The following is a 203712-nucleotide window of genomic DNA, read 5'->3' on the forward strand; positions in this document are numbered from 1 at the left end:
CAGTGTTAAGAATGCTTGCTTAGACCCCGGGTTAGATCCCCAATACTGAGAAACAAAATCACTTACGTACTCAAATAGTAATCCAGAGGTAAAATATGAAAAACAAACGGTAAAGGACTGATAAAGAATTCCTACAAATCTGTTAGAAAAAGTCAAATCGTATATTCAAAATAGTAAAGAACTTGAACGGGCAAGCGACAAATAGAGATGGACACCAAACAAGGGAGAAAGTTAACTAATAACTTTTAAAGGATAAATTTTTAAATGAATGTGTGAAGATGTTCTGTGGTGGCATTTTACCAATCAGCTTGGATAAGGTGTTCTAAAAGTAATTAATGGGAAAACAAGTGGGCAATAATTATGAAAAGCCTTCACTGATGGTGGAGGAATGCAAAATTTTAAAATAAGATTTTAGTTTTGTTTTGCCTGTCATTTCCAGAAATTAAAAGCATAGCCACGGTGTCTCAAATCAGTTCCCTAACTTTCCACCTTAAGAAACTATAAAAAGAAAGCAAACTAAATGAAAGTGAGCACAGTAATAAATATTAAACTAGAAATTAGTGGAAAACAGAGAAAAATTAACAATGCAGTTCACTGAGCAAAAACGACAAAATGGAAAAACTTTTAGCTAACCTAAGGGGGAAAAAAAGATTTGAATTTCTAAAAATAGCGATGGACGAGGGGGCATTACTGCCAATCTTAAACAATCAAAAGGAAATACCACAAAAACCTTATGCCAACAAATTACTTTGATGAAGTGAACAATTACTAAAACTGATTCAAGAACAAATAGAAAACCTGCATAGACCAAGAATAAGTAGAGAGAGAATTAGAAACCAAAAAACTTCCCTCAAAAGAATAAACCCAAGCCCAGATGGTTTAAGCATTGGTAAATTCTATCATTTGTTCAAAGAGTGAACATCAATCCTTCACAAATTCTTTCAAAAAATAGAGGAGGGGATACTTCCCAACTAATTCCACAGATGAAATACCTCTGCCTTAGGGCAATCATTGCCTATCTCTAAGCTGCAGAAATGGATGTTAATAGTTCAGACTGTCCATGAAAAATAGATTCAGACTGGTCAGGCACCCTAGGGCATTGGGTGCTACTTTAACTCCCCCCCCCCCCTCAACTTTGGCTACTTTAAGGCCTACCTACCTGAGGAGCTTTTAAAAATCCAAGTATCCATACTGTATCTGGATTTATTATATCAGCAGGCATAGCAGTACATGCCTATAATCCCAACAACACAGGAGGCTGAGGCAGGAGCAAGGTAGAGGCCAACCTAGGCAACTCAATGAAACCCTGTCTTGAACAAAAAAACTAATGAGGACTGGAGAGGAAAACTAAAAAATATGGGAGATAGAAGTAGAAGTGCCACACTTTCACATATCATTCCAGTTTACTGCCCCACTTCTACTAAACTCAGGGCCGACAAATTAAAACTCGAGACTATTTGCACTCAATTCTGCTCTCTAATGATTAACAGGTAACAGCCAGGTGCAGTGGTGCCTACTTGCAATTCCAGCATCTGAGGAGGCTGAAGCAGGAGGATTGCAAGTAGGAGGACAGCCTCAGCAGCTTAGCAAGACCTGCTCTTAAAATAATTTTTTTAAAAAAGGGCTGGGAGTGGGGCTCAGTTGAAGAGACCCTCTGGGTTCAATCCCTAGTACCAAAGGGTGGCAGGTACCAAAAGCCAATAAAATGAAGATTTTTAGGTAGAATGATTGCTCCCTTTAAGACTAATGTAGTATAGCTGGAGAATCAAATATCAACCAATATATGGGTACTATGATTTGAATGTCTTCCCTTGAAATTCAGGTAGAAATCTAGTTTTGTCATTTTAACAGTACTAAGCGTGGGACCTTTAAAGGTTTATTAAGCCACCAGAGCTTTGCCTTCATGAATGAATTAAGTCTGTTATGATGGGAGTGGTTTGGTAGTTTGCCCTTCTGTTTACTCTCTCTCTCATGCTCTTGCCATGTAATGCTTTCCTCCATGTTATGATGCAGCAAGAAGGCCCTCACCAGATCCACTCCCTGGATCTTGGAATTCCTAGCCTCTGGAACTGTGAGTCAAACAAACTTCTATTGTTTATAATTTTATCCAGTCTGTGGTATCTTGTTATAGCAGAAAACAGATTAAGACAATGGGACTTGGCTAACATAACAAGGAATAAAGGAGGAATGTTTTCTAAGAGTGAACCCTAAGACAATGAGCTTAATTTGGCTGTTAGATTTTAGGCAGTGTGGGGGATTTAAATGAACAAGCCCAGAATTGAAAATAAGAAATCAAGGTTAGTTAGTGACAGTTATAGTTGAAATCTAGTTGAGAATTCTCAAAGAGTATTTAAGATTGATATTCTTTTCTGTCAAAATTAAACCTAAAGTCTGAGTTTCCTAATATGTAACAAAAATGTGTTGGCAGTAATCTAAAACGTGATTGAAATGTAGCCATTTTGAGCCCTGCCATCAAATTTCCCTTTGTCCTTTGTCTTCAGATTACAATGCCTATAGTATAGTAGGTGATCCAATCATAACTATAGCCTTTCCCCTTCCCCTCACCAATTAAAAATTAGTCAATCATGTAGATTATAACCCCAACCTCCTATCAGATCAAGAGGCAGTGCTGCATTAGGGATAATAACCTAGGCAGACTTCTTGCCTAGTGTGCTTGCTTGTCAGAAATTTTGGTAGCACACCTTCTGCAGAAGTAAAATTTACCTTGCTAACTAATTTTTGGGTACATGTCTGATTTCTTTGGCAACCCGACATTCTTAACAAGTATAGATTAGAATTATAATGGAAGAAATATTTAAGGGGCTGAGAAAGAGAAGTCCATTGAAGAGAAAAGTGTCCAGAGGAGAACTCAGAGAAACCAAGAAAGATCTCAAGAAAGTAATAATGAATATTGTAATGTTTGCTCCCAGTGGAGACTTCTTAAGAGTGTGATATCAGTGGGAGTAGGAGAGTTACATAAATATTTTGTCCCTACCTATAACTAACAGTGAACTTTTGAAGAGAGGTACTGACTGGTTTTAGTATTACTTGAGCTGGCATAGAGATTTCTATAGAACTAGTGTTCAATAAATGTTTATTAGTTTGATCTACAGACATGTAAAAAATTGGTACACATAGCACTGTGTACCCAGTCATACTAGAGGGGAAATGCTGTTGGTGAGAGGTTGAGTGAGGAAGGATTGTTAAAGACTCTAAAATCAGGCAGGATTTGGACTTGCCATAGCACTCCAGGCACCCTGTAAGAAAAGAATGAAGCCCCCACTTTTTTTTAATTATTAATAATCCCTCATATGAGAATATAGCACACTGCAGTTAACAGAGTAGTTATGACCATTATCTCAATTAAGCACAATTTTACTAATAAGGAAATAGAAATTTACAAAAGTCAAGTAGACTTAGTAGGTAGCAGATAGTATACCCACGGCCATTGCTCTTATCTTTGTACCACAATGCTATTGATTAAATTTGGTTTCTGTAGTGGAGCCCTTAGGCTGAAGTGATATTGAAATTATATCCTTTTGAAAAATATTTATTGAGTATAAATAAATGTCCTATACATTAAATATCAAGAAATATTCATTATTGATTACAAGTCAGGCTGTAATACTGAGGGAACGACAAAGTCAAAATATCCACTTATGATACTGTATCGACAATTCCATTCCAACACTGGACACATGATTTGCTCACAAGACACAACAAAACCTATAAAAAGAGCCATTACTTTGAGCCACCTATATGCCACAATAGAAATGGTTTTGAATCATAATATGAACAGTCTCAATAATCTCAAATTCACTTCATCAATTTATCAGGTCATGTTGAGACTGTAGAGTTACACTGTCACAAAATTTAAGATTTCATATCCTTGGTTTTATTTCAAATTGTTATTAATGAGTGAAAATGAGTCATACAAAAGCCAAAGATACTTTTAAGTTAATCTTTCATAAGAGAAAAAGAATCAAATTTTAGTATAAGAAAGCTTCCCCAAGCAATGAATTTCTTAACGGAAAAAAAATAAAAGAGCAGTGTAATTAACCTTTCCTTCAAAGAAGGGAAAGGAACTTAAATCTGTTATGGAAAATCTGGATATATTTCCTAGTCCCACAATATGTGTTTATTTTTCATGTGTACTTGAATGATGAAAGTCTATGAAGCAGGTATCTGTGGCAATCCAAATTCATCCACCAGGACTCCATCCTGTGAAAAAGAATCAAGGTTTAGTGCCACTATTTTTCACTTGATAAAAATGATTATAAACACTAAGTAGCCAAAACTCATTTCTAAGCATTTAATCAATCAAAACCAAAATCCCACTTAGAAGCCAATAATGAAGCTTTTTATGAGGTTTTAAGGCAGGGATCAGGAGGGCATGATGAACTAGGTAAAGTTTTTTGTTTTTGTTTTTGTTTTTCCGGGGATTGAACCCAGGGACACTTAACCATTGAGCCACATCCCAGCCCTTTTTTATATTTTTATTTAGAGACAGGGTCTCACTGAGTTGCTGAGGCTAGTTTTGAACTCACAATCCTCCTGCCTCAGCCTCCTAAGCTGCTGAGATTGCAGGCGTGTGCCACTGTGATGGGCTCCAGGAAAAGAATTAGAAAGGATCTAAAGGGATAATCCTTTATAAGGTATAGGAATCATGAAAGAGGAAGAAAGGTAAATATAAGAATAAATCTAAAAATAGAAAAAGGGGCTAGGTCCAGTGGTGTGCACTTGTAGTTGCAGCTACTCCAAAGGCTTAGGCAAGACAACTTGAGCCCACAAGTTCTAGACTAGCTTGGGCAACAAAGCAAGACCCCATCTCAAAAAACAAAACAAAACAAAAAATATCAAAACAGGAGAAAGGGGGGTTGGAAATGTCAGGAGGAAAGGCTGAGGAGTCAGTCCTTGTCTCTAGATTTGAATTTTCACTCTGATCTCTAAAGTGGATCAATACTTTTGGCCTCCCATATTCTTGAATGGGCAATGCCCTTACACAGACAAGCAGTCACTTCTATACCATACTTTACTACAAAATCACAGGCAGAGATACCTTATCATCTAAGAAACCCTACCCCACAGCACATTTAACTTCGGAATCTGACCTTCTAAAAGTGGAAATAACATAGATGACTTGTAACTACTGAATTAAAAAGGTGGGCTATGGTAGCATTCACAAAGATTATTTCAGGCAGGGGTACAGCTCAGTGGTAGGAGTGCCTGCCTAGCACTGTGAGGTCCTGGGTTTGATGCCTATACTACAAACAACAACAAACTATTTTAGGAATGCTGAAAAAAAAGCAACCTATGCTCCTGAGTGGCCAAAGAGGTGGGTGTAGGTTAGGGTTGAATGGGGTGGGCAGTAGAGATAGGTATGACTCCCTCATGGAGAAAGGAGGAGTACAACTGGGAAAGATGGACAGTCACAGAAACCAGCTATAAGGGACATAGGAAATTACCTGCTCCCCACCCTTTGCTCCCCACTATTACAAGTGGAAAACATGATGAGGTTCCTAGAGAAGACATGAATTTCTAATTTGCTTAAAATCGCACGGTGAATAAAGGCAGACAAGTAATTTTGTCAATTACTTGTGTATTCAATGTGTGTATTGGGGGATCAAATACGAGAGCTATAAATGTCCAGTGGCAACAAAAATTATAACACATAACATTAGAAACTAAGAAGGAGTATATAAGATTTCATAAGCAGTAAAATAATATACTTATAATAATGTCAACCATGTAGATTTAGACAGGGCTTTAAGTTTGCAAAATCCTTTATATACAATATTTAAATTTTCTGCACAATAATTTTGTGAAATGTTTGCAATTATCTTCATCTTACACATGCAAGAAACGGATAAGCTCAAGACAGCTAAAAGATCTGTCATTCTTCCAGATAGCCTGATTTTTTCCACTTTGTTGAATTAGAATCTTTCAGCATTATTCTTTTGAATTATTCCTGCTATGCTGCTCAGGCTGGCCCTTGAACTCACAATCTTGCCTCAGCTTCCTGAGTAGTTAGCTGGGTTATAGGTATGCACTGCCACATTCAGCTTACACTGTTTTATACTTAAAATTATTAACCTCTTGTTTAAAAATTCCATTCAATAACTAACTAGTGTTTTTGGAGAGATGGACTTTCTTTTACACTGCTGCCTAGCAAGGCTCATGCAAGTGCTGCTGCTAAGTTATCAGGAAAAGTCTAGAATCTGGGTTGGAGATGGGAGTGTAGCTCAGTGACAGGGCACTTGCTTAGCATCAACAAGGCCCTGGGTTTGATCTCCAGAATCACAAAACTAAAAAACAAACTGAGTTGGGCATGTAGCTCAGTAGTAGAGAGAGCATTTACCTAGCATGGGCAAGGCTCTGGGTTCAGTCCCCAGCACCACACACAAACAAAAAAGTCTAGAATCTATAAATGGTACCCAGTGCTAGCTCACAACAAGAGTGATTATGTGCATTATAGAAATTGTCTCTGGGGCTGGGGTTGTGGTTCAGTGGTAGCGTACTTGCCTAGCACATGTGAGGCACTGGGTTCGATCCTCAGCACCACATAAAAAAACATCTACAACTAAAAAATAAATATTAAAAAAAAAAAAAAAGAAATTGTCTCTGTATAGAGACACTTCTGGTCTCACTGGCACTATTTTGCAGCCTGTATGTTGTGTTAAGTAGGAAAACTGAGCTTTCAAGGGTTTCCAAAATAATGACCAGGACTTTCTTTTCTTGTTCTAACTTAAGACTACCTTTCGTATTCCCAGACTGATGGGCATAAAACCTTTTCTATGTTGTATAGAAATATAAGCAGAAAAGGATTTCACCTTGTTTTTTGTGTCAGTGGGAACACCCTCTGGAATTGCAGGTGCAGATGCTGCTTCATCCAAGTAAGAACTATCTTCATCAGCCAGAAGCTCATCACCCAGTGCATCCAGCTCTGAAATTTAAATAGTCAACATTAAAAAAAAAAAAAGTAAGAAAATTGACAGCTGTTTAAAATTTAGTGAAATGATTTGCAATAACATGAAAATTTAAATACAAAGGGAAAAGGATTACTCCTCGCCCCCGCAAATCCTAAAATTCAAGAATACAAAATAAAAGATGAAGATTACAAGAAACTTTCAGGAAAACTAATATGGTAAAATCTATGAAAAGCAAAAAGGAAAAAATAAAACAACCATTTCTCCACAAACTTGTAGGGTTTCCCTTTTTTAGGGGAGGGGGTACTGGTGATTGAACCCAGACGCACTTTACCATTGAGTTACATACCCAGTACCCACCTCACCCCGCTTTTTGCGGGTGTACCAGGGATTGAACTCAGGGGCATTCAACTACTGAGCCAGATCCCCAGCCCTATATTGTATTTTATTTAGAGACAGGGTCTCACCGAGTTGTTCAGTGCCTTACTTTTGCTGAAACTGACTTTGAACTTGTGATCCTCTTGCCTCATCCTCCCGAGCCACTAGGATTACAGGTGTGCACCACTGTGCCTGGCCCCCAGCCTTTTTATTTACTTTTTAAAAATTTCTCTCTCATTAATTGTTGGACTTGAAAAGAAAGTAGTGAAAGGAGGCATAAGATTGTTGTATATTGTGTGACCATTATACGAAATCAGGGTCTAGAACTGTCTATGGTGAAAGAATTGGAAATAGGAGATTTTTTTTGGAAACTAGGGACTGAACCTGGGGGTGCTTAACCACTGAGCCCATCCCCAGACCTTTATATTTTTTAAAATTTGAGACAGGGTCTCACTAATTGCTTTATTGCCTCACTAAACTGCTTAGAACGGCTTTAAACTTGAGATCTGCTGAGAGCCATTGCCAAGTAGGAATGACGCATCGAAATTTCCTTGCCAGCGTACCCAATGTTGCTTAGAGGAAGGACTCATGGAAATGGACTTGCCTTGGACATTTGCTGTGACTCTGCATGTATGTTTGAGAAAGGTGACCCTGCTCAAGGACCAGGGTGGATCCGGGTTTAGGGCGGTTCCAGGTTTAAGGTGTACCCTGCAGGGAATAGGGTGTATCCTGCTGCCTCAGGCAGCCCCATCCTTGAGTTCCCGTTGAGTTCTCGTGGGATTCAGAAAGTATTTGGGATTCAAAGCCTGGTGGAGTACGTGAATTTTGGGGCAGAACTTGGATTTCCCCAGAACGTGTTTGTAGAGGGCCGGTGTGAGTTCGGGAATAAAGAATTGCTGTTTGAATCTACAAAGCTGTGAGTGGCTCGTGATTCTGTGCCCAGCCAGACTGCGGCAGAGATCCTCATGAGTTGCAGGGATTAGAGGTATGCGCCTCCATGCCTGGCTAGCCAGAAAGAATGACAATAGTAGGTAGAGACTCATCAGCGGAAAATCAAGAGGGGGGTGGCAGGGATGAATGCAAGAAAGAAAAAGGATCTAGGCAAAAATAGAACATGGAGAGAGAGAGAAAAAAAAAAAAACCAGTAACATGACAGGGAAATCATGCCATAGAAAATCTAGTATATAGTGGTTCTTTAATATACCTAGTTTCATCTTTCATACAATTATAATGATAGCTTCTAGACTTTTCCCCCTAAAGGCACTTAACATTCTTCTCATTTTTTAAGTCCCATGCCTGTCCCTAACTAGTAAGCATGCTACATGCTCTCACAGTATCTCCTTCCTCCTAATAGTGTGTGCCCTTATAACTAATTGATTACTTGAAGCAGGCAGTTTATATTTCTCCCAGTGTTAGTGGAGAAGCTTCATGAATGGAGAGATCATATTTGTTTTCTTCAATACTGAATCCCTAGCACCTAGCCCAGTGCCTGACTCATGGTAGATGCTCACTAAGTATTTGCCAACTATTAGTTCTTAATTTACTTTGCTATTCCGAGGGAGTCGATTCCAAGTAGGAAAATGGGGAGTCGATTCCAAGTAGGAAAATGGGGAGAACAAAATTAAAATGAAAATAGCAAGGAAAGGTTAAGCTGAGGACACTGATAGTTGTACCATGTCGGCTTTTGCTGGACTTTCCTTCAGTCTCACCGGTGTTGCTGGTGGAGTATGCAAGTCTAATGCAGGTGCCTCATAAGTTCTTTGCCCAGAGACTAACTCTTAGAGAATCCAGATAGAAATTTTTACTAGTATTTGGAGAGAGATTCCAGGAAGTTGTTCCTTTCAGATTCTAAAGCTATATATACATTGCTTGTCTTATAACTTACCTGCTTCCAGGTCATCTTCATCTAATTCTGGGGTGCCGTAGCTACGACTTAGTGCTTCTTGAATTTCATTTGCATCTTCCATCATATCCTCTAGCTGGTCTTGTAAATCCTACAGAAATATATATGATGGGGTTTTTATTCACTTTTCATTATGTTCCTCTAAGTATTCTCTTTTCTTGCATTCTTCTTTGAATCTTAGAATTAAGTAATTTTTGAAAAGACAATGTACATAAAAATGCCAAGTAACATAAATAGTTCTTAACAATTGTTAGTTCACCTCCCTAAACCCACCCTTGACTAGTAACTGCTTTTTTTAGATGATAAGCAAGTAGAGCCTCTAAAGGACAGGTTTGACTAAAGTCTGAATGCCTCCTCTTACTTTTTTTTAGTGCTGATGTATTGAACCTAGTGCCTAGTACATACTAAACATACCCTCTACCACAGATCTATAGCCAAGGCCCCTGAATGTCCCTTCTAATTAAAAGTATGAGAAAGAATGCATAAAGAGAATTATTTAAAAATCAGAAGCCCAGCCAGTTGTGGTGGTGCACGCCTGTAATCCCAGCAGCTTGGGAGGCGGTGATAGGAGGATCATGAGTTCAAAGCCAGCCTCAGCAACAGTGAGGCGCTAAACAACTCAGTAAGACCCTGTCACTAAAACACAAAATAGGGCTCAGGATGTGGCTCAGTGGCTGAGTGCTCCTGAGTTCAGTCCCTGGTACCACCTCCCTTGCAAAAAAATCAGAAGCCCAAAGATTTCCCCTAATAATTACTGCAACCGTCACGAACCTTATAATCCTCTTTCTATTTTTGGTGGTAAAATATGATCTTAGAAATAAAGAATTAAGTTTGTGGGGGGCTGGAGTTGTACCTCAGTAGTAGAGCGCTTGCTTAGCTTGTTGGAGGCACTAGGTTTGGTTCGCAGCAGTGAATATAAATAAATAAAATAAAGGCCCGTTAACAACTAAAAAAATATTTAAAAAAAAAGAATCAAATTTGTGATCTTGCATTAATTTTTTTCAGGGGGCTCATAGAAAATTTGTGATCTTGCATTAACTTTTACAGGGGGCTCAAAAAAAGCAGTTACTAGTCAAGGGCAGGTTTAGGGAGGTGAACTAACAATTGTTAAGAACTATTTATGTTACTTGGCATTTTTATGTACATTGTCTTTTCAAAAATTACTTAATTCTAAGATTCAAAGAAGAATGCAAGAAAAGAGAATACTTAGAGGAAAATAAAACATGAAAACTTGTTCATTAGCTCCTTTCTATTATATAAAGTTTTACTTGAATCATTAAATCAAGAAACATCTAGTGTATCAACACTTTTTTTTGAGTCAGCCAAAACCAGACTGCACTGGTAGGGAAAGGAGGCAATAACAAAAACGAATGGTGCAAAAAGTTGTACTGGGCCACCTTGGATAGGAAAACAGAGGTGGAATCAGGATAGGCTTGACATCTGACATTAGGCTGGTGAAGAAAATTGACTGAGGGCATAAACCATCTGTAAATGATCTACTAATACTTAACTAGGAGACTACTATACCGCCAGAAATAGTGTGAAATCAATCTGAGAAGTAGCATGGCATATGAAAGTCAGTTTAGATAAAATGGTTAGAAGCATAGACCCTAGAGTCAGAAATACCCAAATTCAAATTCATTATTACTTAATGAAAAGCAATGTCTCTAAGATTTTATTTTGGGGCTGGGGATGTGGCTCAAGCGGTAGCGCGCTCGCCTGGTGTGCGTGCGGCCCGGGTTCGATCCTCAGCACCACATACCAACAAAGATGTTGTGTCCGCCGAGAACTAAAAAATAAATATTAAAAATTTTCTCTCTCTCTCTCTTAAAAAAAAAAAAAGATTTTATTTCCTCTTTCATAATGGGATTATTTAAAAAATATTTATTTTTTTAGGTGTAGATGGACACAACACAATACCTTTATTTTTATGTGGTGCTGAGGATCGAACCCAGGCCCTGCCTGTGCTAGGCGAGCACTCTATTGCTGAGCCACAATCCCAGCCCCCAAATTGGGATTATTAAGAGTCATATCTCACAGGGCTACTGTAGGGATTCATTGCAATAATACTTGGGAAACACCTAATATATTTTTTCTTTTATGTTCAGGATGTGCAGAATAACAATATGTTCTTCTTTTCTTTTTGGGACGGGTGGAGGGCAGGGTGTACCTGGGGTTGAACTCAGGGGCACTCAACCACCAAACCACATCCCCAGCCCTATTTTGTATTTTATGTAGGTCTCACTGAGTTGTTTAGAGCCTCACTTTTGCTGAGGCTGGCTTTGAACTCATGATTCTCCTGTCTCAGCCTCCCAAGGTGCTGGGATTATAGGTGTGTGCCACTGCAATATGCTCTTCTTAAACTGCATTCCACAGAGAGGGGAACAGACTAGTGTTGATAATGCCAAAGGTCCAAATCAACACCATTTATTCTTCAGAATTTATAGAGCAATGCAACACACTTGAAAATTTCTTCTTGGCTTTCTGGTTTGTTTTTCCATATAAAAATGAAAGTAAAATAGAGGAAAAATTTTTTAAAGAAAAAGCTTTGCTTTTCTCCATTTCCAAGCTCCAAATAAAACACTGTGCTATACTTAGTAAAACATTCTTCTACATAGAGAAGCAGTGACTGAAACAATAATTAAAAGAAAGCAAAGCCAGGTGTGATAGTGCATGCCTGTCATCTCAGCAATTTAGTGAAACCCTGTCTCAAATAAAAAGTAAATAAATAAAAAGGACTGAGGATGTAGTTCAATGGCAAAGTACCCCTGTGTTAAATTCCCAGTACCAAAAAATAAATAAATAGGAATGAAAATACTATCAGAATAAGCTAATCAAATCATGTTTTAACATTATACATGTCAAGACAAGTCCCCCCAAATAATTTATGAGATGATTTTTAGCAATAGACTCTAGGATAGACATGGGGAAAAAACCCATCACACAGCCAGGTATGGTGGTGCACTCCCAGTGGCTTGGGAGGCTGAGGCAGGAAGATCACAGAAGTTCAAAGTCAGCCTCAGCAACTTAGCATGGCCCTCAGTACCTTAAAAAGAACTTGTCTCAAAATAAAAAAAAAAAATTAAAAAGGGGTGGAGATGTGGCTCAGTGGTTAAATGCTTCTGGGTTCAATCCCTGGTACAAATTTTTTTTTTTTAAATTGATAGCACTAAACTATAAAGAACTTTGATGCACTGATGTACAGAAACTAAAATGTGAAAGGGATTTAAAAAAAACAACTCCTTCCTCCGCAAGGCAAAATAAAAAATGAGAGCAACTGAACAATGAAAATGTTTTACAAGTAAAATATTTGGAAAAATAAATCAAAGAAATTCAAAATATATAGCCTTGTCAAAAGACACATTTACATATACTCCCAAGCTAAGCTCTTTACTAGTCATGCTGGCAATCTATAAGGGGACAGAAAAAGGATAATTAGGTGAGGGAGACAGATAGACAACCACAGATGAAAGATGGAGAGACACAGAAAAAAACTTAGAATGACCAAAGTTTCTCTTTTGTTCCTATTAAATAGTTATTTATTTATTTATTTTAACCCAGGGGTGCTTTACCACTGAATTACATCTTTTATTTTTTATTTCTTTAATTTTGAGACAGAGTCTTGCTAAGTTGCTTAGGCTCTCACTAAGTTACTGGGGCTGGCCTTGAATTGCAATCCTCCTGCCTTAGCCTCCCAAGTTGCTGGAATTACAGGTGTGCACCACCATGCACCTTCATGCCTGGCCATATTAAATAGTTCTAATTAAAACAAGAAGCCCTAAAAGTAGAAAATAAAATAGCATTTTATATTCTGTTACCAAATGGTATTATACAAATAAGACAAGCATTTACAGAACATTTTCTCAGTGAATTTCCAGAAAAATATCATGAACCTGAACTTCATGTAAGTAGAAACTTGTGGACCGTTTGAAACGGTTAAGGGCAGTCTAAAGGGTACTGGAAAGAAGTAGGACAGAGGAGGAATGCTTTCCCTCTGAAAGACTGGAACTGCCAGAGAATATCTACGTGGAGGCAGTAAAATGCCTAGGACATAGTAACTGCTCACTCAAACACTGTTAGAATGGGGCAGTAATGCTGCTTCTCCTTTAACAGACTCCTATTCATCCACTCATCTACCATCAAATACTTTCTGGGCTCCAACTATGGCCAAACATTGTTCTAGACACTGCAGATACAATAGTGAACAAAATCAAGTCCCTGCCAAAAGGGGAAAAGACATTCTGGTCAAAAGGTAAAGGTAAAGAACACTATTACACATGCAGAAAAAAAGCCTCTTTCTTCCCTTAAGTCACCACTCCCTCCCTCTGCTATCTATCTTGCCATCTGGGCTGTTCACTTGACAGTTGAGTGCAGCCAGGCTTGAGGGCACAAAACCTAATCCCAAAAAGACATGTTCACATTAAGGAACTAATGACTTATTAAAATGTGAAGAGACTTACTGCAAAGGAAACCAAATCTATTCCAGAAATTGTATTCAGCACTTTATACACATATATTCATTTAACCTTTATGACAATACTGGGACATAGGCAGTAATGTTGCAACTTCACAACTGAAGAAACAAACTAAAACTATTTGAGTTGTAAGTAACTACTGGATGCTTATTATGTACCAGGCATTGTGTGAGTAGATAGACTTTCTCAATTATTTCACCTGCATAGTAACTGTATGTAGTATTAGAATATTTATAATAATAAGGAAACTAAAAACTTGGTATCATTTCCTTAAGTTATTCTATTAGGAAATGGCAGACCTAAGATTACAATCCATTTCAATCCCTTTTCTGTCCTATGCCCATCACATAAGCATTCATTTGGATCCTTTCAAAAACTAATATACATTCTTGTAGAAGCTAGTATATATCTCACCTCAATCTGGTCAATTTTCACTTCCTTGTATGCCTTCTTCATTTCCTTTACTCCCAGTTTCATAGCGTCAACCTAAAAAAAAAAAAAAGTAGAACAAAACCCAGTGTCTTAACTATCTTTTAAAAACTATGAGAAACGAAACAAAACGAAACATAAACAGGGAAAAGAGCTTAAGAGTAAAACAATAAAATCACACAAAACAAGGTGATTTGGGATTACCGTAGTTTTGGTATCCTTCAGTGACTGGATGGTGTAATTGGCTTGTTCCATGTTAAAGGACTGTTGGGCGAGGTTGTCCCGCTGTTGCTCATACCTTTTTTTAGAGTCAATTGAGAAATGTAAAAAATGAATCAGATAGAAATTCTCAGGAAGAAAGTATTCCTAACACTATGATCTTAAAAGAAAAGATTTGGTGGGATCAAAATGCTTAAAAATTGATCTCTAAGATATACAGGGGCACAAATAGTTATTCATAATGCCCTATTTCTAAGCTGTTTGATGTGTGTGCACGTTTATTTAATTTTCTACGTAATAGATATTTTGTATATGACAGAGATATGCCCTTAACATTTTAGGAGAGAGAATTTATATTATTATTGTAAATTAGTGGTTTGATGTGCTGGTACTGTTTTTACCTAATTTATAATTCATATTGAAAAAAATAGGACTATTAAAAAAAATGGATCCCTCCAGTCATTTCTTTTTGCATGCATTTTAGTTATAACACTATTTTCTATTTAATATGATAGCATTTGCTTTATCCAGTGTTACTATATATCTTAAAATGTGTGTTCATAATTATTTCCTATGAGTTGGGTGTGGTCATTCCAATGACTTGGGAAGGGTGAGGCAGGAAGATTGCAAGTTCAAAGCCAGCTTCACAATCAATTAAAAAAAAAAAAAAAAAGCCAGCTTCAGCAACTTAGTGAGGTTCTAGGCAACTGAACAAGACCTTGTCTTAAAATAAAACAATAAAAGGATTGGGGATGTGACTCAGTGGTCTAGCACCCCTGGATTCAACCCCTGGCACCAAAAAAAAATTTTCCTATGATAAATTCTCAGAAGTAGATCTCTTAGAGCAAAGGCAAGCCTGTTTTTGAGGTTCTTCATACATGTAGCTAAATGTTTTTCCAATAGACTAAATTCCTTGAGGATATTTTATTAATCTTGTACCCATAATTAGGTTGTCCAACTAACTTAATATCTGATGTTTAAGATATTTCATTAAAATAAAGTTTTATATCAAACTGATACCACCTCAAAGACTTATGTCACTATGGTCTTTATACAGTATTTGTAACTATCCAATCAGAAGGAAATTTGTTAATTCATGGGGCAGGCAAAAGGAAGAAGAGTATGACTCTATTATTAAGTTTCATCCCCTGAGCATGGTGGTGCACACCCATAATTCAAGCAACTGAGGAGCTAAGGCAGGAGGATTAAGTTTGAGGCCAGCCTCAGCAACTTAGTAAGACCCTCTCTCAAAATTTAAAAAAAGGACAAGGGAAGAAATGGTCAAAATGCCCCTGAATTCAATTTCCAGGATGGGGGAAAAAAAATACATAGACACACACACACACACACACACACACACACACACACGTATATAAAGTTTAAAAGGACAGGGAAATGCCTGAAATATAACATTAAGTAGAAAAGGATGACTTATATAATCCTACGTAGTTTCAGTTTTCCTCTAAAAAATTATATGCACACATGCCATGTATACACAAAGAGAGACTAGAAGACATTATTAGCATTCTATTATTTTCATTAATAGAAATCTAAGTAAATATTCTTTCTTCTGCTCATGTTATGTATTTTCCAAGTTTCTAAATGAACACATATTCCTTTTATAACAAAAAACAAAACTTCCATTATAGTTTTCCTTTCAAATGTAATCTAAAAAGAAGAAGATGGCATCTAACGTGTGATATGTCACTTTAAAATTGCAGGCATGGTGGCTCATGCCTGGAATCCCAGTGATTTCGTAGGCTGAAGCGAGAGGATCCCAAGTTGGAGGCCAACCTTAGCAATTTAGTGAGACCCTGTCTTAAAATGCCCCTGAGTTCAAATCCCAGTACCAAATAAACAAAAATTGGAATAAAAGATATCAAAAAAAATTTCTGGTTCCCTGTTAGCTGATTATGTCTGATATCTACAACTCTGCAAACAATTTCATCAGCTGAACAGTCCACAGTAAAAAACCAAAGATACTACTTGGGTTCTGCTCAAATTCTGTGATACAGTCACTTAAAACAAAAAAATAAAAAGACTTTTCAATCTATTTTGGTGAGAGGAAACAAATAGTCAGCATTCCTATCTTTATAAACAAACAAAACCAAAAAAAGGCATCCTAACTAAATAATGGTAGAACTTTACAGGTCTGGTCAGGCCAAATTAATAGTCATTAGCCACATACAGCTACTTAAAGTATTAAAATTAAATAAAATTAAAACTTCAGTTCCTGAGTCATACTAGCCTAGTCATATTTCAAGTGCCCACAGCCACATGAGACTAATAATTACTGAACTGGACACACAGATATGGAACTTCTCTATCATAACAAAAAGTTTTATTTAGACCACGTTACAACAGATGTTGCTGAATAAGTAAAGGCGAAACCCAAGCTAACCATATTTAATTATATGTCAATAAAGCTTGTAATTAAATAAAGAATGCCTTGAAAAATGGTATGAAACCTGAAGGAATAGAAAACCATTTTGATTAAACCTGCTAAAGAGTAGGAGATTATGTACATAACTTACATCCGCTTTTGCTTTAAAACCCGCAAGGCTTTCTGCTTGACCATATTCTAAGGAGAAAAACAGATTTAATAAAAACAAAGTGGAAAACATATACATGGCAAAAAAAAAATCTCCAAGAATTGGAGGTGTATCTCAGTGATGGACTGCTTGCCTAGCTTGCTTGAGGCCCTGGGTTGATCTCTAGCACCAAAATATACCGGCTCCTAAATTTTGTACTTCTCCCAAGCACTGATATTGTTCACTCTCCAAGTCTTTGCATTCCACATCTCTATATCCTGAACTACTTTCTCTTTCCCTAATATATATTAACTCAACCTCCAATTTGAACAGCATCCTTTTTTATTGGGTGGGGAGGGCAGTACTAGGGATTGAACCCAGGGCCTGGTCCATGCTAGGCAAAAGCTCTACCACTGAGCTACATTACCAGCCCCATTCTGTATATGCAGTTGCCTTAGGGAGATTCCCCACTTGAATATCCTGCTATCAAATTAAATGGAACATGCCCAAACTCTTCAATCTTATGTTGGAAATAACTAACAGTAGTACATGCCTGTGATCCTAGGCACAGTGGTACATGCCTGTGATCCCAGCAACTTGGGAGGCTAAGGCAGGAGGATGGCAAGTTTGAGGCCAACCTCAGCAATTTAGCAAGGCATAAGCAACTCTGCCAGAGCCTATCTCAAAATAAAAAATAAAAAGGGTTAGGGATGTAGCTCAGAGGTAAAGCTCCTGGGTTCATCTCCAGTACCAAAAAAAAAAAAAAAAAAAAGGAAAGAAAGAAAGAAAAAGAGAGCCACCAACCTCTCTCTTCTCGAGATTGAGAAACTTTAATCAACCTTATCTTTCCTCTCTCTGTTGTCTCCTCAGAGAGTCATCAGTGTTACTGATTTTCAGACTCACTCTCAAACTGACTCATTTTACATTATTCTCATGACTACCTACCTGGTTTGGGCTTTCACCTCCTGAAGTGTAGACGAGCTTTCCTACTTCTATTTTTCAGTCTACACCATTATCTAAGGTGACTGGGAAAAGCCTTCCCTTTCTATACTGTTCCATTTATCAATTTATTTGTCTCCTCCAATGAGGAAGGAAGAACAGATATTACCTCATGGAAGATAATAACTAACATTTATTAAGTGCTACTAAGTTCTAGATATAGTGCTGTACAGGTCTTATGAATCATCTCATTTAATTCTCATACAATAAAGTATCATTATCCCCATTTACAATAGCAAAACTGAGGTTCAGTGATGCCCTGGTTTACCTAATTAATAAGTTATAGAACTAGAAAACCCAGATAGTTCTATATCCATAGTGTATTCTTTTAAACACAATATTCTATGTTACTACTAACACAAGAAAACAAGTGACTTTATCAAGGTCACAGCAGGTAGTAATAGTGACAGTATTAGAACATTGGTCCCACATGCCAAGTTCTGTCCTTTTTCCAGCATGCCACTCCTTAACCAGATTATTATTCCTACTTACCCTGACCAACCTGGCAACTCACTGATCCTCAGCATAGATCAGTGGAATATGTGAATTCCTACTTACATGCTTCTGGACATATGATCAACAACTCTCCTCTAGATCAAATGCCAGCCTCCCTCTCATATCTATCCACAAAATCTCCCTGAAGAACATACTTTCACATGTGTTTTCTATTTACCAGACTCTGAGCATCTCTTTGTATCCTTCACCAGCCCCTACAACCAGATGCTATTTCTACAGGTGCTCAAATTAGGCTGTCACAGTATCTTATGTGGCAGTTGCCAACTACCTTACCTTTGCAGGACCCTCTCTCATCTTTTTTATTTGATCCTTATACTTCACTAGCTCAGCATCCAATCGGGAAATCTTCTTGTCAATGGATTCTGCTCGGCTGTCCACCTTGGAGGAATATATAAAATGAAGTGGTAGTTATTGCAGTATACTTACACAGGAAGGGGCAGGAGGAGGAAAGTGGAGAAAGAAAAACAAAGGGAAGCATATGGTGAGGGGTGGAAAACAGTAGTACACTGGGCAGGGTATGATTCCCAGTTGGAAACCTTGCGGGGACGCTTTTATAAGATACTCCAATCCCCTCTATTCTGATATACCAGGTCCCCCCCCTGAAGTGTGTTGGGGTAGAAAAACAATTTGAGAATCACTGGGATGAATTGAGATTTCCCTGGAATCATAGACTAGTCAGGCTGGGGGTTCAACAAGGAGGTGCATGAAATAAGCCAATGCCCATTAGACACCAGCTAAGACTAATCTAATGCCACCCACTAGGTCAGAAATGATGGCCTAATCTGAGGAGTCAGGGTTCTGAATTTTTGTATTACTGAGGTCCAGCTATGTAATTTATCAACAGAGAAAAGACCCGTGTCATGAGAAGGGATGGAAAAGGGGTAAAATATCGGTCTGGACGAGGTGAAAAGGGTGTATGGGCCTAAGGCAGGTTGGGGTGAAGGAACCAAGGGGAGATCAAGTGGACCGGGCAATGGCATCAGGATGGGTTGAGAGCAGGAAGAGCGAGACAGTGATGGGATTACAGAATTCCTGGTTTGTGGAGTGAGAGGAAAGACTTGGGAAAAAAGGATGAAAGGACGATGTAGGTATGGAGAGGTCCAGCTTCGGAATGGGGTGGAGTAGGAGCCAGGAGCAGGGATGGGAGGGGTAGGGAATGTCAAAGGTCCTAAGACTACTTTTACATGATCAGATGCCCACCGTGCCAATGCAGTCGGTCAGGCTGGGCGGCGGAGCCTTGGGTTTCGCTTTCCCGAAGAATCGATTCATCTTGGGCGGCCGCGAAGAACCCAAACACTAGAAGAAAATCAAAAACGGAAGCGAAGTCAGCCTCGCTTCGACTTCCGGTTCTTCCATGCGCAAGCGCAGTGTTCCTGACCCTTTTTCCGAGTTTTCAGCTCCGCCTTCCCCGAGAGGAATTCAGAGCTTTGGAAGGGGTGGGGAGGAAACTGCAGGAGGAGGGGCCTCAGTGGAGGAAGTGGGCGGGACTTCAGATGAGCGAGGCGGGGCCTTGGCTGAGTGGGTGGGGCCTAGAGGAGGCTTTAATACATAGGGTGGGGCAGGAGCGGGGCGTGGCCAGGAAGTAACCGGGTAAGGTTGCAAGACGCGGCGTTTAGCTCCCGCCGCTGGGCGGTCAACTAGCGCGGGCCTGGCGGAACGGGGCGGCGCACGGAGACCGCGAGGCGACCGGGAGCGGCTGGGCCCCCGGCGGCGCGCCCCTCGGCCGGGCGGGGAGCCGCGCCAGTCGGAGTCCCAGGCCGCGCGCGGCCTGCCTCGCTCTCAGCGTCCATCTGTCCGGAGTGCAGCCAGCGGACATGACCGATCCACCAGGGGCGCCGCCGCCGCCGGCGCTCGCAGGCCGCGGGTGAAGAAGGTTCGTCCCCGCTCGACGCGGAGCGAGAAGGTGACCCAGGCCGAGGAAGCGCCCCGGGCCAAGGAGGAGACCCGGGCGGAAGAGGTGGCACCGACTGGAGAGGTGACCCAAGCCCAGGAAATGGCGGCAGCCGAGCTCTGCGTGACCATCACCCACAGTAAGTGACTGGCGGCTGGATGGGCTCAGTGCAGGACTCGGAAGGCCCCACGGGGTCTGTGGATTTGGCCATGTGTCTCCGGAAGTGTATGTCCTTAGGTTTGTCCGGCGTCCGGAAGTGTGGGTTCTTAGCTGTGTCCATGGGCTGGCTTTTGTCTGGGTCTTGTGTCATCACACCTTCCTTGTGACAGGTGTATTTTTTCTCTAACTATTTGTTGAATCGTGGATGTTGGAACGTGTTCGCACATCTTGGGCTTAGTTGTTTGCTTGCACAGTTATTGTGGGATTTTTTGTAAGACTTGTGTTGAGCCACATTATGTCTGACTGTTGTGCGTCTGGACACCTACTTGTGTGATGACTATGAACTTCGTGCGTGGTGAGCTGTTCATTATTTATTGAGTGCCTTCTCTGTGTTGGATGCTGCGTGCCCGCTGTTTAAGTGGGCCATGGGTCCAAGCATTAACTTTGGGCACTCGTTGAAGTTGACTAAACAATGTCTGTACACTGGAGAGCTGAGTAGATGAGGTTTCTTTCAGGACCAGCTAGGGGAGATCCTAGTCTTCAAACCTGGAAGCCAGGATTCTAGATCCTGCAATTTTGAGTGACACTGAAATAGATGTCTCCTTTTAAGGCATCTCTTTTTTTCTCTGTAGCATTGGTAACCCCTGCCTCTGGTCACTAATCCCATTTTATGGAGCTGTTGGGAGAGTTCAAGTCTTGGCATAAGATGAATGTGAGGAATCAGATGGATCCGAGGCCAGTTCAAGGCACTGGACACAGGCTACCTGCTGTCTCTCCACTTACCTAGAGAAGAATTGGCATCCATATTTTGTTTTGTTTTAGGTACCAGGGATTGATCTCGGGGCACTTAATCACTGAGCCACATCCCCAGCCCTATTTTGTATTTTATTTAGAGACAGGGTCTCACTGAGTTGCTTAGTGCTTCGCTTTTGCTGAGGCTGGCTTTGAACTCAAGATCCTGCTTGCCCCACCAGGCCCGGCTTGTTTTTGTTTTATTTTTTTTAATCTCTTCTGTTTGACTATATTCATTCATTTGTCTTTACTGAGCACCAATTATGGTGTACCTAAGTGTGCCCATTGAGAGAGACTTGGAGAAAAACAGTCCCTAGCCCATTATAGCAAGAGAGACAAGACAGTACAATTCAGAGTTCAGGGCAGTCAGACGATGGGAGGCAGATAGCTTCTGATGAGAAGTGTGAACTTCAGAATCAGATAGATCTGAGGCCAAATTCTGACACCCCTTCCCCTATTTGGTCTCCATAAGAAAGTTTCCGGGGTGTGTGTGTTGAGGCTATTGATTGAACCCAGGGCCTCAGGGCCTTGCACATGCTAGACAAGAGCTCTCCTACTAGCTAAATTCCTTCATAGAGAAGTCTTTTTTTTTGGTGCTGGGGATTGAACTGAGGGGTGCTTTACTGCTTAATGACATCCCCAGTCTCTTTTAATTTTTTATTTTCAGACAAAGTCTCACTAAGTTGCTTAGGGTCTCACTAAATTGCTGAGACTGGCCTTGAATTTATGATCCTCCTGCCTCAGTCTCCCAAGTCTCTAGGATCACAGGTGTTTTCCACCATGCCAACTCATAGGATTCTTAATTAATTAGGACTGAGGTCAATTTGTTTATCTATGAAATAGGGAATGATAGTACCTACTTCATGGGATCGTTCTGAGGGTTAAATAAGATAATAAATGAAATAAGTCTAGTACAGTTCTACTCTTTGTGTGTGTGTGTGTGTGTGTGTGTGTGTGTGTATTTAGTTGTAGATGGACACATACTTTTATTTTTATGTGGTGCCTGAGGCTCAAACCCAGTGCCTCACACGTGCATGCGAGGCATGTGCTCTACCGCTGAGCCACAACCCCAGCCTCTACTCTTTTTTTTTTTTTTTTAGTATTTATCTTTTTAGTTATAGTTGGACACAATACCTGTATTCCATTCATTTATTTTTATGTGGTGCTGAGGATCGAACCCAGGGCCCCATGCATACTAGGCAAGTGCTCTATCTCTGAGCCACAATCCCAGCCCATCTTCTACTATTAAGTGCTTAAAATGTTAGGTCTCAGGCTAGGGTCATGCCTCCATTGGTAGAGTGCTTGCCTAGCATGTGTGAGGCACTGGTTTGATTCTCAGCACCCATATATAAGTAAATAAATAAAGGTCAGTCAACAACTAAAAAAATTTATAAAAAAAATGTTAGGTCTCATTACAATTATTCATTCTTATGGTGGAGGAAACAAAAATCCTTGAGCAGGTCACTGGAGGAAAGCTGGGCAGATGTCAGCAGGTACTTTGAAGTGGATAGAATTTGAGAATAGCCCTTGAATGCCGGGTAAAAATAAATGTAATAAAGTCTCATCCTTTATTGTTTTCTGTGAAACAGTTATTTTCATCAAATGCTTTTTTTTTTTTTTTTTCCTCTCTAGACAATGAGAAGTATGACCTTCATGTTACCCCACAGCAAGGCAGCAATGAACCAATTGTCCAAGACCTGGCCCAGGTTGTGGAAGAAGCCACAGGGGTTCCACTGGCTTTTCAGAAACTCATATTTAAGGGTAGGTGTTTCTCTTCTTGCTTTGAGCCTTTATGGCTAAAGGACAGACTTAAAACAGGTTAACCTTACCTAACAGTAACTTTCAGTTTTCAAACTGGGGCAATTTTTGTTTATTTGTTCGTTTACTCATTCCTTCAAAAATATTGAGGACCTGCTATATATACTGGAACTTTTCAAACATCTGAATAGGTATCAGGTTTGAAGTAACATTACAGAAATCTTACCCTTTTTTTTGGCATTAGAGTTCGAACCCAAGGGCACTTAACCACTGAGCCATATCCCCAGACTTTTTTATATTTTATTTAGAGACAAGGTCTCACTGAATTGCTTAGGGCTTCGCTAAGTTACCGAGGCTGGCTTTGAACTCACAATCTTCCTGTTTTAGCCTCCGGAGCCACTGGGATTACAGGCATGCACCACTACACCTGGCAAAAATCTTACCAATTTTGATAAAGCATGAGCAGTCTTTTTTGGCTAGGCTAGATCCTTTTTCTAAGTGTGTTCACCTGTTATCCCCTACCACTTCAATAATTTGTATTGAAATTACTATTAAATGTTTTTTTTTCTTAATTTTTTAAAATCTGATTTCTTTTGTTAAGATTACAAACTCCATGAGGTCAGATATACTGCTACATTTTAGTGCTTGGCATTGTTCAGACTATGTAGGTTTTGAACTTGGATGTGACAGGTCATTGGATGGTGCTGATTTCCACTAGGACTCACCCCATCCCCACTCCTGTCTCTGCCTTCCTGCTCCCATAAGAACCCATTATTCTGGTATTTAATAGGGATAGATAGACTCATTGGGTGTCCATATGAATTTAATAATAGGAATAATTTATTTATTTGCTTATTTATTTTGCAGTACCCAGGATTTAATGCAGGAGTATTCTACCAGTTTGCCACAAACCCAGCCCTTTTTATTTTTTTTTAAATTTGAGATAGGGTCTCCCTAAGTAGACGAGGCTGGCCCCAAACTTTCAATCCTGTCTTAGCCTCCCAAGTAGCTGGAATTAAGGCATGTGCCACCAATGTCCAATTTCTATGTATATTTCATAGTGCAACTCCTTGTCTTTTTAAAAGCATTTTATCTCTGAATTATAAAGACAACAGAAATTTGTATTTTAAAACAGAAGAAAGCACAAAAAAGAAAATGTTCCTCTGGACAAGGGCTTTTTTCTTCTTCTTTTTCATGCTGGGGATCAGATTCAGCACTCTACCACTGACTTACATCTCTAGCCCCCTACATTTTATATTTTTTTTTCTTATAACATTAGGTCATCAACATTCATTGTGGCAGTAAGTTTCCTGGAAAATGGACTTTAATGACTACTACTTTTCTTCTTCACTTCTTTCTTTTTCTCTTTCTTTCTTTTCTTTTTTTTTTTTTTTTTTTTTTGGTGTGGTAAGTACTGAAGAACCCAGCCAGGGGCACTGAGTATAATCCCCAGTTGTTGTTATTTTATTTTGATATAGGGTCTTGCTGAGTTGCTGAAGCTGGCCTCACACTTGGTGATCCTCTTTTTTTCAGCCTCCAGAGTTGCTAGGATTACAGGCATGTGCCACCACACACAGCTCAAAGTCTTCTATTGTACAGATATATAGTTAATTATTTTCCTATTCCTGAATATTTGGCTCTTTGTAGTTTCTGACTATTGTAAGATTGTTCTGAATATTATTGTTTAAGAGTTATTGTGTAGTATTATGTGTGTTCAGTTATATCTAGAAGTGAAATTACTGGATTGACACTTTCAAAAAAGGTTATACCAATTTCTCTCTTCTTATTAGTGAACACACTTGTATATTTTCTATACCTTTGCTGAAATCTATTTCAGTGTTGTACATTTGTTACAACCTGGCATACCTTTCTTCTCTTTTCAGGAAAATCTTTGAAGGAAATGGAGACACCATTGTCAGCACTTGGAATACAAAATGGCTGCCGGGTCATGTTAATTGGAGAAAAGGTAAATTGTTTTTTCCACCAGAATTCCTCAGAATCAAAAGTCTTTATACGTGTCTGTCTGGATGGCCAAATTTGGGATCCAGATTCTGCATTGGTGAAACGCCTCTTTAAACAAATTCTTTGATGGGATTACCAGTTTCCCCCAGTTTGTATCTTCCTGCTTGTTGATGAGGGTTTTTGCTTTAGGAATTAGGAACTGTTATGTTGCCTCAAATAACAAGGCCTTTGTTTTGGTGGTGGAATCTCACTTTGATTAAAATGGTGCCTAGACAGGCCTTATTAGAATTGGAATTTGCAAGAGAGCTTTATGTTGAGTCTGCAGATATTAAAGTACTGCACACCAGTTTTAAGAGCCTATTTCTCTTTAACCATCCATTTTACTAAAAAGTCTCCCACAAGAGGAAAACCTTCTTTGACCAAAAGAAAGTTTCAGATTAAAGAACTAAAGGGGAAAAGAGTCAGTTTGTGACAGGTGAAGGCAGTGGTCCCTGAGGTGATGAGAGAACACTGTGGCCATCCCTGCATTGTGACACAGTGGAATTGTTGGGCATATGAAGTTTCCTTACTTTGAGTGGTGTGGCTAAGTAGAGGAGGGCCAGAGATTAACAAAGTGGAGTCAAAAATCTAATCCAGACTTGGAACTATCAATAGACACAGACTCAGGATTTGGCCACAAAGAGAAATGGATAATTTAAGATAGTATAACAAAGCAGGAAGCTGCTTGTCCTGGGTACCAAGTGTTTAGGTGAAAGAATGGAAAAGACTCTAAATTTTTTGCTGAAGCGTCAAGGAGAATGGCGATGAGCACCAGGCAAAATCCATGGGTTCAGTTTGAAGAAGTGATGGGACCTCTAGGTACTGTCATAGAGTGTGTAAAGCCAAAGCTGAATTCCATTCTGCTCCATCTTATCTGAGCTGTGTGACCTTAGGTTACTTTACTAAGTTAGCCTCGGTTTCATCATCTATAAAACAGTACCTCCCTTCTAAGGTTGTGGTAAGGCTTAAAAAACAATACAAGTAACATGCTTAGGATAGTGCCTACTGTGTAGGGAGTGTTCAATATAAGTATTCAGCATTGTCATCATCTTATTGAATAGGAAAACTCAACTCAAGGGTGACATTTAGGAATTCCATTTAAAAGGAGTTGTCAAATTCCACCTGTCTTGCCATTTGTACTCCTTAGAGGTATTTGCATTAATTTGTTTGCCCTCCAGTCTGTTGATCAGCCCAAGGCTGAGGCTGAATCTGGCGTTTGGATTGGCTCTATTCTCTTAGCTCTAGGTGCCAGGACACTCACCAAAATGTTGACTTAACATCTTCCTTTTCTTTGAACGGGAGTCTTTGTAGATAGAAAACCTTGACATATAACACTTTTATTTGCTTTTAAAGAAGCAGCAGAGTTACGGCCTTTCAAGGTGAGCATTTTAGCCCAGTTGTGGCCAGATTTTCTTATGATAGAGGCTACTAATCCTGGTGATTATTATTGTTTTTGTTTTGTTTTGTTTTTGTATTTTGCAGTGCCAGGGATCAAACCCAGTGCTGCCTGTGCTATGCAAGTAGCACTAAGCTATACTCCAGCCCTGATCTTGGTGATTAGTGACTTCGTTTTATTCATCATTTTAGAACAGTCCAGAGGAAGAAGCTGAATTAAAGAAGTTGAAAGATTTGGAGAAGTCAGTGGAGAAGATAGCTGACCACCTGGAAGATCTGAATAAAGAACTTACTGGAATCCAGCAGGTAACTTCCCTCGTAAACTTTTCCACCTTTTGTAAGAACTTTGTGGATATCATGTGTGGTAACAAGGGTAGGCTCTGTATTCAGACACCCTGTGATCAGATTCTTGCCCTGCCCCGCCCTGCCATTCCCTGCCTCTCCCCCTCTCTCTCCTCTTCCCCTCTTCTCCCTGTCCAACAAACATTCTACTTCACAACATCCCTAGCCCCGTATCTTTTCTCTTACTTCAGACAAGTTTTTCTCAACTTCCTCATCTCTAAAAAGGAATAATGGTGGTATTTTCCTCTTAGGGTTATTGTATTAAATACTATAGGCTGAGACTGACACATACTGAATGCTTTCTTAAGTATTATTTTCATTGTTATGTCAAACCCCAGTTAACATCCATTTGTGCCTACAAGAGAGGACATGTGTGCTTACAATCACAGTGACTTGGGAGGCTGAGGCAGGAGGATTGCAAGTTCAAGACTGGCTTCAGCAACTTAACCAAACCTTCAGCAACTTAATAAGACCATGTCTCAAAATTAAAAAAAAAAAAATGTTTTTTAAAAAGGGACTGGGGATATAGCTAAGTGGTAAAGTGCCTCTGGGTTCAATCCCCAGTAACAAGAGAAAGAGGGCTGGGGATGTGGCTCAAGCGGTAGCGCGCTCGCCTGGCATGCGTGCGGCCCAGGTTCGATCCTCAGCACCACGTACAAACAAAGATGTTGTGTCCGCCAAATACTAAAAAATAAATATTAAAATTCTCTCTCTCTCTCCCTCCCTCCCTCCCTCTCTCCCTCTCTCTCTCTCTCTCTCTCTTAAAAAAACAAACAAACAAAAAAAAACGAGAGAAAGGGAGAGCACTTGCCACAGGAGGATCATATTATTGTCTGAAATTGCTCCTCACTGTCCAGGGTGTTTCTATGTATTTAGCAAGGCAAGGAATATTTGGTTAAGTCACAGAAGCTCCAAATTCAGCTTGATCTTAGTGGAGTAGTGATGGGGTGGGGCATCCTATTCAAAACCTCATGTTAGAAATGGGATACTGACACCCAGTAAAGATTAGGAGTAACCCAAGTCCACCTACTTCTTTTTCCCCTCACTTTATAACATAATTGGTGTGTGTTTATGTATTAATTATATAAGTGATATGATAGCTGTATAATAAAAGTTTTACATATACACATAGGTAGTAATATAGGAAATAAAAATTAGCTGTAAGGCACAAACTAGTAAATGGCAGTCAGGATTTGAGCCCAGGCCTGTCAGATCCTAAACCTGTGCTCTTAGAATCTGCCTCTTGTGTGCAAGTATGTACCTGTGATTTAGAGATAACCAATCGAAGCCTGAAATGTGTTTTCTTTAAAATTTTGATATAATATCATATATACTTTGTAAAAAAATTCTCTTATTAAAGAAACTGAACATTTTCTTACATCATTAAAAATGGTCATACTGGGGCTGGGGTTTTTGTTCAGTGACAGAGCACTTACTTGCCAGCATGCGTGAGAACCTGTGTTTGATCCCCAGCAGTAGGAAAAAAGGGTCTAAAAATGGTAATGTTTTTTCAAAGATTACATATCTCATCATGTTTGAATGTATCATAGTTTACCTAACCTAGTCTCTTTGTTCACCACCTAACATTATTTTTACCACTATATATAATGCTTCTTTGAATGTCCTTGGACATGAATCTTTTTTTTTTTTTTTTTTTTTTGTTATTTCTAGGTTTTGTTTGTAGAATGCATTGTTTGAGTTGGAATTGCTGGTTAATATTTTAAGTTCTTGCTCATGTTGTCAAATAGGCATCTAGCTCTTGGCTTTGGTAAACATTCTCAGAGACTTCTGCTTTTTAGCTCATATGACTGACTAATTTGGTCATGAGGCCAGGCAATATGAATAAACAGCAAGACAATCTAATGAAAATAATGGCTACTGCCATTTGTTGTGTAAGTCTTTCCCATGAGTTATGTTAAGCAACTACATATACGTTCCCCCTTTTCCTCATAGTAACCCTCTGGAATATGGGTACCATAATCTGTTTTTAAAATGAGGACACTAAGGAGTTAAGTAACTTGCCAAGATCATGAGAATCCTGGGCAGTCAGGATCTGAGCCCAGGTCTATCAGACCCTAAAGCTGATACATTCTCTTTCTCTCTCTCTTTGCTGGGGATTGAACCCAGGACCTGGTATTTACTAAGCAAGCTCTACACCACTGAGTACATCCCATCACCCAAACATATGCCCTTAAAGTCTGCCTCTTTATATGAAGGTATATGCTTGCGACTGGGGACTTCACTAGAGCCAGGCCTAATGGCATTTGAAGCCCCAGTGACCCATGTGAGATAGAGCAGCCTGTAGCCTGATAAAATTCTTGGATAGGCCAAGGCCAGCCTTTCTGTTTTCTTCCAGGAGATGAAGTTGTGGGCCTGGCTGGTGACAGTGAACATAGGGCATGGTCACTTCATTGGTATTGTGGCACAGTTTTTCATCAGCCTTATGGAACCCTTGCAATAATACATTATTCCTCCACAGGGTTTTCTGGCTAAGGATTTGCAAGCTGAAGCTCTCGGCAAACTTGATAGGCGAGTAAAAGCCACAATTGAGCAGTTTATGAAGATCTTAGAGGAGATTGACACAATGGTATGTAAATATTAAGCTCAAAATAACTAGTTTTCTTTGACAATATATCAGTTAGTTTCACTTTTTTAATAATGAACTCCTAATGTCTGAGCAAACGTATCACTTGAAGGATTATTGAGCATCTGCTGCTGTGTGCCAGACATCACGCTAGTTCCTGGGTGAATACACAGACCCATATGACAGTTGCTGATTTCTAAATACTCAGCTCACCAACATAGGTCTTTGTTTTTTTGTATTTGTTTTTGTTTTAGATGTTGATGGACCTTTATTTTATTCATTTATTTATATGTGATGCTGAGAATCGAATCCAGTGCCTCACACATGCTAGGCAAGTGCTCTTCCACTGAGCCACAACCCCAGCCCCTATATAAAGTATCTCAACTTTTTTTTTGGTGGTGCTGGCGATTGAACCCAGGGCTTTGTGCATGTGAGGCAAGCACTCTACCAACTGAGCTATATCCCCAGCCCAGGGCTTTTGTCATATACATATATGTAAATAAAATTAGCATCCATAACTCATGAAACTGGGACCCAAGTAGTCTGTGATCTCATGGTCAAAGAAACAGGGCTTTGTATCTCTAGCTTGATGCTTCATTCTTTTTTTTTTTTTTTTTTTTTTTTTAAGTTGTAGATGGACACAAAACCTTTATTTATTTTTATGTGGTGCTGGGATCGAACCCAGTGCCTCATGTACGCTAGGCAAGCACTCTATCACTGAGCCACAATCCCAGCCCCATGATGCTTCATTCTTGAGTGAGAACTGCTCTGGGCTTGGGACACTTATGTTGTAAAAGAAAATATTATCAGAAGGTACTTTTCCTGGCATACTGAGATCATGGTCCGACAAGGACATAGTATCTATACATAGGAAACAGTGAAAGAACAAAGTCTATGTTACAGATCAGTTTTTTTTTTTTTTTTTTTTAAGAGAGAGTGAGAGAGGAGAGAGAGAGAGAATTTTTAATATTTATTTTTTAGTTCTCGGCGGACACAACATCTTTGTTGGTATGTGGTGCTGAGGATCGAACCCGGGCCGCACGCATGCCAGGCGAGCGTGCTACCGCTTGAGCCACATCCCCAGCCCACAGATCAGTTTTTATGGTTCAGACATTGAGACCAAAGATGCTTTTAGGAATGAGAGCCGTGGAAAGGACTTTGTAAAGTACAGACCTGGAGAAATGATCCCTTAAAATTCATATCTCATTTGTATTAGTGACCTATGATCTGTTTGGTGTGTTGTTTTCTTTTTTATGTATCTCATGTAATTGTTACTGAAGATTATGTGTCAACTTTTCTTCCATAGATCCTACCAGAAAATTTCAAAGACAGTAGGCTAAAAAGGAAGGGTTTGGTGAAAAAAGTTCAGGTGAGTTGTGTGATAGTACATGACAAACTGTTATGTGTTGGGGTTTGTTTATCCGCTTGAAATTTTCCAGTAGTGCAGAAATGTAGTGTTTGGCATGAGTTTTTATTTTTTGTTGTTGTTGTTGTCGTTGTTTTGTTTTTTCAGCATGAAGCCAGAGCATCAGAGAAGAACCCCCTTTGTGTCTCTTTAGTTTTATTTGAATTTAAACTATTTAGGGAGAAAGTTCACAGAAGAGCAGATAGGCTGACCCCTTACACAATCCCAGGAGGCACCATTTGTGTGTACAGTACCTCCTTCAGTTGTGTTGATGCAATGTCCGTGGCCCCGAGGAAAGACTCTCTGTCCATTACTGCCTCTGTGGGAGTTGGTGAGCTAGAGCGTGGTCAGAAACCCTGACCGTATATTTTCCTCTCCCTCCCTCCTTTACCTTGGAGCCCAGGATGGTACCCATCTCCATCCTTGCACAGTCTGTTTAGAGTGTCACTCACAGGTTCCCCAGAGTGGCTGAGTAAAGAGCTTTGTGTGGGCGGTAGTTGGCTAGCTCTGGAAGAGCCCTCACTGCCATGTATCTATCTTTTAGGCATTCCTAGCTGAGTGTGACACAGTGGAGCAGAACATCTGCCAGGAGACTGAGCGGCTGCAGTCTACAAACTTGGCCCTTGTTGAGTGAGGTGCAATGGAGAACTGTGCTGACTGAAGAACAGCTCTGTCCTCTCTGGAACAGAAATTGCCTGTTTCTCCATAGCTGTTAAAGGCAACTGGCCAATTATCAATTTTCCTACTCCTACACCACTTCTCAATGAAAAAGTACTATCTTTGCAACCTTAAGTAGAGCTCCTGTCTGTTTTCTTATTCTATTTCTATGTGGCTATACAATCCAGCAGGTGCCTTTTCCCAGCTCTTTTGACCAACTTTCCTCAAGCTGAAGAGTATTTTGGTTTGGGTTGGTTTGGTTTGATGAGCCTTAAGAAGGTAAAGCCTTTTGTAGCTATAGTCAGAATTTATTTTTAAAAAGTTGAGAGTGGCTCTGCGTGTTCACTGTTTTTTGAGATTACAAAAGGAACAAGGTAAGGACTTTGGTCTTTATCCTAAGAGATGTGGGCCTTGCCTTTTAAAACTGGTCAACAGGGGCTGGGGCTGGGGCTGGGACTCCGTGATGGAATACTTGCCTAGCACATGCGAGGCGCTGGATTCAATCCTCAGCACCACATAAAAATAAATACATAAAATAAAGAAACAAAACAAAATGGTGATTCCTCATAAAATTAAAAAAAAATAAAAATAAAACTGGTCAACAGCCAGGCTTGCTGGTGCACACCTGTAATCCCAGTGGCTCAGGAGGCTGAGGCAGGAGGATCATGTGTTCAAAGCCACCCTTAGCAATTTAGTGAGGCTTTAAGCAACTTGGTGAGACCCTGTCTAAAAATAAAATATAAAAAAGGCCGAGGATGTAGGTCGGTGTTAAGTGCCCCTGAGTTCAAACCCCTGTACTCACAGGGGGAAAAAACATTATGAGCTGTTGTCGTCTCATTCTTTATCATAGTGCTCAGGAGATAGGCTCCCTATAAGCCGCCCAAGGCCCACTTCATTTGACAGAGAGGGATTCACTGAAATCCCAGCAGTTTAGGACTGGGTGGGTAAGACCTCAGACCAGGTGGTGGTAGAGATAGTCAAGTGAACAAGGCTCAGGGGCAGCCCAGCCTACCATAGTCCCAACTTTAACCTAGTAGTTCACTATCTGTTTTCATAGGGTGCTGTGTGGCCTTGGGCTACAATATTTAGTAAGAAATTACTATGTGGGGAAAAACAGATATCTGAAAAAAAAGAAAGAAAAAAGAAATTGTCGTGTGACAGACACTATTATAAGTTCTTATAAATCATTTAATCTTTACATAATGAAAGAGGTAGAAGAGTCAAGAGCTATGTAATGTTTTGAACAACTAATAATAAAAAAAGTAAAAAAAAAAAAAGAAAGGTAAAGAAAATCTTCAGAGGAATATCTGTAATAAAAAGGATATTAAAAGATTTTAAAAAAAAGGTAGAAGAAAATGAGAAAACTTGGGTAGTTTGTTCAAGGTAATAAATAAAGTGGTAAAGCCACAACACAGAGCTAAGCAGTTTGATGTCAGAGCCTGTGCTTTCCTTTTGTTTGTTTGTTTGTTTGTTTATCAATGCTGGGGATGGAACCCAGGGCCTTGCCTTGCATGTGCCAGGCAGGTCCTCTACCACTGAGCTACACCCCCAGCCCTGAGCCTGTGCTTTTAATATCTTTGTTCTGCCTCCCCAGTGACTTGGGGTTATATACATTCATTCACTTCTTATGTCTTTTCCTCTATTTAGCTACCATTTCGGTCTCTCTTGCTCTCTCCAGTTCATTTTCCACAGAGCAGCCTCAGTTCATAAGTCATGTACATAAATACATAAGTTCCTTGTTTGGAAACCTCCAGTGGCTCCCCACATCTCTTAGGATAAAGACCAAAGTCCTTACCTTGTTCATTCTGTAATCTCAAAACAGTGAACGTGGTTGCAATTTTCACATCACACATCTTACTGCCTTAGTTTCCTTGTTTTCAATTTGAAAATTCCCAGGCAAGAATCTTTTAGCCAATCAACAATGGGCAGGGTAACAGAGTCACATATCATAGATAAGCCTTTTAAGGCTCACTCTTGACTGTTGGAGTGGTCCACATCTATAAATGGGGGTTAGGAATTTCTTCTAGTAGGGTGTCTGCCACAATGTTCAGGTTTAATCTTTGATTTCTTAGCATATGAATGGAATCCTAGAAAGAAAGCATCACTGAGATGTTTGATCTGTGCCACTTAAGTTTAATGAGCCTTCCCGCTTTGGAGGGAGACTTTCAGATGTCACTAATATCCACTTTCTCCTCCTACAATAAGTGAACTCCCCTCATTTTTTATATTAACACAGGTAAAGATGATATTTCTCAGTCTTCCTGCTTCCAAATGGCCAAGGGGCATTTTAGCCAATTGAACTGAATTTATACATCTTATGGGAAGTGTCTTCAATAGTAGGTGGTGTGCCCTTTCCTCCTTTCTGTAATTTGGAATGCAGTCATGCTTGATGGGATTGGAAGAGCCCTCTTGAACTTTAAGATGGAAACTGTTAAGGATGACAGAGAAACAATATAGGAGCAAGGAATTGTCAAATTAATTTCTATCTGCTTAAGCTTCTATTATTTTTGGTTTTCTGTCTCTGCCAAACTGAATCTTACATCATTTGTTTGCAGATGGGAAACAAGTTTATCAATAGTAGTAGAAGGGCCTATAGAAGATTCTTCTCCCAGATCCTGCCACTTGGAATATATCAGCAACAATTTCTGCCTTTCCTGCTCTGCTTTCTTCTCAATGACATATGGTTTCTTGGAGCATTTCCTGCTCTTTCTAGCCACCTAGAACAGAAATCTGAATCCATGTGAAACAACTACTCCTGCCTGGTCAGGCCTTTCTCCACACTCCTTTCCCCTGACACCATTATCAAGAGGCAAAAAGGCCAAAAGGGAGGGGGAAGTATTTGGCGTGTACCATAAGTTGGGGTCTCTGGTGGGATTTCTAGTGCTCTGTGTCTCTGTGGTCCATGATGTGGATATACATGTGCTGTGTGTGCCTGGAGTTGTGTCTAATGTCATCTAGTCAGCAGATGTTGACCTAAAGAGCAGAAAAGGATCTGGAAGTCATCCTGTTTTGCCAGGTGTTAACTGGACCCCGGGATATCCAAGAGGTTTTCAGGTGACAGTCTAGGTGGCCAGGGTTTAGGGAAGCATTCAGAGGGTTTGGAACAGAAGACCTAGTTCACTGTTCTGTGTAAACTTCCTGAATATAAGCTGTGTTTGTATCAAATTTGTGTATGTGTCTGCATGCCTCAGAGTGCTGAACAACCCAAGAGAAAGTCACGGAGGGTGTGGTTCCATGAAGGGGGTGAATAAAACTAAACCACACATCTCAATAGTGGCAAAGGATATTGATCTCAGCCAGGTTCCAGGCACTGTCCTGGGGTCAGAGGCTACCTCTCAAGTGGGCAGAAGACAACTGAAACCTCAAAGGAGACATGAGATAGGGTTGAACACCAGAGGGATGGAAAGGAGTTGGACATCGGATTTATAACAGAAAGAATAGTGCAAGATTCACCCTCCCAGCCCTCACCATAATCACCTCCCCCAGAGTCCCCAAAGACACTGGTTCACTTCCCTGGGTTGGGCTGGAGCTTTTATTTTATGTCACATCTCCTCCCTGCCCATCACTGTTCTCCAGCTTGAAGCTTCCTGGCTTGAGGCGCTCCTTCAGGGTCAGCATTTGCCATCCTTTATGATCTGGATATCCTTTTTGGTTTCTCTGGGATTACAGGAGACAAGAATGAGGATACCTCTGGGAACTATAACGTACCCTTCAAGGACCAGGCCCTATCTGTGCAGATACCCTGCTGAACCCACTCCCATATCCTACAGTGTAGGAATATAGGGCAGATCCCAGGGATCTGTATTTCTATAACCTTTCCTTCTTACATCTTGCCCCTGGGAGATTTCAGCTTCCTGGGATTTCCACCACCTGTGCATGCTGATGACTGACAAGTCTGTCTCCTACCCAGACCTCTGTCCTTCCTGACTATGCAGTTGTCCATTGCACATCTCTGGTATATACCAGAGGTTCAATTGTTCACAAACATTGTATCCTACAAATACTACCTGTACCCTCATAGTTCACATCTTGGCAATTAACACCACCAGCCACCCAAGCCCACGGGTTAGAAGAGCGGTGTGGTGTTCTTGCCTTCTGTGTCCCCTCACCTTTCATGTCCATTTACACACCAAGCCTGCAATTCTACCATCAATATATCTCTCTTTTTGGGGGGTGTATGGGGATTGAACTCAGGGGCACTCAACCACTGAGCCACATCCCCATCCCTATTTTGTATTTTATTTAGAGACAAGGTCTCACTGAGTTGCTTAGCATCTTGCCATTGCTGAGGCTGGCTTTGAACTCACAATCCTCCTGCCTCAGCCTCCTGAGCCCCTGGGATTACAGGCGTGTGCTACTGCACCCAGCTCAATGTATCTCTTAACTATGAGTCTAATTTTGATCTTTTTCTAAACTGGACAGTGTTCTGCTGCTTCTTACAGTTCCTCCAATACAAATTTTCACTTCTGTCTAGAGCTTTGTGGTTTCCAGCCACAAAGAAACTTTCTTTTCTTTTTTTTTTTTAATATTTATTTCTTAGTTCTCGGCGGACACAACGTCTTTGTTGGTATGTGGTGCTGAGGATCGAACCCGGGCCGCACGCATGCCAGGTGAGCGCGCTACCGCTTGAGCCACATCCCCAGCCCCTTTCTTTTCTTTCATGAACTCATTTAGCTCTCAAGCTGACTCAGGATTTTATTGGTGAAGAAATTAGACCAAGTAGGTGATCGGTTTTACCAAAGTCATGTTCTAGCCTCTTCCTCACCTCTCTGAATTAATTTTTTGCCCCTCTCCCATTCTCCCTTCACACTCCAATTTGTCCGCTTTCTTCAAATACACTCTTTCCCTTCCAGGCCTTCCCCAACTCCCTCTCTCCTATCTGGAATTATCTTCCCTACCTCTTCCTTTCTAGCTTATTTCCACTTATCCCTCAGGGCTGAGCTCAGGTATTACCTCCTCCAGGCAGTCTTCCCTGCCTCTGCCCATTCCTTGTTACCATGGTGCCCTGTCCATATGAGCCTTGGGCATTCTGTGGTGCAGTTAGCTGACCATCAACCTGGCTTTCCCCTTAGATTGACTGGATGCTCTAGGAGGCCAGCAGTGCTGTCTAACTTACTGTGCTCTGTTCTGTCCTGTGCCTACCACATAGTAAGTATTCAATATAATTATTGACTATAGAATGAAAGAACATTCTATAGAATGAGGTGACCTAGCAGTTAAGGGCAGAATAAGAAAAAGAACCCAGGGTTTCTGGCCCCTCTCCTCCACCCGCACCAGCTTCTGGATTTCTGCTTGGAATCATGCCCCCTCTTTCAATTATATTTTGGCTCATTCTGTTAAGAGTAAATGTCACTACTCCTCAGGCCAAGCATGCGTGAAGGAAGAAGGAGGTCAATTCTTTTCTCTTTTCAGATTTGTGTGCAGCCAAGATGGGGCCTACCCAAACAAGCTGAGTTGGGAGGTCTTACATTCGGGTCAAGCAGAGATGACATTCACTGTTGTATGTGACCCCATCAGTGCCACAGACGAGGTTAGGTGTCTGGGAACAATTTGGAGGCTCTGTCATGTGCTCACAGATGGGCTGTGGAGGAGACAGAGGAGACTCAGAATAAGAGACAATAGGGAGGGATATAGGAGCTCTGCTTGGAGCCTGAGAGGCCCCAGGATGGAACCAAATTCAAGACATACTGTGTGTAGGTCTAGTGAACATAAAACCAGCCCCTTAGGATCCTGTGGTATATTTGTGTGTGTATACATGACCAGGTGCCTGTGGTTGGATGCATACTGAGTATGTTGCTGTGTCTACTGAGGTGTGGGTATCCCAAGTATACTGTGTATTTGTGTGGAGTGAATTTGTGCCCTCAAGTTCTTGGGGACTGGTTCCATTACTCTTCAGAGGATCCAACTAGAACCTCTCTGTTGTCTGATTGAGGACCCCAGGAGACAGAACTCATCATCCTAGGGGGCCCTCTTCCCAGGAGCCCCTGAGCTCACCATAGCCTATCAAGTCCTTGGAAGGAAGGTACACAGTGTGGGAAGATTGGAGAAATGAGGCAGGGCTTGGAGCTTAATTGAGGCTCAATTTGAAAGAGATTCAGACTATATCTGACAGAACCGGGTCAAGACTGGGCCCTGGCACAGGGAGAAGGGAGAATGAGGCAGTGTGGTGCAGCAGTGAAAGCTCGGGCTAAAGCCCTGTATTCTGCTGGACTAGCTGTGTAAACTTGAATGAGCTATTTCCATTGTTGGAGTATTAGTTTCCTCATGTGTAAAAATCAGGAATGTTCCTTGCATAGGACTAATTGAAATTATGTTAAATATTTGGCTTTTTATCTGGCACCAAGTATGTGGAGCTGGGTTCTTTCTGATGGACTGACAGGAAGATGCTAAGACTGTTGGATGGGAAGGTGGCTTTGAACTTACTCATTCATCTATTTGAAAGGATTGATTGATGTTCCCAAGGATGCCGTCATCACTGCCTTAGGATCACTGGGGATGTCAGACCCAGAAGCAAGGTGGAATAGGCTTCAGGGGCAACTTGATGTTTGTCTACTCAGAGTGAAGGGATGAATGATGACACCCAGTGGGTAATGACTAGCACTCCATGGGGCCATTCAGTGTGCTAGGGTCACCTCTTTGGCCTGAATCATATGGTCTGTCTGTATTACACAAAGCAGAGAAGATGCTCTGTGCTGCTAAACCTTGGTGGGAGAATCTCACTGAGGGAAGGGGCCTTGGAGACCAGGTTGAGACAGATCCCAAGGGCTTTGATGAAGGGGATAGATTTGCTTAGCCTAGAGGGAATAATCTGGGGATCATGCAGGCTCAGGAGTCCACCCTGACCTCCTTGGGAGTCATTGAAGGTATCTAAGCAAGAGTGGAGAATAATTCTGGTGTTTCAGCATGGATGAAAGGACTTCTCTCTGCAGAGGGAAGACCACAATATCAAGCATCTGCCTTACCATTCTTGAGAAAATGCGCTTTCCTGCTGACACTGGCACCTCTGAAAAACAAATCAGTAAGAATAAGGTAACGTTGGTCCTAGGTCCCAGATCCTGGGATCTGAGGACTGTTTCTCCTTCTCTGGGAGTCCTGACCCCAACACTACCAATCTGGAATTTCTCAAACAAACCCAGAGGATAGGGTTTCCAGAAAGCTGATGTGATCTTGTGTTATATACATAGTGACAGAAAGTCTTGAATCAGGTAGGTAGTCACCAGCATGTTCCTCATTTAGAGTCCACTGAAATGATGGTGTCCCATGTAATAATATCAACAACTCAGTAGTTACTCTGTGCCAGGCATTGAGAATACATGATTTTAACCACTGTTCAGACCTCTCTTGCTGCTCTGAAGAAAGGAGGGAAGAAAGGAGGCAGTGGTGGATACTGTGGTCTGCTTCCCTGAGCCCACCCATAGGACTGAGGCACCTGACCTTGGGCTCACTATCTAATATGACCTTGCATGTCCCTAAGTCCAGCTTTTCTTCTGCTCACTGTTCCTGTAACAGGCTCTGTTTTGGTTCACGCAAAGCCCCTCTCCCTGAAATGTTGCCTACCTCCTTTCTCCTATTGAATCATACCATCCTTTCAAGGCTCAGAAGACTTCCCTGTTGTCCCCCATTGTTTCCTGAGCAGACCTGGACTTGGGCTTTGCCACAAAATCACATGCTACCCCACTCACTGGGTCACCCTGCCTCCCTGTGAACCTTGGGTTCTTTGACTCTGTGGCACCCTGGTCAATTCCCACACCTTCAGTATTCAGAAATTGACCACTAAAGTGTGCCGGGGGAAGGGAGAGTCCAGAGTTTCTTCCTGGGAAATGTGGGGAAATTTTGCATTCACACTCCAGCTTCATTTGACCTTGATCCAAAGTGCCCCCTTCTCATTCAGTCCATGCAGGATCTGAAATGTGTACAAGGATCCTCTTCAAACACTTTACTGAAACCCTCAGAAAACTGGTGCCAGGCTAGGAGTAAGCAGTCTGGACCCATTTCTCATTGCCAGAGTGTGTCCCCATTTGGAGAAGTGGATGAGGAAGTGGCCATGAGTCAATGGCCCTGAGGACCTGCCAGGGCCTGCTTTAAAACATGACTTCTGTCCAGTTGGATCCCAACTGGTCTCTCCACCCACCCCCATTTACTTTATTCTCAGTATAACAACTAGAGCAATTCTTTAAAAATACAACTCTGCCTCAAAACCCTTCAGTGCCTCCCAGTTCACTTAGAGGAAAAGCCAAGTTTTCACATTGGCCCAGGAGGCCTTACCCAGTTTAGTTCCTAGTTTGCCTCTTGTCTCTCCTATTGCTGTGTACCCTGCACTTCACTGCCCTCCAGCCACACTGGCATCCTCACAGTACCTCAAACTCTCCAGGCATGCTTCTACCTCAGGGCCTTTGCATTGACTATTCCCTCTGCCTGGAACCCCCCAAATAGCCACATGGCTCACTCATCTCCTTTATTTCTCAGAGAGATCTCCCCTGACTTAAAATTGCAGTCACCTCCTAATCCCTATTACCCAGCTTGATATTTTTTCCTTTGGCTTTACCACATTTTAGCCTACTCTTTAACATACATTTTACCTATGTTGTTTATTGTCTGTTTCCCTTCTCTACCCATTGGACTTAAGGTCCATCAGGAGTGCTTTGTTTTTAGTAACTGATGTGTTAAAGGGGTCACAGTGCCTTAGCTGTGAAAGTGCTGATGTATTCCAGCCCCAAGGAAACCCCACTCCAGATATATGTGTCTAGCCCCACACAAGGATTCTCAGGGAAGGGCTCCCAAATGCTCACATGGCTGTTCATAGACTCAAAGCACAGCATGTCATGGCAGAACAGGAGTCAGAATGTCTCTCAGCATCCACCAGCCCTCAGTGAGCATAGTTGCCTATTGGCCCTGAGGACTGACACCCACTTACTCCTACTGCCCCCTCAACCTCTAGTCCAGTAATTGCCCAGTGCAACGATGAACTGGACAACCTCCTACTGTATAGCTGGAGAAATTGAGGCCCCAAATGGAAGGGGACTTTGGCAATTCTAGGCCAAATTTAGAATCTGAACTCAAGTTTCTTTTCTCCTACTCAGGGGTTTGCCCACCACAGTAGAGGGTGTATATGTAGAAGGAAGGCATATGCAGAGAGCTGAGTCCTCACGGTGTGTTCCTGGCCTTTCCTCTACCCACACTCCCAAGCTCTCTACCAGTACCACCTTGCCCAAAGTCCAGGTTCTACCCACTCACCTGTGTCCAGAGCGAGGAGGGCAACCAAGGCCAGGGTGACCACCCATAGACGGACGGCCATGCTGATCCTGAGCTGGTGTGGCCCAAGCTAACTGGGGCCTGGGTGGCAAGGAAGGATGGAAACCTGTTTATAGTGCTGATCCCCACCCTTATCTTATCTGGGGCCAGTTGGAGACCTCAAGTTAATCCCTGCATCCTGGAACCAGGAAAAGGCTTGTTCAAGACAAATATTCTGAGTTTCTGGTGACATGGAGCTGTGGCTATGAGACTGGCAGATTTCTGGAGGGAGCAAATGTTTGGATAACTTGCAAAGTAGACTGGAGCAAGGAAAGGGTAGTTGAAGTAAAAAGAAAAGGGAAGAGAAAGAACAGAAAAAACAGCAAGTAGGAGGAGGCAGAGAAAGGGGGCTGAAGTCATGGATACCTTTGTCAGTACCTCCCCCACCAACTTTGTGATTCAGGAAAGCCATTTTCCTTAACTGGGCCTCAGTTTATCTGTGCACAAAACAGAGATGATAATTCTGACTCGGCCTCTCTTCCAGAACAGCTGTGAAACTGGATTGGTGAGAGCAGATGGGAAACATTTGTTAAGTATGCAGTGAGAGAAATATAAACAAAACTGATTCTTTTTACTTATTTTTTGGTGCCAGTGGGCATAACCAGCAGATAAAATAAAGGCAAAATAAGACTTTTTAAATAGCATGTTTCTCATGCTGCATGTCCTAGTCCCCTGCTCCTGACCCAGAATAAAACATTAGAAGAAAGATACTTTCATGTTTTTCAGGTACTATATGCTCATTTCCATTTTAGGTTAAACACAGGATTCTTTTCAAGAAAAAGCAGTATCTAAAACTTCCCCATATCTCTGTAATACATATGAATGAGTAATTTGATTGTCTGCCTTCAAAGAATTTCTGACTTATAAAATGAATACAATGAAGCTGGACATGGTGGTGCTGCGTGCCTATAATCCCAGTGGCTTGGGAGACTGAGGCAGGAGGATCATGAGTTCAAAGCCAGCTCAGCAAAAGCAAGGCACTTAGCAACTCAGTGAAACCCTGTCTCTAAATAAATACAAAATAGGGCTGGGGATGTGGCTCAGTGGTCAAGTGATTGAACTCAGGGTCACTTGACCACTGAGCCACATCCCCACTACCCTCCCCCCATACCCCAAAAAAGAATAAAATATCTGATTTTCTCTAATTCATTTAGGTCAAGGATTTTGAACTCTATCTGAAGATTTTATTTACCTTTGGAGAATTTAAAAATACAGTTTTACTATGAAATATTTAAATCAATATTTCAGTATTGGACTGGGGATAGCTTGGTGATAGAACACTTGCCTAGAATAAGTGTTTTTTGTTTGTTTATTTGTGAGGTTTTTGGGGTTTTGTTTTTTTGGTGCTACATTGAACCCAGGTCTTTGCACATGCTAGGCAAGTGCTCTGTAATTGAACTACATCCCTAGTCCAAACATCAGTGATTTTTTTCCCCCCAGAAAGATTTATTTTGAAAGGTTCCAAGCCTACAGAGAAGTTCTGAGACTAGAACAATGAGTTAATGGGGGGGATTCTTATTTAAGAACAACCCCTTTGGGGGCTCCAGGCAGCCAGTCACCTCTACAGATTTATAGAGGCTCCAGATCTATGCCCAGCCTACGATGAAGTCCCCAGTAGTCCTTGATTCAGCTTCAGAATCCTCCTACCCTTTCTTAAGAACCTATACAGGTACATGGATGTCTCTGAGGCAGGTGGCAGCTACACTTCATTGCTTAACCAGGCAGAGCAAATATTTAATGATGACTTCCTGTCCTAAAACAATATCATCTCATAAAGGGAGAAGAAGTTTAAAGGTTATGTAAATTCTGCTGCTATGAGACTCCTTGAGGGTGGGGGGTCCCAGGAGCTTTATGTCTGGCCTCCTGCACCTGCATGAATGCCAGATGAGGACCTTTAGGGCAAACAAATCCAGCCCTTTGTCTTGACTCTATCATCTCCTAATTCATTTTAGTTCTTCCCTCACCCCTGCCTTTGGTACTGGGGATTCAACCCAAAAGGTTTTCCAATTAGCTACGTCCCCAGCCATTTTTATATTTTGAGACAGGGTCTCAGTAAGTTGCTAGGGCTTTGCTAACTTGCTGAGGCTGATCTCCTCCTGCCTCAGTCTTCCAGGTTGCTAGGATTATAGGCCTGCACCACTGCACCTGACCCCTAGTTCATTTTCTTGATTCTCTACCAACCACTCCCAACTACTCTGCACACAGCAACCATGGAAAACTTCTTAAAGAGCAAACTTGACCAAATCCTCCTGCCCCAAATGCTGTATTGGTGTCCACAGCCAACGGGACTCAGCCCACTCTCCTAAGCCTGGTGATCAAGGCCCTTACAGTCTCTCTTTAGTTTTACTTTTGCCCCATCCCACTCTAGACCTGCACTTCTTCCGTTCAACTGAACCCTCTGATTCTCTTTCTCATCTGGTAATGCCCTTCTCTATGTCTGTACCCTGGTCCTCTAAGAACCAGCTCAAACATCCCCTCTTTTGGAACCTTCCCTAACTACCCTTTACCAACCTAGGCACAGCCATTATTGACTACCACAAGTGCTGCACTCCCACACTGCTCCTCTGCTCCTCTGTTAGAATCTCTCCCCTGTGCTCTGGTGTGTTTGCTTATCTGCCTTGCTGACTAAGCTGTGAGCTCTCTGGCAGTGAGGACAATGATTCATTTATCTCTATCTCCCTTGTGCCCAGTGCTGAGCCTGACACACAGTAGGCGTATAAATGTTGAGTGACAGATCCAAAAAGAGGCAGATGACAATGGTCCCAAGGATAGAGGTGGTGCCAGTTCTGGGAAAAAGGCTCTGAAGGGGAAGCATTTGCTGCCCCAATGATCCCCTCTTGCTCTGGGGAAGCCATGAGAACTCAAGAGAGCCCTCTGACACACCCAGACCTCACGGTGCATGGCCTGGGTCAGTGTTTGGTATGTTTCTAGCTAAGGAACAAGAGTGTTTTCCTCCAGTCTGAGCCAACCCCCCAACCCTTTCTATGCTCTCCCCATCCTCTGACTTCTCTGGGATGCAGAGAAGTACAGGGTAAAAGTTCTGGACCAGGAGTGAGGCATTCTGGGTTTAATCATTTGTTCAACAAATATTTATTATCTATATCATGTTCTACACACTGTTTTAGTTATTGGAGATTCAGCTATAAATAAGACATGTTCTAGAAGGCTGGCAGACAACAATGAACTACCAAAACACATGACATGTTATGTAGAAGTCAAGTGCCATTAAGGCGGAAAGTGACAAAGGAAGGAGTCTGTTCTTTTCCATAGTAATGTGTAAGCAGAGACAAAAAGAGTCCTGCAGAGATCTGGAAGAAGAATCTGCCAAGCAGAGGAACTGCAAGTGCAAAGGCCCTGAGATGGAACATGTTTGGCTTGCTCAGGAAGGAAATACTAAGGAGACCATTATGGCTAGAGTGAAATAAACAAGGAAGTGAGTGGCAAGAGGTGAGAAGAAGCCAGGCGTGATGGTGCACACCTGTAATCCCAGTGGTTGGGGAGGCTGAGGCAGAAGAATCACAAGTTCAAACCCCACCTTAACAACTTAGCGAGGGCCTAAGCAACATAGCAAGCCCCTGTCTCAAAATAAAAAGGGCTGCAGATGTGGCTCAGTGGTTAAGTGGACTCAATACCTGGTACAAAAAAAAAAAAAAAAAAAAAGTGAGTGGTAGGTCATGCTTAGTTTCCAGCCCCACCACCAACTTCTTGGATGAACTTGCGTGCTTTCCATCCCTGATTTTGGTCTATGCATGTTCTCCCATCTGAGAAATAGGCTTGCCAATACATCCCACCACCAGCCTAACTTCCAGGGAAGATGTGAAGGCCTTGGAGAGATGAATGTGAGATGAATTATGTGCAGCCACTATGATACCAAGGAGGGGGCTTGTGTGGCAATTCCTAGAAGCAGAACAGAGGCCAAGGCCTATGGAGATGCTAGAATCAACACACAATTAAGACAGATGCCCTGAAAGAGGGCTCCAGCAAAGAGTCTGAGTGATTCTCTATCTCTACCTCTGATCAGAGTAAAGACCAGGCACAGGTGCTTTGGCTAGGCCAACATTCCCAGCTTCACCCAGAAGCTTTCATGCCATCTGCTCAGATTTGGACTGGGCCCAGCTCCTCCAGGAGTACTGCCACTCCTTGATGACGGCAAAACTGGATCCATTAGTTGAGTCACAAATCCTGGGGATAGGTGGAAGGTATAACAACTGTGTTTGGCGTAAGGTAGATGAGCTAAGCTCAAGCACAAGTCAGGCCTGCCAGATGTCATGATCAACATGGCCAGCTTGCCCCTGAACCACCTTCCCTGGTCCCCAGCCCACTTCCTACTCCACCCTTCCTCCAGCCTGAAGTGTCCTCACCTGCCCATCTCCCTGCTTTGAGCAGTCGAGGTGTGGGAATTCACTTTAAGAAGGCCTGATCTAGGGGCTGGGGATATGGCTCAAGCGGTAGCGTGCTCGCCTGGCATGCGTGCGACCCGGGTTCGATCCTCAGCACCACATACAAACAAAGATGTTGTGTCTGCCGAAAACTAAAAAAATAAATATTAAAAAATTCTCTCTCTCTCTCAAAAAAAAAAAAAAAAAAAAAAAAGGCCTGATCTAGACCCAGCCAGCTCCACAGCCTGTCCTGTCCTGGACTCCTCAGGTACCCAACTTCAAGTCCCAGGTCTGGAACCCACACTACCCATTCTGCTTTATACAGAGTTTCAGGCCCTCTCTCCTTAGGGGCAGCAGGAGGAAAGGGTACTCCTCCAGCCCTTGTAAACAGAGATTTCATCTAATTGTTTGAGCTCTGACTTTAAGGAGGACTTGATAGTGACTGAAGTCATTCCTCTGTGGACACACCTATCCTGCCATACAACAGACATTTATTGAGCATCTATTGTGGAGTAGTACCAGTCACTATGCCGGCTCCAAAGACATATTTTTTCACCCTGGTATTCTATGGATACCTTGCTCAATATGTCCAATAGTCAATTTACTATCTCCTTTCTACCGAGAGCTGCTCTACCTCCCAGTTCTCCCATCTCATCCTAGTTCTCCCAACTCAATAGACAGTGCCATCATCTTCCTGATGCCCAAGGCAAAGCTGGGAACATTTTGAATTTATTTCCTCTTCTCTACATTTAAGGAATCAGGTCTTACTGATTTTACCTCCTCATTTTCTCTCATATTCATCACCTTCTCTATATTTTTTCTAGTTTGGCCTTGGTGACCTGTCACCTCCATTACTCATATTGTCTCCTTACCTCCAGGCTTACATCTTCCAGTTCATCCTTTAGTCTGCTTCCAGAGTGATCTTTATGAAATGTAAAAAGACTGTGTCATCCCTCTTCTTAATATTGTTTCATTATGATTAATTCAATTAAAATAGTCAATCACTATCAACTCAAAGATGGAAACCAAACTCCTTGGAATGACATACATGTTCCTCCATGAATGAGCCTTTGTTAGCCTAACTTCAACTCTGGACCCTTAATCCTTCACTCCATCAAACATAGCACCCGTAGGTAGTCTTTTCTCGTGCTTATTTCTCTGCCTGCTGTTCCCTGGATTTCAACTCTCTTGGGTTCTCTTCCCAGGCTTTTAGTCCACTCCAGTCTGGGCCCCATATCTGCACAAACATCTAACCCTGCAGCACTTGTCATGTTCTATGATCCTGTCTAGCTTATGTGCATATCTCCCACACTTCTTAGGAGGGGCAGGGGGACACCTGATACACTCATATCCTCAATGCTCCACACAGACCTGGAATGTCCATGTTGACTATATGAATACATCTGGCATTGAATGAAACCTCAGATAATGCAAAGAACTAAGCCCCAGATTTTTGATATACTGATCCAGGGCTTCAGATTACTCTGGGGTTGGCTAGGCTCCAGTAATCATCCTATGTTGTATACCTATAAGTGGGAGGACAGGTGGTACTTTATTCCAAGGACTATATTTTCTGTTATTTCTTGGTCAACCTGGTTGAGAACCCAAGGAACCAGACTTCAAAGACATAAGTATGGTGCTTTCTCTCCAAAAACTTCTTCTAGATTATCTGCCAGGTGCATGGTGGGAGCTTTAGTATCTATATTCTTTCCTAGTACATGAAGTCCTGCCTTGATAACCACCAAGTGGGAGGAACTACCATACCAGTCTTCACCCCAGGAGTGGAACTGCATAAGAGACCTGGTAGTGTGGGCCATATACCATCTGAACAGTTCCATTCAAAGGTATAGGTAGTGGCCCAAATCCTCTGAGCATATATACAGAAGAGCTTGGAACAAAGACTCATCAGATCCTCTTTCTTCCCTTCCAGAATTATGATGATCTTTTGAAAGATAAGAGGTTTAACACAGCAGCCAGCTGCAATGTAACCCAATTCCAGACTAATATTAATTTTGGTAGACTTTTTGAGTTATAAGCAACAGAAGCAGATTTTTTCAAACTTAAGCAGAATACGAATTCTCCAGAAGGGTTTGGGGTTGTCACCCCAGGAGTAGAACCTAAAAATAAATATATTAGATTTCAAGTCATTTTGGGCAGAAGGTAATTCCAGAAAGCACTGGTAGGAGAGTGAAGATAAACAAAGCAGGAAAAAGAAGGAAATCAATAAAGTGTGCATTAAGATCCCCACTGGAGTAAAGTAGACCTTGATCCCAGTAGGTACATTGGGAGACTAAATAGAACACATCTCATGTTATCCCACTGAGGGGTGAGAGACTTGGGGTATACATCCACCAACTTCTCTCCAAATGTATATATATATATATATATATATAAAACCTGATACATTTCACTAATTTTCTTATGGTATAGGTGAGCAGAGAAACTCAGATTCTCACTGAGTTACTGATCAAAGACTCCTAGAAAAGAGACCCCTTAACTTCCTGGCACTATTGGCCTGTCCCTTTCATGTCTCTGGGCATCCAGAGTCAACTTCTAGGCAAAGGACTGTAGGGGCTGCGGATGGAAGCTATAGTTATGCTCAGAAATAGTGGTAAGTGTTTATGGATAGGACACTACAGTCCCTGCTACACACACACACACACCCCTACACAAATTAGATGAAAATGTGATGAACCAGCCCCCCAAAAGAATAAGATACAAAAACCTTAGAATCATGTGTCTGCTTTCTGACTAGGGAATGTGAGACTTTTTTTTTTTTTTTTAAAGAGAGAGAAAGAGAGGAGAGAGAGAGAGAGAGAGAGAGAGAGAGAATTTTTAATATTTATTTTTTAGTTCTCGGCAGACACAACATCTTTGTTGGTATGTGGTGCTGAGGATCGAACCCGGGCCGCACGCATGCCAGGCGAGCGCGCTACCGCTTGAGCCACATCCCCAGCCCGAATGAGACTTTTTGATGGACAGTCTCATAAAGATTGTATCCATTGAGGGGGAGAGTAGGTCTCCAAAGCTAACTTGGGATTCTATTGCCAGAAGGAGAATGTTGCTTGTCTGACAAAAGCCACAGATGTCACTAAACCTTCCTTTTTCATTACTGGTCCCTCATTTATAGGATGAATTCACTCACAGGAATCCAGAGTTTCATGACTAGACCAACAAGGGCCCCCAATGTGTCCAGGACACAGAGGTGCTACCCAGAGTATAATGGCTCCCAGACTCATGGAGGTCAGATGAAGTGATGAGTGCCACCTCCTTTCTGGCCTATGCAATGCCTTAGGAGTGAGCCACAAGATGGTGGTGTATCAGAACCTGGGCTCGGAAGTCTTTAGACCTTGTCTATATAACTTTGGACAAGTCATTTTACCTCTGAGTCTTATAGTTTCTCATCTGTTTTTTTTTTATTGGTTGTTCAAAACATTACAAAGCTCATGACATATCATCTTCCATACATTTGAATAGTTTCTCATCTGTAATCAGGGCTCCCACGTGTGGTCATGTGGAATGTGTTCTGTTCATCTCCAGGGGATGCCATTCACGTCATATTCCAAGGGCACCACAGTTTGCATTAAACTGGGTTGATGGCAGGTTGGGTATCCACTGGGAACCTCTGCAGACCATGCAACATGCCAAAGGATCCTGAGATGTGCTGGAGAGCACCAGAACTTTGTTTCCAATCTTCTACTCACATTCTTCTCTTTAGGGGCTGTAATTATGATCGCTTGCTTTATAGACAGGCTTACTCCTTACTGTTAAGGAAGAAGAAATATGACTTCAGTATTTAAGTCCCAAATTTGTGAACTAAAAAATCATATGGGCTGGAGGTCTAGCTCATTGGTAGAACACTTCCCTAGCATGTGCAAAGTTTCAGGTTCAATCCCCAGCACCACAAAAACAAAACAATACACCCCCACACAAATTTTGTGACTAGGTATGGTGTACACATCTGTAATCCCAGCTACCTGTGAGATTGAGACTAAAGGACTGTAAATTCAAGGCCATTCGGGTAATTTAACAAGATCCTGTTTTAAAAGTAAATAAATAAAATAGGGTTAGGGAGATAGCTCAGTGATAGAGCACTCCTGAGTTCAATCCCCAGTAGTGCAAACCAACCAACCAACCCAGACAGGACTTCTCAGTCTCCTTTAGTGTGTAAACACCTAAGGGAAGACTGATTAGACTGGGTAAGTCATGTGCTCTTCTCTTAGACTAATCCACATGACCAAGGAATTGAGCTTTTCTGATTGACCAGGCTGAGGTCACACACACCCTATTGTTGCTAAAGAAGCAGGATAAATGATTAGCAATTTTGTGTCCTAGCAAAAAACACAATTCAAAACCCCCAAAGTTGAAGTCCTCAGTCAGTCCTGGGTGTCCTGGAATTTTTTCCTACTTGTGACCCTTCCTTTTTATTTTCAGTGTGCTCCCTGGCTGGTACACAACCTCTCAAGGCAGCTTATTTACTTCTATTTACAACTGCACGTGATCTCAGCAGTTGGTGGGCGTAGATCCAGAGACAGGTGAGGGAGGGGCCAGTTCTCATGTTCCAAGGCGCTCAATAAATATTTACAGTGTGTTGACAGGTGAGGTATTAGGGCTTATTGGCCTCTCCCTAGTAATTGTCCAGCCCAGCCTGAAAGTCACCCAGAGACCCCTGCTGCCCTCTATCTGTGGCAGATTGTGACCCAGGTATTATTTCCTGCCCATCCCTTCCTTCTTTGCCTGCAGGAAAGATCCTGTATCCTCAGCAGATGCTCCTCTTAATTTGTGTGTGGGTGTATTGTTTTGTTTTTGTGGTGCTGGGGATTGAACCTGAAACTTTGCACATGCTAGGGAAGTGTTCTACCAATGAGCTAGACCTCCTGTCCAGCAGCTGCTATTTTCTTCCTCTGGAGTTCCAAGACCCAGGGACTGAGGAGGAAAATGGCAAGATGAAAAGAGCCAGGACCAACCCTTATCTCAGATGGCTTTGATACTTACCTGCTGTGTGACCTTGAGTAAATTCCTCAGTCTCTTGAGTGCCGGTTTTCTGGTTTTCTTGTTTATAATAGGGGATATCAACAGCAACTGACCAGGATTAAGAGAATAATTTTTAAGGCTGTAACCAAGCTTCTGGTCCACTGAGAATACTTCTACATGGTGGCCATGGCATTAACCATGCTTGTGGACTTGGTTGAGGGAAAGGAGAATATCTTTTTTTTTTTTTTTTTTGGTACCAGAGAGTGAACCCAGGGGTACTTAACCACTGAGCCACATTTCCAGCCCTGAAAAACATTTTTCTTAAATTTTTTTGAGACAGGGTCTTGCTAAAATGCTTAGGTCCTAGCTAAGTTGCTGAGACTGCCTTGAATTTGGCAATTCTCCTGCCTCAGCCTCCCAAACTGCTGGCATTATAGACATATGCCACTGAGTCTGTCAAAGGAGAGTATCTTTTCTTTTTGGGGGGAGGGGGGTTATTGGAACTCAGGGGCACTTGACCACTGAGCAACATCCCCAGCCCTATTTTGTCTTTTATTTAGAGATAGGGTCTCACTGAGTTGCTTAGCACCTCGTATTGGCTGAGGCTGGCTCTATTCCTCTTGTCTCAGCCTTCTGAGCCGCTGGGATTATAAGCGTGTGCCACCGCACCCAGCAGGAGAGTATGTTCTTTTTTGTATCAGAGATTGAACTCGGGGCCACGCAATCATGATCACATCCCCAGGCCTTCTGTATTTTATTTAGAGACAGGGTCTCATCGAGTTTCTTAGTGCCTCACTTTTGCTGAGGCTGACTTTGAACTCGCGATCTTCCAACTTCAGTCTCCCCAGCCACTGGGTTTACAGACCTGCAAAACCACACCCAGCCTGGAAAAGAGTATCTTTAAGGCAACAGATTTCTCCTTTGAGCCCCTCAAATCAGCCACAAATCTACTGTAATTCCTTGTAGCACCACTTCTAGCCAAACCAGAGAAATATCCTCAAGTCAAAGGAAGCCTCAAGATTTCTACCATCCTAAGAGGCCAAACCCAAGGACAACCAGATACATTTGAAGGTCCTTGGGATCTCTGGGTTCATTCAACTGTGTTCCCTGCTTGTCCTTCCTTGCTGACTTGCTAACAAGTCTGTTAAATCTAGGAGCTAACACATCTATCCATTGCCTCTGGCCTCCTTGACCAGGCCTGTCATTATGCAGCAGATACTTCTCACCTCCCAAAGGGCCTTACTATGTCTGGAGAGCTGGGACAGATGAGTCTGAAGCCTTGCCATTCTGTGTCTTTGGAATTATACAGGAAGGCCATGCAATTTGATTACTTAGGTAGATTAGAAGAAATGGTCATTATATATTTGGGAGTTAATTAAAATATGCTCCAAGTCCTGTGCCAAAAGCTTTACATGTATTGCACAATGCTTGCAAAAATCCTCTGAGTTAGGCCCTGTAATTATATTCATTTTATAGATGAGAAAATGAAGGTTTAGAAGTATTAAATGGCAGGTCCAAAGTCTCCAGGACTGTAAGCAGCAGAGTTGGCATTCAAACCAATTCCTGTCTGACTTTAAATATCAGACCCTTACCAGATTCCTCCACCTACGAGAGATTCTGGTCTCATATGTACACATCCAGCAGCCCATCTTTGGCCTAGTAATTAAAATGGTAGAGGCAGAAGGTGCTACACAATTTGAAGCAAATGTTCTGGAAAATTTCTATGGTAGAAATATGCTTGGTAGGAAGTTGCCAAAATAGTCAAGTGTGGAAAGAAACCTCCTAGCAGTTTGGCCTAGCTGAGGTCTAATAGTCCCTGAAAATAGGGCCTCTGTAGAAGGCAGTCAATCCAGGGGCCCAGGTGAAAGGTGGGAAGAATTTTCAAACATGCTCTGCAACAATGGTAGGTCAAGCATGCATGGTTCATGCAGCCCCAACTTGACATTCTCCCAGACACAACCACCTGCAGCACCTCGAGACAGGCTAAGTTTAGACACTGAGGTCCCAAAAGACTGCCCCCATTCAGCCACCTGCACCCTCCCCACCAATATCTACATAGCACTTATGTTGTCCCAGATACTGTTCTAAGCCTTTCCCACAAGTGAACGTTTAATTCTTATGAAATAGGTACAATTATCCCCACTTTACAGATGAGGCAATTAAGGCACTGGGTGAGGAATCTTTTTTTCTGAAGAGATTCATTATAATTGAAGAGGAAAAACATTTAATACATCAGAACAAAATCAAACATATAGAAAGGATCAATAACTACAAGTAACTCATGAGAAAGCATGTTTTTGCTCAGTTGCTACATAAACTTCTCACATGATAAAAGCCTTTGATTGGAAACATTCCAGGAAAGCATATCTTTCACTCAGAGTGTTTGGAATATTTTTCTTTTCATAACTCTGTATTTCATGACAGAGAGCTTGGCCATAATATTCAAAATGAGCACTCTGCATTATTTCTTCCTGATTTCTCAGATAATTAAGACAAATTAAAAAGTCATAACACATTAAGAATGCATTTTGCATTAGTCTAAGAAATCTAGTATCATCCAGGGAGGAATCTTGATTGTAGCCCCACAGCTGAGGTTGGAGGCAGGTATCCTGTCTCCACAGGGCAAGGAGCTTTAGCAGCTCTTTGATGTTTGCCCAAGCAGAGGTAGAGAGAGGAGTGAACTGTGTCTTGGTGTGTGAGATCTCAAAATTGTCTTGTCCCTTCCCTCCCACTCCCCAGTGATTTCTCCTCTGGATCCTGAAGTGACCTCTCTCATTGCTGCCTTCCCTCTCTGGAGAATGTGATGTGACGGTGGAGTCTCCTGCCCTCCTCTTCCTTCCCAGGCTGGGAGAGGAATCCTTGCACATGCATCAGCTGCTCCCAGTGTGTTCAGCTTTAGGGTCTTTCACATCCGTTTCTCTCTGGGAATCTGAGGACCCAGAGCTGCTCCAAGGAGAGGTAGAATTGAAGGAAGGGGCAGGGTAATTTAGAGAGGGATCACAGATTTAGGAATATGTCAGCACTGGATTTGAACCCTTGCTTGGCCACTCACTGTCATAGATGGAATAGTGCTAACTTCTCCCAAAGATTTTGTGTGTGTGTGTGTGTGTGTGTGTGTGTGTGTGTGTGGTGCTGGAGATTGAACCCAGGCCCTATCCATGTGAGGCAACCACTCTGCCAACTGAGCTATATCCCCAGCCATCCCCCAAAAATATTTACATCCTTATCCTTAAAACCTGTGATTGTTACCTCACATGGTCAAAGGGCCTTTGCAGCTGTTATTAAGTTTAGGATCCTGAAATTATCTCAGATTATCCAAGTGGGCTTGGGCCACAGAGGTCCTCACATAAAGAAGGCAGGAGAGGCAGAATGACATGGACCCAGGAGCCAAGGGATATAAACAGACCCTAGATGTTGAAAAAAGTAAGAAACAGGTCTCTGCTACAGCCTCTAGAAGGAACACAGTCCTGCTGACCCATTTTAGACTTCTGGGCTCCAGAATGTAATATAATACATTTGTATCAATTGAAACCCTCAGGGTGTAGTACTTTGTTTTAGCAGCAGTAAGAAACTAGTTTACTAGCCATATGACTTTGAACAAATTCCTCAACATTAAATTCCCTCATGTGTGAAATAAGAATAATAACACCTTGAAGTGTTGTATTAGAGAAAATATTATATCAAAAGTCTGGTTTATGACAAAACTTTATAAATAAGTGTTTATGGGCTAGGACTGTAGCTCAGTGGTAAAGTGCTTGCCTCAAATGTGTGAGGCACTGGGTTCAATCCTCAGCACCACAAAAAAATAAAGATACTGTATGTTCATCTACAACTAAATAAATTTAAAAAAAAATAATGTGTTTATGAGAAAAGCCAGGCATGGTGGTACACCCCTGTAGTCTCAGCCACTCAGGAGGCTGAGGCAGAAGGATCACAAGTTCAAGGCCAGTATTGGCAACTTAGTGAGACCCTGTCTCATAATAAAAAGGGCTAGGGTGTCACACTAACCCAGCATGCATGAGGCCCTGGGTTCAATCCCTAACACACACACACACACACACACACACACACAGAGAGAGAGAGAGAGAGAGAGAGAGAGAGAGAGAGAGAGAGAGAGAAAATGTATAGAAAAGAATGGAGGAGAAGCAGAAAAAGAAAAAGAGAAGTCATGTGGTAAAACTACAGTTGACTCCACATTATGGCCAGTCCCTGGTTGACATGGGTTTTATGAAAACCAAGTCTACCCTAGACCCATCATCTGGCATTAATTCATTTTTGACTTCAGGACACTTTTTTAAAAAAATACTGGGGATTGAACCCAGGGCTGCTTTACTGCTGAGCTACAACCCCAGTGCTTTTTATTTTTTTAAGTTTTGAGGTCTTAAAAGCTACGTTGCTTAGGATCTTGCTAAATTGCCAAAGCTGACCTTGAATCTGTAATCTTCCTGCCTCAGAATCCCAAATTGCTGGGATTACAGGCCTGCACCACCATCCCTGAAAGACTTGAGGACTGTCTTATCTCCCTTAGGCGGGTCAGGGGCAACCTCTGAAAGCGTTGCCTCATGAATGAAAAACGGGTAAAGAACAAGTATAAGGACCTCCCCAACATATGACTCTGGCACCCACAACTGATGGAATAGATCAGATTTGACTTCTGACCTTCCAATATTCCTGATTTGACTAACATCCCCTCTGAGGGGATGTTCAAATTGCAAATCCCACATGAATCCTTCTTTGTATAGAAATTGAGCAATTGGTTTGAGTCAACTCTTGTCATTCAGATAGCCATCTGCCTCTGGTTTCTCCACATCTTCAGCATTTTTCATTCCTTCATCTCCTCCTCTTTGTTTTTATTTTTCTTTCTTTTATCTTGTGTGTGTATGTGGTGTTGAGGATTGAATTAACGGCTTTGCACATGCTAGGCATGTGGTCTACCACTGAATGACATCCTCAGCCCCCTTTTAACAGTCTAGGTAGTATAAAATGATACACAAAATGCAAGTTAAATCCACTTTAACTTGAATAATTATTTTGGGGGATTTTTTTTCATGTTGTGCTTTTTGCCTATTTGCACATTTTCCTTTGCTCACTTATATAAATAAAGTTAGTCATCTTATTATTGAGTAAATTTATTGCTGGTGGATACATAAAAGGATAAAACTAATCTGGAAAACTCTTCTGGCAGTTTCTTTTTTTTTAAGAGAGAGGTAGAGAGAGAGAGAGAGAGAGAGAGAGAGAGAGAATTTTAATAATTTATTTTTTAGTTATCGGCGGGCATAACATCTTTGTTGGTATGTGGTGCTGAGGATCGAACCCGGGCCGCACGCATGCCAGGCGAGCGCGCTACCGCTTGAGCTACATCCCCAGCCCATTCTGGCAGTTTCTTTAAAAAATGACACATATATCTGTCCTATGACCCAGCATGGAATCATTCATGATAAATTAAAAAATATTGTCCACACAAAGGCTCATATTTAAACATTGATAGTAGTTTTATCTATAATAGTCAAAAAGTGGAAACAGCTCATGTTTGGTGCATAGATAAATTGTGGTACATCCCTTCAGTGGAATACTATTCAGCAATATCATAAATTAATTATTGATATGTATTACAACATGATTGAGTGTCAAAAACGTGATTTCCAGGGACTGGGGTTGTAGCTCAGTGGTAGATCACTTGCCTTGCATGCATGAGGCACTGGGTTCAAACCTCAGCACAACATAAAAATAAAGATATTGTGTCCATCTACAACTAAAATTTTTTTAAATGTAATTCCCAGAAGAAAAAAAAACACAAGAGTATACACTGTATAATTCCATGCTTATGAAGTTCTACAAAATACAGTGTCAGAAACAGGGTAGAGCATGGGAGGATTTAGTAGAAATGACAGGATGGAACTTTCTGGGGGGAAGGAAATGCTTTATGTATTCTTAGAGTGGTGATTACATAAGTGTTTATACTTGTAAATACATGAAATTAAGCCAGGCATGGTGGCACACGCCTGTAATCCCAACAGCTCACAGCTCAGGAGGCTGAGGCAGAAGGAGAAGAGAGTTCAAAGCCAGCCTTAGTAATTTAGTGAGGTCCTAAACAGCTTAGCAAGATCCTATCTCAAAATAAAAAGAAAATGGGCTAGGGTTGTGGCTCAGTGGCTAAGCACCCCTGGGTTAATCCCTGGTACCAAAAAAAAAAAAAAAAATAGAATCAATCAAATTAAATACAGTTGTTTTCTGTATAATATTTCATTCAACAACAGGCAGCACATTCAATGATGGTTCCATAGATTATAATGGAGCTGAAAAATTTCTTTCACCTAGTGATGTTCTAGCGTTGTATCATCATGGTGCATTACTCAAGTGTTTATAGGAATACTGGTGTTAACAAACCTACTGCGCTGTCAGTTACGTACAAGTATAGCAATTATGTGTTGTACAAGATATTTTAAAATGACAATAAACAACAATGTTACTAGCTTGTGTATTTACCATACTATGATTTTTGTTATTTTAGTGTGTACTCCTACTTGAGAAAAAAAAAAGCTTACTGTAAAACAATATGCTGTGTGATACCTCCACCAACCACATACATCTCGTGTTTATTGCACCACTTGATTTCATCAAAAGGCAACATGCCATGATTGACCTATACCATCTAGATCAGCGTAAGTATACCCTATGATGTTCACACAACAAAATTGCCTAATGACACATTTCTTAGAACACATCCTGGTCATTAAGTGACGCATGACTGAATTTTAAATGTTTATTTCATTGTATGTAAATTATATCTTGTTTTTTTAAAAACTGCTATGTTGTGCACATACGAATATGTAACAATGAATCCACTATTATGTATAATTATGCACCAATAAAAACTATATGGGAAAACAAAACAAAACAAATAAGAAAAAATCTTGAATGATACCTCAATTTGAACTGCTACCACCAGGTGGCAATGATGCCTAAATCCCAAAATTTCAACTGTTCAATTTGTGCAATGGCTAAGATCATTCTACTTGTGAGTGTTCTTGAAAGCATTTGGTATCATCTTGTGGGCATGCATTTTACATTTCAATCAATAGTATTGTGTTGGAGTTCTCTTTCAGTTCCTTACTTCTTTTCCTCCCAATTCAGCATCATGTTTTGAAGATGTCTTTATGTTGCTGTATGTATATCTAGTTCATTGCTCCTTATTGTGGTAGATTATAAAGTGTACATCACATTTTTACTTATATTAATGATAATTTCAATTAACAATCATTTAACCATTGCTCTTCAATCACCACAAATATTTTACCATCAAAAATACCTTCTTACATGTCTCATAATAGACCTGTGTGAGAATTTCTCTAATTAGGTTACCAGGATTGGGATTCCCCTTCTCTATTCATGTTTATCTGTTGGTTCCCTTATCACCTTCTTTGTGGCAAGTTAGCCCCACAAATGCCTTCAGTTTTGTGGTTGTTGTTTTGGTGCTAAACCCAGTTAAATTTAAACAATGTCCTAAACTTTTGAATTAAAGGAAATATTTGCTGATTCTGTCTATTTCTATATCTCCTTGTAAAACATGTAGTATTGTTTGTGTCATGGCTTAAATTGACAAAATAATATCATTGACTAGGATTTGGATCTTTGTATTGATAATCATGAATTTCTTCTACTGAATAAATTTCTCCTATTTTTTTGGTGGAAAAATAGCTGAATTTAAGCAACATTCTAAATTTAAATTAATGATAATTTCAATTAACAGTCATTTATTAATGATGATGGTTTAGAACAACTTGGAGGCAAGGTTTCTCTTTCATGCTAGGTAAGTGCTCTACCATCGAGTTCCATCTCCAACCTAAGGCAAGATTTCTCAACAGTGGCACTATTGGCATTTGGAGCCTAATAATTCTTTGTTGTGTGTGGGAGGGTATCCTGTGCATCATAGGATGTTCCACATCCCTGTTACCCCCCAGATGCCAGTAGCGCACCCTTCCTCAGAGAGATGACCAAAAATGTCTTCAAATATTGTTAAATATCCAATGGGGGGGGGTGGGGTGTTGGCCAAATCATCTCCAGTTGAGAACAACTGTTTAAGGTAAATGATATCTTGGATTCATTTGGGGGCATTTTCTAGACTTTTTCTTTCCTTTAGTTTATTTCAAGCTTAATCTCAGCTATAGAGTTGTGTAATATGGTCTCCTGCTTTCTAGCTGGAATAAAGCTCTTCCTGGAGGTACTGGCAGGAGTCTTTAGTCTTGTAATACCCTAAGCATCAAGTGGTCCTCCAGGTTTTCTTCTCCAGGTTTTCCAGCCTCCTCTTCCTGGCTACTTCAGGGAGTTAGAGGGAAAAGAAGGAATCAGAAGTTCTCCTTACTGCTCTCCCAGAGGAATTCAGAAGAGTAGGGAGAGTCCCACTGTGTCCTGTCCATAAGGGAAACACCTCACTCTCTTTATTTCTCATAGTTAGCTATTTTCTCTCTAGACCTCCTTTGGAACCCTTAATTTGAATCTACAATATTTCAGTTAACACTAGAGTGATGATTGTCCCCTTCTTCCTCAGCACACTAGCCCCATGAAAGCCTCTCAAGGGATATTCTCTGTGGTGAAGGAAGCGAGGGCAGTGCTGCATAGTGGAACTCTCTTGGACACTGGCAACAACCATTTTATTCAAGTCTTTAAGAAACCCTTCAGGTGCCTGTTTTTCATCCAGCATTTCCTAGGTTATGTGATTACAGAACTTTTCCATTCCTCTGTCCTGCATTTAACGAGGATCTATTAATAACGCTCAGAATTGTTGTCCTAAGGAGCAGTTTAGGAAATGTTGCCTAACAATCTATGCCTTTTATAAATGGTCTTCACTTGGATATCCACAATGCACGGAATTAGGTTCTTTTCTGTGTGTGTGTGGTACTGGGGATTGAACCCAGGGACACTTAAGCAGTCTGCCACAACCCAGCCCTTTTTTTATATTTTATTAGAGACAGGGTCTCACCAAGTTGCTTAGGGCTTCACTAAGTTGCTGAGGCTGGCTTTGAATTTATGACCTTCCTGCCTCAGCCTCCTGAGCTGCTTGGATTACAGGTGTGCGCTGCTGTACCCAGCTATGCTAGAGATTAGGGTTAAAGAGATTACTTATCTGGAAGGCAGAAGCAGGAGGGTCACACGTTTGAGGTTAACCTGGGCAACTTAGTGAGACTCTGTCTCAAAATAAAATAAAATAAAATAAAATAAAATAAAATAAAATAAAATATAAAGGGCTGGGGATATAACTCAGTGGTAGATGCCCCTGGGTTTAATCCCTAATACTGCACGTGCATGTGTATGCGTGTATGCGTGCGTGCTCGCGCGCGCGTGAATACACACACACATACACAGAGGCAAGATTACTTGTTCCAGCAGCCCCAGGACTTGCAAGGGTGGGTACAGATGAGGGCAGTCTTAGATGACAAGGGCTGATATGAAAAGAGCTGAGCAGGGTATTCAAAAAATGATGGGTCAGAGAGATTACTTCTGACACTGGGTCTCTGATCATCTTCACAGAACAGGCCATACCTCCTCAGAGTTTCAAATACAAATCACTGAAGTATCAGGAACTTATTAGAAATGCAGACTCTCAGGCTCCACCCTAGAACCACCAAATTAGAACCAGGAACTTTAACAAGATCCCCATATCACCCTGCACATTCATTTTTGAGAGGTACTGCCCTGCGTGGTGTGGTGATGCTTGCCTATAATCCCAGATACTTGGGAGGCCGAGGCAGGAGGATCCTAAATTCAAGACCAGTCTGGCACCCTAGAAGACCCTCAAAAAAGATAAAAATGGTAAAAAGGAATGAGGATGTAGCTCAGTGATAGAGCACCCCTGGGTTTAATCTCTAGTACCACCAGAGAGAGGGGGGAAAGAGGGAGAGAGAGAGAGAGAGAGAGAGAGAGAGAGAGAGAGAGAGAGAGGGAGGGAGAGGTACTACCTTAAATTATTCCACTTTCTGACAGGAATGTAAACAGAACCATAATGTATCCTGTGTGGCTTCTTAGTCAAAGATTAACCTAGTGGCCTCCATGCCAGGCTAGGCAGGCAGAACAGGAAGGAAAAGACAAGAGAAGTCTGGTAGTCACAGCAAATGTCTTCTCTCCTTTCTAGCCCTCATCTAGAAATTACTGTTATTCAACAGGTTAAGCTACAGGTGTGCAGGGATGCAGGCAGCAAGGTCAGGTCATGCAGCTATTGCTCCTTTCTGCTTTGATACCTGCCATGATTGGGAGGAAGAGAATGAGCAGAGTTCATAAGGGAAAGGGATACTTTCCATTACCCTCCTCTAGAGACACTATTTCTGGTTTGGACCAGGTGAGTGACCAGACACAGAACTTGGGCTCCATATAAAAAATCTTTTAGTTCTTGATCTATAACACTGGACATTGGAGGAGGTGCAGAGAGGTTTTAGGGCAGCCTAACCCATCAGAAATCAGAGATGTTCAGGGTGGGTTCACCTAGAGGCTAAGCCACAGTGGGGGTTGTGAATTCTCTTCCCTTCCCAACAGGCCACACCCCTGTCCCTCCTGGACCTTAACACTGCTGGGTTGAGCTCTGTGGCTATACTGAGACCACAGGCTGGATGGGTCTCAGATTGGGGCCTGGAAAAACCCAGGAGAATGTTCTTTTCATGTATTTGGGCTTGTATGGGTAGAGGGTGACCAGCCCAGTCAGGGTAGCTAAAGAGAAAGGAAATGAAAGCCACAATATCAATAACCTCAACAAAATGAAACAAGATATATAGAAACACCAGCACCCTCCTTCCAGCATTTTCCCTGTCCCTGCCTTGTGTGTGAGGTTTCTTCCAGCAGGGGCACCTCCAGAGAGCCAGAGCAGATAAGGTGACAGACTCCCAGTGCTCATAACCCACCAGAATGTAGACTTCTTGTTATTCTACTAACTACTCAGAAGGAAAGTTAAGCAGGAATCTAACAGAGATAAGATGGGGAGATGACATTTCAGGTAGTAAAAGCCCAAAGGTAGGACTATATTCACCCAGAGAGGAAGAGGAACATCAGCTTCCATGTCTCCATCCAGTCTTTCAGGAAGCTGGCCTTACTGTGTTTTCTACTCTGAGGACACCAGTCATACCCTGTGCATATCACTGGTGACAGAATGCCCTATTTGCTCCTCGAGGACTGGGTAGTTTGGGCTCATCTTGTCTCCCAGCACAACCCCTCCCTTCCAGGGTGGTTGCACCTGACATGGACTGCCTTCTATAGTAGATTCTTGGGACAGTTAAATTGGATCTACAATCTTGCAGGAAGATCCCAATTGATGGTCCTACAAACAGCTTTCATCAGAAGGGTCCCTGCCTACTCCTTTCCAGAGAAAGAGTTAACCCTGAAGAGTTTGCTAAATATCCTGCCACTAATCAGGCCAAGAATCTGGAGGCAGATTCTTTGTCTTGGACTTACCAAGGCCAGTCCAATTTGTTCCTTATAATGTAAGCAAAGCATAATGTGTGTTCTCTTAAAAACAAAAACCTCTGGCTACAAAAATAATTCATGCTTATTATAGAAAACTTGTAAAATAAAAATATAAAGGAAAAAAAACTTGCCTCCACACTCACCACTTAAAAGCAACATCTATACATTTTGGTGAATTTCTTGCAAGTTTTTTCCTGTGCACATTTGTTCATATTTAACATAGTTGAGATCATAATGACCATACATTTCATTTCCTACTTCTTCACTTAGCAGTATATTATAAACTCTCACTTGTTAAAATTTACGGTAATCATAATTAACATTCCATCTCTTGATTCTCTCATAATTAGCCACATCCCTATAGAGGTTACAATTTATATCATACTTTGGGAATATGCAGAGAAACTATGACTGCTAAATTCTTTCATTGATGCAGGGTCCTTCACAATGTCCTACCTACTGGTTAGTAGAAAAAATTAACAAAGACCCTAAATACAGGGTAATCTGAAGCAATAATTCAAAGAGCCTGCTTTTAAAGGCTTTTGTCTTTCTACATGATCCTGTTTTGCCTTAAAAACTTCAGCCTTGGGGCTGGGGATGTGGCTCAAGCGGTAGCACGCTCGTCTGGCATGCGTGCGGCCCGGATTCGATTCTCAGCACCACATACAAAGATGTTGTGTCCGACGAAAAACTGAAAAATAAATATTAAAAAAAATTCTAAAAAAAAAAAACTTCATCCTTGGGGCTGGGGTTGTGGCTCAGAGGTAGAGCGCTTGCCTAGCATGTGTGAGGCACTGGGTTCGATCCCAGCACCGCATAAAAATATAATATAGATATTGTGTCCACCTATAACTAAAAAATAAATATTTTTTTTTAAAAAAGAAACCTCAGCCTTTCTCTGTGTTTCTTCTGTAATGGATTCTAATCCCTGCCTCCTCTCCTCCTTTTAGATGTTTTATCAACTGGGGTATCAGCAGAAAACAGAAGGCCTTCTCAATATGATCACCAAAGAGTTTAATGAAGGACTGCTATTTCTGTAGGTATGGCAAAGTTAAGGTAACAAATGAGAAATGGCAAAGGACTCAAGGACCAGCATCCTGGGAGTGTATCACTACCCTGAGGCTGAAGGAGCAACAGTAAAACTGAGGTTGTGGGAAAGAGGCTTCCTGGTAGGAATTTCGGTGAAGGAACACACACCCAGTGGTCTGGCAGGGAGGGAGCTGGGGCAATAAACACCCTGACACCTCTCTCCTCCTGATCTCAACATGTCTCTCTCCAGTTCTTTCATTAGCATAACTGATCTGGAGGAAGAGAGCTAACTATTCTTCTCTGGTCAACTCTCCAGTGTACAAAGCAGGGTATAAAATAGTAGATGGTGGATCTGAAGCACAAATGAAAAATAACCATTCCAAATGATCTGCACAGCCAAGAGACAAATCTACAATACTTTTAGTTATAGATTAAATTGCCTTTTTATTTGTGATTCATGAATCGGAATAGCCTCAATTCCACAAAACACAATGAGAGCTCTCACTGGGCAATAGCAGAATACTGGGTTTTACAGAGTGGAGACAAGGAAACAGAACAAACTGGTTGGTTAACATCAGGTTACATCTTTGGAAGGGTTAAAGCAAAAGAGACTTTACTATGCTGACTCACATAGAGTGGGATCTCCGGTTTTTAAGAAAAACTTATCTGTTTGGGGATCTGTCTGCTTCTTTAAAGTTTCAGTTTGATTATATGGCATTTAGCATGAGTGACTTCATTTTGGTTTGGTCTGGTCTGCTGAGGCCTAGTGCAGGATGTCAGTCCAAAACAATGAACTTCTATAATTTTTTTTTTTTATTGGATGTTCACAACTTTACAAAGCTCATGACAAATCATATTTCATAAATTAGAATCAGTTGGGTTATGAACTACCATTTTTTCCCAAATAGATTGCAGAATCACATCGGTTACACATCACATTTTTACATACTGCCATAATAGTGACTGTTGTATTCTGCTACTTTTCCTATCCTCTACTATCCCCCCTCCCCTCCCCTCCCATCTTCTCTCTCTACCCCATCTACTGTAATTCATTTCCCTCCATGTTTGTTATCCCATTCCCCTCGTAAACTCTTAAATGTAATTTTGTATAACAATGAGGGTCTCCCTCCATTTCCATGTGATTTCCCTTTTTTATCTCCCTTTCCCTCCCGCCTCATGTCTCTGTTTAATGCTAATCTTTTCTTCCTGCTCATCCTCCCTGTTCTGTTCTTAGTTGCTCTCATTATATCAAGGAAGACATTTGGTATTTGTTTTTTAGGGATTGGCTAGCTTCACTAAGCATAATCTGCTCTAGTGCCATCCATTTCCCTGCAAATTCCGTGATTTTGTCATTTTTTAGTGCTGCGTAATACTCCATGGTGTATAAATGCCACATTTTTTTTATCCATTCATCTATTGAAGGGCATCTGGGTTGATTCCACAGTCTAGCAATTGTGTATTGTGCTGCTATGAACATCGATGTGGCAGTATCCCTGTAGTGTGCTCTTTTAAGGTCTTCAGGAAATAGTCCGAGTAGGGCAATAGCTGGGTCAAATGGTGGTTCCATTCCCAGCTTTCCCAGGAATCTCCATACTGCTTTCCAAATTGGCCGCACCCGTTTGCAGTCCCACCAGCAGTGTACAAGAGTACCCTTTTCCCCACATCCTCGCCAACACTTGTTGTTGTTTGACTTCATCATGGCTGCCAATCTTACTGGGGTGAGGTGGTATCTTAGGGTGGTTTTGATTTGCATTTCCTTGACTGCTAGAGATGGTGAGCATTTTTTCATGTACTTGTTGATTGATTGTATGTCCTCCTCTGAGAAGTGTCTGTTCAGGTCCTTGGCCCATTTGTTAATTGGGTTATTTATTTTCTTATTGTCTAATTTTTTGAGTTCTTTGTATACTCTGGATATTAGGGCTCTATCTGAAGTGTGAGGAGTAAAAATTTGTTCCCAGGATGTAGGCTCCCTATTTACCTCTCTTATTGTTTCTCTTGCTGAGAAAAAACTTTTCAGTTTAAGAAAGTCCCATTTGTTGATTCTTGTTACTAACTCTTGTGCTATGGGTGTCCTATTAAGGAATTTTGAGCCCGTCCCCACAATCTGTAGATCGGAGCCAACTTTTTCTTCTATCAGACGGAGAGTCTCTGATTTGATATCTAGCTCCTTTATCCACTTTGAGTTGACTTTTGTGCATGGCGAGAGGAGGGGATTCTGAACTTCTATAATTTTTAAGAGTGCTAAAGATGACAGGGAAAAGATGAATGAAACACATTAATAACTTAATGTGTTAAGTAAGCACATTAAAAACTTCCAAAATGATATACTATTCTCATTATTTATGTATTATTGGACTTTTAAATTTAAATTGTTTCTCATTTTCACTTTAATAAATAATATTGTCTTGAAATGCTCAAACTCTAAATGCTCTAATTAAGTGAATAAATGAGAAGGAGGTACAGTGTTTCCCAGGGACAGATTATATTAGTTCAGGTTTTTTTGTTTTTTTTTTGGTTGTAAATTACAGGAACACACTAGAGTTAACTTAACCTGGGGTAAAAGGGTAGGAAGACATTTGTTATTTTGATTATTAGCATATTGTGAGTTTCACATGGCCCAGTGGCTTTCAAGAACACACTGGTGTCGTGGGCTCAAATGCCATCAGGTTTCTGTCTTCATCACTTGTTTCTGCACCCTGTGCACTTAGTCTCTTTTGCTTCATAGAGCAGTATTTTCTACAGTTTCAGTCCATATAGCAGAAAAGGTGGCCAAGTGGTATTCCCAAATTTACCATTGTATAATTTAGTCACCCAGAGAAAGAGACTAAATCTTAATCCTAGTTCCTCATCAATCAGGGTCCAATCAGGAGAGAGAAACACTACAGTAATTTGAATAGGGAAAGTTTAACATAAAGAATTATTAACTGTAATAAGGTGATATCAGTGTAAGAAGGAATTGGTAGATAAGAGGTGAAGATAACTCTAATGCACGTGGGAATAGCAGCTTAATGGAGCAGCTACTACTCCTAGCTGAAAATAGGGATAGTAGTAGAACTGAAATAGAGCATCCAAGGCAGAACCCCCATGGCTGAGATCCAGATCTTATTGGAGAAGGTATGGCTCCATCCACCACATAGTAGAGAAGTTACCATGGGGATACATTGTCAGAACTTGCTGGAAATCCATCTTCTAGGATGCTTGAGAGGTGTCTGCCTGAGTCCCTCTTCTATAAAACCAGGTAGGGAGGCTACCAAGGGAAACTGCTCACTTTTGGATGATGCTGGCCACCATGTAGTCTGGGAATTAATGCTGGAGAAGCCATCTGTCCTGCAGGAACCTGATATTGAAGAAGTTGCTTTATTGCAGGAGCTGGATGCTGCAGAAATTGTCTATGGTATAGGAGTTGAGTGCTGTAGGCTGCAGGGGAATGCGGAGCAGAGCACATGAGAAGAAAGAAGGAAGAAAGGAAAGAAAGAAGAAAAGAAGGAGGAACCCTCCCTTCCAAAATGTCTTTCCAGAACAGGCAGTGAAGGTTGACTTTGGAGCTGAAAGGCAATAGTTTGATAACTAACATAACCCTGAATCTATATGCCCAAGAAAGGGACTATGATTTATCTAGCTGATGCCACCCACCCCTGGATGGCTCAGTCACCTGTGCTGAGAATGGAACTGCATTAACAAAAAGAAAATCAGTGAGCATGGAAAAGCAGGTACAGAAAAGCAAACTGGTCACCAAGTTTTTTCTCAAGGAGGGAAAAGCACAGGGTCAAGAGAAAGAAGATTATAAACCAGACACAATGGTGCACACCTATAATCCCAGCTACTCAGGAGGGTAAGGCAGTAGGATCACAGTTTGAAGCATTTGTAGAGCACCCTAAGTTCAATCTCCAGTACCCAGAAAAGATGGGGAGGGGAAGCTTGTCAGTCATCAGAGAACTTGTTATCACATAATAGATCAAGGGCATATCATGGTTTGAAAAAATATCCCTCAAAACTATTAATTTCCTTTTATTCAGACATGCTGCTCAGCAAGCAACCTTCTGACTTTTATTCCTATCAACCCCAATACCAGCTGCAGGACAGGCCTTGGACAGTAGATATATGTATTCTGTTGTTTGGAAAGGAATGTCATTCATCATGAATTCACAAATTTGCCTTCACTGCCTATTTCAGTGAAATAAGTCAGTCCCCCAGCTAGAAACTGGCTTTTTCTTGTGCTCTAGAAAAAAAAAAAAAAACAGTTTGTAGCCAGGTGCCATGACACAGGCCTATAATCCCAGCTACTCTGGAGGCCAAAGCAGGAGGGTCATAAATTCAAGGCCAATGGGCAATTTAGTGAGAATCTGCCTCAAAATTAAAAAAATAATAATAAAATAAAAAGAGCTGCAGATGTAGCTCAGTGGTAGAGCACCCTTGGGTTCAGTCCTCAATACCAAAAAATAAATAAACCCAAACAAAAAGCCAGTTTCTGATCCCGAGAAGCTGAGAACCAGGATTTGGACTCAAGGGACTCAATCAAGGTGTTCTCCTGAAGGATCTGGAAGCTGCACCCTGGACAACATCAATGCTAGCAAATTCCCCAAGGAAGAGCCCCACAGAACACCTAATTTGGCTTATATAAAAAGTATTCTATAAATATCTAACCAGCAGCCATCATCTACAATCAGGTGATGGTTGCTGGCCTTTTGGGTTGTTTCTAGTTGTTCACTATTATCTACTACACAGGGATCACTATTTTTGTGGTTATTCTCTACTGTTGTTTTGTTTTTGTATTTCCAGGGATTTCCTTAGGGTAGGTTATTAGAATTAGGAACAAATTGGTGTCAAATCCCAGTCTCTTCTTTTCTTGGGGGAAAAGTATGAACATTTCATAGATCCATGAGGCCCACTGCCCAATAATTTCAGAAGAGTTGTACCAATTCAGACTTACTAGAGACCATCTCAGGACATCTTATCTCACACAGAGAATTAGAGTTTCAAGTGTGTGTGTATATATATATGTGTGTATATATATATAAAGGCATAGGCAATTTTTATGCATTTCATTATTTTCTATTGGGGTTAGATAATTATGCCCACATTTGTTAATTTCTTGCCCTATTTTGAAATTGTCTGTTCACAATTAAGAAGCATTTTATTTCAATCTCTGGGGAATTTCATATCCCAGATTCTTTATTTTGCTTCATTTGGATAGAGAAGGGCTCTGTGCTTACTTCCATATTCTTTGGAAATTTCCTTCTGAATTCGAGTTCCTTTGGAGGACTGGGCTTATGTGGCTAAGAGCTTGAGTAAGGCTGGAAATAAGTGCATGGGAGGGCTGGGGATGTGGCTCAAGCGGTAGCGCGCTCGCCTGGCATGTATGCGGCCCAGGTTCGATCCTCAGTACCACATACAAACAAAGATGTTGTGTCCGCTGAAAACTAAAAAATAAATATTAAAAAATTCTTTCTCTCTCACTCTCTCTTTAAAAAAGAAAAGTGCATGGGAATCTGAAGCATGTGAAGCCAACTGAGCTTTCATCCTCAGGTAGATTCTTTCAAGGGAGGAGGGAGGGTGAGGCAGAAGCATATGGTTAAACTTTAAGTTGGTGGCACATAAGGAAAAGAACTGCATGCTCTCTATCCTAAAGATAAATAACAGGAAATCCTCCCCAACTATGTTTATTGTTTAAGACAAACAACATCTGACCACAACTGCTTGCTAAATTTTATGTTAAAAAATACCTTGGCAGGCGGGTTGGATAAGTTGGTGGCACATAAGGAAAAGAACTGCATGCTCTCTATCCTTAAGATAAATAACAGGAAATCCTCCCCAACTACGCTTATTGTTTAAGACAAACAACATCTGACCACAACTGCTTGCTAAATTTTATGTTAAAAAATACCTTGGCAGGTGGGTTGGATAACAATTCTAGGCACATTTTGAAGGTGTGTAAATTGGCCCAGGTGCAATGCAGTTTATGGATATGTTAATATTTGATTCTAAATGTGTATATGTACTATTCAACTCTTGATTTCCTTGCTGCTCTGCCTACAGGATAGCCACTTTGACACGTGAATCAATACAATAAATAATTATTTCGAACTCTTTCTTTGTTAGCTGTGTTTGATTTCTGTCCTGTGTGAGCTAGTGGCACACAGTTGGTTAGTAGACGGCAAGCATTTGAAACAGTTAATGTGTTGAAATAATTGTCTTGTGGCATCTGTAGTAGTATAGAGGTGACAGCAATTCATGTGTTCAGTGGGTAATCAAGTTTAGCAATGGCAATCAAGGGGGCTTTGGGGAGGTGAGGCTATTGTAGTCACCTTACATAATGGACAGAATTTGGAAATATAGTACAGGAGCCATCTAAGTTTCTATTAGTTTCCACTTTTGTTTCACTGTTACCACTAGGAACCTTGTGTTGCTTCTGGAGAAAGTAAAGTCATCCTTCTATCTGTCTATCCATCCATCCATCCATCCATCCATCCATCTACTCACCCATGCATTCATCTGATAATTCATTTATCCATATGTTCATTTATTCCTCCCATGATCGCTCCTCTTTTCCATCCATTCTTTTGCTATATACCAAGGCCCTACCCTGTAGCATGCTGAAGGCACAAGTATTAATAAGTCAAGATTTTAGCGTTCAAGGAGCACACAGCCTAATGGTTATTAGACAACTTAAAAATAAACATAAAATGCTGCAGTGCTTATTTAGCACACATGAGACCCTAAATTCAACCCCCAACACCATGAAAATGAAATTAAGCTAATCAGCTTAGTTGGTAGAGTGCTTGCTTTGGATGCACAAGGCCCTGGGTTCAATCCCCAGCACTACAAAATAAATAGATAGATAGACAGATAAAATTTAAAAGTATTAATACAGTGCAATAAGTGCCCACTATAACAGTTTTTTTCAAGAATGCCTCTGGAAGCTGGGCGTGGTATATTTGCCCATAGTCCCAGCTACTTAGGAGGCTGAGGCAGGAGGATCACTTGTGCTCATGAGCTCAAGGCCAGCCTGGACAACATAATGAGATACTTTCTGAAGGGAAAAAAATTACATATATATGTATATACATATATGTAATGTCTAGGTATATATATGTGTATGTATATTATATATATAATATATAACTGTTCCTTTCCCCAGGACCCAGAAAGCCTTACTTGACCAACAAATCTGAAATATATTTTGTTATTCTTTCTTACAATAATCTTTTTTTAAATAAATTTTTTTAGCTGTAGTGGACACAATACTTTTAATTAATTTATTTATTTATAATTTATAAAGGATTGAACCCAGGGCCTCACAAGTGCTAGGCGAGTGCTCTACCACTGAGCCACAACCCCAGACCCTTTTATAATAATCTTTTCATTTCATTTCAGCGCATTTATCACAATTTGCTAATGGTGTGTTTTACTTGCTTAATATGTCTTCTCCAGTTGATTGGCAGCTCCATGGGGGCAAATTCGAAGTCTGCTTTGCTCATTATTGAATACTCAACACCTGGTCCATGTTTAGCACATGATAAGCCCTCAGTAGACGTTCATTGAATTAATTGAACACAAACACTGACCATACACAGACAGGAATGATAATTTATTGCACTTAATCAGTGGTTCTCAAAGTGTGATACTTGGACCAGCATGATTAACAACACCTGGGAACTTTTTAGAAATGAAAATTTTTGGTCCCACCCCAGACTAGAATCAGAATCAGAACTCTGGAGATGGATGCCGGCAATCTGTGTTTTAACCCAGAAGGTGATACTGATGCACACTAAAGTTTGAGAACACTGTAGTAAATTAATGGCCATTTAATTCTACATTAGACACCTATAGATTTTAACACAAAGCTAAGAATAATTTTGTTTGGGTGTTGTGGTGCATGCCTGAAATCCCAGTGACTCAAAAGGCTGAAGCAGGGGTATTGCAAGTTTGAGGCCAACATGTCTCAGTATAAATAATAATAATATCATCATCTAAAAGGTACAGCACCCCAGTACCACACATACACACACACACACACACACACACACACACACACACATTTTAATAGAGAAAATTAAAAGTACTGGGGGTGTAGCTTACTGGTAGGGTGTCCCTGGGTTCAATCCTCAAAACTAGGGAAAAAAGAAAAGCAAAAAAAAAAAAACAAACAAACAAAAAAAAAAAACACCATAATTCAGACAGAATTGGGAACTACTTCACAAAGAAGGTAATGTTTTCCGGGAAACCTCCAGTTTGGATAAACCATGGAAAAGCAAACCAGGCAGAGACCTATATAGCCAAAGGCACACAGACATGAATTCGCTTGGCCTTAGAAGGCATCTCTAGCTGGGTGCGGTGGCTCAGGAGGCTAAGACAGGAGGATCACAGGTTCAAAGCCAGCCACAGCAAAGACAAAGTACTGAGCAACTCAGTGAGACCCTGACTCTAAATAAAATACAAAATTGGATTGGGGATATGGCTCAGTGCTTGAGTGCTCCTGAATTCAATCCCTAAATTCAATCCCCCCCAAAAGAAGGCATCTCTATATAAGTAGTTCTGTGGAATCTCAAGCATAGCAGAGAATGGCCTAAGACGAGATGGAAATGGAGATGTAGACAGGGCCCTTGAATGCCAGGTGTGAAGCAGGAAGGGTACAAGCATCCCACTCCTCCTCCCTGAGTCAGGCTTCCTTGGGCTTGCTCCATGACCTTCACTTTTCCTGTCTCCCTCCTTACCCTCTTTCTGCTCTCTCCTCTCTTTCTCTGAGGATGAGGCAGTCTGCTTCTTGGGTCATCCCTACTCCTCCCCTACTGATGTCAACTCTGCCCGGGCATGTCTGGATTGTAGTTTTAGAGCCTAGCTTGGCCACCCAGACTTTAGGGAAAAGACCTGGAAGCTGGGTCTCAGAGGAGCCTTGCAGGTACACCTATAGAGAGCTCATCTGTGGCTTCCAGAAAGACAGTTCTTTTCCATGGAGAGTTTCAGCCCTGAGAGAGGGGGCCAGAGGTGTCAGATCCCAGGTTTCTAGGGACCCATTCTTGTGTCACACAGTGATCCCTACCCCCAATCAGGGGAACTGGTTCTAGGCTGTGCCTTCTCCACTTGGGTGGCTCATAGCTGAACTGGCCTTCAGGGTCTTCAACCTATTTTTTTTTTTAATACTGGGATGGAACCCAAGTCATGTTACCACTGAACTACATACTCAGCCCTTTTAAAATTTATTTTGAGAAAGTGTCTTGCTAAGTTGTGGACTCTGGCCTCAAACTTGAACTTAATTTTTTTTTTTTTTTTTTTTTTTTGGTACCAAGGATTGAACCCAGGAATGCTTAACCACTGAACACTTCCCCAGGTCTATTTATTTATTTATTTATTTATTTATTTAGAGACAGGGTCTCACTAAGTTGCTTAGGGTCCTGCTGAGTTTCTGAGGCTGGCTTTGAACTTGTGATCTCCTGCCTCAGCCTGCTGAGTTGCTAGGATTATAGGTGTGCACCACCATGCCCAGCAAACTTGAACTTGAGATGTCTCAGGTTCACACATGCTCCACTGCACAATGTTCTTAACTAACTGAAGGGTGCCTGGAAATGAGGAAGGGTGATAATAGCCTAAATAACAATAGGTACTATTTATTGAGCACTTAGAGTGCTAGTACTATGAATCACCTACACCTGCAGTTCTTAACTTTATGCAACCCAGTGTCCCTTTCTTATAATAAATATTTCATAATGCCACCTTAAAATTAATAGATAACATAACCAACCTACATCTTGGCTTCATAAAATTAAATCATAAAGGGTCACAATTACATAAATGGGAAATAAAATTAATTTATAACACAAGGATATATATTTCAATGTGTAAATATTAGAAGATATAATGAATAGTCTTGGACTTGCACCTTAGAATCCCTGTGAGTATGCAACATTTATAAATGCAGACAGATACAGGTGTGGCGTATAATTGGCTTAAATGCTGTCACGGGAGGTGGCCTGAGATGGTTCTGGACCCCGGTATCATAACTCAGGATGATGGGGTCCTTAACCACTGTAGAGAAGAATTTCTAGATATGTCAGACATTAAGGCACAGAGATTTATTAGGAAAACAAGGAGAGAGACTTTCAGGGTTCTCTGCCTGTTCTTTTAGAAGAAACTTGATGAGGGATGGGCATGGAAAGGTATGTAGGGAGGACATCAGTCAGGAGATCACAAGATAGCTTTTGATGATCTGGAATTTCTCAGGATCCTTAAGTTGACATCTTCTCAATTATCTGAGAACAAAATGTTGGAAAATAGATAATAGATAATGTTGGTAAAGAACCATACGCTATATGTTTCATAACTATCTTTGCTCAATATATTCTAAAAATGTGTTAGTGAGTTAACAGTGCACAGGGCAATTTTCATAAGTAGGTGAATTTTCAGTGACTTTAAGATTGTGAGTGAAGATTTGTGGATTTTCCAGAAATTTAGGAGTGACAGGCTTGGGAGACAGAACTTGCTTGGGATGGAAAGGTATGAAGAACTGCAGCACAAGACTTTTAGGTTAAAGTTATAGACTCTTTGTCCTTCCTTTTGTCTTTTTTCTACCTATCTTATTTCTTTCTACCCTACTTCAGTACCACCAATACTGTTGCCACATGATTATCATTTCTACTGTCCTGCTAAAATTCCAAATAAAATAGTACAATCTTTCCTTGATTTGCATGGTGTGCTGCTATCTTTTGTTTGTCCCTCCAAGATGCATGCTCCTGCACTTCTCCATTCTGCTGTTAGCCTTGGGGGCCTGATCCGTCAATCATGCACATGCCCTCAGGTTGCCTGTTGGGTTTGACCAATGGGAGCCCTGACAGTATGGAAGGAAAGACAGGTTGGGGCACTTATTTCTCTGGCTATCTACTTGGCTATATTCTTCAACCTAAGGTTAATGCTGCCTTCAAGGTGGCTGTGGTACATTGAATGGGGGTCCCCAAAATATAATCTAATTCTGGAACTTGTGAACATGATCTTACTGTGAATGTTACCTTTGAAGATATAATTAAGGATCTCAAAAATGAGATGTAATGACAAGAGTTTTTATCAGAGACAGAAAACACAGAAAAGAGATGGAGGCAGAGATTATGTGTACGTAGCCACAAACCAAGGAACCCTAATCAGAAGCTAGAAGAGATGAGGAAGCATTCTTCCCTGGTGCCTTTGGAAGGACTGTGAAAATTTACAATATTTTGGATTGTGGCCAGATGTAGCAAGCATCTCTTCCACTCTTCTTCCATTGACTGAACTCAGTCATATGCCATACCTAGATGCAAAGGAGGCTGGGAAACAGACTGCTTGGTGAACATAGCATATTCTCTGCAGAAGAAGTTTTAAGTTCATCTACTCCCAATATTACAGGAAAGTGGGGAGCTGAAACTCCAAATCTTGGTTCTTGTGTTTCAACGAAAGAAAATTTAAAGTCAGACCTCAAAAGCCATGCTTATAATAAAGTTCTCTTTATTATAAGTGAAAGTAAAGTAAAAGCAAAATGAGGCTTAGCTTAAGCAGAGAGCACTCTCGGGAGAGAGTGGGCCATCTCCAAGCAGAGAACAACAAAGGAGACAGTGCTGTCTCCAAATTTAATACTGTTTGATGTTTACCAGGAGAACTGGGGTAATCAGTCAGGAATCTTCACCAATCAGCCCACTCCTCCTTCACATGAGTGGTGGAGTTTTTGATCTTAGTTGGTCCTCTCTGGAACTGTCATGGTGGCCATCTCATTTAGGGAGGCTTTATTTACAAGTCAATCCCATGTTAGTGTGGGCACTGGGGTCAGTAGCTGGTCAGAAGTTACCTAAGCTACTAAAGGAATCCTCCTTCCTAGACAAATGAGGACGCTTATAATTTCTAGCTTTATATCAATCTCAATAGATCCTGTCAAGAGTTATTCCCATTCATCCTTTTCTTTTGATGTATTTTCCAATTAACTCCTTTGTTCCTGTTTGTTTTATACAAATTAACTGCCAGCCTTTCTTTTCTCATCCACTTTGAAAGTAGTTTAAAGACCCTAAAGCAATTTAAGGGATGCTTGTGACTATGCCATGCATTTCACTGTTCATTTCTAGTTACTACCTAACACCTATAGCTGGAGCATAAAGAAAGAAGACTTAAGTACAAGTGTTTTCTTTGCTATTGATCTATTGGGTGACCATTTTCATGTCTGTCTACTTTTAGACTCCTCATTTTTCAGATGGTTATGGAAATCCTCATAGCTGTATGATGGCCAGATGTAAAAGGAACAGAGTACTGGTAGGGGAAAATAATGGAGAGAGCTGCCTTTACCTGAGGCCTATCCTTGTCCAGCAGCTCCTCTGACTCTTCTGTCACCTTCTTTTTTTTTTTTTTTTTAAGAGAGAGTGAGAGAGAGAATTTTTAATATTTATTTTTTAGTTATCGGCAGGCACAACATCTTTGTTTGTATGTGGTGCTAAGGATCGAACCCGGGACACACGCATACCAGGCGAGCGCGCTACCGCTTGAGCCACATCCCCAGCCCTCTTCTGTCACCTTCTGCAGCCAGAAAAACCTAACAGGATCTCCTGATTGTTGAGGAGGCCAGGTTGTAAAGTCTAAGCACACATGCTATCTCTTAACATTGACATTGTTGGTGAAAAGTGTCAGGGAAATTAATAATGAATTGGGAGCCAGCTACTGGGGGACTCTGGCAAGGGCTCTGCAGAAACCCAGTGGAGACTCCAGGGATCCAGGAGTCAATCCAAAGAGATGGCAGAGCTATGTTCAAAGAACCAGAGCTGGAACTGGGGAGTGGGGATTGATGCTCATGCCAAAAAGACACCCATTGTTTAATCTTTCCAAAACCTTTTTTTTCAAGGAATCAACTCTCCCACACTGAAACCACAAGGTTATAGTGGGATCGTATTTCTACAATATGATCCTGACTCCCTGATCACTTGATTAGGCCAGGATCAGGTTCCTAACTCATGTTAAATGGAGCAATAGTTTTTCTCCTTGGTAATTGTTATGGTTTAAATATGAGATATCCCCCAAAAGCTCATGAGTGAGACAATGCAAGAAAATTTAGAAGTGAGCCGGGCACGATGGCACATGCTTGTAATCCCAGCGGCTCGGAGGCGGAGGCAGGAGGATTGCGAGTTCAAAGCCAGCCTCAGCAAAATTGAGGCACTAAGCAACACAGTGAGACCCTGTCTCTAAATAAAATACAAAATGGGGCTGAGGATGTGGCTCAGTGGTCGAGTGCCCCTGAGTTCAATCCGTGCTACCCAGCCCCCCCCCAAAAAAAAGGAAAGAAAATTTAGAGGTGAAATGATTAGGTCATGAGAATCTTAACCTAATCAGTACATTGATCTACTCGATTGGATTAACTGATAAGTATAGGCAGAGAGGGTGTGGCTGGAGGAGGTAGATCATTGGGGGCATGCCTTTGGAGTATATATTTTGTCCCTGGTGATCAGAGCGTATTTTCTGCATCCTGGTAATTATAGCCTGAATTTCTTTCTTTCTTTCTTTCTTTCTTTCTTTTTTTAATTTATTTTCAGCTGTAGTTGGACACAATACCTCCACCCCATTTATTTTTTCTATGTGGTGCTGAGGATCAAATCCAGGGCCTCAACATGCTAGGCAAGCGCCCCACTCTGAGCCACAATCCCAGCCCTGAATTACTTTCCTCTTCCTTCTTGATGTTCAGCCTCACCTTGGGCCCAGAACAATGGAATTGGGCAGTTCTGAGGCCTCAGAATTCATGCGCCCCAATAAACTTTTTCTCCTCTATGGTGTCCTTGTCAGGTCTTTTGGTCATAGCTGTGAAAAAGCTGACTTAAACAGGAATATTGAAGAGAGAAAGAACAGAGCTAGATTGAGGTCGATTGACCCAATGACACATAACACTTACGTGCTCTTTGGCAGCCATATTTTTCTCACTATGTAGAAGTAACAAGAAAAAGAAGCTGGTCTGATGAGAGAGAATAAAAAATGAAGAGACTTACAGTAATATTTGAGTTTCTAGTTTTACTCCATTCCTGAAGCCAGGCTATAGCCAGTCTTTTGTCTTTATGAAATGTCCCAGAATCATTATAATTCTATTTCTTGCTTAAGCTAGTTTAGGTAAATTCTTATGTGAATTTCCTTATCAGATGTATTTATTCATTCAATAAATATTTGTGGAGCAGCTGCTATGTCCTGGGTACAGTAAAGAGCTGAAAAAGATAGATACAGTATCCACCCTTATGGGCCTTGGAGGTGGGATAAAAGACCAGGGCAGGAACAGACCTAAAACAACTGCTCTCAGGTAAACAGATAAAGTCCAGGCTTATAAGAACATATACAAAGTGATGAGAACATATAGGTTGTAAGTTGAAGGTCCAAACAGGAGTTGAGAGAATTAAGATGTAGAAGTGAGAAAGCATCCCGGGGAGGAAGAAGAGCATGAACAAGAACTCATTATGATGCCAGCACCCTTCAAGAGACAGCAACATGTCAGCTAAAATGGGCCAGCTAAGGGTCCTCGTTTCTTACCTCATTCCACTTCAGGCCCTCAACAAATAACATTGGTAAAAAAAGATTCTTCCCTTTTCCACTGAAACAGCTCAGCAGGAGCCACTCTGTCCTGTTCAGAACTCTTCTATTCCTTGTGGAGAATAGAGAAATATAAAACAATTCCAAGAAGGCCTTGGCACACTGAATATTATTTGTACATCATTCCTTCCCTTTCATTAATACCTTTTCTGGCAGAGTACTGGCTTTCTTCCTAATAACCACTTCTTCACACATTTACCTTTCTTACTCCTATAGTGGGTGCAGCATTGTGCCTAGCTAATAAGCTTGCATTTTCTGGCCTTCCTTGTGGACGGGGATGGCTAATAATGTCAAGGGAAGTAACTGGGTAAAGTTTTGAGAAAGCTATTTAAAAGGGGCTAACCTTCCCAACAGCTCGGGAGGCTAGGCAGGAGGATTGCAAGTTCAAAGCCAGTCTCAGAAACTTAGAGAGGCCCTAAGCAACTTAGCAAGACTCTGTCTCTAAATAAAATACAAAAGGCCCTGGGAGGCTGGGGATGTGGCTCAAGCGGTAGCGCGCTCGCCTGGCATGTTGTGCGGCCTGGGTTCGATCCTCAGCACCACATACCAACAAAGATGTTGTGTCTGCTGAGAACTAAAAAAATAAATATTAAAAATTCTCTCTCTCTCTCTCTCTCTCTCTCCTCTCTCACTCTTTCTTTAAAAAAAAAAAAAAAAGGCCCTGGGATATGGTCAGTGGTTAAATGCTCCTGGGTTCAATCCCCAGTACAATAAAAAAAGGGTGTAACCTAACTAGCAAGCACCCCCTTCCCTTTCCCTCTATTCTTTCTTCAACCATGGACTTGATAGGTGGAGCCCCAGCAGTCATCTTTCATCCATGAAGTGACATTTAAAGGGTAAAAGTCATGTGTGAAGACAGGAGGATTCCAATCTGGAGACTTGTGGATAGTCTCCATACCAGCCTGGACTCTCCTGAGAGGAAACTACATCCCTATCTTATTTTTATTTAGGCCACAGATGCTTTGAATCTTTCTTACTAGCAGCTGAATAAAATTCTTTATTGATGTAACCCCAAAACTCTCTCATAACTCAGTTTATTCCAACCAAAGAGCCCCCCCCAAAAAAAATAATTCATTCATTTATTCACTCAAAAACTCTGATTGAAGATTTTATATTCTAGAATCAGGTGAGATTATGTGGCTATAAAAGGGTGTTATTAATACCAAAGCAATAAAAACATATTAGTGACATAATTTTTATGAATTTTGCTATTTTTAGTTACTTCAGAAAGGTATCACAATCATGGAGATTTTAATGTGTAGCATGTAATTTTTGCTAGGAGAAAACTCCTGTTAGTGATGTGAATTATCAAAACCTAGTGCTGCTGGGCGAGTGGCACATGCAGCTCAGGAGGCTGAGGCCGGAGGATCACAGGTTTGAAGCCAGCCTCAGCAACTTAGTGGGGAATCTAAGAAACTTAGGGAGACCCTATCTCAAAAAGGGCTGGGGATGTGGCTCAATGGTTAAGCGCCCTTAGGTTCAATCCCTGGTACAAAACCAAAAAAACAAAACAAAACAAAACAAAACAAAACACCAAAAACAGTATTATTTGATGTTGTAAATAAAGGAAGCAAAGACTGATCTAGTGTATGCATTTCTCAAACTTTAATAGACTTAGAGAAATACTTGGGGATCTTATTAAAATGTGGATTCAGATTTGAAGGATCTGGGTAGGGAAGGAGGGCAGAGGGGAGCCTCTCACCAGAGGATGCCGAGGGGCTGCCTGGCATAGAGTATTTGGAGAGGAAGAACCCAAGAGCTTCCCTGTGGCTGAACTTGGGTCATCCTCCAGCTGCCTTTCCTTCAGAGATGATTCCTATTCCAGGGCTCCCCCTCTCCTTGTTTTTGAGACAGCATCGGGCATTTCCAGGGCATGAAGGCCAACATCACCAAATGGACAGCAACAACGAATGGTGTTGGATATCCCAAACCATGCTCAATCTGGCTGCTCTGGTCCTAGAAGCCAAGAAAATCCTCCCTGGAGTCCACATCCTTCACTGTCTCCTGGCCACCACTATCTTCTTTGGTGTTGCTATTATTTAAATCTATGCCCCCATAGTATGTGCTAGAAACTTAATTCCCCAGTGCAACTGTGTAGAGGGATGGAGTCGAACAGGTGTTTAGGTCATGGGGGCTCCACCCTTATGAATGGGTTAATGCCAATTATAAAAGGGTTTGAGGCTGCAAGTTGAATCACTTGGTTTCTTTTGCTCTTCTTTTTTATGCCTCCAGATAGTGCAACAAGAAATCCTTTATCAGGCTGGGTGTGGTGGCACACTCCTGTAATCCTAGCAAGTTAGGAGGTTGAGGCAAAAGGATTAAGAGTTTGAGGTCAGCCTGGGCAATGTAGTGAGACCCTATCTCAAAATAAAAAAAATAATGAAAAAGGGCTGTGAATATAGCTTAGTGGTATAGCACCTCTGGGTTCTGTACCTCAAAAAAAAAAAAAAAAAAAGCCTTTACTAGATGTGGTCTCTTGACCTGGGACTTCCCATACTCTAGAACCACAAGAAATCTGTTTTTCCTGAGCTGGGTGCAGTGGCACAAGCCTGTAATTCCAGTGACTTGGGAGCCTGAGGCAGGAGGACTGTGAGTTCAAAGCCAGCCTCAGCAATTTAGCAAGGCCCCAAGCAACTTAGCAAGACCACGTCTAAATAAAATATAAAAAGGGCTGGGGATGTGGCTCAGTGGTTTTATAAAGCAAACAACAACAACAAAAATCCTGTGTTGTTTATATAGAACCCAGTCTCAGGTACAGATGGCAAAGTGTTTCTAGAATTGTCCGTGGGCTAATATGCATTACAAGCTTCCAAGAGCGGGTATGCAATACCCAGCATTTCCTAAACTTATTTGACATCTGCAATGAACACATTCTATATGTTCTCTCAGATTCTCTCAATTCTGCTTGAGTCCTGATGCCCTGGCCTTTTGCTTTTTCCTTGGCTATTGCAGTTTGATCTCACTGTGGAGTTCTGAGGCCAACCACTTGCTGCCAACAGCCTGTGGTTGCTCCAGGCATTTTTCATTATTTCCCATGTTCTGGGTTTGCACCTCTTTTAAAAACATCAGCATATAATCCTTGCTCCTCCAGGCTTTGTCTTTTCAGGAACCTGGGCTAGAACAACCTTCAATAGATTCTGCTCCCCTCTTTTTCCTAGAATATTCATTTCTCTGGGAACTAAGATTCCTGGAATGTACTTTGGAAACATTGTGTTTATCGTCTTTCCCTGTATGTCCACAGGCAACTCAGATTCAGTATGTCCAATACTGAATCAACTCTGTTTTCCTTCACATTTTTCCTCTTTTGGGCTTCCCTGTCTTAGTGATTGGCACCACATTTACCCAACACCCAAGCTATTTGATGTCACTCTTTACTCCTCACCCTTTTTCATCCAACCTGTCACCCTTCCTCCTTCCTCCTTCTCATCTAATTAACAATAATTCATTGTTGAAAAGGCAGTGTTGATACCATCTTCTTACTCTGTCTCCTTGGCAGCCTGGGAGTCACTACTCTGTTCGTTCTCTTAGGTCCTTGGATTTGTTTTCATATAGCCCTTATCACATTTTATAGCAATTGAGTTTCTAAAAGTGAATTTGGGCTTGGCAGTATGTACCTATAATCCCAACTACTCAGGAAACTGAGGCAGGAGGATTATAAATTTGAGGCCAGCCTGGGCAACTTATCTAGACTTTATCTCAAAATAAAAATTAAAAAGGGGTAAGGATATAGCTCAGTGATAAAGTGCTTTCCTAGCATGCAACAGGCTCTGTGTTTAAGCCCCAGTATCACAAAAATAAATAATAAAAATAAATACAAATTTAAAGAATAATAATAATGATTAAGTCTTCCCCACCACTTTTGGTATCTTATTCAACTCTAAATCCCTAGCACCTAGAGTGGGAATTAACTCATTAATTGATAGAGCGGAACAAGGCAGTGTAGGGGTGGTGGAGAGAACTCAAGTTTATAAACCTCTACCTTAAGGAAAGAGGATGAATTTTGAGATGGTGAGAAATACCTGTGTGTTGTGAGAAATACCTTATTTGCCTTGGGTTCAGGTGGTTGGCAACTACATTTTTTTTTAAAGAGAGAGAGAGAGAGAGAGATAATTTTTTTAGTATTTATTTTTTAGTTTTCAGCGGACACAACATCTTTGCTTGTATGTGGTGCTGAGGATCGAACCCGGGCCGCACGCATGCCAGGCGAGCGCGCTACCGCTTGAGCCACATCCCCAGCCCGCAACTACATTTTATAATCAGCTCCAAAATATATCTAAAGATGATTTTAAAGGAAGTACTCAAGTAGGACTTCTTTTTTTTTTTTTTCAGTACTGGGAATTCAACCCAGGGTGCTTTACCACTGAGCTACATCCACATCCCTTTTGAGGGGTACCGGGGATTGAACTCAGGGGCACTTGGCCACTGAGCCACATCCACAGCCCTATTTTGTATCTTATTTAGAGACAAGGTCTCACTGAGTTGCTTAGCACCTCACTTTTTGCTGAGGCTGGCTTTGAACATGCAATCCTCCTGTCTCAGCCTCCCGAGCTGCTGGGATTACAGGTGGGCACCATTGAGCCAGCTTATTTTTAAATTTTGAGATAAGGTCTCCCTAAGTTTCGGGGATGGCTGCCAACTTGCCATCCTCCTTCAAGCAGGACTTCTGTAAACACTCCAACACAACTGCAGAGGCCCTATTCTTATGGGGACACTCACACTTGGCACTTGCAGGAAACAAGAGTGACCACTTCCTTAAATCTGGCACTGTACTGGTCCTGCCAGGACTTAAGTTGGGAGTGTCCCACTGACTCACGGTGAGACAAAAAGATAGACCACTCATAGGTATCCAGGAAAAGGGTCTCAGAGAAGGAGGAAGTAAGAAGTGGGAAATCATTCTGACCCCAGCTATTCCTAGCCACAAGGACAGTTCCGTAATAGCCTCTAGACACCACTGACCCCAAACAGACCCTCACCCCCATTCTTGTGCTGATTAAAGCTTAGGAATTACTGTTCTTCAGATTTGCTGAAGAAGGCAATATAGAGTTGATTGGCCCCCTTTCTAAATTCTATATCCCACCAATCCTCTACAGGGACAGATCAAGCCCATAAAAACCCATAGACAACAGACACTCATTGGCATCCCTCTCTTGGTATCCCTTCCTCTTTGGAAGCTCTGCTTTCTTTCTATTACTCTAATAAATCCTGTTACTTTGCTCTCATCCTTGGGTCTGTGGATTTCGTCCTTCAAATTTTCGAGACAATGCACCTACCTGGCATCCATATTCCATGATATAATGCCGAATATTAGAAATTGAAACCTGTGTAAACTAAAGTTCCCAGCAGGGGAGTGTGTGAGTTTCTAAGGCTGCCTTAACAAATGAGAAATGTGTCATTAGGCAATGTCCTCGTTGTGCAAACATTAGAGTGTACTTACATACGCCTAGATGGTATAGGCCAACCACTCAACATGTCTTCTGTGTTAGTCAGCTTTCCATTACTGTAAAAAGTACCTGAGACAATCAGTTTAAAAATGGGGAAAGGAGTAGGACACGGTAGTGCACAGGTTGCTGTAATCCTAACTCCTCTGGAGGCTAAATTCTAGGCTAGCCTGGGCAACTTAGTGAGATACTGCCTCAAAATAATATAAAAAGTGGTGGGGGTGTAGCTCTGGGAAGAGTGTTTGCCTAGCACATGCAAGGTACTAGGTTCAATCTCCAGTACTATAATATATATACATATATAAGTATATATACATATATGAATATGTGTGTGTATGTATATATATATTTTTGTTTTGTTTTGTTTTTTTAAAGAAGGAGAGGTTTACTTTGGCTCAGAGATTTACAGGTTTCAGTCCACAGCCGGTTGGACTGTTGCTTTTAAGCCTCTGGTAAGGCAGTACATCATGATGGAAATGTGTAGAGGAGAAAGTTGCTTATTTCATGGCTGCTGGAAATCATGAGAGGAAGAGGAAGAGATCAGAGTCCCCACAATCTCCTTGGAGGACATACACCCAATGACTAACTTCCATCCATTAGGTCTCCCTTCTCCTAAAAGTTTTACCACCTCCCCCAATAGGGCCACAGGGCGGTGACCAAGTTTTTAATACATGGGCCTTTGGAAGACACTTATTCAAACCATAGCAGTCACTTTTTAAATTAATTTTTAGTGGTTTTGAGGATAGAACACAGGGCCTTGCACATGCTTGGCAAATGCTCTGACAATGAGCTCCAGCCCCTATGGCAGCCTCTTCATGCAATCAAGAGCTGTGGTAGCCATACAGGCATACACCTGTAATCTCAGTGACTTGGGGTGAGTCTGATATAGGAGAATTGCAAGTTTGAGGCCAGCTCTAGCAACTTATCAGGACCCTTAGCAACTTAGTGAAATCCTGTCTCAAAGTTAAAAAGGCTAAAGGTGTAGTTCAGTCAATCTCCAGTACCATATATACACAAAGAAAAAAGACGGATCTGGTAAACACAGGATATGTTAGGTTGCTGCTAGTGTAACATAGCATGTTTATTTTTACAATAAATTCTTTCTTGTAAGAAGATGTAACTTCTAAAATAAGAGTATAGTCTTTACAAAACAATACCAGTCACTTTTATCATTATCAAATATCATGTATGATACCCAATTGTATGTGCTACACTTTTATAGTAAGTTTGCTTATCCCAGCATCACTACAAAGGTGGGAGTAATGCCTTCCACTATGGTTTTATACAGCTATCGCATCACAAGGTGATAGGAAATTTTTAGCTCCCTATAATCCTAACAGAACCATTGTTTTTTATTTTTATTTATTTATTGGTACTGGGGATTAAACCTAGGGATGCTTAGCCACTGATCCACATCCCCGGCTCTTTTTTAATATTTTATTTAGAGACAGGGTCTCACTAAGTTGCTTATGGTCTCACTAAACTACTGAGGCTGGCCTTGAACTTGTGATCCTCCTGCTTCAGCCTCCTGAGTCACTGGAATTACAGGTGTGTGCACTACGCTGGGCTGGAGCCATTATTTTATGTGTAACCCATTATTATTATTATTTTTAAAAATATTTTTATTTTTTTTAGTTTTTGGCAGACACAACATCTTTGTATGTGGTGCTGAGGATTGAACCCGGGCTGCACGCATGCCAGGCGAGTGCGCTACTGCTTGAGCCACATCCCCAGCCCCTGTAGCCCATTATTGACTGAGTTGTTTTATGGTATGTGACTGTATCACAAACTGTGGCTTACAACATCAAAACCTTATTTTATCACTGTTTTGGAGGCTAGATGTCTGAAATCAAGGTTTCAGCAGGATTTCTTTCTTTCAATGACCCTGAGGGAAAATCTATTTTGTACCTCTCTCCTAGTTCCCAGGCCAGCAATCCTTATCATTTTTTTTTTGCTTACAGATTATAGATGTGCCCCATCTTCGTGGGACGTTTTCCCTGTATCTCTGTGTCTTCATATGGCCCGAGTAGATTGGGCCAACCCTAGTCAGTAATAATTTCAGCATAATAAAGTATATCTGTAATGACTCTATTTCCAAATAAAGTCCCATTCTGAGGTTCTGTGGATTAGCACTTCAATATATCATTTGTGTGTGTATGTGGACACAATTCAACCCAAAACAGGGAGAAAAGCATAATTTTATTTTATATCAATTTTGAGAGCTGCTATACTCTGATTATCCTTAGTTTTGTTAAGAGAAGGGGTCATAAGTTGGTGACCCAGGGCCAAATTTATCTCCTACGCATTTTTGTTAAGCAGAGTCCCTAACATTCCCTATGTCTTACACAGGGCACTTTACAAGATGACATTGTCTATCTGTGCCTTGAAGGAATTTCCATGGTTTAGAACTTGTGACCTTATTGTTTACCATCTTAGCTTCAGAACTATCCTGAGAAGCAGAACAAGTGTATTCTCATTTCACAGACCAGGAAACAGTCTTAGACAGTAAAAGTGATTTGCTTGAATCACACAGTTAGAAGAAGTAGGGCCAGGACTTTCAGTCTCCCGGTTTTGACTCCTTGTCCCCAACACTAAAAAACTGCATGGGCCTTCAAGATCCCATCCTCTGTTTTCCTGACTAGATCTTAAGAGCAGCAAAATGAATCTTAGAGATTCATTCTTGAGTCTTAGAGACTTTCAAAAACAGGCACATTCCTGAGGGAAAACCTTGGCAGATGTTCCTCACGAAAAAAGAAAGTATAATAGTGTATTGTCTAAGCTAAGAATAGACAAGTTTGGTTTTGAGCTTGGCCAAGTGTGCAAACAAACAAACAAACAAACAAAAACCATGAATGGGACCTTGTGGAGCAGCAATGGTTTTTGTTTGTTTGTTTGTTTGCACACTTGGCCAAGCTCAAAACCAGAACCCCTTCTTGCAAATATTGCCTTTATCAAAAAACGGTGGTTCTAAGACTTCCTTTTTTGGTTGCTCTTTTGAGAATTGGATAATTGTTCTGTGTCTTCTTCCTAGAAAAATTCTCTTACAGGTGAAAGTGGACAGAACAAAGTTACTTAGTATTTCCTTTAATGCTTGGTGTTCTAAAATTTGATCATAATTAATCTGAGTGTAGATTTTGTTTGTTTGTTCTTCTTGGTGTTCAATGAGCTGTTTCAATGTGAAGCTTATATACTTTTTCAAGTCTAGGAAATAATATTATTTTCTTTATTTCCTTCCACTTCCTTTATTTCCTTATGCTAAAACTCCTATGAAATGGGATGGTAAAATTTCTGGACCCATCCTCCATGCTTCCTAACTTTTCTTTTGTACTAACTGATTTTGTTCTTTTGAACTTCATCTCAGAAGAATTTTTCAGTTTGATCTTTCAATTCTGTTATTCACTCTTCAAAGGTATTTATTTTGTATTTAGTCTATTGAATATTCATTTGGCAACACAAGTTCTAAATTTCTTTTTTTTTAACTTTTTAATATTTATTTTTTAGTTTTCAGCGGACACAACATCTTTGTTGGTATGTGGTGCTGAGGATCGAACCCGGGCCGCACGCATGCCAGGCGAGTGCACTACCGCTTGAGCCACATCCCCAGCCCTCTAAATTTCTAAAATCTCTACCTGATTCTTTGTAAAAAAAGATTTTTTTTTGTAGTTGTAGATGGACAAGATGCCTTTATTTTATTTATTTATTTTTATGAGTGTGGAGGATCAAACCCAGTGCCTCACCTGTGCTAGGCAAGTGCTCTACCACTGAGCTACATCTCCAGCCCCTGATTCTTTTTTTATTTTTAATATTTTAGTTGTAGATGGACACAATACCTTTCAATACCTTTATTTTATTTATTTATTTTTATGTGGTCCTGAGGGTCAAACCCAGTGCCTCACACATGCTAGGCAAGCACTCTACCACTGAGCCACTACCCCAACCCCTGATTCTTTTTAATATATGAAATATATTACCTTTCACCTATCTTGTGAAGACCTTAATTACACTTAATCTATACCTTGTTTTTAGTATTATTAATTCTGGGATTTCTTTTGGCATTCATTTTCCTGTTAATGGATAGAGTAGGGAAGAAAGATAATTGTTTTCTTTGCACTCCCTCCCCCAAATTTTTAGATAGAAATAACTCCTGAAACAAAAGACAGATCAACAAGAAAACAACAAATAATTTATTAACATGAATATTTCATGTATACATAGTAGATACTTAGGAAATAATTCTCAAAGAGATGACTTTGAATTCCAGTTTATGTAGTATCTTCAACAAAGAACAGTAAAGGTATAGAGAAGTGACAAGACAAAGGGAAAAGACTTTGAGCTCTAGAGATAGAAAATTGTGGCAGAAAAATGCCAGTTAGTAAACTTGTTATAAAGATTCCCCTCATGCCATCTCCAGGCTGGTAAGCTCTAAAGTTGCCTTCAGTGGTTAACCTTTGTTCTTCTGGGTAGACAAGAGGGAGGCCATCTTTGTCTTTGTAAATCTATGTCTTGCTTTTTGGTAAATGGATCAGGGGCAGAGAGATTCTTTATATGTATGTTTCCTTCTTCTCAATTGCCTTCAGCTCAAAGTAATCTTTATGCCAAAGTGCCATATTTTGTTGTGGCATATTCTGGTCTCCCTGAATGGTTTTTCAGGGTCTTATTTCACAGTGTTGATTTTACTGAAATGTTTTAATAGTTCTAGATATTTAATCTTTTTCTTTTATTTTTCTTGGTACCAGAGATCAAACCCAGGGTCTAGTGTATTCTAGGCACGTGCCCTACCACTGAATTACACCCCTATTCCTTTTTATTTTTTATTTGGAGACAGGGGGTCTTATTAAGTTGCTGAGGCTAGCCTTGATCTTAAGATCCTCCTGCCTCAGCCTCCTAAGTAGCTGGAATTACAGGTTTGCAGGGCTCCTGTTTTTCTTTTAATTATATGCTCTTGATCTTATATGTACTGTTTACTGACTGTGCATACAGTACATATGCAGGAAGAGTAGAATGTGCTGATTGGGCTTACACACACACACACAAATACATACATACTAATATACATGTATATGTTGCCTGGTGCACTCACTGGTTTGGTCTGGAGTAAATTCACACCGCAGCTGGCTGATGACTATTGTCAAAGGAAGGAAGTGGATGATTGTCACAGCTACTCCAAATGTAGTTGCCCAATCTACTACTCCAAAAAATGGCCCAGGGCCCTCTTTTTCTCTTAATCCATTAACTGACTTCACAATTCTTTTCTTCTGTCCTTCCTTCTTTTCTTTCTCTCTCTCTCTCTCTTTTACTTTGAAGGTAACATAGGTTTCATTATAGAAAATAAACAACAATCCATCTTAATGTTATAATGTTTTCAGGGTAATTTTAAAACGATCAGTAATTTGCCAATTCATAAGTATGAATATATTAAATAAATATATGTTTAAAATTGTTATGATCATCTTTAGAAAACAAAATATCTTAAAATAGTTATGTCATGAGGCATTAAATATCAGATACAAGAATTGCAATATGAAGTGTGAAATTAACGAGGACAAGCAATTTTTCAAATTATCTCTTCAATTAGAAGTCTTCAGGGGCTGGGGATGTGGCTCAAGTGGTAGTGCGCTCGCCTGGCATGCGTGCGCCCTGGGTTCGATCCTCAGCACCACATACAAACAAAGATGTTGTGTCTGCCGAAAACTAAAAAATAAATATTAAAAAATAATTCTCTTTAAAAAAAAAAAAGTCTTCAGAACGATTAATTTTCATCTATCACCATTCTTTTATTAGGGGAGGGGTACCAGAGATTGAACTCAGGGGAACTCAACCACTGATCCACATTCCCAACCCTATTTCGTATTTTAGTTAGAGACAGGGTCTCACTGAGTTGCTTAGTTACTCGCCAAGGCTGAGGCTGGCTTTGAATTTGTGATCCTCCTGTGTGTCTCTGCCTCCTGTGCTGCTGGGATTACAGGAGTGAGCCACCGTGCCCGGCTTCACCATCATTCTTATACAGTCCTTGTAATTAATTGAATTTTATTCTGGATTAATTTCAGTAGACAGTATTTCTTCCATTTCCTCTTGGGAAAAAGACTCAACTTTTCCATTTTCATACCTGAACAGTTCTTCCTTAGTAAGAAATCCACATTTAGCTGGATCTAAAACCTCAAAAACTCAAATAAGGACATTTTCTGAAATGGTCTATATCCTTTTTCCAGAAGTTCTTTGGTCATCACTAAAAGAAAATTTTCAAATCAAACGTATTCCATGAGTTTTTTTCCTTTTACTTCTGCAAGTAGATCATGTAGCTCTTCTTTACTAGGATAGCATGCTAATGACCTGATAATTGCCCCAATCTCTCTTCCCTTTCTTTATTTTCCACCATTTCATGTGGAACCCATCGTCTCCCAGGCTTTTTCTTAACCCTTCTACTTTTGCAACAGTCTTCTGATGCATGAATTTTTTAATAGTGTTAATTTTTTCTTTATTATTTGCCTTTGGAACAAACTTAGAACAATATTTTGTACTCCCCTTTCCTTCCAAAATTATAAATATCCACCTATTTTCTTCTTTTACTATTTTTACAATTTCGTTTTACATGCAAATCTTTAAGCCATCTGGAATTTATTCTAATGTCAGCTGTGACTTAGGGCTCTAACTTAATTTTTCCCTAATGGTGAGTTTTCCATGTGTGGGCTTTTAAAATGCAGCTTAACCCTCAGAGCTCCATAAAAGCTTAGGAGTTAAGAATAGAAGAGCTAGGACTATAACTCATTCAGCTCCTAATTTCTGTTCCATTACTGCTCACTCTAGGACTCTGGCAAATCTCAGTGCTCCTCAGGGGAAAAACTCTGAACAATGATTTAAGGCTGGGAGGGCTGAGGCAGAGAGAGGGGGATTTGCAGAGAACCCTCTAGAAGGTTAATACTTGCTGTGTCCCTGCCACTGGGCATAGCCTCATCCAGAAGCAGTCGCTCAGCCTTACAAGAAGCAGCAGGGACCCTGAGCTCTAATCTTAATTGTATTTTTTCCCTTTAACCCTCATGTCCTTTCTCTACTGGTCTCACAAAGTCCATCTCCAAACCAGTGAGGCTTAGATTCTTCTTCTCTTGGATTTCACTTCATTTTGCACACATTTCTAGAGCAATTTTGTAAATATGTCATGCACATCCATCATGGATGGATACATTAGTAGATGAAGTTATCAGGAATTAAAAGGACACTATCTGCAAGTTTCAGGGGAAAAAAATCCACCAAAGAATATGGAGTTGCTGCTGACTCTGTAGACCTGAGAGGCCTCTGTGTGGTCCCTGGTGTTAATGGCATAGTGGTTGGCACCATATACCCTGGCCATGAATTTGACTAAAGCCACCTGAAGCTAAGTCATTCTTAATCGTTTTTATTAACTACTAGTTCCTGGAGGCACCAGGAAGAGTTAACTTTGTCTCCTCAGGGAGCTGATAACCTGGTATCTAAGTGTGTAGAGGGAATCTTGGAAGACACTTTAGGGAGGGGAGAATCAGGCACATCAAAATCTTCAGAGTCTTGCTCTGAAGCTCTGGCACATGTCTATAATTCCAGCTACTTGGGAGGCTGAAGCAGGAGGATTTGGGGTTTGAGGCCAGCCTGGGCAACATAGCAAGACACTGTTTCCATCAAAACAAAAATAACCAAAAAAGATAGAAAAAGAAAAACTTCAAGGAGAACAAGAAATGCAGTTAAGTTGGAGAAGGCCCCTTCATCTATAAAACAAGTAGAGCCGCATGAACCAGTGTCTCCTGTGGCTGAATGTCTGAGAGTTTAAACTCTTATTATACCTTCTCTGACTTGATCCTCACAAAAACCAGGTGGCATTATCGGTTCCATTTTGTAAATGACAAAACTGAGTCTTACGGGAAATCATTTACCTAAAGTCACAAAGAGGAAGCTACAATCAAAGTCCAGGTAAAGAAAGTGGTTATTTGAAGAGAATAACCTAAATCTTTGAGCAGTTTGTACTCTCTTCTCCTTTCCCTGTTATTTATTTGGTTGTGTATGTTTTGTGTTTTTATTTGTTTGTTGTTGTTTTTGGTACTAGGGATTGAACCCAGGGGCACTTTACCACTGAGCCACATCTCCAGCCCTCTTTATTTATTTTTTGGAGACAGGTACTAAATTGCTTAGGACCTCACTAAGTTGCTGAGGCTGGCCTCAACTTACAATCCTCCTGCCTCAGCCTCTTGAGTTGCTGGGATTACAAGGGAGTGCCACCATGTCTGCCTCTCCTTTTCTTGGACTAGTTAGTGGAGTTGAACAGAATGTGCAGTTTTGATTCTCTGGGCCTTTGCTCTTGTAGTTTCATCTGCCTGTAATGTTCTTCATAGACCTTCTGTTCTGATGAAATTGTACTTCTGTTAAAAGCCAGCTCTAATGTCTTGTCCCTTGTACAACCTCCACCCTTTCTTCCTCCCACTCTCAGGGCTCCTGTAGGCCCTCGAACGAGGGTCTAGCTTAGCCCCTGGGTTCACATTCATATCACCTCTAGGGCCCTGTCTTACCCCAGACTGTTGCTCCCAAAGTGAGAGATGACCAGGCGCTGGCATACATGCTTGTTGTTCTAGTTCATTTTGTGTTGCTGTAATAAAATATCAAAGGGTGAGTATTGCAAGTAAAAAGGTTTATTTAGCTCACAGTTCTTGAGGTTGAAGAACATGGTTCCAGCATCTGCTTGGCTCTGGTGAGGGCCTCATGGCAAATGGAAATGCAATGGCAGGAGCTCTTGCAAGAGTGGAAAGGGAGACTTGAGGAAAAAATGAGCAGCCCAGGTGAAAGAGGATTCAGGGGAGGTCCCAGCTTCCCTTATAACTACCCATTCTCTCTCTCTCTCTCTCTCTCTCTTTTTTTTTAAAGAGGTGTGTGTGTGGGAGAGAGAGAGAGAGAGAGAGAGAGAGAGAGAGAGAGAGAGAGAGAATTTTTAATATTTATTTTTTTAGTTTTCGGCGGACACAACATCTTTGTTTTTTTTGTATGTGGTGCTGAAGATTGAACCCGGGGCCGCACGCATGCCAGGTGAGCGTGTTACCGCTTGAGCCACATCCCCAGTCCATAACTACCCATTCTCAAGGGAACTAATCCAGTCCCACTAGACCTGTGTTAATCTCTTCTGGAAGATGTCTCCCCTGATCCTCCCCTGACCTAATTAGATCCTACTAGGCCCCACCGTTAAAGGTTTCACCTCAGCATCACCAGACCGAGAACCAAGTCTCCAGCACACATAAATCTCTAGAGAACATCCATATTCAAACCATTGCACTTGTTAAATAATTGTAGGAAGAAAACCAACATTTTTTTTTTTTTACTGCAGTCAACATATCAGTCTTGGAGCTTGCACTATTCAGAATTTCTCTCTCTTAATCCTGATCTGAAGATTATGTGAGAGGGGGGCTGGGGATGTGGCTCAAGCGGTAGCGTGCTCGCCTGGCATGCATGCGACCCAGGTTCGATCCTCAGCACCACATACCAACAAAGATGTTGTGTCCGCCGAGAACTAAAAAATAAATATTAAAAATTCTCTCTCTCTCTCTCTCTCTCTCTCTCTCTCTCTCTCTCTCCTCTCTCACTCTCTCTTTAAAAAAATAAAAAGATTATGTGAGAGGTAGTCACATTCCTTTGAATGCCCATTCCTTTGACATCTTTTGGATTATTTCCTTGGGAACCATCACTTTTTTCAAGTCATTTTGCACTTTGAGAATTAATTAAGAGATAATTTCTTAATTTCTTGATAGAGGTTTTTTAAACAATCGTGGTAAATACACATAACACAAAATTTTACCAACTCAGTAATTTCCATGTGTACAGTTCAGTAGTGTTAGTTTATTAATACTGTTGTGCAAGCAATCTTCAGAGATTTTTCAGCTTGCAAAACTAAAAGTACATCCATCAAACAATAGCTTCCCCTTTCCTCCTACCTGCAGTCCCTGTAAATACCATTCTACTTTCTGTCTCTATGAATTGGACTACTTTAAGTATCTCATAAAGCTTGGCATAGTGGCACATGTCTGTAATCTTAGTGACTTGGAAGGCTGAAACTAGATGATTGCTAATTAATTAATATATATATATATATATATATATATATATATGCATATGCTAGGATTTGAGCTCAGGGGTGCTTTACCACTGAGCTACATCCCCAGTTCTTATTTTTAATTTTGAGACAGATTCTTGCTAAGTTGCTGAGGCTGGCCTCAAACTTGCAATCTTCATGCTTCAGACACCTGAGTTGCTGGGATTACAGGCAAATTGCACTGTGCCCAGCTTCATTTTACTATTTAAAATGCACTAAAGTGGAGCTGGGGCTGGGGCTCAGTGGTAGTGCACTTGCCTGGCATGTGTGAGGCACTGGGTTCAATTCTCAGCACTGCATATAAATAAATGGAGTAAACGTCTATCAACAACTAAAAAATATTTTAAAAAATGCATTAAAGTTTTTGGGTTTTGTTTGTTTTGATTTTTGAGGCCTGACCTGTAGTCATTTGCAAATGACCATAGGCATTTACCAATGGAGTATATTCTAGATTTTCAAGGTATGGATTTTTATATCTTTTAATTCAATCTAGTTTACTAATTAATAAATCAAATTCTTTAAATGCTTTTTAATTATACAGTTTATTTATTAATAATGAGCTAAGAGGAGCTGGGGATGTGGCTCAAGCGGTATCGCGCTCGCCTGGCATGTGTGTGGCCTGGGTTCGATCCTCAGCACCACATAAAAACAAAGATGTTGTGTCCGCAGAAAACTAAAAAATAAATATTAAAATTCTCTCTCTCTCTCTCTTTAAATAATAATAATAATAATAATAATAATAATAATCTAAGAGAGGTGAATTTAAATTACCTACTATTATTGTATTTTTGTCTACTTCTTTACATATTTCCTATTATTCTGTTGTTTATGAATTCTAACATTATATTATTTTATGCATAAGTATTTATGACACATATTCATTGTAATTCTCAGTCTTTATTGTTCATGTATTCTTCTGTGTCTTTTTTTTAATTTTTTTATTGGTTGTTCACAACATTACAAAGCTCTTGACATATCATATTTCATACATTAGATTGAAGTGGGTTATGAACCCCCAATTTTACCCCAAATGCAGATTGCAGAATCACGTCGGTTATACATCCACAATTTTACATAATGCCCTATTAGTAATTGTTGTATTCTGCTACCTTTCCTATCCCCTACTATCCCCCCTCCCCTCCCCTCCCATCTTCTCTCTCTACCCCATCTACTGTAATTCATTTCTCTCCTTGTTTATTTTCCCATTCCCCTCACAACCTCTTATATGTAATTTTGTATAGCAATGAGGGTCTCCCTTCATTTCCATGCAATTTCCCTTTTCTCTCCCTTTCCCTCCCATCTCATGTCTCTGTTTAATGTTAATCTTTTCTTCCTGCTCTTCCTCCCTGCTCTGTTCATAGTTGCTCTCATTATATCAAAGAAGACATTTGGTATTTGTTTTTTAAGAATTGGCTAGCTTCACTAAGCATAAACTGCTCTAGTGCCATCCATTTCCCTGCAAATTCTATGATTTCGTCATTTTTTATTGCTGCATAGTACTCCATTGTGTATAGATGCCACATTTTTTTTATCCATTCATCTATTGAAGGGCATCTGGGTTGGTTCCACAGTCTAGCTATTGTGAATTGTGCTGCTATGAACATCGATGTGGCAGTATCCCTGTAGCATGCTCTTTTAAGGTCTTCAGGGAATAGTCCGAGAAGGGCAATAGAAGGGTCAAATGGTGGTTCCATTCCCATCTTTCCCAGGAATCTCCAAACTGCTTTCCAAATTGGCCGCACCAATTTGCAGTCCCACCAGCAATGTACAAGTGTACCCTTTTCTCCACATCCTCGCCAGCACTTGTTGTTGTTTGACTTCATAGTGGCTGCCAATCTTACTGGAGTGAGATGGTATCTTAGGGTGGTTTTGATTTGCATTTCTCTGACTGCTAGAGATGGTGAACATTTTTTCATGTACTTGTTGATTGATTGTATATCCTCCTCTGAGAAGTGTCTGTTCAGGTCCTTGGCCCATTTGTTGATTGGGCTATTTGTTATCTTATTGTCTAATTTTTTGAGTTCTTTATTTTATTTTTTGAGTCTTTATTGTTCATGTATTCTTCTGTGTCTTGTTTTCTGTTTTATTTTTTTTGTGTGTGTGTATTTAACCATCTCTAATATTAATATCATAACCCCTGTTTTCTTGTGTTTCGGTTTGCATCATGGCATTTGTTTTCTATTTTTTCTTTCCCTTTTATGAGGAACACTGTTTTTTTATGTACCTCTTGCACATGGCAATAGTTGGGTTTTGTTTTGTGACTCTGAGCTGTTTCAAAAGACTGAAATTACTAGGTCAAAGGTTTAAAAAACAGAGTAAAAATGGGAGTTCATAACCCACTTGAATCAAATGTATGAAATATGATATGTCAAGAACTATGTAATGTTTTGAACAACCAATAATAAAAATTTTAAAAAAGGTTAAAAAAAAACCACTTTAGTAGCTTTTGACCCCCATGACCAAATAAATTGTTTTTCACAGGTTGGACCACTTTATCCTGTCACCAACCATTTGGAAGCAAACCACTTCTCCACCACTGCCAGCACAGCTATTATACTTCTGATTGCTTAAATTTTTAATAGGTGAAAATGGGACCTCATTGTTCTTTCACTTGTTTTTCCTGGCTTCTGAAGTTCTACTTTAAGTAAGTTAAGATAGAAGTATGATTAAGTCAAAATGAAATATCCCTTTTTTAGTATCTCTAATAAGATTGATGGGTGGTGGAGTTTCTTATTGATGATTGCCATGGCAACACTGGATCAATCACTTCCCACAGACTCCTCAGCCCAGCCTTAGGATTTTCCTGGGAGAAATTATCTATGTTCCTGCTTCCCACCCTTATACTTTTCTTTGTTTCCTTCTGTAGTAAATAGGCATCATAACACAAAGGGAAGACACAGAGTTGAGAGTTAGATTGAATGAATTCAAATTCTAGTTATTAATTATTAAATTTGATAATAATAGTTGATAATAATAATACATTTAATTTATTAAATTCTTACCATTTATTAGCTGATGATTTATGGCAGTTTGTTACTTCTCTCTGTGCCTTGGTTTCCTGAAATTATATCTCCAAGGATAGTCAAGATTACAGTTGGGTCTGGGGTTGTAGCTTGTTGGTAGAGATTGGCTAGCATATGTGAGGTCCTCGGTTCAATGCCCAGTACCAAGAGGAAGGAAAAAAAAAAAAGATTACAATAGTAAACTGGGTGCCACAAAGCATGCCTGTAATCCTGGTTTCTCAGGAGGGTAAGGCAGGAGAATAGCAAATTCAAGGGCAGCCTGGGAAATTAGCTGGACCCTGCCTCAACAAATAAATCAACCAACCAAAAAAGAAAAAAAAATAAGAAAATGAATGTCATTTAGTGGTAGAGCACCCTGTGTTCTATCTCCAGGACTGAAAATGAAAGGGAATGGTGCAAAATAATTAACTTATGCAAAGGACTCAGAGGTCTTATCGCTGGCTCTGCCTCTGGAAAATGCTCCTTTTCCTATTACGACTATGAGGCTTTTGGTGGAACTGATTTCTTCCTTATATAGCCCTGCTTCCTTAGCCACTACTAAGGTTTGGTCTTAGGCCAGGGGCAAGATCCTAGCAAAAACAGAGCCTATCAAAATCCTTTCTCTGACATTGAGACATGAGATAGGAAGTCTTTGATGCCTCTCTGTGGAAAAAGCTCTCAGATAGAAGACCCAGGCTGCCAAGTTTCCAGCCTGTTGGAGGAAGCTGGGCTTGTAAGAATGAGGCTGGTGAGTGGAGAGAGAAGCAGACATTAGAGAGGGAAGGAGAACTTCGCATTGTTAGCACTGTGATAATCACTGGTTCTGGCTGTTCCCAAATGTATCTTACGAGACAATAAACATCTCGTTTTCTCTATACTCGCTTGCATTGAGTTTCCACCATTTGCAACCAAAAAAGACTTTTAATATACTTCTTAAAGTACCTTAGGACAGTAGATTGTGACTTCTCCTGCCTGGCCATCCACCTTTTTGAGAAAAGCAAGAAGTTCTTGCAAGACCCTCCCCAAGATAGACAGACAGACACACACACACACACACACACATGCACGCACGAACGCACGCATGCACACACACACACAGAAGTTGACGGCAACTCCCACTCCAACTGGAGTGGACTATAGTTTCTTCCCTGCCATCTGCCTGCACATGCCTTTACTTCTCTACACACACCAAAAGACAGCTGCTCCAATGCCCAGGCCTTAGGAACTGCACTTGCTAAACAGGATGTTATTCCAGAAATCTGTGCCCTTCTCTGTACACCCCTTGTCCTTTTTTTCACTGCCCTATTCAGTAACTTCACAAATATATAATGAACACCTGCCAAGAACCGTGTCAGGCCGGGGGCCCCAGAGAGGCAGCAAACAGTCCCTGCTGTTAAGGAAGCCACAGGCTTGTGGCCGTCAGGCTGTCAAAAGACAGCTCCAAGAGAGGCAGTGGGATGAGTGTTGAACAGATGTTTTTGCCAAGTGCCGCAGGAGCTCAGAGGAGGTTTCGTCACTTGTTGCCTGAGATGATTGTCTGGCTGGTCTACCAGCTTCTCCCAGCCCAGCCCGCCCTGCCTGCTGCTGCCAGAATGTCTTCCTGAAAACAGTTGTGCCAGTCCTTCTCTCTCTCAGGCCTAAGCCTAAATTCCCTAGCCTGCAAAAACTCGAATCCAGATATTTCTGCAACCTAGTTTCTCAGCCCTGCCATCCAGGTTCCCCAATCACAAACTGTCCCCACAAGTCTAAGCAGCCCGCTCACCATCAGTGTTTGTATTCAGCATTTTCCCACCACTGTGTCTCCAGTCTCTGAATGTTTCAATTGTACATACCTCCCAAGGTGTAGGAAGGTAAGTGGATTTTATTCTCCTGTGATGTTCCTGGTTGTCAGGCTGGAAAATTATGTTGAAAAGAATTCTGTGGATATAACTGGACTCAGTGAAAGAATAAAGGGATCAGTTTGCAGAATCTGCCACAGATACCAAATTTGGCGTGTGTGCACTAGGGGTATAACTCAGCAGAACACTTGCCTAGCAAGTGTAATGCCCTGCATGCCAGCACTAGCAACATACACACACACACACACACACACACACACACACACAACCTAATAAACAAAAATTGTGTGTGTCTGTGTGTGTGGTGATGGTGGTGGGGGTGGGAGGAAACAACACCCTTGGTGTGCATTTGCAGACTTTGTCCTAGAGCTGTTTTAATGTCACCCCATCCCCATGAAACCTTCCTGACTCCTCCTAGTGAAATTAATCTCTTCTTTTTCTGAACTTTCATGATCCCCCTTCTATGCCTCTGCCAGAGCACAGATGGTTCCTCCTTTTGATGGTGCACATATTTTTTTCTGTTAGAAGAGACAGATGGTGTCCTATGGGGTGTGGAACAAGGTAGGGATACCAAAGCTGCTTACTGAATCTTAGGACCATGTGAAACAACATTTGACCTTCAGCAGGATGGGTGCACAGCTGCTTAGGTGCCTCAAGTTTCCTGTCACGAAGAACTGGCTTTATACACAGGCCTTTGCCCAGCATAGACTCTGAAGATGGTGTTATAGGGGCCATGTTTTCACTCCTGAATCAATTTCCTGCATGGTTGCTGCTGTCTGACCTGTCATTTCCTATCTCCTTATAGGTCTATGACCACTGAGTGCTGGGAGCTCACTGAAGGCTGGCCATTCATTCTTTTACTCATGAAACCACTCAGTGGCCAGTTCTGTGCTTGCTGTTAGGGACACAGGGAAGGTGCCCTACCTTTGAGCTGATCTCTGACTTGAAGAGAGTGGGAAAGATGTTGAAGAAAGAAAGCCAGGATAAAGGGGAGGTGATGTGGGGCCTAAGAAAAGAGCTTAGAGAGTGCCAAGGGGGCACAGCAATAGGCTTGGGGTGGGGGATGTGGTCACTGGAGGTTGTTGACATACCCCCGCCCCACACACTCACTAAGTTCCTTTTCCCTCTATGCTCCTCAGTACCTCATAACTGGACCCTTTGACTACCATAGCTGCAAGCTCTGTCCTCCTCAATTCTGGGACCTGCACTGATAGAGGCAGGAAATATTTAAATAGCCTCAGTACATCCCCCCCTAACTAGGTCCCATCTCACACAAACCTCAAGAGCTCAGCATCAATTACCCTACCAGATCTAGGATCTGGATGCTGGACTCTCTTGAGTCTCCTCTGCTGCTCTTCATACCTGGGACTCTGGGCCCAGGTAATCACCCAGATTCCTGAACTGCATGGGACACTGGTTTCCCTATCCTCAGATTATGGTTGTTGCTATGGGCATCTGTGATGATCTTGAATTATTATAAGCACTTCTAGAACTATTGGCCAATTCACTGTACTGTCCCTTCACCCCCTGGGTTCCCAGCCCTGCCCTAGGGACTTCCCCTACCCTTCCACCCACCCTCACTGGCCCCCTACAATCATGTTTAGCTGCCAAATTCAGCTGTAGAACTGAATACCTCTGCTGGCAGGAGACAGGCTGGCTCCAGAAGGCTGGATGGAGAGAAATGCTGAGGATCACGTTTCTTCAGCTTGTGCCAAATATTATTCAGATGTAGCTTTTCAGACAGACACAAATTGCTCATCCAATAAACACAAAGGGCTAATCCCAGGACATTTATCAAAGTGGGGAAAGATGAGAGAAAGATAGTTACAAGAGGCCTTTGAGAGCTGGCCTGGTGTGGCTGGCCCACAGGGAGGTGGTGAGACTTCCACGTACTCCTGGGGTTTTCTCCTCAGAGGGTCTGAAACCCAGCACCTGGGCTTTGGGATTTGCTGTCATCATGTCACACAAAGCCTGTATTGGTGTATACACTTCCCAGTGGTGAACAACAATGAATAAATCTACGTGGGCCAGGCTGCCTTTGTCACCAAACAGACCTCACCTCCTGGTGGCTGTAAGGACTGTATAAGCTGCCCCCACCCAGCATACACAAAACATGCTCGTGCCTCTTCTGTCTTTGAGTTCTCAGTCCCTCCTAACTTCTGGCTGAGGGCCTAACCACTGAAGCCCAGAGGGAGCAAGAATTAGGTGAGGCCTCTAGAGATAGCTTGGGCCTTCCGTCTGCCCTGTACAGGGTCCACACCTTGCTACTGGCACTCTAAAGTATACCCAGTAGAGAGCCCCTCTCTTTCCCAGGAGGAGGAGGTAGTGACTAGATCAGTATGAGGGCATGAAAATAACCACTGGCTTTTATTTGTTCAAAAATTTAAAAAATTAGAGCCAAGAGAATGGTCAGATACAGTGGCACACCTGTAATCCCAGCTACTTGGGAGGCTGAGGAGGCCTCCCAATTCAAGGCTAGCCTTGGGCAACTTAGCCAGACCCTTTCTCAAAATATGACAAAAATAAAAAGGGATAGGGATAGGTTCAATACCCAGTACTTTGTGGGGAAAAAAAAAAGCTGAGAGAATGAAATTCTCTTTAGAAACAAACTATAACCTCCAGTGGCAATAAAGAAGGGACACTGTGGCCCTCAGGACAGCATGGGAACAAGGTGTCTTCTGACATATCTGGTTCCAACACAATCAGGAAGGCTGAAAGGAGTTCCCAGATAGTATTCCCACAAAATCATGGTAAATATGCCATTCGTGTTATTACTTTTCAGATAAGGTACTGAGAAGTTAAGACAATTTGTCCAAGGCCACCCAATTATTTAATAGAAACTTTTTTGAAACTGTTTAATTAGACAGTCGTAAATTGTCTGTAGACTTAAAGAAAGATATGGTAGTTTCAGAAATCAGTTTCAGTGGGAATTCTTTTTTTTAATTATTTAATTTATTAAGGTTTTAGTTGGACACAATATCTTTATTTTACATGTATGTGGTGCTGAGGATCAAACCCAGTGCCTCATGCTAGGCGAGCACTCTACCACTGAGCCACAACTTCAGCCCTCAGTGGGAATTCTTAAGAGGGTGGGGTTTAGAGTTTTGGTGTCCTTAGGCTTGGAATGATATCTTAAGAGTACAATGCTCAGGCAGGATTTCATTGAGGACCTGGGGTCTATGTAATTAGGGTGACTAGCCTCCCAGTTCTCCAGGGTCTGAGAGGGCTCCTGGAATGTAGGACTTTCCACTTTAAAACTGGGATAGTAATGGGCTGGGACTGGGTATGTAGCTCTTGCCTAGAATGTGCAAGGCCTACATTCCATTGCTACTACTGCACACATAACAAAAATAAAAAGTAGTCCTGGGCAAACCAGGACAAGTTGGTCACATATCTGTAACCTAGGGGACAGGGCATGGGTAATTGCCATTGACTTCAGGAACTACCTGAAGCTCAGTCAAGCCTCACACCTCCCAACATGGGGACTCAGAAGGTGGCATGCTGATTAAGAAGGTGGGCAGAACAACCACCAGTTGGAAACAGCTTTTCCTAGACACGTGGGCGAGTCAGACTATGACCAACCAACCTCCTGTTGTAGTAAAGCAGGCCTATTATGGCCTTTAGCACTTGATGGGAACAAAGTGCCTTCTGGCAATGACTAGTTCCAGTCACAACCAGAAAGACTGAAGGGAATTGCCAGATGGGGATTGCCAGGCAGCTAGTCAGCATGAACCTGGTAGCTTCAAAGGAGGCCAGAAGCACAACATGGTCCTCTCTGCTTGCAGGAAGAGTTTCTTTTCTGGCTTCTGAAACTTCGTTCCTTTCAGGAATGGTCTACCTACTCTTCCTATGTTGGGGACCCCCACACTGACCTACATCACTAGGCCCTTCTCTTCTCCTCTTTGTTCCCACTTGTATAACTATTTCTATTTGCCTGTCTCTGATTTTGAAAATCTGAAATTCACTTGCACAAAACCTGGAAGATTTTCAGAAGACCCTGGGTTTTGAGAATAATCCAAGGGCAGAAATTTATGCGAGAATAGGTCTCAGGAAGGACAGGAATAGGGCAAGGAAACCTCAGGAATGTGGGCCCTGCCATCTCTTCCTTTTTATAGCAATTCCTATTTGTGGTCCCTTTCATTCTCAGCTTTCTTTGTTTCTCTGTGCTTTGGCAGAGGGGGAAACATTTACATCATCTAAATTCCACCACACCACACCTAAGGACTGACTGGCAATCTTGTATTTCAAATCCTGACTCAGAAGAGGCCATCTCATTGCTCACTTGGTAGGTGAGAAAAGGCAGCACTAAAATAATGGCTACCAAGTCCCTTTCCTTAAAGGGGTAAAGTTTTAGAGAAAAGAGTCATCTTGTTTTGGCTAGACATGTTCCTTTTTTTTTTTTTTTTTTTGGTATGAGATTGAACCAGGGTACTTTACCACTGAGCTACATCTCCAGTCCTTATTTATTTACCTAAATTTTGAGATAGGTTCTTATTAAGTTACTGAGAGTCTTGTTAAGTTGCTGAAGCTGGCCTTAAACTTATGATCCTCCTGCCTCAGCCTCCCAAATCATAGGATGTTTATTTTTTTTTTAAGATATTTAGTTGTAGATGAACACACTACCTTTGTTTTAATTATTTATTTTTATGTGGTGCTGAGGATCGAACCCAATGCCTCACATGTGCTAGGCAAGCGCTCTACCACTGAGAGGTTCTAATCTCAGTCCCTGGATGTTCACTCTTTATCATATTTAATACAACTGACATATGGTTGTGCCTCCCATAATTTCTTCTTTCCCATTTTTTCTCTTTTCTTTTTCTTGGTTCTGAGGATTCAACCCAGAGCCTCTCACATACCAAGCAGGTGTTTTACCACTAAATTCCTGCTAGCTTCCTCTTCCCAGAAGTCATAAAAATTATTTTTGGTCTCCCTCAGTGATTGGTTTGATGTTAATCTCACCTTAGAATATTTAAAAAATTAATTTGGGTAACTGTGATAAGCTATTCATTCACCAAGCCAGTTCTTAAATTCTGTGTCCAATCACCTCTTCATCATAGAGTGCCCTATCATTTTCTCCTTTGCATTATGATATAGGGTCTTACCAAAGTGTGACTCATAGACCAGAAGCATTAGTATCATCTAAGACCTGGTTTCCTGCCTTGCCTTCTCAAGGAATACCTACATTTAACAGTTCCCCAGGCAACTCACATTAAAATTCCCTAAGTGCTTGGAGAGGATTCTTATCTCTCAGAAGAAGAGACTGAAAATTCTGAGGGCAGGGACTGTATTCAGCAAACCTCTATATTCTCTTTTCCTTCCTTTCCTTTCTCCCTCCCCCTCTTTTTCTTTCTTTGAAGTATTGGGGATTGAACCCAAGGCCTCAATAATGCCAGCCCTTTTTATTTTTAATTTTGAGACAGGAGCTTGCTAAATTGCCCACGTTGGATTTGAATTTATGATCGTACTCTCAAGTAGTTGGGATTACAGGCATATGCTGCCACAGTCAGGCTGAAGTATACTTTTTATGTGTGAATTATCTTATTTGTCTTTCTTGTAGGGGACAGAACTTGTCAAACACATTTAAGAGGGTAAACTAATTATATAGCATCTGAGCTTTGCTATAAAATAATCCTGCAGGAGGTGAAAGAAGTTTGGGCTACTTGTTGGTATTGTAAAAAGTGTGGTGGTAAATAGGGAATTATACTATTCTATTTTATATAAATGTATCTATTTATATTTTATTTTCCATAATAAAAGTTAGAAGAAAGGAAAAATGGTTGAAAACATTGTAAGAGATCATTTAACTTCCCAAATAAATTTGTTTCCAAGCCCCTTGAAGTAAATCCAAGGTCCTAAGAGAAATTCCAAATGAAATTGCTCAGTCCTTGTCAAAGAATTTTGGAGGATATATGCAGTAGGGAGAAATTTGGAACATTGGTCATGTGCAAATTATTTTCTAAATTTACAAAAGGAGAAAATGATATAATTAGTTTCTTTTTGTTACTTTAAATCAACTTAAGGGGAGAGGAAAAGGAGGAGGAATTTACCAGTGCATATAATTTGTTAAGGTCAGTGGGAGTCAAATACGGCATACCAGGGCACATTCCTCTTGCCTCCTCGTTGGCTTAATTCTCAGGCAGGTTCTCTCACATCACGGCTGCTGCAGTGGTTGAATACTGTACCCCCCAAATTCATGTCTATTCAAAACCTCAGAACTGACCTTATTTGGAAATAGGGTTTGCATATTAAGTCAAAATGAGGTTATACCAGATTAGAGTAGATCCTCAATACAATGATTGGTATATTTTTAGAAAAGGAGATGACACATTAACAGAAGAGAATCATACATAGAGAGGAGATCATGTGAAGACTGAGTTAGAAATTAGTTTGGGACAGTTACAAACCAACAAATGCCAAGTATTGCTGTCATAACAAGCTAGAAGATACAAGGAAAGATTCTTCCATAGAGCTTTCAGAAGGAGTGTGGCCCTGCTAATACCTTGATTTCAGAATTTTTGACTTCTTACGAAGTTCTAGGGGAAGAATTGGACATTGCTCAAAAGCCCTCCTTAGACCACGTGTTTATCCCTGAATCAATCACTGTGTCTAGAAGGAATTCGGTGCTTTGAGTGCCTATATACAAGTTATATGGTCTGTTGAAAAGCCCATTGGTTAGCCTATCCCTACCACATGGAGAAAAGTAGGAGTCTCCTACCAGGAGTAAGGAATACAAGGCAGGCATAATCAACACCTGATCCTTACAGGGAGCATGTTAGCCAACCTTTGGCTGCTATAATAAGAACCCTAGATAATTAATTTATAAATAGAAAGGGTTCATTTTCACTCACAGTTTTGGAGGTTTCAGTCTACGATCAGTTGGCCCCCTTTCTTTGGGCCTGTGGCAAGGCAGCAAATCATGGTGGAAGCACATGGCAGAGCAGTTTAAAACACTTCTTGGCTAGGAGCTAGTGAAAGAAAGAGGAGGAGGCCAGGATCCTATAATCTCCTTCAAGGGCTTGCTTCCAATGACCTGAAGATCTCCCAGTAGGCTCCATCTCCTAAAGGTTCCCACTAGCACCAAGCTAGGGGCCAAGCCTTTATCACATGGGCTTTTGAGGGGACATTCTAGATCCAAACAACAGCAGGAAGAAAAAGTTGATTCTGAAAACTATATACCTGTATTCAAGAATAGGGTTTTTAAAATTTTGTTTTATTTCATTTTTATTTTTTGGAAGTGGGGACTGAACCCTGAGTTTTACCAATGAGCTGTATTTTTAGAGACTGCTGGTCTCTACACTTCCCATTTCTTTTTTTTTTTTATTTTTTTAAGAGAGAGAGAGAGAGAGAGAGAGAGAGAGAGAGAGAGAGAGAGAGAATTTTTTTTAATATTTATTTTTTAGTTCTCAGCGGACACAACATCTTTGTTGGTATGTGGTGCTGAGGATCGAACCCGGGCCGCACGCATGCCAGGCAAGCGCGCTACCGCTTGAGCCACATCCCCAGCCCTACACCTCCCATTTCCTTTTTTACTTTTAAAATTTTAAATTTTGAGACAGGTTCTCACTATGTTGTTGAGGCTGGTCTTGAATTTGCAATCCTCCTGCCTCAATTGCTGGGATTACAGGTGTGCACCACTGTGCCTGGCTGCAGATAGGTTTTGAAAAGATACAAAGGAAATGGAGATTTCTCAGAACAAGCCAAGGCATGCATAATAATATTTCCTTTCTTGACAGGTCCCTGTACTGACAGATTACAGATCTTCACTTAATAGTCTGTTTGTTGGCAAACTGGGTCTTTAGCAAGGCCTTTAATAATCACTTTTTTTTTTGGGGGGGGGGGAGAGGTACCGGAGATTGAACTCAAGGGCACTACTCAACCACTGAGCCACATCCTCAGCCCTATTTTGCATTTTATTTAGAGACAGGGTCTCACTGAGTTGCTCAGGGCCTTGCTAAGTTGCTGAGGCTGGCTTTGAACTTGCAATCCTCCTGCCTCTGCCTCCCAAGCTGCTGGGATTATAGGCCAGCAGCGTGTGCCATGGTGCCTGACTTTAATAATCACTGTTGTGGATAAAATGTAAAGTATGTATTGGATAATACTACAGTTAAGAAGAAAAGCAACTTGCTAAATGAATAGAGTAAATCTTTGTCATTATATTTGTCTACCCCGCATGTAACACCTGTCTTATTTTGGAAGAATTTTCCAGTGTATATAGTATTAGAAGGCTGAAGTGCCCTTGCTCCTTCCATGGATGCAGAACAGGAAATATTCTTTTTTTCCCCCTTCCTGCTAGCTAGAGCTCAAGCATGTGAATTTGGCTCAGCCACACCATTGAGGCCTTTGAATTCTTACAGAATTCTGCTAAGTAGCAGTGGTGGTGTAGAAGTTATTCATGGCAGCAATAGCAGTACATGAATAGCATTTAAGTGGTAGTGTTGATTAATTGTTGGCAGTGGTAGTCATAACAGACTAATGTTGTAACTGGCCATGTTTTGCAGTCAAAAACCCTGATTAGGCTAGGTGTCGTGGTACAGGCCTTTAATCCCTTCTACTTGGGAGGCTAAGGTAGGAGGTTCATAACTTCAAGGCCAGCCTGAGCAATTTAAGGAGATCCTGTCTCAAATAAATTAATAAATAAAAGTGCTAGAGATGTAGCTCAGTGGTATAATGCCCCTGGGTTCAATCCACAGTACATACACACACATGCGCACATACACACCACCACAAAATGCTAATTTGCACAATGTCTTTATTTAAAGGATTAAAGTCCATTTATAACAGTGTTTTCACTGTTCTAGAACTTTGTCTTCAGTCCTCTATTTTAGTTTATTGTGAACATCAAGAAGTGAATGTTGCTGGGCATGATAGTGCACACATAATCACAGTGACTTGGGAGATTGAGGCAGGAAGATTGCAAGTTCAAAGCTGCCTCAGTAACTTAGGCCTTAAGAAAATTAGTGAGACCCTCTCTTAAAATTAAAAAGAAAAAAGGGGGCTGGGGATGTGGCTCAGTGGTCAAACACTCTTGGGTTAAATCTCCAGTACCAAAAAAAAAAAAGAAGTGAATGTAGGACTGGGGATGTAATTCATGGTTAAAGCACTTGCTCAGTAAGAACTTGGGTTTGATACTCAGCACTTAAAAAAAAAAAGTGAATGTTGTTTTGAAAGGCACTGAAGAAAGTACAATATTTGGAGCAATGGAGATGATGGTCCTATTCCATTCTATTGCTCACACCTCAGCTGGAATGATGCATTTGGTCCTAGGTACTACTTAATGCCCAGGTGGTCAAAGCTTGATCGAAGAATGACCAGGACAGAGAAGAAACTCAACCATGAAGCATGAAGAGTAAAGAATAGTGGCAATAATAGGTATTACCACCTTACACAGAAATTGTTTTCAAGTTGGGAGAAGGCACATAGCCAATCTCTTTAAATAACTCAGAGATCATCTAGAAGATAATTCAGTTCATTTTCTGTCTCCAAGGAATAGACCTTGTATCATTAGTAAATACTATAAGGATGGGTTTCAACTTAATATAAGAATGTTTGATAGCTAGATCAGTGATATCAACAATGGAGCTAAGTTATGATATAGTGAGCTTCCTGTCAATGGAGGTATGCACACAAAGCTGGATGAACTCTCAAAGAGTATGTTATACATGGAAATTCATTATTGGATAAAAGTGGAGTTGATGTCCTTTATATTCTCTGTAATCCTGAAATCTGAACAATCCTGAGGGTAGCATGGGAAGAGCAGGAAATGGAAGGTATAGAGACCAGCAGTTTTGCAAATTGTGAGCAGAATTCTCAGTACTATATCTAGGAAATTTAAAATTTTTTTTTTAGTTGAAGATGGACACAATACCTTTATTTATTTATCTTTATGTGATGCTGAGGATTGAACCTGGTACCTCAAATGTGCTAGATGCTCTACCTTGGAGCCATAACCCCAGCTCCAGGATTTTTTTTTTTTTTATGAAGAATTGTACTATCCCCAATTCTTGACTGCTCCCTATATCCAATCCTTTGCCATGTAACTTTGAAGTTCCGCTCACTAGAGGCAATATAGTTACCTGACCCACTAATCTTAGAGTGGTCATGAAACTTGTTTTGAATGACAGAATGTTGGTTGAGGTGATCATTTCAACCAGAGACCTTATTATGAAGCATTATATGTTTTTGTTCCCTCATTTGTGCTTCTGTCAATAACATGTGAAAAACATGCCCTTGGCTGACATTATAGATGGAGTAGACTCATCTATGTACCTAACAGATCTAGAGCCTTAAGCAGAACAGTTCCAGCCACCCATGGGCACACAAGAAATGAATGCTTAACTGTTGCATGGTACTTAGATTTGATGGTTATTTGCTAAGTAATATTCATTATGGCAATAAGTAAGATGGATACTACATTTTTTATCAATATGTGGAATCTATTTCCTCTCTTCTTAAATCTGGGCTGGTTCTGTGACTTATGCTGCCCAACAGAATGTGGCAGATGTATCAATATATAATTTCTAAGACTTGGCCTAAAGAGATCTTTCCCTTCCCTCTGTGCATTTAAAATGCTCCTTCTTAGAATTCAGCTACCAATCTGTGAGGAAGCCCAAGCTGCCACGTGGAGGCACACATGGGGGAGAACTGAGACACCTAGCTAACACTTCCAATTTAGCTTCCCACTGGTAACCAGCACCAATTTTCAATCATGTGAATGAGGTCATTTGTACCTTCCAGACTTTCTATCATCTTAGTTAACACTATGTGAAACAGAAAATAACCTGGTTAATGCATAGAATCAAAAGAAACAACAAAATGCTATTGTTTTAAGAAACTCACTTTTGAGTAGCCATTTTGTTTGTTGTTTGTTTTCTTTTTTATAGAAACAAACCAGGGGTTGGAAAAGTTTTTCTCAAAGAGATCAGATAGGTCTGGGGATGGAGCTCAGTGGTATAGCATTTGTCTGGAATGTGCAAGGCAAGGAAGGCTCTGGGTTTAGTTCTCAGTACTGCAAAAAAAAAAAAAAAATCAGTAAATATTTTAGACTTTGTGGGTTTATTACCTCTGTTACAACTACTTAACTCTGCCATTGTATCATGAAAGCAACCATTTACAATATACGAACAAAAGAATACAGCTGAGTTCTACTGAATTTTCACTAATAAAAATTGGTGGTGGGCCCGATTTTGACAATGGGACCTAGTTTGCCAACTCCTTCAATAGATAATTGATATAGAAACTGTACCTGAAAGTGGGGTGCTTCCATAACAAAAACCTAAAACATACAGTATTGACTTGGACAAAAATAAAATGGGCTTGGGATGTGGCTCAGTGGTTAAGTGCCCCTGGGTTCAATCCCTGATACTGAAGAAAAAAAAGGAGAAGCTTTCAAAGTCCTGGAGGGCAGTGAGGAAGTTGCATGCCCAGTGAGAAAATTGTTATTGGAGGTTATTGGAGATCTAGATTACATATTGCTAACAGGCACTAACATAGATGATACATTTCTAATGTAGCAATTTGTGGCCTTGGGGTGGAGATTCTCAGGCAAAATACACAAAGTTGTAACTGACTCCTTTTAGCTGCCTACGAAAACGTATACAGTACAGGAAGAAAAAATACTGTATGAAGAAAAATTGGGGGAACTACAGAGGGATCAGGACAGTTTCTATAACCAGCAAAAAGTGCTCAAAGTAAATTAAAATCTAGAGGAAAAATGAATTCCAGGGCACTCCCAGTAAGACTGGCTCCTGGGTCCAGGATGTGGCTGTAAAACCCTTTGTTAACGGGCTGGGGATGTGGCTCAAGCGGTAGCGCGCTCGCCTGGCATGCGTGCGGCCGGGGTTCGATCCTCAGCACCACATACAAATAAAGATGCTGTGTCTGCCACAAACTGAAAAATAAATATTAAAAAAAAAATTAAAAAAAACCCCTTTGTTAAGATCTCAGAAAGATTTTAAACAGTGACTTCTAAAGTTCTTATCTAGACAAAATACTGCTAAAAATATTAAGGGTTTGTCCCACAAAACCCTGACTCACAGCCTAAAGAAGGGAAGGGCCTCTCCTGAGATTTGGGGGTATGTCTTTTATGTAGTGGAGTGAAATTAAAAAAAAAATCATGGAAAATCACAGCTTTTCTCCCAAGAAATAAACAAAGACAGTTTTAAATAAAAAGGGGACATTGAGCACCCAGTGAATCATCTTGAACAAGTTACTGGCTGCAAACATTTTGGAAGATTTCATGATGATTATTTAATAAAATGGCTAACAATTTGGATTTCTCTAATGTTTCCCATCAAAATTATTATTTCATGGAGTGGTACTTTGAAATTATATAAATATTCCTTTACTTATCAAGCTTTCATTTATGTTACTATAGACTCATAATTTCCTATTTTGTTCAATTGGTCATAATCTGTTCCTATTCACATTATTTTTGTGCTCAAATTGTTCTACACTTGGCCAATGGGAGTCCCCTCCAACTGAATTTTGTTTTCTTTTGACATATTCTCATCATCCTTTGATCTCTTTACTTCCTGGCACAAGATTTTCCAGGCTCACTTTATAATACCCCTGGTTTGTCCCTGGATTCAGCCTTTTCTCCAAGATAACCAGGTCTTTTTATTGGAGAATGGTATTTAGAAATAAAGATTTGGATGCTAAATATTTTCATTACGTTGGATATTTTCTATTTACATACACACACACACACACACAAGGGGTGGGGAGAAAGAGAAAGATGGATATATTCTTTTACATCTGTATTACTTTCATTATCTATCTTTAAATTGAAAACCACAAACTCACAACAATTTCTCTGTTAGAGACTTGGATGATTGTCCCTATCCACATATATACATAGCTTCTTTTTAATCAGTCTCCCTGTAGTTAACAATCTCCTTGCCCCAACTCATCCTGGACTACTCTATCTCCCAGAAGTCCTCCTACCATGCTCAGGTCCTTGGATGGCCTTTTTTACTCTGCTTGGGCATTAACACTTGTGCTGAACTGCTTCCCACCGGTTCTTCCTCTTGGTTGGCTTTGAAACACTGCATATGCCATTTTGATTCCTACCTTGTTCAACCCTACTTAGTGACTTTTGCACAGGATTGCTCAGGAAGAAGAAGAACATCAACAACAAGAAGATAATTTATTTTTATGATTCTTAGGTCCCTAGGAACCATACCTGGAGCTGATTTAGATAATGAAATTCTGCACCTGAAATCTTAATGGGACGCACCCTTGGGGGATCTTTGGAGAAGAGCAATGTATTTATGTGTGGGGAGATTCTAAATATTTATGGCTACTGGTCAAATGATGGTAGATTAAAGATGTCTGCTAATTCTTTGCCCCTCCTCCCATCAAAAGATATAGTCTATTTTTACTTCCCTCAAATCTAGACTGCCTAAAACTTGTATTTACGTACATATTCATTAATTCATTTTTTGAGGTGCTGGGGATTGAACCCAGGGCCCTGTGCATGGTAAGTATTGTAACTTGTTTTAACAAAAAGAATGCTCACAGAAGTGATGCTTAAGGGTAGGCCTTAAAAGATCTGCATCTTCTTGTCTTGTTCTTGAAATGCTCCTATTTGGAATATATTCCATAGTATGTGAGGAAACCCAAGCAGATACATTGGAAGAGTGTTTATGGGAAGAGGTCACTGGGGAGAATGAAGGTCCCATGACCCTCAACCCATTCTGAGCTCCCAGTCAGCAATGATTACCAGCCATGTGAGTGAGGCCACTTTGAAACTTTCAATTGTACCCATGTTCCAGCTAATACTATTGTAGGCAGAACTGCCCAATTAACTGCTTCACTGTGAGACATTGTTTTAAGACACTTAGTTTTGGGGTCATGTGTTATGTTGTAATAGATCTTGAGATAAAAGTCTCCCATGTGCCAGCTACTGTCCTATGTCCTTCTGACATATGAGGCCGAAACAGAAATGTAAACTGACAGGTGTAGATGAGGGCACTGTGAAAGGGCAGAGGAAAGGCTATTAAGAGGTTGAAAGCAAGCTGCAAGGGAAGTAAGGAACTGATGATTCTAGGCTGATGAGCACTGGATGAGCCAATTGTCAAACCCAGACTCCAGGTTTTGGCAAGGCAATTCTGCAACTTCTCCAGGTGTGTCACTTACTTGATGGGGTTAATTTTTCACTTGACACAAGTTGAGGGTGGAAAGAGCTGAGGACAGTTGGGGAAAAGGTTGTCTGAGCCTATATCTTTCTTTTTTTAAAATATTACTTCCTATTTAGAAGCTGGACAATTTTTTTTTTTTTTTTTTTTTTTTTGGCACTGGGGATTGAACTCAGGGGCATTGGACCATGAACCCACATCCCCAGCACTATTTTGCATTTTATTTAGAGACAGGGTTTCACTGAGTTGCTTAGCGCCTTGCTTTTGTGAGGCTGGCTTTGAACTCACTATTCTCCTGTCTCAGCCTCCCTAGCCTTTGGGATTACAGGTGTGCACCACCACACCCAGCAACAATGTTGTCTTGAAGGTTTCTGGACTTTTGGGAAGTAAGAAATTTACTGATTCCAAGTACCTTTGAATCAAAGATTATTGCTCAGACCTCAGTGGATTCTGCACTTTTGAGGGATGGACAATTAGCAAGTGTTCCTTTTCCTTGATTCCTAGTCTTAGAAGGTCCTGGAACAGGTCTATAACCCTAATTTTCCTTTAATACTGTCTCCTGGCATTGTCTATACCTACAGAAGATACATGTCCATTTTCCCCTTTCCTTATGTTTCAGTCAGGGGACGAATCTGCCTCATTCTCACTCATTGGCCAGGCAGAATTTTCCCTAGGCATAGGCTGCTGTGGTTAGTTTCACCCTTATTAACTCCTTAGAAAACAACTCTTGAATTTGTGTCCTAAAATAACTTATCTATAATTTCCCCCTTTTCTCCATCCTACATCAAAATGATCATAAGGCTGGGGGTACAGTTTAGTGTTGGTAGAATATATTTATTTCACAAGCATGTGCACATGAGGCCCTGGGCTCTATTTCCAGCACCACCAAAACCAAAACAAAATATAACCTCCCAAACAAAAACAAACACAAAAACACCCCACTATCCATCACAAAAAGCTCAAAAACAACAAAACTCACAAGTATTCATTTGCCAAATGTCTTAACAAATATTTATTAACTACCAACTATGTGCAGGCTCATTTCTACTTTCTAACAGTGAGCAAGAGAGAGACAAGAGTTCCTGCCCATATGAAGTTGGTCTTCTAATGAAAGTGACCATAGAAAATAAACACATATGTTGGATGTTGATACCTGCTTTGAAAAAAAATTAAGCTGGTTAAGCAGATTTTGGCAGGAGGCTGTTCTACATAGGAGGGTTCAAGAAGGTCATTCTTATAAGGTGGCACCTGAGGAACTCAAATATGACTGTTGAGAGCCACAGCCCAAGGGGCCCCAGCAAACTTCCAGCTGCCAGCTGATGATTGGCTCACAGCTGGCCCCAGCAACTTCTAGCTGCCAACTGATTGGCTCCTCTGCAGTGATGCTCATTGAGCTGTTTCCCTGCCCTTTCAGACCAGGGAGCTGCTCACTGGGGGACTTTTTTGGCTCCGCCCACACGACCCAGCCAATTGGAGGAGTGGGGGAGGTTGAGAGGCTTGGAGAAGCCAGTGGTGGCAGTTGGGTTCTGAGGGTTTTTCCTGAGGAGCTGTGTGGTGCCAGTGTGTGGTTCTAAAAATAAAGTTCATTTCTTTTGACAAGTGGCTCCTGAATTGTGCCCAGCCAGACTGCGGCAATGACAGAGTGTTTCAGGTTAAGTGAATAAAAAGTACAAAAGCCTGAAACAGGAAGAAAGGAAGACTGAGGAGAGGTATGGAAGAGGTGTAAGAGGAGTTACCAATTAACCAGGAACTAGAGAACTCAGGCTGATATCATAGTAGCTTGGACCCTAATGACTACAGCAGAGTTAACAAATTCTTACTGCCCGCTGCTGGGACTGAACCCACCCAGGGGCACTTAACAACTCAGCCACATCCCAGCCCTTTTTAATTTGAGATAGGGCTTTGCTAAGTTGCTGAGGCTGGCTTTGAACTTGCAATCCTCCTGCCTCAGCCTCCCAGGTCATTGGGATTACAGGTGTGGGCCACTGTGCCTAGCTGATCTCTGATATTTTGAAGGTACACTGATAAGACTTACCCAGGAACTAGAAATGACATTTGGGAATAAGAGGCAAATCCAGGACATCTTTCAGTTTTTGTTCTTGGGAAACTGAATGAACAATGGTGCCACTCCTGAGGGTGGAATATAGTGATTAGGTTGTTAAGAGCAGGACGTGTTGAATCTGAGATACTGGTATGTGACTGGAGGTCAGGGAAGAGATTTGAGAGACATTTTGCAGTCATCTGCATAAAGATATTCTAAATCACCCCTAGGAAGTGAGAGTAAGACCCAAAAGAGAATCATGGATTATGGCCTGGGGCTTTCCTCAACAACAGGGAAAGAAGTGCAAAAGACAGAAGAGTGGCCAGTGAAAATAAAGAGAATCTGGAGGGCCTGGTGTTCAGGAAGTCAAGAGAAGAAATAGATTTTGTATGATCCCAACGAGGTATCAACACTTAATGAAAACAGTAACAACACCTATTTCTTGGCATATGTAAATTCTTCAAAATGTAATGGCCATTGCTAACATTTCCTACCTCTGAGTTAGCTGCGAGAACCCCTCAGCTTCCCTATCCACATAAATGACAGCACCTACATGAGTCTTTCTCTGGGATGAGGTCACTCCAGCACCAGATAGGTCAAATCTAGGTTCAGCGGCTTCAGTGTTAAAGTCACCCACACAGCCTCCAGCCTTTGCGTGCAAATCAACAAGGGGGTAAACATAGGTGTAAGGGTTTTGAAGCCGAGTTCTGCTGCTCATCAGCTGTAGGATCTTAACCTCCCTGGGCCCGGAACTCTGTAAACTGGGAACAATTTCTACTGCATAGAATTATGTTCCAGCCCAGTGTAGATTGTAAAAAACGGCTGTTCTTCAGCCCGCCAGGGTGGGAATTATTGAAGCCACTCTCCCACTCAAAGTTTGTGTCCAGACATGGTATGCACTTGAGGAGGTATCTCCTGCACCCAGAACTGAGTTGGGATAGCCTCTGAGATTCTCTACACACAAGACAGTAAGCGAGAGTAATGCCAACTTGTCCACTATCTTCACTTCAAGGCTCTGTAAATCACCTTTTACTGGTCCCCCCACAAAGGCATCCGGGACCCAGTTACGCTAAGATAAGGGGGATTCGAACGTCACGGAAAATCCCTCTGCCGCCGCCCCACTCCTCTCGCGGCGTAGAAGCCAGTTCCCCAGGCAACCTTTCTTGCCCCCGTTCTTCACCCCTCAGGCCTACCCAGGACCACCGGCTGGAAAGCCGCCGGGGCCCCCAATCCCTGCAAACTACGTCTCGCTAGCTTTCCTCTCTACCCTCTTCTCTGCTGGCGCGCTGCAGTCCTAAGCCCGCATCCCAGTCCTTGGGTACCCCAGGAAGTGGCGGGGCCTCTCCAGGGCAGCTTGACTGGGGGGGGGGGCGGGTAGAGGAGGTGCGGCTTGATAGCGACCGAGGCCTCACGGCCAAAACTCGGGAAGAGAGCGGTGTGCAGCAGGACTTAGAAGCCGAAGTCCGACCCTCGGGCTTCAGGGACCGCGGGCGGAAAGCTCAGCGCCGCGCCCCTTCGGAGCCGCCCCACCCCCAAAGCTCAGCTCCTCCTTGACGGCCCCGCCTCCGCTCCAGCAACCAGAGACCCCGCCCTCTCCCTCTCGTCCAGAAAACCCCGCTCGCGGCCCCGCCCCCACTGGCGGCCCCGCCCCGCCTCCGCCCGCGCCTCCGGCGCTCTTCGGGTGGCTCCCGGGTCCGACCGCCCCGAGAGTCAGCGTCCGCAGCCGCCGGCGCTCCCTCGCCCCCGCCCCCTCTGGACCCTCCCCCAGTCGCCGCGGTCTGGCAGCGCCTGGCCGGCGGCCCGCAGGCGGGCCGCCCTCTCCGCCCGTAGCCCACCCCCCTCTTAAAGCAGCGGCGGGAAGATGAGGTTTCGGGAGCCACTTCTAGGCGGCAGCGCCGCGATGCCCGGCGCGTCCCTGCAGCGGGCCTGCCGCCTGCTCGTGGCCGTCTGCGCGCTGCACCTCGGCGTCACCCTGGTCTACTACCTGTCCGGTCGCGACCTGAGCCGCTTACCCCAGCTGGTCGGAGTCTCCACATCGTTGCAGGGCGGCTCGAACGGCGCCACCTCCAACGGGCAGACCTCCGGGGAGCTCCGGCCCGGCGGGGCCCGACCGCCGCCTCCTTTAGGCGTCTCCTCTGAGCCTCGCCCGGGGCTCGACTCCAGCCCTGGTGCAAATTCTGGCCCTGGTCTCGCGAGTAACTTGACTTCGGCCCCAGTGTCTTCCACCTCAGCATTGTCGCTGCTTGCTTGCCCTGAGGAGTCCCCGCTGCTCGGTAAGAACTCGGGTGCACCAGTTCGAAGAGAGGGAATTTCGGGACCGGGAATCCTTAGTACATTCCCTCTTCCACGACTGCTAGCCTCCCTGTTCCGGATAAGAATGCTTTATCTCAAAGAGAGGCTCGGGCCGGATGGGTGGGAGAGCTTGGGTGGTGTCCCATGGGGGGATTCTTGCAGGGTGGGGAAGTACCCTATAGGGAAGCCCTCAGGCCCCTCTGGCCTCTGAACCAAAGAAGGCCTTGAAGAAGCCCCTGTTCTGGCCCTAGGTTCAGGGTTTTGTAGTTTGAGTTTGCTTAGGGCTTGGAGCAGTCTTGCCATGCTCACTCTGGTAGGAACTTCAGGCAGCTCAGAGAAACCCACTCCAGTTTGGAGGACTGACAGTGAGGCTCCGAGTAGGGAAGAGAGTCTACCTACTCGTTCACATCTGTCGTTTCATAGAGCCACTCCTGAGTGTAGATTAAGTTTTCTCCCGAACTTTTGGGCAAGTTACTTTTCTCTAAACATCGGTTTCTCTTCTGGTGTATGGAGATAATAAATGGTACCTATTTGGGAGGTTGTTTTGGAAGAGTAAACAAAACAGTGTAAATAAAGATTTAATTAATGAGGGTACGTTCTCAGTAAGTTGTCACTATTGTGTTCATTTCCTCCTCTGTGTAGATCCCTGGCCTGAGGCCCTTCTGGGAGAATGGGGGCTCCCCAGCTTCCTCCTCCTGTAGTTTCTCTGAAACCTAAGTGAGCAGGACCTCTTTGGGGACAGAGGGCTTGTGTATCTTGGGGGCTGGAGGGCTAAAATGTAACCAGTCAGCCTGGGGTTGCCCCTTCCTGGTACTACTTGCCCAGATGATCTGAGTCTTGGCCTCTAGCCTGTTTCAGTGTGGGCAGGGACCTTGAGTAGGTGGGTTTGCATTCCTTAAGTTAAAAGGACAATTAACTTAGCCTGAGCCTCTCTTTGACCTGTAACCCACAGGCCTGCAGGCCTGAAGCAGCCACAGGTTGCTTCCAGGGTTACCAGACAGGTGGTTGCTTATTTCTAATGCCAGGTTTTAGAGAATGTTGTTCTGAGCTAGGGGCCCTGGCAGGCATCCTGCCAAAAGCTCTGTCACGTTCCCAGAGCGCCCTGGCAAAGCAGGCCTTCCTACTTGCTCTTGCTCAATTTCTCCAATAATTACTTCAATATTTTAATACCAAGTTTGGGAGGAACTGCTTGGAATTAGTCAAACATGAACTGTGGTAATGAGAGAACTTTTTTAATGCAGAAAACTGAATTCCTTCAGACTTGGTGGTTAATCTGGGAAACAGAGTAGTTCATAAAATTAAGTAGACTCTGCCCTACTGCTAAATGTTTAACTTCAGGCATGTTATAGATTTTTTTATCCTCACGTGTAAAATGGGGTTGTCGATGCTTACCTTAACCCCTTTAGGACTAAGAGGTTGTGTACATTAAATTCATGACACATACTACAAACTCAGTATGTGGCTGCTAGTAATAATATAGTAATATGATTTTAGACCTTGTAGTTCTATTTTCTCCCACTCACATGGAGATGGTTCTGAGCAGCAGAGAAAAGGAGGAAGAGTGAGAGAGTCCCTAGACCACAGAGAACCCAGTTTTTGTTTGTTTTGCTTTTGTTTTTGATTGCTGCTTGGGCATTGTGCAGAAAGAAAGAGAAATTAATTAGCAAATCAAAGAAAAGTACCCCAAGTTTATTAGATTGGGTTTTCTCATTAAGGTATGGGAGACATGGTGATAACCATAGCTCTGCTTTATTTTATTTTATAATATGGTGTCACTAGTGATCTGCTTTTTACCAGTTACTGGTGTTGCTAAATTGATTCTGAAATCGGTTGCTTGAAAGGACTTCCTGTGAGATAATGTTTTAGAGGGTGTAGAGAGAGGCCCTAGGCTGGCTGACTTCATGTGACTTGCATGGGACTGTGACGTTTAGGCTGCTGCTAGGCAGCAACCCCAGAAATGACTATAGTGGTCCTTTCTTCATTTTAATTGAACCCTTAGATTTAAATGGTTGGGTGCAGCTCTTGGAATGGAGATTCCTCTCCAGGAAGGGCCTTCAAAAAGCTGAAAGTCTGCCTGATTCTCTGTGGGTTAGGGGAGTTGAGCCCATCTGTTCAATTGGGCAGGTGTCAGTCAAAGTCTTTGCGGGGTGGTTTTGAGGTTGGTGGGAGAAAGCATCCGTGGGGTTTAGAGTTGTGGCCTTTTCACTACTTGCAGTTCCTTTCTCCAACTTGGCTCTACTTTAGTGTCCAGAGATCTGGGCCAGATACTTCAGTCCCTCCCAACTGAAATCTGGTGGGTTTGAGGCAGAAAGGCACTAGACTGGGCTTATGGGTCACTGATGTGACGCTGGGATGTCAGAGCAATGCAATCTTTAGATAGGCTTGGGTTAGAATCCTGCCTCCACGTATGCCATCTATTTTGACTTGGGGCAGGTTGTAATGTTTGGAGCCATAGTACTGACTAATGTGAGGCCCCCCTGGAAGTGAGTGCTACAGAGGGGAGGTGGGCCTTTCCTGGGGAGTCCTACAGCTTTCCTAAGGGAAATCTCCCTAGTAGTTTGGGCTTCTTTCCCTAGTCCTGTCTCAGGCCCTTAGGGGGCCTTGCAGGATCTACTCCACTGACCCTGCCACTGAGGCTCTCTTCTGGCCACCTGGGTGTTTGCCTGAGAAGGGAGGAGCAGCAGTTTTGCGTTTCTTTTCCCGGAATGTTTATCTCTGCTCAGATTTGGCGGCTGCTCAACATGACTTGACTGGCTGTGGCACAGGCAGCCCCAGAGAGGGTTGGGGTGGGGGAAGGTGGGCAGCACATAAGGCTGAACTGGTTGGGGGAGGCAGGGCTGGCCTGGGGGCTCAGCTGGGGTTTAGAGTATTTGGCATAGTTCCCTCAAGAGGGCAGGGAGTGAGTTCTGGATTGCTTGAATCCCAGAGGCCCCTCTTGCCCAGCTGTGCTTTAAGGAGATCCTCTTGATTTGTTTAAAAGGGAAGGGTCTGATCTAGAACTGGGAATCAGGACTAGCAAATGGCAGGTAGCCAGGGACCCAGGAGAGTGCTTGTTCATGAACCAATTTCCCTGGTGTTTATGAAGACATAGCTTCTGCCACAGTTTGTGCCCCCTGAAGGTGAAGCACTTGCTAGGTCTCTGCTCTCAGGTGTTTTTCTACCTGTATGCTCCTCCCTGCCCCCTGCCTCAATGTGCATGCATATACATATGGCCCTGGGTAGCCTCCCCAGATCACAGTGTACTTTGAAACTTGGGAAGGGCTGTCTTTTTCTATTTGAAGAATGAATCTTGGAGTTTCATTTCCTTCTGTGTTGGGGTGGTATCTCATCCAGGAAGTGAGAGTTCCTTACCTATGTTCATATCTTGCAGCTTTGGGCTTTGGTAACCAGTCCTTCAAGCCAGTTTTATTCTGTTACTTTTTTTTCCTGAGGAAAGTAATTTACTGACATATATACGGACACTCATTATCTAATAGACTGAGATTCAGAAATACCTTCCCTGACCATCTGACTCACTTTTGAGGTCAGACCTGGTTGCTTTTCCCTATATAGCCTAATGACAGTCATCTCTGTTTGTAATTTATCCCAGACTCTTAAACAAGCATGGTAGCCTTCCCTGACCACTCCTCCTCCTCCTCCTCCTCCTCTTCTTTCTCTCTCTCTCTCTCTCTCTCTCTCTCTCTCTCTCCTTTCCTGTGGTGCTTGGGATCAAACCTAGGACCTCACGTGTGCTAAGCAAACACCCTACCCCCAAGCTACACCCCAGCCCCAGCCTCTTTCCTTTTGCAGTAGGGCCTCAGATAAATCAGGTGCTCTTTGGGGCATGGGGAAACAAGAGTCAAATATGGGATTGGATTCACACTATGGCTTCTTGGACCATAACATTCCAGGAATGGACTCTCCAATGCTCTTCCCTAAGATATTGCCCAATACACACCTAGTGCAGAGGCTCAGAGGCAGCCTGATCCTTGCAAGGTGTATCTGTGTCTGTCTGTGGCCCAGCAGGTCCTTCAGTTTGTTGCAGGATAGAAATCAAACATGGCTAGCAAAGAGAATTATTTATTTATTTATTTATTGCATTGATTAAAGTAACAATTGCCAGACAGCAAAGTGGCCACTCCATAGATAGTGACAAGGAAGTCAAAGGGTAAACAAAGGGTGGATCATGAATTTGCATATTTATAGTTATATAGCAATATTCATGATTATGTTGCAAATCACTTAATGGACTTGTGCACACTGTCAAAAATGTGACCCCTTCCTGTATCTTTTAACATGGAAATGTATTTATTTATTTCTTTGGTACCAGAGATTGAACCCAGGAGTGCTTAATTACTGAGACAATCCCTAGCCCCCTTTTTAATATTTTATTTAGAGTCCTGGTCTCACTAAGTTGCTTAGTGCCTTACTGAATTGCTGAGGCTGACTTTGATTTATGATCCTTTTGCCTCACCCTCCCAAGCTGTTGGGATTATAGGCAGGTGCCACCAGTGTGCCCGGGTAATGAAAATGCTTTTAAATGAGGGTCCCAGTTACTTTTGGTCAAGGTATTGTGCAAGATCTGCTTGTATCAGCCTGATATTTTTCTTGTTTTTTTTTTTTTTTTTTTTTTAATTTTGAACAATGGAAATGTAATTGGGGAGGCTCTTTTTTTTTTTTTTTTTTTTTTTAAAGAGAGAGTGAGAGAGGAGAGAGAGAGAATTTTTAAAATATTTATTTATTTTTTAGTTCTCGGCGGACACAACATCTTTGTTGGTATGTGGTGCTGAGGATCGAACCCGGGCCGCACGCATGCCAGGAGAGCGCGCTACCACTTGAGCCACATCCCCAGCCCTGGGGAGGCTCTTTTACCATTTATCTTTTTTCTTTTGAAAAAAAAATTTTTTTAGGTGTTGGTAGACCTTTATTTTATTAATTTGTATGTGTATTTATATGTATTAATTTGTTCTGAGAATTGAACCCAGTGCCTCACACATGCCAGGCAAGGGCCCTACCGCTGAGCCCAGCCCCAGCCCCTTACCATTTATCTTTATCATACATTATTCAGTCCCTTTCCATCAGCAGTTTAAACTTTATCCCTACAGTCCTACCTCAGGTCCACCTGGAAGGTCTTACATGGAGTTCTTTATGGCAAAGGCACCTGGTAACTTCATTCAGTTACAACATGTATCTTTACTGTGACTATGTTGAACACTAGAGCTACAAAGAAAACAAAATGTCTCCCCTGTAGGTACTCCTAGTTTAGGCAAGGAAGATATAATTAGAGTTTTGGTGTCATTTAGGGAAACCAAAGTGGTGTGTGTGTGTGTGTGTGTGTGTGTGTGTGTGTGTGTTTTACCCCTTTTCCTCTCCCTAACCCACACCCACACCCTTTATTCCTTGAGAAACTCAAGGGTAAATATCAAAGTTCTCCCCTTCTGGTTTTGATTGTATGAAAAATTTCCTCTAATTTCTGAAGCTATGAATTAGTTCTTGCTGGGTAATCTTAACTTGCTGCTTTATAATGATTATAATGAGACATCAACATCCATATACCTGGGTATTATGGTCTTTGGGTAGCAGCAGGATAGAGGTTTCCAGGCTGGAACCAGGCTAATTTATGGGCTGGGAATGATGGGGTAGTTAATGCCAAGGCAGTTCAAGCATTGGTCCCTGGATTCCAACCTGGGGACCATTCAGTCTTTGGGAGCAAAGTTAGGAGGCTCATCCCCTTGGGCTACTTCTGTGAGTGAAAGGCCCAGTTATTCTGTGGTCAAACCTGGTGATTTCCCCACTGCCCCTTTACCTAGTACCTTCTGTGCCTTATTCCTTGACTATTCCTGCCTAGAGATAGAGATGAGAATTTTATACAAATCCATACCCACCTGGAAAGTCTGTTTTTTTTTTTTTTTTCTTTTCCAGTGGAGTGGCAATCCAGTTGCTTAAGACAAATAAACTCCCTTTGGACATAAATTCTTTGGAATCTGGAACTATGACATTTGGTCTGGTAGATCCTGGTGTGGTCTCTGGTTAGCCACCTAGATCTTGATTCCTATGGGAGTTAGCAAGATATGAGATTGGATTCAGTGACCTCCATGGGGCCTCTTCTGTCCCTAAACTTGGTGAGGGTTTCTAAGAGCCAGACTGTGGTTGTGACTGTAAAGACCTTAGCTGCTTAACTGGGACTATGCAGTGCAAGCTGAGGCCTGATCAGAGATATTAAGATCCTGTTGTGGAAGTCACAGACCTCCAGCTTGGAGGGTTGTGGTGGATTGGGGGTGAGGGACAGGTTTGGCGGGGTCAATGTGGCCTTAAGGGATTTGTCCATAGAAAACTGAGAAGGTGAGTCACCTATTGTTTCAGGTTCTACTGTTCAGCTTGGCCTCAGCCTACCCCTCCCTCCACAAATGGAGACCAAGGGCTACATAAGTGACTATTGTTAAATTCATTGGCAACAGTTTAATGTCTGGTCTGGGTGTGCTTTGTGGTTCTTTCCCTAGCCACCGTTCCCAAGCCCCTCACAAAACCTAGAGAGGAGAATGATTTGCCTGACAGAAATATTGAGACTGGGATGTTGGGTCTTGCTTTGCTTTACCTTTTATTTTGGAGTGTGGGTGGGGATAATTTTTTCCTTCTTTTTGCAAAAAGCACTGCAGGGGCTGGAGATGTAGGACAGTGGTAGAAGGCCCTGGGTTTGATCCCCAGCTGATGGGGAGGCAGGTGGTAAAACAGGCTCATCAAAATAATTTGCAAAGTTGAAAGAAACAAAAGCACACCCATATTCCTATCACCTAAGAGAAACACATTATCCTGTCTCCTGCTGCTCCCCTCCCCATCATCTTCCTCCTGTGTGGAATTGAACCCAGGTATGCTATACCACTGAGCTACATCCCCAGCCCTTTATGAAAATTTTATTTTGAGGCAGGGTCTTGCTAAATTTCCAGGCTAGCTTCCAACTTGGGATCCACCTGCCTCAGCCTTCCAAGTAGCTGGGATTATAAGTGTGAACCATAATCCCAGCCCTATTTGTCTTTTTCTTGCACATGTTTGAGAATATGGTTGATTTCTCTATAGGTGAACAGATAGACTGGTCCAAATTCACATGGTTAGCATGGTATTCAGCATTTTTCACTTGAGATTCAATCACAATCTTGGTCCTATGCCTTTAAAAAAATCATAAAAAACAGTATTATTTTATTTCAGCTGAGAATTATTTCACTCAGCTTTTGTTGAACCCACACACATATGTAGTTTTTATTTTTTCTTAGTGGTATGGTAAAGACTGTGCAAAAATTTTAGTATTTTTTTGTTATTGTTGGTTTCTTTGAAGAATTTTCTAAAAAGGAAAAAAGGGTAAATGCTTTTTGTGAAGGGCTAGGTTTTTAAACAGTCTTATAGAGGAATAGACCCATCAGAAATTACAGATTTGCTTAGTGCTGGCAGATGAATATTGCCTGTTGCTGAATAGTGTGTGTAGAATTCTGATTAAAAAGGAAACTAGGTCCAGGAAGTGCCTGGGGCAGGGGCAGAGGGCCAGAGTGCCAGACCAGATTTTAGGATCAGGCGGAGCAGAGATCTGCTGTGAACAGAATCGGTAGGAGTGATGCTTTCTTAGTAATTTCCCCATTTGTTTTCTTAGCAGCCAAATCCTGGGCTAGGCCTATGTGGTTTGCTGCACTTGGGGCTGGGTGCTGGGTTCATAACAGTGAGCTAAGCCAGTGCTATTGACATCACTGAGATGTGACACACAGGAGGGTTGGGGAAAAGCTACCAAATCAGATTCTGACACATACAGCACAGCTTTTCAGTTTCCACGTGTTCTTGAGTTCCGGGTAGGGGCCATGGAGTGGGAACCTTTAGGTTTCCAGGAATTCTCTTAGGGAGAAATTTCAGAGACCAGAAGAGCCTATTTCTCGGTGGGGACTTAGTGGGTTAGATCAATAAAGCCATAGGCTGGTGGACCTGGCTTTTCCCAGGAAGTATATATATATATATATATATACTTTTAAGAGAGAGTGAGGGTGGGGGAGGGAGGGAGGGAGGGAGGGAGAGAGAGAGAGAGAGAGAGAGAGAGAGAGAGAGAGAGAGAGAGAGAGAGAATTTTTAATATTTATTTTTTAGTTCTCGGCGGACACAACATCTTTGGTATGTGGTGCTAAGGATCGAACCCGGGCCGCACGCATGCCAGGCAAGCGCGCTACCGCTTGAGCCACATCCCCAGCCCAAGGGAGTATATTTTGAAATGATTCCATTTTGAATGTCCTCAGTGGAGCAAATTCTCTTCTGAGGTATGATTTATTATTGAGAATTTGACCCGGGTCATTTGGCACAAGGCCTAGGGAGTTGGGGTGAGGCTGCACTGAGGGAAGGGGCAGGATTCTTTCAGACCAGCATGACCCATAGAGTCTGAGATCAGGCTTTCATGCCTTACCAAATGGGCCTTGTCATGGGGAGGGGCCCTGGCAGGGGTGTAATAATTGCTTGGCCCTATGACAGGGTGCATTCTAAAAATGTCGTTAGCATTTTCTGTAAAAGTTTCTTCCTGTTTTGCATAATGTCCTTTTGCCTTTGACATCCTGAACCACAGAGCTGCTGTTGGTGTGGTAGAACACCACCAACTTGAGAAAAAACAGGAAAGGACTCTGAGTTAAGGGGGGCTCAGAGAAGATGATATTTCTGTTACGGGAGCATCAAGACTTAGTGTTCAGGTGTTGGGTAGCTGCTGGTTTCAGAGGAGTACTTTAGACAACCTGAACAGAATCTCTGCCTGGCCAAGAATGGTTAGAATTAGGGGACCCAAGAAGACAATGAATAGACTGATTTGCTTATTCTGCAAAGTTTTATTGGCAACTATGCTATATGAAGCATGGGAGAAAGATATAAACGAGGACTGACCCCTGTTCTTGGAAACCCCTTTTGATGGACACTCTGGCAATGCAGTGTAGTCAGAGAGAGAAAGACTTGGGTGCTCTGAAGGTACTTAGGAAGTTCAGGGAGTCAAATATATGGTCTGGGCCATGGCCAGAGTCAAAATGAAGAGCCTCCCTTCCAAACACTGAGTTTTGGCATCCCTGCCTGTCAATATATTTGAATTGTCTCACTTGTTGGGAAGGGCAGGGGTCTATTGCTGAAGGTCACTTGAGATTGCTTTTAGTTGCAGTCACACAGCTGAAGTTTCAGCTGTTTCACAGTTATCCATAAGGCTGAAGAGGGAGAGAAATGAAGGCAGAGGAAGCAGATGATAAAAGAGAAAGAAGTTGGTGTGGCAAGTACAGGATGAGAGCCACAGAGAAAGGGGATTTCTTTCCTTCTTTTTAAAATTTTATTTGTTTTATTCATTTTAGTTATTGACGGACCTTTATTTTTTATTTATATGTAGTGCTGAGAATCGAACCCAGTGCCTCACATTTGAGGCAAGCACTCTACCACTGAGCCACAACCCCAGCCGGAGAAGGGAGATTTCATAGTATCCAGAGGGTAGGGGCAAGCCTCAAAGGCCACTGGGTGAGGATTCCAAGTCTTGATCCTTGTGTTTCTCTTAATTCATCATATCATTTTAGGCAAGTGTAGAATTCTTTAGTTCATTTGCCTTTCTGAAACTTGGGTGATCTGAGCCTGTTATACAAAAAGTCTGAAATTCCTCCTGAAGCTCACTACCTACTTACCCACCTACCCATACTCCCTTTTTCAGAGCTCTTATGGTGAAGCTTCTACTGGATTTTTTTTTTTTTTTTAACCAAGAATTGAACCTGGGGTAGGGGTGTGGGGTGGGAGCTTAACCACTGAGCCATAGCCCCAGCCCATTTTATTTCTTTATTTTGAGACAAGGTCTCACTAAGTTTTTAGGGCCTTGTTAAGTTGCTGAGGCTGGCTTTTAACTTGGAATCCTCCTGCCTCAGTTTCCTAAGCCACTGGGATTACAGGTGTGCACCTGGCTGTATATAGAATTTTATTACCTCTAAGTAGGTATAAAGTGAATGACCTTGGGGGCTGGGGATGTGGCTCAAGCGGTAGCGCGCTCGCCTGGCATGCGTGCGGCCCGGGTTCGATCCTCAGCACCACATACCAACAAAGATGTTGTGTCCGCCAAGAACTAAAAAATAAATATTAAAAAAAAATTCTCTCTCTCTCTCTCTCTTTCTCTCTCTCTCTTTAAAAAAAAAAAAAAGTGAATGACCTTAAAGATTTCAGCAAATTAATGACCCATAGTAATAGTATTGGGAATGTTTCTATCACACAAGCTACTATATAGTTTGAGAAGGTTTTTATCCTCTCCATGCCTCAGTGTTCTTGCCTATAAAATGGAGCTAATAATAGTATCTATTTCATAGTTGTGAAGTTTAGGTAGTAGCTATGAAAGGGCTTAAAATAACAATGCCCAACAAGTAGCTCTGAATATATGGGGTTTGTTTGTTTGTTTTGGTACTGAGGATTGGCATTCTATAACTGAGCTATAGCCCCAGTACTTTTTATTTTTTATTTTGAGACAGGGTCTTGCTAAGTTGTCCAGGCTAGCCTTGAACTTGGGATCCTTCTGCCTCAGCTGAGATTACAGGTGTGGGCCACTGTGCTCTTGGCTGTTGTTTATTATTGATAGTAGTGATGCCATAATATATGATCCAAGATATTCTGAGAATGCTTAATTTCTAAATTCATAGTAAGAGATTAATAATATCTACAAGTAAAAATAGAACAACTCTAACGATATGCTATAATAAAAAGTTATTTAAAACTTGTGAATATTTTGTTTCTTGAATTTTCCATTTAATATTTTCAGATCTCAGTTGACAGTGGGTAACTAAAACCAAGAGAAACTAAATAAGGGGAGGGAGATAGCTATTATAATTCTTTTTGGGAGAGGGGTAGTTATAGATGGACAGAATGCCTTTTATTTTGTTTATTTTTATGTGGCGCTGAGGATTGAACCCAGTGCCTCACGCATGCTAGGCAAGCACTCTGCTGCTGAGCTACAGCCCCAGCCTCTACTATAATTCTTATAGTGATGATTTTGGCTTTTGCTTTATAGGATTTTCTCCTATTTTTAGTGGGAAATAGAATGTTAACACATTAAATGTTAAAAATTTTTTATCTACAATTCTAACAAAATTCGCTGTTATTTTCCAAATGCATGTTTTTATTGTGTTATAGTCCTTGCATAAAACCATTTCTATTCAGCTATTTTTATCCAACATCTTCTAAACTATTATGTTGTTTATAATTATTCTAATTATCTTCTGTTGCAGTTGTCTGGTCTCTTTATTCCTTATCATTTTCCTTTACCATACATTCCAAGTTTCACTACCATAGATAATAATGATGATTTTTCTAGGGTATAACTCTTTGCTCCAATTGAATTACTTCTTGGGGTAAATTTCTGGAGAGGAATTTCTATGGTCATTCTTAACAGCATCAGTTCATACTGCTATTGAGGTTTGGAATCATTCACACTCTTGAAGTTGGAAATTCCTGGCTTTTAAAGAATGTGGATTCTGAGGGAGAGTTGAAACTATCTGGAGCCTCACATGGACACTTCCAGCCTGGGGATGGGGGGTGGGGGTGGGGGAAAGGAAATTATTTCCTAAGCTGGATGCTGTGACTTTTGTAGACATAAATCTGGGTAGTTCCATTGGAGATCACTCAATATCCATGAAAGGAGCCTTAACTCTGATTCTTTCAACACCCCACGTAACTTTACAAGTTTTGACTTACATAAAAGAACTTTCCTTCTTCCTTTATATGTGGAGCCAAACTTGTAGAATGGGCTTTTAAAATCTGACTTAAAAATGATATTGATCTAAACTTTCATGGCTTGGTTGCTGGAAAAACTGCATGTAGCTGTCCATAGAAGCCATGTTAGGTAATGGGCTAGCTCAGGTGCCTCATCATTTAACCCATGTGGATGAACTCCACAGGGTCCAAATGACAGACTTTTACATTATACTGGATAAAAATAAATTGATCCAATCGCCCAAAGTCTGCAAATATGAAATCAGTTCTGTCCTTGTAGACAGTCCCTCACATTCATGGGCTTCTTTTGCATACTAACAGGAGCCTGCTGAATTGCAAATGTGATAGAATGATTGTAGAGTCAGTGTTTCAATTACCACAGAATTACAGATCCAACAGCCACTCCTTTCATCTTATATTCATTTCATATATCCTCTCTTCTACTGAATTCACAGTTCAATTATAATTTAACAAGCCACTCTGGATCCATTGAATCATGTCAGAGCTGCTGTTCAGCATATTGTTGTTCCTTGGGGTTTAGGATGAGATTTTTGTCCTGCTTAAAGCTGGGGAGATAATATCTTACCTTGAAGAATAAGAGAGTTGAATAGGTGAGGCATAGGATCACATTATCACTCTGCATATCTCTTGATCAATGCCTAACTCATTCCCTTGGGCACAGAAAGCACACCTTTAGTCCCTTAGGCTACACAGTATAATGTAGTTTTTTCACCTGCTTCAGGGGCAGAGTCAAGAGGGAAAGGAGAGGTGTGAAGTTGTGACCACAGCTTAGGGACAGAGAGTAGCTCAGAGCCAGCTACTAGTAGAGATTGTGGCCTGGCCCATATGGACAGACCTACTCTAGGCCATAGGAGAATGGCTCTATCTTATTGGATATACAATGCTGGGAACTTGGAGTTATGTATTGCCATGTGTCAAGTGTGCCAGGATTTTGTGGCTGCCCACAGTCTTCCCTTCTCCAGATAGATAAAATTTGTCAGTATTCCAGGGAGAGGACACATACAGCCAAGTAGTCAGGAAGCAAAGCTGGAAGGACACATTGGATGTTTGGTGGAATCTCAAGAAGCAAGAAGGTGTATGGTTTAAAATAAAACATAGAAGCTGGATGTAGATGAGCTCAGTCTGATTGTATACCATGTAATAATAGAAAACCCAAGGCCTTGGCCTGTTGGTAGCCTTCTGTTTTCTACCAAAGGGCTGGTGTTAGAATCTAGGATGCCAAGCCCTAAGGTTCAGCTTTGTGGCCAAACCTACTGAGCAATCTGGGAGAAATTGTGTCCTTTCTCTGGACCTCAGTTTACCTATCAATGAAATGAGATAAAGGATTGAGCTCAGTGCTCCTTGGATCATAATCCTGTGTAGGAGTGCTGATGTAGCTAAGCAGTCCTGCCCAATATGGTTAAATGGTCTAATTCAGTGGAACGCTGAAGTGCTTGCTGCCTCCACTAGGGCCAGCCATGTGGCACTGGGATAGTTATCAGTGGGTCCCCTGAGAACCAGGATTGCGTTTACGGGGAAATTCAAACCCACATAGTCTTTAGAGCCTACTGGCAATTCCAGTGCCTAAGCAGAAAAATCAGAAGCCAGGCGATGAGTAGATACTTTGAAAACCCAGTCTTTGGGAGCCACTGTGAGTACAAAGCCCTAAACTCCAGCAATAAGCATATCAACCACCTACCTCAGATTATACTTGTTCAGTACTTACTACATGCCAAGTATGAGAAAAGTTCTTTGTGTTATTTTCATTAACCCTCACAGCAGCTCTTTTTCTTGCCTGATAGCCCTAGTTAGAACCTTTAGTACAATGTCGAATAGATGTGATAATAGAGGCCATTTTAGCTGGGCATGATGGTGCATGCTCGTAATCCCAGCAGCTCAGGAGGCTGAGACAGGAGGATCACGAGTTCAAAGCCAGCCTCAGCAACGTCAAGGCACTAAAGCAACTCTGAGAGACCTTGTCTCTAAATAAAATACAAAATAGGGCTGGGAATGTGGCTCAGTGGTCAAGTGACCCTGAGTTCAATCCCCAGTACCCCCCCCCGCTCCCCCCCCCAAAAAAAAAGGGGATAGAGGGGCCATCTTCAGGTTCTTCTTTAGGGGAAAAAATTTGGTTTTTCATTATTGAGAATATGTTAGCAGTGGGCTTGTTGTTATTGTTTGAGACTGTCTCTAAATTGTTGAGGCTGGCCTCAAACTTGTGATCCTCCATCTCGGCCTCCAAAGTAGCTGGGATTACAGAAGTAGGCCCCTGCATCCATCCTTGCAGTGGACTTTTTCTAGATGCCCTTTATCAGATTGAGGAATTTCTTTTCTGTTTCTAGTTTTTTTTTTTTTTTAATTTTTTTTTTAAGAGGGAGAGAGAGAGGAGAGAGAGAGAGAGAATTTTTTTAATATTTATTTTTCAGTTCTTGGTGGACACAACATCTTTGTTGGTATGTGGTGCTGAGGATCGAACCCAGGCCGCGCGCATGCCAGGCGAGCGCCCTTACCGCTTGAGCCACATCCCCAGCCCTGTTTCTAGTTTGTTGAGTGTTTTTATCTTGAAAAAGCGATTTGTCCTTGTCAAGTCCTTGTCTCTCTTGAGATGATATGTGGTTTTGTCTTTTATTCTATTCATATGATATATTACACATTGATTTCCAGACATTAAATCAGTTTTGCAATCTGGGATAAATATCACTTGGTCATGATTTATAATTTCTTACTTTGTTACTAGATTGAGTTTGCTATGATTTTATTGGTTTACCTTCTTTTTTATTTATAAGAGATTGGTTTATAGTTTTTTGTCCTTGTAATATCTGGTTTTAGTATCAGTGTAATACTGCCTCAAAGAATGAGCAGGGAAGTATTCTTTCCTAGTTTTTGGAAGACTATGGATTTGTAGTAAATCTTTGGCTGTTTATGTCTGTCTTTTCCTTTGTGATTTCAGGTTGTTTTCACACTTCAGAAGGTCTTTATTACCATCCCAAAATTATATGATTTTTTTTCCTCCTGTATTTTCTTCTAAATTGTTTTTTAACACATGAATTTCTTTTCCTCACAAAGGTGAACAGAATAGTTGTCAAGTCCTCATGTGTTTGTTGCAAGAAACTTTCTCATACTCATGGGGCTCTTTGAAGTACCAGATTCTTCTTCCAAATCTATCATTGACGCTAGTAGATCAGAGTTTAAATGTGAAATTTTAGCCAAAAATGTTAAATTTTGTGCTCACAGAGCTACAATAATCTATAAGCTTCAAAGTTCTAAAGAGGTAAGGGAGAAGGCAAAGTAATATTGAACATCTATTGGAGCCCAACACCATGTAAGTATGTATATGTATTATCTCACCTCTTGAAAGAAAGGCATAATTATCCCCACCCCTTAGAGGAGGAAATTGGAGATGGCTGCATTTAAAATGGATCTGATACCAGAGAGGTATTGCCAGGAGTGCATGGCTGGCTGACTGCCCAGATGGCCCATAGGGGCGTGAGGCTCTCTACATTCTAAGATCTGGTTCTAGATGGAGAGAAAAGGATGTAATTAACATTGCAGGTCCAGAAACTGCATCAGGGCTCCAGACCTAGCTGACTTAGTAACACAGCTCAGAATCAAAATCAGTAATATAGTAATCAGAATCCAAGGACTAGCTGACTTAGTAATACAGCTCCCCAAGAGACTTCTGTGCTGGGATGCTAAGTTACTGCTTTCCTGGGAAGCAGAACTGTTGTCAAGTGGCTTGTAATTCTCTGGTGGCTGCAGCTCAACAAGGCCACAGTATAATCAGGCAGCTGATGAGTTAGAAGGCAGAATAGGGAAGTGAGTTCACTCTGTCACATCTTGTCAGGCTGTCATGGCGGACAAATCTGGCACCACATTATTGCAGGCCTGCCTCAGGGACCTTGGTCTAGGGTGTCAAGGCTCCCTTATCCCTGTACAGCACCCGAAGGACACCTCTGCCTCTATCTCCCCTCCCTTCCCCCTTCTTCCTCCTTCCTTCCCCTCACTCTCTCCCTCCCTCCCTCCCTCCCTCCCTGCCTTCCTTCCTTCCTTATTTTTATCCTTCCAGTTCACCCACCAAACTTCATTTCATGGCCCATTGTCATCACTGGTCTACTCATGGACTCTCTTACCTTATTTATGTAATTTATTTTCATTCCCATTTTTCATTTACCAGCCCCACCGAAGGTAATCATTCTAATGTGTTTGTAGTGTTTTGACTCTTGCCCTATGGAAGCCACTGCTATATATATGTGTATTTTAAACTTAAAAAATATTTTTTTAGGTTAATAAGTAAAATTGGATTTTTTGGTGTATAGTTTTATGAATTTACACGTTTATATTTGTATAAATACTATCACAATCATACAGAATAGTTTCATCAACCCCCACCAAATTCCCCTTGTTAGTCATTCTTTCTCACCCTTACCCCAGGTAACTACTGATTATTCTTGATTGTGGTTTTATCTTTTTTTTTTTTTTTTGGTACCAGTGATTGAATGCAGGGGTACTTAACCACAGAGCCACATCCCCAATGCTTTTTTATTTGTATTTTGAGACAGAGTCTCACTAAGTTGCTTAGAGCCCGCCAAGTTGCTGTGGCTGGTCTCAAACTTGAAATCCTCCTGCCTCAGCCTCCCAAGTTGCAGGGATTACAAGCATGTGCTATCTTGTATGGCTTGTTTTATTTTTTTTTAAGATGTCATATAAATAGAATCAGAGTGTGCATACATGTATTTTTACCACATGTAAATAGTATTTTATACCTCATTTTGATCCTGATTTTTCATCTGTTTTTAAAATTTTTAAACATCTTATGTTACGTCTATGACAAAATACTTTAAATCAACTTAAAGAAGGAAAGAATTATTTTCACTTATAGTTTCAGAGGTTTCAGTCCATGGTTACTTGGTTCCATTATTCCTGGGCCTATGGTGGAAGAGGGGCCTGTTCACTTCATGATGGCCAGAAACAGAGAGAAATAGTGAGAGGAGGTGTCCCCCAGGACCTACTTTCTCTAGGTGGGACCCACCTCCTAAAGATTCCATCCAGTAGCCCACAGATCTATGAATCCATCCAAGGATGATTCTGTTGATGAGGTCAGAGCCCTCCTAATCTAATCACCTCCTAAAACTTCTCCTCTGAACACTCTGCTGCATTGGAGTCTAAGCCCTCGATACATAAGCATTTTGGGGACATTTAAGATCTAAACCATAACACTGATACAACATAAACCTCATTAAAAGTTGATAGACTAAAAGAATTTCTGGATATCTTATGTATTCTCAAAATGTTGATATTTTTCTCTCTCTCTCTCTCTCTCTCTCTCTATATATATATATATATATATATACACACACACACACACACACACACACACACACACTAAACCATATCCTTAGACCCCCCCAAATATTCAGAATGTGTTTTCTAAAATTAAGACTTTTAAAAAATATAAGCATAGGTCTGGGGCTATAGCTCAGTGGTAGAGCACTTGCCTAGCATGCGTGAGGCACTGGGTTCAATCCTCAGCACCTCATAAAAATAAAAAACAAAATAAAGACATTCTGTTCACCTACAACTGCAAAAAAAAAAAATTAAAAATATAAGCAGGGCTGGGGTTGTGACTCAGTGGTAGAACACTTGCCTCCCAAGTGTGAGGTATTGGGTTCAATTCTCAGCACCAGATATAAATAAAATAAACTAAAAAAAAAAAAAAAAAACTAAAAAAAAGTTAAAAAAAAAAAGCATAATAGAATTACCAGTGAGGAAATCAACATTGACACATCTCTATTATCTACAGACTTTTTGAGGATTTTATCACTTCTCCCAATAATGTTCTGTGTAGTAAAAGAAAATCAAAGATCATGAGTTATAATTCAGTTATCATGTTTTTGATCCTCTTAATCTGAAACAATTCCTTAGTCTTTCTTTGTATTTCATGACAGTGACATTTTTAAAAAGTATAGGCCAGTTATTTTTTGGAAGGTCCCTCAATTTAGGTCCAGTGTTTCCTCATGATTGGGTTTGGATTACACACACACCCTTGATGGGCATACCCCAAAATTACGACGAGTTCTTCTCAGTCCTATCGCACTGTCAGTTTGTCCTCTAATGGCAATGTGAACTCTGATTATTTCATCATACTGGTGTCTGTCCTTACTCCATTATCTTACGGGATCCTCTTTGAGATTGTTTTTCCTCAAGCTTTTATCACCTGTTTTTTAGCATTTATTTTTGATTTATGCCTAAATCAATAATTATGGTAGCTGGTGATTTTCTAATTCCATTATTCCTTTTGCTCTTATTGGTTGGCATCCTTGTGTAAAGAAGAGCCTTCCTGGGGCTGGAGTTGCAGCTCAGTGGTAGAATGTGAGGCACTAGGTTCAATCCTCAGCACCACATAAAAATAAATAAACTAATAAAATAAAGGTATTATGTCCATCTACAACTTAAAATTTTTTTTTTAAAAAAGAGAAGAGCCTTTCCTCTCCCTTGTTAATTGACATATCAATACAGACCTACAGATTCTTACTCTATTCAGTAGGTTATAATTCTTTACTGTCACATTTAATCTCATGCGCAGGCTACCAGTATTTGGCCAATGGGATCCCCTTCTAAAATTAGTTCCTATGTCCTTTTGACATATCCTGTTGTTCCTGGAGCAGTTTCTTTTAGGCACAGGAAGATGTTCTAGGAGGCTGTTCTTTCCTGGCATTAGCCACTCCTCCAACGAACCCTGTTTCTTTTCAGTAGAAAATAGTATTTAGAAACCAAGAACTGGGTGCCAGGTGTCCACTTTTGTTTTTAAGGTCCATCTGTGTTACTATGTGTACATCTTACTGCCAAGTCATTCTCCACAGTGTTCACCCATCCCAGTTTTTCTCTCTTTCCTGTAATGAGGAACTCCAGGACGGCCTCCAACACTACTTTTCCAAGTATTGCCACGAGGAACATACTTATACATGTTCTCTGTGGACGTGTGTGTATACTTGTGTGATTTGGAAGTGCCAAATACAGCTCCAGAATGGTTGCCCCAGTTTACATTTTCATCGCAGAACATGGCAGTTTGTCTCCACAAAAACTTGGCATTAACTAGTTTCCTATTTTTAGCACTCTGATAAACTAATAGACATGTAGGGATAACTCTCTTTTGTTTAACTCTGTTTTCTGTGATTACTAATTAACTTGAGTATCTCACTGAATGCTTGGTGGCGTTTAGGATTCTTTTTGGTAAATGGCTTATTCATAATAATTCTTTGCTTGTTTTTTCACTGATGTTCTTATGTGTTTTTTTTTTTTTGTTGTTGTTGTTTTGTTTTTTTTGTTGTTGTTGTTTTTTGGTAAATAACACAGGAATTCCTGGCTCTGGGGTTGTGGCTCAGCGGTAGAGCGCTCATCTAGCGCATGTGAGGCCCTGGGTTCGATCTTCAGCACCACATAAAAATAAATAAATAAAAACAAAGTTACAACTAAAAGAAATAAATATTAAAAAAATAACAGAAATTCCTTATACATTCTGGAAGATAGTAAAACCTTGCTGGTCTCAGACATTGCAGCTATCTTTTGAATCTGTTATTTATCTATTCACTTTGTCCATGCTGTATTTTGTTTGAACATGAGAATTCCTTTTTCCCTTTGTTTCATGCATTCTCTTACCTTTATTCTTCTTTTTCTGTAACTATATGAATAACCTTTCTTCCTCCACATTTTATGGATGCGGATGCAGCTAAAGTTGATGAATACCTTAGCAAACAGTCTATCTTTATGACAGCTTAGCCTCTGTTGATTTCTTTCTATGGAGAATGATAAATGGCTGGGTGCAGTGTTTCATGACTGTAATCCCAGTGGCTTGGGAGGCTGAGACAGGAAGACAGCAAGTTCAAGGCCAGCCTCAGCAATTTAGAGAGGCCTTATGCGACTTTGCAAGACCCTGTCTCAAAATGAAAAATAAAAAGAACTAGGGATGCAGTTCTGTTGTTAAGCACCCCTGGATTCAGTCCTCAGTGCCCCTAAATAAATTAAGTTAAATTAAATTAAAATAGTGACAAATGTCTACATTTCTTCCAACAAATGGCTCAGGGCAGCTCGGAGCATAGCATCTGCTCCAGTATCCTTACTTGGCCATGAGGTGTGGAACTCTGGAGGATGTCGAGGTTTATATAACTCTTTGAGCCCTCACTGCTTGCTAGTAGCTGACTTCAGACTGAGAAGAGGGCCCAGGGGAGGTAGGGGGACTGCTCCAACCTGGACATGAAGGTCTTAAAATCAAACACCAGATGCCTTATATTTTCTGAGAAGCTCAAACCCTCCCTTCTGGATATCCTGTGCTTCTCAGAGAAGAGAGATGCAGTTAGATCTTCATGAGGCTAACAGGGTTTTTAAGAACCTTTTCCTGGAAGTGATAGCTGTGGGCATGTGTGCAGTTTCCACAAATTCCAACTAAAAGAATGAAAAGAAGGAATCTGCCTTTGGGCCAGGACTGAACAAAGCCAAAATTTCTCCTTAAGAAGGGTTAAGATCACTGATGTTAAATAAGATGCACTTTTATGCCACCCCTGTCAGTTGGCTCCCTGGGACCTGAGATTGATTGAGAAGGATCCTGAGGAAGAATCCTCACTGGTGAACTGTAGGAACAGGGGAGCATGTGTGCTATGATTTGCATTCTACCATGTGGCTGTATCTGCCAACATCAGAACCCTGTAGGATTATTAAAGGAAAGATTAGGACAGCTTCTTTACCAGTCTGAGAGTGTTCTTGAAGAATTCAACCTCCTGGCTTTCACTTTCCTTCAAATGTTGTAACCCTGGGCTTCTCTAATTTTGGTCTGTCAGCATTCTTTAGGTCCTGGATTGAGGTAGATCCTGATCCTTCAAGGTGATGGAATCTGATCATGGCTTCACATGCTTATTGGATTTAGGCGTTGGTACCTTTGGTGACGGCATACCGGACTGAGTGACTAACCAAAGCTTTTCTGATGAGTTTAAGACCCACATCAGATTTTGAGTTGTTTTTTTGTTTATTCTCTCAAGGAACTAATGGCATTGGGTGAAGGGCCTGTTTGGCGAGGCAGTGTGAGGCTTAGAAATGCAGTTTACATTAGGAGGTTAGACCAACCATTGCCACAAACTCCCAAATTACAGGCCTAGAGCCTGGAGGAAACTTTAAAAACTGAAGGTGAGGATATGCACGAGCTAATGAATCAGTTGCTACACCTAGAAATAGAAGGAATCATCAGAGCCCAGAAATGAGTATTTTTGTTCCTGCCTTGGCCCCAGATGTGTAATTAGGACAAAAACCTCAGATTCTAAGACATCAAAGGCAAGATGGCTCCCTGCTTTGTTAATTCAGGTTTATAACTCTGAGTTGAGCAAGTGCTGTGCTTGCTGATCCTGCTCTGTCAGGAACCATCCCAATCATAGAAAGAAATGAAACACAACCCCAGCCCTCAAGGAGATGAGTAACAGAGGAGGCAAGCAGGTGCACTGGTGTCCCACCCCAGCAAGACTCTAATGCAGGCTTGGTAATCCTGTGGAGCAGGGACTGATTAGCCCCTAAGGGATTGGGGAAAGTTTTGAAGAAGAGATGACATTTGACTTGAACTTTGAAAGGTTATTACTTTACCTCTTTTACAAAAGTATTTTTTTCTGGTGGCTTATAAGAACAAATACCATGAAAAGGACTGATATAAATAAATTGAAATTAAAATAAAGGAACTGAAACCTAGATAAAACTGAGAAAAAGTAAAAAAATGTAGATATTCAGATCATTGAAATCAAAATGGTTATCACATCTGACCTTTTGCAAAAGCACAAAGTGAAACTTGTTCTATTATATGATATATATTGTCAGAAGGAAAGTACATAGTGGGTCTGAAGTGTAAGTTTTCTTCCTTCTCCTCCTCTTCCTCCTTCTTCCAGGAGTGCTCAACCACTGAGCCAGACCCCTGGCCCCAAGTTGTTTTTCTTGATATCTCTTATTTAAAGAGCCTCACAGGGTTGGAAGGGAGATGGTGGTTAATGAATAAACCTGTAAACCAATATTTCTCAAAATAGAGTCCAGGGACTTTCATTAAAATTACCTACAGTCCTGGAGCTGGGGACATAGTGCAATGGTAGAGTATGTGCTTAGCATGCACAAGGCTCTAAGTTCAATCTCCAACACCAAAAAATTAACAAATAAATAAAATCACCTAGACTAATTTTAAATTACTTGTTTAAATGTTTATTTAAATGCAGCTTCCTAGGCTCCAAGCTAATCAGACTCTGTTTTATATACTTCCCCAGATGGTTCTTACATTCCACAGTTTGAGGACCACTGCAATAGATCGAAATTCTTTCAAAAGAATTTTGAAAGCAAACTGGAGTGCTTGGCCTTTGGTGTTGGGGATTGAACTCAGGGGCGCTTAACCATGGAGCTACATTGTTTATTTATTTTTTAAATTTTGATAGAGGGTCTCACTAAGTTGTTTAATTGCTGAGGCTGGCCTTAGATTTTCAATCCTCCTGCCTCAGCCTCCTGAGTTGCTGGGATTACTGGTGTGTGCTACCACACCTGGTTAATGTTTAGCCTTTGAAAATTGGGTAGGACGTTAATGAGTGAAATAGCAAGTTGCACTGAGATTGGTAGTTCAGAGCTGGTGAGGCCACTTTCAGGTCAATATTTTGGAACACTAAAAAGTTGGGTGGTTTCAGGCAAGTGGCAGAGCTGTTCCTGAGCATGGAGATGGACAGAGGAGTAACCAGCCCACTGTGGTATGACTTTCCTCATAACCATATGGTCCAGCTCTGTTTCTCTGGCAGGCTCCTTTACTTTTTGAGCAAATGCTTTGTTTTTCTCTATATCTTCAAATGTAGGATTCTCAGAACACAGATGTGCTCTGTTTCCTGTTGAAAAAGTATTTCTTTCCCCAGGGTCTACAAGTGGCTTTGGTAGTGAGTTGGCAGAAAGAACAGTGGGTGTTGAACTTCTGTTCTGTGTGTGCCAGGATATGTCATGTCAGCAGTAGGAATAGATAATTCCTGTTTTCAAATAATCAAGTTCTGTGTTTTGAATTTTTACTTTGTAAGATATTTTCTTTTTTTTTAAAGAGAGAGAGAGAATTTTTTAATAGATATTTTTAAGTTTTCAGTGGACACAACATCTTTATTTTTTTTATTTTTATGTGGTGGTGAGGATCGAATGCAGCGCCCCACACATGCCAGGCAAGCGTGCTACCGCTTGAGCCACATCCCCAGCCCATAAGATATTTTCTAACTGGGAATGAGACTAAAGAGGGGTTACCTTTTCCATTATTGTGTTACAGTTTAATTTTAAAGATATACACAAAATTATAAAGAACTATCATGAATATTCAATTTCACAAGTAAATCATTTTCAGTATCTTTGAAGCCATTGTGAGTTAAACTTTAAAACCCAGTGAGAAATGGTTAACATGGAAATTGAGAGTCCCTTTTGGTGGTTCTCCGTTCTATATTCTTCCATTAAGTTTTCTTATAGGTTGTTGAAACCTAGCTTGCACCAGTGGCAGAGAAGCAAGAAGAGTAGATGTGCATATCTACTCAGCTAAATATTTTGGTGTATTCTGTGCCCATGACACAAAGTTGCTCACCAACAAGTGAACCCAAGTCTGTATGATGAATCCTCCACACGAGGAGATGAGGGTCCCAGTGGAGGCAGCTACTTCTCTGCAAAGTCTTGACTCTCTTCTCTGGCCCTGGAGTTAATTTCCCTTCTTTTGTGACAGCTGAGCTTATTTTTATCACTGTCACACTCTTTATCTTTGTCTGCTTGCTTGTCTTCCTGGCCCACTAAGGGCAAAGACCACTTAACTCAGCCTATCCCACTGCATGCCTAGTATCACCTGACATGTGGCACATGGTAAATTCTAACTGGGTGCATGTTTGAATGAATATGATACTGTAAATATCCAAGGGTGTGTGAATGAAGAGTTAGAGCCAACCTCCAGTGGTCTGGGAAAGCTTTCTAGGGGAGGTGATGTTTTAAGCTGAAGCCGGGCAGCTGTTGGATTTAGTGATATCAAAGTCCTTGGACTGCTCTAGACGGTTGCCTGCCTCTTCAAAGAACTGAAGAGAAGGCTTGGGATGAGCCTCATGTGTAGATGGTACTTCTAATTTCTAGTCTGAGAATCTACAAAGAACAGCGTGAGTTCACACAACCACTACAAGTGAATCTTTCCCAAGCCAGGAATTCAGTGGTAGTGTCCAGAAGTCAGCTTCCCGAGCACACCTGCCTTTTGGAATAGGTACAGAGAGAAATGGTCCACCTACATGAGCCTATGGAATGACATTGTTGTTGGGGGAGATGGTTTGAAGAGCTACACAATGTACTGTCAGATCTGAGACCTGGCCTAGGAAGACATCCCAGCTTTCAGAATTATAACATTATAACAGCACTGTATAGTTCCAAATATTCCCCAGTGTTTCTCAAATTTTTTAAAAATTAATTTTTAATTTTTATTTATTTTTATTTGTTCTTTTTATATATACATGACAGTAGAATATATTTTAACATATTATTCTTACATGGAATATAACATTCTAATTAGGATCTCAGTCTTGTGGTTGTAGCTGATGTAGAGTTTCACTGTGGTGTATTTATGTATATACATGGGAAAGTTATGTCTGATTCATTCTACTGTCTTTTTTTCTTCCTATCCCTTCTCCCTGTTTTAATTTCTTGCCAACAAAAATTTCAAAAGAAACTTAGGGGCTTGACCCATGGCTGCCAAGGAAGAATTTAAAAAAAAAATTTTTTTTCAAATCAATCTAGTTGGGCATGGTGTCGCACACCTATTATCCCAGATACTCAGGAGGCTGAGGCAGGAGGATCACAAGTTCAAGGCCAACCTGAGCAACTTATTGAGACCCTATCTCAAAGGAAAATAAAAAGGACTGGGGATATAGCTCAGTGGGTTCAGTGCTCAGTGCTACAATCAATCAATCAATCAAATCAGTCCAGCATCAAAATATACCATGATAATTTCATAAGAAAAAGGACATTTTAACATTTAAAAAGTAAGAAGCATTTAGTCTTGAAAGGGCATTTTCCGTTGATTATGTTAGCTTGATGAAAACCTGCATGGTCTTTACTTTTACCATTTCTTCTCCAGCTAATGAAACATTGTCACAACCCAGCTTCAAGCCAAGGATTGTCTCAAGAACTACTCATGGCCCATCAGTTGGAAAGCAGGAACTGTATGTTCCAGCCTGTTATGCTGAGGCTAGAGGATTGAACTAGTGGCTTAGCCAGCATGAAAGCAAGGCAGGAGTCTGTGCTGGGCTTGGCTTAGATTAGCACAGCTTTTGATAGAGGGGCATGTGTGTGTTTGGGTTTGCCGTGCCGGGCAAGGGAATAGTGGAATTTGTCTGAGTTGAGCTCACACATTGAAGTTATTGAGTGACTTACACGCAAGGCCGTGACCTGGACTCCCAGCCGGGAGGCCCACGTGGCAGAGCTGAGCTGGGAAAGCCAAGGACAGCTCACATCTGCTCATCTGCTTACGTAACCCTGCTTCCCAGCTCCCAGAGCCAAGAAAACACACAAGCCAGCCCAGCAGGGCCGAGGGCCTGTGGTAGCACACGCCATGCGCCTCACAGCAAGGGCACCTTGGCCCGGCCTGAGGACTGTCTTGAAGCCCTCAGCTCTCTGCCTCTTCCTGTAGTTTCCCCTTGCAGCCCTAGGCAGTGGCTCTGAGACCTAGTAGCAGGTTTGCATGATTCTGAACTGTGTTGATCGTCTCTTCCTGGAGTCTGAGTTCTCTAGGTGTTCTCATTGGGACAGAGCCAGGTGCATGACAGAGATCAACCTCTGCAGAATGGCAGGAAGTATGTGGGGTACTCAGGGAGGCCTCCTGTCTGGCACTGGACCCAAGAAGACCTTCAACTTCAGGTATGGTGCGTCTGTGAGCTCTTCAGTTTTAGCAGTGTGAACTGCAGAGGTGTCTTGAGGTGTCCAAGGACTTTGATATCACCGAATCCAATAACTGCCTGGCTTCAGCTTAAAACATCACCTCCCCTATAAAGCTTTCCCAGACCAGCTGCAGAATTCCCAGAGCTGTAGAGACTTCAGAGAGAGGAGTGGAGAAAGAATTACCAGATTGGGCAAGGAAGGCAGGATTGGGGGCCAGGTGCTCTCAGTTTGTGCGAGACTTGATGGGGGTTGTGAGAGGGATGCAGAGGGGAGCGGGAGAGACTATTCAGTGATAAAGCTCTGGGTGGAGCCATTGGAGGAGCAAGTTCCTCAGCCAGCTGTGGGGGTAATTTTCATATAGGTTTTGTGACATGCTCAGCAGGGAGCCCCTAGAAGGCAGAAATTATCTTTGTCCATTATCCCTCCCTCAACCCACTCCTCTTGGGCTAGTACACTAGGTACTCAATTGGTACACTGAAAATATTGATTGAAACAAATCAAAAGTGGTCTTAACACATCACAGGAAGAGTTTGTGTTAAAACAAACATTTCAGGGGCTGGGGTTGTGGTGTGGCTCAGAGGAGGAGCTCTTGCCTAGCATACATGAGGCACTGGGTTTGATCCTCAGCACCACATAAAAATAAAGGTATTGTGTCCACCTACAACTAAAAAATAAATGTTTAAAAAAAAAAGAAAAACATTTCAGAATAAAGATTCTGGTTTCATACTTGATAGGCTCCCATGAATTGTCAGCATGCTGTGTATACCTGTTTTGGGGTTCTTTGTTTGTTTTTTAAGAGGAGGAAAAATTTTGTTTTTAGAGGTTCAGTTCATGATTGACTGATTCCATTGCTCTAGGCTCAAGGTGAGGCAGAACACTGGTGGAAGGGAAAGGTGGAAGAAAGTTGCTGAGTTCATGGCAGCCACGGTGCAGAGAGAGAGGAGAGCCCTCTACATCTCTGCTTGTGGGGGGGTGGAGATAGGTGAGAAAACATGTATACACAGGTGCAAGTCCAGGCTTAGAGAAAGAGGAAGAGGACTGGAAAATGGACCATCCAGGTGTCAAGTATCAGCTCCTTTGCTGGGTGATCAACAGTGTCAGTTGCTGAAGGAACCTTGAAGGAGAATCCAGCCATTCAGGCCTTAGATGCTGATCGTGGTCTTTATTTTATTTTTTTAATGTGGTGCTAAGTATCGAACCTAGTACCTTATGCATGCTAGGCAAGCGTGCTAACACTTGAGCCACATCCCCAGCCCCACTGATGGTAGTCTTAAATAAGAGTTCATTTGGGGCAAATTGAGTTTAAGGTGTCCCTGGCACATAGCTAGTCATGTCCTATTGGCTGTGGGGTTAGGAGAAAATGTGGGATGGAGACAGATTTGGGAACTGTCACACGCTTAAAGCAGAGATCTAGATGAGTGAGAAGAGACAATATTTAAGGAGAATAAAAGAAGGTGGCAAAGATGGACATCAAAGAAAGACTTGAGAAAGCATGGGTGGTAAGGTAGGAAGGAACATGGGGGAATGTGATGCTTGGGCTTCTTTCTACCTCTCATCATTTCATCCTGTCATTCTTGGGGACAGAGAGGGTGAGAACAAAGATTTTCAGAAGATCTTGGTTTGGGACCCTTTCTTCTAGTTTATCAAGTATCTGGGCATGTCAGGACTTCATGAGACCTTAGAGTTCATCTAGTCAAAATCCTGCAGTTTACAAATGGGTAAACCAGTATTCTGAGAGTGGATGGTACTTGTCCAAGGATCATCCAGAAAGGCACTGGTGGAACTGGACAGGGTCCAGGCATCTCTTCCTCATTTCTGGGGCTCTTTACCACAGGACCACCTTTCTGCACTACCTACAGGGAGCAACACTAAGACACTTTCTGGTCTGCAGGTGTTGGCTCTGGGGAGGTTGGGCAGGCCACATGTGAATTCCTGTCTTCTTGGTTGGTTTCAGAAGCTGTGAACAAGTTGGTAGGGTAACAGTCCAGATGCTTCTTGAGTTCCCGGAAAACGGGGTTGTTTAGTAGTACATCTTCAGAACCAAAGGTTGGGTGAGTTGCAGATGTTGTGAGGAAAACAACTCCTCTGAAGTGAGAAAAACCCAATGATGTTCTTTTCATGTTTTTCATGAGTTCATTGTGTCACAGGTCCTCTCAAGGTCTTTGCATAGGTTTGGGAAGTTAAGCAGCCCAGGCCTGGCAGATCTTGTGGGAAGTGTGAAGTGGTGGAAATCCATGTGGATTCTCTTGCCTGAAAGTCCCAAGACTTATGAAGATGAGCCATCCAGCTTCTTATTGCCCAGTTTTCCCAGTAAGAATTATATGGGCTCCTTGTTAATTATCCTCTTAGGTCCTTCTCAAGATCTGTTGAGTTGGATTCTTTAGGGAGGGGCTTAATATTTTTATATTTGTACCAATTGCCTCAGGAGATTCTGATGATAGGTTTGGGAAAAACTGGTCCAGGATGACCACTGATTTACATCCAGAGTGTAGTGACTGCTCACCTGAGGGCATCCTGGCAGTCAGCAGCAGTCTTGTGAGAGAGACTGATCTATGAGGCCCCTGGTGTCCAGTAGAGAGATTAAGGTCAGGGAGATAGCAGGGCATTGGGAGTTTGGGGAGTAGACCTACCTCAGGGGTTCTACTGCCTCAGCTCTGTGGCAATGAAGAGAGTAAAAGATGAAGCCTGATTGAGACTTGTCTCTGAATGCAAAAGTGTACCCATTCAAGGATAGAGGGAAGGGCATTTCTGTCAAAGGGAAAGATATGGACATCAACTTATTTGTAGGAGATGGAGGCAGACAGAGCTGAGGGCTTGGTGCCTAGCTAAGGAGGGGTTTGACATTATCTTGTACAAAGCCATACAGCTTCTGAGCCATTGGAGGTTTTTACCGGGAAGGTGAAGTGATCAGAGCTGTGTCTCAAAGAAAATGAACCAATAGCAACAGGTTCTGTGATGATGGAACTGGGTCAGTGATGAGGAGGGAAGATGTGAGAAGTGTGCTAAGGAAAGGAGGAGGCGGCTGCTTGTGAGTTATACCTGCTGTTGGGCAAGAGGAGATGGCTCGCAGCTTCCTTCTGTCAGGAGGATGAGTGCTTCCCAGGGCACAAGGGCTGCGTGGGCAGCAGCCATAGGTTATTGAAACAGGGCAGACTGAGGACACCGGGCCTGGCTGTGGGTGGTTGGTTCTCACCAGTACTTTTCAGGTGAACTTTGATGTTAGTTTTGTGGTTAGCATTCCCACCTTGTTCTGTAGTTCTGTAGCTTCCTGGCTTTGTTTAGTGCTTCAAAGGTGAGGCCAGTTACACTGCAGCTAACAGTGCCCAAAATGTATTTCCTGACAAAATGGTCCTGTGACTAAGTTTGGGAAATAATGGGTTAATAAAGTTAACTTTATTAACTCTTGACTGCACAGTTCCTCAGAGCCCTTGGTGTGTGTCATGCTTTTCCAGAAGCAGAGTTCCCAGCCTGATTTGACCAGGGACATGTCTTCCCACTAAGCATATTTCCTGGAACCCATTTGAGGAAGTCTGATGTACAGTGAGTACTGTGAGCCTGGGTCTACATCTTGGCTCTGTCCCTGATTCCCTGTGTGTTTCTGGACCACACCGTGTGTGCCAAATGCCCTGTATCTGGACCTCAACTTTTTACTTTGCCTCTATATTCACTACCTCAGTATCTACCGTCCACAGCTCATCATTGTTTCTTCTGAGCCAAGAGATCTCTTAGTGATCTGATCTGGATCTATGTTCTTCCAGGCCAGAAATTTTGGAGGCATCTCTGATTTTTCTAACTTTCTTCATCCTCTTGGTGACAGTACCCACTACTGCTTCTAAGCTTTTGTTCTTTCCAGCTGTTTCTTTTCTTTCCCCTCAGTCTCTTTTGTGGTCTAATTGCCTCTCCCTATGGAGTTTGATTAACCTCTATATCAGGTCCCTTTACTCCCCACTACCTTCTGATCCGCAGCTGGGTTCCTTCACAGTGACCTACACACACACCCCTCTCCTCAAAACAAGTTTAGAGAGCCACATCAGTCCCTTTTTTTTAAGCCTTCCCAGTTGGCTAGTGACAGAGTTAGGTCTCAAATATAGGATTTTTGAGAAAGGAGTTTCTTTTTTGGTACTGGGGATTGAACCTAGGGATGCTCTACTACAGAATTATATCCCAAGTCCTTTTTACTTTTTATTTTGAGACAGGGTCTACTTTCCCAGGTTGTACATGAACTAGTTATTTTCCTGCCTCAGCCTCCTGAGTAGCTGGGATTATAGGCAGGTGCCACTGCATCAAGCAGAGAAAGTGCTTTCTCATCTATGGTTACTCATGCTTACAATGGCCTGTCAGGAAGTCTGAGCAAAATTATTTCCATTTTCCAGTGGAGTCTGAAGTGCGCCATAGGGTAACCTGAGGTTTGCCCAGCTCTGGAGTGGGTGTGGGGTATTGCTAGAACATAGGGCTTTCAGCACTTAGGGATTTCCTGAGATGATTGTTCACCCTAGTGTTGACTATGGTACCTGTTGCTGGGCACCCTTCCCATGACCACACTGCTGCCCAGAAGGAGATGTCTCCTCTGTAGGTGGGGCTTGGTCATCTGATGTAGTTTGCAGAATAGAGTGAGCTACTAACTTCCCCTTCCTTCCATCTCTCTAGTTGGCCCCATGCTGATTGAATTTAACATTCCTGTGGATCTGGAACTTTTGGCAAAGAAGAACCCAGAGGTAAAGGTGGGCGGCCGTTACACCCCCAAGGACTGCATCTCTCCTCACAAGGTGGCCATCATTATTCCATTCCGCAACCGGCAGGAACACCTCAAGTATTGGCTGTATTACTTGCACCCAATCCTGCAGCGCCAGCAGCTGGATTATGGCATTTATGTTATCAACCAGGTGAGGTCTGGAAAAATGTAAAGAGGGAGGGAAAGTATATGTGCCCATATGTGTATAATGCGTGGCGGGAGAAGGGGAGTAATTTCCTAGACACCTGCATTTTATCGTGCAGAGCCAATGGTACCACCACTACTTTATTTAAGCAGTATAGATGAGCTAAATGCCAAACAATGTCCTTGCTTGTTGCTATAAGCTCTGTTAACTAAAGGGAATTGCTGGAGTGTTTTTTTGCATATTTGTTTGTTTGGGTTTTTTTTTTTTTAAGTTAGCCCTCCAGCAAAATTGAGAGACAAAAATGCAAACCCTAATTATCCCAAAGTAAAGCACTGATTATTTCCTATCTTTGGGTAGCTGTATACTTCCCTGTTATTTTTAAAAAACAAAAACTGCCCATTTAGATATCAGACTTCTAGGCAGCTTTAGAATTTATCCAGTCAGACAATGTCTTCTGGGGCACCCACAGGAGACAGTGAGCTGAGCTGAGGCCACATGCCTGCATGCCAGCCTCTGGTGAATTTCTGGGAAAGTCTGACTCAAGGCCATTGAGAGGCCTGTGGACTGGGCTGAGTCTGAGAAAGAGTTCTCAGTGTATATCTGATCGGTGCGTGTGCTGGGCTTTAGTCCTGCTTAGGAAACTGATGCTGACAGCACCATCAGCCCCCATAACCACAACCTGGAGAATCAGACTGAGCATTTTTATTGAAATAACTTTGTTTATTCCAGTCTGCTTGAGGAGTATTATTATATTTCCAAGAGTATAACTTTGGTATTTTCAGTTTATCCCAAATATTTAAATTCATGTCCTTAGGCTATAATCTCTTAGGTACAATGACACATCTGATTTACCAAATTTCTTTGAAATTCATTTGAAGAGACAGAGTATGCTCATTTCTACAATGCCCATGTCCAACTTTCATTTCAAGATGCACTCTGGGTCATCTTGAAGTAGTAAGATTGTTGGCAGTTTACTGCTTCCATTAAAATAGAGGAACTTTGTGTGCCTTCCCTTGGACCATAAGAGAAGCTTGAAACAACAGTCTGTCCATTCAGCACTTCTGAGGATTGCTGTGGCATGGAGCTGCATCATTTATTACAGAGAGAGTCTCAAGAAGTCTAAATTCTCAGTCTTACCTGTCCTGAAGTTTCCAACCCACTTTTGACAAGTGGGACCTTTCCAGGCAATAATTTGTTATCAATCCCAAATAGCATGTGATTGGGCAGTAACTGCCAAATGCTTTAAAACTCAGAGGAAGGAAAGAGCGGTGACCTTAAAGAACTGGGATGTAAATTAGGTTCTAAAGGCTGGGGGAGATATGAGCATTTCAGCTGTAGCCCGTGAATGGGGACCTCAAGGAAGAAAGGAGCCTTTACATTCCTGGAGATGGAAATAATCAGTGGAATGGGAAATCTCCAGAGTCTCTAGGGCCAGATATTAGAGCTGAGCCCATCAGCCAGAGAAGGGCAGAACAAGTCCTATTACCAGGAAATTGAAGATAGAAGAGCAGGGGTGGCAAAGCCCTTGAGGCTGCTAAGTAAGGTATAGATCAGGGTCCTTTGAATACCTGTAAACAAGACAGCCACAAAGTTGTGATTCATCTTGGAAGAATTCTAGAGAATGTAAGAGTAAACAGATAAATATTCTGCAAAATGCAGGTCACTTCAATCCAGCAAGTGTTTGTTTCAAAAAGTCCTGTCAAGAAGCATTTGTCTGGTGGAGTACATGATGTGGAGAGTCATGTTAGATTCATTCCACTGTCTTTCCTATCTCCCTTCCCTTCATTCTTTTTTGTCTAATCCACTTAACTTCTCTTCTCTCCACCCCCCTCCCCCTCTCCCCTCCACCCCCCTCCCCCTCTCCCCTCCTACATCCACAAGACTGGGATCCCAATTAGAATAAGACTTACTCCATGTTTGTATAAATATGTCAAAATAAATTCTACTGTCCTGTATAACCAAAAAGAACAAATAAAATTAATTAATTATTCTCCCACGTTAATCTCAATTATTAAATACAATATAAAACAAACAGTAAAATTTAGCCATCAGTTTAAGTACCTACAACACAATTTATATAGATAATATAGCAGGCCTGGAATGCCATTTAACACATTGATCATAGCAAGATTCAGGATCCTGTTCATTATTAAAACAATGGCAATGAGCACCTAGAAGAAGTCATCATTACCAAGCACCAGCAAGGATATGCCAACTGCATCTTTTTTTTCTCTCTGATAGTTGTTATACCAGTAGCTGAGTGATACACTGTAGACACAGTTTGGTCAGATCTTATTCAGCAAGGCATCTGATGGCCTCCCACACATCTGCTTTGAGCAGATGATAGACCGTTGTGCTCTGGGTAGTAAGAGTTAGATTAAAACACATATTTGGTAAAGAAGGTAATAAAAGTGAGTTAATGATGCTGCTGAATTTTTAAATTCAGCTGCCCGTGGTCAAGGAAGACAAGAGGAGAACATGCTAATGTATAGCTATGTTGAATTTTAGGTAAATGTGAGCATGCCCTGTTTAACTGAAGTCAGAACAAATATTGGATCAGTAAAATTAAGCCACTAGCTTAAGTACCTGTAACAAAATTTATGTAGATATACAGCAGGCTTGAAATAATAGTTTTCTGAATGTTTTACACTAGCTACATGCCACTGCCTATCCAAATCCAAGTTGGCATAACTAATCAACCTAGCATGGACCAGCAGAATCACTGTGTTAGCTAATACTGGACACTGGTTAAGATGCCCCTGCCCCTTTAAGATTAGAGAGAAATAATTCTTAAAATCAAAGTAGCCTCTGAGATACCCAGTCCAGGGTTCCTATATACATTTGAGGAACTCAGATCTCATTCTTGCAGATTCTTCAGTGTGCACTGGCATACTGTTATCCCCAGAAGAATTTCCCAAGCTTGTCTAACCAGAGAACTGTTTTTGAAGAATCATCTCAAGTGACAAATGCTTTGTGAATCACACTTGGGGGGATAGCAGGCCTAAATTAACACCTCTTCCCTACTACCTCTTTACTTTCTTTGAATACCAGGAATTCCCCATTCCTCTTCCCACTTACAACTTACCATAAAAAAGTATTTTATTTTTTGAAGCTGGAGATGTAGCTCAGTGCTAGAGCACTTGCCTAGCATGTATGGGCTCTGGGTTTGATCCCCTCCCCCAGTGCCTTGCCTCCCATATTTAGTCTTTCAAATATATTCATCCCCTTTTTCCTGTCTTATTAGTATCAACTCCCATATTTTCCTTTTCTTCCAAGGGTTGACTTTCCACCAGGAGAATCCTGCCCTCTTTTCCCTCTCCTGCAGCTGATCTTATATCTTCCATTCCAACTCCACCCTAATTATCCTTTTGGGAAAATGTGATCAGAGTCCATATAACCAAGCCAAGAAGCAGCTTGAAGTCTGCCCTCCTTTCCAGGAAAGAAAATTATCTAATACATAATAAAATGGTGATAGGAACCCAAACCTTGAAAAAGAAAAGTGCCCCATTTAGACCACACCTTATGTACAAATTAGAAACTTCCTGTGTTCTCTGCTTTATGCTCATATTCTAGAAGAGGATAAAAGAGATTTGGAGTGCCAGGCTTTGACTCTTGCCGATTATTTGTTGAGCAAATAAACCGGATGGGCTCTTTGGCTTCATTAGAGCCTTTTACTTATCCCCATTCTAGACATCTGGTGTCATTTTAACTCTTCAGTGTCAACACCCTACTTGAGATTAGAAACAAAATCACTTAAAATGGAAGTGGCCTCTGAGATATCTATTCTAGGGGTTCTCAAACAGATTTTTTCAGTACCGAACTTTTTTCTGCCCCATTGAAGAATTACACAATCCCCCATTTACAGCAGGTCACAATAGTGCTGTTCTACTTGAAGTGGGAGCGCTGCTTTATCTCTACCTCCTTAGTTTCTAGAACTTCAGTATTTGCTAGAACTTGCCCAGACCCCAGAAGCCAGACTGAAAATTTCTGCTCTGCGTCACAGGTGAGGAAACCAGGACTCAGATATAGCAAGTGACCAGTAGAAAGTTACATAAATAACAGTAGGGCTACATGGCTCAAACCCCACCCAGTGTCCTCTCACTGTATCACAGTAACTCTCCTTGTGGTCATTTAGTCTCTTCCCTCTGGGTGTTTCTCAAAGCCCCGTGTCCAGGCCTGGGAGTGAGCTCCATGCTCAGACCACCAGGGTTCAGCTCTGGCTCTGCCACTTCACAGTCAGTGACCTTAGGTAGCTATGTAAGCTCTTCAGACCTGAGTTTCCTCCTTGGTAGGCACATGTGAAACACCTGGCACATGATAAACTCTCAGTAAATATTAGCTGTTAACTGCTATGATTTGCGTCTTTCCTCTCCACCCTCCATTCTTCCTTCCTGTTGTCTTTACCTAGTAGTATGGTGATACATTCTTAACTGCTCACCCTGTTCCCTGTTTCACTTGATAGTGCCAGCATCAGGACCTTGCTTCCATTTTTTGTGGGTTCCATGGGATCAGAGGATAGTGGGTAATGGGTAATGGTGTGGGTCAGGTGTCAGAATCTCAGAGGACTCAGGGACCAACTATGTAAGCTCCTTCAGAGGAGGATTGTATCTCAAGGCCACAGACAGGGTGAACTTTCACAAGTTTTGTGGCTCGTACTCCTGTCCATAGGAAGCTATTAACACCCTTGTTTGCTGTTGGCCCCTCTAACCACCATAACAACTTCAAAATAAGGGTGTTGGAGGGATGAGCAGGAAGGATGTTACCAGTTGAGATGGAGAAGAGCAAGCATGATTCTTTGTCCTCAGGGTCTCCGCTCCTCCTCCTGCCTTAGCCACCAGTGTGTGGGAATCCCATTAGGGTCTCTTATAGTTTGGATCTGGAATGTCCCCCAGAGTCTTAGGTGTTAAAAAGCTTTGGGGAAGTGATTTCGATCACAGGGCACTAACTTCTTCTATGGATTAATATACTGATGGATTAAAAATTTGATGGTATTATTGGGGAGGTGGTGAAAACTGTAGGAAGTGGAGCTCAGTTAAAGGAAGTAGGTCAGTGAGGGCATGTCCTGGAAAGGTATATCTTGTCTCCAGTCCCTCTCTCTCTCTTTGCTTCTTGGCTACCATGAGCTGAGAAGCTTCCTTCCACAGAGCCCTTCAGCCATGATGTTCTGCTTCACTTCAGACGCAAAAGCAATGGAACCAACTAACCATGAACTGAAACCTCTTAAACTGCGAGCCAAAAGAAATCCTCTTATTAAGTTGTTTTTCTCAGATGTTTTTTCCCTGCGACAAAAACCTGACTAACACGGGGTCCCAGAACATACCTCTCTTGGATCCAAGAGTGCTGCTCTGAGACTTGAACTCCTACCTTAAATCCGGCACCAGGACCTTGATGTAGAGATGGATGTCAGAGTGTGAACTGGAATGTACATTGTACTTCCTCATACTTCAGCCAGGAAAGGAAGCTATAAAACCACCCAAGGTGAATGAAAGGCAGGTTGCCACCTGTCAGTACTAGTCCTGAAAAGTAAAATACAACATGCTTATGGGATTGCCCCTTATAAAAATTACAAAATGGGTGAGGAATGCAGGCATAGCTGGCCATGTACGTGCATCATAACTGTGACAGCCCTTTGCCCCTGAATCGCTAACCAGGAGTGGTATCTCTGGTTCCATTACATACTTTCTGGTGCCTCTGGTCTCCTCACTCAGCTGCCCCAAGTCTTTCTAGTTTTGACTATGTTATTCCCTCTCTTAAAATCTTATGCATGACCCCACTGATCACAGGCAAGGGTTGAAATGGTCTAAAGCCCTGAACTTGGCATCTGAGACCATCTGCTGTCTGATGCTGATCTACCTCCAGCCCCTTCCTCCTCATCCCACTTCACACACTGTGTGCCACAGCCACACTGGACTCTATCCTCATCCTGACTTCTGTTCTCCTGTTTTTGCCTTTTCTTGTGTTGTCCTCTCTGCCTGCTTTCCTCCCCCAGGGGCGTCTTTCTAAACATTCCCCCCCCCCACACACACACACCTCATTAGCTCTAAAGACTAGAACTGTCTTCTCCCTCCCTATTGTTCCCAGGCTACTTGGAAGTTTCTAAAAAGGAATGATTATCTGTGTTTGTACTCATGCCAGTCCCTGGTCTCCCAGTCCCTTCTCCTTCCCGCCTCCCTGACCATGCAGCTCTTATAGAGTCCACTATAGACTTGATTCAGAGCTTGGAACATGGACCTGTGACTCCTGCCCATTTATTTCTACCCACTCTCAGGACCCCTTTGTCTGGATCCTCTGGCTGGGTCTGTACCTCTTAGAGGTGAAGCCTCCTCTCCTGTCCTGGCCAGATAGTGACCCTTGGGAATCTGCACAGGCCCTCCCTGGGGCCTCTCCCTTAAGCTTCCTGCTCAGTGTTGACTAGGGTACAAGCTGCCTGTGACACAGTCCTCAGGGTGACCACCCTTTTAGGAAAACTATGGACAACCTCATTTTGACCACCATAGCCCTCCAGTGAGCCAAATGAGTCTCATTGTTCCTGCTTAAGGAAGAATGCAAAATGCGGAGACAGGATTTGGACAAAGGTTACCTGAGGGGCTGGGGATGTGGCTCAAGCGGTAGCGCGCTCGCCTGGCATGCGTGCAGCCCAGGTTCAATCCTCAGCACCACATACCAACAAAGATGTTGTGTCCGCCGAGAACTAAAAAATAAATATTAAAAATTCTCTCTCTCTCTCTCTCTCTCTCTCTCTCTCTCTCTCTCTTTCTCTCTTTCTCTCTCTCTCCTCTCTCACTCTCTCTTTAAAAAAAAAAATAAATAAAGGTTACCTGAGGCCTAAGGAACGCCTCACCTTACCTGTTTACTACCAGAACACCCCACATATACATGCCAGTGCAGTTTTACTAGGTCACAAGAGTTGGGTGGAGTGAGGCAGTAACAGACACAGAGCCCCTGAGAACCTTACCTACTTATTATACTGCCGGATAGACCCTGGCCTAAAGGGCTATGGGAATGTATAGGGAGTACCCAGCTTGCTGCCCTGAGGAATCTTTGGCTTTGAAATTTCTTCACTCTCCTTTTCATCTGTGCCCTGTTTTACGGTGGTAGGAACTATTACAAGGCTGCTCATGTGTGGATCTGGAGAAGCCCTTTGTATCCTCAGTGCATGAGAGTATCTGTCCAGACAGCTGTTCCTACACATGGTCAAGATCAAGTGAGGATGAAGCAGACCCATGGGTCCACCCTAGTAGTGAGGACTGCTGCCTGAACTGTGACCCCAACTGTATTGGTTTCTGTCTTGATCATCTATCTCTGTGTGCCAGCCCTCACCCCTGCCTTCCATTTCCTCCTTGAGCTGTTTGTGCCCAAATGGATACATGTAGGGATGGGGCTCTTACCTGCAGCCTCCACTTCATTTGGGCTTTTGGGCCTCTCTAGGTGGAAGTGGCATGGGAGAGCTGATGGGAGAGCTGATGGTATCTGTACCTCTACTATTTGAGTGCTGTCCCTTTGCTCTGTTCTCCCTTCACTGGCTATGTCTCTTCATTCTCCTGGGGAATGTGTTGAAGCACTTACTGATACTCACATTGCTGGTGAATTGCCTCCCTGGACATTGTTCTGGGAAATTCCATTTTCTCTCCACTCCCCTTGACTCTGTGACAAGGAAACAACTAGGATGCTGTCTCTTCCCTCAAACAGGGGTGGTCAGAATGGGATCCTTTTCTTTTATAGCCTTGACACATGCCTCTCTCTCCCTTTTACCTCTCTCCCTTGCATCCATCCTTCTCTCTTTTTTTCCCTTCTAGCGGGGGCCTTTTGCGTTTACTTGTTAATCCTGCTTATAGCAAAGCAAGCTGAAGGAGGACTCCCTCTCTGTGGTCTGCTTCTTAATCTCCACCTACCTTCTCTTCTGTATTCTCCGTCTCCTATAAAGAAAGAGAAAGGAAGGCCGACTTAACTGCTGCTGCCACCCTAACTGCTGCTGCCATCGCTGCTGCCACCACCGCTGCTACCACCCTGGTAATGTCCTCAAATCAAACTCAGCACCAAGGCCCTGCTGGTTAGAATATGTGAATAATTCTGTGAGTGTGCTGCCTCTCGCCCTGTGGTCTCCCAGGCAAGGGAAGGGCTTGTGTGGGCTCATTTGGAAACACTGAGATTGCTGGAAGCCTGATCATTGTACAGAAGTCTGAGAGACTTTGCCTTCTTTTAATTAAACCAGAGTTGAGCTCATTCCATATGTATATAAATATTTGTCTTGCTTTTTTAAAAAATTCCATATCATCAGCATCTTCCCATGTTATTTCATGGTATTCATATTCATTATGTTCCATGCCTTCCTAGTAGTTGATCACAGAGTTCTTAGAAGAAAGTTCTTCTATCAGAAGACTGTAAGTAGGGCTGGGGATGTGGCTCAAGTGGTAGCGCGCTCGCCTGGCATGCGTGCGGCCCGGGTTCGATCCTCAGCACCACATACCAACAAAGATGTTGTGTCCACCGAAAACTAAAAAATAAATATTAAAATTCTCTCTCTCTCTCTCTTTCTCTCTCTCTCTCTCTCTCTTTTTAAAAAAAAAATAAAAAATAAAAAAAATTATTGGCATACAGCTGTTCATATTAAAAAAAAAAAAAAAGAAGAAGAAGACTGTAAGTAATACCATACTGGACATCTTTGAGTCTGATGTTTACTCCGTGTTGGCTTCTTCCACATTTAGGATTATCTCCTAGGCTAGATTTTCAGATGTAGGATTATGGGTTCAGAAACAGTTTATATGTTTTTGTAGTTTTTTTGTGTGTGTGATAGTGAGGATCGAACCCAGAGCCTTGTGCATGCAAGGCAAGCACTCCCAATTGAGAGCTATATCCCCAGCCCTTGTTTTTGTAGTCTTAATACAGATGGCAAATAAATTTCTGAAAGATAAGCCTTTATCTGAAAAGTATTTTTCTCCAACTTTCTTTTAAAGAGAGAGAGAGAAAGAGAATTTTAATATTTATTAGTTTTTGGCAGACACAACATCTTTGTTTGTATGTGGTGCTGAGGATCGAACCCGGGCTGCACGCATGCCAGGCGAGTGCGCTACCGCTTGAGCCACATCCTCAGCCCTTTCTCCAACTTTTATCTTAAACATTCTGGAAGTATTAATGCCACCCTCTTATGTATTCTGCAGAAAGGAAGAATGGTCTCAGTGCCTCTTTGATAAGAAGCAGGCATCCCACTCTGGCTTCTGTGGAGCTGGGTCAAAACTCTCCACAGTGTGTGCCTCATCCAGAATCCCTGCTGAGTTGTTGGTTCTGTGAGCTCTGTCCCTTTGGCCTATGTCCTATGCAGCAGGAGTCAAGGATGTGGTGTTCATTCTACTCTTGTGAGTGATTACTTTGGCTGACAGAGAGCTGTTTCCTTAGCCTGGTTCCTGATCCTAAAGGATCCAGTTCTTACACTCATTGGATGAAGAGCTATGTCTCAAATCCAAGTTCTGTTGAAGTTTGTGTCTAAGTCCAGGATGACCATATTATTATGGTTAAATACCAGAACCCAACTGCTATGAACTCATGAATGAGTGGATTTTAACCCTCCACAAGTTCAGCATTTGTATAATCCCTGGCTCTTCCCAGTAATTCTCTAGGCATCACCTTCTTGCTGGTCTACTCTCCCAAGATCCACATGTGGGCCTGCAGGAATGCCCAAGCCAGAGCTGCCTCAACCCCTGATCTATCACCACCTTCTCACAACCCACTCGGCCAAGTTCCTTTCTCTGAATCTGAGTAGGCACAGAAAAGCACTAGGATGTGTCACTGCCTAGGATGCTGCCTTTTCTAGATCTGTGGTATTAAGAGCCTGGGGTAACTGTGGGCCCCAGGGGCAGAGGTGGCTTTATGATAGGCCACCCCTCATGCATGTGTATGGGCGCAACATCATCTCTCTTATCCTATGGAAATTCTGATTCACTGCGAGTCTTGGCAGCAACCTCATTGCTGCTGTGTCTTTTGATGGAGGAGAGGCCAGGTCTTTCCCCAATCCATCATGGTCTGGGGATATGCCTGTTAGTGACACACATGGGCCTGTCATCCAGGGAAGGCAGGGTGGTTGGTCAAAAAAAGATCTTATAGAGACAGTTAGGACTTGGACATGGTGTGGAGGCATGGCTTTCTGTAGTTGGTCATCTGTCAGGGTTACCTTACCTACAGCAAAGATTTTCCTGGGGATTAGACCAGACTCTGGTACCTGTCCTAAAACATTCCCAGCACCCTCCTGTCCAAAGGCTGCTTGCAGGTACAGTACACATCCCCTGATGAGCCTCTGTATAGAGCCCCCAGGGAGGTATTTTCATCTTACCTTGTCCATGTCTCTCACATGAATCATACAACAGTTCCTAACTGGTCTCCCTGCCTTTATTTGGATTGAAGCACAAATCCCTCCTTGACATGGAATTATTCTTTAAGGCTCTCTATGACCTAAATAAAGATAAAGACTAAGTACCTTAGCAAGTGCCCAGCTTGCCTCCAACCCTATGATTTGGTCCACCTCTACCTTCAGGTATCATTCTGGCTTCACCTATTCTGATTTTCTTGTAGTTACTTGAATGCACTCTTTTCTTCAGAGCCTTTACAAATTTTCTCACCATGCAATGGACTTCTCTGCTCCTAGAACTGTCTTCTCCCTCCCACACCCACCCTCTGAGTTTGGTCTCATTCTGCAATGGCCTGTGCTCAGTTATTTGGGGATTATATATTACCCCCTGCCTTTTTATCCTTCTCTTCTCCCTCTAAGAGCAACCAGTTGCCCTGGAAAGAAAGGATAACTATAAATCTTGTCTACCAATATAAGGTGAAAGCCCCCTTTAAAATCTGGGGCTTTGCCAGGGGCAGTGGTGCACACCTGTAATCCCAGCAGCTCAGGAGGCTGAGGCAGGAGGATTGTGAGTTCAAAACCAACCTCAGCAACTTATCGAGACCCTATCTCAAAATAAAATATAAAAAGGGCCTGGATTGGGGCTAGGATTGTGGCTCAGTGGTAGAGTGCTTGCCTAGCATGTGTGAGGCGCTGGGTGGGTTGGATTCTCAACACTGCATATGAGTAAACAAAATAAATTCCATTGACAATTTAAAAAATTTTTAAAAAACAGGTGCGCTAGGGGCTGGGGATGTGGCTCAAGCGGTAGCGCACTCGCCTGGCATGCGTGCAGCCCGGGTTCAATCCTCAGCACCACATACAAACAAAGATGTTGTCTGCCGAAAACTAAAAAATTCTCTCTCTCTCTCTCTCTCTCTCTCTCTTACAAAAAAAAAAAAAAAAAAACCCAAGGGTGCTGGGGATGTTGCTTAGTGGTTAGGGTTCAATCCCTGGTACCCCCATCCCACCCCACCCCCCAAAAAAAATCTGGGCTTTAAAATGACACCTGCTCCCAGTGCTGGCTCCTTTTCACCAAGTATGAATTTCCATGCATTTCACAGATCTCTAAAGGTTCCTGACTTTCTTCTGCTGTTGAAGATTAATCATGTGAGCCACAGACTTATTAACTTAAGCCTTAATCCTTATTTGAAACTCTCCATCAGAAAAACAGGATTTGGGGGAGGAATCTTGAAGCTGGTTAGGAAGGGCATGAGTGAACACCAGAAAAGGTGGAGTCTCCACATTGGATCCTTGAGAGGCATTTTGAAAGGACTGATGGTTCAAGGTGGATGGTGTTGTGATAGTAGCTAACTTGTCACCATGTGTTGTCTCATTTAATACAATCCCCATGACATAAAATAAGAAACTAAGTCTTAGAGGTGTGATATGCCCAAAGTTACTTAGCTAATGTGAAGAAGCTGGTGTTCCTGGGATAAAAATGTGTGCATTTGTCACACTTCAATATTTGATGTGGCCTGACAAAAGGTGCCTGATAAATGTGCACTTAAGTGAATGAAATAGCAGATGTAGAGAATGAATATGCCTGGTAAGGACAGGAGGGAATGAGACTCGGGATCTTCCCACCCCTGGGGAAGATAAGGTGGGGCTTGCCAGGCTTGTCTTTCTTGTCGTGAACAGTGAGTACTCAATGTTTCATTTTTCTGGAATTCCACGGAAGAGGAAAACACTCTTTCCTCATCTACTCTTCTATAGGTCTGGTATTCCTAGGGGCTCAGGTAGATAATAGCACGCACTAATGCACTATGTACTTCTTCTCTTCCTGGTTTATACAGATGAGGCCATACTGAGAGGATGGGAGAAACAATGTGTAATTCAGGTTATTTTGGAAAATTTCCTGACCAGTTCTAAGCGTGGGCCAGATGCTGGGGTGCTCTTCTGAGTTGAAGGAGCAGTTAGGGCACCGATAGGGAAAAGGGGCAGAGGAAGGTCTTCTTGGGCTTCTCCTCCAGGTTGCCATTGTTCATGGGACTTGGCCCCAGGGTGCTCTTTCATGATTCCAAATTTTTAGTTCTGAAGAAGGAAAGTTCGCTTAGTTCAATCTCTATGAGGTATCTGATTAAAAAAAAAAAAAAAAAAAAAAAAGCAGTCTTGGCCAGCAAGCCCTGTGGTACAGAGATGGCCATCAAGAGGCCCCTTGCACCAGTTTTGGGGGAGTGTACCAAGAGAAACAGGCATGGCATGAGCTGAGCAGCCAGCCTTGGAGTCTTTTCCACAGGTATAAAAAACTGTGGGAATACCTCCTGTTCACTTGTTAAAAAAAGTGGTCAGGGGAGCTTCATATTCAAAAAAGTAAGCCTGGTTGAGGGGGGCGGGGGCAAGGGTGTTTATAGAGAACTGTCAAGATAATTGATATGCCATGAATTTAGGAACACTTACTTGATATGACATTCTTCTAGTGAATATTGGCAGTATGTTTTATAACAATAATTTCAATAACTCCATAGTTTTCATATGCAATTTCTAAAACATGAACTTCTTTTTGCCCCATAACCTACACGGAATTAGCTGGGCCCTAAATTCCAAATTGACTCTTACCTGGTCAGGCAGTGTGCCTTGGGCGCAGCTTTCTCCTTTCACCACGCATGGTTGGAAAGCTTTGTCAGGAGCTGAAGAAAGGCGTTCTTATGTGTAACATGTTTTCTTAGTTCATTTACTATTCTCTTGGCTGCTTTTTCTGAGTTTCCGTCTTTCTCTAAGTTTGTTTCTGAGTTACCTGCCTGATGCTGAACAGCAGTGGGGCATGAGTGCACTCTGTACACACACAGGCAGCCTGTGGAGTACCCGTTTCCAAGTACTCTTTCCCATGTGTGGAGAGATTTTACACGTTGCACTTTTGAGATTATGTAATGACTTCAAGTCCTTGTGGGACATTTTCTTCCCAAAGGAGAGGACCCTTATTTGTTGATCCCAAAAGATATGGGAAAAAGTAGTGAGTGAGTATTCCAAAGTATTAGGCCTTTGTTTCCTCATGGTGGTATTGTGAGGTCAGAATGACAGCACGTGTATTGGAAGACTTTGTGAACTGCTAAGTATGAGGGATGTGGCTGCAGTGTTGAGACTGTCCCTACTAATCTGAGGCCATAGGAATTGGTACAAGGAGGACCACCCCCTCTTTGCTTGGATCTTCTCTGAAAGGGTTGCCATTTGCCATTGTATGTTGAAATCCATTCATCCATCCATCCATCCATCTATCATTCATTCATTCATGTAGCCAACCAACAACTATTGATTGAGCTCTTATTATATGACAGTGGGACACTGAATAAAGAACATAAGATCCTACCCTTCTTTGAACTTACATTCCAGTGAGGGATACTGAAAATAAACAAGTCAATAAAATATGAATTACTCGTGTATCACTTGGTGCTCTGGACCCCAGTGACCTTCTCTCTCATACCTTCTGATTCTGTCATGGTGTATATCAGACCGCTTCCTATCCTACACTATGAGCACTGTGAGGGCAGAGGTTGAGTTAGGTTCACCATGTTTCTCAGATATTTACTTTAGTGACTGGTGGACACATGAAAGGCACATGATTGGTAATCAAACCATAGTCAAAGAGGGTAGAAATGAAAAATTCCAACTGTCACCAGTTTCCTGTTTATCTTTCTTGGAGTTAACCTATTTGTGGTATGTATGTATGTATGCAAAAAATATATAAATGATACATCTGTTTAAATGCCTTTTTTATCTTTTGTTTTAGAGCTTCCTTATTTTTTTTTAACAGCTCTATTCCTTCATATGTTTGCACCATAACTTACTTAACCAGTTCCCTAGGGATGTTTGCAGTCTTTTGCGTTGCACACTGTGTATTTTTCAGCTATTTGCATACATGCAAGTCTTTTTGCATGGCAAACTCTACAAGTGGGATTGCTGAATGACAGGGTTGGCATTCAGGGTGGATTTCTGAAGTAAAGGCAGAAAAAAAATGTGGTCCAAGAGTTGACTAATGACACCGGTCCCTGTGAATGTTTTGCTCACAGGTCTTATGGTCTCTGATATCAGTTTCTTTGTTTCTGCACCAGGCTGGAGATACCATGTTCAATCGCGCAAAGCTCCTCAATATTGGTTTTCAAGAAGCCCTGAAGGACTATGACTACAACTGCTTTGTGTTTAGTGATGTAGACCTCATTCCGATGGATGACCACAATGCCTACAGGTGTTTCCCACAGCCACGGCACATTTCAGTTGCAATGGACAAGTTTGGATTTAGGTAAGAGATGTTCGCCAGAGTGTGCAGTAAACTCTTACATGTTGACTAAGAAATACAGTTTCTCTAGGCTCTGAAGGAGTACGCTGTCTCTGAGAAATGACAGCTTTTTAGGCATAGAGTCAGTTATCATTTGAGAAGGAAAAAGCAATCCAGAAATGCCTATAATCTCTGTGTATGCAGATGAGAACAGTTTATTATTTATTTAATTTGTTAATTTTTTAAATTGTAGATGGACAAATACCTTTATTTTATTGATTTATTTTTTATGTGGTGCAAGGATCAAACCCAGTGCTTCACACATGTGAGACAAGCACTCTACCACTGAGCCACAATCCCAGCCCCAAGAACAGTTTTTTCAAAAAATATTTTTAGTTTAGTTTTTTAAATATTTTAGTAGATGTTCACAATACCTTTATTTTGTTTATTTAGGTTTTTATGTGGTGCTGGGGATGGAACCCAGTGCCTTATGCATGCTAGGCAAGTGCCCTACCACTGAGCCACAACCCCAACCCACCCCCACCCCCACCTGCAAACCCCTCAGAAGAGTTTTTAATGTTTGGGATAACTCTTACCTTTAGGCCCCAAATAGTTGCTAGGTTTTCTTGATTTTTGCTCTTCCCTGCCCCCACACAGTTTGGAAAGCAAATTGAAATAATCCCCTCATCACCACCACTGAATTTTTGAGGTTGGATGCCTCAGCAGAATTTCTTGGCACTTTAAGAAGGAACACGATTCTGTTTCCCAACAGAGCACATGCTTCTGCTTAAGCATGGAGCCCAAACTTTTCCACCAAAATGCCTCTACTGATGAGGCCAGTGATACCTGTCCCCAGGGGCAAGGGTATAATCCAAAGCATTTTGACATGCGAAATGTGACCTTGTAGTCCATTGTTCTATTTTAAAAGTAAATAAATATGCCTTTTATCACTTAATTTATTCATATTTGTATTAATATAAAATTCTTTTAAATCACCCATAAGTTGACTAACATAACCGGTCCCTTCTTTGCTTTAAGTAGACTTGATGCCCCAGGAAGGTATGCTCCAGGGTACCCTGAATGTTAGATACCCCTATTTTAGGCCAAATAACCAGTGGAAACTGGGCTGTGCAGGCAGCAAGTCCTTTGTGTAGATACAACTACTTTCTGTCAGATTCATTTTGTTCTCATCCTTTTTCCTACCCTTCCTGGCTTGGGGCCATTAAGGCTGGGGGTATATATAGGTCTGCCCCAGATCAAAGCTATTCAGGTGCTAAATATGCTGAAGGAAAGTAAATGGAATATCATTTTCTGACTCTGCTATAATCACTTCGGGTCCTCCCTCTGTCCCTCCCTTTCTGTGTATTTTCCTCTCTTTGAAATACACAGATTCATCCCCTGACCCATCTTGTTCTTCCAGAATGGGGCCCAAGTGATCACCCAGTTCTTTTCCATAGCACCATGTTGGTTTACAGAGAACCAGTCAGGTTTGGGGGATGGAGCAGGTAGGTAAGAGAAATCAGCAAAGGCAGCAAAACCAAAGCTTATCAACTCAATGTATACTTCCACTGAGGTAACTAAGAATCCATTTTTGTAAAAACAGTGATTATCAAAACACCCTATTGGTCTGGACACCTCTGCTGTTGGACAGTAGTGTAAGGTATGCCAAAAGGTAGATGGATGACTTGGCCTCTAAGTGATGACACCTAATTACAAATAAATTACCTTCAACTTATTAAGAATATTTGCTTGTGGATATTTGTGGTCAGAATTCCTGAATGTATTTGACAATCGTAGTTATATCTTGAATTCACACTGTTCTATATGGTTTGGGTGACTTCCCTTCAAAGTCTGAGCTGGAGTTTTTCTTAATTTATGTGATGGCTTTTAGTCTCTTTGGAGTCTAGAAAGAGTCTAAGATTGGGAGCACAGACTGAACCATTTGGTAGACCCACAGGAAGGCCTTTGTATGGCCTTTGAGTCATGTCCTGATTCTTGATCTTTCTCATCAGTGTTTATTCTGTGTCCTTTGGGAGTCCACTGTTCATAACCATTGAAATATTGAAATACAAAAAGGTAAGGAAGGATGAGAGCCCCGATGCCCTACTACTTGGAAATATAAAAGTAGATTTGTTGTTATGCATTTTGCTAAGTTGGGATAAAGTAGAAATTTCAAAGAAAATTTTATTTGAGCAAATTTCCAGAAAAGGCGCCTCAGCTGTTAGGATTAGTGTTTAAGCAGTATGCCTTTAAAAGAGTGAACACTAGATTGGTAGATAGGAGCAGGTGGGAAGGAGCGCATGATAGAGTAGGCATAGGAAGACTTCAAAGCAATCTCAGATTCAGGACCTTCTGAATAAGGACTTCTTGTAAGAGCAGGACACATAGAAAGCAGATTCCTGAGCCATAGTGGAAGAATTAGGCTTATGCCCACTCTTGTCACTGACTGGTTTCTAGATAACCACAGAAACAGCACTATTATTAGAAAAAGGAAGATTTTGTGTTTTGATACCTGTGTCTCAGGATAATGTGAGCCCTGATGTAAAATCAAAACAGGACAGAGGGGTTGGGGTTGTAGCTCAGTGGTAGAGCACTTGCCTAGCATGTGTGAGACCCTGGGTTCAATCCCCAGAACTGGAAAAAAAAAAAAAAAAAGAAGAAGAAGAAGAAAACCCTCACAAATCTCCTGTCAAAAAATAAAAAGTAACTTTTAAAAGTATTAATTGAGCAAGCTTTCTTTCAGAAATGTCAAGGCTTACTAACCACATGGGTCCTCTGGTTTTTTTTTTCCTCCCAGCCTACCTTATGTTCAGTATTTTGGAGGTGTCTCTGCTCTAAGTAAACAACAGTTTTTGACCATCAATGGATTTCCTAATAATTACTGGGGCTGGGGAGGAGAAGATGATGACATCTTTAACAGGTAATAGTCACACCTTAGATCTCTTTCTCTCCTGTGAATCTTCACTTCCGGTATTTGAACCAATGCTTGGTTTTTCTTCAAGGATTGACCCTCAGGTGGACTGTAGTCCCCAGTCAGCCTAGATGCTTAGATTTATGTTACTATAGATCCTATAGGTACTTATAGATCCTATAGCTACTTATCAGGATCTTTAGGAAAAAATGAGCCAAGATTTTTGGATTAGCCTTGGAAAATGTAAAATGAAAAACAGCATGTCATTGTGGTCTTCTTTCAATGGGAAACAATTTTCCTTGGGAAGAATCCTGACTTTCCTCACAGAATCTTTGCTGCTGCATCTTTATTTGGAATACTATTACCATAGAGAAGATAAAAATAATCCAGTGAACTAATAGACCTTTATCTTGTGGTTATTATTGCAAGTAAAAAACCATCTATCAGAGGCATTTAAAATTACACTCTGGGGGCTGGGGATGTGGCTCAAGCGTTAGCGCGCTCGCCTGGCATGCGTGCGGCCCGGGTTTGATCCTCAGCACCACATACCAACAAAGATGTTGTATCCGCCGAGAACTAAAAAATAAATATTAAAAAAAAAAAATTCTCTCACTCTCTCTCCTCTCTCACTCTCTCTTTAAAAAAAAAAAAAAAAAAAAATTACACTCTGCTCAATCCTCCCTGATAAAGAGCCTTCAGTCTTGCCTATCAGCTCCTTCTGGGAGCCAGTCTGAACTTGTCACTGAGTTTGATATTAGAATATACCAAGGGGCTGGGGTTGTGGCTCAGGGGTAGAGCGCTCGCCTTGCATGTGCAAGACCCTGGGTTCAATCCTCAGCACCACATAAAAAAATAAACAAGTGAAATAAAGGTGTTGTGTCCAACTACAACTTAAAAAAAAAAAAAAAAAAAGAATATACTGAGGTACAGCTAGCTTTCTTGAATTGGAATACATTTATTTAATTTCACAGATGGTGTCTGTCAAAGCAACACCCCAATCATTCAAGGTTTCCATTGTGTGAAAACTTGACATCTACCCAAGTTTTCACACAATAGCCTTGCCGAGAACTCCAGTTTTAGAGTTTGAAGACTGGCTCCTAAGCATGCGCATATTGAGCATCTATTGCACAGCACTGAGCATCTATTGTCACTGAGTTTGATATTAGAATATACCTGCAGGCCTAGGGAAGCAGACACCAAAGACCTGCACACAGGGTCCAGACAAAAACAAACCTGCTTCCACAGAGCCACACCTGGGCAGTCACTCTGGACTGCTATGGTAGTATACTGGGCTGACAGGACACCACAGCTTAAAGGTCAGGATGGTTGGGGGCAGAGAGAACATCAAATACTGCTACTCTAAGCTGGTAGGTCTAGAAGGATCTCAGTGTGTGAAGCAGCTAAATTACAGACCTTCTTGCTATGTCCCTAGGATCCACACTTAGAAGAAAGCAGGGCTAGAAAGCTGTTGGTCATCCAGGATCAGCCAGTCCTGACTCTAACTTTGGTACTGTACTGTTAAGGCTTCGGTTTTTGGTCCTCATTCTTTTCCCCTGGACCAATTCAAGATTCTTCCACCCTGTTCTGGTTGCCTCTAGTCATGTTCTCTGCTCTCCTATTCTTTTAAATTATGCACCAGAGAGTTTTCACCACAGTCAAAACCATTTGGGGAATGCTGCACATTGTAACATTTAGGCAGTGGTACTGTTCCTTGGTATGCTCTGAGGCCTCCATGATTTAGCCTTTGCGCTTTTTTTTTTTTTTCAGTCTCACCACCTGTCACTTCCTAACCCTTACTCTTTCCAGTAGTCTCTGGAAGCTTTTCTTGTTCACTGAGGGCAAATCTTAGGTTTATACTTGCTCTCAGCTCTGTGCCTTGCCAGTGCTGTCCTGGCTGCCCAAACGGCTCTGGCCGACACACACCTCTTCATCCTCACAACTTGGCTCTGCTGCCTCACTTGGTTATTTCTTCCTCTGTACCCCTTAACCCTACATTCCCCTTCTCACTTCTGGCCTCAGGTTCTGAGTATCCACACTGAAGTTCTGTGAGGGCAGACACCCTCAATGTTGGTTTATGCTAGGCAGTCCCACACACTGCAGAACCAGTTGTGAAAGAACAAGGAGTAGGATTGAATTTAAACTAGTGTCTTGCTGGACTGGGTCTTGTCGTGATGCTGGGGTTTGGGCTGAGTGAGAATAGCAAGCAGAGCTGACAGATGGGGCAACAGTCTCACAGCTGGGACTATCAGACCCAACCCTTATGGCACCTCTGTCTTAATGACTTGTCCCTTTGCTCTTTGCAGATTAGTTTTTAGAGGCATGTCTATATCTCGCCCAAATGCTGTGATCGGGAGGTGTCGCATGATCCGCCACTCGAGAGACAAGAAAAATGAACCCAACCCTCAGAGGTGCGTTCTGTATTCATTTTGTATTCTGTCTTCTCCCCACTTTAGGATGGGACAGGCTGCAGGACTTATGCTCTGGAGAGGGTTGTATGCCTGCAGGGAAATAGAGACATTCAGTCTGGGCAGGGTCAAGTGGGAGAGAGGGTATAGAGGAAAAGTACAGATGAAAATAGTTTTTTCTTAAGATTTCTGTTTTGATACCTTCTCCTTTTTTTCCTTGTAGGTTTGACCGAATTGCACACACAAGGGATACAATGCGCTTTGATGGTTTGAACTCACTTACCTACCATGTGTTGGATGTACAGAGATACCCATTGTATACCAAAATCACAGTGGACATCGGTACACCAAGCTAGCATCTTGGTACAAATTAAGGACGTGAAAATGGCCAGAGACCTCTGCTGTTTCTCGGCCAGTCTGCTGGGCTGGTCCCTCTCATTTGTACAATCTGAGTGATAGGTCCCCTCACTCATCATTCAGATGCCTTTCCAGATGACCAGGACAAGTGGAATATTTTGCCCCCAACTTGGCTCGGCATATGACTTCTTAGCTGTACAAGGTGTTTGTCAGTGTAGACTGTCAGCATTTGGGTGCTTCTTGACATTTTCACAGTGACACCCCAAAGAGTCAGAACTGTGCACAGTTCAGAATTTGTAGACTGTGGGGCTTGTTCCCACTGATAAAATGGCTAAATTGTGAAATGGGTAAGAATTTTTGCTTTAAATTGTGGTGAATTTCATGTACTTCATGAAAAATTAGAAACTGCTGATGAAATTGGATTGGTATATTTTTGAACAATGTTTTAACAGAAAACAAAATTTCAACCAGTTTCATGTTATCCACCCATTTATTTTCAGTGGTATGCAACTATTACAATCTCTGTGTGTGTGTGTGTGTGTGTGTGTGTGTGTGCGCGCGCGCGCGCGCACGCGTGTGTGTGCCTGCACACGTCTTAGCAAAAGAATTTTTAAACTTGAGCCTTGAACCTTTTGTCCTGCTAATGTGTGAATTCCAAGGTAATTTTAGCCATCAGAGCGAAACCTTGGGTGTTCTCACTTACAGTGGCCTATCTCCAGATTGTCTGGTTTCTGAATGTAAAGATTTTTTTTTAAGCAGCTTGTATTTTAAAGAAAGAAAAAAAATTGAGTTCTAATTATGATCTAGCATGATTTTGTGTTGATCCAAATTTGCATAGCTGTTTAGTGTTAAGTCATGACAATTTATTTTTCTGGGCATGCTATATAAACTTGAATTTCCTATGTATTTTTATTGTGGTATTTTAAATATAGGGAGGAAATTGAGCATTTTGGGGGTGGGATTGGGCGGGATTATATATGCTGTTATGGCCTCAAATGGGCCTCTGATTTAGCTGGCAGGCCAGGTTTTATGAAGAGCAAAATCACCTTCATTCTCTTGCTGAGGGCTACACCTCCCAGTCAGCATTATCCTGCCAGACCTCTAGTGCAAAGACCTGGGAGACAGCCTCTGCCTACCTGACAGAACTCCTTACTCCCCCACCCTCCCCAGGTGGGCTGGGCGGAGGGAACCTCAGCCTCCTGACAGACCCCTCAGGGCCCTAGGCTGTGGGACTGTAAAAAACAGCAGTCAGGTTGTTTACCATCCCTTAGCTCCACCCCAGCTGGAGGGACCTTCTGTTCTGGCAGGGCCGGCCTCCCCAGAGCCTCTGCCACCACACTCCCTGTCCCACCCTGCATTACCGGTTCTCCTCCTCCTTCCCCTGCCTCTCTTACACTTCCCTTCTTTCCTTCCTCTCCCATTTCATTCCTTGCCTCTTGCCTGCTCCCCAAAACTTGCCTGGGGCACTCAGGGTCAAACAGACTATTCATTCTCCACAATGACTGTGCCTTTTAATTAGAAAATTAGAAAGTTCATCTGAACCCACACCTTGTCTCCTCCTGAGAACTCTGGTGCCTGAAGCCTCCTGCCCCCCCTCAGGGTTTTAGCAGGTGCTCCCACCCCCATGAGGTTAATCCTCAGGGGAGTCTTTCAGGAATGCAGGCCTCTGCTGGGGGATGTGTAGTCTCCTGGGTAAGACAGCAAGAGGCACTTCCTACCATAGAGGCCTTTGCCAGGTCCAGCTTGGGCTGAGGTCCTAAGGTTTAGTTGCCAGGGTTGAGCCCTTTGTTAGTGGCAGCCAGGACCTCAAGCACTGCCCTCCTGGATACCTGCCCTGAGTTTGGAGGCTGAGCTATGCTTGGCCCTATCCTACCTGTGCCTTTATCGCTTTTAGCATCTCAGATGCTAACTTGTTTTTTTTTCCCCAGACACCTTTGTATGTGTTAGAACTTACCTTCCTCTGCAGAAGCACCTGGGCTATGCAAAAAGTATTCCTTGTCATTCCCCATGCCTTAATAAGGAAATTATTAAAACTGAGACTGATTGTACTGAGAGTTTTTTTGGGAAATGCAGAGAGGTCTTTTCTGTTTCCAGAACCTGACTCTTCCAAAGTGCCTTAAGAAAAAGGAGACAAATGCTCTGAGTGGCTGCTTCTTTGTTACTTCCTTTACTCTTGAACAAAATTCCACCTCCCCCACCCTTCTTTTCTTCCTGTTACATTTTCATCCATATCAAGTATGTGTTTCATTCTCAGAAACAATGGAAAATTTGCTTCTCTTGTCTCCCCCACACACACACACACACACACACACACACATGCTGATCTTCCAGTGCTCTGAGCCTCATCCCTTCTCCCTCCAGGCTAAAGGCATAACCAAAGGCATAGTTAGGCCTGGATGTTTGCCTTGCATGGTGTCCTTTGTCCTCCCTTGAGACTCCAGGGCTGAGGGTTCTGGAGAATTTCCTTCACCTGGGAGTTACCACCATGAGTTGTCATGCTGTGCCTTTCTTTAAGTCTGTAAATCCTGTGGCTAGTGATCCTGTGTCAAATGGCCTTTAGGGATGATCAGAGGGCAAAAGTGTCACAGGAGGGTAAAGGAAATGCTGTGCTTGCCTTCAGCCTGGGCAGGGTCTCTGTTACCCCTGGGGCTGGGTATGGGCTGTCCTACACAGCCAGGATGACAGTTTTCATGTTCTAAAGACCTGTTGTGCTGTATACTTTGATTTTCCATGTATGCAAATGCTTCTATTTACCACTGGGAGAGGCTGTATCTGATTTTGGTGTCAGAACAAACAACTGTATTTTTGCCTTTGAAATCCAATAATATAACATGAATAAATGACCCTATCTTTGTAATTATGGTGGTTTCTCTTCTGATTTAAGGGGTTTGGGTTCTCCCTGAGCTGGGGCTGCCTACTGGGAGAATCTGAAGAAAGCAGACATATGCCTTGCCTGTGTCTGCCTTGCGCACTGGTATCATGGTTGCAGAGCAGAGTTGGGGTATACACACCTCCCTGGAATCAGAAGTTTTCCCATCTGAGCTTCATTTTCTTATCTGGAAATGGGACTGATAATATTGAGACTTTTTAAAACTTAGAAGATGATATATCTAAACCAATGACTGACACCTACCTCATAGGTACTCACTTTATAGAATCTAGTAGTATCCATTTCAAAACAGAATTTCCCCTAGCAGTTCTCTGGTCACATTCTCCTTTTTTTCAGCAAAGGCCAGGAAAGTTCAGATGTAGATCTCAGAGCCGTTTGCCAAAGTGTTTGTAGGGTAACTTAAATGGTATTATCCAAAATAAGGTTTCTTGTCAGCCCCAGGAAATTTAACCAGAGGTTCTAAAGTCTTAATTATCACCCTAGCAGTTGAGATAGTAGTGTCCCAGTTGCCTCCTTCTTGATGGCCCTGGGCCAGAAGACAAAAGTATGTAGGACCGGTGGCCCCTGTTGTCAGGCTGAGGGAGCTGCAGGCTCTGCTGGATGAAACTGTGACTGAGTGTCAGGTAGGAAACAGGAGGGTGATTCCTGTGGCCATCCCAGGGCCACCTGGCTGTCTCTATTCATCTATGTAATTACTGGAGGGATCCCTGCCTGCTTGCCTCAACCCTGAGCAGAAATGGTCAAGGTTCAGATCTGACTGTCCAACAGATGCCTCTGGTCCTTTGATTGTAGTATTGTCTTATAAAATTTTGTCTTATAAATTTTTTTTTAGTATTGACTTATAAATTTTTTTTTCCTTTTCATCTCATACTCCACTGCTCTCTACACTTCACTTTTGACACGAGATTGTGGGAATTTCTCCCTTTCAGCAAGCAGTTAATTCAGTGGACACCAGCTGGGTATCCTACAGGATAACTTACTGTGACACAATGTACCTACAGTTAGATTCCATAGTGAATCTGATAGGCAGCCACATACTACCATTTTAGATGCCAATAGCCAGTAATAGGTTGTGGCCTGTGCTTCTGACTAGCCACCTACAGATTGGGGTTCCCATAGTCATAGGAGTCCTTCCTTGAATTCAATTAATTTGCTTGGATGGCTCCCAGAACCCAGTGAAACATTTATGTTTATTGGTTTATTATAAAGTTTATTACAAGGGATACCAACGAACAGCCAGATGAAGAAATGCATTTGGCAGGCCCTGTGGGAAGGAAAGGGCCTTCTGTGCCTTCTCCAGGTGCACCACCCTCAGGCCTTTCCCCATGTGGGCTGTCTAGAAGCTTCTCCAAATCCTGTCCTTTTGTGGTTTTGTGAAGGCTTCATCATGTAGGTATAGTTGATTACATTTGGCCATTGGTAATTACCCGAATTTCAGCTCCTCTCTCCTTCCTGGAGAATATGGGAGGAGGGGGCTGAATATTTCAAGCTCTAATCATGGTTTGATCTTTCTGGTGACTAGTCCCCATCAGGAGCCCACCAAGGGTCACCTAACTAGAACAAAAGACACTCCTATCACTCAGGAAGTTGCAAGGGATTGGGAGCTCTGCATCAGGAACCAGGGTCAAAGACCAAATATTAGAACAAAAGATTCTTCTAGCACCCCTGTAGCTCAGGAAATTATAAGGATTTTAGAAACACTGTGCCAGAAAATTAAGTCAAAGTCAAAGAAAAAGTATATGTTTCTTATTAAATTGCAGTGTCACACAGGGTTTGCAACTATAAGATCTGGGTTAAAAGACCAGAGGGAAAAGCAATTTCACCCTTCCCTCCTCAAAAACACACACATTCACACAGATGCATGTACACTAACATGTATGACATGCCTGGCATGTGCTTATGAAAAACCAAAAGACTTGGGTTCAAATCCTGCTACTGCCTCTTATTAGTTGTGACTTTGAGTAAATGACTTTGTCTCTTTATCTCTGTTTGTTTATTTATTTTTTTCATTTTATTTTGGTACCAGGGGTTGAACCCAGGGGTGCTTAACCACGGAGCCACATTCCCAGCCCTTTTTTTTATATTTTATTTAGAGACAGGTTCTTGCTAAGTTGCTGAGGCTGGCTTTGAACTCATGATCCTCCTGCCTCAGCCTCCTGAGCCGCTGGGATTACAGGTGTGCACCACCATGCCCAGCTTCAGTTTCTTGATCTGTATAATAGGTGTAATAGCTATTTCCTTATGATTGTTATGAAGATTAAGTTAATTAATGCTTATAAATTACTTAGAATATGCCTGGCTCATAATAAGCATTATAAGTCTTAATAAATCCCTGTTCAAGTTTTTTAAAGGCATGTAGGCACACGTGTTGACATGTACATGAATTGCTATGTACATATTACACAGATACACAGTCACATGCTCAAATGCTGGAGAGCTTCCTTTTTCCTCTTCTAGGGTGCATGTCTGGAACTTTGCTACTTGGTGGTTGGGTGGGTGAACATCAGAGTAAGTGACTGCTCCTCTTCTGGAGACACCCAGGACCTCACCATTGGTGTTTTCTTTACACCTTCCCTACTCCACCTTAGTGAAGATATTTGGAATGACCCCTCTCAGGGTGAGAGGGGGCTTGAGCATCCCTGGTGGATTCCAAGGGGCCAGGAAGGGAAATAAGAGGAAGGGCACCAAGGACAGGCTCCTTGGCCTGCCCATGTCTTCAAGAAATGCTGTCTCTAGTCTCCCTCTTCACACGGGGCCCAGAACCAAGTCTGAATCAGGCAGAGCCTATTAACCAAGAGGGTTGATTTGGTGGACCCCAGATCCCCTATATACCACCTCTTCCATATAAGAATGTGACCAGGGTGCCAGTTATTGACCTAAAGGTGTCTTCTGGAGGCAGGACTGTGGTGCCCAGGAAGGGGGGTGTCTGTGAGGTGTAAGAGTGGAGCCTCTGCAAGGAGAGTTTGCTGTTCTTCACCAAGGCAAGCCATGCGTGGGGAGGGCAGGGAGAAGGCTAAGAAATGAGAAAATTATTGTATTCTTGTTTCCAATTTCTACCACATATCCAGGCTCCCCTCCTCTTCGTTCCTCCAGAAGGCGAGAGCTCAGACATTTCCAGAGGCTAGTTTCTTTTTAGAACTGGAACTTCTTATCCTGTCAGAAAGGAAATGAGGTTTGTCTGACTGAGCTGGTCATGCCAGACAAGCCTCATTTCCTTCATTGGCAGAGTCCCGGGGCAGGGGATGTGGCTGCTGCCTCCATCTGAACTTCAGAACCTGGACCCAGGATGTGAGGCAGAGGAAGCTGTGGGGCACAGTTGTTACGAGATGATAGGGTAAATAGACTGAAAATCAGAGGGAGGTGACACTACAAGGATATCCGCACTTTGTAAAGATGCATGCCAGGGTCACCACGGTGGGGACAGGGCATTAGAATGTCAGAGTGTATTTGTAGAGAGTGAATGCCACAGGCCACCAGGCAGGGAGCCAGGAAGAAACCCCACCTGGGGAGCCAGGAAGAAACCATAACCATATGAACAATGGTCCTCTGGCTCTCTCTGCTGTCCTGCTTTCTGAGCAAGTCCGTTTCCCTTTCTGGGTCTCTGCTCTTTCATTTTATGACTTGCTCTGATCTTGGGTTTTTCTCTTGTCCCTTGAGGCTAACCTTTTCTGGGATCCTAAAGGAAATATCTCTGAGACTTCATTTGTAAAAACAGTAGTACCATCCCTGCTGGCTCCTTCCCTCCCTCCCAGGGTCTCCTTGGGCATCAAGGATGAACTATTAAAGTTCCACCTGGTGAGGGAGGGAAGGCTGGAATGTTATTGCTGATGCCATTGCCCTCTTCTACTCAATGCCCCTCTGTCCCCTCAGTAGACTCTTCCTGCCCATGCTGACTGCTGCCCATCAGGAGCATCTCTCTCTTTCTCTGGCAGTACTGGGATTGAACCCAGATATGCTCTATCACTGAGCACCCCCAGTTTTTTATGTTTTATTTTGAGCCACGGTCTCATTAAGTTGCCCAGGCTGGGCTTGAACTTGTGATCCTCCTGCCTCTGCCTCCTCAGTAACTGAGATTATAGTGTCTGGCTTCTTCCTTAGGTTTTCAAAACTCAACCTTGGAAAAAAAAACTCAACCTTGGGCCTGGGAGGTGGCTCAGTGATATAGTGCTTGCCTAGCATGTGCAAAACCTTGGGTTTTGCAACAACTGCAACACAATAACAGCAAAAACCCCTCAGGCTTGCTGATCATCCCCTACCAAGCTCAGCAGGCAGCAGAATACTCAGGGCACCTGAGGGAAAAGTACAGGGATAAAGGTGGGGTACCTGAGCCTTTGCTCAGCTCCTGGGAAGAGGTAGGATTAAGAGTGAAACTACCTCCATATTCAGATTCCTTTCAGCTGGCCCCTCTGCCTGTGACGAAAGGGTCTCATACTTTTTGACCTTAAGAAGTTTCCCAGTGGAAATCCAAACAAAACAAAAAAAAAACAAACAAACAACAACAAAAAAAAAAAACCAAGAATTTGCACCTATCAGGATGGCTATTATTAACAAATCAAAATAAAATTTAGCGGGGCTGGGGATATGGCTTAAGCGGTAGCACACTCGCCTGGCATGCATGTGCCCTGGGTTCGATCCTCAGCACCACCTACAAATAAAGATGTTGTAAAAAAAATAAATATTAAAAAAATAAATAAATAAAATTTAGCGAGGATATGCAGACATTGAATTCCTTGTGTATTACTGGTGGAAATGTAAAATGGCGTGCCCCTGTGGAAAATGGTAGGCAATTCCTCAAAAAATTAAACAGAATTACCATATGATCCAGCAATTCTTTTCTGAGCATATACCCAAAAGAAACAAAAGCAGGGACTTGAACAGATATTTGTTCACAGTAGCATTATTGACAACAGCCAAAAGAAAATAACTCAAGTGTCCATAGATGAATGAGTGGATACAATGTGCTATGTACATAAAATGGGATATTATTTAACTTTAAAAGTAGAAGGAAAATTCAACATACACTACAATGTGGATGAACTCTGAAAACATTATGCTAAGTGAAATTAAGCACAAAAGGACAAATATTGTATGATTCCACTTACATGAGTTATGTAGAATAGTACAATAAAGATGTTGTAAAAAAAATAAATATTAAAAAAATAAATAAATAAAATTTGATTCCACTTACATGAGTTATGTAGAATAGTAGATTTCATGGAGACAGAATGTAGAATGGTGGTTGCCATAAGGAGAGGAGAATGGGAAGTTAGTGTTAGATGAATACACAACTTTAGTTGAGGAAGATGAAAAAAAGGTTCTGGAGGCGAACAGTGGTGATGGTAGCACAACAATATGAATGCCACAGAATGATAGGTCTTAAAATGGTTACAGAGATAAATTTTGTTACATATACTTTATCATAATTTTTAAAATAAAAAAAAAAAAGAAGGCTCCCTGAGGTCAAGGCCTCACCTCATCTGTTTTAATGTGGAGGTGACAGGGTATGGTGGTTAGTCCCAGAATCCACGGGGAGTTTTGAGAGAGGAGTGGGCTGGCCACATGCCACCTGAGGACTGGCAAATCATAGGGACTCAGCTTGGTTGCTGAATCCAGCTTGTCACTCTGCCCCAAAGGATTTAGCTTTTCAATCGGTACTTTTTCCCAAGACAAACATTGTTCTTCTCTAGGGAAGCTAAGCTATGGCAAAGCTATGACATAGGTACAATGATTCCTTAGCATGTGAGGCTTGGGTGGAAAAGGTGAAGCCTGGGCTCAGGAAGTACCTTAGGATCAGAGAGCAATATGGAATTTATTCCCAGAATGCCCACTAGGCTTTCATTTATTGTTGGCAGAAACTAGAAATTGGGCTGCATTCTTTTTTTAAATATTTATTTTTTTTAGTTATAGTTGGATACAATACCCTATTTTATTTATTCATTTTTATGTGGTGCTGAGGATAAAACCCAGAGCCTCGCACGTGCTAGGTGAAAGATCTACCACTGAGCCACAACCCTGCCTGGGATGCATTCTATTGAAAGGAAGAAATGACAAGCTGGGGCTAGATTATACTTGAGGATAAAAATGGAGAGAATCAGCTATACAGGTTCTGTCTAGATTAAGACTGGGTCCCCTGGTGTTATGAATGGAACCCTGAGTTCTGTGTCAGATCCTAGAATCTGGAGGTTGAGTGGGACACTCAAGAGAGATGGACTCATGATTTGGTGTTGGCAAGAGTGCTGCCAGCCTTTCTGGGAGTGGAATGTAGAGAACTAAATCTTAAAAGTGGATTTACCCACTAACCCCACAATTCAGCTTTTAGGAATCCAGTCCAAGAAAACAACCTACTCCCTGTTTGAATAAGCATGGGCAGCCACATTTACCCTAGTAACCCCTATAGCCATGGAAAATGAGAATCACCAGCAATAGGGGGCTGTGCTAAGTAAAATGATGTACTTCCAAACAAGTACTATGCAACCATTGAGAAAGAAGTGGATCTATATTTATTGATTGGAAAGAGGTCCAAGGAGAAAAATCAAACTACAGAATGGTATTTCCATACATGGAAGGGAAATGGATGAATAATTTAGTGCAGAAATTACTCCATAATTGTGGGAGCAGATGCATGAGAAAAGTTGGGGATGATTTTCCCTTCTCTGCACAGCCTGAGGCCAGGCTCTTGCTCTAGGTACCCCTATAAAGGGGTAACAACTTTTAACGTTTCTGGAACTGCCTGAGAACTAAGACTTTTTGTTCAGAGTGTTAGCCCCATTGAGACAATAAGCTGAGGCTCGGGTTGTAGCTCAGTGGTAGAGCACTAAGATGTTCAAGGACCTGGGTTCTATCCCCAGCACTGCAAAAAAAAAAAAAAAAAAAGAAGAAAGAAAGAAAAAGTACTCAGAGAGAGAAAACAAGCTGCATTGAACCCCTGGAGGGCTTATTTCCTGTAGGTTTCCCCAGACTTGGAAGGGAGATGGGGACTTCCTCCCCTGGGGACTAGTGGTAGACTGAGCCCTCTTCACATGTGGCAGGATGAGGCCTGGCTGTGGGGATATCCAAGAAAGGTGAACACAGACTGGGGGGCTTTTAGTAGTTCTCTCAGATTTAGGAAAAGTTCTGAAATTTCTTGCCACTCTTTCCTGAAGGCAACAGACTTCTCATGCCTATTACACTTGTATTTAAAAAAAAAAAAATTAAAGAAGAAGAAGATCACCACCACTACCAACAACAAGGAAGTGAGTGCTGTGACCTGGCTCTGGCCTAAAGTGCCTGATGAGGGCTCAGGAGTCGAGCAGAAGTGAGGGGATTCTCTACCAGTGGAACTCTGGTCCTAGGATCTAGGAACCTCAGATTCTGCCTAGGGAGGCCCTGACATCTGGATTTTGACACAGACTTGAGCCTGACTTTATCCAAGACTCATTTCCGGGCCAGATGGGAATTCTGGACAGTTGGCGTGTGCTTCTGGACTGGGTCCTTGCCTGGGAAGTGTGTGCCAGGCTGTGACCAGAAAGAGCGTAAGCCTCTATACTTGAGTTCTATCTTGTGGAATGCCAAGGGCTCTGTGCCCAGCCCTGCCCCACCCTGCTCAGTTCCATGGAGCCAGGCCAGCTGGAGCTTTCTGTACTAAAAGCCTTAGATAGAGTGAGTCACCAGAGATTATCCAGTCAGGACCATTGGGCCATTAGAGGGGCCCTTAGAATGCTCCCTGACCGTGAAAGTGTACTATTGCTGTGGTTGCAGTGTCTTTGGTCTCCCCTGATGACAAAAAGGACAGGGAAAGGCTAGCTTTAAGGCTCCAGCCCTGCAGGTCTCAGCTTCACCAAAGGCAAACAGACAGGAGTGAGCAGGGGAGAGTGGGAATGGGTAGACTCTGAACTGCTGTGCAATATTAGTCCTTCTCCTGGTTCACCCCTTATGAGCACACTCAGAAATTACCACCTGCTCTGGGTTACAATAATTCCCATCACTGGAAACTTAGGCTCAGGGAGGTCACATGACTTGCCAGAGTGTCTGACCCCAACCTTCTGAGTCCCAGCCCAGGACTCTGGCCACTGGACCAGCTTCTCATCCAGCCTCACTAGTTCTTTCCACGACACAGTACGAGAGCTGAAGGCTGGAGGCTGGGGGGTACATTGCCCCCGGTCTCAGAGTGGCCTTTGCAGTGTTGCTGAGATAAGTGTTAGATCCAGGACTAGACCCAAGAGCTTCTCTCCAGTGAGACTTTGTATGTTTTGTTTTTCTTTGCCTTTACAGTTTTAGAGGACTTAGGAACCTGGAAGGCTTGGCAGCCACAGCTTCCTGTGCTGGGGCACCAGTGTTGCTTTTGCTTGTGAGACATATAGGAATGGTTAACGCTGAAATTATCTGTAAAGGTGCAAGAAGGGGCTGGGGATGTGGCTCAAGCGGTAGCGCGCTCGTCTGGCATGCGTGCGGCCCGGGTTCGATCCTCAGCACCACATACCAACAAAGATGTTGTGTCCGCCGAGAACTAAAAAATAAATATTAAAAAAAAATTCTCTCTCTCCTCTCTCACTCTCTCTTTAAAAAAAAAAAAAGGTGCAAGAAGGACTGAGGCATGGGGGAGAGGGTGGAAGGGAATCCTCTGGGGGCAAAGAAGTCACATGAACCTGAAGAAGTAGGGCTTTCTGCCTCTGGAAGCCTCAATGTGGGCAGCAACACCAGTCCCTAGTTCTTCATCCTCCCGGACCTGTCCCTGCCCTGGGCCAGCACCTAGTGTACAGGATCTCATTATAGTATCTGTCCCAAGGCTGCAGGAACCCAGAGGGACAGTAGAAGCGTCTCTGCTGAAGTCTGGATCCCTGCTCAAATTTCCTTTTAGGCACCTCTCCTCTTCCACCCGGTGAGGTCAATTGCCACACTGTTACTCTACCCCCCACCCCCGCATATTCTCAATCAAAGGCAATTTCCTAAGTGAAGCCAGGGGCTGTGGTTTGTTTTGATGATTCATGATTTTTAGACAGGCAGAACCAAGAGCTCTAAAAAGTAGGTTTGGGAATAACTTCGTCAACTCCAGACCCCAATGATTTGTGTTTTATGTGGCTTGCTCTGGATAAACACTTACCAAGCCACAATGAGACTGTGGAATGGGGAGAAAAGAAGTACAGGCTGGGGACAGGAGGAATTGCCCCCCCCCCAAAGCCAGTTTAACTGTTGGGCACATATCTCAGACGTCAATGTGGCCATTCCTGGTAGCTCTGAACGTCTGTGTCTGACTCTGATGCTGTGTGTCTCTCCCCCTGCCCTGGCTTGTCCATTTCTGTTTGGCTGATGGAACTTGGTCCTGCTGGCTCCAAGCATCTGTCGACACTCTTCCTGGCTTGTGCCTACTCTTTCAGGTTCACCATCCAGAACTTCCATGAGATTGTTCTGGGGCTTTTCTTCATGGGCCCGACAAACCCTTCCCTGGCTCCTCACCACTTTTGAGGCAAGGACACATGCTAGCACACTGCAGGGGATGCCTCACTTTTGGAGAGTGTGGGCAGCACAGGGAACTGAGGAAGCTCTGGCCTGGGAGACCACAGTTGACTCTTGAGGAAATAAGGTCAGATCATGCCTCTCTGATCCTTATCTAGAAACTCCGGTGGGATGACTGTGAAGGCCCTTTAGAGCTGCCAGCTTATTCTAAGAAAATTCTCTGGGGTGATTTTGGACTTTATTTCTCCAGCCCTCCAGCCAATTTCAAGGTTGCTGGAAGCCTAAGGGCTCTCATTCTCCCCTAAGGCCTCAGGGCTAGAAACAAAGGTTCACTTTGTCAACCCAGGAAATCTGGGTGGGGAAATAGAAGAAGGGACAACCCCTGGCAGTTCCAAGGAACCCCAAGGGAATGGCAGAGTCCAAAGGGAAATAGGCCTTTGCTGTAAGTTTTCCTGGAAGGGCCTGTTGCTTTTCCCTCTTCAGTTTGCCTCACCCCTTGGACTGAAGCTGCAAAAACATGAAAATTCCACTTATAAGGTGAGACACCAAACTTGTCCTGAGTGTCTCTGATGGCTCAGTTCCTGCTTCCTCCCAAACGCTGCCTGAGGCAGACCCAAAGGGGACCTCAAAACATCACTCACTCACTGCTCCGTGGGATTTCTCTAGCCATGAGCACCTGGGCTGAAAGGTTGATCTCCTGCCAGTCCCCCTGTGGGAAGCCAGCCAAAGGGCCACTCTCTTTCTAGGTGACCTGGTGCTCAGGTGACGGCTGCACTTGACAATTGGAGGGGACCCACCAGGGGCTTTAGGGCTGTGGACCAAGGCCATGCCTAATTAAATCCTGGAAGGCAGTAATTAATTTCCTCAGTGCCACAGGCTCCCCAACAGGAGTTCATAGCACTGCTGGGTGACAAAGCACTTCCACACTTGGAGGGCCTGTTGCTCACAACAATTTTGCGAAGTGACAAGTGATTGGAAATGTGTAATATAGATTAAGAGCTAGACACATTTGGATTCAAGTACCTGGCTTCACCACATCATCATTGTAGGATTTTGGGCAAATGACTTAAAAAAAATTTTTTTTTAAGTTGTAGATGGACACTATATCCTTGTTTTATCTATCTATCTATTTATCTATTATGAGGTGCTGAGGATAGAACCTAGTGCCTCATGCAAGCGAGGCAAGTGCTCAGCCATTGAGCTACAACCCCAATCCTGGGCAAATGGCTTTTTCCATACTGATATTCAATTATCCCAGTGCCATATATTGACAAGGCTGTCATCCTTTCCCCACAGTCCTACAGTGCCACCTTCATTATAAAGAAAGTGTTCAGACCTGTGAGGAGTTGTTCTAGACATTCTGGTTCATTCTCTATCAGTGCCACTACCATATTGTCTTAATTAGTGTAACTTTTTTTTAATTTTGGTATTTAAGATTGAACCCCAAGGGGTGCTTTATTACTAAGCCACATTCCCAGTCATTTTTATTTTTTATTTTGAGACTGGTCTTGACAAGTTGCTGAGGGTCTTGTTAAATTGCCGAGGCATCCTCCTCCCTCAGCCTCCTAAGTCACTGGGGTATAGGCATGCAGCCATCTTAGTGCAGCTTCTTAATAGATTTTGTTCTTTTTCTTTATGAGTGTCTTGGCCCTTGCATTTCCATATAAACGTTATAATTAGCTTGTCAAAGGATTAGGGATGCAGCTCTGTGGTAGAGCATTTGCCTATTATACATGAGGCCCTGGGTTCAATCCCCAGCACCACACACACAGATATAGTCATATATATATACACACACATATATAAAATCAGCTTATCAACATCCACTGAAAACAATCCTACCAGTTGTGAAATTTTTATTGAAATGACTGTGAATCTAGGGCTTATTTTTTTTTCTTTGCCACATGCACTCTACCACTGAGCTACACCCCCAGCCTGAGATTTTATACCTTTACAACCTTGAGACTACGTATAAGGCCCTGGGTCTAATCCCCAGCCCCAGAACAAACAAATAAATAAGACATTAAGACTTCAACTTAAAAAACAATGACTTTATGACATTTTCAAGTAAATGGATGGAGCTGGAGTCTATTATGCTAAGTGCATTAAGCCAGTCCCCCCAAACCAAAGGTCAAATGTTTTTGCTGATACATGAAATTAACCAATGATGGGATGGAGGGAATAGATATTCAGTAGATTAGACAAAGGGGAATAAAAGAAAGGAAGGGGGATAGGAAAAGGAAAGACAGTGGAATGAATCCAAAATAATTTTCCTATGTACTTATATGAATACACTGTAGTGAATCCTACTATCATGTACACCCATAAGAAGAGAGGTCCTAACTACAGGGGGTCCTAACTAGAATAGGATATATTTAATGCCTGTACAATTATATCAAAACAAATTCTACTGTCATGTATAACTAAAAATAACCAATTAAAAAATCCAGAATTTCCAATTTACCATTGAATTTAAAAAAGGAAAAAAAGCAATTTGCCTCTGGGCCATCCATTCTAGCTAGTGTGGATACATATGCCTCAGGGGAAAAATAGTCACAAACACCTGTTTATTATCTCTTCTGTGCCTTCAAGCATATTTGTTTTATATTTTTCAGATGTCTTCAGCAAGAGGACTGGAACAATAAGCAAGAAGTGAAATTCTACTTGACTTTCTGAGCCTCAGTTTTCTCTAGATGAGATCCTTGGTGTGCCTATTAGATATATGGCAAATGGAAATCATCAGTGATCTTGACAAGAGAAGGTTCTGTGGAATAGTAGAAGAAAGTCATATTGGAATAGGGTAGAGTGAATAGGGTAAGGGAGTAGAAATACCATTTGGGAGAAACTTCCTAGAAGTTTGTCTTTGAAGGAAAGCAGAGAAATGGAGTGGATATGAAGTGGAATGATCTAGGTCAAGGAAGAATTTTACCAATGAAAGACATTAGAGCATGTTTATATGCTGATGGAAAAATTTACGCTGGTGAATATATTTTCTTTCTCTATGACTAATATCTTTCTCATAGTAAATTACGAGTTAACTTTCTATGTCTGCCTCATAGTGGTGTTTTAGTTAGTATGAGCAAAGAGGCCATGCTCCCAGTTCAGGCCAGCTTTAGCCAGCCTTTCTTATCAAATCCCCAGCCCCTTCCATTTCTTTCTATTTTTGCCTCATGTTATCCCTGGCCATAGACCAACCTCCCATTACCTGATCAAATGCTCCTGACTGAACCAGGGCTACCAGTTTCCAACTCCTCCTACATGGAGCTACCAGAGTCATTCACACTAATTATATTCTAGGCACACACTCTTAATTATATTTATTTACACTTTTTATTACACATCCATATTTATTATGTGCTAGGAGTTGGGAGCTCTACAATTGAAATTTAAACATGTCAGTCTCTCACTTAGTAAAACCTCAAGACTCCCTTATTTTCTTCAGGCTGAAGCATTAGCTTCTAACCTGTCTCTCCAGTTTCACTTTTCTCATCCTTGATCCTCCTCCCTAGCAGGCTGCTGAGTATGGGTAAGGCTGGTTTATCTGGGAAAGAGATGCTTGGGTTGGGGATGGTGAAGTCTCTGGGTGTCAGACTGTCTGCTCAGCCCTGCCATCTGTCCCAGTGGCACCCTGCACTGGGGGAAGGCTCTGTTCCCCCTAAGAGCCCCTAGGGCAGCCTTTGAGCCAGAATGCCAGTTCCAGGGAGACAAAGGTAGGAACAAACATTCTGGACTAGTGAGCCAGGGCTGGGTTGTGCCAGGGCCTTTGTTTCTAACTTGGAGAGGCTTCAGGTTTCTGTCCCTTTACTAAGAACTGTGGATGTGCCACGTGGACACCACAGTGGCCAGAGTCAACAAGGAAAACAATACCCCGGGGGAAAATCAAACTACCTTAAGTCACAGAACTGTGGTGTGTGAGTCAAAGTTTCCAAGTCTGTCACATGATTATGTGTGTCTTTATATATGTGTCACATCTGTGCATGTGTCCTATTGTGTGTACCCCTCTCTGTTGTATACTAGAAGGGAGAAGGGTTGTGTCCTGTATCCATGAATTTGTAGATGCCTGCCTATACTGTGTGTCTGTATGTATCTGCATGTCTGTTTGCATTGTGTCCGGGTATATCTGATATGTTTATGTGTGTTTCTATGCTAATGTATTTATATGTATTTGCCCCCAAATTTCATTGTTTCCTCCACTCTCATATTTCCCCTTCACTCCATTTCAGCCTCTCCCTCTTGTGGTCATGTCCTGAATCCTGTCATTAGTAAGAAAGGCTCCACCTCAGAAGTCTCAAAATCCAATCTCTCCATTCTCACACACATCTCTTTCTCTTTAGTTCTTGCACACTATCTTACCAAACCTGCCTTCACCTCCTAGAGGCCTCCAGACTTTCACAGCCTGGTCATTCTCTTCTCAGCACCCTTAATGTTCTAGCCCCGCCTACTATGGCCCCATCCACTTAATCCTCAGTAATGTAGTTAAGCCTTGAAGAAAAGCTCACAGCTGGGTAAATGAGCCCACCTGGAACTGAACACCTGTAGCCACAGCTGGGGATTCCTCAATCTGATAAACTGCCTTTCCTCTCCTATTCCCTCAGCAATTCCTTTTCCCAGCTGCACCATCTTTCCCCACCCCAAGTGCTGTGATCTCAACACAAAGACCTTGCCTTATACCACATCACAGAAAAAACCGGAGGTGAGAGTTATGAACTTTCTCCATTTCCTGCCCCCTCGCACCTCTAAATATACCTGTAGCTGCCCATCCCCCTTCTCATCGCCTTTCCTGTGTCTTGGTGTCCTCACTCATATCCAAGGCTAGGTCCATCCTAGGCTGGGATATGCAGAGCTCAGGGGTAGAGCACTTGCCTAGCACACACAAGACTCTGGGCTCAGTCCCCAGTCTATCAAAAAAGAAAGCAAAAATAGGCCCTGAAAAATAAAAAAAAAAAAAATCCATCTCAGCTGTCTTTCATCAATATTCTTTTAACCAAAAATGACAGAATCCCAAGTCAAACCAGTTTAGGGAGAATAAGGGATTTTTTCCCAAGTCACACAACCAGGATACCCAAGTTGTATCCTTTTTATGAAAAGCTAGATCATCTGTTGCTACTTGAACATGGATCAATTCTGTGCCTCAGTTTCCTCTTTGGTAAAATGGGATATAAATAGTCTCTAGTAGTCTCTGGAGTGCTTACCCACTGAGCCACAACCCAGCCAGTTTTGTTTTGTTTTGAGATAGGGTCTCACAAAGTTGCTTAGGTCTCACTAAGTTGCTGAGGCCAATTTTGAACTTGCAATCCTCCTGCCTTAACCTCCCCAGCCACTGGGATTAGAGGTGTGTGCCATTGCACCTGGCCCACATAGAGTTTTAGTGGGGAAGAAAAACAACCAGAAACCCAGATAGTACTCTTAGTGGTTCTCAAGCCTCTTTTGCACTACACAGCTTGTTTCAATCTTTTATATGTAGCCTGGCGTTCTCTGCTTCCTAGTCATATAAAAGAAAGTGACTCTTCAAAATCTTCATCACTTCAGGCCAGTTGAAATGAGACTATTTTGGTCCCAAGTCTTAATGTCCAGAAAAGAGAATCCAATCAACTTATCTTTGGTCAGGTCTATCCCTGGGCCATTAAATATGGTGGGAAGAGAAATACCTGACAGGATGTGGCTTATGTTGGCTTATCCCTGGGGGTGTTGGAGCACCACAGGGAGAAAGGGGAATTGTGAGCTTTCCAGACACCCCAAAAACTATCCACTGCAATGATAGAAATGGAGAATCCCTTGATATTCTGTGGGCAGGGATAATATGGGGAATAAGGGTGAAATCTTCCCTTTGATCTAGTTAAAGGAATGCCAGACATACCAGGTATACACATTTAGCACTTATTCTGTGCCCTAAAGTCCCTGGAAGTTGTAGGAAAGCAGTATGGGAAGGAGGTCATAGATGCCATTTAAAAGGACAATTACACTGGGAAATCCCATGGGAAAAGTACAAGAAGCTAGGGCTCCCTGTGACTGGCCCTGTGGATTCTGTTTGCACAGATCCAAGATCAAAGGTGCCCTAAGGGAAACCTCTGCAAACTGCAAGTGCTAACAAGTCAGTGGTGTGGGGAGCTGACTTACCACCTGAACTCAGCCTTGTGGCAAAATGCTTTCTGTATAAACAGAGGAGGTGCTGGTTTCATGCTTCATTGTGGATTTGTGTCACAGAGGCTTAATTGACCAGCGGAATGCGCACAGGGATTCCTGTGGTCAGAACAAAGTGGAGGACCAGCCAGCCACCATTTGGTGGCACAGGAGCAGGGTATAAGCCCATCTGGTTTTTTTTTTAATATTTATTTTTTAGTTTTAGGTGGACACAATATCTTTATTTTAGTTTTATGTGGTGCTGAGAATCGAACCCAGTGCCTCATGCATGCTAGGCGAACACGCTATCAAAAATTGAGCCACATCCCTACCCCCTAAGCCCATTTGTTTGAGTGGCATCTCACTCTTTGAGACCAGTAGTCCTTCATTCCCACACTGACCAGTTTTAGACTTAATTTTGACTTACAGTACTCACTTTCTCATTGTTTTAAGGAAAACAAATAACAAAAGGGCTTTGACTTTTTAATAGATAATAATGATAGGGCTGGGGATGTGGCTCAAGCGGTAGCGCGCTCGCCTGGCATGCGTGCGGCCCGGGTTCGATCCTCAGCACCACATACAAATAAAGTTGTTGTGTCCACCGAAAACTAAAAACTAAATATTAAAAAAATAATGATAGCACTCTTATTCAGTGCTTACTATATGCCCACTTACTGTTCTAAGTATTTTATATGCATAAACTTATTTAATCCTTATACATTTTGAGACAGATATTACCATTATTCTTATTTTAACTTCTCTGACCAGGGCACAGAGAAGTTGAGCAATTTACCTAAAGTCACACAGCTGGTATCTTGTATAGCTGGGATTCTGACCCAGGCAATATGTGATTTTAACTGCTCTCCATACTGCTGCTCTCATTCCAGCAATGTGTATTTGTATTAGGCTCTTTTGGAAGCAAGCAGAACTTCTTAGAAGGTACTAGAAGGATAGAAGGGATAGGAGTGGGCTAAAAGAAAAGAGATGGAAGCTGTGGAAATCTAAGAATAGGTAACACAGGGCTGCCAAGCATTTAGAAGCCTGGAAATGGAAGTTCTCTCAAAGTTCACTCTAGCATTCTCAGCAGTAAGGTGAAGTTCAAGGCTCCCCACTCCCCTTGCCTCTATCAACCTCACTCCCCATGTTTCCCGGTGTCCTCTATCTCCCTTTATATATGTACTCACTAGCTTTCCTTTCCTCATCTCAATATCTTTTCTTTCTCTTTTGAAAAAAATGCCACATTCCTTTTTTACTCATCTCACGGTCTCTAGACCATTCCCTTCGGATCTTTTAGCACTTGCTCCTAAATGTCTTGGTCTCTCCACATTTTTCCAGGTCTTTCTAAGGCAGAGAGAAAAATTAAGTGGCTCAACTCATCTTCTTGAGCCAGTGTAGGTTGAAAGATACTGATCAGCCTATGGTTCAGCTGCTCTTGGAGCTGATATCTACCTGTAGTGCAGTCAGTTGGGACTAGTGGTGTGGACCCACATCACATGGCATAAACACAGTCACCTACAGTTATCCTTTTAGATAGGGGTATGGATGAGGTGGTTTTTTTTTTAGAAGGTGCCTCTATGACAGGCAAGTGTAATGCAAGTTCTGTCCAAGCATCACACCTTCAGGCTAATACTAATCTTTGTTCCCCAATTCAGTCACATTTTCTTCACTTCCTAAGAAGAATTCTTTCCCCTCTGCTTCCCTCCAATCCCATGCGCCTGGGCACCTTCTACTTACTTGGCTAGTCCATCAAGGACAGCATCTGCAGTCATTAATTCAGGCATTGGTCAAATAAGGCCGGGAAGGGACACGAGTCAGCAGAAATAGGTTTTTATAAGCTTGAGACTCCCTCATTGTGAGATTTGGGTGGGGCCTTTCATTTCCTCCTCTCTATTTTCTTGTCTTTGTGATGGGGCTTTTTAGTGCGCTGTAGCAGTCCTATAGAGCAGAACGCCAGATGACCTGAGACTGGTGTGGATGCTTTGGAAAATGGTCCTTCCACAGTCCCAGGGTACATGTATGTGGTCAGGTAATTCCATTATCCTTGCCAGTGTTGGCTTTCTCTTGGTAAAGTACACGTGCTACTGCCTTGGCCAGTGTATCTGCAGAAATAGGATGGGTGTTTGGGAAAGGTTTTTGTCCCTGATAAAAATTGACCCATGAGGAGAATTTCATTTTCTGGTGCAGAGGTCAGGTACACAATGCAATTTCTGAAAGGAACAGGCTTACTTTTTGGGTGTCAAAGAAAAGCATATTTTGTGCCAAGTTGGACCATATGGCTTTCGTTCATGTAGGTATACAAAAAAGATGAGAGTCCTTTGTCAGGGATGATGTAGGAATTCGTACCCTGGGGTGGAAGAAGGCATTAAAAAGGAGGAGGTTGGTTGGGCATGGTGGCACTGTAATCCCAACTACTCAGGAGGCCAAGGCAGGAGGATGCCAAGTTTGGGGGCAGCCTGGGCTATTTAGTTAGACACTGTCTCAAATAAAAGAATAAGAAGGGCTAGGGATGAAGTTCAGTGGTAGAGCACTTGCCCCTCATGTGTGAGGCCTTGGGTTCAATCTCCAGTGTTGGGGGAAAAAAAAAAGAAGGAGTTTGTAGTTTGTGTTAGAAGATTCTCTGAGCCATGTCTGGCCACAAGCAGGTAGAATCATGTGGTAATTTTTCTCTAGACTTTGCCTTATCATGTGAGGTGAAATTGGTCTTGTTTAGAAGGAAGTAAAGTGAAACTTTCACCCAGTTTGGCTCTCAAATATTGACTTTGCCTTCTACTTCTTTTATCCAGGGATCTCTCTCCTCTCTCTCTCTTCTTAATAACTAATTAGGACATCTGGAACCAGGGTTTCCAATGGTAGCTTTTCTGTGGCTGTCCTGCCCTCTGCTGGCTTAAGGAGGTGAACTGCCGATAATGGACTTCTGGGAAGGGTCAGCTTTCTGGAAAAGTGGGGACATGAGTAGGATTTCCCTCAGTGTTACTATGGGCAGTTTGTTCTAGAAATCATGTCCATAAATCTCTGACTTAGTCTCTGAGAATGGGATGGGAAGATTCCTGGGGAATACAACTGTCTGGTTTAGAGGTTAGAAGTTGTCTCTCTGTGTGTGCCTGTTTGAGATTTTTTTGTCCATATATGGATGAGGGAAGTATAAGAGACCTCACTTGTCTAGTGTTAAAAATAAAGTTCCCTAGACAAAGGGATCTTTAGAAATTGGCAAAGTTTATCAACTTGCTAACAAGAGATCAACAAAGTAACAAAAGCTATGCTTCTAGGTCTGGAAAGAGATTGAAATTGATTACATAGTTGGGATACTTATATAAAAAACTAGTTTAGGGGTAACAACCCTTCCCTAACTAGGAAAATTGCAGTTTCAGGGATGGATATGTGGCTGAATTGCAGCATGCCGCTTTAGTGTATGGTAGTAGGCCTGTGATTCAATCCCCAGTACCACACGCAAAAAAGCAAAGAGTGCAATTTCATTATATATGATAACAAAAACATCATAATCCAATCCAACTTCTTAGAGGAAAAATAGATGAAGAAAGCAGGGGCACAGAGGCACTAGCTGTCAATCAGAGATTAAAAATTCAATACATCAACAATGCTTTGTGTTGCATGCCTATTTATTACACCAGCTACTCCAAAGGCAGAAGCAGAAGGACTGCAAGTTCAAAGCCAACCTGGGCAACTTAGTAGACCCTGTCTTAAAATAAAAAATAAAAAGGGTTGGGATATAGTTCAGTGGATACAGTAACTGTAGGTTCAATCCTTACTACCTTACAAAAAAATTAAATTAAATTTTAAAAAATTCAAAACATTTAAGAAGCAAAGGATGAGGATACATTTGTATCCTCATGTACAGTAACATTTCATGTCTTAAGGTTGGTGTCCATGATCTGACTGACACGGATGCATAAACCACAGGCACAGCAGTAAATAACAAGTTCTGACATGAAATAAAGTACTAGGCACTAGAGATTTTCTCAAGCAGCAAGCAAGGTAAACAGAATACAGTTCCAGCCCCAAATCCCTGCAGTTTATACCCTTTCGTCTTTCTTCTTCTCTTCCTCCTTCCCTTTTCTATCCTCTTTTTGTTTGGAGGTCCTGGGAGTGGTGATGGATTCTTGTAATCCCAGTGAATGGGGAAGCTAAGGCAGGAGGATCACAAGTTTGAGATCAATCTCAGCAAGTCAGCAAGACCTTGACTCAAATAATAATAATAATAATAAAATAAAAAAATAAAAATTAAAAGAGTTGGAAATGTAGTTCAGTGGTAAAGCACCCCTGGTTTAAATCCCCAGTACTGAGAAAAATAAGGTGAGGTTGATGGTAAATAAAGGACAATGTGAAAAGTGTACAGTGCAGGGCTGGGGATGTGGCTCAAGCGGTAGCGTGCTTGCCTGGCATGCGTGTGGCCCGGGTTCGATCCTCAGCACCACATACAAACAAAGATGTTGTGTCCGCTGAAAACTAAAAAATAAATATCAAAATTCTCTCTCTCAAAAAAAAAGTGTACAGTGCAAACCCTCTGGGTTTGATAACCAGAACCATAGAGAGGGAAAGGGAGAAGGGGAGAAGGAAAGGGGGAGGGGGAGAGGGAGAGAGAGAGACAAACACACACACTAGACAGACACAGAGACAGAGATACTACAAAGAAAAAAGTTGTGTGGCAGATACAACTTCAGATAAGAGTGAAATTGTATAGGAACTCCCCAAATAAGTTCTTTCTTTTTCTTTTTTAATTTTTTAGTTGTAGGTGAACACAATACCTTATTTTATTTTTATGTGGTGCTGAGGATCCAACCCGGTGCCTCATGTGTGCTAAGACAAGCACTCCACCACTGAGCCACACCCAGCCCCAAGTTATTTATTTGAATACGTAATTTCACAACATAGATTCATCATTGTTTTAAGCAGTTTTTAAAATATGCATCAATATTTAAAAAATAGTGTTTATTTATGAAATTCATTGATATCTCTACATTTTGTCACTACGGATTTAATAATGTATTATTTAAAGTTTATTAAAAGGAGTCTCAAATCTCTTTACACATTTGGTTAGTTTTCTAATAACTGTTCCACTGCGGTGCAACTTTTTTTTTTAAGAGAGAGAGAGAGAGAGAGAGAGAGAGAGAGAGAATTTCAACATTTATTGTTTAGTTCTCGGTGGACACAACATCCTTGTTCGTATGTGGTGCTGAGGATCAAACCCGGGCCGCACGCATGCCAGGCGAGCGCGCTACCGCTTGAGCCACATCCCCAGCCCGGTGCAACCCTTTTAAACTAAGTACTTAGTTGGAAATAAAATACGATAAGTAAGACGTGGGTATGCAAATCCTCAAACATCTCTTAGGTTGATTAAACTGTTTTGGTTTGTCCTTTTTTTTTTTTAACTCAAATCCTTCTAGGAATGCTGGTTAGTGTTCTATTGGTTTAAAATGTAGTAATTTCCTAATCAGGTATTTTGAATTCAGTCCCATCTTTAATTCTAATCAATTAATTGCATCAAATGAAAGCAAAATTTCCCACCCAGAGCTTCTAAGCGGAAATCTTTGACGACCAGAGGCCCCGCCCCCACGCACACCACGCCCCACCTTCCGTTCATACCACCTCCAGGGCGGGCGGCCGACACCCAGCGGAAGTGACGTAAGGTAGCCGCCGGAGGTGTCGGTGTGTTGCGCGACTGGGTCTTGGAGTGGAGTGGGGCCTGCTGCTGGGAATTTACCACTATGTCGATCGAAATCGAGTCTTCGGAGTGAGTCCTGCTGTGGCTGATGTTCGCGGCGTGGCAGGGGCCGGGAAGTTAATGGTGGGAGTGGGGTGGAGGTTACTCATGGGGAGGAATGCGAGGGACTAAGGAATGAAGGGCTGTTTCCTTAACCGCAGAGAAGCTTCTTGGATACAGCTATCTCAGAGGTGGGCCCACAGGAAGGAAGCAACTAGACACAAGAAGCCCAAAGCCCCACGGGAGGCGGCGCGGGGCTGAGAAAAGGCACACTTTGCAGACTTGGTTTTAATCTTTGCTTTTCTCTGCTTAACACTTACTTCCCAGTATTGGTGTTTGCTGCCTCCTTGCAAAACTTGGACTGTAAGGTGTCTATGGGCTTCTTTTCCTTGTAGTCCTAGTGCTTAGCACTCTCAGTTACTGCTTTACGAATGAATGAACAACTAGCTCTTTTTATCAGATTCAGTCTGGCGCTGAATTTTGGTTTGTCTGCGAGTTCTGCATAGTCGAAAAGAAGAGACAGAATCTGGAGATTGGCCTAAACAATGATAGTTGGTGGGGGAGCGAGGCGGGGAAATGGTGAGTGACCGAAATGGTGGACATTTCCAGGACTTCACCTTCCACCTGTCCTTGCCAAAACTTAAAAATTAAATTAGACATAACATTTGTGTTCCGAGTGTAAGGGAGAGGACATATCCCGAAGACATGCATAGGCAGAAGGGAGTTTTTCATTCAATAAACATTAAAGTTTATTTATGTTCAGTTCAAGATGCTGGAAGTACAGTAGTGAACAAAATAGACAAAAATCCCTGCCCTTATAGAATGCACATTTTGAATGGAGAAGGCAAACAATAGATGCAATAAGGTAACATAGTAGTAAATATTATGGAGAAAAATAAAGCAAAGAAGAATGATAAGGCGTGCTGGAGATTAAAACTAAGTCAGGGTAAGAGCTGGAAAGGACTGTATGCTTTTGGGCTTGAAAGATAGCTGTAACAACCACTCTTCCAGCCTGGAGGACCCTGCTATAGCAGCACTGGCCGCTGCTTGTTCTTATCAATAATACATACTATTTAGTAAATACTTTCTGTGCTGAGCATACTATAACTAGTTTAGTCAATTCTTCTATCAACACACCAAGACAGGCCTTTTTCTTAACAGATGAGGAAACAGGTCACAGTAAATGACAGAATTCTGATTAAAATCCCAGGCTATCTCCAAAACTTAGTTCTCTATTACACTGTGTTTGAAGGTAGTGAATTTGATTTCTGCAGTGGGAAGTATGAGGTCTTTGTGGGGAGGGGAAGAATGCAAAGAAGAAGTCAGTGGAGTTGTGCTAAGGAAGATAGTCCCATATTATAATATATATTTTTTCATATTAGAATATTGGAGGTGTAGCCCTGTGTACTTTGTGAAAGGGCCATGAGGGGGAAAAAAAAAAAAAAAGACTTTTGCAGGTAACAGTACTTGGCTCATTTCTGCATGAGTTTTTTTTCTTTAAAGCCCTTTTTTAAAAAAAAAATATATATATATATATTTTTAGTTGTAGTTGGACACAATATCTTTATTTTATTTATTTATTTTTTATGTGACGATGAGGATCCAACCGAGCACCTTGCATGTGCTAGGTAAGTGCCTTACCACTGAGTCACACCCCAGCCCCTCTGCCTGAGTTTTTAAAAAGAGGGTGTTTGCTTTTCCAAGAGGGATATATGCTCAAGAGCCACACTGCCAATTTGGACCCTCATTTTTCCAGTTATTATCTCTGTTATTCAGTCAAATCCTCCAATGTAAATTGGGGATAATAGTGATATCTGTGTCAGAGGGTTGGGATATATATTTTTTTATATTGTTACATTTTAAATATTTAGACTAGTGGGTTTCATTGTGGCATGCATATAGATAATACATGCATCTAACATAATTTTGGGGTGCTGGGATTATGCCTCAGTGCTAAAGTGCTTGCCTGGCATGTGTCAGGCACTGGGTTCGATCCTCAGCACCACATAAAAATGAATAAATAAAATAAAGATATTGTGTCTGTCTACAACTAAAAAATATTTTTAAGACAAAAATGTAATTTGACTAATTTCATTCCCCAGTACCTCTCTTTGTCATAGGGTTTTTTGAGAAGTAAATGAATATATCTAAAATGGTTTAGAGCAGTACCTGTTAGAGAGTAAATATATACTATTGGTTATTGTATTATTATTATTTATTTTCTGGGAAAGGGAATTGATTAAATTCCAATCTGAAGTCTTTACAGCCATTATTATGGCCCTCCATACTAGTGCTGTCCAATACAGATACAGTGGGAGCCACATGCTTACTTTAAAGAAAGAGAAGGAAAACAATGTATCAACACTATTCAGTGATTCCCTCTACCCCTTGCTGGGGACCAAGCTATATTCCCTGCCCTTTAAAAATTTTTGTACTATAAGTAACTGTATTTAATTAAAAACAAATATAAAATACTTATAAGTTATTTCTGTCATATATTGGCAGTGATTACTTATTCTTTTTTTGGAGGTGGGGAGGGTTACCAGGATTGAGCCCAGGGGCTCTTAACCATGAGCCACATCCCCAGCCCCCCAACCCCCTTTTTGTATTTGTAGATGGACAGAATACCTTTTATTTGTTTATTTAAAAATATTTTTTGTAGTTTTGTATGGACAGCATACATTTATTTTATTTGTTTATCTTTATGTGGTGCTAAGGATGGGACCCAGTGCCTCACACATGCTAGGCAAGCACTCTGCCACTGAGCTATAGCCCCAGCCCCCTAATCCTTTTTATTTTGATACAGAGTCTCGCCAAGTTGTTTAGGGCCTCACTGAGTTGCTGAGGTTGGTTTTGAACTTGCGATCCTCCTGCCTCAGCCTCCCAAGGTTCTGGGATTATGGGTGTGTGCTGTGGAGCCCACCTTCTTATTCTTTTAATATGCAGAAATTGTCTTGGTCCTCTTTTTCTTGGGAAATTGGTTCCATGATGTTTTTATTTCACTTGTCTTGAAGATTTGATAATAAAAACTGTGTTATTTTTGCAAATGCGTAGCTTTATTTATACATACAGTATGACTGTACTTATTTGTGGTCCACAAATCCCCAGTAAGATAATTTTAGTTCATGATTTGTTTTGTTTGTCTTAATGTCAGTGGACCAAATCATCCTCTATAATCATTTAGACGATTTTCTATCTATGATTAACATAGGTTTAAAATATATCATGACGGGCTGGGGTTGTGGCTCAGCGGTAGAGTGCTTACTTAGCATGTGCGAGGACCTGGGTTCGATCCTGAGCACCACATAAAAATAAATAAAATAAAGATATTAAAAAAAATATATCATGAGGCCTAGCATGGTGGTACATGCTTGTAGACCCAGTGACTTGAGGCAGGAGGATTCTAGGTTTGAGTCCAGGCTGGGCACCTTAGCAATACTTTGTCTCAAAATAAAAAATGAAAAAGCTCTGGGAATGTAGCTTAGTGATTTGGTGCCTCTGGATTCAGTCTCCAATACTAGAAAAAGAATTTTTTTTTTTCACGAAAAGTGTGCAATAATTATATGATAAGAATTAATAAGACAGTGGGTTCTGACCTAGGAAATAAGAGTCACATTGATACCAACTCCCTTTTTGACTGTGAGACATTTGGCAAATGATTTCTCTTCTTTGAATTCCAGTTCTCCTCATTTTAGGATGTGGGGCAGGGTTGGGGAGGGGTCCTTTGGAACTAAGATTCTGTGATTTTTGTTTTTTTTGGTTTTGAGGATGAAACTCAGGTGTGCTCTACCACTGAGCTACATCTCTGGCCCTTTTTAAATTTTTTTCTTTTTGTATTATTTTGAGATAGGGTCTTGCTAAGTTGCCAAGGCTGACTTTGATCTTGAGGTCCTCTTGCCTTAGCCTCTTGAGTTGCTGCAACACAGGCATGTGCCACCACACTTAGCTGAATCTGCAATTTTTTGGAAATTTTATTCACATGATAAAGAGATCGAAAGTAGATAAAGGAGGACCGTTAAGTAGAGAAATAAGTTGGGGTAGGCTTTACTTTTTTGTTTCTGGTGAGTGAGGATTCCTGAACTGAATGACTTGCTTTCTTTCAGTGTGATCCGTCTGATCATGCAGTACCTGAAGGAGAACAGTTTACATCGGGCATTGGCCACCTTACAGGAGGAGACTACTGTGTCTCTGAATACTGTGGACAGCATTGAGAGTTTTGTGGCTGACATTAACAGTGGTCATTGGGATACTGTTCTACAGGCTATACAGTCCTTGAAGTTGCCAGACAAAACCCTTATTGACCTTTATGAACAGGTAAGAGTGATGGTGCTGCTGATCCCCATGTATTGGTTTGTTGTGGGATGGCCCCCTGTCTTTCAAGTATAAGCATTCATTCCTTTAAACACTGTAGGGCTATAACTACCTATAAAACTTATACTTCAAGGCTTGACAGTGTCTTTCTTTCTTGAAAAACCCAAGATTTTCCCAAATTGAAATTCTTTCCTTTTTTTGGTTTTGTTTGTGATACTTGTAATTGAATCTAGGGTCTCACATGTGCTAGGCAAACACTCTCACTGACCTATATACCTGTCCCTTTAATTTTTTTTTTTTTTTTTTTTTTTACATTTTGAGACAGAGACTCACTGCTTGCCTACTCGGCAGCTGAGATTATAGATGTGTGCCACTGTGCAATCTGAAATTATTTCTTAAGTTATCATTAAATGAATTATTAAATGAACTATTCTGATACCAACTGCTGTACTGTGGCTTAATTCTGTCACTAACACCTGTAATTAACACAGACTCCATAAGTTAAATGCTGATTCTACAATTTTTTGGAAGTTTTTCTCACATGATAAAGAGATGGAAAGTTGATAAAGGAGGACTATTAAGTAGAGAAATAAGCTGGGGTAGGCTTTACTTTTAGGCTTCTGGAGAGTGAGAATTCCTGAACTGAATGACTTGCTTACTTTCTTCCACAGGGTTGTCCTCAGTTCAGATACTAGCTACACTTCGGGGGTCTTCAGGCCACCCACACTTTTGATGGAATGGCTATAAATTTGAGGGTTCTTTTGACATGGTCAGGCTTGATAATTCACTAGAACTAAGAAAAACTCTATACTTAATGATTATAGTTTTATCATTAAGGATATAGATAAGAAGCAGCTGAATGAAGAGACATACAGTGCAAAGTCTGAGGGGGTCCTGATTGTATAGCTTTTGAGCTATCCCTGTGGAATTGGGGCATACCACCAACCTGGCATGTCAGTGTGTTCACCAAGCAGGAGATTCCATTGAATTATTTATTGGGGCTTCACTATGTGGAAATGATTGATAATTAAGTCTCCAGCCCCAATTTTCAGTACCCCTTGTCTCCAGAGGTTGGGTAGGCTCAAAGTCTTAACCTTGTAGTTACATGGTTGGTCTTTCTGGTTACTGGTCCCTATCCTGAGCCACTGCCTTAGCACAGACTCCAATGTGATTCAAGAAGCCATGAGCTGGAGAGGTGGCGCACACCTGTGATCCCAGTGGCTTGGGAGGCTGAGGCAGGAGGATCTTGAGTTCAAATCCAGCATGGTTCTGAGCAACTCAGTGAAACCCTGTCTCTAAATAAAATACAAAATAGGGCTGGGGATGTAGCTCAGTAGTAGTTGAGTGCCCCTGAATTCAATCCCTGGTACTGTCTCTTCCTGTGCCCCCCCAAAGGACCCTATGAGTAACAAAGATACTCCAGTCACTGGCAAAATGCCAAGGATTTTAAGCTAGGATCCTAGGACAAAAATCAAATTATTACATATTAAGAACACAAGGGTTAGGGTTGCAGCTCAGTAGTGGAGCGCTTGCCTAGCATGTGTGAAGTTTGATCCTCAGCACCATGTAAAATAAAGGTATTATGTCCATCTGCCACCAAAAAAAAAAAAAAAAAAAAAACACAGGCAGCTGGGTGTAGTGGTGCATGCCTTTAATCCCAAAGACTTGGGGGAGGCTGAGACAAGAGGTTTACAAGTTTGTTGCCAGCCACATTAATTTAGTGAGACCCTGTCTCAAAATAAAATAGGGCTGGGGATATAACTCGGTGATAAAGTACCCCTGGGTTCAATCCCTAGTACCAGCAAACAAATCCCAAAACAAAAATGTACGCACACACACACACAAAATCTTACAAAATAAGAGTTGACAAGAAGGGAATAACCATTAGTTTTTTGTTGTGTAGGAAAATAGAAAAACAGAACAGAATGGATTTTCTGGAAATAAGATTATAGTATTGTTTGAAGTAAAAATAGAATTGATTTGTTTCTTTATAATTCACATAAGTTCAGTAATTCCCCAAAGTTTTAGTAACTGGAGAAAGTTTCTCTGGAGCCCATGGAGGTATTCCTACCTTTAGTTTGCTTTCTTTTCTTTTTTATGGTACTTTTCTTTTTTCTGCCTCTGAGTTATATCCCCAGACCTTTTTATTTTGAGATGGTCTTGCTGAGTTGCCCAAGCTGGCCTTGACCTTGAAATGGTCATGCCTCAGCCTCCTGAATCACTGGGATTACAGGTATGCACCACCATAAACTTGCCCACCTTAATTTTTTTTTTTTTTTTTTAGTATATATACTATGAGCAAAAAGGCTGAGAAGAGATTAGCAGATAAAAATGAAAAGTGGAGTTTGAAGAATTGAAGTTGTTATTTATAGTTATTTTAATTGTCCACTAAAAACTACTAGTGAAAAGGAAAAGGGGCATTTCCCAGTATTGGATATCATTTGGGCAGGCTGTGTATGTGGGAGAAATTTAACTGGGGAATTGAAATATTTATAACAATGTGTTGAAACATCCATTTTCTTTCCATTATCCAGGTTGTTCTGGAATTGATAGAGCTCCGTGAATTGGGTGCTGCTAGGTCACTTCTGAGACAGACTGACCCCATGATCATGTTAAAACAAACACAGCCAGAGCGGTATATTCATCTGGAGAACCTCTTGGCAAGGTCTTATTTTGATCCTCGTGAGGTATGACTGTGGTAATGAAAATAAATTTATTAACTGAAAATATAAAGTATGCAATAATGTGGTCTTTTATTTTTAATAATTTATTAGACACTTTGTGGTTTTGATTTAATTTTTGAGAATGATGCTTTTCTGTTTATATGTTGACTGAAAAATGTGCATATGTTAAAGAAAATAGTCCTGTTCAGTTTTCTGAGTATTTGAGGGTCTTTTCTGTATAAACATCATCATTTTTGAGGATTGTGTGTTGGTTAGTAAAGAAACAACACAATTAGCCAGGTAAGGTGGTACATACCTGTAATTCCAGCTGCATGGGAGGCTGAGGCTGGAGGATTGCAAGTTCAAGTTGTCAACCACATCAACGTAGTGAGTTTCTGTCTCAAAATAAAAGTAAAAAGGCCCTGTTTCAAAATAAAAAACAAAAAGGTAGAGCACCTCTGGGTTCTATCCCCCGTACATAAATAAATAAATTTTAAAAATGAATTTCATAAAAAAACAAAAAAGGAGCAAAACATTTTGTTCTGATGTCATTTCCACATTAGCCCAAGTACTTATCTGGCCCTGAAATGCTGCCAGACTGATGGATGTTTACTGAACATTTGTGTCCCTTGCCCCTGACAGTTGCAGTTTATGTCTAGCCTCTTCCATTCTCAGAAAGCTTGTGCTTTTTGCCTTTGAGCTGATTGTGTCTTTTTTTTTTTTTTGGTAGTGGTAATTGAATCTAGAAGTGCTTTACACTGAATGACATCCTCAGCCCCTTTATTTTTTATTTTGAGGTAGGGTCTTGCTGAGTTGCTTAGGTGCTCACTAAATTGCTGAGGCTGGCCTTGAACTTATGATCCTCCTGCCTCAGCCACTCAGTTGCTGGGATTAAGGCATGCACCATCACACCCAGCATAATTATCTTATTCTTCTAAAACATATTTTATTTACGTAGGGATGTGTGTGGCAAATACCCCTAACCTTCCACAGAGGATTGTCAAAAGGAAGAATTTAATAGGTACTGGATAATAGAAAATTAAAGTAAGCTTACAGAAACCATGAGAATGAAAGAAAGGAGTTTATTGATTACCAGGACAGAATTTATGTTAGGGAAGTGGTGAAATGCTTCTGAGCTAGGTGTTGTTAGATTAAAGTAAATTTCTAAAGAATATAAAAGAGGGCTGAGGGTATAGCTCGGTGGTAGAGTGCTTGCTTGACATATGCAAGGCCCTGGGTTCAATCCTATGTACTGAAAAAAAAAATTCTTAACCCTGAAAAGTTTTAAAAATTGTTAAAACATCTCTTACTCTGACATGGTTTATCTGGACTCTTTTTTCAGAAATAACAGTGTGGATTATTGACATCTTCAGTTCTCTTAGCTCAAACTTTTGAAATGCAAGTGGGCAGAATTGGGAAGCCATTAAAAAAAAAAAAACTAAATTGGTTTAATTAATTCTCTGTTTACCTGGGTAGTTTCTTTTCATGTTTCCCTCTTTGAATGTTTTTGCTTGTTTCTTTGTTTTAAATAAGCACATTAGTGTCTTCTTGTTTCTTGGTAATAATGCCACCTCTTCTCCTTTTTTTTAGGCATATCCAGATGGAAGTAGCAAAGAGAAGAGAAGAGCAGCAATTGCCCAGGCCTTAGCTGGGGAAGTTAGTGTGGTGCCTCCATCTCGTCTCATGGCATTGCTGGGACAGGTAATTAAATACCCATAGAAATGAAATTACTGTGAACTTCTCATACTGTTTCCTGTATGTAAGATATATGTCTGAGCAAAGAAATTAGACACCATAAGAATTGGCCATTACTTGGCCATTTGCAGGTAAATGGATGGAGTTGGAGAATATCATGCTAAGTGAAGTAAGCAATCCCAAAAAACCAAAGGCTGAATGTTCTCCCTGATTAGTGGATGCTGATCCATAATGGGAGTGTGGGGGGTGGCATGGGAAGAATGGAAGAACTCTGATTGGGCAAAGGGGAGGGAACATGGGTGTAGGAATGAATGAGAATCATTACCCTAGGTAGGTACATGTATGACTGCACATATGGTGCAACTCTATATTGTATACTACCAGAGAAATGAGAAGCTGTGCTCCATTTGTGTGTCAGCAGCTGTGTTAGGCCACTTTTCCCCTTCCTGGGAGAGGCAATGTCATTTAGTGGTTAAGAACATAAACTCTGGGATGGGATAAAAAAATAAAAAGCTCTAGTGTCAGAATTCGTGTGACCATAGATTGAACATATTATCCTGTCTGGGATATCTTTGATGATTCTGTTGATCAGTATGCCAAGATATCAGGTGCAAGTGAGAACTGTCCTGGGGAAATTGGAATAAATGGTCACTCTGGTTAGAATCCAAGCTCACTCACCAGCTATATGGTCTTGGTGAGTCACAGCTATTCTGATCTCATTCTTTGTGGTGGTGTAGTAAAGATTAAATGAGATAATGCTCTTGAAGTACTTCATATGTTGCCTGGCACCGAATAAATAGTAAATGATGATGGTGATGATTTTTTTTAATAGTAATAGTGGTATTTTTAACATTAAATATTAATGCACATTAAGGTAGGATCTTTAGATCAGCCAGATGGTAATCATTGTTGAGGACTTATGGCTTATTAGCATTGTTGTTATTATAAAACGACCTCGAATAATAGATGTTTTACAGATAGCAAAGATCACCAGTGAATAGGGATAAAAATAGCTTCTTTGTGCTAAATCTGCATTTTGAAAGGACCAAAAATCTTATCACTTATATGTAGTGATTTTTTTTTCTTTTTCGGATATGAGTATATGGTGCTGGGAATTGAATTCCAGACCTTGCCCATGCTAGGCAAGTACTTTGCCACTGAGCTTACACCCCCTCCCTAGGCTTGTGCTGATTCTGAGGTTCAGAGTTAGGCTTCTTTTTTCCTCTTTAATTAATTGACACAAAAAATTATACATACTTATGGAGTAATTTGTGATATTTAGATACATGTATACATTGTATAATGTTCAAATCAGGGTAAACATATCTATCTCTTCAAGTACTTACTGTTTCTTTATGGTGAAAACATTTAAACTCCTAGCTTTTCTTTTCCTTTTTAAAATTTCTTCTTTTGTGATGCTGGGGATAGAATCCTGGGGCACTTGATCCCTGGAGCTATATCTGTAGCTCCCCAGCTCTGTTTTTGTTTTGTTTTGTTTTGTTTGTTTGTTTATTTGAGATAGGGTTTTGCTAAGTGGCCAAGGCTAGTCTCACTTCAAACTTTGGATCCCTCTGCTTCAGTCCCCAAGACACTGAAATTATGGGTGTGTGCCACCACATCTGACTTTTTTTTTAAAAAAATATTTATTTTTTAGTTATAGTGGGACACAATACCTTTGTTTTATTTATTCATTTTTATGTGGTGCTGAGGATCAAACCCAGGGCCTTGCACGTGCTAGGCGAGTGCTCTACCACTGAGCCTCAACCCCCCCAGCCCCACATTTCTTATAGCATTTTTTAAATATAGAGCAAATTATGGTTATTTGTAGCCACCCATAGTTAATAGAACATGGGAACTTCTTGTGTCTAGGTTTTTTGGTGCTGAGGATCAAACCTGTGACTTTGAGCATGTAGGCCAACACTCTACCACTGAGCTGCATCCCTAGCCCTACATCAAGAGTCTTAACCATTCGTGTTCTGTTTTTTGGATTCAGAAATTTTTCTTCTAGAAATATACTCAGTGGGGAAATATACTCTGTCTTATATCCAGAGATGTTCAGTGCAGCATTATTTTTTTTTTTTAAATATTTATTTCTTAGTTTTCGGCGGACACAACATCTTTGTTTGTATGTGGTGCTGAGGATCGAACCCGGGCCGCACACATGCCAGGCGAGCGTGCTACCGCTTGAGCCACATCCCCAGCCCCTCAGTGCAGCATTATTTAGATGAGAAAAAAGTTGGAAGCAGGGCTGGGGTTGTGGCTCAGTGGTAGGGTGCTTGCCTCACATGTTTTTTTTTTTTTTTTTAAAGAGAGAGTGAGAGAGAGAGAGAGAGAATTTTTAATATTTATTTTTTAGTTCTCGGCGGACACAACATCTTTGTTGGTATGTGGTGTTGAGGATCGAACCCGGGCCGCACGCATGCCAGGCGAGCGCGCTACCGCTTGAGCCACATCCCCAGCCCCTTGCCTCACATGTTTGAGGCACTGGGTTTGATCCTCAACACCACATTAAAAAAACAATGTTTTTTGGAAAGAAAACAAAGTTGGAAGCAGTGTAAATGTCCACTAATATATTGATTAAGTAAACCCTGAAACATCCACTAGACAGGGTATCACACAAGGTATAACAATCCAATGATAGTTGTGTCATAGTGTGATCTGATGATAGCTGAAAACAAGAGAATATAAAATTAACTGTTGCTGTGTTTAAATATTTGGAACTTTGGGAAGTTTCTGTTTTCCCAGTTTTGTTTATAATAAAAGAGTTGCTCATGTAAGGAAAGTAGGTATTGAATTGATGGACTTGTTGGTTCTTAGAGTGCCCTCCCAGCCTGTGTTCTTAGACACACTGAAAAGCATATTTATGTTGTGTTTGGATGGCCAAAGACTGCTGGGGTCTGAAAGACTCAGTTTCCTCTGGACCTCATCACAACAGGCTTGGTTTTTATCTGAGCTTTCATGCCCAGACTTTAAAAGCACCTAAGTGGATTGCTGAACTTTCTTTTTTCATAGGCACTAAAGTGGCAGCAGCACCAGGGGTTGCTTCCTCCTGGTATGACCATAGATTTGTTTCGTGGCAAAGCAGCTGTCAAAGATGTGGAAGAGGAAAAGTTTCCTACACAGCTGAGCAGGCATATTAAGGTAAGATCTTTAGATCAGCCAGATGGTAATCATTTGTAGAGTACTTACGGGCTCAGCTAAACCCTATGTCAGGAGCTTGGTACTGGGGAGGTGAACTCAATCTTCTACTCTGACAGTACTCAAGTTTACTTTTCATGTTCACTGAGGTACTGCTTTGTCTTAGCGGCATAGTTCAGAAGTGTAACCAAGTGGACATATTGGTATATTATTTGACATCTGGCCCATCATCTGCCTTTGCATTTCTTCTCATGAAACCTGCATTTGGAAGAATGGTTAATTCCTTGTTTAAGCCTGGGACAAACTGAACTTTCTATATACTTGTCTTATTAAATATTTGTGTTTTTGCCTGGTGCCTGTCAGGCAAAGTGCCAGTTGTGGGGTTATAAAGTGGGCTTATGTCTAATTGTGATTCTTTTTTTTTGTGTGTGTGTGTGGTGCTGGGGATTGAACTCCAGGCCTCATACATGATGGGCAAGTGCTCTACCATTGATCTTCATCTGAGTCCTTATTTTAAAATTTTAATCTGGTACTTTTCTAGGAAAGAGCATAATCAAGTAATTGCTGCAGTTCCCAGAATTACGAATTTATGTTACCTTAGCATTTCCTTTATATTACATTTTCTCTCTGGGTTTTTGCTCAAATGAAATTGATTTAAAAATATTTTATATTCTTCAAATCTTTCACTTTGGTTTAGCATTTTGAATTTGTCTTTTTGGATTATATGTTCTAATTTATATGTAGCATATTTTTGAGGAGCACCTTTATCTAACTTGGCTGAAACCTTCAGACAAATATAAATCCATTATAATTATGCCTCTAGATCAAGGTTTTCTGGTATAAATATTTTATTTTTGGCATTGAAAATGAAATCTACATTAGAGCTTTTCTCTGTTCTTCCCATCTGTCTAATGTTCTATAATTAGTCCTCAATTTGATGAGAAACACATTATCACATGATTAAATGAAGGTTATGAAACAGTGATGGGAAGTTTGTTTGCAAAGTAGTATAGGAAAATATGTTTTTTTATTTTGGTTTTTCTCCAGATGCACAGGAACATATTAGGTCATAGTAAGTTG

At 41.8% G+C, this 203712-nt stretch overlaps 5 protein-coding genes and 1 long non-coding RNA gene across 9 annotated transcripts in view; 3 read left to right on the plus strand and 3 right to left on the minus strand.

The window, feature by feature from the left end:
* Window positions 1-3534: 3534 nt before the first annotated feature.
* On the minus strand, window positions 3535-19724 carry CHMP5 (charged multivesicular body protein 5). The gene is made up of 8 exons (XM_081272453.1): window positions 19577-19724; window positions 18650-18754; window positions 16865-16911; window positions 14316-14409; window positions 14097-14168; window positions 9190-9298; window positions 6831-6943; window positions 3535-4221 (listed from the first exon to the last, which is right to left on the minus strand). The coding sequence occupies exons 1-8, from the start codon at window positions 19643-19645 to the stop codon at window positions 4171-4173; spliced, it is 660 nt and encodes a 219-aa protein (XP_081128579.1). The 5' UTR covers window positions 19646-19724; the 3' UTR covers window positions 3535-4170.
* Window positions 19725-20234: 510 nt separating this feature from the next.
* BAG1 (BAG cochaperone 1) lies at window positions 20235-31495 on the plus strand. 2 transcript variants are annotated; one of them, XM_081272464.1, is made up of 7 exons: window positions 20235-20406; window positions 22851-22979; window positions 24860-24942; window positions 26565-26678; window positions 29194-29301; window positions 30605-30667; window positions 31248-31495. In XM_081272464.1, the coding sequence occupies exons 1-7, from the start codon at window positions 20370-20372 to the stop codon at window positions 31335-31337; spliced, it is 624 nt and encodes a 207-aa protein (XP_081128590.1). In that variant the 5' UTR covers window positions 20235-20369; the 3' UTR covers window positions 31338-31495. The 2 variants fall into 2 exon arrangements, with proteins under 2 accessions (XP_081128590.1, XP_081128591.1); XM_081272465.1 differs by lacking the exons at window positions 30605-30667; window positions 31248-31495 and adding an exon at window positions 29553-29663.
* Window positions 31496-36048: 4553 nt separating this feature from the next.
* Window positions 36049-41654, minus strand: SPINK4 (serine peptidase inhibitor Kazal type 4). Its single transcript, XM_081272626.1, has 3 exons — window positions 40595-41654; window positions 38323-38363; window positions 36049-36941 (listed from the first exon to the last, which is right to left on the minus strand). The coding sequence occupies exons 1-3, from the start codon at window positions 40653-40655 to the stop codon at window positions 36825-36827; spliced, it is 219 nt and encodes a 72-aa protein (XP_081128752.1). The 5' UTR covers window positions 40656-41654; the 3' UTR covers window positions 36049-36824.
* A 1227-nt stretch (window positions 41655-42881) lies between these two features.
* Window positions 42882-115729, minus strand: LOC308636847. The gene is made up of 6 exons (XR_014019510.1): window positions 115609-115729; window positions 74776-74823; window positions 72593-72728; window positions 50026-50112; window positions 48176-48794; window positions 42882-45952 (listed from the first exon to the last, which is right to left on the minus strand). It is a non-coding gene; the product is annotated as an uncharacterized lncRNA (long non-coding RNA).
* Window positions 115231-167213, plus strand: B4GALT1 (beta-1,4-galactosyltransferase 1). Of its 2 annotated transcripts, XM_081272377.1 has the most exons (6): window positions 115231-115869; window positions 146171-146406; window positions 160828-161015; window positions 163789-163911; window positions 166206-166310; window positions 166531-167213. In XM_081272377.1, the coding sequence occupies exons 1-6, from the start codon at window positions 115458-115460 to the stop codon at window positions 166661-166663; spliced, it is 1197 nt and encodes a 398-aa protein (XP_081128503.1). In that variant the 5' UTR covers window positions 115231-115457; the 3' UTR covers window positions 166664-167213. The 2 variants fall into 2 exon arrangements, with proteins under 2 accessions (XP_081128503.1, XP_081128504.1); XM_081272378.1 differs by lacking the exon at window positions 163789-163911.
* Window positions 167214-190723: 23510 nt separating this feature from the next.
* The window catches only part of SMU1 (SMU1 DNA replication regulator and spliceosomal factor), a 24998-nt gene continuing 12009 nt past the window's right edge, over window positions 190724-203712 (plus strand). The window contains exons 1-5 of one of the 2 annotated variants that reach the window (XM_081264842.1): window positions 190724-190855; window positions 194929-195139; window positions 197671-197823; window positions 199390-199500; window positions 202507-202635. In XM_081264842.1, the coding sequence (XP_081120968.1) occupies window positions 190830-190855; window positions 194929-195139; window positions 197671-197823; window positions 199390-199500; window positions 202507-202635 (630 nt within the window). In that variant the 5' untranslated portion in view covers window positions 190724-190829. Of the gene's footprint in view, window positions 190856-192360; window positions 192454-194928; window positions 195140-197670; window positions 197824-199389; window positions 199501-202506; window positions 202636-203712 lie in introns of those variants that run through there. The other variant, XM_081264843.1, reaches the window with a different exon arrangement.

Source organism: Spermophilus citellus (genome assembly GCF_964194105.1).
Source record: "Spermophilus citellus genome assembly, chromosome: 2".
Lineage (NCBI taxonomy): Eukaryota > Metazoa > Chordata > Mammalia > Rodentia > Sciuridae > Spermophilus > Spermophilus citellus.

Bases quoted from the DNA above. Each gene is read 5' to 3' on its own strand.
- BAG1 (XM_081272464.1), top strand. From the start codon at position 20,370: ATGGCGGCAGCCGAGCTCTGCGTGACCATCACCCACA. The intron at 26,679-29,193 runs GTAACTTCCCTC...ATTCCTCCACAG, and splicing joins AACTTACTGGAATCCAGCAG to GGTTTTCTGGCTAAGGATTT. The intron at 30,668-31,247 runs GTGAGTTGTGTG...TCTATCTTTTAG, and splicing joins GTTTGGTGAAAAAAGTTCAG to GCATTCCTAGCTGAGTGTGA.
- B4GALT1 (XM_081272377.1), top strand. From the start codon at position 115,458: ATGAGGTTTCGGGAGCCACTTCTAGGCGGCAGCGCCGCGATGCCCGGC. The intron at 146,407-160,827 runs GTGAGGTCTGGA...TTTCTGCACCAG, and splicing joins GCATTTATGTTATCAACCAG to GCTGGAGATACCATGTTCAA. The intron at 161,016-163,788 runs GTAAGAGATGTT...TTTTCCTCCCAG, and splicing joins ATGGACAAGTTTGGATTTAG to CCTACCTTATGTTCAGTATT.
- SPINK4 (XM_081272626.1), bottom strand. From the start codon at position 40,655: ATGGCCGTCCGTCTATGGGTGGTCACCCTGGCCTTGGTTGCCCTCCTC. The intron at 38,364-40,594 runs GTGAGTGGGTAG...TTTGTTTTTCAG, and splicing joins CCTCCTCGCTCTGGACACAG to AGGTGCCAGTGTCAGCAGGA. The intron at 36,942-38,322 runs GTAAGGCAGATG...TCTCCTCCACAG, and splicing joins AGCGCATTTTCTCAAGAATG to CCCATCTGTGAGCACATGAC.
- CHMP5 (XM_081272453.1), bottom strand. From the start codon at position 19,645: ATGAATCGATTCTTCGGGAAAGCGAAACCCAAGGCTCCGCCGCCCAGC. The intron at 14,169-14,315 runs GTAATCCCAAAT...TTTTTTTTTTAG, and splicing joins TGAAGGATACCAAAACTACG to GTTGACGCTATGAAACTGGG. The intron at 4,222-6,830 runs GTGAAATCCTTT...TCTTTTTCACAG, and splicing joins CCACTGACACAAAAAACAAG to GATGGAGTCCTGGTGGATGA.